General features: G+C 39.0%; 6 protein-coding genes and 1 long non-coding RNA gene across 12 annotated transcripts; 2 read left to right on the top strand and 5 right to left on the bottom strand.

Annotated features, from left to right (window-relative positions):
• Nucleotides 1-51,492: 51,492 nt before the first annotated feature.
• Impg2 (interphotoreceptor matrix proteoglycan 2) lies at nucleotides 51,493-105,128 on the bottom strand. Its single transcript, XM_090331045.1, has 20 exons — nucleotides 105,094-105,128; nucleotides 99,132-99,430; nucleotides 95,442-95,608; nucleotides 94,643-94,674; nucleotides 94,515-94,538; nucleotides 92,066-92,115; nucleotides 90,495-90,577; nucleotides 88,457-88,618; nucleotides 84,038-84,096; nucleotides 80,341-80,361; nucleotides 75,755-75,999; nucleotides 71,958-72,043; nucleotides 67,312-67,615; nucleotides 65,133-66,370; nucleotides 64,327-64,546; nucleotides 59,106-59,316; nucleotides 55,482-55,670; nucleotides 53,763-53,952; nucleotides 53,027-53,106; nucleotides 51,493-51,993 (listed from the first exon to the last, which is right to left on the bottom strand). Exons 1-20 carry the CDS (start codon nucleotides 105,126-105,128, stop codon nucleotides 51,981-51,983), a joined length of 3,708 nt encoding a protein of 1,235 aa, XP_090187171.1. The 3' UTR covers nucleotides 51,493-51,980.
• Nucleotides 105,129-105,752: 624 nt separating this feature from the next.
• On the bottom strand, nucleotides 105,753-199,177 carry Senp7 (SUMO specific peptidase 7). 4 transcript variants are annotated; one of them, XM_090347165.1, is made up of 23 exons: nucleotides 199,040-199,177; nucleotides 188,376-188,425; nucleotides 183,301-183,398; nucleotides 172,862-173,059; nucleotides 163,242-163,436; nucleotides 153,112-153,221; nucleotides 151,921-152,063; nucleotides 148,364-148,703; nucleotides 145,222-145,379; nucleotides 142,252-142,398; nucleotides 136,798-136,831; nucleotides 123,083-123,262; nucleotides 121,772-122,034; nucleotides 120,445-120,578; nucleotides 117,015-117,131; nucleotides 116,253-116,375; nucleotides 115,076-115,168; nucleotides 114,283-114,407; nucleotides 113,827-113,870; nucleotides 112,868-112,911; nucleotides 112,704-112,772; nucleotides 110,473-110,623; nucleotides 105,753-107,664 (listed from the first exon to the last, which is right to left on the bottom strand). In XM_090347165.1, the coding sequence occupies exons 1-23, from the start codon at nucleotides 199,077-199,079 to the stop codon at nucleotides 107,527-107,529; spliced, it is 2,994 nt and encodes a 997-aa protein (XP_090203291.1). In that variant the 5' UTR covers nucleotides 199,080-199,177; the 3' UTR covers nucleotides 105,753-107,526. The 4 variants fall into 4 exon arrangements, with proteins under 4 accessions (XP_090203291.1, XP_090203300.1, XP_090203310.1 ...); XM_090347174.1 differs by lacking the exon at nucleotides 163,242-163,436; XM_090347184.1 differs by lacking the exon at nucleotides 172,862-173,059.
• Nucleotides 199,178-208,223: 9,046 nt separating this feature from the next.
• On the top strand, nucleotides 208,224-212,382 carry Trmt10c (tRNA methyltransferase 10C, mitochondrial RNase P subunit). Its single transcript, XM_090347118.1, has 2 exons — nucleotides 208,224-208,246; nucleotides 210,883-212,382. Exons 1-2 carry the CDS (start codon nucleotides 208,233-208,235, stop codon nucleotides 212,150-212,152), a joined length of 1,284 nt encoding a protein of 427 aa, XP_090203244.1. The 5' UTR covers nucleotides 208,224-208,232; the 3' UTR covers nucleotides 212,153-212,382.
• On the bottom strand, nucleotides 209,042-214,982 carry LOC150069425 (uncharacterized). Its single transcript, XR_016538004.1, has 3 exons — nucleotides 214,722-214,982; nucleotides 213,224-213,279; nucleotides 209,042-209,503 (listed from the first exon to the last, which is right to left on the bottom strand). It is a non-coding gene; the product is annotated as an uncharacterized LOC150069425 (long non-coding RNA).
• On the top strand, nucleotides 214,962-231,045 carry Pcnp (PEST proteolytic signal containing nuclear protein). Of its 3 annotated transcripts, none has more exons than XM_090347146.1 (6): nucleotides 214,962-215,079; nucleotides 221,893-222,004; nucleotides 222,080-222,242; nucleotides 225,095-225,169; nucleotides 227,524-227,579; nucleotides 229,247-231,045. In XM_090347146.1, exons 1-6 carry the CDS (start codon nucleotides 215,016-215,018, stop codon nucleotides 229,371-229,373), a joined length of 597 nt encoding a protein of 198 aa, XP_090203272.1. In that variant the 5' UTR covers nucleotides 214,962-215,015; the 3' UTR covers nucleotides 229,374-231,045. The 3 variants fall into 3 exon arrangements, with proteins under 3 accessions (XP_090203272.1, XP_090203264.1, XP_090203256.1); XM_090347130.1 differs by having other exon boundaries at nucleotides 215,008-215,079; nucleotides 221,831-222,004; XM_090347138.1 differs by lacking the exon at nucleotides 221,893-222,004 and having other exon boundaries at nucleotides 214,967-215,079; nucleotides 222,028-222,242.
• Nucleotides 231,046-235,490: 4,445 nt separating this feature from the next.
• Nucleotides 235,491-269,939, bottom strand: Zbtb11 (zinc finger and BTB domain containing 11). Its single transcript, XM_090347106.1, has 11 exons — nucleotides 269,420-269,939; nucleotides 264,327-264,562; nucleotides 262,628-262,859; nucleotides 259,244-260,082; nucleotides 258,828-259,004; nucleotides 253,912-254,157; nucleotides 251,588-251,732; nucleotides 239,962-240,079; nucleotides 237,623-237,781; nucleotides 237,343-237,518; nucleotides 235,491-236,942 (listed from the first exon to the last, which is right to left on the bottom strand). The coding sequence occupies exons 1-11, from the start codon at nucleotides 269,727-269,729 to the stop codon at nucleotides 236,425-236,427; spliced, it is 3,156 nt and encodes a 1,051-aa protein (XP_090203232.1). The 5' UTR covers nucleotides 269,730-269,939; the 3' UTR covers nucleotides 235,491-236,424.
• A 2,345-nt stretch (nucleotides 269,940-272,284) lies between these two features.
• Nucleotides 272,285-277,753, bottom strand: Rpl24 (ribosomal protein L24). The gene is made up of 6 exons (XM_090347093.1): nucleotides 277,646-277,753; nucleotides 277,451-277,526; nucleotides 276,872-276,982; nucleotides 274,843-274,979; nucleotides 274,466-274,529; nucleotides 272,285-272,409 (listed from the first exon to the last, which is right to left on the bottom strand). Exons 1-6 carry the CDS (start codon nucleotides 277,648-277,650, stop codon nucleotides 272,329-272,331), a joined length of 474 nt encoding a protein of 157 aa, XP_090203219.1. The 5' UTR covers nucleotides 277,651-277,753; the 3' UTR covers nucleotides 272,285-272,328.
• Between the last annotated feature and the right edge of the window lie 10,605 nt (nucleotides 277,754-288,358).

The raw sequence follows: 288,358 nt of genomic DNA, 5'->3' as shown, positions 1-288,358 counted from the left end.
GATTTTGTTGTAAACTTTGTTAGCAAATAATTTGAAGCAATCTCAGCTCAGAATGTTCACAAATGACCTCCAGTCCTGCCCTCTGCTTCTAAGAGAGGACATATGTGTGTGGCTGTGTTCAGATACTCAACACAGTATTATAACCACAAAATAGAGTCCAAAGTTTCTTACTTGTACTAAAATGTGATGATCATTTGAACAATATGAGGGTGGGAATACAGAATTCAGTTTTACCATTGCTAGCCTTATTAAATGGCAAGGTTATTCTGTATTAAAACTTTATGTTCCTTTATAAACTAATAAAGTTCTGAGATACAGTGATTGTTCTAAATGCTATGAAACTTTCCAAGAAGAAGTTGTAAAGATATTTCAGTAACTCAACATCCTCGACACCCCTAGTAGGGAAATAACTGGAAAAGCTTTTCTGTTGCCAACTTCACACATGGATTCAGCATTTATTCTAATGTTAGAGCTGTTTATTGAACATGTAGAATGAAAATGAAAAATAGACCCTGTGTTCTGCATGCAGTTAGTCATATACATGTACCCAATGGTAAAATTTCTAAATATTGTGAAATGAAAATTCCCATATAAAAATTTAAAAGTGTACAAACTGAACATTACCAACCAGATGCTGGTGGCTTCATGCCTATACTCTTAGCTACTCAAGAGGCTGAGATCTAAGAATTGTGGTTTAAAACTACAGACCTGGGAGCCAAGAGTATGGCCTCGTGATAGAAGGCTTGCCTAGCATGCATGAAACCCTGGGTCCAAATCCTTGGAACCACATACATGGAAAAGGGCCAGAAGTGGTGCCGTGGCTCAACTGGTAGAGTGCTAGCCTTGAAAAAGCTCAAGAACAGTGCCCAAAACATGAGGTCAAGCCCCAGGATTGGCAAAAAAAAAAAAAAGCTAACCAGGGCAAGAAAGCCTCTGAGACTCTTATCTCCAATTAACCACAATAAATAAATAAATGAAGTGGAGCTGTGGCTCAAGTGATAAGATGATGTCTTTAGCCCAGGGATAGAGCATCCATTTCCCAAGCTCAAGTACTAATACTGGCAGAAAAAGAGAGAGAACGAGAGAGAGAGAGAGAGAGACAGACAGACAGACAGACAGACAGACATAATTGTCCATACTCACTGAAGGTGTCATTTTTTTAGATTTTTTTTATTGTAATTAATAGAAGGGTTAGATTATATTCACCAGATGAAGGTGTCATTTTCTTAAAATTTTACCCAGTTTGTCTTCAATTTAAAAAAATCTAGCAGGGGCCTGGGAGTTTGGCCTAGTGGTAGAGTGCTTGTCTAGCATGCACAAAGACCTGGATTCAATTACTTGGTACCACATACATAGCAAAAAGCCGGAAGTGGTGCTGAGGCTCAAGTGGTAGAGTGCTAGCCTTGAGAAAGTCCAAGGACAGTGCTCAGGCCCTGAGCCCAAGCCCAGGACTGGCAAAAAAAAAAAAAATCTAGCAGGAAATTTCTAGCAAAAAAAGAAAACTTTCAGGAAAATAACGTACAACTTGCAATAAATCTTTTGTGAGCAAGGAAATGAGTACAATCTAAAAATATATATATTAAAAAACAATCGACCTGCATAAAAGAAATGCAAATCAAAACAACTCTAAGATTCTACCTCACTCCAGTTAAAATGGCCAGGATCAAGAAAACTAATAACAACAGATGCTGGAGGGGATGTGGCCAGGAGGGATCACTACTACACTGTTGGTGGGAGTACAAACTCGTTCAACCACTATGGAAAGCAGTATGGCAGTTCCTCAAAAGACTAAACATAGAACTCCCCTATGACCCAGCAATTCCACTACTTGGCATTTACCCAATTATCCAGAAACAAGGACATACTAAATCCACCAGCACAACAATGTTCATTGCAGCACTATTTACCATAGCAAAGATATGGAACCAACCCAGATGCCCCTCAGCTGATGAGTGGATCAACAAGATGTGGTATTTGTACTGAATGGAATTCTATGCTGCTGTCAGAAAGAATGACATCGCCCCATTTGTTAGGAAATGGAAAGACTTAGAAAAGATCATATTAAGTGAAGTAAGCCAGACTCAAAGGAACTTAGGCTCAATGGTTTCCCTCGTTTGTCATAATCAGTAGAAACCTTGGGCTCTCCTAGCAGAGATTTGCAATAGAGCAAAACCTTGATACAAAAGGCCATATAGTAGGACGCTAAATGAAAGGATCTCTAGGATATAGAAACATAAGCCATATAATGAATGATTGTTGTTCTTAAGGTACTATGTTATCTCTCATCTCTTTTGCTGTCCCTTGGTTATCTCATATTGTTACAGTATCTCACTTTGTTACCTGATATATTGGATATATTTGTATTTGGTTATTTGAAATTGGATAGGGAAGGGGGGAAAACAAGATGAAGGGTGGGGGTGGGGGGAGGGAAATGCGGACCAAGACATGTGAAAGGGTATCAATGTATGGGAATTAATGCACCATCTATCTGGCAAATATTATGTAACCCTTCTATTAATTACAATAAAAAATATATGAAAAAAACAATCGACCTAAAAAGTAAAATAAATAGAACCTTCATATTTGTTTTACTGGTCAAGAAATCAATAACTTTACAGTAACTTAATATATTGTCTCCTAACTTCCCTCAGAATGCCCCAGGAGATGACACAGAGCTGCAATCTGGAACGTGCAGGCAAGTATGGAGGGAGGTAGCCGGGATAACAAGTCCAGAAACCCGGCATGAAGAAAGTCTGAGAAAACTCCCCACCCCAGTGACCACAGCAGGCATATACAATTCTAGAAAAATTCTAGAATTGCTAGAGAAGCTAGAGATTTCTAGTACTGCTAGTACTGATTTACCATACCTTTAGAGAAGGTAAAATTGAGCAGAAAATGCTTGTAGTATCCATAATGCATTCATTACTGCTTCCAATAACCAAGCATTAGCTTGCTGGTTTTCTTTTAAAAACAAGCTCTCTTTTGCTAGTACAGATTAGCCTCCAATTCACAGTCCACCTACCTACGCTTCCTCAGGGTAAGATTACAGGTATATACAACTGTACCCAACCTAAGTCTTAACTTCACATTATGAATATAGACCCAGAGAAGCTGGTCAGAAAAAAATAGTTAAGACTAGTCTCTGAATTCTAGTCAAAATTGCTCTATTTCATGTCTCTCAGCACTGTAGGAAGTGAAGAAGTAGCTCCACAAACCAGCAATAACACATCTCCCACTGTTGGTCCACAAGTTCAGGTTCTAGAACGTATGCACACATCTTCAGAACCAAAAGTCTTAATTTTGTGGGGCTACCGTTTTCACATGGCCCAAGTTACTTTGTCCTCATCTCAGATCACTCCCTCCATGGTATGTTTCAGGTTACAGTGGATATAAATAATGAAAAAAAATTAAAGGCGTGGAAATGCTATTTCAATGAAAATGTAGCCAGAATTAACTAATAGATGATTGGTGGATGAAGAAAGTCTCTTAAAGTTTATCTTTATGGCATTCTTTCCCTTGATTAGATGATTAGATCAAATCAGATGGCTCATGTCAGGCCAAATTCCCATGACTAGTTATTTTCCTAGTTAATCTCCTGAATAACTAAGGGATTTGGAGGATAATTATTTGAGGCTAGACTGGGCAGAGAAGTCTGAAAGACTCCATCTCCAAAATAGCCAGCAAAAAGCAGTCTGAAAGCAGAGCTCAAGTGTTAGAGCACAAGCAAGCTAAACAAGTGAGGGGCCTTGAATTCCAACTGCAGGAGGAGGAGGAAGATGAGGAGAAAGGAAGAAAGAAATGAAAGAAGGAAAAAAACAGAGGGAGGGAGGGAAGGAGGAAGGGAGGGATGGAGGAAGAAAGGAAGAAAGGAAGGAAGGAAGGAAGGAAGGAAGGAAGGAAGGAAGGAAGGAAGGAAGGAAGGAGAAAGGATTGTACTGTTCATTAAGTAGCCTAGATCACCTTTGGTCTCAAACAGCAAATTTTTCCTGGATCTCCATGCCTATTGGACTGCCCTGTAGATTTAGGGCTTGCCAAGTCATCACAATTATGTGAGCAAATTTCTTAAAATAAATCTCTCTATATAAAACAGGTTCATTTTTAGAAAGAAAAATGAAGTCTGTGACTTGACTTAAAGGAAATCTTCTAAAGAAATTCTCTCCTAGACAAGCATATCTCAATTTTCATGTGCCTACAAATCACTTGGGAATCTTGTTAAAATGTAGATTTCTCATCTCAGAAAGACCTCTATGGCCTGAGACATGTTTAACAACTTTGAGGGATGTCAGTGTGCCAGTCTGAGATTTTTTATGGGTTTAAGTAATTTCCAAGTTACTGTAGGGTCTTTTAAATCACCAATGCCTATAGAAATACTTCTCTCTTTTTTTTACCAGTCCTGGGGCTTGAACTCAGGGCCTGAGAATGTTCTTGGGCTTTCTCAAGGCTAGATCTCTACCACTTGAGCCACAGCACCACTTTTCTCTTATTCTATGCATGTGGTACTGAGGAATCGAACCTGGGTCTTCATGTATGCTAGGCAAGCATTCTACCACTAGGCTAAACTCCCAGCCCTAGAAATAACTGTTGGAGACCATTGCTTTCAGCCTCCTGAGGAAGTAAGATTGTAAGATGGCACCTGGCAGCTCGCTAATGAGTCGGTACTTGCTGACCAGGAAGTTTCTCTGCATTTGTTGATTTGTTTCTTCCATGCTTGTGGATGGAGTAGATCACGAGATTTCTTCCAGGTTTGTTTGCTGCTTTGCAGATGACCTTTACTGTGATTGGCTGCTTAAGGATATAAATAGTGTGGGGTTTCCGGGGAAGAGGAGAGAAGGGAGAAAAGACAGAAAAGGGAGAAGAGAGGAGAAAGGAGAGAGACAGAGAAGAAAGGAGAGAGAAATAAAAGACCTCTGCTTGCAGTGATTTGAGTCTGTGATCATTCCCAGTCTGCCTCCGAAGTGACGTGTCATTGCAGCAGGTAGCGACAAGTGGTGGCCAGCACGGTGGGTAAGTACTGAGGAACCTCGCGGAGGGCGAGGCAATAATCATTCCCAGTCCACCTCCAAAGCACAGGTCACTTCAGCACAGTGGGGAAACTGAGGAACCTCTTGGAAGTCTCAGGCCAGAGCGGAAAGGGCGAGGCAATAAGGGGTTCGGTGAAGAACCGGGGTTAATGGGTTCAGAAAGAACCAGGAATAGTGGGTTCAGAAAGAATCAGGAATAGTGGGTTCAGGAGACTCCAAAAACCTGATGTTGTAGTCAAAGAAAAGGTTTGTGCAGTTGTTAAATGTGAATAATGGGTTCAGAAGTTTCCAAGGACCAGATGGTTAGAGTCATAAGAGATTTACTTAAAGTTAACAGTACTGTAGTAAAGGAAGCCATGGTTAAGGCTTATGTGGATACGATAGCGAAAGTGAGTCCCTGGGTTTTGAATGAAGGATTTCTTCATGTGCCACAGTGGGATTTACCTAAGTTTGATTTGGAAAAAGCATTAAGACAGGGAGACCTCTCTCGAGGAACATTTCCTAGAGAGTGCTTGCTTTTGTCCAAACAAAGAGTTAAACCACAGGTGGAAAGAAGCGCAGAGACGCTTGGAGAGATATATGAGAGAGAATCGAGTAAACAGGAAGAAGAGGAATTAAGTGGTAGTGATTTAGAAAGCCTGTGCTGGGGATGGAATTGCAAGATAGGGGGCCACCGCCGTAGTTCAGCCATCTGTGCCTCAGTGGAAGGAGCCAACAGCGAGCCTCCTTCGATCTGTCCATGTTAGCTAAAAGAGTAGAAGCGTTAGAAATGGGGGATAGGTGGGGTTTTCCAGTGTTTGAGGCCTACCTCAGGGTATGGCTAACAGCCCTACAATCTGTCAGGTGTATGTTGATGCAGCCATTAAGCCCCTTAGAGAAAGCTATCCTGACATAATGGTAATACATTATATGGATGATGTTTTATTAGCACACCCTAATTTAAATTTACTTTTACAACTTTTGGCTTGATTTGGATATGTTAAAGAGTCATGGACTTCATATAGCTGAGGAAAAGGTACAATCAGGATCTCCCATTCTGTATTTGGGATATCAACTTATGGGTACATGTATTAAGCCACAAAACATTCAAATTGCTGAAGATAAATTGATTACTTTAAATGATTTTCAACATCTCTTAGGGGATATTAATTGGCTACAACTTAAACCCTTATTTGAGATATTACAAGGGGATCCTGATCCCCTTGTAAGCTCTCCTAGGGAGCTTACTCCGGAAGGAAGAAAAGCCTTGCTTCTTGTAACATTTTAATCCTTCTAGAAGTCATAAACCTTTAGTATTGTGGAAAGATAAGTTTTTCTGGAAACTGGAAAGGACCAAACCCTGTTCTCATGTGGAGGCGAGGAAGTGTTTGTGTTTTTCCACAGGATGCTGACAGTCCCATTTGGGTGCCGGAGAGACTGATACGTCAGACGGTGGAGACTCCTCAGACGGTGGAGACTCCTCAGAAACCTGTCGGTCAAGATGAAGGCTCTTCTACTTAGCATGAGTACGGTTCCCTGAATGAATCCATGCGGCAATGATGCATGACCCTATAAACGTCGTTGAGAACCAAGCTGCTGGGAACCTGAACAATCTTGGCCACCCTCCTGGACTGGATGTCAAGGATCCTCAAGAGCTAATTTTGTGACTCAGTCATTTTTTATCGAAATCCAACTGAGGACTGGAATTGTTATGCTTAATCAGCAAGTTGATTTATTGCAAGAATAATTGAATATTCTGGAGCAGGTGATGAGCACCTCTTGTGCAGCTGCCTATTCCAGATTTTGAACTTGGACATAACATGGAATGTTCAGGTTGATAACTTGACAGCCTCTCTACATACACAAATAATAGGACACATGCTTATATTCCAACCTTGGGTGATTGGTCATGTTTATTTGAGACTGTTTTGGGATTTGGTCAAAGGTGGGCAGAATTGATTGGCTTGGGTTTGTTTTTTTGTGTTATAATTGTAATATGTCTATACTGCTTGTGTAAAATAATGCAAAGTCAACATAGACAGTGAATACTGATACAACAGGTGTTTGCTGCCATGGAAACAGGTGCCTCCCCTCAGGTCTGGCTTGCTTAAATGGACAGCTGGTAGTCAGAGACGGGTAAGTCCCAGCTGTTAGCCTATCAACCTAAGGCAGGAACGAAGTAAAGAGTACTTGGTGATCCCATGACGCGTAAGAAAACTAAAGAGTTTGGAGACACCTAAGACAGGCACAGTCGATCTGATATGATGGTAGCCCCACATATCCTAGGTCTTCTCCTTTTTTTCCTTTCTTTCTTTTCTTTTCTAAAGTAAAAAAGGGGGAGATGTTGGAGACCATTGCTTTCAGCCTCCTGAGGAAGTAAGATTATAAGATGGCACCTGGCAGTTCGCTAATGAGTCAGTACTTGCTGACCAGGAAGTTTCTTTGCATTTGTTGATTTGTTTCTTCCATGTTTGTGGATAGAGTGGATCGCTAGATTTCTTCCAGATTTGTTTGCTGCTTTACAGATGACCTTTACTTGATTGGCTGCTTAAGGATATAAATAGTGTGGGGTTTCCGGGGAAGAGGAGAGAAGAGAGAAAAGACGAGAAGGAAGAAGAGAGAAGGAGAAAGGAGAGAGGCAGAGAAGAGAGGAGAGAGAAATAAAAGACCACTGCTTGCAGTGATTTGAGGCTATGATCATTCCCAGTCTGCCTCCGAAGTGACGTGTCGTTGCAGCAGGCAGTGACAATAACTTCTCTTATGATCCTAGTTTCTCAAGTCAAGGATCTAAAATTTTCTTTCCAATATTATCAGGCATATTTTTACCCTAAAATTTTCTTTCCAATATTATCAGGCATATTTTTACCCAAGTGTTCACTTTTTTCCAAGTGTTCACTTTTGCAATTTTCTAGAAAGACAGACTTAAGACATTTAACAGGTCTTCTATTTAAAAAATAACAAAAGTGTGTCAAACAGAGGATCTATTGTGCTCTTTTTTTTTGCCAGTCCTGGGCTTGAGCTCAGGACCTGAACACAGTCCTTGGACTTTCTCAAGGCTAGAGCTCTACCACTTGAACCTCAGCACCACTTCCAGCTTTTTTCTCTGTATGTGATACCGAGGAATCAAACCCAGGTCTTCATGCATGCTAGGCAAACACTCTACCACTAGGCCAAACTCCTAGCCCTGTGCTCTTCTTTTTTAATTAGTACTATCCAGATATTTCCACAACCACAATATTTCACAGAAAGATAAAAATAAATGGCCTGTATATATGTGTGTTTCTATTGCAGTGAATTAGAGTAGCATATTGAATCCTTTGATGACATCCCTTGCCAGTTGGCTAAGCATGAGAAATTTTTTTTCATATATTTTTATTGTAATTAATAGAAGGGTTACATGATATTTGCCAGATAGATGGTGCATTAATTCCCATACATTGATACCCTTTCACATGTCTTGGTCCCCATTTCCCTCCTCCCAACCCCTATCCCTCGTCTTGTTTTCCCCCGTTCCCTATCAAATTTCAAATAACCAAATACAAATATATCTAATATATCAGGTAACAAAGTGAGATACTGTAACAATATGAGATAACCAAGGGACAGCAAAAGAGATGAGAGATAACATAGTACATTAAGAACAACAATCATTCATTGTATGGCTTATGTTTTTATATCCTAGAGATCCTTTCATTTAGCATCCTACTATATGGCCTTTTGTATCAAGGTTTTGCTCTATTGCAAATCTCTGCTAGAAGAGCCCAAGATTTCTACTGATCATGACAAATGAGGAAAACCACTGAGCCTAAATTCCTTTGAGTCTGACTTACTTCACTTAATATGAAGCATGAGAAATTTGAACACAAGTCTTGCCAAATTCTACCCCCACAGCCTGGCTGACAACTTTATCAACAACCCAGAGGGAGAACAGTCCCCAGAACAGGCCTTTCATCTCTGTAATGCCAATGGTAGTAAACAGAAGCAGACAGTAAAGCAAAAGCAGAAGTGAGCAAATGTGAGTTTAACTAACAATAAAAAATGAGTAAATAAATAACCAAACTAGACCTTTAGCATATGCATGATGAAGACAGTGGTAGCTTAAGTAACTGGTGATTTTATTTCATCAGTGATAATTACTGAATATTGTAGTCAATAATAATAATCACATTGCAATGCAAATCGTTTGTTTTTACTGGGTATACCTTTCAACTGTCTGAAACCAACTTAAACCAAGATGAACAGAATAATCAACAAACAACGTCTCAGACAACATACATCAAATCCTTCTTTGTCTGTGTGAATAGTCAAACTGATTAGGACAGAACGCTAGAAAGGTCCCTATAAAGGAACTTGGCAAGAAGTTATAATTTCTCCTTAACTGTTTAAGTTGAATAAAGTAGTACAAAACTGTCCAATAAATTTCTCCATTAATCACTTATGCATCACACAAAGATGCCAACTGGAGGTGACATGAGGGAAAGGACATCAGCAAAGTCCTCAGAGGCAGAGGACCTCTAGTATGGTATTTTGCTGGTTCATTGAAGATAGTCTCTCAAACTTTTCCTCCAAGCTTGCTTCAGATTTTCAGTCCTCAGATCTCATCCTTCTGAGTAGTTAAGATCGTGAGCGTGCACAACCAGTATGCAAGAATGAAAAAGGCATTTAAATAGGAGGAAAAGAAAAATAACTTTTACCAAGAAGAAAGCATACACATATACATTTGTTGGAGATACTAAGAATAGTAGCCTTCACATAAAAGAAATGCAAATCAACACTGAGATTCCACCTCACTCCAGTTAGAATGGCCAGGATCAAGAAATCAAATAACAACAGATGCTGGAGGGGATGTGGCCAGGAGGGATCACTACTACACTGTTGGTGAGAGTACAAACTCATTCAACCATTATGGAAAGCAGTTTGGCAGTTACTCAAAAGACTAAACATAGAGCTCCCCTATGATCCAGCAATTCCACTACTTGGCATTTACCCAATCGTCCAGAAACAAGGACATACTAAATCCACTAGTACAATGATGTTCATTGCAGCACTATTTACCATAACAAAGATATGGAACCAACCCAGATGCCCATCAGGTGATGAATGGATCAACAGATGTGGTATTTATACACAATGGAATTCTATGCTACTGTCAGAAAGAATGACACTGCCCCATTTGTAAGGAAATGGAAAGACTTAGAAAACATCATATTAAGTGAAGTAAGCCAGACTCAAAGAAACATAGGCTCAATGGTTTCCCTCATTTATCATAATTAGTACAAACCTTGGACTCTCCTAGCAGAGGATTACAATAGCTCAAAAATAAGATACAAAAGACCATAAAGAATAAGACTAAATGAAAGGACCTCCAGGATATAGAAACAAGAGCTATGTAATGTGTGATTGTTGTTCTTAATGTACTATGTTATTTCTCATGTCTTTTGCTGTCCCTTGTTATTCTCATATTGTTACAGTATCTTACCTTGTTATCTGGTATATTGTATATACGTTTATTTGTTTATTTGAAATAGGAAAAGGAAGGGGAGAAAAAAATGAGGGGAGGGAGTGAGAAAGGGAAATGGGGACAAAAACATGAGAAGAGGTATCAATGTATGTGAAATAATGTACCTTCTATCTGGCGAATATAACTGTAACCCTTCTATTAATTACAATCAAAGAAAAAGAATAGTAGTCTTCAAGTTATACTCATATGTAAATAGAACAAAACCTCTTAAAATTGTTTCAAGAAAGGGAATTAGTGACAAAGGGAATGACAAAAATGGTGATCAGGAGGTATTGTATGCATGTATTGAAACATCATGGTGAAACTGCTATGTACAACTAATGTATGCTAATAAAAATGGAAAAAGGGCTGAGAGTTTGGCATACTTGTAGAGTGCTTGCCTATCATGCACTAAGATCAGGTTCGATTCCTGGGTACGACATAGATTGAAAAAGCCAGAAGTGGTACTGTGGCTCAACTGGTAGAACTCTAGCCTTGAGAAAGCCCAAGGACAGTACTCAGGCCCTGAGTTCAAACCCCAGGACTGGCAGAAAAAAAAGAATGGAAAGGAAATCAACAATATGAAATACTCCAAATATGAGTCTGTCATATTTTGGTGCTGTGAGCACCAAAATGAGTTATCTTAACTTTCCAAGGACAAATATGTGGTAGTAGAGGATAGCAATATTGTAATGATGAAAGACTAAACCTTTCCATCTTTTGCCATCATCCTCAGGAATAAGCATGGCCAGAACAGATGATGATAGCAAGTAGGAGCAAGAAAGAAAGTGGGACAGCTACCAGGTTGAGTAATAAATTGTGATATATGTAGTTTTGCAGGCTGCTCTTGCCTTAGCAACATCCTGAGCATCAAACCAAGTAGGGAAGCAGGTATTAATAGACATGGGAACAGAAAATAAGGATGGTGTCATTTCTGTCTCATCTATGAAAAAAGTCAGGCAGTTATAACTGGTAAGCATATTTTCATCACAGTGTGAGCTAACACATACTTCATTCAATAGCTGCTAAGAAGCAAAGATTCTTCCAAAACAACCCTGGACACAGATATAGTGGGAAGGAGTACTACACTAATGTCTGTCCGGGCTTAGTAGAAGAATTTCACAAGTATGACCCAGATGGGCCAAATGGGTTAAACAGGATACTTTAATCACGACAATCTCAAAGAAAGAATTTTCCATTGACGTTGTTTGTAAGAGATCCTTGGTTCCTGAAATCTTTTGGCATTCAAAATTTACTAACCCTAGGGCCCGGAGTTTAGCCTAGTGGTGGAGTGCTTGCCTAGCATGCAGGAAGACCCAGGTTCGATTCCTTGGTACCACATACATAGAAAAAAGCTGGAAGTGGTGCTGAGGCTCAAGTGGTAGAGCTCTAGCCTTGAGAAAACCCAAGGACAGTGTTCAGGCGCTGAGCTCAAGCCCAGGATTGGCAAAAAATAAAATAATTTTTAAAAACATTACTAACCCTGACTTCATACAACTTACCTAAGGAATCATAAATGAAGTAACTAGAACTACCTAGTTGAAATCAACATGTTCTTCGTGATGCTTTTTGTTGGTAAGTGCTATTAGAACTGAGAAAATAGTGCCTTTGATTAGAGTATATTCATATTTTTCTTGTTTAAATAAGGTAAAAATAAAAGTAAAGAATAACACTGAGATACTCCCACTGGATTCAATTAAGCCCTCATCCTGGTTCACATGTCTAAGCAGGTACCATTGACCCAACATGACAGACACAGGGAGTTGTACATGTGTGCAAAAGCTGACTGCATTAAAATCAAAATGTGCTGACCTCTGCTATAGTCTTTCCTATGACAAAAGTGACATTATTAATGCCTAATCAAATTTCTACTAACCAATTTGTGATCATTTTAATAGGCTTAATCTCTATCATTCTTGAAATAAAAAGAAAAAACTGCCATAGTTTCTGGTCTTATATTGAGACCTTTAATGATTTTTTTTTGGTCAGTCATTGGGCTTGAACTCTGGGCCTGGGTGCTGTCCCTGAGCTCTTTAGCTCAAGTCTAGTGCTCTACCACTTGAGCCACAGTGCCACTTTCATAATTTTGTTTGTTTTCCAGTCCCAAGGCTTGAACTCAGGGCCTGAGCACTGTCTTTGGGCTTTCTCAAGGCTAGCACTCCATCACTTGCAGCCTTTTACCTAAAGGAATCAAACCTGGGTCTTCATGCATTCTAGCCAAGCACTCTACCACTAAGCCAAACTCCCAGCCCCTTAGATGCACTTTGAACTGATGCTGGTGCAGGGTGATATCCAGGTATCTAGTTTGAGTTTTCTGCATGTGGATATCCAGTTTTGTGAGCAACATTAGTTGACGAGGTTGTCTTTCCTCCAGATTCTATTTTTTGCTCCCTTATTAATGGCAATAGGTCTGTGAGTTCATTTCTTGGTCTTCTACTCTGTTCCCTAGGTTCTCTGGCTTATTTTTGTGCCAGTACAAAGTTACTAACTGTCTTGAAATAGTCAATAATTCTACTAAACAAAATTGTTTCTCCTCAAATGTGATGTAGTCAATGGTGAAAAGTATGCCATCTTAAAGGAAATCATTAACTCACTGAGCTTAGTTATCCCTAAATTCCTAGCAGGAAGAAGGCTCTAAGTTTCCTGTTCTAGTAATTATAGGCTATCTGACTTAGAAGAAAGTATAAATAATTATCTGAAAAGACTTTTCCTGGGACCGGGAGTTTGGCCTAGTGGTTAAAGTGCTTGCCTAGCATGCATGAAGACCCGGGTTCGATTCCTCGGTACCACATACATAGAAAAAAGCCGGAAGTGGTGGTGAGGCTCAAGTGGTAGAGCTCTAGCCTTGAGAAAATCCAAGGACAGTGCTCAGGCCCTGAGCTCAAGCCCAGGACTGGCAAAAAAAAAAAAAGAAGACTTTTCCTAACAAAGTAGAGAAGCCAATCATTTCTTCTAAAAATACTACTGAATAACACCCTTCTGTGACACATTCTCATAACCCTGCTTGAGTGAGGACAAGGACAACTTTATCAGATTTTCCTTTGCCTCATAAAGTTATTCACTCCTTCATAGTCTGTGATTTAATTACATAGAGAAACTATAAAGTGCTCTGTGGAGGCAGGAGGAAGAATGAGCTATTATCTGTATTTATGGGTACTCTAAAAAGAGACATGAGCAAATATGAATACAGTCCATGTCTCACAGGCCACATCAACCAGAGGGTAAATTAAAAATGACCATATATCAGGAGCATCATTTGCTAGCATTAGTCTCCATGTACTCTGCTAAAGTTCCTGTCATCTCAGATACTCAAGGAATTCTTGGAGTGTTGGAAGGTATTGGGAACTTGTGTCTGTGTTTGTAGATCTGGGTCTTCCCTTTCCATGTGCCTCTCCAACTTAATATGGTAATAGTGTCATTACCTCCCCCTATAGATGATGGAACAGCTATATCTGACTGCCAGGACCATACTCCAAAGATGTAGTTTCTACTCCTTCAGCAGCTGCTCATTCAGAGCAGATGATAAACCATTAAGGCCTCTTCTTATTTATGCAGGTAAGTAAAGGTTGCTAGAGGAACATTGAAATTGCACCCAAAAGAAGCTAGGCAAGCAAGGCAGAAAGAAACCAAGAAAGAGAGGATTGGAAGAAGGTACAATTCCAGGCATAAAGAGTACCATGTACAGAGCCTAAGGATTAAGTTGGCATATCAAATTCCAAATATAAACACGATTCCACCAGAACTTTTACCTTTCTGCATCAAAAACTTGTAATCACAAAGGAGGAAAATGGCTGTTGGGTCTGACCTATTAAATTTTTCCTGAAGAAAGTGTTCTTAAACAGTGTAGTCTCTTAGAAATGCAAAATCAAAGTTTAATAAAACACCAGGAAACGATACTTGAAAGAGCTGGGGTAGAGTCAAGGGGAAAGGAGCAGACAGATGAAGAAGGGGATGGAAGATGTCAATAATTCAATATATATCCTACAAAACTAAGAAAAGTGAGGGAAGGAGCGGATTGTGAGGGATGGTGAGAATGTTAAAATGAATAACATTGATCAAGACATCAAGATGTGGTGTATTCATAAACTGTGTTGTATGACAACACCTTTGTACAACTGCTTACTGACAATAAACAAACAATGTTCATTCACATTCAAAGGACTCAAGGGGAAGAAGGTACATTGCTGACAGAGGAAAATCAGTCTCCTCTAACTAACTAGAGGCACAGAGCTTACACCAGGAGATCTAGCTTAAGGACACCAAGCAAAACATAAGCAGATAGACTCTCCTACAAATAGTGGATTATTGAATCTTTAGCTTCTAGAATGTGTAGAAGAAGCAATTTTTTAACAGAAATCCCCCTCAAAGGACTTTGGGTTGGGCTATTGATGAGGTTAGATCCTGGACAAGAGCTGTGGACCTTGTTTTTTTTTTTTTTTTAATTTACGTATTCTAGAGTGAGTCACACATTCACTAACATAATTGTAAGCCCAAGTTGAAGGGAAAAGCCATGGCCGAACTGATGGGCCAAGAGGGCAGCCATTTCCTGAAGGTGGCAGAGAAGCAGTACACAAAGGAACTCCACACCAAGAAACAGACACCTCACCAGAAAAGAAAGAGACCACACCAACAGCAGGTGAGTGACTTGCTCCAGAACCCCACAAAAGCAGGGAGGAGGGCTGCAGAATTTCCCTGTAACTCATCTCATGCCCAGGATGCCAGGCAGCACTAACTCAGAGGGCCCCGTGGTGATCACTTCCAGCGTGGTTCTGGCCTCCTTCCACCAGGGGGCCCGCACCTGCTGCCCCCACAGGGATGAACGGAGCCCAGTGGGAGCGTAGTAATGACTCATTGATCCAGTTCACACTGCCCAAGCAAGTCCCAGTGGGCAAGTTCAAGATGGAATTGCAGCCAGGGACAGAGCCCTGCTCCTAGCTCGGAAGGGCAGGGGCAGCAGGTAACTGGGCAGGCCTGAGGATTGCAACTCAGTAAAGCCAGATCACAGAGCAAACTCGAGAATGCAAGGGCAGAAGATCTTGAAGAGGACTTAATGGGAAACAAAGTATAACCTCAACAAAGACAGAATATACACTTTTGGGGGAGGGGTTCCTTCCTTCCTTCCTTCCTTTCTCTTCTTTTCTTTCATATGTGTATGCACACGGGTGTACATGTGTGTTTAATGGACGTGGTAACATTGATGAGGTGTGTTGAACTCGAATTTGACATGTTGAATTGGAAACCTCCTTGTTCAACTTAGAGATTGTTTTTTAATTTCTAAAAGAAATACACAATACTACTGTTTTTGTTTTAAAGCTCATTCAGTAGGTTCAATCTCTGAAGGGCAAAAGTCAGAGAAAACAATGTCACCAGACAAAATACAGAACACTCAATAAAATTACACTTCAAATATGTCTAAAAAAACGCATGGGATATATTTATACCAAAAGCCATTTGCTGTTTATCTGGAAATCTTTGAGTGAGTGTACTGTGTTTTATTTGCTAAACCTGGCAGCCTAATATCAAGAATAAGATGATAAACTTGGTCACTTACATTGGAAATTCAATTGGAAAAAGAAGAGATAAGATTACAAAAGCAGACATCAGTGGTAAAACCATAAAAGTGCAACTCAAGCTGGGGGTAGGGGATGACCACAACAGACAAACCAAGTCTCATGTATGAATTCTAAATATTGGGGTATACTCTCCAATAACAATTGGAAAGTTCATTGTGACAAACAGTCATAAGTGCAGGACTGCAGAAAAATCTCCCCTGTACCTAGGTGGACCCCCAAGCTGAGAGTAACCATATTCTTTGGCAAAGAACCTGCATTCATGAAGCATGAATGAACTCACCATCGCATTCAGCCACCTCGTGGCTACATGAGAATTCTTGAAAATTCTGCAGAATTGAAGCATGCCCAAAATGCATTGCTAGCCTTTGGTCATCTGATCCTGGTAGAGCCCAGTAGCCAGGGTTGGTGGTCAGCCTTGAGTTTCTGCTTCGTGAAAATGGATAAGAATCAATGCATCTTCTAAGAAGACGAATTAAGTCTGAGGCATCTGGAAACAGATGAACAATAGAGAGGAGATAAATTCACTTCTTAATTTTGATCTGAAGAATAGTCATTGAATAAATTGAGAGGAGGGTATTTATGAATTAAAATTTCCTAGACAAAGTTATAGCAAATCCAGGCTGCTAAAATCCCTATACAATATGTTTTAAGGAGAGATATTCAGAGAAATGGTAGGAGAGAGAGAGAGCATGAAATGAATACAGTGGACACAAGAGAAATATTAAGAGGAGAATATTTTTATTCTGTTGCAAAGCTCACTAAATTGCTGACATCAAATGAGTGGAAATACACTGAAACTGAGGATATTGAGAACAAAAGCAATACATTTCACAAGACTGCAGTGAATGCCAGCTGTCAAAACAAAGTCTCACTAAACCACACATCTGCTTTTTTTGCTCTGAGACAAGAGATATATTTTTTAAGATACAAAAACAAGATTAGAGATAACAGTAAAACTGCAGAGCACCCCATTTCATTTCATATCAGCAGGTCACAGTTCATTCACTTCTCACATTGTCTTCAGACCCAGATTCTTCTGTTTCCCTAAGGACCCACTGGTCTCAGTGTTCAGTCCTAAATGAAAAGTATAATTTGCTGTTCATCTTTGGTAAACTCCTTTGGTAAACTCCTTTAGGGCTGTTGTAACAAAATAGTAGCTTATATTAAACAATGTAATTTTAGCTGGGTGTGGTAGTTCATGCCTGTAACCCTCTTCAGGAGACTGAAATCTGGGGATTGAGGTTCAAAGCCAGCCCAGGCAAAAAAAGACAGTGAGATTTTTATCTCCGATTAGTCATTAGAAAATGGGAAGTGGAGCCATGGCTCCAGGGGAAAGGAAGTAGTCTTGAGCTTAAAAGCTCAGGGACAGCTCCCAGGACCAAAAGTAGGGTGGTAGCCTTGAGCTGAAGAGGTCAGAGACAGTGCCCAGGCCCAGAGTTCAAGCCCCACAACCGACAAAAAAAAAAATGTAATTTTATTACTCACTGTTCAGGAGACTGTAAAGTCCAAGATCCAAATACTAGCAGATTCAATGTCAATCAAGGATTTGCTTTTCATAGATGAGGACTTTTATATTTCCTCATTGATAGAAAGAGTAAACAAGCTCTCAGTTCCTTTTAAAAATATATATACTTTCTGAAACAGCATCTTACTGAGTTGCTCAGGATGGCCTCAAACTCATGGCCCTCATGCTTCAGTGTCCCAAGTGGTAGGATCACAAATGTGTGCCAGCGTATCTAGCTCCTTAGGCCTCTCTTTTTATTATAAATTGCTTTTCCAAGGGATTCATTTTTACATGTCCATCTATGTATATAATGCATCTATGTCAGTCACGCCCTCTGTCACTCTCCCTCCTCCTTCGTCATCTTTCCCAAACTCGTCTCACAAAGATTCTTTGTTCCATTTCCACACATGTACATAATATATGTTGGCTATATCCACCCTCCATCCCCATCTCCACCATTCCGTTTTTCTGCTACTAATACCCACTCCTTGCTACCCAGCCATACCACATACCAGGCATGTTTCAGCTTTCTAATAGTCACTTTTGTTAGAGAGCATGTTAATAGTTCAAAGGGGTTTCACTATGGTATCTCACACATGTGTACCCTATTTCTTTTTTTTTTTTAACCAGTCCTGGGCTTGAGCTCAGGGCCTGAGCACTGTCCTTGGACTTTCTCAAGGCTAGAGCTCTACCACTTGAGCCTCAGCACCACTTCCGGCTTTTTTCTATGTATGTGGTACCAAGGAATCGAACCCGGGTCTTCATGCATGCTAGGCAGGCACTTTAACCGCTAGGCCAAACTCCCCACCCATGTGTACCATATTTCTGCACAAACATGCACACATAATCCTGTACGTATTCACATACATGTTTTTTCTACATATGAAAAAAGTATGTTTGTCCTTCTAAGCTTGACTTACTTCACTCAATATGATGGTTTCCAGATTCATCCACTTCCTTAAAGGTGACACAATTTAATTCTTTGTTATGGCTGAATAAATGGTAAGGGCATGAATTGCATGCTTGTATGCACCAAGATTTATGATCCAGTCACGTTCTGGAAGACCTGCCTCTTAATACTATTGCATTTTGTATTAAGTGTCATCAACATATGAGGGCAAAATTACCCAGACCGTCATACCTCTCTTCTAATTTTTTTCCCCTTTCATTGCATCCTCCCTCCATTAAGCCTCATTCCCTGCTCCCAACATGGAGATGCCTTCTCTCCAGAAGAAAGAGAGCAATAAGTGGACCAGACATGATCTTTCCACACAGTTCTTTACATTGTGTTAATTTTTACTAGAAAACAGGTTACAGTTACATAAATCAGGCCCAAAGGACTTTTCCTTTTGGACAATGTCATCCCTCCCCTCACTGTCTCCCAATTTACCCCTCCCATTCCACTCAGCAGTTAAATAGTTCACTTTCAACATAGTTTCCAGTGAGTACAACTGCTGCACTTGTTCTTACCCCTGTCCCTCCATTTCTGTGCCTCCCCTTACAGTCCCAGTGACATACAGACCCTCAAGATTTGTGTAATTTATTTTGTCCCAGTGTATCTTAGATCTAGCTCCCATGTATGAGAGAAAACATGTATTTTTTGTCTCTCTGAGCTTGGCTTACCTCATTTACCATGTTTTGTTTAAGTGTATCCACTTTCTTGCAAATGAAATATTATTCTTTCTAAAGGCTGTGTAAAATTCCATCATGTATATGTGTCACATTTTTTATCCAATCATCTATTGTAGGGCATCTGGAATGTTTCTATGACTTGGCTATTGTGAATAGTGCAGCAAGACAAGTAGATGTGCAAATGCATCCTTTATGGTATCCTGACCTGCCATGTTCTCTGTAGATGCCAACCAGAGTGAGATGGAATTTCAGAGTTGTTTTCATTTGCATTTCCTTTATGGCCAAGGATGTTGGGCATTTCCTCACAAGTCTCTTTGTCGTTCTTACCTCTTTTTCTAAGAAGTATCCCCTCAGCTCCTTTGCCCCATTAGTGATGGGTTTATTAGATTTGGGAGGGGTTAGTTTCTTGAGCTCCTTGTGTATATTGGATTTAGGCCTTTGTCTGATGTATTGCTAGAAAAGATCTTCTCCCAATCTGTTGTTATCTTTCTAGTTTATCTAGTTATCTAGTTTATCTAGTTTAACTAGTTTATCTAGTTATCTTTCTAGTTTAGTAACTAACTATATCCTTTGCTGGGAAGAAACTTTTTATTTTGATGTAATGTCATTTGTCAACTCTCTCTTCTATCTGCTGTGTTCCTAAGACTCTTCAAGTTTCTGCTTAGGCCTCTGAGTTCTGGTATTTCTCTTACTCCTTCTGACACGTTTCAAAGTCTCAGGTCTGATGATGAGGTCTTCCATCCACTTTGAGTTGGTATTAGTGCGTGGTGACAAACAGGGATCCACTTTTAGTTTTCTGCATATAGCTGCCCAGTTTTCTCAACACCAATCATTGAGAGGCTATCTTTTATCTATTTTATATCTTTGGTTCCCTTATCAAGTTATCAGGTAATCAAAGTGAATTCACGGATGAATTCTATCAAAATTTTAAGATGCACTAACATTTGTACTCCTCAATCTTTTCCATGAAATAGAAATGAGATCAATTCTGAACTCATTTATGAAGGCAGAAAAACTCTCATCTTAAAACCAGGCAGGGATTCAATGAAAAAAGATAACTATAGACCAATCTTTCGGATACGCACAAACACAAAGCTCTTCAATTAAATGCTAGCCAACAGAATTTAGCAATTAATCAAAAAATCGTATATTATGATCAAGTAGCTATCATCCCAGATATAAGCTGGTTTAACTTTTGTAAATCAATAAATGTAATACATCACATCAACAAAGGGCAAGAACAACATGATCATCTCAATAGATACAGAAAAAAAAAAACCTTGGCAAAATCTAACATCTGTTCATGCTAAAAGCTCCAGAGAAGCTCAGATTAAAAGGAACATTCCTTGAAATAACAAAGGATATATATGTAACAGACCAACAGCTAACATCATAGTGAATGGTGAAAAACTGAAAACATTTCCTCTAAAATCAAAAACAAAGCAAGGATGTGGTGTCTCCACTCCTCTTCAAACTAGTCATTACAGGAATAAGGCAAGAAATAGATATAAAAAGGATTTGTGTATGGTAAGAATAAGCCAAATGATTCCTATTTGCAGATGATATGATCTCATATCTAAAGAACACAAAATATTCTATCCCCAAGCTCTTATCGCTTACCAATAACTGGCAAAGTAGCAAGGTACAAAATTAACTCACAAAAATCAGTAGGCTCTCTGTATGCCAGCAACGTACAAGTGAAGAGGGAAATCAGGAAAACAATTCTTTTCACAGTAGCCTCAAATATATGCAGGAATAAACCTAACCAAAGAAGCAAAAGACCTATGTAGCCAAAGCTACAAAAATTTGAAGAAAGAAATCAAAGATGGAAAAGGAAAGATTTTCCATGTTCGTGGATAAGCATTGTAAAAATGGCCATACTGACAAAAGGGATCTACAAATTAATTCAATCCCCATCAAAATCTCAGTAAAGTTCTTTACTGAGACTGAGAAAACAATCCAAAAATTCACAGTGAATAACCAAAGATTACAAATAACCTAAACAATTCTAGGCAAAATAAGCAATGTAGGTAGTGTCACAATTTCAGACCTCAAGCTCTATTACATAGCTAAAACAATAACAAAAAAAAAGCTTGATATTAGCACCAAAATAGACCTGAAGATCAGTGGAATGACTAGAAGACCCAGAAATAAAAACATTATGTCATTTTTTTAAGACAACTTTTGCAAAGTTCATACGGTACACTAATCTGACTTTGTGTGCATTTGGGGTGAGGGAAGATTGCCAGACCAGGAGCTGGAACTCAGAGCCTAAGCACCATCACTGAGCTCTTTATTTTGCTGAAGGCTAGTGTTTTACTACTTGAGCCACAGATCTACTTTCAGCTTTTGATGGGTTAATTGGAGATAAGAATGTCACAGACTTTCCTACCCAAGCTGGCTTTGAACTATAATCCCCAGAATCTCAGCCTACTGGGTAGCTATGATTAAAGGTGTGAGCCACTGGATTTTTTGCTTTGTTCATTAGTTTTCTTTTTTTGGGGGGGGGGGTTATTTTGTTTTTGCAGTGCTGGAGATTAAACCCAAGGCTTTATGCATGCTGGAGTATATATTTCTAGAGACTTGGATAATCAGCCACAGACTAAAAGTACGCGTAGGTTACATGCTTATGTCTTTTCTGATCATGTACAGACATTTTTTTTCCTTGTTACTCTCTAAGCAATGCAATATGCTATGTACATAGCATTTTATAATTTAAATTATATCAAGTATTTTAAGTAACCTAGAACTGGCTTAGAGAATATGGAAGGATTATGTTGGTAATGTGCAAATTCCACACTATTTTTCATATATTTTTATTGTAATTATAGAAGGGTTACATTATATTCACCATAGAAGGTGCATTACTTCACATACATTGATACCCTTTTTCATGTCTTGGTCCCCATTTCCCTTCCCCCACCCCTGCCCCTCATCTTGTTTTCCCTCCTTCCCTATCCTATTTCAAATAACCAAATAAGCATATATACAAAAAAGATAAAATACTGTAACAATATGAGATAACCAAGGGACAGCAAAAGAGATGAGACATAACATAGTACATTAAGGACAACAATCATTCATTATATGGCTTTTGTTTCTATATCCTGGAGGTCTTTTCACTTAGCATCATACTATATGGCTTTATGTATCCAGGTTTTGCTCTATTGTAAATCTCTGCTAGGAGAGCCAAAGGTTTCTACTGATTATGACAAATGAGGGAAACCAGTGAGCCTATGCTCCTTTGAGTCTTTCCATTTCCTTAAAAAAGGGGCAATGTCATTCTTTCTGACAGTAGCATAGAATTCCATTGTGTATAAATAACCACATCTTGTTGATCCATTCATCCACTGAGGAGCATCTGGGTTGGTTCGATATCTTTGCTATGGTAAATAGTGCTGCAATGAACATCATTGTGCTAGTGGATTTAGTATGTCCTTGTTTCTGGACCAGTGGGTAAATGTCAAGTAGTGGAATTTCTGGGTCATAGGAGAGCTCTATGTTTAGTCTTTTGAGGAACTGTCATACTGCTTTCCATAGTGATTGAATGAGCTTGCACTCCCACCAACAGTGTAGTAGTGATCCCTCCTGGTCACATCCCCGCCAGCATCTGTTGTTATTAGATTTCTTGATCCTGGCCATTCTAACTGGAATGAGATGGAATGTTAAGAGTTGGTTTTTTTTATTGTAATTAATAGAAGGGTTACATGATATTTGCCAGATAGAAAGTGCATTAATTCACATACATTGATACCCTTTCACATGTCTTGGTACCCATTACCCTCCCCCACCACCACCCCCACCCATCTTGGTTTTCCCCCCTTCCCTATCCAATTTCAAATAACCAAATACAAATAAATTCAATATATCAGATAACAAAGTGAGATACTGTAACAATATGAGATTTGGGGGTTTTTTTAAAGAATTTATTAACGTTGATTTTTACATCATATTTTAAATGACAAGTTTAACATACAAGTGTTCATGGAGGGAATCTCTATTTACAATCACTGGAACTTACTATTTAGAACTTAATCACAATTAGGCTAAGAGTTTGGATGTCATAGAAACATTAATTTATGAAATAAAACTATGTCTATAGAGTCATAGGTTTTTATGTCCACATAGTTATGTTTATATTTCCATTACCATGTCCATAACTTTGGGTATTCAGTTATTGAGTCCTCACTCTTGTACTCTTTGGATTTAATAGCCACATAGTAAGGATACCATGCCCCTTCTGATCCTTAGGTCTTGACTTGTCTCATTGAACATGATTCACTCTAGATTCATCCACTGCCCTGCAAATGCCGTTATTTTATCTTGTCTGTTGGCTATGTAGAATTCCATTGTGTATACATACCACATTTTCTGTATCCATTCATCTGCAGTAGGGCATCTGGATTGTTTCCATCACCTGACTATTGTGATTAGTGCAGAGATGAACATAGCTGAGCAGGTGTCCTTATAATATCTTGGGTCATGATGTTCAGGATAGATGCCCAGAAGTGGATAATAGGGAAGGTCTATTTTCAGTTCTTTAAGGTACCTCCACACTGCTTTCCAGAGTGGCTGAACTAGTCTGCATTCCCACCAGCAGTGTAGTAGGGTTCCTTTTTCTCCACAACCCTGCCAGCAACTATCATTGTCTGAGTTCAAAATCTTGGCCATTCTTGTTGGGGTAAGGTGGTATCTTAGGGTTGTTTTTATTTGCATTTCCTTTGTGACCATGGATGATGAGCATTTGCTCATATGCTTTTCTACTATTTTAACCTCTTCTTTTGATACATCTCTCTTTAGTTCCTTGCCCATTTAGTGATTGGTTTTTCGGGTTTGGGGGGATTAGTTTCTTGAGTTCCCTGTAGATACTGGATATTAAGCATTTGTCAGATGTATTATTGGTAAATATCTTTTCCCAGTTGGTTGGCTGTTGGTGGCTATGCTTTTATCTGTGCAGAAACTTTTTATTTTTAGGTAGTCCCATTTATTGAGTCTCTCTCCAATCTGTTGTGACCCTGGGATTCTGTTCAGGAATCTTTTGCCTGTGCCTATGAGTTCTAGTGTCTCTCCAACTCTATCGTGTAGCAGTTTCAAGGTTTCTGGTCTGACATTGAGGTCTTTGATCCACTTTGAGTTAATGCTTGTGCATGGCGAAAGGCTAGGGTCAATTTTTAGTTTTCTGCACGTGGCTACCCAGTTTTGCCAGCACCAATAATTGAATAGGCTGTGTTTGTTTCACTGTATATCTTTGGCTCCTTTTTCAAATACAAGTTGCCTATAGGTATGTGGTTCTATTTCTGGGTCTTCTATTCTGTTCCATTGATATTCTGGTCTATTTTTTGTGCCAATACTATGCTGTTTTTGTTATTATGGCTCTATAGTAGAGTTTGAAGTCTGGTATTGTAATACCACCAGCATTGCTCTTTTTGCCTAGAATTGTTTTGGCTATTCTAGGTCTTTTCTTGTTCCATATGAATCTTTGGATTATATCTTCAATTTCCGTAAAGAATGTCTTTGGGATTTTGATGGGGATTGCATTGAATTTGTATATCAATTTTGGCAGTATAGCCATTTTCACTATGTTGGTTCTCCCTAGCCATGAGCATGGGATGTCTTTCCATTTCCTAGTGTCTTCTTTAATTTCTTTCATTAGGCTTTTATACTTTTCATTGAATAATTCCTTTAAAAGTTGTTTTGATTTGCATTTCTTTTATGGCCAGAGATGTCGAGCATTTCTTTATGAATTCCACACTATTTTATGTAAAGGACCAAGCACTGTCATTGGTGTCCTCAGAGGTTCTAGAACAATCCTCAATCCTCTTCAAATACTTATATATAGCTACATTTTTTTTTTGTTGGTCATGGAGCTTAAACTGTGGGCCTGGGCACTGAGCCACCACACTTGGCTTACATATTATTTTTTAAAAACAAAAACACAGATTTTTTTTTTGTGAGTCACGGGGTTTGAACTTGGCCTGAGCACTGTCTCTGAGCTCTTCAGCTCAAGGCTACTGCCCTCCCTTGAGCCAAGTCCCATTATCCATTTTCTAGAGGTTAATTGGAGATAAGAGTCTCTAGTCCTTTTGTGCCCAGGCTGGCTTTAAACCTTGATCCTCGAATCTCAGCCTCCTGAGTAGCTAGAATTATAAGTGTAGGTCACTGCTAAACACAGATTTTTTTCTGGAGACATTAGGATGTCGTAATTTTACTAGTAAATACAATACAGAAGTAGCATTTTATATTACTATAGTCTTCTGAAATGCATTGGAAAAATTTTAAGCATTGAAAAGTATTTCATTTTTGACCTTATGTGGAAATCCACTAAATCTTATGTCAAATGAAGACAATAAATTGTTTTTTTTTACTTAGTGTGCCTTAATTTTTTCATCTAAACTTCCTGTCATCACCACAATATTAAATGTTATATCCTTTGTAGCTAAATCTGCATTCATATCTAGTTATTTCCTTGAGATTGATTTCTGAAAATGCAATTGCTGGATCATAGAGAATATATTATTTTTTTTTGCCAATCCTGGGCTTGAGCTCAGGGCCTGAGCACTGTCCTTGGACTTTCTTAAGGGTTAGAGCTCTACCACTTGAGCTCAGCACCACTTTCGGCTTTTTTCTATGTATGTAGTACCAAGGAATCGAACCCAGGCCAAATTCCCAGCCCCAGAATATGCTATTTTTAACCCAATTTTTGTTTTTCTCCCCAAAAAAAAAAAACAGTGCCTAATTTCATTCTACCAGGTAGAAGTTTTGAGATTCTGTGTCATTGCAATCTCCTATGATGAAAGCTCATTCATTACCAGTTCATAAAAATTTTGTCACAAAATTAAAACATTTCCTGGTAGTAATTTTTGAAGACAGAAAGAGAACTAAGTTTTATTTTAGCAGTATGAAGACCAATGTCCTTCTTAGATCTAAAGTCAATGAATGTTTGTACAGACAATATTAAAGACCCAGATCTTTCATAGGCCAAAGACTTAAAGAGATTCCATTAATGTAAAATTCAAAAATAAGAAAAAGTCTGCCATATCCCCATCCCTTCCTCCTTTATTTTTTAATAGAGCTTTGTCTTTGAACCCTACTAACCTAGACTTTGATCCTCTTATTTTATGCCTCCTCTATAGCTAGAATCATGGCCGAGCACCCGCCCTGTCCAACTTTAACAGTGATCTACAAAATCAAGAAATAACGAAGGCCTTCTCATGACATAGGTTTAAAAAAAGAGTGATTCACTACATCCCATTTTTAAGGCATCCAAATAAATAAATGCACAAATCAACAAATATATTTCTGTCAGGTTAAACATTCTACTGTTTGGTTCGGACATATGATCATCTAAGAAAAAATGCAGCCAAAGGGAAAAATATACAATGGTTTTAAGCACAGCATGAGGGATCATATCTTAAGTCTATTTTGTGTTGCTATAACAAGACAGCTGAGGGAAGTTTATAAAGAAATATGTCTATTTAGCTCATAATTATATAGAAGGAAAGTCCAGCATGGAACAACTACCTGCACTTTTAGAAGAACTCATCATCCATGAATTGATGCCATCTTTGGCAAACAAGACTGGCCTTTATACACTTGATTTATTCCTGTTAAGGGGGTTCTTTATTTTAGCATGATTAAATACTTCTGTAACCTGAGTTTTTAAATGACCATGATTTCTGATCCAAAAGTTGAAAAGTCTGATCTGAAAAGGGAGATTTTTATTTCCTTACTTGTGAATTTATTTATAAAAATACATACCTGTAGTCTTATAAATGAGAATCAATTAGATTGGATTTAGTTAGAGATTTATTCATTCTATTTTAAAAAGCATGAAGTTGAGTCCAGCTAGAAAGTCCAGGACATATGGTCATCATACAAGTAAAAGTGGGTTTTGGAGAGGAAAAAGCAGTCATCTGGAAACTGTCCTTGGCTTCTGGCAGCACAGGAATTTGTTTCGGGGAAATTGATCATTCTTTGAATGCAGGGTCCAGCTTAGCAATGAGTGCCAAGGAAGATCTAATGGTCATCTGGTGATGATAATGAAAAGAGAATGATTCTGCAGGCCAATTCCACACCATTTACTGGGATCTAGTTTCCTTTCACCACATACATACAGGTGCTGGTCTTCTTTCCACACATCCCTACGTGTGTTCCCCATCTTGTCCTAAGCATTTATGCTATTCCATGGATGTCTGAGCTGTCTTTCCAACAGACTCCTCTGCATGTCTGTCCATTCTATTAGTTCCATCTTATGCCTCACATTTCAAGTTAATTCATCAACAACAGACAACCATTTTGGCCAGAACAAGACAGTGAATATTTCCATTTCCAAATAGCAGGGAATCAATATAAAAACTAAATGTGTTGGGGCTGGGAGTTTGGCCTAGTGGTAGAGTGCTCGCCTAGCATGCACGAAGCCCCAGGTTCGATTCCTCGGTACCCCACATACATAGCAAAGAGGCAGAAGTGGTGCTGAGGCTCAAGTGGTAGAGCTCTAACCTTGAGAAAGTCCAAGGACAGTGCTCAAGCCCTGAGTTCAAGCCCAGGACTGGCAAAAAAAAAAAAAAAAAAAAAAAAAACCTAAATGTGATTTCCATCACTGGTGTCTCTCCACTGTGTACCTATGCATTTAAGGTTTACAATAAAGAATAAATGGGCTCAGTTCTTGTTTGAGGGCAAAAATATGAATCTATAACCTTTGGTTGAAGATAAATTCTTGAAAAAAATCCTTCATTTGTTGAGTCTCTACATGTTCTCTGATAAGCTTTCCATCTTTTGGAGGCTTCCTGCACTCTCTGGCTCATGGGTCCTTCCTTGTTCTTCAAAGCATAGCAACCTTTTCCTGAAAAGGATCCTGGTGATTGCAGTAAGCCAGCCAGCACAGGTAATCCTACACAATTTGTCACTCTTAACATCCTTATCTGAATTACATCTGCATGGGAAGCAATATTATTAACAAGTTGCCACATAAGGAACATCTTAACAAGTTCCAGACTAGGACATAGCCACTACTCTCATCATTAAGCCATTTTCACTTGACAGATGTACTATAACTAATCAAACATATGGCTGGCAGAGTCAAGTCAAGGAACTAAGGAAACTTGCTCAAGTTATTAGGGAAAAATGCCAATCTACTAGTTATCTACTGAAGATATTCTCAAATAGAAAAATGAACTTGTACATCATATTATGTCAAATGATAACTAAAATTTCTAAAACTTTAGATCTGAAAAACAACCATAGTTTCTACCAAGTGCAGTGACCAGCCCCTGCCACCCACCAGAACGCCGTTCACTGATGGGGACACATATATGGCTACCAAAATCAAGGGGCTAACTCAAGTGCTACACAAATAATAAGTAGCAAATTCAGGATTCACACAACAGTTGTTCAATTCCCAAACCAAGACTCTTTCTGTTTTGCCATGCATTCTATAATTTAAATTTATAATATAAAATGATATGCAATACCAAAAATTTTGCTATAGAATAAGATAGAAAAAAATCCTTCATTCAGCTTTGTAGGCTATAGATTCTTCCTATTTTCTTTTGTGTGAAACCAGTCATAAACAAAAAAAAACTGAGCCAGTGAGCATGATTATGCTTCAATAAAACTTTATAAAATCAGGCATCAGACTTGATTTGGCTTGTAGAAATAGTATTTTCATGACCTCTGGTCTAAAAATGAAAAAACAGTACTGTTCTCACACTTATAATTTACTGTCTTTCATTTCATCAGTCAGGGCATGGCAAGAAAATTTGCAAGTAGAGAATTGTGTTTTGATTTATATGTCCTAAGCTTCTAGAAGGGCCAGAAACCCCTTTCCATGTAGTGTCATAAACCATCCAGTCAATCCATACCTCTCTCTCTCTTTCTTGTCCTCTCTCTCTCTCTCTCTCTCTCTCTCTCTCTCTCTCTCTCTCTCTCTCTCTCTCTCTCTCTCTCTTTCTCATAAACACACACACACACAACAGGCAAATGAGTAAACATTCTAGTTATTAATCAGCTGCCTCTTTTCGTCTCTGCATTTAATTAATGAGATCAAACCAAGCTAGAGAATCTTTCTGGCATATTTAGTATTTAGGATACTCATTACCTTTAAATCTCTACTGCTCTCTGGTGGTAACCTGAAGCCTTAGAAAATATGCCAACGATATTAAATACAGTAGAATTTAAGAACTGAATTCATGAAATGCTTTGGGAAACTGAAGAACTAAATGAATTATATAAATGTGGGATGAGACATTTTCAAGTAGACAGACTAAACTATCAATAGTTACCCATCATCCTAAATTCTGTTTTTAAATGCCAGTCCCAAGCATTAGTATTTCTGTCACTTGAAGATTCTGGCTTTTTCCTCCTCTGGAAAGTAGGAAATCGTAACTAGCAAGCCATGGCTCAAAAGAGGCTTTAATTCTTCTTTTTGTGCTTCTTTTTGTGCTCCTGGCACAAAAAAAAAAAAAAGACACAGCAGAGTCAGAAAAGATTAAATGTCTACCTGATAGCTAGCTGGCTGACACCAAAAAGTGCTTTTATGCAGATTACAATTCCAAGTGGTTTATGTAGCTGAACATCAGCAGATTTCCTTTTCCTTCAATCCTGAAAATATAAAAAGATTCCTCATTTCTAAATCTTTAATCACATCAAAGACAAAGAGCTTCCCTCGGGCATGGACTGACCTTTCAAACGGAAGACTCACCTTTTTGTATCAGTAGATTTGTGGCTCTTGGTGGTGAGAAAGATTCCAGAAAACAGGGATGAAGACTAATGGGAACTAACGAAAGGGCCTGAATATTCCATGAGCCCATGGTTAATTCCTTCCAGTTTCCACGCAAAGACTAACACATTTCAGAGACTCAGTATCGCTATTTGCTTGAGAAATAAGTAAATCCAACATTCATTTTTATGGGAGCCATCTATAACCATATAGCAAATCAAGATATAATTGAAGGAAATGGCATGGATAATACAAAAACTCATAATTTCGTATCTTCTATCTCAATATTGCAGCATCATAGAACTTGCAGAGTACTCTGTGTCCCAGGACAGCCTATCACGGACTGCCTGTCAAGACTGTCTCAAAACATAAATACCCAAAACCAAATGTTAAGGCTCACATTATCAACAATTGGCCAGTAACTGATCCCAGAGACTTACACTGTGACTCACAATTTAACAAGATAGTGTCATAGCCTGTGAAGACACTTATTTAGAAATTCAGTCTACCTTTATGAAGGGAATCAAAATCCTTACTTTATCTTTGGAACCCTATACCACCTCTTATGATGTCTGTGCCTTTATCTATTCCTTAGCTGTGATACAGAAACATATTTTCTTCTCTCTACCTCCACAGAGTCACAGACCCATTACAAGATTCTTATAATAATAGATTTTTGTTGTCTTGGAAACAGTGTCCAAAGAGAGCGAACTTGGCTGAGGAGTGGTTCGCTTGTCTGGATACCAGCCAAGGTAACAGGTGAGCCCTACAGTTATTAAGATCCAAAGTATCAAAAACAGGATAGGAAAACAAATGTTCTCAAAAGCTTCCTGGTAGTAAAAATCATATGTCTTAACCAATCATAAAACAGTTATTTTACACAATATGTCAATCACAAGTGATTCTTGAATTACAAGTGTCTGTGATATTTAGAACAAGAGAAATTCTTAATACAATAATAATTCTAGACTTAAAAGTACATTTGAGAATGTCACTTGTGGTACTTATTTAAGAATCAATTGAGTTGCTTTATTATGCAATGTCGGGGAATTGCAATGCCACTTTATGCCAGGAAGATGTAACTTAACTGCCCAGATATTTTGCGTATCCCACTGCAAAGCTGATCTATTGAAGTTTTATGTTTTTGATTTTTTTTCCTGTTTTTATTTCCTAGGTACTAATTTTTATTTTTATTTTGAAGGGAGCAGTGTAAAGCTTATTTGTATTCCGTAGTGTATCTCATAGATACAACCAAGGCAGGCAGAAATAAGCTGTTTAAATAGTGTTTAATATTGATGGGGGGAGGAGAGAAAAGTGTATTACTTAAAGATATTATACTATATACATTGTGTTTATCATTAAATCTTTAAAAGAAATGAAATAAATTTATTCTTGTTTAAAAAAAAGTACATTTGACTGATTTGGGGACTGAGAAGCAGAGAAATAGTAAGACAGATGACAATATGAATCTACGAGAATATGAGGTAAATTAAACATAAAGCTTCAAATCCAGGCTACAGTTCAACTGAACCCAGTCATAGTTTGATGTATAAACTTGAATAAACTTTTGTGAGCTATAGATATTTATCTGAAAAAAGAGTAATAATGGGGCTGGGAGTTTGGCCTAGTGGTAGAGTACTTGCCTAGCATACACAAAGACCCGTTCGATTCCTCAATCTCACATAGGTAGAAAAAGCCAGAAGTGATGCTGTGACTCAAGGGGTAGAGTTCTAGCCTTGAGAAAGCCCAAAGACAGTGCTCAGGCCCTGAGTTCAAGCTCCAGAGTAATAAATAGTCTTTCTTAGGTATGTATTCAATAACTAAGAACAAAGTTGGAGAAGCCTGAAAATACAACGGCTATACTGGGTTTTTAGCACAAACTTAATTACCATCTTCCTTGGGATACTGTGACAAGTGTCCTGCATTGTGTAAAGCGCTAAGTAGCCTGTAAAACCCAACTCAAGAATCCTTCACTGTTGTTAACCAGCACTTAATTCTCCCTCTCTAATATGTTCTTCTGTGTACAAACAATACTTGTTTGTTTGTACCACTATTGAGGGATTCACCAGACTTTCCCATCATTCATTATGAGCATATCTTTCATTCAGTGTCTGAGTTCTTCAAGGTCAAAGGATGCCTCCTCCATCTTTGTTTCTTCTTGTCCTTTCCCAGTGCCCAACACACAGCAGCTATTCAACCAGCACTTACTAATGAAGAGAGGCAGGGAAACATTTTGGATCCTAGCTATATCTCGGTCTAGGGAGTGTTCAGAATTAATTCAATTAGGCTAGAAATATTACCTAGTAGAAATTAATTTTCTGGATGTGCAACCATTCAAATTTTGCACTGACAAGTTTGGACAAACCCCTAGTTCCCAAAATGTGAATTTGCCTCCTCGCCACAGGCTGTGGCTTTTTTGAGTTGAAGTACATACTCTTCCCAGTCCTGTTCTCTATAAATGTACTTCAGTCCATATTTATGGAAATTCTTTTCTGTACTAGAAGCTTCTAAAAGTGGCAAGAGGTATCCAGGCATATTATTCAAAACTAGTAAAATACCTGCGCATCTACCCCAAAATACATGCTTATCTGATGACCAGAACTGATTCTCCTACTATCTCAAGATTTTTCAGGGGTAAAATGAGACATCTTCCAGGTTCCTAGACATAGTAATCTTTAATATGTTAAAAAAAAAACAATTCTAATACTTTGGACTGTGAATTAAATCTGTTCTTAAAGAGCCACAACCCCCTAAGATACTGTCTAAAAACTTAAAGTGGGATATAGATTAAAGTAGCTAATCCCATAACCCTGATACATTACCTGGTACTAAACAAACTGACAGAGGTTCTGTTTCAACAGCACAGCTTTGTTCTGGAATGCAGTGGAGGGAAAGTTTGGAAGGAAAGTCAATCTTGGCAAAAAAAAAAAAAAAAAAACCCTCTTGTTCATTCACATATTCCAAAGATGTGAGGCTCAGGAAACACTCAAGTCTTCAGCCCTGGGCAGTACTAAATGTGACTTTTACAAATTTCAGAACAATCTCCCTTCTACCACAAACAGTACGTGCAGCAGTGAGTTCACAGAACCTACCCAGTCTGCAAAAACAACGAAGCATGTGTTTTCCATCAGGAATAATTTCCTCAATAATAATGTTATTTTATTATATTCTTAAAGCCCAATCTCTTTGTATTAACCATGTAGGATAATTTTTGCTGGAGAGAATAAAAGCAAGTGGTTCTGCCAATAGTTCTAATTTGTTCTGTGAATTTTTGTGTGTGCTCTCGTTAGGCCAAATCTCTAAGTGAGTTCAGATATTTAAATATCCATTTCATTAACTTCAGCCACAGAGACTCAAAAGGGACTCACAATTATCAAGAGAATGAGTGAGGAAATATGTGACAGAATGGTAGACATTTAGAATCTATTTATTCTTATTGTTGCTTACTACTTACTGAGATTCATGCCAAGAATTGCTTTTAGACTTAGTAGTTTTGTGCCCCTGTTCCTTTTGTACAAAGATTTTAAAATAACTTTTGCAAAACTAAAACTCCTTCATGAACGAGCATTGTAAGAGGATTATCTGGTATACAAAGTTTCTCAGTCAGAGTCACTTGACTAACCCAATGATACATTTGTAATGACCCAAGGAAAAGTCTCAGCCATCGTTACAGTTCACAGGGATTGAGGGGAAGGACATCAAATAAATGATATCAAAAGTCAGGGTAAGTGTTCTCCTGAGAAGAATGAGTTGAATGTAGGAACCTCAAGGTACCTGAAAACGAATTGTCAACTATCACACTCTCACCAAAGTAAACAAGACTCAAGACACATACAAGTTTAAAACAAGAAAAAGATCACCTTTGGAGAGTTACAGCCTCGATAGTCATTAAATTAATATATTTTTATAGTCATTCACCTGGCAGTGAGTAAGCACAAAGGGAGCCAAGCAGACAGGCCAGGATCAAGCTGAGTTAGTAACAGAACTTGTAAACATCCCTGCAGAAATGAGAAGAAGTCACTCGAGCAGCAGTAAAACCACACTCACCAAGATAACTTTCACAAAGACCCTTTTCACCAGACATGAAAGATGTTAAGACCACATTCATGCTTCATAATTCTAATGTGTTTATTGTTTACGCCCAAGGTTGTATGATTACAGTGTGGCTCCTCCAGATGCAGAAAAATTTCCTTGAAGGGACATGTTCAAAAACCGCCTTGAGAAGAAACAATTTTACCATAGCATGTAGGTACTGCTATGGTAATTCTGCTACAGAAAATGATGAATTCCCCAAAGACTTTCTAGACGGAATCCCTAATGCACAGAGGAAGCCAGGCATGGGAGTGCATGCCAGTAGGTTGAGATAGGAAATATCTTGAACTCATGACTTTGAAACTAGCCTGGGCAACATAACAAGGACATGTTTAAAGTTGAAAAGGGTCACAGTGTCAGCTCCCGAGTCTGCACTGTGTCCCTGACCCGTCAGTTCACCATCTATTTTCCCTGGCCGGTTAGTTCACCATCTGCTTCCCCAATAAATTGACCTTTTTATGTAAGACTGTCTCTGTGTGATGGACTCTGATGGGACGTGGAATCCCCTCCTCTTGACCCCATAACATTTTTGGTGCGTTGGCCAGGAAGAGTCCTTAACCACAGGGTGATGCGTGGGTTCGTGTCCCACCGGTGGATGTGGAATCCCATCGATAATGTCAGACCCAAGAGAATCTCTGATTATCCTCGAGGAATTCTTAACCATCTTTTTGGGGGAAGTCACCGGGTGAAAAGTAAAGGCCTCCGGAGGTAAGTAAAGTCGGTCGACCACTATGTATTTCTGTACTTATATCTGGAAAATGCACTGTGGCCTAAAACAGAGAGGAAAAGCTGGATGCAGTAAGTGCTCTGATGCCGGGGTGGTCAAGGGACGCCTTGACCTCCTTGTGGAGGTTCCTATCGGGAGGGATGTGAAATTCTCTCCCTGGGACCATCAGATCCTTGGCGGGAGGGATGTGGAATCCCCTCCCAGGACTGAGGTGATACTAAGTCTTGCCAGAAACGAAAAACTCTTGCCCCCCTGATAGCAGTTTTTACAAGTAGGATGGCCTTGGCCAGCCGGCTGCCAGAGAATGGAAGTCTCCACAGGGAGGCCCCCCCTGAGAGTTTTCAGGGCCCCAGGTGTCTTCCTCACTCTGACTGCTGCCAGGCATGCCATCAAAATTTGGGGGTACTTAAAGGTCTCTGCTTCTGTCTTGTTTTGTGAGGTGTTTTTTTTTTTTTTGTGTTGTCTGGTTTTGTCTTCTAAATTGGTACCAATCCTAAATATGGATCCTTGTGATTTTTGTGAGTGTATGTCTTTGTTATTTACTTGAATGTTTCTGGGTCTCAGGCCTGGTATGGCCGTTCCCACATGGCTGCAGTTGTAACAAGCCCTGGAAAAATAAATTCCAGCTAAGTTGCCTTGTAAAAAATTTTGTCTTATACCTGCTTCTCACCTGCAAGAGTAAGATTGTCAAAGCTCTCTTGACACAAACTTCTGGAAAATGTACGGCCAATATTAATTTTGTGTGCTTTAAGCTCTTTGAGTATGAATGTGTGTGAAGGGTATGAGTGAACATGTTCAAGGTTAAATTGTCAGCATGCTGGATTAATTTATACTTGAAACAAAAAGGAAATTGGGTGAATCTAAGTTTAAACTAGAAGAAAAGTATTAGGTTTGAATGTTTCCAATGTCTCAAAGGATTACTGCATTGTTTTAAAGAGGAACTGGTAAAAAGTATTTTTCTAAAGATCTTGAAATCTGCATTTAAAAAATCTGGTATTGTAATGCATAGAACTGTTTATATTGTAAACATTGTATCCTGTTTAGCCCAGAGACATTAGGGAATTTGGAATTTATTTCCTTAAGTTAAAGTTTGGAGACATGTATTAGAGATTTAAATGTGAATTTGTTTATCAATGTCAGAAACTCTGCCTGTCTTTTAAAATCGTTTAGGTAATCAAATGCCAAGAGAAAGGACGGGAAAACTTAGGATAGTCCTGTGTGACCATTTTTGGGGGTGAAAGGCTAGGGTGCAGCTCTGGGTTCCCATGGTGGAAAAGGGTCCATGCTGTTGAAAGAAAATAAGCTGGCATGAAGGCTGTTCACTAAACCTGGTCAGATGGACTGAGTGGATCATCTTCATCCTTTTTCCTTGCAGACTGACACTGAAAATCTGATGGTAAAATGTGGGTAATGTGATTAGTATTTTAAAGGAATGTTTAAAAGTTTATCTCTGTATGATTTGGTTTCATGCTCCTGGATTGCAATTGGACGTATTTTAGAAAAAGAAGGAAACTAAGTCCAGACTTAGACTTTTGGTACACCGATGATGTTGTAGTTCTTGCATTAAGGAAAAACTTATTTGAGTTTAAACTGTTGGAGTTCTAGGCAGTAATCTAAACTGCAGGAAAAAAAAAATCTCTTCTAAAAGGCAAAGGGAGTGCCTTGAGCCCTGGGAGGCCTGGAGGCAAAAGGAGTTCTTTGAGCCCTTAAAGGTTTTTCAAATGCAAATACAGACTAAAGTGTTAAGTGTTTAAGCAAATATCAGTAAAAGTTTTAAAGAAAATTAGAAATAGGTTTCTGAACAAAATTTGAAAGTGAAGTTGTCCTAAATGTTTGTTTCAGGAAAGAGAAAAAAGGAAAATTACGACTACCAAAATGATTGCTTAATTGCTATTTAGCTTGCTCTTGTAAGTCTCTTTATAGCAATTTCCAGCTGGCCCATGGAGAAGGACAGCAATCCTTATTCAGATGTAACTTTACCAAGTTCCAGGTAAGATCATGCTTAGAGACTATTTCTGTGTTGACCACTTGTTGCTTTAATTGGAGTATTGTGGCCTTTTGTAGGACTCATTGATCTGAAAGCTGCAGTTTTGAGCCAGCCCGGGCAAAGCAGAGTCCCTGTGAGACTGTGGTGTCTAATCTGGCAGCAGAGTTGCTTTGGAGCTTGAAGTGGCAGAGTACTAGCCTTGAGCTGGAGGGTTGAGGGACAGTGCCCAGGCCCTGAGTTCAAGTCCAGAAACCAACACAGTGAAAGGTCAATGAGATGTTTATCTCTGTGTGGAGAGACACTACTGGGACGAAAGCAATGAAGCATCCAGATGCAGAAAGCCACTGCTTTATGGCAGAGATGGTGTCAGATCCTAGAGTCACTTGTGCTTGGCCATTTAAAATTAATCAGAGCCAGGAGGTCATAGAATTGTTTGTAAGCATGCCTTACTACTGCCCATGTCTATTTACTCCATAACTGGGCAGGAACTTGTCAGGCATCTGTAATAGTGGGTAGTTTACAATCCCGACCCCCCCACATTTGTTCAAAGTTCTAGCTGAGCGAATTTTGATTTGACACCAGCCACAAATTCAGGAAAGTCTGTGGACCTACGGCTGTGTCCCCATTGATCCGTATATAGGCCTACATAGGTAACTGAGGCATTGTTGGGGTCCCAGGGATTAAGTTCCCCAGACAATCAAGAAAATGCTTTTGCAAATGGGTGCTAAGTAAGCTACACTATTATAGCCAAAGAAGGTTTGTGAAATGTTTTATATGATCTCCAGTTTGGAGTAAAACATTGCTCCTGAAATGTAATCCTGGTAATCCCTTCGTAAAATACTCTAAGCTTTTTAGGGTCCCTAGCTAAGGATAGAGACAACGCCCCTGAGTCAGCTTGAAGAAGTTACAGAAGCTGAATCTCCGCCCATCAACCCCCTTTAGATGAAGGGACCGGAGTCATTTTTGGAAAGTGAGACAGGATAAATTAGAGGTATTGGAAAGAGTGGAAATTGCACTTGTGAAAAATGGTTACAGGTTCACGTCTTCTATGCCTGCCTAGAAAATCCTAGCCTCATTTAAAGGAAATCTGGTTACTAAAAGTTGTCACCTTGGTATTCCTTTGGAAAAACTAATGGGGTGCCAGCCTGAAAAAAAAAAAAAATGACTGTGCTCAGGTAAAGCAACCAAGAAAGCACTGGGAAAAATCACCTTAGGTTGAATTTGCAGGCGACCCAGCAGGAGGTGTGACATTCCATTGGAGCTGCTGAGCTGTCCTGTCTGATTCCACCACCCCGAAGCTGCTTCCTGAGAGGACTGGAACTAAACCCTTGGTGCTGGGACATTCTATCTGTGCTAAGTTCAAATTCCCCTAGGTTTTTGCAGCCATTATGGTGACTCTGGACAGGTGAAGGGAATTTTCCATCCAGTGCTGAACAGCCTAGACGTAAGAGGTGCTAAATGTGAATGAGGGCTATAGTCAGGTAAAGAAGAGAGAAAAAGTTTAGTAAAGAAAACCTTTGGAAAGGAATTGAGGAAACAGAAGAACAGTTTATGGATAGGGGAGGATCTGAAATGAATTGTCTTATGTTTGTTCTACCAATAGGGAGAAAGACAAATCCTAGAGAGTCCCTATATGTGGTAGATGGTATGAGCATCTTAAGAATGGAGATTACAAGTAGAATTGGTAGGTATGTAATTGAGTTAGGCATGATGCAAGCTGGGTCAGGATTGGTACACTGATGTGGAACTATTCTTTGTGCCCACCTGAGGGATTGTTAAGCATGCTTCCTAGTTGTGAGAGCTTTTTCTTGGGTGCAGAACTGGGAGGGCACGCTATATGCCCCTCCAAACCAAAGAATGCTGTCTGCCCGAGTCTGATAACAATTGTTGGCCCCCCAAGTCATGTGTTATCTCAGCTGGCACTAAACCATGATTCAATCCAGTCCTTACAGGCCTTACAAGTTGATCTGGGGACATGTTCATCATCTGGTTTCCAATATCCTGGCACTCAAGTGAACCTATACTGTGATTCCCAGCACTCCAACCACTGTGGAGGTAGCAGGAACGAGCTTCTGGGTTCATCACTCCTAGGTGAAGACAGCATGTGAGGATCCTGGACTTTCAGACTCCCAGAGAACTCACTGAGGTCCCTAGCTGAAGTTGTCCTCCAGAACAGAAGAGGACTAGATATGTTGTTCCTCGAGGTTTGAGTGTTGCCGTGGGAGGAGAATGTTACTGTTGATTGGCCCATGTGTGATTAATGAAATGTGCTTTAGTAAAAAAAAAAAAAAGGATCAGAGTTATAAAACTGATGATCCTACTCACCCGGTATAACCCCGTTTGTACTAAGGTAAACTAGTCAAGGATTTGACTAGGCTAAAAGAAAAGCGGGGAGTGTTAAGGGGAGGAGGGACTGACGCCATCCGGAATGCCTAAGAGTTCCCCGCCCCATTGTGGAAGCTCCACAATGGTACAGCCCAGCCACCTTTGCCCTTCCACGGAGGGGCAACCTTGACCTTCTCCCCACCCCCCATGAGGAGGGATATCCGCTTGGATGAGGGGGGGGAGGCCTGCTTTGTGTGGAGACCTTCCCAATTTGCGAGCCAACTCCAACTAAGGTGATAGGTAAATTCAAACACTGGGCTGTAACCCTATTGGCTACTGCGTGTGGCTGGAGCTGGCTGTGGTCCCTCTGTGTATGTGACTATCCCATTGGCCACCTGTGTGGCCACATGAGTTTTGCCCTTAAAAACCCAGCATGAGCGCTGCTCTGGGTCACAGTGTCAGCTCCCTTTCCCCTGGCAGGTCAGTTCACCTTCTGCTTCCCCAGTAAATTCACCTTTTCATATGGAAAAAAAAGTCGAAAAGGAATGGGGCAGGGTGGCTCAAGCCTGTAATCCTAGCTACGCAGGAGGCTGAGATCTGAGGATGACAGTTCAAGGCCAGCCCAAGGACTAAAGTCCATGAGACTCTTATCTCCAATTAACCACTGCAAAATGGGAAGTGGAACTGTGGCTCAAGGGATAGGGTGGTAGCCTTGAGCTGAAGAGCTCAGGGACAGCCCTCAGGCCCAGAGTTCAAGTCCCAAGACCAACCAAAAAAAAAAAAAAAAGTCAAAGAACCAAGGGGTTAGGAGTCTTGCCTAGTGGTAGAGTGCTTGCCTAGTATGCACGAAGACCCGGGTTCAATTTCTTGGTCCCACATACATAGAAAAAGCTGGAAGTGGTGCTGTGGCTTAAGTGCTAGAGTGCTAGCTTTAAGGAAAGCTGAAGGACAATGTGTTCAAGCCCAGGGATTGTCACAAAAAAAGTCAAAAAAAGAGAAGGAGAGGATGTCAGCCCTTGGAATAAAGCTTTTTTCTTCAACTTATTTGATTTTCAAAAAAAAAAAAAAAAAGAAAGAAAGAGGGAAGAGGATTGAAATGAAACCTGAAGAGTTAATCAATCATTATCAATAAATAATGGTTAAAGACTGAGAAATGAAATGTTCTGCCTTATAGGTAGAATACATTCCCTATGTGTCAAATGTAGATCTTGTGAACTCTGACCTACACTAACAGGTAACAAACACAAGACATCATACTTATATAACACTTCTTATTCTATGAAGAGCACAAGTGAAACTTAATTGTAAAACTTAGAAATTTGTTGCTTAAAATAGTCCATTGCTTTATACAGACCTGGTTATCAAGATGAATAGTAAATATTAATATACAACCTGTACACTTTACTCAAGTGATCTCAATACATGCAGGCTCAAACAGACCATGTATTTCCACTTCATGAAGAAGAAACCTGTAGGCTCTGAGAGGCAAATTATCCTCTCCAGTATGACACAGGTAATAAGGATATTAAAATTTGAACTCTTACCTTCTAAGATTCTTTGACTTTTCCTTTAAATTACATCATCTCTGATCAATGGTGAGATAGTAGGTAAGTTTCAAAAGCAGCAGCCACACAGCATTTCAAAATTCAGATGAAAGCAAGAAATACATAAAATATGGCAATGCAACTCATACACATTCCATAAAACCTAATAGCAGTGTTTTGGCTTCTTAATGTTGCTTTATTTCCACTGTGTGTTCCTTTCACAAAAGATAGCTACTATTGAGCCACTATCATCTAACAGGAAAAAGCTGTCTTTGGCAAGCCTCTGTGGACACTTCCCAATAGTCAAGTTATTTTATTCACTTCAAATTCTGTACTCGTATTTTAGTATAAATATAAACTTCTATTCTTTAACAATGTTTTTTAGCTTAATAATATTGGAACTGAACTTAGCAAAAAAAATACCAGCTGGGCCAGGAGTTTGGCCTCGTGGTAGAGTGCTTACCTAGCATGCGCAAAGACCTGGGTTTGATTCCTCAGTAACACATACATAGAAAAAGCCAGAAATGGTGCCATGGCTCAAGTGGCAGAGTGCTAGCCTTGAGGAAAAAGCCCAGACAGTATTCAGGGCCTGAGTTCAAGCCTCAGGACTGGCAAAAAAAAAATACCAGCTATCATGGAATAACTGATGCTTATTATTCATAATTAATATCACCCTTAAAAATTGAATTGCACTCAAATGCACAGAGAAGTTTATGCGATTATTGTGGAAGGCAGAAAGTATCTATATATCAAGTCCTGACAGCTATTCTTTCCGTTATCAAACTATTGATAGACTGTTTTTCTTCAAACATATAAACCTGTTATGACACTATTAAATACATTATTTGTTGGAAGATTTTATGTAAGAAAAACTATTGAATTTACCTTTGACAACTGAACAAATGATTAGTTGCTTATTTCAGTAGACACATTACCAGAGAAATGTAACATTTATTTATTTTTATTGGAAAGGTGACAGAGGAGCTACAGTTCCATAGTCATATAATGAATACAATTCTTTTTGAACAGTGTTACCTCTTCCCTCATTTTCTCCCAGTCTTTTGCCTTCTGGCCAGTCTCCCTGACTACCACAAGTTGTAAAACGCATTTTCAACATAGCACCTAGTGAGTATCAATGCTGCATTTGTTTATCCATTGTCTCACCATTTCTGTGCTCCAGGAATAAACTTACATGCAAAAGGTACAGAACTCAAGAACAGCTACATCAGGAAAATAGAACCACAAAAAAAAAAAACTCACAAAAAGTAAAATTCAAAAACCTTGTTTCAGTTTCTTGGAGTTCATTTCAATAAACATCACTTGATAGCTCATATGCACATTGGGGCCTCTGCTAAGAATAATAGTGATCATGAATCCTCTATCCATAAGGGGTGCTACTTAAAGAAAAGCATATTTTACTGAAATTTTTACCATTATTTTCAACCCACCCTGGACCTGTTCATATGGATGCATTTTTCTTCAATATATCTGAAGAGTTGAAATTTTTATATGAAAAGATACGTAGAAACCTCATTATAGTCCAGGAATACACACTTTTCCATGTAAACTGAACCAGTATACACCATTTAAGAATGTTCTACTGGTTTGAAACAATTCATTCTGGCAGAATAAATTTTCAATTGTATAGATTCCTTAAAACAGCTTGAAATAATCCTCGCTCCATCCTGGAGAAACACAAAATATACCATATCAGAGAGAAAAATGAAGCCTGTTCTCCCTGATATGTGGATGTTAGATCTAAAACACACTGGGATATGGTAAACTATACAGGATTCTAGAAACTCACATACAGTAAGCCCAAAAGAGGATAGTCATGGAAAGAATCACAAAGGTGCAATACTCAAGCATCTCTTTGTATGTATATAAAATAATATAATACTAACACAAACTACAAAGATATAGAAACAAAGGACTTTTTCTTAATTTTTCTTTTTCTGATGACTCTGTAATTTTTTGTTTTGGGTTGGTTTTTTTTTTGCCAATCCTGGGGCCTGAACTCAGGGCCTGAGTGCTGACCTTGGGCTTTCTCAAGGCTAGATCTACCATTTGAGCCACATCACTATTTCCAGCTTTTTCTATGTATGTGGTACCAAGGAATCAAACCCAGGTCTTCATGCATGCTAGGCAAGCACTCTACCACTAGGCCAAACTCCCAGCCCCGACTCTGTATTCTTTACCTTATGTGTGGTGAAGTACTCATGTGCACATCTGTGGGAGAGTTGGGGAAGGACACAGAATCCAAGGGAAAAGAGTGAGAAAGTATAGCAGTGGGGCGTCCTGGATATGGATGAAAGTGAACTTTCGACTTGGGGGATGAAAGGAGGGAGGGAATGGGAAAGAGGGAACAGATGACATTGTATACAAGGAAATATATTTATTACCTGACATATGTAAATGTAACCCCACTATATATCACCTCTAAAATAATAAAGTAGATTTTTTTAATAAAGAGACCTTCTTGATGTATTCAACTTCCTCAATTTTAGGTGAGGAAGTGTTATGACATCTATGATCTTAACTTATCTTGCACTCCATGATAATTTCCAGCTCCATCTATTTTTCTGCAATATGATTAAGTGATATTACATGATATATACATATACATATTATTTTCTTTATCCATTTAGCAGTAGTTGGGAATTTTGCTAATTACAAAGTTTAGCTGTTATAATAATAATAATAATCAGGAGTATGCAGCTATCTTTCTTGACTTAAACTCTTTCAGAAATATTCCCAAGAATGACATAGTGGAGTCATAAGTTAGGTTTATTTTTGCTTTTTAGAGTCATGTCTATTGGAATTGCTACAATGGTAGTACAAATTTCCATTCCCCACAAGAATTTTCTCCCCATGAACCCTGGAAATTTGTTGTTTTCTTGACTGCCAATATGACAGGGGTGAGAATTTTATTATGGTTTTGTTTCACATTACTTTTTGTTTCACATCTCAGGGAACCCTCAACTAACTCTTATGAATAGTTGAGGAATAGCCTAATTCCTTCAAGCCTCCCCCCACCACCGCCCACGTCATTTTAAACCTGTATTCAAATCTGCCATCTCTTGACCAATAGAGAGTCCTTTGTCATACTTTTTCATACACGTATAAACATCGCTAGGGCTGATAGGACTCCACAAGGTGGTTTTTTTTTTTTTTAAGGTATTTAAGTCACTGTTTGTTGCACTGGCAAGGGAACCCTGAATTCTGACCCTCAGTGATAAGAAACCACATACAAAGAGACCACCATATTTATTGCATGTGAGTAGAAGGTTCAATCAAGCCCCAACATGGGTTTGGTGATATCATGTATTGTATGAATGACTAAGACCACACAGAGTCCCAGCTCCCTCCTAATGTTCAATTTGAAACCTAGATGCATTACTTCCTGCATGTATACATTTACATTGACTCTGCTGTTCAGGCTGGATCGCTAGACACTGACTCGATTGCTTGATTTTCAACCTACTCAGTGCTTTTTTATGTAGTCACCCACATGCTGGGATAATCTTGATATTCTGATGATGGACAGAATGTAAAATATTTCACCTCAATCATACTTACCTTTTGTATTCTGCTTTGTCCTAGTACTGTCTAAGAGTTGGAAACAATCTGATTCACATGATGTTAGAGTCATACTGATGGATTCATCAAGATTATACTATTCCTTTGTTTCAAGACCATAGTTTATAAAAGTGACTCACACCACTAATCATTAGTTGAGTCTTCCACTTAGATTTCTCACAATCCAATAAGAAAACACAATTAAGTGTTAATTCCTGTGGGAAACGTTGGCCTGAAATGTTTAAAGTATGTGTTCATCATTGTTTTTATTTCCTCTGATCATCTTGCTTCCTAATTGGTCAAAGTTTATTGGCTAATCCAAAACTATTTTCTACTCTGTGCTGTTCTAGAACTCTTGGAACTAATCAAAATATGCTCTCTTACATAAACATTCAAATGAATTACTAAAATAGTATCCTGGATAACTCTGAGATAATCAGGTGATGTTTTAATGATCCATACTCATTCCTATCTATTTTTATGTTTTGATTATCCAACTATATAAATTATTCTGTATTCCCATACTGAGATTAAATAACAGTAAGAGGAAGATTTAAAAACTTAATCATGGGTAGATGTAATATATCTGTTGTCCTATTTTCAATAATTTCAGAATCATTCAGAAATATAATCATATAAAAAAAAACAAACATGTCCTTATAAAAAGTGGATGCCACCAGGCACAGTGGCTCACACCTGTAATCCTAGCTACTCAAGAGGCTGAGTTCTGAGGATCAAGGTTCAAAGCCAACACAGGCACAAAAGGATCTGAGACTCTTATCTCCAATTAACCTCTAGTAAACAGGAGGTGTGGTTTGGCTCAAGGGTAGGGTGGTAACCTTGAGCTGAAGAGCTTAGGGACAGCACTCAGGCCAAATTCAAACCCCATGACCCCCCAAAAAATGGATTCCTTTGTAAGTATAAAAATGATGGTACTATTTACATATATATATACAAATTTTATTTCGTTCATATAAAGAAGATTGCATAACTTCTTTAACTATGAATTTGTAATATGCTTGAACTGACAAATTCCACCAGCCACTTATATTCTCAGCCTCTGTTTGTAGTCTTGTGGCCCAAAATCCTTTCCCATCCACCCCACACTGCACAACGGCAGACACAAGCCTCTGTGAAGATGATGTCTTTGAAACCCAGACAGAGTTCACATAGTAACCATGAGTACACACAGGTCTCCATGGTCAGAAGAAAAGAGGAAGCCAGAGCTACAGACCACTCAGAAGACACAGAGTCACATCAAAGGAAAAGTGAATGTAGATCACTGGTACCTGTTAGCACATTTTCCTTTCCAGTGGAGCTGAAACAGGAGTTAGTTCTGAAGGATTCCTTAAGCTTGTAACTTCTATACCATTTTGGCAAGTAGATGAGAACTAGAAAATGGAGTCTTACAAGATCACTGATGTTGGCTAGAATAAGTGTCTTCCAACCTTCTAAATAAAAGGAAACCTGAAGTGGAAAGTTTGCAAGATATTCAACTTCCTGTTTCTGCTTCTGAGGAACAGTTTTATAACTTGGGAATATGTTGCAATAGTTTCTCCTCCTTCAGTCAGGATGAAATTTGCAAGGTTAAACACATTGTACTGCAATTCATGTAATTTGGCCTCAATGATAAATATATTAGCTAACAATTTAACCCAACTTTCTAATTTAAATCAAACAATATTGGGGACAAAATTTAGCTAAGGTAATTAGATGGGAAGACTGAACACTAATGACCTTGGAAGTTTCCAGTTCATCTCCACAAGTTGCCACATAATAATCTCTTTTCCTGGGAGTAGGGGCAGTTGTGGGAACAGATAATAAGGGCTTCTTTTTCTGTGATGCTATGACATTCCATGTAGAAATAACTGTCAAGTCCCACTTTAAATGTGCCCATGGAGAGAACCATAGTGGACCAGAGGCCAAAAACAAAAAGAAATTACTAAATGTTACCAGTCGACATGGTTCTTGGATGAGTATCACAAAAATGCTGGAAAAATTAGTGTTGTTACAACATGTTCATTAACATTACTTTCTTTAGCATGATTCAGTAAAGCCAAGGAAAATCACCTGGTTACAATGATTTCTCCAAATTATCAATTTTATCTTTTAAGTCAAAATTAATTCAGCATTGTCTTCAAAACAGAAAAATTCATTAATTATAAATGAGTTAAAGAGAAGTCCATTAATGAAAAGTCCACTTGAGTCTACAGCTTCCCATTCCAAGTTAAATTTTGACTTTGAAATATCACTGATGAATCTGAAAGTAAAACAAGAAAAAATGAAGCAATGGAAAGTACTTTCCTGGCTCACTGTGTTGAACAGAAAGGATTTCCAGTTCTTAACATGTGTTTTAGAGCTTTCTTTTATGAAGAAGACCATTCCACTACCATGTCATAGAGAAGAAAACATAGGGAAAATACAGTTCTCTAGAAGTGTTAACTTCACTTTCACATCTTTAAAAGGAATAGGCAATAGTGAAGCCATTTTAACTCAACCTGCTTATACTCATACTTTTGAATGTATTTTCACACATGCCCTCTCTGCTACCTTTATTTTATTCTGCTCTACACAAAACAGAAATAAAAATAATAGATCACATTTATTGAATTTTTTTTGCCAGTCCTGGGCTTGAGCTCAGGGCCTGAGCACTGTCCTTGGACTTTCTCAAGGCTAGAACTCTACCACTTGAGCCTCAGCACCACTTCCGGCTTTTTTCTATGTATGTGGTACCGAGGAATTGAACCCGGGTCTTCGTGCATGCTAGGCAAGCACTCTACCACTAGGCCAAACTCCCAGCCCCACATTTATTGAACTCTTTAGGATTAAATAAATGCTTTAAGTACACATAATACTCAATACCAACAGAAAGTACATCTGGGTTTTCCCACATATCTACCTGCTCCCACAAGCTCCTCAATTTTCAACTCTTCAACCACTGCAAACTTAATTCCAGGCTCCTAACACCACTAACAATTCTGCCCATTTTCAGCACACTATCCCTTCTATCCATGGCTAAAAAACTCATGGGTTACCACATGTGGATGTAGGAAACCATGTATTCAGTTAGGTTTTTGTAAAATGTTTACTCTGTTATAACCTATGAGTTTGGACCTGATTTCTTTTGTGCGAATTCTGTGGTTTAAACTCTGAGACTGGAAGCTATCCCTGAGCTCTGTTGTTCGAGTCTGGATCCTACCACTTAGGCCACATCAACACTTTTGATTTTCTGGTGGTTAATTGGAATCTCACAGATTTTCCTTCCCGCTAACTTTGAACCACACTTTTCAGATGTAAACCTCCTGAATACCTAAGATTACAGGCATGATCCACTGGCACCCAGCTAAGTCTAATTTCTTAAGACAGATATTTTAAAATCTTTGTAACCATTCCTTAAAAGTTTGCATGATGGGGGCCGGGAGTTTGGCCTACTGGTAGAGTGCTTGCCTAGCATGCAGGAAGACCCAGGGTCAATTCCTCAGTACCACATACACAGAAAAAGCTGGAAGTGGTGCTGTAGCTCTGGTGGTAGAGCTCTAGCCTTGAAAAAGCCCAAGGACAGTGCTCAGACCCTGTACTCAAGCCCAGGACTGGCAAAAAAAAAAATGTTTTTATGATGGTTTCATGAGTATGAATATATATCTAAACTTACCAAGATGAGCACTTTAAATGTATGTAGTTTTATCAATTATTTTAATAAATTCAGAGTTATATTAGTTTTTAAAAATAGGTCACCCAATTTGCTCATTGGTATAGAATAAGTATTTGCTTGCTACTCTACTCATAAAATACACATTTACACATGATGCATTTTTTCCAAGACAACAGAATTCAAAATTATCAATCAAGAAGATATTTATTAGACATATTTCTCATATATTTTACAGTAGTTTTAAGTCAAAGAGGGACAATTCTGTCTCCTCTTTTCTAAGACTGATCTAGGATATCCTTGTGTCCTGTTGCTAGTAAGATGCCAAGAAAATGTACGAACTAAGTAACTAAAATTGAGGCTTATATTATTAATCTGTTGGAAACTTCCTGTTCAAAAACTGTCAGCTGTTATTCCTCCTGCCCTTTTTCTGCAAGATGGGCTTGAATTACTTCTACCATATTTTTTTTTTTGCAAGTCCTAGGCTTGAGCTCAGGGCCTAACCACTGTGCTTTGACTTTCTCAAGGCTAGAGCTCTACTACTTGAGCCACAGCCACTTCTGGCTTTTTTATTTCTATGTATGTAGTACCAAGGAATTGAACCCGGGTCTTCCTGCATGCTAGGCAAACACTCTACCACTGGGCCAAACTTCCAGCTCTACCATTTTATTTTTAATTGGCAAAAACAATATAGACAAGTTCATGAAAGATATGTTTATTTCTAATGAAAATAAAATGATTGTATACATGATAAAAGGAAGTCTTGCATACACATAAAGACAATGATTTAGATCTAATTAGCTAACATTGAATAAAAATAGTACAGTTACATAAATTTATTTGATCACACTTTGGATAGAATGCCATTATAAACAAAAGTAAGTTTTTCATTAACCATACTCCATATTAAACATACTATATTATGTACACTATTGCTTAGGAGTCATAATAGTCTGGATGATATAACTATATACCTGTATTCTATGATATTTTCCCATATATATCCTTAATCTGCAAAGAATTAATTAAATATAACAGGGAGAAAATGAAGATAAAAGGTCATTCAGTCTAAACTGAAGTTATAAATTTTGTTGAGGAGAGTGTTTTAATCTGTGTCTTATTATCCTGAGGGGAGTGGCTTAATCTGTGTCTTATTAACTCGTAAGAGTAGTGTAAGGTTTTACAAAACACATGACTCAAGGAAATTTCCAGGCAAGTTCTTTACATCATCAATTACATCATGGTAGCCACCTATCTTTTCACCTCTAGCTAGAATCCTTTGTGGAGCACAATGCAATGGACTTGAAGATTGTAACCTTCACAGCATTTTACTACATTTATTATCCATGGGGGAATAAGATGAGCTAGGATCCTGACTCACTGCAGCTGGATGATAAATGAAGAACAGTGGCCCCACCCATTTCTACTGGGAATTGTTAGAAACATCTTGTGTGGGGAGGAGCTTGACCCATATTTTCCTTGGGTAAAATTATTCTCCTAAATCATCTGCATTTTTAAAAAATAAATTGGTTATTTCATTTCCTATTGTGAAATAGAAATTCAGTTCAGAGACGATAAATGTTAAGATACCCACTGCTGACAACATGAAAATGACACTGAGATATACTAACTGTTTAAGCATGAAATGGGAGGAAAACTATAAAATGAGCATATTATAACTAGCTCAAGTATCATTTAATCCAACATATTTTAGTACCTACAAAGAATAATTGTGCATTTTCCAGCATTTTGTCAAAAGTAATATTATTAAGTCAGGGTTGTCCAACTCTATTATAATTATGATTCACTATGTGGTCAGATGGGAGGGAAAGTATTAGAGAAGGAAGAACCAACCCATGGTGATTAGATATTTCAGAAGTAAAAACATAGGTGGAGCCAGGAGCCAGTGGCTCATACCTGTAATCCTAGCTACTCAGGAGGCTGAGATCTGAGGATTATGGTTCAAAGTCAGCCAAGGCAGGAAAGTCCATAAGACCTTTATTTCCAGTAAACTACTCAGAAAAAACTGGAAGTGGTGCTGTGGCTCCAGTGGCAGAGCACTAGCCTTGAATAAAAGAAGCTCAGGTACAACACCCAGGCCTGGAACAAATTAAAAATTATCTAGGTGAAATAAAATCAAATAAAACCTACACTCAACTTTTTATGTAAAGGGGATGTTCAGCCACATAAATATGACCAAATACCTTTAAGCTACTACAATAGTAAAAATAGACCTATTTATCAAATAAACAATACATCTGTAAGACTTCCTTCCTATACCTTATGAATCCAGGAGGGAGAGAAAGATTGAGTTAGTTACCATGCATTTTTAGAATACTTAACTCTTTTGAATAACATGATCATCATATTGAAAATTATGTTGCTAGGTTAATAGCAATGTTTTAATATTCAGAAAATTTCATTCCTTAATGAAATAAGAGTCCCTAAATAAGAGTTTGGCCTAAGACTTTTCAATGACTACATATCATTAAGATCTCTTTTTAAAAGAAGTTCTTGGGGCTGGGAATGCAGATTTGTGGTAGAGTGCATGAACCCCTGGGTTTCATTCCTCAGTACCACTAAAACAGAAAAAGTTGGAAGTGTTGCTAGGGATTAAGTAGTAGAGTGCTAGCCTTGAGCAAAAGAAGCTCAGGGACAGTGTCCAAGCCCTGAGTTCAAGCCCCAGGACTGGCAAAGAAAGAAAGAAAGTAAAAAAGTAAAAAAGAAAGGAAGGAAGGAAGGAAGGTAGGAGAAGGAAGGAAAAAGAAGAAATAAAAAGGGAGGAAGGGAGGGAACTAGAGAAGGAGGAGGGAAAGAAGGAAGGAAGAAAGGAAGGAAGGAAGGAAGGAAGGAAGGAAGGAAGGAAGGAAGGAAAGAAGGAAGGAAGGGAGGGCGGGAGGGAGGGAAGCAGGGAGGGAGGGAGGAACAGAAGGAGGGAGGAACGAAGGGAGGGAAGGAGGGAGGAAGGAAGGAAGGAAGTCCATCTTTAGGGATGTCTTTTCCCCCCATGGATTAGCTACAGTGATTGACCAACTCATGCAGCGGTGAATTGTCACTGCAGAACCCGAATTCTTCCCCCCATGATAGCAAAGGTAGAATGGAAGTATAAATTGAGACCTCCTTCTCTTATTCTGATGGAGATTTCTTTTCTCTTCTATTTCATTGGTGTGAGGCAGATGCTCATATAGAGCTCAGTAATTTGCCCCTTCATGAAAAGGTCATTCAAAAGTAAGTCAGAGACAGTAACGTGTGTCAAATATTCCCACGTCAGTGCTTGTCTCTTGGAAAACAACACTTCTCCCTTGGCTCAAGCTGTGCTTCTCCTGAGTATTTTTCTTGGCGATGCACCCTAGCCATCCAGAACTCTTCCAGCAAGCACCCATTTAAACAACTGCCTGTAGTGTTAATTTGTGATTTATAAACAATACATTTTTCATCCAACACATATGAACATAGGGGAAAAAAGTGTTCAATCTTAAGCATAAATCTTTAGAAAGGTTTACAAATAAAATCAAGCATTTACAAAGGACAAACATCCTTAACATTTCTAGTGCTTTAAAAATAATTATCAATTACTTTTTAAATTAAAAATAAACAGAAAGTAATGTTTTATTTAGATAATTAATTTTAAATATATTAGAATCATTTCCAAGACTCCCTCAGTCTATCTGGTATTAACAAATCAGCTACATAATAGTGACTTTGCCATAGTCTTACATTATTCTCCCTCTGGGAAGCTTGAGGTACAACTCTTAGGAGATATCTCAAAAAGTCAGGAGCAGACAGAAATTGTAGCACTAACTCCAGGCACTGGATTTTTACTTCTTTATCTCTCTGTCTTCTCTGTCCTGTCTGCCTGCCTATCTTTATCTCCCCTCTCTCTCACCCCCTTCTTTTGTAGTAGAATACTTTCCAAAACTTATGATTTTGAACTTTCATTAACACAAGCTCATGGTCTTCGTAGGAATAAAAATTATCACAACTTCTATTATTTTAAACTAAGGAAACAGTGTATGTTCCATATTTTTTTAATAGAAGATTCTTCTTCCAGTGGTACTCAAAGTAAAGTCCATACTAATTACATGCCATTAATAACCAGTGGTCTCCATCTTCTCCAGGCTTCTAATCCATGGCAAAGACAGGCATTTGTGTTAAAGCTCCTCCCTGCAATGAAAAACAAAACACAAAGAAAAGCAAGAATGTACTGTATCACCAATATCTTTCAAGTTGCTTCCACTGGAGGAAAGGTGTGTGTGTGTGTGTGTGTGTGTGTGTGTGTGTGTGTGTGTGCGTGTGTGTGTGTGTGTACGTGTGTGTGTGTGTGTGTTGTATATAACTTGCTTATAACTTTGTTGTGCAAAGTTAAAGAAATAAACTATACAGATCATGGAATGCTTTTACTGCAATCTTAAGTCAGTTAACATTTTTGAGCTACATGGCAAATGAGGACATGGACACTAAGTATGAACTGAAAATGCTCTATGGATTATGTGCCTACAGTTTTTCAATGTCGTCTCCCTTCTACAAGCATCCCTCTGTGGGTTAGATGTGCTGCCTATTGTTTCACAGAATCTTAAATCATCTATCATCTTTGTTCTTTTTGTTTTTGTTTTTTTAACCAGTCCTGGGCTTAAACTCAGGGCCTGAACACTGTCTTTGGGTTTTTTAAAGCTAGAACTCTACCACTTGAGCCACAGCACCAATTCTGGCTTTTTTCTATGTATGTGGTACCAAGGAATCAAACGTAGGTCTTCGTGCATGCTAGGCAAGCACTCTACCACGAGGCCCAACTCCCAGCCCCCTCTTTGTTTTTGTACATTTTAATTCCTTATCAGAAGCCCTTTCTTTAGATGCCTTGGCCTCAATCTGATGTTTTTGTTTTGTGTTTTGTTTTCTTTGTTTTTTGAGACAGGGTATTACTGACATAGCCCAGAGATGTCAAGGTCAAAACAGATAGTTTCAAATAAGTCTCTTTGCTTTTCATTTTCCTTTCCTCAACTAAGAAACAGCCAACTTCTAAAGTCATTATAAGGAAAACATGAAATAATCTGTTAGAACCTCATAAACTTTCAAGAACCCAATCAATTTTGGTAATCACAACTTCTGTCACATGAACAGGAATGACATACTTCTCTTGGTGGCACTGTAAGATAAGATATTAACCAAAAGGTTGCAAGAGGGCTTCTGGAATGCTTACATTTGATGCTCTCTCACAAAAGCTGCAAACTCTGGATCATTAGCATACAGTTCCAATATCCTCATTCGCTCTTGAATTTCCTTAAACAAAATGGAAGAAGATACAGACATTTGAAAAACTTCAACAGACTTTTAAGAGGAGTGCTCCATATTAGGCAGAATTGTGGGTTTGGAAGCTTGACAAGAGAGAGTTCGCATCTAGAGAAATCTGCTGTGGAAATTACATGATACTTTAACTCTGATATATAGTTTTAAGAAAAAGAAAAAGAGGATCTGGGAGTTTGGCCTAGTGGTAGAGTGCTTGCCTGGCATGCACAAAGATCCAGGTTCGATTCCTCAGTACCACACACATAGAAAAAAGCCAGAAGTGGTACTGTAGCTCAGGTGGTAGGACTAGAGCTCTAGCCTTGAGAAAGCCCAAGAACAGGGCTCAGGCCCTGAGCCCAAGCCCAGGACTGGCAAAAAAAAAAAAAAAAGGAAAAGATAGGGAGGATTTGTTAATAATGAAAAAAGTAGTCACTTAGTACAAAAGAAGGCAAAACTCACAGATGCATGCTCCCTGCCTACCACACTTTGGGGAAGGTAAGAACTAGCCATGCACATAGATACACACACACACACATACACACACACACACACACACACACACACAACAGCAGCAGCAGCAAAAGAAAAAAGGAAGAGTAGAAAGAGGAGAAGGAGAGGAGAAAAGTGCAGAAACGAAAGGCAGTTCTTACCTCTTTAGAAAGGCCACTGCTCTCATATATCTGTCTGATTTCTTTGCTCAGACCGCCAATCACCTCTTCATGAATAGAACTGGGAAAGGGATATTGGGCTTCACCACACTGTTCACATCCAGCCATCTGGCTGTCATAAACATGGTTGTATTTCACAGCATTCTCAATGGATGACAGGCTGTCAGGCTGCCTGTGGGAGGCACAGAAAGAAAGATACTGCTTCAAGATTGCTGTAAGAGTTGATAACTGTTTATCTGAGATAAGGTTTCTGAAAGAAAAGAATGAAAAGGGGTAGGGAGAAAGGCAACCATGAGAAATATCCAGATGAATCTCAAAAACTGTCAAGTTGAGACAATCACTATTCGGTTTCCTTTATCTTCTTTTGCCGCAATGCCAGACACTCAATAAATTTTGGTTGGGAATCAGCTCTTCATGGGCAGCGTTTCGTTGAACAAAGACAGCTCTATCACTCTCTGAGTTATATATGTGGAAAATCAGTGGGTAGCATACAGAGAATGTGATTTTTTTAATACAAATATTAGGAAATGGGATGATCTGGGCCTCCATTCAGTTCAACTCAGGTCTACAAATACCAAGATTAGTCATGTGTCATGTACCACGGGTTTTTCTAAGAATCTCTGTCATAAATAAGGTTTCAGTTTGCTAAAAACTCAGATTCAAACAAACAAAAAAAAAGCATAGAAATCATGCTGGAGGTATGTCCTAGGTTGTACTAGCCCACGAAGAGGGGATCCTCAGCCAGCACAAAGGGTGAAGGAAAGACTGAACAAAAGTAACTCCAACTGCCACTTACGATCAAACCACCAAGAGAGTCCTTAGATCCCTAATCCAGCAAGTGGACCAGGCTATATTTTCCCCATTAATGAAGCCACATTTAACTTAACAGATATAGAGGTGATTTCTTAACAGATTCTTATGCAGTTTTACAACCCAATTGCCACTAGTACCAGCCGAAGAAATAAACTGACACACACCTAACCCTCAGCAAGGAGACTCCCCATTCCACCTCCTATCAATCCCTCACTACGTCCTCCCTGACCTTGAATGAGGCATCCTCACCACACTGAATAAAGACTGCTCCAGTGCATGCCCCTCTGACTTGGCTTATACTCAACTACCTGGAAGAGACTCACCCAACTCCCAACAAATATTTACTCATCTGTTTGTAAAGCATTCACAACACTATTGCTAAAACTTTTATTTTTTTTCTCCCTCTAATTCCAACATTTCCTTTTTTTCTTTTTCTTTTTTTATTCTAATGTATAGAGGGGTCATAATTATGTTCGCCAGAGAGAGGGTACATCACTTCTCACACATTAACACCCTCACTCATGTTTTTGTCTCCATTTCCCTCCCCTACCACTTCTTAATCATTTTGTTTCCCCCCCTCCCTTTCCTATTTCAAATAAATAAATGTATATACGATATGCCAGGTAACAAGGTCAGATGCTGTAACAATATGAGATTAAACTTTTAAGACTCTCTTCTCCAGGGAAAACTAGTACATTCCTTATCTGGGCTTTCTTAGCGTATCATCATGGTGCTACTTTTTTATTCCCCAAAAGATATCACTGTAAAGAGGATGCTTTTATCAACTTACAACTCTTTCATTCAGCTTGTACTTGGTACACAGTAAGTACTAAATGAATGAACAAACAAAAACATTATATTCCATCAAAATGCTTTTTCCTTATTTACCTGAGAGGCCTCTCCCTTTCTCTCCTGATATTCTGAGCTTGAAGAGTCTTGACAAGGAAGATGATGACAACGGACAAGATGAAGAGAAGGCCAATCACGGAAGTTATGGTGATGCCTATGACCAACGGCTCAGACACAAACTCCTCACAGTGCTCACCTCGATACCACCAGTTTTCACCCACTCGGCATCTGTAAAGACCAATCACCAAAGCCAAGATTTGAATCCCTTTGCTCAAGGTGATAATGAACAGAAAAGCCTTTGGCGGGAATGGGGAAAGATAGAAGTACATATGTGGACTGTGTAAATAGTTGAACATAGTCCTGAGGATGTAGCTCCATGAATGTCCAGCATGTGACTCTGGTTTCCATCCCCAGCAAAGAAAAAAAGAAGTGTAGGAGGGAGGAAAGAGAGAGAAAGTGGGAAAGAAGGAAGGAAGAAGGAAAAGAAAAGGGGAGGAGAGGAGGAAAGGGAAGCAAAGACAAGGGAAGGAAAAGAGGGAGGTGGAAGAAGAAAGGCGAGAAGGGGAGAGGCGACAACAAGACAGGAGAGGAGGGGAGACTTGTGTATACAAATTAAACCAACATATGGCCTAATGCTTGGCAAAGACTCAATAGATCCTCAATAGCTGCTTAGAAATGATTATATAAAATATTAAATAGACTTGGACAAATTATTCCATTCAGCCTCTTAATTATGGATAACTAAACACAGACCCAAGAAGAAAAGTGACTGGGTAGATTATGCAATTAGAAAACAGCAAAGTTGAGTCTAGAACCAGTTGTCCACATCCCACACTAAAGAAAGCCTTTCATCACTAATGCCAGAGTCGTGTAAAAATGTCTTCAATCCTTAGAGAATCAAAGAAATCATTTCTTTGAGAAATACTAATTTCCTTGGACATTATGAATTCTAATTAGCTGGGCACCAGTGGCTCACACCTGTAATCCTAATTACCCAAGAGGCTGAGATCTGCAGATCGCAGTTCACAGACAGCCTGGGCACAAAAGTCTATGAGACTCATTTCAATTAACCACCAGAAAACTGGAAGTAGCTCTGTGGCGCAAGTGGTAGAGTGCTATCCTTAAGCTGAAAAGCTCAGGAACAACACCTAAGCCCAGAGTTTAAGCCCCATGACCAATTAAAAAAAAAATGAATTCCAATTAACCATAGAAAAGCTGGCAGTAGCGCTGTGACTCAATTGGTAGAATGTTAGCCTTGAGCAAAAAAGCTTTGGGACAGTGCCCAAACCTTAAGTTCAAGCACTAAGACCAGCATACAAAAAACTGGGGACTCAGATGCACTTAAAGGAACATATATTTGTCATCCTTTCAAAAATGTCAAATATAGGCTGGGAACATGGCCTAGTGGTAGAGTGCTTGCCTGGCATGTACTAAGCCCTGGATTCGATTTCTCAGTACCACATACACAGAAAAAGCTAGAAGTAGTGCTGCAGCTCCAGTGGTAGAGTGCTAGCCTTGAGAAAGCCCAATGAGAGTGCTCAAGCCCTGAATTCAAGCCCCAGAACAGGCAAAAAAAAATGTCAAATATACCTTTATTTGAAAGCTCAGGGAGAATAGAGGAAACCTATTAAGAATTATTTCATTGATTCCTAGTTTCTTCAGAGCTTTTATCATAAAGGGGTATTGTTAGATTCTACTGAATGCTTTTTTGGCAACAATTGAGATGACCATGTAATTCTTGTCCTTACTCCTGCTGAGGTGGATCAATTATATTAATTGACTTACACATATTGAACCAGATTTTCATCCCTAGGATGAATCCTGTTAGATCATTGTGTATAATTTTTTTGACAAGATGTTGACATCAATTGGCCAGGATTTTGTTGAGAAGTTTTGCATCAATGTTCATTAAAGAAATGCATCTGGGGCCAGGAGTTTGGCCTACTGGTAGAATGCTTGCCTAGCATGCACGAAGACCTGGGTTCAATTCCTCTGTACCACATACATAGAAAAAGTCAGAAGTGGTACTGTGGCTCAAGTGATAGGGTTCTAGCCTGGAGAAAAATCCAAGGACAGTGATCAGGCCCTGAGCTCAAGACCAGGACTGGCAAAAAAAAAAAAAAAAAAAAAGAATGAATGAAAGGAAGGAAGGAAGGAAGGAAGGAAGGAAGGAAGGAAAAGAAAGAAAGAAAGAAAGAAAGAAAGAAAGAAAGAAAGAAAGAAGAAAGAAAGAAAGAAAGGAAGGAAGGAAGGGGAAGGGAAGAGAAGGGAAGGAAGGAAGGAAGGGGAAGGGAAGAGAAGGGAAGGAAGGAAGGAAGGAAGGAAGGAAGGAAGGAAGGAAGGAAGGAAGGAAGGAAGAAAAAGAAAGAAAGAAAGAAAGAAAGAAAGAAAGAAAGAAAGAAAGAAAGGAAGGAAGAAAGAAAGAAAGAAAGAAAGAAAGAAAGAAAGAAAGAAAGAAAGAAAGAAAGAAAGGAAAGAAGAAATGCATCTGTAGTTCTCTTTCTTTGATGAGTCCCTGTTTGGTTTGGGGATTAGGATTATGCTAGCTTCATAGAATGAGTTGGTAAAGAACTTTCATTTTCAGTTTCACTGAAGAGTTTGAAGAATATTGGTGTGAGTTCTGTTTTGAAGGCTTTATAAAATTCAGCTGTGAATCCACCAGGTCCTGGGCTTTTCTTGGATGGAAGGTCTCTTATTGCCATTTCTATTTCATTACTTGAAATGGTTCTGTTTATTTGGTTTAAATTTTCTTGGTTTAGATTGGGTATATCAAATATTTTCTATCCAATATTGATACAAATTCTTCCATTTCTTTCAGATTCTCAAATTTGTTTGCATAAAGATTTGAGAAGTATTCCCTTATGATGTTCTGATCTTAGTAGTTTCTGTCATGATATTTCCATTCTCATAGTCTGTGATTTTGTTTATTTGAATGTGCACTCTTTTTTTTTCATAAGATTTGCTAAGGGTCTGTCAATTTTATTAAGTTTTTCAAAGAACCAACTCTTTGTTTTGTTGATTCTTTCTATGGTTTTTTTGGTACTCTAATTCATTTAATTCTGATTTAAGTTTCATAATGTTTCCTTTTATTGGATTGGGGTTTGGTTTGTTGCTCTTTTTCCAGGAATTGAAGATACATCATTAAATTGTTGGTTTGAGATTTCTCAAATTTGTTGATGTAGACACTTAGAGCTATAAATTTTCCTCTGAGTACTGCCTTTGCTTTGTCCCAAAGGAACTGGTATTCTATGTGCTTCCTTTAGTTAATTACCATAAAGTGTTGAATTTCTGTTCTGATCTCTTCTATGACCCACTGGTGGTTCAACTATGTGTTGTTCAATTTCCATGAGTTACAGGAATTTCTATGGTGGTATTTGGTGTCAAGTTCCAATTTTATACCAGTGTGGTCTGAGAGAATGTAGGATAATTTCAGTATTTCTGAATTTGCACAGATTTGCTTTGTTCTCTAAAATATGATCTGTTTTAGAAAACATTCCATGTGCTTCTGGCACATGGCTCAATCTTCACATGAGAAATGGACATCTGTCTACTGCCTACATACAACAAATATATAAGGATTGCCCTAAATTATAGCATAAATCAATTTTTTCAGAAGAAATATCTATACAGTTATAACTAAGATTATCTCTAATTACAACATACCTACAAATGGCCCCATGCCCGGGCATAATGTCACATTTTCCATCATTCAAGCAGAAGTCTGGCTGTAGGTCACAGACACTCTGACAAGGCAGATCGTCTATACTCAGGTACCCAGGGTAGCATCTGCACTTTGCTTCTCCACTCCAGGAGTTGACCAAACATTCAGAAAATTCATTACAGGCCTGAAACTTACAAGGGTTGGCCTCATCACCTAAAACATCAAACAAACCAGAGAATAACAGAAAGGCAAAAAAACAGGAGTTGGGGAGCAGGAAGTCTTTAGTTAAAGGTCTTCTCTTAAAGTACCATGAGAAAACCATCTTAAACTAATGAAGTACACTAATACTCAAAGCCTAATCATAAAACTCTACAACCTTGCAAGTTTCTATATGTCTTATTTAGGAATTATGCAGAAGCTTTAAAGTCAATGTCATGTAACTATCAATCTACAGCATTGTTTTATTTGTCTTTCATTTCTACCAGTCACCTTTACTCTGTATTTACTACTATATGTCACTTCCCACAATGAGATCATGAGATAAGGAGAGAGCCCAAAAGAAAATGGTAGGAGCTTCAGGGCTTGGTATAGCCCAAGAGGGGCAGGCTTAGGAACAATCCAGATTTGAGGAAGCCAGTATTAGAAAAAGAAATCATCCCTGCCTCCTCATTGGGCCACTCTGAACAATAGTTTGCCTTCAGCAACTTCATTTTTCACTGGTGGGAAAATTAGGCCAGGGGCCAGGAGTTTGACCTCGTGGTAGAGTGCTTCCCCCTAGCATGCACTAAGACCTGGGTTCAATTCCTTGGTACCATATACATAAAAAAAAAAGTCAGTAGTGGTGATGTGGCTCAAATGGTAGAGCTCTAGCCTTGAGAAAGCCCAAGGACAGTGCTCAGGCTCTGAGTTCAAGGCCCAGGACTGCCAAAAATAAATAAATACATAAATATTAGGCCAATAACTACTCAAAATGGATGTTAATGCACTAACCATGGATGAGCCTTACATGGTTCCAACATCCATTGCTTCCTGGTAAATGGAAATCTGTGAATGGTAAATGAGAAAATGGGGACATAGATTCTAAAAACAGGAAATAGGTGGAATCTACCAGCTCTTCTACATGAGAAAGACCAGAGTATAGCCAGAAAGCTATGGAGGATCAAAAACAGCATAGCTTCTTAGTTTCCTGACAAATTAGTATTTCTCTAAAAAAATGAGCTAATCATGATGTTGCATATATGTATCCCAGAACTTGGGATGATAAGGTAGGCAGATCATGAGTTTGAGGACAGCCTGCACTCCATAATGAAACCTTGTCACAAACATCAAACAAATATGCATACATACTCACACTCACATATGCATACACATATGCGTGCGTGCAAACACACACACACACACACACACACAGCAATGGGTTTTTCCTGCACCCTTAGAGTTTTAAGGATATCTGAAACTGTTCTCATTGGATCTATGTGGGAAAAAGGAGCCATAATAAATTAAATAACAGTAACTAAAACTTCATGCTCACCCATAAACTTAGGTGACCTTATGTGAAAATGTCTTTGTAGATGTAATCATGTTAAGAAGTCTTACGGAACTGGAATATTCCCTAATTTAATGACCAATATCCTTATAAAGAAAAGGGAAATTTGAGGGGTCAGGAGTTTGGTCTAGTGGTAGAGTGCTTGCCTAGCATGCATGAAGACCCAGGTTCTATTCCTTGGTACCACATACATAGAAAAAAAAAAAGCCAGAAGTGGTTCTGAGGCTCAAGTGGTAGAGCTCTAGCCCTGAAAAAGTCCAAGGACAGTGCTCATGCTCTGAGCTCAAGCCCAGGACTGGCAAAAAAAAAAAAAAAGAAAGAAAAAGAAAAGGGCAATTTGAGCAAATAGTCAGGGAAGCAGATTATAGACACAGTTAGATGCTGAAATGACAAGGCAGGCAATGACCAAAGGAAACCAGAAGCTGTGAAAAGACAAGAAAAGACTCTTTGATGGGATTTTTGGAGAGATTGTGTCACTGAGCTTTGATTTTTAGAGTTCTAGGCTCAAAACCCGTGAAAGGATAAGTTTTTGTTGTTATAAGCCACCCAGAATTGACACCTTGTTCAATCAGCCTTGATTTCTATGTTGTGCTGACTTTTTTACACCCATGGCCTAGTAGTCATTAAGAAACATAATCTTGACTGGAATGAGAAATTAAGTATATTCAGTGAGTGAGAATAAGGATCCATCTCCTTTGTTGATGAAAGTGAAATGTTCTAAGACACTGTACATGAAATAGTCAGGCAAACAAGTCAGTCTTGTCTGTGCCAGTCTGGACATAAAATCATCACTTAATCTTTCATAATATACACAGTAGGGAAATTCTCTTTGAAAAACTTAAAACTTTGTGGCCATTCCACAAAGTTATGAGTGGGAGGAAGAAAACAGAAAAGGATAATATAGAAAAAAAAATAAATGTTATTCCTTTTGCTTCAAAAACTTAAGGACTAATAGTTTAATCATGGAAATAAAACACTAAGGTATTAAAGTTTTGTTCCAATCCCTTGTGCTTGGTAAAGGTGAAAGCCCAGAAGAGTTGGGAAACTTACCTTAATGACTTTATACAGAAACGAAGTTTGGAATGGGAAACAGAGATCTAAATTCTAGGTTGAATTATACCCATTCTGGCTATCTGGTAGTAGTGTAAGTGAAGGGCCTTGGAAAATGGAAGAAGAAAGAACAAGAACTGGAAAGAAAGCTTCAAGGCCAGAGCAACATGGTAGCTGGATGAGTTCTGGGGGAAAGTGGGTAAATCAGATAATGTCCTTGGGAGGAATTTAAGAGTGGTTATGCTTCACAACAGTATTTTAAAACTCACTTGCTAGGCTTCAAAAAAAAGTTTTTCCCAAAAACAAGATGTGGGATGGGGGTGGGGGGGAGGGAAATGTGGACCAAGACATGTGAAAGGGTATCAATGTATGGGAATTAATACACCATCTATCTGGCAAATATCATGTAACCCTTCTATCAATTACAATAAAAAATATATGAAAAAACGAAAAATAAATAAAGTGAAATGTAAAACATTAAAAAAAAAGTTTTCCCCATTACTCTTATACCACAAGCAAATATCTGATAGAATCAACTATGTTATGCTATGCATGACACTAAGATCTGTAGTAACTTGACATGAAGAATAAGCAGAAAGTTCAAGACACATGGAAACCTAGAAGGAACTTAGACCTGAAGATGATTAAGACAAAGGTTTTACACTGTACATGGACAAGACTCTAGCACGTTCATTGAGCATCGAAAGAAAAGGTCGCTCTATAAACCTGGATGGCTTGACCTGTGACTGACAGGTAAATTACACAAACATCTAAAAAAACTTATTTACTGTAATTCCTTTGAAAAGAAGTTGATTAAGGACTGAGAATGTGGTTCAGGTATTAATCTCTTATACAACATAGGTGAGGTGATACATTTTATCTGCAGTACTACATAACAACAAAAGAAGTGGAATGACTTTTGCAAAACCTTTTGAAATCATAACTGGTTGCATTTGTGGAGTCAGTCAAGTGCTTTTATATATGTTCTTTGCTTAATGCTTAGACTAAACACATAAGCTACACAGGTAATTTTCTTATATAATATATAAGAAACTAAGGCTAGGAGATAGCTCATCTAAAGTTACACAGATGATAAATGACAGGGAAAAGCCAAAATTCTTGCCTTCCAACTTATAACTACTTGCTCCTTCCACTAAATCACAAGGCAATGTGTGAAAAAATCCTTAGAGGAGGAAAGTGGCATTTGCATGTTGGCAAATTAGCAAAAATCATTTCCCTCACTTTCAATGAATAAATGTCCTTCAAGGGTCAAAAAAAAAGTATGCTTGCTACCTTCCTGGTTAAAAAATAGAGCTGATTTTCAAGCCAGTTTGAGAATAAAAGCCCTGGAAAGTATTAACCTAGACATTTCACCTTATTCTGACTCAAAGCCACTATCCTCTGATATGCAAAAGGGAAAAGGAATAAAACTTCCCTGCATGGAAGTCTCAAAATAAAAATAATGATGGGCCAGGAGTTTGGCCTAGTGGTAGAGTGCTTGCCTAGCATGCATGAAGACCCGGGTTCGATTCCTTGGTACCCCACATACATAGCAAAAAGCTAGAAGTGGTGCTGAGGCTCAAGTGGTAGAGTGCTAGCCTTGAGAAAGTCTAAGGACAGTGCTCAAGTCCTGAGCCCAAGCCCAGGGCTGGCAAAAAAAAAAAAAATTAAAAAAAAATAAAAAAAATAAAAATAATGATTCTATTCCTAAGTATCTAGGAGGCAGAGAACAGGACTGTAGTCAAGACCAGTTTGGGAGGGAAACTCAGGAGACCCCTTCTCAACTCCCGTGGGGCACAGCAGCACACACCTGTCACCCCACGCCCAGGCAGAAAATGCCTGCAAGACCCTGGATATGGTGGCATATGCCTGTAAACCCAGAAAGAAGAGAGGAAAAAGCCTCAAAGTAGGCAGAGTATACTTACCTCAGTAGGAAATGAGACCTTATCCTAAAAACAATCAGCAGCAAACAGGGCTAGAGAAGTGGCTCAGTAAAAAGGGCCTGATATTCATAAAACCCTGAGTTCAAATCCCAGTAACACCAAAAAATATTTTTAATAAAACCAAAATAAGTACAAAGATATATGTATATATATATACATAGATATACACATATGTATCACTGACACATAAAACTTAAATGAATGAGAATAAACACAAAATCTTAAAATATATGTGTATTTCTGTATGTATGTACATACAGATATACATATATGTATATACAATACATAAAATAGTAAGTTTATTGACAAGACTCTGTGTGTGTACGTATGAGAGAGAGAGACAGAGACAGAGACAGAGACAGAGACAGAGACAGAGAGAAGTGACCAAGTTTTTCTGGGGGAGGTTTGGCAAGACAAAGACATATAGTAGATAAGTAAGAAAGGTTTGGGAAGAATGTTTAGAAAGGGAATGGAAGGTGAATCAGTAAAGTTAACACTTGTGGAGACCCTTGAGAAGAGCTGATACTGTTGTTTTTGGGAAAACATTTGCTTTTCAAGGTGCATCAAATTTGTGTGACATAGTGTTCTGTTCCCCTGCAAGTATAAGATTCACCTTAACTCAAAGAAAAGGAAAACAATCACTGGATTCTACTAAGAAATCACCATGGAAAGCCACCCAATTACCTGATTCCACATCCAGGGAGTATTTATCAATATCCAAGTTCATAGTTTGGTAGGCTGTGGTGCAGAAGTCTTCCAGAATCAGGTGCACAGCATTACTGACATTAGGAGGGACAGACTTGGCAAACCTCATCCGACTATTCACCACAATGCTGCCATTTCTGAAGTTTAGGATTTCTAAATTCTGGAACCCTGTGAGGTTTGACTGGAGATAGGGAACCAGCTATAACAACAGGAAAAGGGATAAGTTTATCAATACCGTGTTACATTTTGTTGGATACCAAAAAGACAAAAAAAAAAAAAACAAAACAACAAAAAAACAGGCACAAAGTCCCTCTCCCCTACTTTTCCTAGTTGTATTTTATCTACTTTTAAACTGTTAATAAGAAATGATTATTGAGGGAATAATTTAGGAATGTCATGAGATTGTCACAGTGACATTCAGGAATTCTATGAAACTTGCAGACCATTCAAATACCCGAAGTGTTTATTTTCTCTGTTTCCCTAAAGAATTGCAACAGTTAAGGCATGAGTACCCCTAAAGACAATGATATCATATCAACGTTATGACTTCACATTTTATTTCAGTCCCAGAATTCTTGGTATGAGTCTATGTCATGGCACCCTCATTCTACATTTTTGTTTTCCATTTCTTGAATCCACCTATATGTCTTCCTAACAGCCCTAGGCCATGGTGGTATTTGTGAATGACAGGAAATGAATACTTACAGATCACACTTCCCTGGGTGTGCTGAGAATGTGGGAGATTCATACATGATTATTCCCAAATGCCCACTTTTTGAGCTTACCAATTCTAAGAACCTTTGCTCCAGGGCTTTATATTCCAAAGAGTTTTTATTAAACAAGTCTTCTGAAAACATCATATTAGTCACTCGAAGGCTGAAGAAGACTACCAAAGCTCCTGTGGTCTGAGTGTCACCTGCGTCACCTCCTTTGGTGGGCTGGGCCACAATAGGCTTCTCTGTAGAAAGATCATTTGTAGATATTTCCACATAGCTACCAAGCTTGCCATTTTGCTCTTGGATTAGCTCAGGCTGATAGTAATCTGTGCCTACTTGGTCCAGTTCTAATGAAATATCCTGTACACCCATAATTACTTCATCCTCTAGCCGGGTGGAGCTTGTGGTTGAAGGCAATTTAGTGGACTCTGTCATGGAAGATTTCAACCAGGGCCTATCAGTACTCATTGGTGTACTTGCCAGTGTATCTCTGGACAGTTTCTCCAGGGAAGTTCTTGTCCAAACTGTATCGGCTTCTGGCAGTATTGTCCATGCAGATTGCATTTCTACCTTCACCTCTGAAACCTTGTGGTCAAACGATTCATGGCCAGATAACTCTGTGGTTTGTTCTATGTGCTCCTTTACGAAGGCATCCACTTGCTCTGTTTTCTCAGCAGAAGCAGAGCTTTCTGTATATGTCGGTAGAAGTGGTGCTTTTGTAATTGAATAATAATCCATGTCAGATACTTCTGATGTGGGAAAAGTCAGAGATGCAGAACGAGTCACAGACTCTGCAAAGGTGAGTATCGTAGGTCCACTGAGAGCCTCTATTTCTGCAAAATGTACATGTGTAACATCATGACTGTGTTTCGATTGGTCAACAATCAGATCTGTGGAATCCGTTTTGTCATCAGTAGGTAGTTTCTCTTCTATACCTCTAATTGGTGAGAGTGAGTCCTCATCCTCAAACCATGGCTTGTACAGTGGTTCACTGCTCTTGTCTAATGAAGACTCACTCCAAGGCCAAGTTATCAGATCCACCTTTTGCCCAGACCCAGAGCCTAAACCACTCTCATATATAACCCCTTTTTCCACAGATGTATCAGGAAACAAAGGCCCCACTTCTAATTGGTCTGTGAATTTGGAGGCCAAAGAGTCCACTCCAAAAGTTATCTCTTCAGGAAGATCTAATGTAACAGGTGAAGTTAGATACAGTGAGGATGTCAGGGACGCACCCGAGTCTTCTTCTATAAATTGTATTGTTCCTTTTGGCACAGGTTCACTAAATGCACTTGAAGGTAATGGATCTGCAGAAAGAACATCTGACTCTTCAATATTGGCTAACACTAAAAATAAAAGTTTTCCTTAATCTACTAAGTAGTTAAAATATTTTCCTAGTGTTCTGAATGAAACTAGCTATTTTTTCCAATTATCAAGGACAGTTGTTGGCTTGTATGCTATATTTAGCACACAAGAAGTTACAATCTTATATTTATAACATGAGACAAACTCTCATAAATTTCACCCCCTTTCTGTGAACATAGACTTTGATTATTGAAGAAAATAATCCTCAAACCTCCCATTTCTTTTCCATAAAATTTAGGGAGAAAGTTTTCTGAAAATTGTGTTTCTTTCTGAATTCTTACATTCACTATTATGCCTATTCTCTACTTTCCTTCAGATTCACCTTGCTTTCAAAATCCTGGACTCATTATTTATAACTTCGTATTTCTCTTTCATATGTCTTGTTTACCTTGATGTCACATTGATGTAGTCCTTTCCTCAACATTCATTTCATTTCATTCTCTTCTATAGCTTTTCTAGTTCAGATTCTCCCTTTCTCTATAATACTATAACCTTAAATCTTTAAACTGAGTACTATAATTGATACACAATTAATACTACAAATAGGAAACTACTGGAACAATCTTCTTGGGTACTGTTGTATACCCTCATACTTACATAAGAAAAGTTCATTACTTACAGTAATTTAATTATATACATCTCAATATGACCTTGAAAATATCCATTGATCTTGACATCACATCCCCAAGTTCATTTATTACTATGTCAGTTTGGATTCTCCATTTTGCCCAATGAAATCTGATAGTTTATTCTTTCACACACATTTCCAAGGCATTTTTCCCTAGTAAATACTAACAGTGCTTTTTACCATATAGTTCCTTCCTCTCTTCAAAACTCTTGTCATCTGATATAATTAATACAAGTGGTGATTAAAACTCCTCACCGTCCTTTAGTAAGTGAGATCCAGAAGTTTCCTCCTGAGAATCCACAGGCAAGTCAGTCTGATGCACTGCTGGGGTGACAGAATGAAGAGTCAAGCTGCTAACCTCTAACACTTCTGGGGAAGAACTGAGGCCCAGTTCCAAGGGGAAGGCTACTTTAGATGTAGACACTAAATCATTCAAAGCACTTTCTGACCACAGTTCCCTGCCAGAGGTTGAGGGAGGACCAGAGCTGAAATCAAGTGGTAAAATACTGCTGGTGGTGGATTCATCTGCTGAGGGCCCTTCAGCTGGAAAGGTATTATCCTAAGGGGATAGGAGCAGGGAGGAGAAAAAGAAAATCATATCATACAGAACAGAAACACACAAAATGATTTTAAATTTCATCTACCTAGCTACACATCTGTATTTTCTAGGGAAAGTAAGGCAATACAATATTACGCGGAGAAAGGACAAATGCTCCAGAGTTAAGCAGACCTATAGTCAAATGCCAATTCAGCCACTTGCTAGTTTGAGAATCTAGAAAAGATAATCTGTGTAACCTCTCAAAACTCACCAGTAATAATGGCATTTGCAGGGAAGAGGATGAATCTAGAGCGAATCATGTTGAGTGAGACAAGTCAAGACCAAAGGAACAAAAGGCACATGGTATCCTTAATATGTGGCTATTAGATCCAAACAGTACAAGAGAGAGGACTCAATATTTGCATACCCAATGTTATGGACATGGTATTGGAAATATAAACATAACTACATAGACATAAAAACTTCTGACTCTAAAGACATAATGTTTTATTTCATAAATTAATATGTATCTATGATATACAAACCCTTAGCCTAATTTTGATTATGTTCTAAAACCCAAATGCCAGTGATTGTATATAGAGATTCCCTTCTTGAACACTTGTTTGTTAAACATGTCAGTTGAAATATGATGTAAAAATCAATGTTAAAAAATTCTTTAATAAAAATAACTCACCCGTAAAAACGGGACATATATAAGACCTAAGCAAAGTGAATTTGCAGAAGAAAATGCTATTTCTTTTACTTTTGATGATTCATTTCTATTATTTTAGCTCAAATGACTTTAATACACGGGAATTACTAATGACTTGTTGGCAAAGACCTAAGCACATTGCACATAGCTGGAAGGGACAATTAGCAATTTCATTCATCATTCTGAAAGGTAAGTGATTGATTAAAGCCTTCCGTTTTTACCAAAAACATCACTTTACAACAACTTAACACTAACACAAATATAAATAATAAATGAAATTTTAAAGTGTGGTCCAATTACCTCAAACACATAGCCATGCCTTGAGATACAATTTTTCTTTTTCTAGTGACTAATGTAATAGTCAGTAGACTATAAAACCAATGTAATTAGTTTTTATTTAAAATAATCTCCTTTTTAAGAATATTTTCTGTTGGTCAAAATTTTAATTTCTGATTCTATATTTTGATTAGTTTTAATTTTAATTAATGCATATTTACAATATGAGTTTAATACAGATACAAATGTGCTTTAAACAAATTTACCCTTCCTTCCTACTCTGATTGCTTCCTTCCCTCTGTTCTTCTTCAACATTTAAGTTACTTAGTTCATGAGTCAGATCAATAAAGATGATCTAACTGGTGAGACAACTTTCAGCATTTACCTAGCAAACTTTTAATCTGTTAGAAGGATGAATTCACTACAAGCTGAGTCAACCTTACAGAACTGTAGACAATGGAGGCCATTGTCACCATTGACATGTTAACAGGGTATCCTGCATCACCTACACATACAAAGATGCCTTGCATTTCTGCCTGCAAAGTCTACATTACCTTGAGTCCCTAGAATGGGCCAGATAGAAAGAGTCAGAGTTTAATTCCAGACACATGAGAATATAATGAATTCAAGTTCTGAATGTAAAAGGAGGAAAAATTTTTTAATGAAAATGACAACTTGCCTTACCAAAGGCTCAGAGGCTTTGTAAAACTATCCTTTGGTTGATTTTTTTTAATCTTGTGGTAGAAGGACTGAGTGTATACATGTGTGTGTATAACAAATTTTATAAAATCAATTTTTTTCAAAGAATATTATTTTATAAGCAGGTCTGCCTCATTTATTCTGTGAAAATCTAACTTATAAAGAGAAAGAAATTTTTTAGTTGTACTTGTAAATAATTTGACTTTTCAAATTCCAAATAAACACTCATAAAAAATGTACAGGGTATGACACTTTCTTATATATTTTAAAAGATGAGCATATCATGCCAAGAATAGCATTTCATTTATTTTTCTACCAATAGATGTTCCCATAGCAACAAATTCAACTTATAAATTTGTTCTTAATTCAGTGTAATAAACTGACAACTTTAAATTATATCTGCCAGTTTAACTTCTCTTAGTGCCCCTTGAAGAGCTTTCTAGTGCTATAGAACGCTTAGTACAACATCTAACCTCTAAAATAATCTTTAAAAATTGAATCTAGGTTAAGAGTTTGGCATAGTGGTAGAGTGCTTGCCTAGCATGCTTGAAGACCCAGGTTCAATTCCTTGGTACCACATATATAGAAAAAGCCAAAAATGATGCTGTGACTCAAATGGTAGAATGCTAGCATGAGAAAGCCAAAGGACAGTGCTCAGGCCCTGAGATCAAGCCCCAAGACTGGCAAAAAAAAAAAAAAAAAACCTGAATCTAGCTAATAAAATTCTACTAATATAGAAGGAAATTGTACTAATAATATAGAAGGAAATTCTACTAATATAGAAGGAAAAAGCAGAGGGAGGGAGAGAGGGAAGAAAGGAAGGAAGGAAGCAGGACGGAAGGAAGGAAGTTAGGAAGGAAGGAAGGAAGGAAGAAAGGAAGGAAGGAAGGAAGGAAGTCCTATCAGTTGATCTACATTCCCTAGCCTTTTGTCTCTTTAGTTATCTTTCAAATAGGGGCCTGTGTTTATGACCTTTCTGGCCTAGATAGTGATCCTCATATTTTCACTTCCAGTGACGCTGGTAGAATACACCTGAGCCACCAGGATCAGCATTTATAAATTGAGATGGAGTCTCACAAACTTTTTACTTAGCCTATCCTTAACCATGAGCCTCTTGACATCCACTTCCTGAACACATAGGATTAAACTCCCATGTCCATCTGACATTCCCCTTTAAAGTGTGTTTCTAAAATGTCATCACAGATCTCTAGTGATTAGAGAGACTGCAGACTGAACGTAGTTAGAAGATGCAGAGAGGAATGGTTCCATCATTTCTCTCTGCCATTGCAACCTGGGTGGACTTCCAGGATAGCATATACATCACTGTATTTGTTGGGAAGTCTTTCTACTAATGAGACTGGAAACTTTTTGTAGGCAGTACCACACCTTGTTCCTCTGAGTTTCCCCAACATTTTTTGGCAAATGCAAAGCACAAAGTAAGTATTTGAATGAATGGATAAATGAATATAACCACCCAAATAATGTGGTCTCTGATGTCAATAACCTGAAGATCTTTTTTCTCTGATATTGAACTTAGTGAAAAGACTGTATACAGTGTCCACTTTTCAAAACCAAGTTGTTTTATCTGTGTTAAAGAAATGGCTATGGCTGGGAGTGTGGTTCCATGGTAGAGTGCTTGCCTAGCATGCACATAGCCCTGGGTTCAACTCCTCAGTACCACATACACAGAAAAGGCTGGAAGTAGTGCTGAGGCTCAAGTGGTAGAGCGCTAGTCTTGAGAAAGCTCAAGGACATTGCTCAGGCCCTGAGTTCAAGCCAAAGACTGGCAAGAAAAGAAAAGAAAAATGGCTGCTGCATAAAGCAACTATTAAATGAATTTGGGGCAATCTTTCTAACTTCCATTGCTCAATGAATGCCAAAAAACAAGTCTTGCCAATAGCTAATAGGAGACAAAACGAAATCCTAAAGAATGAGGAATATAAATGAGAAGGGAGGTCTCCTTCTGTGTCTTTGAGATAATAAACGATTCATGAACTCATTGCAGGCAAGGAAGTCTTAGGTTATGGTTGTAGGTGGTATTGTTTTAATGTCACTTGAAGTCATTTTCCTTTCTATTGATGAAGGGAAAGTAGAAAGCAGAGATGTAGAGGGGGAAAAGGAATTTCTGATGGAGGGAAAACTATTGCATGCTATTATATGCAAATGACATACTTTCATTCCAATTTAAAAGAAGGCTTGATTTTAAAGCCTATCACTTGTCATCTAGTAGATATTTTTATTCTCCTCTCTTCTTCCCATACCTCATTCTACATGCTTTGGTTTCTAAAATGTCTTCTATATAATCCCCGAAATAAAAATATACACTATGTATATTAATTTACAGGTACCCTCACAAAGCTATGTCTATGTAGCTTAGAAAACAACTCAGTGAACACGAGTAGTTTAATTTTCACCATTCAAGTCTGAACTATAATAAGTTTTCTACCATGTGTGGAGTTTGGAAATTACATGCATCATTTAACCGCTGTGGAAGGCTTAAATTTTCTGAACCAACATTTGGTATTCATAAACTGACAACTATGAGTAATATTCACAGGATGATGCAAGAGAATATCTGAAATGGGAACAACTTGGGAAAATCCAAAGTAAGCAAGTGAGGATGCAAAAGAGAGTGGCTGAAGGGCCTGGTTCTAGGTATATAACACAGAAACATACCAGAATAGATGGTGGTGTTGGCTGAAAACTTGAACTTTGAGTGTTTAAAACTGGGTCTTCTGTTTGTGGGAGCAAAACTCCTTTCACTGAGGGAGAAACATTAAAGAATATCTTTAGTTAAGACACTAATATATTTGAGGTACAAAGACAACTGAAAATAAATTCCTTCATTTTTTTTTTTTGCCAGTCCTGGTGCTTAAACTCAGGGCCTGAGCACTGTTCTTGGGCTTTCTCAAGGCTAGAGCTCTACCACTTGAGTCACAGCACCACTCTCTGTTTTTTCTTTGTATTTGGTACCAAGGAATCGAACGCAGGTCTAGTGCATGCTATGCAAGCACTCTACAACTAGGCCAAACTCCCAGCCCCCTCCTTTGTAAGTTAGGTTTATGAAGAACAGATGAGGAAAACTTGCTTAGAAAAATGTTTATGATGTGTAAACATTTTATGTATATTAGCAAAATTTATCTGAATTATAATAATCCTACATAAAATAAAGATTATTGTCAATATTACACTTAGGAAATTTTTTTCTTGCTAAAGGCAGTTTTCACTCTTTTTTTCAGGTTTCTGTAAAACTGTTATTTTCATCTTCATTTTTTTTATTTTAAGGAAGACAGCTAAACCCAAATTTTAACTCATTTAGTCAATAAACAACTGGTAGAAACATATATAAAACTATTCCTTTTTCTGGCAAAAGGAATCTTTGAAAAATGATCAAAGAAACCAAAAACTTTTTTTTTTGCCAGTCCTGGGCCTTGCACTCAGGGCCTGAGCACTGTCCTTGGGCTTTCTCAAGGCTAGAACTCTACCACTTGAGCCACAGCGCCACTTCTGGCTTTTTTCTATGTATGTGGTACTCAGGAATCGAACCTGGACCATCGTGCATGCTAGGCAAGCACTCTACCACTAAGCCAAACTCCCAGCCCAGAAACCAAAAACTTTTGTCAGTATGCTAATGTTAAAGCAAGTAGACTATATAACCTAATTCAACAAACATTTACTGACTCCTAATTAATTACCAAGGCGTTGCCAAAGTTGTGGCTATAAACATGAATAATACCAGGTTTCTTATCTGGAAGCATTGCCTCAGTTAGAAAGATAAAAATAAATTACAATCTATAAAATAATGTAAGGGGCACATAAACAACGAATGAGAGCATAGACAAAGAAGAATTGGTTTTGCCTAAAGTGAGAAAGAATCAGTAAAAATGAAAGAGAAAATTTTGTATGAGGGAAGACTGGTGAGTGCTCCCACAAAGAGCAGAATCTCTTTCTTCTCTTGTTCCCAATGTCATAACATAAAGAACCACCCCCCTACAGAAAAAGCACACATCTATTTATGTGTTTTCCAAAACTCTTCACTACTGTGTCTATAGTTATCTTGTCTTTTGTGGAAAACAGACTCCATGAGCTCAAGTTTCCTCTTTTTTTTATGATTATTAAGTTACATAAAAAATGGAACTCTACTCATCAGTCTAAATTTGGCAGGAGAATTAAATGTATTTTAGGAATGAAAATCTGACTAAAATACAATGTAAGCCAGGTGCCCATACCTGCAACCCTACTCAGGAGGCTGCAATTTGAGGATCGTGGTTAAAAGCCAGCTAGGGCAGGAAAGTCCATGAGACTATTATCTCCTATTAACCACCAAAAAGCCAGAAGTATACCTGTGGTTCCAATAATAGAACACTAGCCTTGGAGCAAAAGAAGCTCATGAACGGTGCCCAGGAGTGAGCTCAAACCCTATCGCCAACACAAATATATACAGTTTTATAACTGATAGCTTTATATTATCATTACCGTCCACTAAACACGGTTCTTCTATGTTAAGTGAGTCCTACGAAATTCCGATAAATTCTGGCCACTTTGGGGCTCTGTCTAAGCACAGTGTCACATTAAAGAAATATTAGTCCAACAGCCTAAAATAATTTGAAGTCAGTCCTATCTAATTTTTTAAATTTTTCCTCCCTTCTTCTCCTTTTCTCTCCTCTCTTTCTTCATCTCTCTTCCCTTTGCCTCTCCTTCCTGCTCCTCTCTTCTCTGTACTCTTCTTCTCCCCCTCTCTTGCACACACATCATGAACACATGCATATGGAAAGACCAGATTTTCCTTTCTTTCTCTCCCTCTAAAAATTGTCTAATTTACCTTCTCAATATATTCGTTCTCCTCCCCTAATAACATTTGCACTTACTATATATATCAAGCAAGCCTCTCTGGTTTCTCTAATAAATTTATTTTGCAGTCCTGGACCTTGAACTCAGGGCCTGGGCACTGTCCTTGGGCTTTCTCAAGGCTAGAGTTCTACCACTTGAGCCACAGCACCATTTCTGGCTTTTTTCTGTGTATGTGGTACCGAGGAATCAAACCTGGATCTTTGTGCATGCTAGGCAAGCACTCTACCATTAGGCTAAACTCCCAGCCCTCTAATAAATATTTTGGTTTGTTTATCTACACACACACATACCCCTAAAGGTGTGAAACCTAATAAACTTGGCCTAACCAAGCTTCTGTTCACACATATCTAAAACCTAAATATACAACTGGCGAATGCCATTCTATAAACAAGACAATTGATCTGTCTCTGTATCTCATTCTCATTTTCTCAATACAAGTATTATCTAGCCAGAGACTTCCAGAAATAACATGACTTACAAATCAGTCTTTGCTCAATTAAACTGTTAAATGTAATTAAAATTTCCTGCCAAAGGCTGGTGGCTCACACCTGTAATCCTAGCAGCTCAGAAGGCTGAGATCTAAGGATTGTAAGGATTGTAGACCAAAGCCAGCCCGAAACTCTTACCTCTAATTAACCACCAGAAAATGGAAAGCGGAATTGTAGCTCAAAGTGGTAGAGTACTAGCCTTGAACAAAAGAGCCCAGGGACAGAGCTCAGGCCCTAAATTCAAGCCCCACAGCTGACAAAAAAAAAAACCCAAAAAACAAAAAAAACAACAACAAAAAAACAAAGAATAGGCACTTTTTCCTCATAAGAATATGTGGACAATTAAGAGACACATTGCTAGGCTTGCCTCTCACAGTTAAGCAGCTGTTATTTCTGTCCTGCCTTCACATCAGTAAAATACATGGTACTAGAAGTTTTAAAAGCTAAACTACAAATACAGGAAGAAGTCATGGAAAAGTGAACACAAAGTAGCAAGTAACTTAGAGTACTGTGTTTCAGAGGAGTTAGAACATTGTGCACCAGTAGTGCAGGAATATGCAAACCCTAATACCTGTTGACTGGAGTACCCTTTTAATCTCCAAATTTACAAGTCACCATTGTGATAATTCCAGACATAACTGTTCATTATGAATCATAAGTAGGAGAACATGACTATGTGAATTCACTTACTACTTCAGAATTCCACCCTGTATCCAGTTCTTTGATCAAGACTTTCCATCCACGTTCTGTGATGTTCTTCCTCTGTACTCTCGGGCTTTTAACCCTAAGCAGCTGACTTTTCGCTAGAATTTGTGTGTTGGTTGCTTGATGCACAATAGACTCAGTTTCAGTTCACACCTCAGGTACTACTTTCCATTTGCTTATACTTTCCTCTTGCTTCTTCAAACTATGTCTATATGTCATAATATTCTCCACTTCTCCCACTCTGTCTACAAATATTCCAAGATCCCAAATAGCTTCCTGTATGAAGCTCCATATACATCAGGTAGGCTCCTGTCTCTTGCAGTTCAGGAATATTCAAAAACACATAGAGAATGAGGGAAATACCTTGCCTATTAGGAAAGAAACTACAACTGTATTATACAAGGTCTTCATGATGGATCTCAAACTCACCATTAATAAGCCGGAGAGATTCAGGATCAGGATTCAAGGAAGAATTCCCCAGCAAAAAGTTCTGGTGCAGTGTCTCAGCAATATAATCTCGGAAATTACTAATTGTATAAACAGCAGTGGGTTTATCATCCATTTCCACAAGGCCATGGTTTTCCACCTTGTTGGAGTGAAGGCTGATTAGGTCCCACGTGGTATTGCTAATGACCTCAGCATTGAAGGTAACCGTGTAGAGAACATCTATACCGCTACGAATGGAAATGGAAAGATGAGGTCCAGCTAAGAAAGCACAAAAAAGGAGTCTGATAACTACAGACGTCACACATTAGACTTAGATAAGGAGTCTCAAAAGTCCTGGATTTCATCTACGTTCTCTGTAACCTCTAGGCAGACTTTTGCCATCTCCTCCTATCTAGAGGGTCATAGCTCAAACACACAGTAAAAACTCTACAGGAGCCACAGTGAACCTAAAGGAACTCAAAACTATCTGAATCTTTTTGTCTCTCACATTCTCACCCCTTCTTTTCTCTTTCAAAGCCAACTCCTTTCTCTTCCCTAATAGCCTTCTTTCTTCTTTCCCCATTAGTATTTCTCCTCCCTGACTTAAAACCTTGAGAAATCTGCTCATATTTGTTTATTACACTAGTTGAGATTCTAAGTCATAAGGTATAAAGATTTGTTTGAAATTTTATAATAAAGATGTGATAGACCAGGATTTAAACATAAAACTATCTGACTCCAATACCTGTATTCTAAACTATTGTGCTACATTTCTATTAGTTTAAACTAAACTGTTATCAGAAAGTCATTATGATGACAGCTCTATGCTTTGGTTTGTCTCACACAGAGCCATCACAAGCAACAGTCAAAGCAGGATAGGATACTACCTTCCAAAGATAAACCACTCAAAGCAGATGGGCAATGGAAGCACTTTGCTTTTTCAGTCATTTCACAACAGTAAAACAACTCCAATCAAAGCATAAAACATTAAAAGCATATTTCTTTGAACTTATATATCCTGACTATAAGTGTCATCCTGAAATACCTCTGAGAGATTCCTAGTATCTACTAGATAAACAGAAATGTACACTTGCCTGAGTATTAAAAAAAAACCAGACTAATCAAATTATTGATAATATCTAAAGAAAAAGCATCAACAAAATAAGGATGAAATCTCAGACTCTATAAGAAAATGAATCTGGTCAATAATTTATGTTACTGTTTTACAGATTATGTTACTGTTTAGTAACATTGCTTTTGACCAGAGTATTGGGCGTTTGGGGGGGAGATAAATCCCTAGGCTAAAGTCAGATACCTTAAGCTATCCTGTTTTAATGATAACAGCTACTGCGATCATCCATCTTCCTCTTTCTAATTTCAAGTTTTCCAAAATGACTTTTGATTATAACTCCTTACATACTTGTCTATGGAGAGAGACTATCAATCAGACAATGCAGTAATTGAACAATTAATGGATCTTTCATTTTAAGTAGTTCTATGGGTATCCTTCATGTTCTTTTATGGTCTGGGAAGACAGAATTTGTCTTAAATTGTCTCTTAAATTTGACTCTTTTCTCTCCCATTCCTGCTTTTTTCTGTTCCTGGGAACCCAGGCTAGTTTTTCATCTGTCCTTACTCGCTCTGTCAGATAATACTGAGTATAGGTGATTCCATGAAGGTAACACATCTAACAGCCATACATACAGCCTCACTCTTTTATGTTCCTATACTTACTAGCATAAAAAGGCTTTTTTGAACTCAGAGCAGAAAAATACTGAATCATTTCAACTGCTTTCCTCCTGGGGAATGGGGAGGTGGTTTAGTTATTACAGGTAGTCACCTGGTATTTTGACATTTTGATGCTTTAGGTGGTTAAAAAAAAAAAAAACCTGTTGTGGTCTAGGAACTTTTCTCAATCCCTTAAGCAATTAAAGCCTTTTCATTGTATATGCTACAATATTAGTTGTAATTTTGCCATTTTTCTTATGAGGAAAGTAATTTGGTAAAGTATGCTAATCTAAACTAAGGATGGCTTCAAGATGAAATAAAACAGTAAGAGGGACACCTACTGGTCAGAACTTACCATGTCACATTCCCCATTACCTATTACGAGCTTCGAGCTTTGGGTCATTCTGAAACCACAGGCCACACGCATTCCTCTGTCTCTGGAGCCTTGTCTGTCCAAAGCCTTCTCTCTGCTATATTATTATTGCCTCCTGTCCCATACATCTTCACATACACATGCACACATTGGCACACACTTTCTTCACCTATTTCTTTTTTACCTCAGCTCAGGTAACTTCCTTAGAGAATACTGAAGACATAATTCCTTCATAGTTCAAGTTTTATCTACCCAACCAATGGCAGCACAATTGTTATTTGGTTCTGTGTCCTAATCATCTAGAACAAAGCCTAGTCATAGTAGTTCAGTAAATACCTTTTGAAAACAATGTATGTGGGGGAGAGAGACAAGACAATTGAATATGTGTTGCTTAAATTGCAGTATGCAGTACTCCTGACTTAATGTGAAGCATTTTCTGTATCTAAACACAAAAAGAATAGTTTTCATCTATAGTACAAGTATATTTATGCTCATCTATTTATATTCTTCATAATCATTTTAGAGGCATTGTTTTGGGGCCATAGCCCCCAAATGATAAGGTTGTACATGAGCTTTCCAATGTAGACAGTTCATACCTCTGTCCCTAGAAAGCTGGTCTTTCTGCATAACTTTAAAACTTGCTTGTGATGTTAACATCACTCCTTACAGAAAGGAAGCAGTAATTTTAAGAAGACAGGAAAAGAAAAAAAGGAGGAGTGGAGGAAGAAAAAGAAAGAAAAGGTTATATAATCAGCATCTGAATTGGTTCCTCTTTATGCACAAAATCAGGCAAGGAAAGTGATTTTGTTTGTTGTTGTTGTTGTTGTTTGTTTGTTTGTTTGCTTTTACTAGAAGCCTACCCGGTGCCTCAAATAGCCTTTCAATATATGGGAAAAATATAAAAAAGAAATATTCTTGGGTAACCATAATTTTCAATGTACATATGCAAAAAAGAAACCAGTTAAGTTGAAGAGATTGGTGGGATTAAGATAGCTAGGGGGGAGGAATGTGGAAGGGTGACACTGCTCCAGACTCACTATAATCATAAATTGAAATATTGAATTGCAACTTCTTTGTACAATTATTCAAAGATAATACAAAGTAATTTTTTTTGTGTGGGTCATGTGGCTTGAACTCAGCCTGTACACTGTCCCTGAGCTCTTCAGCTCAAGGCTACCACCGTACCCCTGGGCCTGGGCACTATCCCTGAGCTGTTAGCTCAAGGTTACCGCCCTACCCTTGAGCCAAGCCCCACTTCCCCTTTTTTAGAGGTTAATTGGAGATCAGAATCTCATTGTGCCCGGCTGGCTTTGAACCTTGATCCTCAGATCTGAGCCTCCTGAGTAGCTAGGATTACAGGCATGAGCCACGGGCCACAAAGTAATTAAAAAAAAAAAAAAAGATAGGGGGGAGGGAAATGGGAACCAAGACATGAGAAAGGGTATCAATGTATGTGAAGTAATGCACCTTCTATCTGGTAAATATAATGTAAGCCTTCTATTAATTACAATAAAAATATATGAAAAAAAGAAAAGATACATTAAACAAATATCAATTTTTTAAAGAAATATCCAAATTAACCACAAGAAAATGGGAAGTGTTGTTATAGTTCAGGAGTAAGCCTTGAGTTGAAGAGCTCAGGGACAACGCCCAGGCCCAGGGGTAGGGTGGTAGCCTTGAATTATGAATAAGTGAATTTTACATTCTAAATAGTTGGAAAGAATTAAAATAATACTATTTTATGACATATAAAATTCGTATTTCCAGGTTGGGAGTTTGGCTTAGTGAGAGTGCTTGCCTAGCATGCATCAAGATCCCGGTTTGATTCCTCGGTACCACATACATAGAAAAAGCCAGAAATGGTGCTGTGGCTCAAGTGGTAGAGTTCTAGTCTTAAGAAAGCCAAGGAGAGTGCCAAAGCCCTGAGTATAAGCCCCAGGACTGGCAAAAATAATTCCTATTTCACTATTCACAGTTTGGGTTGTTTTTTCTGGAAAGAGTCTATGTAACTCAAACTCACAACCACAATCTTCCTACCATATTCTTTCCTCCTAAAGTATGGGATTATAATCATGTACTATCACACCCCCATTGAAATACAGTAACACTCTTTAGTTTAGAATATTTCTTATGTCTGCTTTCACCTTATAGAGCTGAGCAGTAATTGAAAGGATTATATTTACACAAAGTTTACATTTACCACTGATTTTTAGCAGAAAAACTCCTATAAGGAGATGGAAAGTGATGATGGACATGAAAAAAAAAAGTCATTCTGCCCTGAACTTAGGCTCTTTATTTTCAAACTATCTCCTCATTACCAAATGATCAAAGAAAAGTCATGTTCCCCTGAACTTCAACTCCATATTTTTTTTATCTTCTCATTCAGTGAAATTAATTAAAGAGCTGATCTATGCTCACTCCTTGGATACTGGCTCTGTACTTTCTAGTGACCTCCACATTCAATAAATAGTATTAAAAATTACTTTACCTGCCATTTTCCTTAGGAGACCTGAAAATTTTTAAAAAGGGCAAATGTCAATTAGAGTTCAAGACATTTATAATTGTTACATGGCTTAAAATGAGTTCTGTCAAGCACTGGTGGTTCACACCATAATTTTAGCTACTCAGAAAGCTGAGATTTGAAGATCGGGGTTCAAACTCAGCCTGGGCAAAACAGTCCATGAGAGTTTTATCTTTGATTAATTACCAAAATGTGGGAAGTGGAGCTGTATTCAAGTGGTAGAGTACTAGCCTTGAGTCTCAAAAGCTCAAGGACAGCATCGAAGCCCTGAGTTCAAGCCCTAGGACTAGTATACACACACACACACACACACACACACACACACACACACACACACACAACACACACATACACATATGCATGTAAACACATACGCACACACACGCACACACACATATGTACACACACATGCTCTTTATATATTTCTTCTGATTTTCTTTAAAATTTCCTTTTCAATTAAATGCTGACAGACTACCAGATATAAAAAAAAGGTCCTACAAACTGAGAAAAGTGACTAAAGATGGAGAAAGTATTTAGAACCAGTGACTTCTATGTCTTTTAAACTTTACTTTAAAATGCTTTTAAAGGGCCGGGAGTTTGGCCTAGTGGTAGAGTGCTTGCCTAGCATACACGAAGACCCGGGTTCGATTCCTTGGTACCACATACTTAGAAAAAGCCAGAAGTGGTGCTGAGGCTCAAGTGGTAGAGCTCTAGCATTGAGAAAAATCCAAGGACAGTCCTCAGGCCCTGAGCTCAAGCCCAGGACTGGCAAAAAAAAAAGAATAAGAAAAATGCTTTTGAACATAGTATCTATATGTATGGAAATATTACAAAAAAAAAGTCCTTTGTGGCCATGCACGGTGGCTCATGCCTGTAATTCTAGCTATTCAGGAGGCTGAGATCTGAGGATCTCGCTTCAAAGCCAGTTGGGACACAAAAGAACATGAGACTCTTGTCTCCAGTCAACCACTAGAAAATGGGAAGTGGGGCTATGGCTCAGGAGTAGGGTGGTAGTCTTGAGCTGAAGAGTTCAGGGATAATACCAGGCCCAGAGTTCAAGCCCCATAGCCCACCAAAAATAAAAAATAAAAAAAGAAAAGGAGAAAAAAAAATCAACAGAATGTCCGTGTATGTGGATGTATTTAAAAATCTAAAAATCTATTGCCCTCCCTTTATAGTTGAACTATTTTTAGCATAAAATCAGGAAAAATGATTTTTAAATAATACAGATGTGGATTATCTCTCTATAAATCAGAACGGTAGAGAACTACAGTTGTTGGGATTAACATTATGATCCTTCTCTTTGGAAGTGTAGTGTCTTGCACAGTATTAGAATAGATGAAAAGAAAATCAAATACATCTTTTCAGACTAAAATAAGACATGAGAAATTTTGGAACTCTACTTTAAAAAAAAATCATATAGTCCTCAAGGAGGTGAAAGATGAGTAAAAAATGACTTTTTCTAAAATAGCAAAGAAAATAAAGTAAAAACTCAAAACTCCAAAGGAAAATTACTTCCCAACCAGAATTCCATCCCTAATCAAACTATGTGCCCGATTTAGAATAATTGGATCAAATAATATTATTTTCAAACATGCTGGAAAACAATGAAATCATCTGCCATACATTTTGTTGTCCCTACCAAGAGAAGGAAAGACATCAGAAGTTTGCTAGGCCACAGCAGAAACCGGAGCATTCTCCAACAGGCCCCTGAGATCCAGGCATGCAAATATATTAGTCAAGATACAGGAAACATTCTGTAACAAAGTCATCTCTAGTACAGTGTATACAGAAGGCAGGAAAGTATTTCTCAGGTTAAGTGATCAAAGTTCGTGGGACATTTGTGCTTTAGAAAATCATCCAGGGCCCAAGTTTCTTTTGTCTTGATTGCATATTTCTCTGCATATTCAAACTTGGGGGACATATCTGTGGTCTATTTTGTGGGAAAAAGATGTACACAAATTAAGAGAAAGCAATTAAAGTGTACACTAAGTATATCAGTTCTATTCTTAAAATGATGGATGCAATGATAACTTTGTTATATGGTCAAGCTAATAGGAAGGAAGGTTTTGAAACATAGTTTCGACATATTCAATCATGAGCCAAAGTTAAATTAACATAATATAGAAAAAAGAAATTCAGATTTTATGGTACAATATAGTTCAACTATAGAGGGAGGGCAGTTAGTCCACAATGGGCCATGTTTAAAAACTTGTGGCTACAACCGGGCTAAAAAGGCAGAGTACTCTCCTAGCATGCATGAAGCCTTGAGAACAAATCCTAGTAATGTCAAAAGAATAATATCATTTGTAGGCTAGGTACAATGGCTCATCCTATAATCAAAGTTACTATGGGAAATCAAGATAATTATGGATGTCAATAAGCCAGGCATGGTGGTGCATAAATATAATCCCAGCTACACAGGAAGCCCAGATAACTAAAGCCAAAAATTACTGGAGGTGTGGCTCTAGTAGTGTAATGCTTACCTAGCAAGCATAAGGAGTTGGATTTTAAAGTTCAATATTAAAACAAAACAAGCTTTTTTTTTTTTGGTTGAGATGTAGTTCACATCTCAAACATGTGGCTCACATGTTTGCAAAGCAAACATGACAGCTGGAGTTCAAACCCTAGAGCCACCAAAAAAAGAAAAGAAAAAGGTAAGCATGGTGGTACAAGCCCATAGAAATTACATGAGCTCCCAACACCTCTACTCAGTTAATGATTACAAGTAGTTTGCCATGAGTCTTATACAAAGAAAAATATCTTTAATAAAGGGTTCTGTTTTTAAAGTCCTCTAAGTCTGATGTCAGGAGCTCACTCCCATAATCTTAGCTACTTAGAAGGCTAAGATCTAAGGATTGTGGTTTGAAGCTTGCCAGGGCACAGAAAAGTCTCCTATATCTAATAAACTACTCAGGAAAAGCCAGAAATGGAACTGTGACTCAGTAGTGTAACATGAGCCTAGAATTAAAAACAACAACAACAACAAAAGCCCTGAGTTCAAGCCACAGAGCCAAAAAAAAAAATTCTCTGTTTAAAATGAGGACTGGGGGCCGGGAGTTTGGCCTAGTGGTTAAAGTGCTTGCCTAGCATGCATGAAGACCCGGGTTCGATTCCTCGGTACCACATACATAGAAAAAAGCCAGAAGTGGTGCTGAGGCTCAAGTGGTAGAGCTCTAGCCTTGAGAAAGTTCCAAGGACAGTGCTCAGGCCCTGAGCTTAAGCCCAGGACTGGCAATAAATAAATAAATAAATAAATAAATAAATAAATAAATAAATAAATAAATAAATAAATAAATAAAATAAAACATATAAAAAAAAAATACGAATTAGGGGACCAGGAGTTTGGCCTAGTAGTAAGATTGCTTGCCTAGCATGCACGGAGACCCGGGTTCAATTCCTCAGTACCACATACATAGAAAAAGCTGCAAGTGGTGCTGTGGCTCAAGTGGTAGAGTTCTAGCCTTGAGAAAATCCAACAACAGTGCTCAGGCCCTGAAATCAAGCCAGGACAAGCAAAAAAAAAAAAAAAAACGAACTCATCAAAAAATAGCAGTGAATGACAGAATTTGTTGTTTAGTTTATATGTAATAAACACAAAGGATCTTACATTTGAAACCAAGGTTACTACTGAACACATTAGTTTTAGAGTAAATCTATTTACCTAAACTCAAGAACATGAATCTCTCTGTAGCCTGGTAACCCAGCAAATGCATTTTTCACCTGTGAAAAACAAAATGAAAGATAATAATGATATAGAAATATGGTAAAGTCCATATGAAAGCTTTTACAAATAATCAAAAAGTATACTAATTTTAAATCTGAGCTCATACACACATACACACCACACACACACACACACACATATGCATACACAAATCCAAAGTTTAAAATCAGTTATAATGGTGGATGGAATGTAGTGTTTGCTAAAACATTGTCACATTTTTTTCATTTTATTTTTATGGTTTTCATATGCTTTAGTGTTATTTGTTGAAAATTACAAATAGCATAGTTTGTATTGACAAAGCACTATGAATCCTCCCATGTGATGAAATGTGAATGGCATCATTTCCAAAGTAGCTATAACATTTTTAAATGTTATTATTTGGACTTGAAATCTAGACCCAGCACACATACTGACAGAGTCAAATACCTGTTTTCTCTAAGTGTGAAAGTGTCTAGTAAAATCTGTTTCCTGTTCCTCCAATACATGACAGTTATGAGCACACTTAGCATTTGAAAAGGTGTACACAGATCACACCTGTAATCCTAACTACTCAGGAGGCTGAGATCTGAGGATCAAGGTTCAAAGCCAGGCCAGGCACAAAAGGACCTGAGACTCTTATCTCCAATTAATCTCAAACCCTATGACCTACAAAAAAAAAAAAAAAAAAGTGGAATCAACCCCAGTATTCAAACTAGGATTCATGAAGAAGTAATCTAACTGCCAGTGATTGTATATGGAGCTTTCCTTCTTGAATACTTGTTTGTTAAACACATCATTTGAAATATGATATAAAAATCAATGTTAATAATTCTTTAATTAAAAAAAAGAAGTAGAGGGCCTGGAGTTTGGCCTAGTGGTAGAGTGCTTGCCTAGCATGCATGAAGACCTGGGTTCAATTCCTTGGTACCACATACTTAGAAAAAGCCAGAAGTGGTGCTGAGACTCAAGTTCTAGCCTTGAGAAAAATCCAAGGACAGTCCTCTGGCCCTGAGCTTAAGCCTAGGACTGGCAAAAAAAAAAAAAAAAAGAAGTAGAGCCAGGTAATGCAATTGACCAAAAGGTCACCTTGACAGGAGCTGGTCTTTTTGATGGCAGTGGAGATTGAACTAAGGGTCTTGTGCTTACTAAGCAAGTGTTCTTCCATTAAGCCACCTCTCCAGAAAGAGCTAGTTCTAATACTAAGTCTTTATAAATCTAGCCATATAAACTCCATATGGGCTTAATGATAGGAGATGGGAAATACTGAAGAATGCTAGAATATTTTTTACAAATCATGTTACACAAAAATGCCAGCTTTAACAAAATTGAATATTCAATCCATAGTATTTCAGAAGGTAGCTCACAAGATGGGTTCCTATAGAGGCACTACTAGAACAATGCAAATAAGTTAAAATATATATCTCTGGGAATTTGCTTTTGGTCATGGAATCAGGAGTTGAATTTTTTTTTTTTTTTTTTTTTTGCCAGTCCTGAGCCTTGAGCTCAGGGCCTGAGCACTGTCTCAGGCTTTCTCAAGGCTAGAACTCTACCACTTGAGCCACAGCACCACTTCTGGCTTTTTTCTATGTTTGTGGTACCGAGGAATCGAACCCGGGTCTTCGTGCATGCTAGGCAAGCACTTTAACCACTAGGCCAAACTCCCGGCCCACATTGGTTTTTATTACAATAAAATGTATATATCTGAAAGTATTCTACTAATTACAAAATGCTTTCAAACTATAGATTATAATTATTACTCAGCCTATCTAGATCTGGGCATTGATATCTAAGTATGCACAGCATTTTAATTCATCATTTCCTATTAACCACAGTGGAAGAAGGAATTCCACTTAACAGAAATTAGTAAAAAGAGATAATTATTCAGAGACTGCTTTGTGTAATGTGTTATGGTTTTACTTCTAATCTTTGCAACATTCCAAAGATGTACATGTTATGTTGCTTGTATAAATGAGAAAACAGAAACACTTAAGATGTCAACTAATTTAGTCTGAACTACACACTTGGTGATAGAATCATTATTTAACCTTAAATCTTTTTAACATTGATTGTATTGCCTTTTCATCTTTCTCCTGTCTTGTGATATTTGAGAATTAGGATCAAGACTGGAGAAACTATAAAATTCATCACAACTTCTGCTTTACGTTATGAAGGCACTGAGTATACACAAATGAGTATACACTATGGAAGGCAGAGAGACCTGATAATACTTTCTGTTCATGGTGAAGATGAAATGACCATTAACAGGTAATTTGATTTCCTGAGCCTCATCTGTAAAATGAAGCTGTTTATCAAGAAGCTTACTAGAAGCAGACAGAACACAGCCTGCAGAAACACTGTGCCCTTGCATTAAAGCAGATGGAAGGACACTACATCAATCTCATGACTGACTTCAGGTTACAGACCTCATAAGCCTATCATATTCTTCTTTTCCTGTTGACATCATAGTTAGTATTGTCCCAAGATTTACCATGAGCCTCCTTCCTCTTACCTTTCTTCTCATAAAGTATGTCTCATAAAGTCTCTGCAGGAGATGTTTTTCAGAGTACTCACTAGACTTTTGTTAAACCTGTGGTCATTTCGTGCAATTGTTTACCCAAACAGTGAAACCTCTTAAAGGTTACTTAATCCAAGGGCAGAAACGCCAGACAGCCAAGTCAAGACTCTGTCTGATGCCAGGTGGCCACCAGCCTGGCTGACATTTCTTCCACATACCATACAGCCTTGCAACTTGGCCCATGGCTAGGAAAATTAATTGTCTGGCCTACACTCCCCATGTCTGATGGGTGAAATGATGCTGTTTGGCTGAAAGATGCATATTTTTATTTCCCATCTGGAGACAGTGTCTGGGGAGCAAATTAATACCAGGTAACAGAACTGACAAACTTGGCCAAAAGGAACCAAATTAAGAGGAAATGGAAAAGAAATAAACAGGATTCTGTACCCTGTCATCAGACAGAGAAGGGGAGATGACATTCAATGCCTTACTGAACAAAAACAAAGACACATTACAAGGAAGCCCAGTACGGGCTATTTCTAACTGGAAATCTTGGGTTTAAGGCCTGCAATGAATTTTTCCAAAAAGCACAGTCATGGCACAGTCTAACTCATGGTTTTCTAAAGGATACATTTATAAAATACCTGAAAAAATTATTTAGTTTTCTTGATTCTGGAATTTTGGAAGAAACTATATTCTAACATTTAGCTATTACACATTACAAAAAAAAAATCATAGGTATCCTTTCCCATATCTTGGTACTAAATACTTGAGACATGTCTATTTTTTCATCAGAAACAAACTCATGCCTTATCCAATGAGAATGAAAATGATTTGAAAGAACTGAAATAGTAATAAATGAATATGAATATAAAAAAATTGGGGGGGAGGGAGGTCATGGGGCTTGAACTCTGGCCTGGGTGCTGTCCCTGAGCTCTACAGCTCAAGGCTACCGCCCTATCCTGGAACCACAGCCCCACTTCCTATTTTCCAGTGATTAATTGGAGATAAGAGTCTCTCAGCTTTGTAGGCTTTGTATTGCCTGGACTGGCTTTGAACCTTGCTTGATCCTCAGATCTCATCCTCCTGAGTAGCTAGGATTACAGACATGAGCCACCACTTTGAGAATAAAAATTTTGTACTTATTTAAAATGATTTTGAATACTACTGCTAAGCAATTGAGACTATTACAAATTTTAGACATTTGGAATCTTGTATAAAGTAATGATCCTTCCATAATATAACTTCATATTTAGTTAGTGTACAAAACAGAAATATATACTTTAAACTTGACAATTTAATAATTATCTCTTGTTAATAATTTCTGTTAAATGGAATTCCTTCTTCCATTGTAGCTAATAGAAAATGATAAATTAAAATGCTTGACAATTTAATTTAATTTTCAGAGATAGGAGGGATTTTTTTTTACTATATATCTTTTTGTGCTTCTAATCTTTGTACAATTTAAAGATAATTGCTCCAAATCTTTCAATTTAAGACAAAATATTGAAGTTGAAATTTAAAGAAATAGAATTCAATGTACCTTCAAAAACAGACAATGCATAAAAGATATTCAGAGATGCTCATTTTCACAAACACACAGAGCTCATTCTTCTTTGCTTACACAGCCTCAGTTGGAAAGAGCATTTGTTAACAGATGGCAAGATTTTGTTTCATTGACAACTTCTCTTCTTATGTACTTTCTACAAAGCTTTCTGAAGAAATGGTTAAATCCATAGACCGAGGCAACAATGAGCTAGTCAGTGTGAGTCCTAAACCTACCTTTAAATCATGTTGTGAATATGAGGAATGGACTTCTTCAGAAAACTGCCCTGTACATCGGAGCACACAAAATCACCCACCTCTGAAATAAACTCTTCTGCAAGATGCTGATGATGAAAACTTGTGGGGTCCTGAAGTTCTTCTCTATATTGTCTCCCCAAAAGGTGAATACTGAATTCTGCAATCTGTTCAGATGCTGGTTTTGTGGGCTCTTCTACCACATCCTCAATTTCATTGCTAATCTAGATGTTTTAAAAATAAAGAACAATAAATGGCAACATTCATTCACTCAGTGAGTGTGTTTATTGACTTCCCTTGAGTTCCAGATACTGTACCAGTGCAACTTAGGATGATGATTTTCACATAGAATTTGATCTTGGAACAAACTGATTACACTTTAAGATAAGACAATGGAGTTGCCATTCAACATAGTAGTGTATAAATTCAATGAATCTTGACAACTCCTTTGTACAATGACTTAAAGCTAAAAATAAAATTTAAAAATAAGTAAAAGCATAATAACCTAACAATACATTGGATAACATTAAAATGGCTGTGCAGTCATACATTCCTTAGAACATACATTGACTAGTTCAAGGGAAGATAGAAAACTTTCCACCAAAAAAAAACTATCAAAGTGAGTAAAAAAATGAGTTGTCGCTGCTGTGAGTTGTATTAGTTGTACTGTTTGAAACTCATTTTAAAAAGTCTTCATGATACACACAGACATGTATTTGTAGAGGAACATATTAATCACTTTTTCATATACCAGAAGATTTCTTTTGCCAGTTCTGGGGCTTGAACTCAGGCCTCAGAACTGTCCGTGAGCATTCTCAAGGCTAGAACTCTACCACTTGAGCCACAGCACCACTTCCAGCTTTTTTTATGTATGTGGTACCAAGGAATCGAACCCATGTCTTCGTGCATGCTAGGCAAGCGTTCTACCACTAGGACAAACTCCTGGCCTATACCAGAATATTTTTTGAAACACTGGCCTAAAAAAGGTGGGGGCGGGATCTGTGGTCCAAATGGTAGAGTACTAGTCGTAGGCCAAAAAAAAAAAAAAATTAGACAGTGCCTGGATCTGAGTTTAAGCCTCAGGACCATCAACAACAACAAAAAAAAAAAGAGGATATTTCTCAGTTTTCTACGTAGAGTCAAAACTGTGTTGAAGGCCAGGTATGTTAGTGCACACCAGTAATCCTTGCTACATAGGAAGCAGAAAATGGGTAGAGATTGAACTGGTTTGAGACCAGCTGTGCAAAACATGGCTAAAACCTCATCTCGACCAACATCATCCACCAGTTCAGAACTATGTTTTAAGTCATTTATTGACAATTACTTATTGAATGCTAGCATCACATACACTGAACCAGTAGCACTTAGAGTGCAAGTAATGATTCCAAGTTACCACCAAACTTGTCCAGTGACAGCAAAGACCAGGAGACAAAGTAGAGTTACTTAATCCAATGTCACATTACTTCACATGCCAAAATTTGGAAGAGAACATACAACATAACTCAGTTGCATCCTTCTAGGCAATATTTTAAGACAGACTCTGCTCTGTGGTAAGTAATAGTATATATGAACACATTAATTTTTATAATGCAGACTTAACAGAACTTCATGTGTGATCTTTTTAGTTTGGTTTGGTGGCTTTTTTTAGACACACAATTTTAGAGTTCGATGTTGTTGAGTACTATCATTGATAGGAACTATTAATTTTTTAATATTTTACTTAATTTTATAAATATTTTTAAAACATGATTGTTTTTAAAATTATAAACTACATAAAATCTATATCCTTTCACTCTAAGGCAAACACAATAGATTTGATCTATCAAGGGATAGAATGTGTATAAGGCTGTTATGGGATAGGTTTATCACAGAGGGAATGCCTCAAATTACAAACCATTTCATTTATAATTTGACACCTTTTCTCACCCAAAACTTGCCAGTGTAACAGATTTAACTCTTTAGGATTATAGGATGTGCTATTTTCAGAATCCATGATGTTCATAGCAGGATACAAATGAAGTTCTGTATCCTCAGCAATGGACTATAAACTCCATCTTAATGCCTGCTCTCATTAGAAGCTAACAAAACAACAGGACTCACAGTCTCCTGTGGGGGCTCCATACTACTCTCTGAGGCACCATCAGAGGAGGCCACCCTGGAATATGGAACACTGAGAGCAGTACCTAAAAAGAAAAACAAAACTATGTATATGAAATTAGACCTGGAAGAAGTCAGAATTCCTATCAGGAAATAAGGAACTGACTTTGAAAGCTGTCCTTACAAGTCCTTTGTTTTCCACATTAAAATTCAGTCCATTTCAACCTCAAGACAGTCAGTCTTCATAGACAACAAACATTTGTGGGATTTTATATGTAGCAACTCTAAGCAAATTCTATGCTAGAAGCTAGGGACACAAACAGAATTTTTTTTTTTTATTGTCGGGGTAATGTATCGATGGGTTACAGTTACATTCACCAGGAAGTAGGTGTATTACTACAAACAGAAAATTTCTATTCTTAGGAACTATACAACAAAGAGATCAGATAGAGATATAAACAGAGTGGAAAGGGGAAGTTTATCAGTTTGGAGAATGTCTATGATAACAACATTGAAACGACTATATCGTGCTAGTCTAGTTTCTATATGTTTGAAATTTCTGAAACAAAAAAAATTTATTAAATTAAAAATAAAAGACATAGACTAGAAGTAGAACTCAGGGGTAGAGTACTTCCCCAACATGAATGAAACCTTGAGTTCCATCACCAACATGGAAGGAAGGAAGGGAAGGAGGGAGGGAGGGAGGGAAGGAGAGAGAGGAAAAAAAGAACTATCACCAATTTACAAGAAATACACAAGTAAAAAATGAACATGCTCAACTATACACAAAATACTAACAGAAAAGTCATTACTCTGAGAAACTAGAGGACAAATGACAAATAGAGGAGCTAGAAAGTTTCTTTTTGTTTGTTTATTTGGGGTTTGAGTTTTGCTTTTGTGATAGTCCTAGAGCTTGAACTCAGGCTTGGGCACTGTCCCTGAGTCCCTTTGTGCTCAAGGTTAGCGATCCACTTGAGCCACAGCACCACTTCCAGCCTTTTCTGAGTACTTTACTGGAGATACAAGTATGTCACAGACTTTCCTGCCTGGGCTGGCTTCAATCTGGGATCCAAAGATCTCAGCCTCTTGAGTGGCTAGCATTATAGGTGTGAGCCACCACCAGTACCTGACTAAAAGTTTCTGCCTTTTTTTTTTTTTTTTTTGCCAGTCCTGGGCTTGAGCTCAGGGCCTGAGCACTGTCCTTGGATTTTCTCAAGGTTAGAGCTCTACCACCTGAGCCTCAGTACCACTTCTGGCTTTTTTCTATGTATGTGGTACCAAGGAATCGAACCCGGGTCTTCGTGCATGCTAGGCAAGCACTTTAACCACTAAGCCAAACTCCTGGCTCAAAAGTTTCTGCCTTTTAACAAAGTATTTCCTATAAAAATAATTCATAATATCAGATTTTTATTTGAAGTTGTGGTCTAGTTTGTTTTACCCTAACATAAATCTTAAGTATCTATAACATAAAACGGGGGAAAAATTATTACTTTTTCTTGAGACTGTTGAATAATAGAGAGACACTGGATATGTGAAAATTTTGAAGAAGAGCGAACAAAGGTACAAGAGCATACCTTTCAATGTTGAGGTACCACCAGAAGGAACTGGAGATGACAATTCAAGGCTAGAAAAATAATGTTTATAGCTTAAAAAATAGTAAAAACATAAAGGTTTACTGTGAATTCTGGGGGTTGTCTTCCAAACTAAAATAACTATTACATCAATAAATAAACATTCTGAAACCAAAGTACCAAATAGTAAAGTTTCTAAAAGTTCTAAAGTCCCATTCAACAGAATGGCATTGATAATTTAAACTTCAGGATGACAATACAGCTCAGTGGTAGAATATTTGAAATATGCTAGACAAATATTCTAGATGCTCCCACATACTATAATAACATAAGAAAAGAATTTCAGCTCTATGAGGAGCTAGGGATATTAACTTAGTAGAAAAATGATTGACTACCATGTGTAAGGCCCTAGGTTCAACCCCTAGAAACACACACAAACACCCCCCAACACACACACACACACCACAAAATAATAAAAAATAAAATCCCAGACCAGGAGTTTGGCCTAGTGGTAGAGTGCTTACCTAGCACGCATGAAGTCCCAGGTTCAATTCCTCAGTACCACATATATAGGAGAAAAAAAGCTGGAAATAGTGCTGTAACTCAAATGGAAGAGCTCTAGCCTTGAGAAAGCCCAAGGACAGCGTTCAGGCCCTGAGTTCAAGCCCCCAGGACTGGTAAAAAAAATAAAATTAAATAAATAAAATCCCTTATTATGTATCAAGCACTATGTTAAGTGCTTTATCTTGGTTAATTGGCTTAATTTTGAAAACTACTGTAAGAGGGCAATATTACTAACCACATTCAGAGAGTAATGTTAGAATCACAGAAATAACCAATGATGATCTGTGATATAAAAGGGATCCATTTAATCCCACAAATCCTATTATTTATTTATTTATTGTCAGTCCTGGGGCTTGAACTCAGGACCTGATCACTGTCCTTGGGCTTTCTCAAGGCTAGCACTCTACCACTTGAGCCTCAGTACCACTTTTGGATTTTTCTAGGTACGTGGTACCGAGGAATGGAACTAGGTCTTCATGCATGCTAGGCAATCGCTCTACCACTAGGCCAAACTCCTGGCCCTCACAAATCCTATTTTTATCAATCTTAATTCATAGCTTCAGAGTTGGCCTATAATTGACACATAATCTCTAGAAGAATACTCGTGATCATAATGATAGTGACTCATATAACTAAATGACCTAAAAGTTAAAGTGTGTAAAGGTCTAAGGAGGAGGAGGAAAAGAAACCTGATCAGGGTTGAAGATCTATGGACAGCAATCAGATATAAAGAACACAGTAAGTCAAAGGAACACCAAAATACAACATGACAACAAAAACAGGAAGTTGGAAGCTACCAGGAGGTATTAGGAAGAAATGATAGAGAAATCTAACATCATCCAAGTTCAGTCAAATTGTCCATCAAAATCAAATTAGCCCTCAAAATCAGGCCTCATTATCTAAGATAGGCCAAATTGTTCCTGAAAAAAAATTCTCTCATTTAGCAAGTCTGCTTACTTGAGAGAAATTCACCTTACTGAATGTAAATAGCAGCTTAATGAAAGTATTTAGGAAAGTCAGTAATTGAAACTGTTTGGCTAACACTCCAAAACTTAATCCTTCACCCACCTGCTCATTTTCCTTTCAAAAGGCAGTAAAGAACACTGAACAACACAAATCCTTTCATGTGTTCGTATTAGTTAAACCTCCTATAGGGATCCCTTAAAATGTCATTCACCATAGCACTGGAACACAGAGGTAGATTAAACAATATACATGGTTAGATGGTAGATGGATGAATCTCAAGCCCCAGCATGGGTTTGGTGACATCATGTATTGTATGAATGATTAAAACCACAGAGTCCCAGCTCCTTCCTAATGTTCAATTTGAAACCTAGATGCATTACTTCCTGCCTGTATTCTTTTACATTGACTCTGTTCTTCAGGCTGGATCTCTAGACACTGACTTGATTGCTTGATTTTTCAACCTATTCAGTGCTTTCCTATCACCCACATGCTGGTATAATCTTGATATTCTGATGATGGACTGAATGTAAAATCTTTCACGTCAGTAGTACTGACCTTTTGTATTCTTTGTACAATTACTGTCTAAGAGCTGGAAACAATCTGATTCATGGATTCATAAGATTCTACAGTTATACTAATGAATTCATCAAGGTTGCACTATTCCTTTGTTTCAAGTTTACGAAAGTGATCCACATCACCACCCATTATTTGACAGACTTTCTTCTATCAAAGTATGTCATTTCTAAACAATATCATTATTAACCTTTACTTTTTAGTAACAGTAGATCATTCTATATAAGCCATCACTCTTTTTTCTTACTAGAGGGAAGAACATATCTGTCACCTGGTCAGATCAGACAGTAAACAAGCATTGGGTATAGCAGAAGACAAGGAGGCAAGAAGAGAAAGAGTTGATACTTACTCACAGGTCTGGTCCTTGCAAGAACTGGAAGGAAAACAGAAAAGGAACTATTAAATTAGGGGTGAATAGTACAATACATCTCTGTTGCCAAAGATGAACTTAAGGGAAAAAAATTACATCATAGTTACCTGCGTACAGTTTCCTTTCTATAAGTCAGCTTCTAAGGAAAAAAAAAAATATATATATATATATAAATGACTGAATTGATGGCAGTTGTAAAGCAGTGAATAAAACTTATTCCAAAGAGAACACTAATTCCCTAACATGATAGACTATATATCACTATTTTTTGGTGAAACAATTTTGTCTGTGACATACAAATAATGAATATAGATACTATTGATGACAACTTGGTTTTGTATCTGTGGGATTTTCTTAACACTCAATGTCTCTATGTGCCCCACAGTTGCTGTGCTCTCTCAGAATAGGTACACATTAACAAACTTTACTTGATAATCATTTGATAAAGGTTTAAAGTTGGACATTGGTAGAGTTTTACATTCATCTGCTACAAACTCAAAATCAAAGAACATCCTGCAACACTATACACATGTACATATAATAATATATCTGGTTCTCTAAAACTCAAAAGACAAGTCTCATTAGTAACTGGATTTTTTTTCCAACTCAGGGCATTCCAAAACAAAGATTCTTCTAAATTGTAGTTTTATTTTAAGATCAATGTGATATTAAAGAACAGACTTGCAAGTCAGAAGGCCTAGTTTCAAATCTCTGTTTCCTCTTTGTGGGTACATAGATAAACCTCCAAAGGATTAACCCAAGAGTGAGTGAGTGTGTGTGTGTGTGTGTGTGCGCGCGCGCGCGTGCATACGCACACACGCATGTATACATCTTTCTTCCTTTTGATCTCAGCTGTGAATGAATGCTACTACAACACATAATTCCTTTCCTCAAGGTAACACATACCTTCATGACTAGGCTTCTGTGTTCTTCAGACTGACTAAAATTGGTACCCATTTCAAATATACTTGTAATTCCATCCTCACACAAATCCATCCAGTAACGATATTCCTCATGCCCAGGTAGTCGATCCCAAAAAGTCCTGAATGCTTCCCAGACAGCTTCCTGGCATACTGGAAAAGGGACAGAAAAAAAGTTTTTAGCAAAAACTAATCTGACCTAACACAGCCCGAGGGTGGGGAAGGGTCTCACAATGAGTGGAACAATCATTCAGAACAATCATTTCCCCAAGAGACTCTTGCCCACAGTGTCCTTTCTGGAGGGACATGAGAGTGGAACTCAGTTAAAGTCCTCTGAATATCTATAAGGACTTTGAGTTCTGATGATAATTTGTTGTATGCTTCACTCTCTTCCTTTCAAAGGGGATTTAGTAATCTCTTAAGAGATTACTAACAGTCCTCATCTCTTAAAAGAATGTCCACGTTCATGTTTTGCAAAGGCATAGCTGATGTTAAGTTTACTGTAATTTAACCAAGCATTCTCTGAATAGAAACTCATGTTAAGTTTCCCTAATTTTTATAGGTGACTTTCTTAAACTGCACTTTTAAAACTCAGCTCTTCAGCCTTTCTGGATAGCTTGGGAACTTTAAAATGCCTAGAGTATTTTTTTTTTTGCAAAATAGTAGCATAAATGAAATGGCATCCACTCCTTTGAAATTTTATCACTTATTTTTAATTTCAAAAAGACACTGGAGGGGCTGTGAGTTTGGCCTAGTGGTAGAATGCTTGCCTAGCATGCACAAAGACCTGAGTTTGATTCCTCAGTACCACATACATAGAAAAAAGTCAGAAATGGTACTGAGGCTCAAATGGTAGAGCTCTAGCCTCGAGAAAGTCCAAGGACAGTGCTCAGGCCCTGAGCTCAAGCCCAGGACTGGCAAAAAAAAAAAAAAAAAAAAGATGCAGTGGCTTATGCCTGTAATCCTAGCTAAAAAGGAAGATGAGATCTGAGGATCACACTAAAGTCCTTGAGACTCTTTTTTTTTTTTTTTAAATAAATGCAAATGAAAACAACATAGATTCTATCTTACCCTGTCAGAATGGAAGTCATCAAGAATACAAACAATTGCTAATTAAAGATATATAGGATAAGGGAAAGAATACTCTTTTTTTTTTTTTTTTTTTTTTTTTTGCCAGTCCTGGGCTTGAGCTCAGGGCTTGAGCACTGTCCTTGGACTTTCTCAAGGCTAGCACTCTACCACTTGAGCCTCAGCACCACTTCCGGCTTTTTTTTTGCTATGTATGTGGGTTACCGAGGGATCGAACCCGGGTCTTCATGCATGGTAGGCAATCACTCTACCACTAGGCCAAACTCCCGGCCCGGAAAGAATACTCTTACACTGTCAGTAGAAATGAAAATTGGTCTAGCCATTATGATCCTGCTACATCATTCTTGAATATATATCCAAAGAAACATATAAAAGAAATAGCTACCTGCATACCACTGAAACAGCACTATTTACTACAGCCAAGACATGGAACACACAGTTCAGTCATAAAGGAGAATGAAATATTATTTGCATAAAAATGGATGGAACCGGAACTCATCATGTTAAGAAAGATAATCCAAGTTCAGGATTACAAATATTACACACCTGTTCTTGTATATGGAATCTACACCTTAAAAGTAATAATTACATGATTGTAAAAGGTGGACTCTTTGGGTAGAAACAACAAATATTCAAACAAAGGAAAGGGTAACAGAGATTGAATTATACAGAAATTCATTACACACACACACACACACACACACACACATATATATATATATATATATATATATATATATATATATATAAAACATAATAGAATTCACCAAAAAGGAGGAGGAAAGGAGAGAGTGGTTAAGAAAGGACAATATGGATAGGTAAAATTGATCAATGTGCATTATATTTTGTTACAAATATCATAATGAGACCCCTTTGTACAATTAAATTAGGATGATAATTATTATAATAATTACTATTATTATAATTACTATAATAATTACATGATAATAACAAGGGACTGTTAGAAGGGATCCAACAGATAGGAGGAAAGGGCAAGGTAGGGAGGGTGATTATTACAGAAGAAGTACGGTTATAGACATGTATAAAAGTAACACAGTAAAACCCAACAAAAAACTGTTAAAAAGGAGGGGCCATGGGGCCGGGAGTTTGGCCTAGTGGTTAAAGTGCTTGCCTAGCATGCATGAAGACCCGGGTTCGATTCCTCGGTACCACATACATAGAAAAAAGCCGGAAGTGGTGCTGAGGCTCAAGTGGTAGAGCTCTAGCCTTGAGAAAGTCCAAGGACAGTGCTCAGGCTCTGAGCTCAAGCCCAGGACTGGCAAAAAAAAAAAAAAGGAGGGGCCATGGGCTGGGAGCATGGCATAGTGGTAAAGTGCTCGCCTAGCCTGCATGAAGCCCTGGGTTCGATTCCCTGGTACCACATACTCAGAAAAAGCCAGAAGTGGCACTGAGGTTCAAGTGGCTAAGCAGTAGCCTTGAGCAAAAAGTGTCTAAGGACAGTGCCCAGGCCCTGAGTTCAAGACCCAGGTCTGGGAAAAGAAAAGAGGGAGCCAGGTGGAAAAGAAGTTCAGAATGTTTAGTACATTGTATACATATTAAAAATATTATGATGAAGCACTTTATACAATATATTTATGCTTATATTTTAAATAAGCACACGGATACTTATCTTTGATCTAAAATTCTTCATGAACATCAAATATATTGTAATATTTCCCTAATTAATCATTGATCCTGAGGGAGAGGAATAATATACTTCATAGTTTTTTTTTCTCTTCAATTTACATTTAGAAATAAATGTTTTAAAAGGAAAAGTCTAATTGAATAGTAGCTTATTTTTGTGCTAGGGAAAATTAAGTGGGCTAAACAATATTTCTGCCTTCATAATCAGAATATCTACATTTTTTCATTGTACAGACTAACAGATTTCCCACTATACATTATGCCCATTCCCTTTTTTTTCATTTTATTTTCTTATGTTCACTTTGCAATGGAAGTTACTAGTCAATACTCTTTGAAGATAAAATAATCATTTTTATTGAAAATGAAAGTATAAAATATATTCAAGTTTGTGCCCACTAAAGTTATAGTTTAAAAAAGTTCCACCAGTTTATGAACATATTACCATATCAATTTTTATTTTATAGATGTTTTGTGATATAGGTATTGACCCAATACTAATATGGGGTGCCATTCAAATTTAAATTTTAATATTGTAACTGCTGAAATGTATAGGTCTGCAAATGTTTTTAATTATTTAATAAAAATAAACATACATATTCTCTAGACTTAAAACATAAACTTTACAAGGTTAATAAAAAGGAAGTACCTTATTTAAAACACAAAAACTTTTCTGAATGGTAACTAGAGAGCAACCCATGGAAACCTGTGGAATGTCAAAACTACAAAATAAAGAAATATTTTCATTATAAATCAACTAAATATTCAAACAGGTGAGTATACCTAGGTAAATATGTGTTATGGGTACTTTTAGGTAAATTACTATAATATAGAGACTATATATTGTACCTTATCCAGTTATAAGCTGGTATTTGACCTATAATCAGCTCAACAAATAGATCATAAATTTCATCAGGGGACCTAAGGATTTGGGATATCAACTTACCTCGCACTTTAAAATACCTCATATGGTTTGCCATAGCCTCTGTAACACTTTCATTTGGACATATTTTCACTCCATCAGGAAACAGAATAGATCGCCGCCGCCTACGCCTTCGAAGTAACCACTGTCTCTCCGCTTCTGGGTGATCTGGAATCTGTTGCTTTTCAGCAAGTAGAACGCCTGTAGATTCTTCAGGCAGAAGAAAAGCAACTGTACTCTTGGATTCTTGATTTTCTTCTAAAGACATAAAGGTTTGTATTACGAAGTCAAAGCATATCAAGGCTCCTAACAAAGATATAGCACTAAGGCAACAAAAATTGACATTAGGCCACATTTGTATTCTGAATCTAATGGTCAATACTCAGTGTAGAAAGAGGTACAAATCTAAGAATTGGAATAAAATATCCAGTCTTCCGCAAACTCCCACTCCTTTAATTTGATATCGTTATTAAAATCAAGTATTTCAATGTAAAAAATTAGAGAAAGTAAGTTTGAGCCTGGAATTATTAATGAAGAGGTAAAATGCAAAATAGATGTTTTTAATTTATACAAAGCAGCATCAAAGACTGAGTCATATTTGCACAATTTCTCACAGCAATCATGCATCGAATAATTTTAGAATATGCTACAGCTATATAAAAAGATGAAAACATACCTGTTAAGAATGAAAAATTGCCTTCTATAAGGAAAAATATCAAAATATGCAGAGAAATCTTCCCAAAGAGAGTTAACATAATGATCTAGGCCGAGATCAAAGAAATGAGAGGCAAAAATCCCTTAACTGAACATTAAAAGACTTGAAACTTCCAGTAACAAATTGTTACAGAAAAGGCCCAACATTTAAAAGTTTATTTTTGAGAACAGACCACGACCCCGAAACCATTATAAATTTTAAAAATGTCCTTTCAAAATAGCTCTCACTTCTTCCTTGAAATAATCAGCATGATAGGAAGGCAGGAGAGATAAGATAATTAGAACAGATGGGAGAGGATTTCTTTAATCTAGCGAGCTAAGCTCTTTACTGACACACTCTTGCTGTTACTAAGCAGTTCATTTACAAACTGTTTATTTCATTTCTAATTCAGTGTTTATTTCTCCGCAAAGTTCTTTTAATCTACGAGTCAAGTCTGATAAGAGTCACAGGTTCATTTTTTTTCAAGAAATCTAAGTAATGTCTTGTAAATTTCCCTTCATAGAAAAAAATCGTTCACTGTAAAGCCAGTTATTTTGTCTTCTTTCTTAGGTATCAAATGAAGGAGCAGCATAGGAATTGTTAAGTAAACTGAGTATTAATTAACAATGAAGTAATTTAATCCTCACACCATTGCTTAGATTAATGCTGGCCAGCAGATATGGGGAGTATAAAAGACAGAGTAAAGATAGCCTGTTGCTTCATTTACAATCAAATGTGAGGCTCAGGGTGTTTATCAACAGGAGGAATTCTTAACTGTTAATCAAGAAAGGATTCCCATAAGAGGATGATAGAAAACTGTTTTACTCCAATTGTTTTTATCAGATAAACCTAGTAGAGAGCCTCTAAATTGGTCATAATCCCCAGTGAAAATAAAAGTTTATTTTCAAATAATGGATATTTTATTTTATGCATATTTAGAGAGGTTCTCGGGGTGGGGGGGTAAGTCTTATAAAAGAGATACCACATTTCTCTTGTCAATTCCTGCTAGCTAAGTCAATGTTACATTAGAAAAAATTCACCAATCATATTTTTCAAAACAGCCTCAAATAAATCTCATATTGGTCCTTATAAAAAGCTAACAAAAACTTATAAACTGACTAGTTGAACGTTAACTGCTTTGTACAGCAGGGATGGCGAAGGAGGGGAACAAGGCAGGAAGGAAGGGGGGAAAAAAAACCTATATTGGGTTGTTTTTTTTTATGAAGCTGATGTTAGTGGCTCCAACACTTATAACCCTAACTACTCAAGAGGCTGGGAGTTCAGTTCAGGATTGCAATTTGGAGCCAGCCCAGGCAGATCTATTTGACTCTTATCTCCAATTAACTAGCAAAAAGACAGGCCTGGAGGTGCAGCTGAAGTGGCTAAAGAATGACATTTGATGTAACTTTTAACTTAACACTTTGAAAATAATCTTATTGACGATATAAAGTAGTATGGTGGTGACTGCCATACATTTGTGAAATGAGAAACCATAAACTAGATTCATTTCAGCCAGGAAAAGTAGAGTGAGTTTATGGATGAGGTATTTTACCTGTGCCTTCAAGAGCATTTCAGTGTGCTGGGGTGATTATGGATAGGAGGAATAAAATCCCTGGTCATGATCTGTAAGATTTAAAAATCATACTGTTCAGAAAAGACATAAGAAACTTGTTGGAACAGGGCAGAAGCTCTTGGAACAGGGCAGAAGCAGATGGTAAATAGATCGAAAATGAAAGAAATTTATTGTCGTATATTACAAAATATCTTAAAAATCTTACTATATATAGTTTTGGAATTTACAGATTATCTAAATAATGTTTAGTTTCTCGAAAGAAATAGTTGAGCTTTCATTAAAAAAACATTTTGTACACAATACAATTTTCAAGAGACTACTAACAAATCTGTAAATATTATAAGAACATTTCCCCAAAGTTCTAAGATTTGACTGGAGTCGCTAGTCGTGGAGATCCTCAGTCATGAAGACTTCGTAGAATCTAGAGACCACTGTTTGTTTTGCAAGTATTCATTTGTAACTTTATTTCCCCACTTTGGTTATGGGGCTTGAACTCTTGGCCTGGGTGCTGTCCTTGAGCTTTTCAGATCAAAGCTACCACCCCACCCCTTAAGCCACAGCCTCACTTCCTGCCGGAGCCTACCGGCAGCAAATTGGGGTTCCTGAAATAGGGGGCAGGGACTGAAAAAATAGAAGAGAGACCAACACATCAGGTCCGGGAGGTCTGCGGCCCAGGTAAAAACTGCTCCCCCGTTTATTGTCAACTCCAGCCTTCTATCCCTTCTCGAAACCAGGGAACTTCCAGCTGTTACATTCATATGGTAAATCTCAGGTCATTTAAACAGAATAAGGCCATAAAACAATAAGACAATAAAGCCATTGTCTGATGCAAATCAAGGTACAATTTGATTCCACTCTGGCTCCCAACAACTTCCCATTTTTCTAATGGTTAATTGGAGATAAGAGTCTAGGGGTCTTTAGTGCCTGGGCTGGCTTTGAACCACAATCCTCAGATCTCAGACTCCTGAGTAGATAGGATTACAAGCGTGAGCTACCATGCCCGGCTCTAACTACTTCTTTAGGAAAATAATTTTGCCTTTTGAAGAGTATAGCTCTGAAAATCATACAATTAAACTTGTGAATATCTAAAAAAAAAATATTTCGCAGTGGGCATTGGTGCATAACAACTGTAATCTTAGCTACTTAGGAGGCTGAAAGCTGAGGCTCAAGGTCTGAAGCTAGCCCATGGAGGAAGTCCATGAGACTCAGATCTCCAATTAACTACCAAAACGGCCAGAAGTGGAACTCTGGCTCAAATGGTAGAATACTACCTTGAACAACAACAACAAAAATCTCAGGGAGGCTCTGAGTTCAAGCACCAGATCTGACACAGATATAGATATACAGATATAGATATCATATAATGGTCTTGACAAGGAAATGGCAATTCAGCTTAAGTGGTAGAGCACTAGCCTTGAGCTAAAGAGCTCTGAGACAATGCTCAGACCCAGAGTTCAAGCCCTACCACCAACCAAAAACAACAACAACAAAGAAGCAAATTTTGGGCCAGGAGTTTGGCCTAGTGGTAGAGTGCTTGCCTAGCATGCACAAAGACCCAGATTTGATTCCTCAGTAACACATACATAGAAAAAGACAGACGTGGTGCTGTGGGTCAAGTGGTAGAGCTCTATCCTTGAGAAAGCCAAGGACTGTGTTCAGGCCCTGAGTTAAAGCCAAGAGATGGGGGGTGGGGGGACACAGAGAGAAGAGAGAAACAGAGAGAGAGAGAGAGAAACAGAGAGAGAGAGAAACAGAGAGGAAGGAAGGAAAGAAGGAAGGAAGGAAGGAAGGAAGGAAGGAAGGAAGGAAGGAAGGAAGGAAGGAAGGAAGGAAGGAAGGAAAGGAGAGAGAAAGAGAGGTCCCAAATCAGAAGCTGATTAGGGTTAAGTGGGATGGGGGAAATGATGAAAGGGGTGACGCTGGTGAAAATGTATTGCAGTTATATACTACCTTTGCTGAATGGCCACTGCTTTGTACATAAAGATAACAATAAGATCTAAAATTAAATGTTAAACTCTGCTTTTAAGATAAAGAGCATGGAACCTCATCCCCACCTAATTCCAAATTTGTAAAGATAATTTATTGAGTGCTTACTAAATACTACTTACATACTAAATACATGAACTATTTTCAGACTAACTGAATTGATAGACTATAGGGAAACATGTATACAAATAATGGCAGTAAAAATGATTTACAGAAGCATGTATTAGAGAATGAATAACTATATTATCCTTTCAGCAGGTGAGAAGTGGTGCCCCAGAACTGGCAAAACAAAACAAAATAAAAACCAAGCATATCTTCAAGAATCTTCAGTCAGAAGTACTGACTGACTTCTTTAGTCCTCAAAAGAAATATATTCTGCAGTGTGTGTGTGTGTGTGTGTGGCAGGGCCTTGGTATTGTCCTTGAGTTTTCTCAAGCAAGAGTTCTACCACTTGAGCCACAGCACCACTTTTGGCTTTTTCTTTGTATGTATGTTGTACCTAAAAAATAGAACCCAGGGCTTCACGCATGCTAGGCAGAACTCTACCACTAGGCCCCGCTCCTGGCCCTGTATTCTGTTTTTACAGAACTAGTGTGCACTCCATAGAAGCAGCTGGTTTTTTACAGAGAAGTGTTTTTTGTTTTTTGCCAGTCCTAGGGCTTGACCTCAGGGCCTGGGCACTGTCCTTGGACACTTTATACTCAAGGCTAGCACTCTGCCACTTGAACCCCAGCACCATATTTGGCCTTTTCTGTGTATGTGGTTCCAGGGAATCAAATCCAGGGTTTGGTGCATGCTAGGCAAGCACATTACCACTAGGCCATGCTACCACTAGGCCATGCCTAGGCCATGCTCCTGACCCTCTAATATTTTGTTAATGTTTTTAAAAAGCACTGTAGGCATTCAAAATGCTCTTTACAATGAAAAGAAACAATAAAAGATATCAAAATAGAATTTATTTTTTTTTTTTTTTGCCAGTCCTCCAGGCTGGGGCATTGTCCTTGGACAGTATGTGGTAAGGAGGAATCAAACCCAGGACTTTGTGCATGCTAGGTAAGCACTAGGCTACACTGGAGAGGTGAATTTTTTAACAGCTCTTGGCAGTTACAAAATTTCCACAGGATACTGTCAGTTGCAAAAGATTAGAGAAATACTTGTACCACGAGTGAACAATTCTGTATAACTAGAATACAACGAAAGATGATACAGAACAAGATCATTTAAGTAATGGGCTATGACTCAAAAAAAAAAGGCAAAATTTCCCAAGAGTTAGATAATAGAGAGTGCTCAAAGTGCACTGTATAGATCTATGGAACTGCCAAAATAAATCTCACACCTGTATTATTGATAGAAGCTAACAAAGATTGTTTGAAAAACAGAACACAAAAGAAGGCATGGATGTATGTCGTGACTTATTAAAATCTACCAATGACATGAGTTAGTCATTAAAAAAAATTTTTCCCAAGAGTTATCAATTTAAAATAGTGTTATTTCTTCTGCAAAAGCTGTCTCTGGTCAATCTTTTCACTCTCTAACTAGTTCCACTCCCACAACACCCACATATGTAGGAAAAAGTCCACAGAAACTATTCTTACTAGAAGAAATTGCAGCTTATATGTTGATATGTCTTGAGAATAAGAGCCTATTTTACAAATATGCAGCGTATGTACATATTGAGAGAGAGATGTATTTTCTATATAATATGCTTGGTGTGACTATGTTTTGACGGTTACCCGTCACATATAGAATTTTCCATTTGTGACATCATGTTCGTCCTCAAAATACTTAACTTCTGGAGTATTTTGGACCTGGGATTTTTTTAACATTTTTATTTTCTAATTAGGATGCTGGATCTGATCTAAAAAAATTTTCCCTGACCTGAAATGACAGTCATATGTACCATGGATTTGTTAAAACAGCAAGAAAAATTAACAATTAGTCCTATGGTATTCTGTCAGAGACATTCTCCCCTTCCCTGAATTCTTAGCATAAGAATGTGCCTGCATAGTTCCTTGCTTAGGTCACTAAGCAACCTTTGCCTGCTTGTATTGATATGTAAACATCCTACCACCGGACCTCCTACCCTGAGCAGTACCCCAACCCCCTCTTACCTCTCCTGAAGAGGCATATAAGCCCCTGTGTGAAAAATAAAATTTGCAGCTTGATCAGAATGCTTGTCTTGCTGCCTTCTTCGTGTCCCCTGTCCCTTTCATTCCTCCCTCTAGGTTCTTGGCCCTAGTTGACGTCCCGCCGGACGGGACAATATTCACAGCAATACTATTAGAAATTCAGTTCTGACAATGACTCATATTTCTAAAAACAAACAAAAATAGTCCAGCCCAATTTAATGAATTGGAAATATATGTTTAATATAAAATGCAGATATCTCCAAGGCATTATTTCTACATGGATTTAGGAAAATGAATTTTAAACAATCTCCAAAACATGATAAAGGACCATGATATCTTTGAAAAACATACAAACAAAAGGTTAAGAAACCACAATAGGTATTATATACTTATCTTCCCAAAATTAGATGTACAAGAGTCACTTTAAAAAGTCTTATTCTGTGCTGTGCCACTCCTGTTATCCTAGTTAGTCAAGAGGCCGAGATGTGAGGGTTGCAGTTTGAAGCCAGCCTGTGCAGAAAAGTCCATAAGACCCTTAATCTCCAATTAACCACCAAAAAGCTGGAAGTAGAGGTGTGGTCAATTGCTACTGTGCTAGCCTTGAGCAAAAAAGCTCAGGGACAGTGCCCAGACTCTGAGTTCAAGCCCCAGGACCAACACATACACATATACATACAAAACATTATAGACACCACTTTCCCAACACACACACACACACACACACACACACACACACACACACACACACACACTGGGAATGAGTATAATTATAACCGTTATAACTTGGACAACATAAAAATGGTGGTAAGATTAAGAAAAGATAAAGTCACTGAGGCTTAACTGACCATCTCAAGTCACATGATTTTGAAGTGTTTGGACATTTTAGGTTTACCTTACATTGCATTTACTTCATTGCTTTACATACAATTACTATGTAAATCCAAGAGCTATTTAAAAATAAGTTTCATGTCTTCTTCAAAGTATTCCTGATAACATAGGGATGTTCTGAACTATTAGTCATATATAATAGCTATTAATATGTGAATTCAGTGGAATTACCTGAATATTTAATAAAGTAATAAGTGCCGTAGGTTTAAGATCCATAGAGAATCATCACAGGTCATTAAAAACTGAAATTTTAAAGATTTTGTATTCTGTCCTAAATAAATAATAAACTGAACATTGAGAACATTCTGTTGTAGTTATGAGATCGATTTTATCTCCTTTAGAGAAACTGCATACATACATACTGGGGTAATAAAAGAATGAGTCTTTATAAATTTACACTTCAAACTTAAGTTTAACTACATCTATAATTTTTTTAATTTACTTTGGTCAGGTAATTTGTTCCAAATTTCATCCTGAACAAAACAACTAAATTCTTAGACCCTCCACATAGGAGATTAAAGGAAATGGAAAATTTTAGCAGAATAATTGCATTTAGCAATTAAAAATAATAAGCTGCGCTTTGAAAGAGTGAATTTTTATCATTCCTAATACCAAATCTTTTTTACAATATACAGAAGTAATGCCGTAAATGGCACTTTCTGAAGCCCTGATACTACATTATTCAAAAGAAAAAAATACACAGTATTCATACTGCATGCTTGAGCTGCAAAATATAGAATTACAATATAATGTGACTTGTCAACAAATCTGACAAGTCCTGGGGCTGGCACCAGGGAGAAACTAACTCCCATCAACACCCAGTCATGTGGAAGTACAGATCACATAGTTCCATTATTTACAAAGTCATTCCCACATTACATTTGCTATTGCATAATCCAAGCATATTTACTCAGAAAAATATCAAATATTTAAGAAATTTTAATTTCTATTTAGTAAGTTTATCAGTCCCATTCCCACTCCATCTATAAGAGCCCCAAATTTCTAATAATATATCATATACTTTAAATAATGCTCAATGACATATAAAACTACTGCAAGTTATCTTCTTCACTGTGAGCTAGCACAAATGCTGGTAAGCAGCTTTCCAGTAATCTTAGAGAACACATGTGTCATGCTAATGCAGATTAACTAGCTATTGCTGCCCTTCTGCTGCTGTAAATGAAGTTTCAAAATAAGCTCTCGAATATCTTCTCGTTTGGTCTTTATTACATGACGAGGAAACCATTTCTCCAAATGAATTGGTAGTTCAAAGTTAACAATTGGATCCTAATGAGAAAAAAAAGTAAGCACATTAGCAACATAAAAGCAAATTATTACATTTAATTTTTATGTAAAATGAAAAATTGATAACTTAAAAAAGTTTTATTAGGATATAAGTCACAATATAATTCTTTTTTTAATTTTTTTATTTTTTCATATATTTTTTATTGTAATTAATAGAAGGGTTACATGAATTTGCCAGATAGATGGTGCATTAATTCCCATACATTGATACCCTTTCACATGTCTTGGTCCCCATTTCCCTCCCCCCCATCCCCACCCCTCATCTTGTTTTCCCCCCTTCTCTATCCAAATTCAAATAACCAAATACAAATATATCCGATATATCAGGTAACAAAGTGAGATACTATACCAATATGAGATAACCAAGGGACAGCAAAAGAGATGAGAGATAACATAGTACCTTAAGAACAACAATCATTCATTATATGGCTTATGTTTCTATATCCTAGAGATCCTTTCATTTAGTGTCCTACTATATGGCCTTTTGTATCAAGGTTTTGCTCTATTGCAAATCTCTGCTAGGAGAGCCCAAGGTTTCTACTGATTATGACAAATGAGGGAAACCATTGAGCCTAAGTTCCTTTGAGTCTGGCTTACTTCACTTAATATGATCTTTTCTAAGTCTTTCCATTTCCTAACAAATGGGGCAATGTCATTCTTTCTGACAGCAGCATAGAATTCCATTGTGTACAAATACCACATCTTGTTGATCCACTCATCAACTGAGGGACATCTAGGTTGGTTCCCTATCTTTGCTATGGTAAATAGTACTGCAATGAACATTGTTGTGTTGGTGGATTTAGTATGTCTTTGTTTCTGGATGATTGGGACACAATATAATTCTTACAAAGCAAAACTCTTTCATTTATTTAGTGTATAACCATCATCACAATCAATTTAGGACATTTTCACTAAATCACTAACTCTTGAATATCAAATTAAACATTGTTTATTCTGCTACAATGTATGTTTTAGTGAGTAGTCACGAATAGACCTGGTAAAACACAGACAGCACAACTCAGAAGTCTGCTTAAATATTCTAAACACAAAATCAAATTTATTAGAAAAATAATGTTAGAGTATCAGAACTGTCACCTCATGACAAAGTTCCAGTATGAAATAAATAATGAGGGGGATCTTATTGACTGTATGATGTCATTTATTATATCTCTTTATATATATTATTATTATTATTCCCCATTATTAAAGACTCTAAGAACTTGTACTGCACACTATAAGCTACATACTTCAAAGGTACTTTTTTTTTTTTTTTTGCCAGTCCTGGGCGTAAGCTCAGGGCCTGAGGACTCTTCTTGGATTTTTTTCTCTCAAGGATAGAACTCTACCACTTGAGCCTCAGCACCACTTCTGGCTTTTTCTAAGTTTGTGGTACCAAGGAATCGAACCTGGGTCTTTGTGCATGCTAGACAAGCACTCTACCACTAGGCCAAACTCCCGGCCCTTCAAAGGTACTTTTAAGCATCCTCTAAGAACAATTCTGAGCAAAAGCACATCTTTCATAATGATACTGCTTCCAACTGAACTAATGAGCTGATAGATGAAAATGAAAAAGAAAACTGTGGTTCCTTGCCATTTAAGATTTAGTCTTAGCTGGGTGCAGTGGCTCACGCCTATAATTCTAGCTACTCAGGAGGTTGAGATCTGAGGATCACTGTTCAAAGACAGCCTGGGTACTAACGTCCTAGAAACTCTTATCTCCAGTTCACCACTAGAAAACAGGAAGTTGGCTGTAGCTCCAGGAATAGGGTGGTAGCCTTGAGATGAACAGCTTAGGGACAGCACCCAAGCCAGAGGTTCAAGCCCCAAGACTGACAAAATAAAAAACAATAAAAAAAAAAAGATTTAGTTTTCAGTGTTGGAAGAGCAATTATAGAGTCTCTGTGGGAAAGAAAATACAGACAATTGTCTTTATTAATTAATTTCTGCAGCTATTGTGTTCTGAGCTTCTTGAATAAATGGGATCTTTGAATTTGGGGGAAATTTCAAATATTTCATATCCTTCCTCTTTCCAGTCATTTTGGAACTCTAATTACATGTAAATTAGAACTTTTAACTTTCTCTTGTCTATTATATTCTCTTCTCTCTCTTTTTTTCCTTGAGCTATACTTTTAATATTTTCTGTCATCTTTTTTTCAAGTTCACTAATTCACCTACTGCTGTACCCAACATCCTCTTAAAAACTATCAAATAAAGTTGCTTTGTCTGTTCTGAGACAAGTTCTTGAGAATAAAAGTCCAAGCTGGACTCAAAACTTGCAATCCTCCTGCCTTAGCTGCCCATCGCTGGGAGCACAAGCATGTGTCTCCAGACATTCTTTTTTTTTTTTTTTTTTTTTTTTTTTGCCAGTCCTGGACTTGAGCTCAGGGCCTGAGCACTGTCCTTGGACTTTCTCAAGGCTAGAGCTACACCACTTGAGCCTCAGCACCACTTCCGGCTTTTTTTTTGTATGTATGTGGTACCAAGGAATCCAACCCGGGTCTTTGTGCATGCTAGGCAAGCACTCTATCACTAGGTCAAACTCCCGGCCCGTGCCTCCAGATATTCTTAACGTCAGATATTTTATTATATATTTTCAGCTTTAGAATGTTTATTGATTTTTTAATACATTTCATCTCTTCATCTATTTTGTCCTCCTTTAGCTATGATTTTTCTATTAATCAAATCATTATAAAGATTCTATTTTACTTTTTTCCTTGACTACTATGACATTTTCCTGGCTTTTTGTTTACTCATGAATTTGAAAATATATGCTGGTAGTACTTCACCTACCTTGAAGAAGCTTTCCACATACTGTAGTAAATATACTCCACAATCACTGCTATTATCCTGTTTAGGAACTTTAGGGCATAGGTCTACCATATTTGTTTTACTGAATTCACGGTGAGTTTTTCGCTTTACTTCCCATTCTACCTCCAAATACCTGAAATCATCAATAAATACAGTGAGTTGAGTATAAATTTCCTTTACTATGCAACACTTTCATAAAGGCAAAGAAACATTTACTACCACGTCTGTTGTTTCAAGCTGAATTTCCAAAGACTAAGCTTTAACAGTACAAATTATGAGTTTTTCATGTGTCATTTAAGAAAATAGTTTAAAGCTAAAAGCACGATTTTTTCCAACAACGCAACTATTACAACTCAAATATATAAAAGTCATCTATATTATAAAGTAAACTAATAGATGGCTTAAAAAGTTTCATTGCTCAGGGGCTGGGAGTTTGGCCTAGTGGTAGAGTGCTTGCCTAGCTTGCATGAAGACTCAGGTTCAATTCCTGGGTACCACATACATAGAAAAAAGACAGAAGTGGTACTGAGCCTCAAGTGGAAGAGTTTCATTGCTAGTGCTTTTTGTTTTGTTTTTTGCCAGTCCTGGGGCTTGAACTCAGGGTCTAGGATTTGTCCTTGAACACTCTCTCTGCTCCAGACTAGCGCTCTACCATTTGAGCCATAGCATCACTTACAGCTTTTTCTGTTTATATGGCACTGAGAAATGGAAACCAGGGCTTCATGCATGCTATACAAGAACTCTACCACTAAGACACATTCCCAGCCCATTAGTGTTTTTTGATCCTACAGTAAAGTATTAAATCACATACATAGAAATCACACAGACACTAGACACAACATACACGTGTATACACACACATACATATTAACAGTGACAGAATTTTTTTTCTCTCTTTTTTTGGCCAATCCTGAACTCAGGGCCTGAGCACTATCCTTGGGCTTTCTCAAGGCTAGACGAGCTCTACCACTTGAGCCACAGTATCACTTCTGGTTTTTTCTGTATGCGGTACTAAGGAATCGAACCTGGGTCTTGGTGCATGCTAGGCAAACACTTTACTAGACTAGCCAAACTCCCAACTCTAATAATGATAGAATTCTTTGTTTGTTTGGTTTTTTTTTTTTTTGCCAGTCCTGAGTTTCAGCTCAGGGCCTGAGCACTGTCCTTGGACTTTCTCAAGGCTAGAGCTCTACCACTTGAGCCTCAGCACCACTTCCGGCTTTTTTCTATGTATGTGGTACCGAGGAATCGAACCCAGGTCTTCATGCATGCTAGGCAAGCACTTTAACCACTAGGCCAAATTCCCGGCCCCTGATAGAATTCTTAAGTGTTCTTTTTTGTTGTTGTTTTTCAGACAGAACTTTGGTTAATCACTATGATTTGCAATCTTTCACAAAGTTATGTTTTTGTTCAACTATAAATACAAATTCTGAATTTACTTTTGAGAAAACCCTTGAGAATATTAATGCTTAATTATTAACATATAATAGAGGACATATATTATTGACTTTTCAGACTTTATAAAATTTGTAGAGTTTACTTAAATGCATATTCAAATATGATTTTAGTTATAGTGCTGTCAAAAAATGTTTTTTTTGTTGTTTTTTTGTCAGTCCTGAGGCTTGAACTATGGGTCTGAGCTCTTTTGCTCAAGACTAGCACTCTATAACTTGAGCCATAGCACCACTTCCCTCTTTCTGAATAGTTTATTGGAGATAAGAGTGTCACAGACTTCCCATCCTGGATTAGACTGAAATTGTGATCCTTAGATATTTGCCTCCTGAGTAGCTAGGATTACAGGTGTAAGCCACCAGTGCCTAGTTTTTTTTTTGTTTTTTGTTTTTTGCCAGTCTTGTGCCTGGAACTCGGGGCCTGAGCTCCTTGAGCTTTCTCAATGATAGTGCTCTACCACTTGAGCAACAGCACTGCTTTCAGCTTTTTTCTCTGTATATGGTACTGAAGAATCAAGCCAGGGTCTTTGTGCATGCTAAGCAAGCACTCTACCACTAGGCCAAACTCCTGGCTCCTATTCATTTACATTTGAGGCAGGGTTTTACTATGGAACTTAGGCAGCCTTGAACTCATGATTCTCCTACCTCATCCTACTGAGGGCTGGGAATACACACATACACAACCATACTGGTTTGTTTCCAGAAACTGTTAAAACAACTTCAAAATCCTGAAATGATAAAACTGTCATTACTGCTACTTACTCTCGTAAATTCTGAACTGTATTTTGTATAGAGGCAGCTTTCAAGGAATCTAGTATGAGTATACAAGGCCTAAAAAAAGCAAACAAAGAAATTAAGATGTACATGTTTATATAAAAAATATGCCTAAATATGAGAAAATCATTATTATCATAGTATATTCTTACCTTTTACACAGTTTCTTTGGTATTGTCATACTCATCTCAGAAGTCTGTAATAAAATAAATTTTTATGACTTTGCAACTAGTTGAATACATTAATATTCTGAATCTTTAAAATATTTCAATTAAGAGTTCTTTTCATAATCTTTAGTGAGCTAATTTCATTTTCCAAAAATTCATCCATTTCTTTTCTTGCCTCCCCCTCCTACCCCCCCCCCCGCCCGGGAAGGGATGGAGGGGGGATCATGGGATGCGAACTGGGCATTAGCCCTGAGCTCTATAGCTCAAGGCTATATACCCTGAACCACAGAGTCATTTACTATTTTCTGGAGATAAAAGAGTCTCACTGACTTTTTTAGTACCTGGGCTGGCTTTGAGCCACAATACTCAGATCTCAGCCTCCTGAGTAGCTAGGATTACAGGATTACAGGCATGAGACACAGTGCCTGGCTCAACTTATTTTCTTATACTGACAATGTAACAGTATGGAACTAGTTTACCCAGACATAATAAGTAGTCTAGAACTTGAATAGTTCCAGTCACTTATCATTGAACAAAGATGAACAGGAATTTGATCTGTCGTTAATACATTTCCTAACTGAATTCAAGATGTAAATAAAGATGTATTTCTCCCTTTTGAAGAACAAAAAAGTATTAATCTGTAATAAGCAAAAAGAGATGTTTGATTGTGATTATAAATTTCAGAAATAATATAAAAAATTTGATTTCTTTAATGCAGGCCCTTTCTGTACTTTTATTTTTCTAAGGTATATAGTGAATCTCTGAAAGGAAATTAAAGCAAGGTAAACATGTACAAGAAGAAAAACTTTCACTTGTTTCTTGATTCAAAATTTTCAAAGAAGCAGAATCTATGAACTAGCAATACTCAATCATGTTCACTTAGTGACACTGTATAACATTATATATGAGTCTGCCTTCCTCTTATTTATATAAAGCACACTTACTTTGGAATCCTCTGCACTTGTTGAAGTAGTATGTAGATCATTATCTAATAAAAGATAGTGAAGTGAGTATGAGTCTTTACTGTATGTGTAACAGTGATAAATTCAAACTGTCATTTATCTATTTATTTATTTAGTGGCTAGTCCTGGGGCTTGAATTCTTTGTGCCCTTATTTCAAGCCCCAGTATTGTCACATAAGCAATGAAGCAGTAATTGAGAATTCAGATTATGTCTGAAGATTTGTGACATAAGGCTTAGTCATATTAGAAAAACTTTTCTTTAAAAATTCTATAATAATATCTTATGTCAAAAATTTAACTGCTATAGGTCTATAATAAAAATTTCAAACTTTATTCTTTGTTCTAATAAGTTGATCAATGCATTACTTTTAACTTACTACTATAACCTATAGCCATTTTATTATGTCATTACTAAAAACATTACATTAACAATGTCACCTGTTGTTCTGTTGTCATGCTGAGATTGCGGAGCCTGGAATTGCTGGGATATACTTTGTGGGAAATCTTCATACACAACTTCTTCTAACCATGGAAAACAAATGACTGCAAGATACCAGTGAGACCTGTTGAAGAAGAACTATAATCTTAAAAACATGCAAAATCTAAGCAATACAAAAGAATGTATTCTAGAGCTATATATGAGAAAGTGGGTATGATAAACTTTCATATTAATTTTTATATATCCACTGTAATAATACTTGGTATAATGTCCAACAGTCAATCTAAGACAAATAGCCACAAGTAAAGCTATTTATGATAAAATTTAAGTAATTCAAACTGTATTTTTTTCATATAACCTGTTTTCTATTGAGAATGTAAATAGACTCAACATCATCTTTTTATAATATATTTAGTAAATTTTTTTCTTATATCAAATAACATTCAATGGCTGGGACCTAGCTCAAAAGTTAGAGCACCTGTCCAGCAAATGTGAGGCCTTTGGTTCAAACCCCAGTACTGAAAAAAAAGTCTCAGTCCTTATGGTCTTACAGCTATATGGCATTTTTGTTTTTCAACTATATTTACAACATAAACACTGTCAAACTAGAAACCTAAGGTAAGTGATTCATTGTTTTAGCTATTTTCAGAGAAAAAAAATTAAAGGTGTCACCTGGGATTTATGTATTATACTTTTTACTGATTATTAGTCTACTGATTACTAGCACTGTAAGTATTTTTTTTTCTAAATTATCTTTCTTTAATTTGCCTTTAAGTAATCTGAAATACTCACGACTCATTTACAGGGACAAAAATGTAATCTTTATTAAAAATGTTTATGTGACGAGTCCATGTTCTTACTCTTCTATGTCTTCTCTGTGCAATTCTGGAAATTAAGGAGAAAAAAAAAAAAGGATAGCTCTTAATACTAATCGAAAAAATACTTGGCCAGAGACACATCCTGGTGGCTATAATGTGTAATCCTAGCTACTCAGAAAGCTAAGATCAGAGGATTATGATTCAAAGCCAGCCTCAGGAGGAAAGTCTGTGAGATTCTCATCTCCAATTAACCACAAAAAAACTGTAAGTGGAGCTATAGTTCAAAGTGGTACAGAGTTATCCTTAAACAATAAGACTAAGGGATAGTATCTGAGTTCAAGCTCCACAACCAACAACAACAAAAAAATATCCGGCCAGAAATTCAGCTAAACTTTTCAGACTAATATGGTATTTCACATGACATTGCATCAAGTTAATTAAACAGTAATATATGTCGGCAATGATCAAAAGGAGAATGTAATAAAAAGAACTGGTTACAGAGGTTAGGAAAGAAGTACAAAACTTTTTTTTTTGAAAGTCATGAGACTTTGCCCTGGACATTGCCCTTGAGCTCTTTAGCTCAAGCCTACTACCCTACCCCTTGAGCCACAGTGCCACTTCCAGTTTTCTGGTGGCTAACTGGAGATGAGTCTCATGGACTTTAGTGCCTGGGCTGGCTTTGAACTGGCTTCTCAGATCTCAGCTTCCTGAGCAGCTAGGATTACAGGTGTGAGCCACTGCACCCAGTTGAAGTATAAAACTTTTAAATGGCAATGAGTCAATTAAATGTCAGTGGCTGGAGGTCTAACTGTTCTGTCCAGTGAAAGATGGACCCACAATAGAAACACAATTTCTTAATAAAATCATGACCAAAGGTAAAGTTTGACTTCTTTATTCCTTCTTTGCCCTCCAACTCCTCATACTTCCACTTGGCATCCAACAGGGAATACAGGCAACCTGCAGCAGTCAGCCTCCATGTGGAAAGCGATTAAACTAGTGAAAAGTACAAGAAACGGCTCTTACAGCAAACATTCCCAAATCCTACTCTGTGGTGATACTGTCTACAAAATATAATAAAGAAGCCCTTCACAAGGAGCATAAAAATAGTATACTTTCTCCTAAAACACAGCAGCATGAGAGAATTGACTTACGAAAGATCTGGATTATCTTCTGTTAAATTATTTTCCTTCCTTGTTAAGCATTTATAGAAAAAACTACTAAAAATGTGACTTCGTTCAACAAGTTCATCAGATGCCTTCTCCAACATAAGATACCTGTAAAGTACCAACCCAATAAAAGTAATTATTATTTTATTTTTGTGCCATTTTCTCCAATTATCCTAATTCTAGAAATTATAAATATATCAAATTAAATCAAAACCATCTCACATCTTCTCTGACTTTTTAGGTACCTAAATGAATAAGTGTCAACTTATTCATTCATTTAGTTAATAAGTATATATCAAACTCCTACCAATCATCATATTTACACTAGACACATTAAAGTAAGAGAAGAATGGAACAGTAGCCCCATAGAGGTAAAGAGAATAAAATATTAATCAAATATCATATGGAAAATATGATGTGCATACATTCTACATATGCAGTATCAATGAAAATTAAAAGAATGAAACTGAATTTGGTCAACTTTAGAAAAAAATCTTATAAGCCAGGAACAGTGGTTCACTCCTGAAATCCTAGCTACTCAGGAGTCTGAGATCTAAGGACTGCATTTCAAAGCCAGCCCAGGCTCTAAACAACTAAAGAACCCCTGCCCCACACACTCACATGCAAAAAAAAAAAAAATTCCAAATGTGAAATTTTGTTAAAGTTAAAATAGTTCAAATAAAGACATTCATTTCCAGTTCCATAACAAAACCTATGAAACAAAGAAGAGTTTATTATTATACTTACTTCAGGTAAAAATCAATTATTACATCATTTAGAAACTCTCCTTCTTCTAAGCATTCCAAATCTTCATTAGTTACTCCTAACCCTCCCTTAGTAGGTGGCGGAGGATATACAATCAACCTTTAAAAAAATAAAGTTAAAATTTTATTGGTAGTGAAATTTTTAGTATCTATGAAATGTCAGATGAAACACTAACTGGGTAGGCAAAATATAACTATAACTGAAAATATGCAGAATATTTTCCTAAATTCTCACAAAGCTATTAATATGACACTCTCACTGAATAGTCTTTTCCAATTAATTCTCATGCAGACTAGCCTCAACAAATTATTGTATTTATACAATTTTCAATATTTACCTAATCTTTTTTTTTTTTTTGTGGGTCATGGGGCTTCAACTCTGCCTGGGCACTGTCCCTGAGCTCTTCAGCTCAAGGCTACCACCCTACCCCTGGGCCTGGGCACTGTCCCTGAGCTCTTCAGCTCAAGGCTACCATCCTACCACTGGGCCTGGGCACTGTCCCTGAGCTCTTCAGTTTAAGGTTAGTGCCCTACCCTTGGGCCAAGCCCCACTTCCCATTTTCTAGTGATTAATTGGAGATAAGGGTTTCAGGTCCTTTTGTGCAGACTGGCTTTGAACCTTGATCCACAAATCTCAGCCTCCTGAGTATCTGGAATTACAGGCGTGAGCCACCATGCCTGGCTTTACCTAATCTTAATAGGCTTCATCAGTTACAAAATCATTGAGGATGTCTCTCTTCTATATAATTTATTTTGGTCGGTTGTGGGGCTTGAAATTTTTTTATTAAAGAATTTATTAGCATTGATTTTTACATCATATTTCAAATGTCATGTTTAACAAACAAGTGTGGGGCTTGAACTCTTGACCTGGGCACTGTTGATGAGTTCTTCAGCTCAAGACTACCACTCTACCGCATTGAACTACAGCACCACTTCTGGTTCTCTGGTGGTTAATTAGAGATAAAGAAGAGTCTCATGGACTTCCTTGCCTAGACTGGCTTTGAACCGTGATCCTCCCAAAGAAGCTGGGATTACAGGCATGAGCTACCCGAGCCCAGAATCCCCTATATAATTTTTTTAACTTTCAACAATTAAAAAAAAGTACAGATTTTTCTATATTCTACTTCCAGTTCTGCATTTGAATCCATAAGGCAATTCCTTTCCACTCATATAAGCCAACAGTCAAAAATTGTGCTTTCCAAAACCTAGATACATAAGGCCATACAGTATGACACTAAATGAAAGGACCCCTAGGATATAGAAACAAAACCATATAATGAATGATTGTTGTCCTTAATGTACTATGCTATCTCTCATCTCCTTTGCTGTCCCTTGGTTATCTCATATTGTTACAGTATTTCACTTTGTTATCTGATATATTGGATCTATTTGTATTTGGTTATTTGAAATTGGATAGGGAAGGGGGGAAAACAAGATGAGGGGTGGGGGTTGGGGGGAGGGAAATGGGGACCAAGACATGAGAAAGGGTATCAATGTATGTGAAGTAATGCACTTTCTATCTGGCGAATATAATGTAACCATTCTATTAATTACAATAAAAATATATGAGAAAAATATACTCAGAAAAAAAAACAAAAAACTGTGCTAGCAAGTAGCAACAACAACAAAAATAACAGGATAGTTTAGGAGGCATGTTTCCCAAAACAAGTACTTACAAGTAAACCTTAACAGAAAATGAAGAAACAAAATCATGAAATGACATCAAAAAGTAGCAGAGAACAAATAATAACTAGTAGGCAACTTCTGGTACCCTAAGACCAAAAATATAGTACAGCCAGCCTCTATTTTTGGAACAGTTATGGCAGTACTTGATGGGCAAGTGCAGTAACTTAGTAAAGGCATATATTTCTTGCATCAAAATAGTTCAAGAACCTAAGAGTCATCCACAATTGCTTTCATCTTAATACCACAGAACCAAAAACAAACAAAAAAAGTTTTCTTGATAGTTTCTAATTGGCTATTTTCCTGTCCAATGTTTCCAATTATTAGGGGAGTGGAAGAGAGAGAAAGAGAGAGAAAGAGAGAGGGGGAGGGAAGGAGGGAGGAAGGGAGGACATAAAGGCATAAAAAGCATCTAAACTACATAAGCACTTCTGCTTTATAATCATAAGATACATGAAATATGAACAAAAAAAGAACTTTTTTTTAAAAAAAGCAACTTTTGAAAGAGAACTTGTAATTAACTCCAAACTCTTAAGATGAGGTATTCTTTTTTTTTTTTTTTTTTTGCCAGTCCTGGGCTTGAGCTCAGGGCCTGAGCACTGTCCTTGGAATTTCTCAAGGCTAGAGCTCTACCACTTGAGCCTCAGCACCACTTCCGGCTTTTTTCTATGTATGTGGTACCGAAGAATCGAACCCGGGTTTTCATGCATGCTAGGCAAGCACTTTAACCACTAGGCCAAACTCCCGGCCCCAGATGAGGTATTCTTTAGAAGCAATTTCATTTTCTCTCTCCTAATATAGACATGGAATATTTAATCTTCAAAAACGTCCATTGCTGGTTTGGGAATGGTGGTTCACACCTATAATCTCAATTACTTGGGTGGCAGAGATTAGGAAGACTGTGGTTCAAGGCCAGCCAGGAAAAAATTAGCACAAGCTCACCTCAATAATAAAGCTGGAGCCAGGCGCAGTGGCTCATGCCTATAATCCTAGCTACTTAGGAGGCTGAGATCTGAGGATGAAGGTTCAAAGCCAGTCTGGGCACAAAAGGACCTGAGACTCTTATCTCCAATTAAACTCTACAAAAATGGGAAGTGGGCCTTGGCTCACGGTAGGGTACTAGCCTTGAACTGAAGAGCTCAGGGACAAGGCCCAGGTCCAGGGGTAGGGTGGTAGCCTTGTGCTGAAAAGCTCAGGAACAGTGCCCAGTCCGAGTTCAAGCCCCATGACACAAAAATAAATTAAAAAATTTAAAAAACAATAAAGCTGGGCATGATGGCACAGACCTGTATTCTCCAGCTATGCAGGAGGTATTTTAGGAGGATCACCTGTCAAAGCCCAGCCCCAGGCAAAACATGAAATATTAGCTGAAAAATAACTATCTGGCTAAGGATGTGGCTTAAATGGAAGGATGTTTGCTTAGCAAATACAAGGCTTACCAAAACAAAACCTATATTGCTATTCCAGTACTTTCAATAAACATTTTAATTTTTACCAAATGTAACATTTTACTGTTATTTGTCTTACATAAAAATAAACCAATTGAAATGGCACTTACTATTTTCTTACTACTGTAAGTTCCTTATAAATTCAAAAAAATTATATTACTACCCATTACCACGAAAGTAAAATCCAAAACATTCTAAAAGATAAACTACTGAAAAGCAGCAGCATGAATGAATGAAAACTACGATAGCCTGCCTACAAATAGGATATAACACAGTACATACTTCTGAACAGGTCCAGTGTGCCTGACTTCTCGCCATTCTTCATCTGGATTGGATGTGATAGAAAGTGAGTAGCAACCACTACTCTGTTTCTGCAGGAACGTGTAAGTAGGCTTGGCTGCATCTGTATTTGAGGGCTGAAAGAATAACAAGAAAGTATTCTTTTTTAAATGAATAAACATAAATGTTAATATTTTTAAGACAAAGGTAAAAGTAGATTTGTGATTATCATACCAATGAGTAATATTTATACTTAGTGGTGCTATGGCTCAAGGGGTAGGGCAGTCGCCTTGAGCTAAAGAAAAAAAAATAACCAAGCCAAAAAATTTTTGTGATCAATATCACCATATGTAATACAACATTATATCAGTTTGTATTATCAAGTGATGTTGACTTTGTTCATTTAAGGTAATATCTGTCAGGGATCTCCACTGCAGTTATTGCTTTTATTCATGAGTATTTATTTTCTTCAGGAATATCAACATCTACTAATAAAATAAATGCTATACAAATAATAGTAAATATTAATAATAAATATTAATACTCACAAAATTTAAACTATAGGTATCTATTTCTTCTTAAATGATCATCTGTTAAATTTCACATCTGTCAATGGATCTTGCCTAAAACAATCATAAATATAATGCTTTTGTAGCTATGTTTAGCAAATACGTTTTCTTTGTTTTTGTGTTTACTAACTGCAGTCTTTTAAAGAAAGGACTGCTCTATTGGTCATTTATTTATTCACTCATTAACTCAGTTATCTATTGTTAAGTATATATTTTTATTATCCTCTGGTTAGCATTTCATGTTACTATAGATTTTGTTAATCAACTTTCTGCCTTTGGCATTGAGAATTCTTTGAGATTAGTTCTTTGTTCTTTTGATAAAACATAACATTTTGGGGGTTGGGGATGTGGCTGAGTTGGTGGACTACTTTCCTTGCATATATGAAGTCTGGGTTAGATTTCTCTGTACCCTATAAGCAGAGAATAAATAGAAAATAAAATTGTTAAAACATTAAAAATTAGTTTAAAAAATATTTTATGCTGGGCACCAGTGGCTCACATCTGTTATTCTAGCTATTCAGGAGGCTGAGATCTGAGGATCTTAATCTTAAATTCAAAGCCAGCCCAGGCAGGAAAGTCCATGAGATTCTTATCTCCAATAAACTACTCTGAAAAAGCTGGAAGTGGCACAGTGGCTGAAGTAGTAGAGAGCTGGCCTTGAGAAAAACAATCTCAGAGACAGCACACAGGCCCAGAGTTAATATCTGTGAAAGAATGTTTACCTCTCTACCTCCTGCTAATCAGGTTAATCATATGCTAACCTGAGATAATGGTTTCATCTTCATTTCTTCAGCAGCAGCAGTAGTGGATAAACAAGCTGAATCACAGTAGTAATGAATAAAGGAACTCTCTTTTGAAGAAAGGTTTTGAAACAAAGGAAATGCCTGCACCCAAGATAATGGATAAGAAAGCTCCAATTCTCCGTTGGTTGTACTTATTTCCATCATAATATCTTTCAATTTCAACTCTTCTCTTTGAGAAATGGCATTGTTTAGCTCAAGGAAAATGAATTCACTGGATTTTGCTATGAAAGAAATAAAAACAATTTTTATAACTAGTATTACTTTTCAAAGGGATTATAGTTAACATAATGTAATACAAGTAAGAGTAATATAAAACTCAATGATGCATTCTGTATGTTAAATGATAACCCAGGCAAATTAAAATTCCAAAATAAGTAACTATTAATCTAGAACCAAAGCCAGGCGCAGTGGCTCACACCTGTAATCCTAGCTACTCAGGAGGCTGAGATCTGAGGATCAAGGTTCAAAGCCAGCCCAGGCAATAAAAGTCCATGAGACTCTTATCTCTAATTTACCACTAGAAAACTGGAAGTGGTGCTGTGGCACAAGGGGTACCAGGTGGTAGCCTTGAGCTGAAGAAGATCTTGCTCAGGGATACCACCCAGGCCGAGGGGTAGGGCGATAGCCTTGAGTTGAAGAGCTCAGAGACAGCATCAAGGCCCAGAGTTCAAGCCATACTTCTGACCAGGAAAAAAAAAAAAAAAAGCTTACTACTTAAAACTAAAATATACAAGAAAGTAAGGGGGGGAAGATGGTAAAGAAATCAAAAGAACAAATTTTACTTACATCTAAACTAATTCCATTTTCAACTTCATGAGTTGATGTATCTATATACATATTTTTATGAGTGCATACAGACTTTCAGAGAAGGAAACTGAAATTTATTTTCCAAAAACTAAGAAAAGTTGAAGATAAGTATATTATATTTAACTGTCATTAACTATCACAATCCATTAGACACAGTGCCAAAAATCACATGAGAAAGGTTAACTTACTAAAAGATAGTTCTGTTTTCAGAAGCAAGATAGTTTTCAATGTAAACAATATTTAAGGTGTTTTTAAGGTAAGGTATTCTTTTCATTTTATAAATTAACTTAATTGACCTAAATAAAATTGCCAGAAGAAATCATGTCAACAAAGAAAATGATTTATATAATTTATCTTATATAATAACATGAGATAAAATCATTTTATTCTATAAAAATTTTAGAAGACTTATTGTAAGACTTCTAAGGTCATCCTGATACTTAGAAGTTATTTTATACTCACATTGCTGGCTTAATAGAGAGTTCTCTAACTGGGTTTGAATTTCTTGAAGATAACGTGAAGAAACCCAGAGGAAAAGGATTGCATGACTCCTTTTATTATAATCCTCATCCTTACTTTTCCACAACCCAAACCTCTTCAAGTGTTTGGTATCCACTACCAATGAAACCTCATTCAGAGACACTGAAACAAATAAAGGCAATAATTTAAAAGTTTATTTAAGAAGAGAGCACTATGTACATATGACAGTTTTTGAGGTATTTTTCTGAAAGATAAATGTACAAAAAGTTCTTTGAAATGTTTCTAGTACCATTCACTAAACTTAGCTGAACTATCCCAAGCAGTATTGCCAAATTAAAAATACATTACAAATTAGGAAGCATTAAAGAATTATTAGATGATAATAAAATATAGCCAGTTAGTTTTTGATATTGTATGATTTCAGTTATATCTAGAAAAATGAAATTTAAGGCTAAATTTACATAGCATTAAATGCTTTATCCAGGGACTGGGGGAATACTTCAGCTAATAGAGCGCCTGCATACTCAACGTAAAGACCTGAGTTCAAACTCTAGTCCACCAAAGATATATATATATAATATATATTATATATATATATCTCTTTGACAGAGAGAGGGGGAAAAAAAGAATTTTATAGCTGGGTGTAGTGGCTCACACCTGTAATCCTAGCTACTCAGTAGACTGAGATCTAAGGACTACAGTTCAGCCTGAAAATAGACTTTCCCTACGATCCTGCCATACCACTCCTGGGCATCTATCCTGAACATCATAACGCAGGATATAAGGACACCTGCTCAGCTATGTTCATCTCTGCACTATTCACAATAGCCAGGCAATGGAAACAATCCAGATGCCCTACTGCAGATGAATGGATACAAAAAATGTGGTATATACATGGTATTGGAAATATAAACATAACTACATAGACATAAAAACCTATGACTCTATAGACATGTTTTATTTCATAAATTAATATGTATCTATGATATACAAACCCTTAGCCTAATTTTGATTATGTTCTAAAAACTAAGTGCCAATGATTGTATATAGAGATTCCCTTCTTGAACACTTGTTTATTAAACATGTCATTTAAAATATGATGTAAAAAATGTGGTATATATATATGTATACATATATATATATATATATACATATAGCCAACAGACAAGATAAAATAATGACATTTGCAGGAAACTGGATGAATCTAGAGAGAGACAAATCAAGTGAGTGAGACAAATCAAGACCAAAGGGACAAAAGGCACATAGTATCCTTACTATGTGGCTATTAGATCAAAATATTGAGCAATGACTCAATATTTGCATATCCAATGCTACGGACATGGCATTGGAAATATAAACACAACTACATAGACATAAAAATTTATGACTCTATAGATACAATGTTTTATTACATAGATTAATATTATCTATAACATACAAACCCTCAGCATAATTTTAATTATGTTCTAAAATCAAAGTGCCAGTGATTGTATATACTTGTTTGTTAAACTTGTCATTTGAAATACGATGTAAAAATAAATGTTAATAAATTCTTTAATAAAAAAAAAGAATCAGCCCCCTACAAAAGGCTGTGCAAGGGGCCAGGGGCTTAGCCTAATGGTAGAGTGCTTGCCTGGCATATACAAAGACCTGGGTTCGATTCCTTGGTACCACATACATAGAAAAAAGCCAGAAATGGTGGTATGGATCAACTGGTAGAACTCTAGCCTTAAGAAACCCCAGGACAGTGTCTAGACCCTGAGTTCAAGGCCCAGGACTGGCAAAAAACAAGTACCTCAACCTGAAGAGCAACTATCAGTTAAATATAAATAAGCTAAGTGTTCATCTGAAATAGTACTCTCAATTAGTACCCCTCCATGCTTTATCTTTTGGTACCTTGCTACTCAAAAATGTGGCACTGCCATGGTGGCTACTCAGGAGGCTGAGATCTGAGGATCAAGGTTCAAAGCCAGCCTGGGCACAAAGGGATCTGAGACTTTTATCTCCAATTAACAACTAGAAAATGGGAAGTGGGGCTTGGCTCAAGGGTAGGGTGGTAGCCTTGAGCTAAAGAGCTCAGGGACAGTGCCCAGGCCAAGTTCAAGACCCATGACCCACTCCCCACCCCCCCAAAAAAAGTATAGCCCTCAGCCTGCAACACTGGTATTAGAAATGGAGGCCCTTCACAGACACCCCTCCCTCCTCCAGTTTAACAGATCCTTCTCTGGTGACTAATTGTGAACGTTAAAGTTTGAAAAAGAATTTTTTTGGGGGGTTGGGTCATGGGGCTTGAACTCCGTCTGGGCCCAGTCCCTGAGCTCTTCAGCTCAAGGCAACTGCCCTACCCCTGGGCTTGGGTGTTGTCCCTGAGCTCTTGAGCTCAAGATTAATGCCTTACCTCTTGAGCCACAACCCCTCTTCCAGTTTTCTAGCAGTTAGCTGGAGATAAGAATCTTCCAGACCTTGTGCTTTGAACTGAGAGCCTCAGATCTCAGCCTCCTGAGTAGCTAGATTGATTACAGGCGTGAGTCACTCTGCCCAGTGAGAGTATTCAAATAATTGAGGGCTGGGAGTTTGGCCTAGTGGTAAGAGTGCTTGCCTAGCATGCAGGAAGACCTAGATTCAATTTCTTGGTACCAAATACATAGAAAAGGCCAGAAATGGGGCTGTGGCTCAAGTAGTAGAGCATTAGCCTTGAGAAAGCCCATGGACAGTGCTCAGGCCCTGAGTTTAAGCCCCAGGAATGGCAAAAAAAGGTTTGGGCATCTGGATGGGACTTAGGCCTAGTCGTAGAGTGCTTGTTTGGCAAGCACAAAGACCCAGGTTCGATTCCTTGGTACCACATATATAGAAAAGGCCAGAAATGGTGCTGTGATAGAGCTCTACTCTTGAGAAAGCCCAAGGACTGGCCAAAAAAAGGAAAAAGAAAACTTGATCAAATAATTAACCTGTTATATTTATGGCCAAGCCCACTATTTTATTCTTCACATTGTAACTTCTCCATTCTAAAAACTGAGCAGTAAAACTGATAACACAGATTAAAACAAAACAGGGTGAGCCGGGAGTTTGGCCTAGTGGTTAAAGTGCTCTTCTAGCATGCACAAAGACCCGGGTTCGATTCCTTGGTACCACCTATGTAGAAAAAGCCGGAAGTGGGGACCGGGAGTTTGCCCTAGTGGTTAAAGTGCTTGCCTAGCATGCATGAAGACCCGGGTTCGATTCCTCGGTACCACATATAGAAAAAAACCCAGAAGTGGTGCTGCGGCTCAAGTGGTAGAGCTCTAGCCTTGAGAAAGTCCAAGGACAGTGCTCAGGCCCTGAGCTCAAGCCCAGGACTGGCAAAAAAAAAAAAAAAAAAAAAGCCGGAAGTGGTGCTGAGGCTCAAGTGGTAGAGCTCTAGCCTTGAGAAAGTCCAAGGACAGTGCTCAGGCCCTGAGCTCAAGCCCAGGACTGGCAAAAAAAAGAAAAAAGAAAACAGGGTGAAAACTCAAAAAACTAAAACAAAACAACAAAAAAAAAAGTTCCTCATTTCTTTCTTACACAGCTCACAACTCCATACCCATTTTCATCTTGCTTAGCAACAGAACCCTAATTTTATTTGAGGGAGCAAGATATCTAGTTTAAAAAAAAATCCATTTCCTAGTTTGCTTTGCAAATAAGTGTGGGGCCATGCAATTAACTTAGCTAATAATTGTAAGTAGAAGGGGTCAAGTGAGATACTCAGGAGGTTCAGATCTGAGGATCGTGGTTTGAAGACAGCCTGGGCACTAAAGTCTGTGAGACTCTTATCTCCATTTAATCACCAGAAAACCGAAAGTGGTGCTATGGGTCAAGGGGTAGGGCGGTAGTCTTGAGCTGAAGAGTTCAGGGCAGCACCTAGGCCCAGAGTTCAAGCCTCATGCATGCAATAGTCTCTTTAAAGGATGAGAGACAGCACTTGACATCTTTTCCCCTTTCTCCTGCCTGCTACCTGGAGGAACATCAAGATGGTAGAGTATGAGTAGCCTTACCATAGGGAGTCTTGAGAATGAAAGTCCCTTGTCAAGAATGACAAAATATTGGAAGTGGCACTGTGGCTCAAGGGGTAGGACAGTAACCTTGAGCTGAAAAGCTCAGGAATAATGCCAAGGCCCAGAGTTCAAGTCCCACAACCGGCAGGAAAAAAAAAAAAGGAATAACTAATAAAAGAATCTAGAAGCTGGGAGCAGGTGGCTCATACCTGTAATCCTAACTACTCAGAAGAATGAGATCTGAGAATGGAGACTGAAAGTCAACTGGGACACAAAAGTCCATGATATTCTTATTATAATAACCTGTCAGGCTCGTTACCAAGTTGTAATAATGCTTAACCTGCTTAACCACTTGCGTGTGGTTACAACCACCTGCATGTGGTTTCATCCTTGTGGTTCAATAACCACAAGGCATCATAAGGTGGGTATCATAAGGTGATATCATAAGATGACAACTACCTGCATGTAGTTATGATCACCTGTATGTGGTGTTTGCCTTTAAAAACGCAGCCACAGGGGCTGAGAGTTTGGCTTAGTGGTAGAGTGCTTGCCTAACATACACGAAGACCAGGATTCGATTCCTTGGTACCACATGCATAGAAAAAAGCCGGAAATGGTGCCATGGCTCAAGTGGTAGACCTCCAGCCTTGAGAAAAATTTAAGGACAGTGCTCAGGCCCTGAGTTTAAACCCCACGATTGACCAAAAAAAAAAGGAACGAACAAAACTCAGCCACATTGAGGCTCAAGGCTGCTCTCTATCAGCCCAAAGGTGGAGAACAGTCACCATGCTATTAAAATGGCTCCCAGCCCAGTTCACTGAATGCTGGTGACTATTGCTGAGGAGGTTCTGGTCCCCCCAGAAAACAGGAAGTGATGCTGTGGTTCCATGTGGTAGGGTACTAGCCCTGAACAAAACAAGCCCAGGGACAGCAGCCGTGCCCCGAGTTCAAGCTCCACAATCAATCACAACTACTTCCATTATCCAAGGAAACATGGTACTAGTTCAATCTACCTCTGAATTACTTCTATATAATGGAAAAATATTTCTTGTGCAATAGTTACAAACAGCCCACATAATAAAAAGTAAATACAAATATAGATAAATGAATTATTTACTTCAACTCCTTAGAAAAAGAGTATTTATATCCGCTAGTTCCCATCCACAAACATATTTAAGTCTTGGGGCTTAAATTGTGGATCTGAGCACTGTCTCTAAGTGTTTATACTCATGGCTATTGCTCTATGACTTGATCCATAGCTGATATCCAGCTTTTTATTTGTTATCTGTAGATAAGTTTCATAAACTTCTCTGATTGAGCTGGCTATGAACCTCAATCCTCAGATCCTAGCCATATAAGGAGCTAGGATTATAAGCATAATCCACTGGAGCTTGGCCACAAGTATCATTTAAATACCTTCTTTGCATTCTGTCTTTTTATGCCTTGTTTTTAAAAGGATTTTACATATGAGTAACAGAAATATTTGAGGAAGAAAACTAGTATTTCCCTCTTTAAGAAATATCAAGCCTTATTACCATGTTTTAAAAATGTATTTAACTACACTTTATAATTGAGACTGTCTTATAAATCATATTGGATAGAAAAAATACAACAAAATTCTTTAATGCAGAGTATAAATATTTGTTATAAAGACCTAAAATGTCACTTTTTATATCAGTATAAGAATTTGAAAAGTAGCTTTATTACCCAGGCTTTTTTTGGGGGGGTGGTTCATGGGGCTTGAACTCAGCCTGGGTGCTATCCCTGAGCTCTACCTTGAGCCAAGCCCCACTTCCCATTTTCTAGAAGTTAACTGGAGGTAAGAGTCTCAGGTCCTTTTGTGCCCGAGCTGGCTTTGAACCCTGATCCTCAGATCTTAGTCTCCTGAGTAGCTAGGATGAGCCACCACACCTGGCTTATGACCCAGGTTAACTATAGATTAACTATCTTTTCTGAAATTATTTTCTTTTGTAGTCACATCTTTTTTTAAATTTTTTTTTCATTTTACTTTGTTACTATCAAGGTAATGTATAGAGGGGTTACAGTTACATTTGCCAGATAGTGGGTGCATTACTTCTCACATATTGATACCCCTTCTTATGTTTTTGTCCCCATTTCCCTCTCCCAACCCCCCTCCCAATCACCTTGAGATACAATAACCATATGAGATCAAAAGGCAACAAAGAAGAGAAATAACATAGTACATTAAGAATAACAATGTTTGTTAAACATGCCATTTGAAATATGATGTAAAAATCAATGTTAATTTTTTTAAAAAACAAAACCTTATAATTTATGGTAAGTTGTGAGCTATCTTACTACAAAAAAAGAATAACAATCACTCAAGATAAAACACTTGTTTCCATATCCTAGAGACCCTTTCATTTATTCTCATCCTATATGACCTTATGTATCTAGGTTTTGCACTATTGTAATCCTCTGCTAGGACAGTCCTAGATGTGTACTAATTATTACAAATGAGGAAAACCATTGAGCATATGTTCCTCTGGGTCTAGCTTACTTCACTTAACAGGATTTTTTCTAAGTCTTTCCATTTCCTTACAAATGGGGCAATGTCGTTCTTTCTGACCAGCATATAATTCCATTGTGTATAAGTACCACACCTTCTTCATCCAATCATCTACTGATTGGGTTGATTCCATATCTTTGTTATAGTAAATAGTGCTTACAGCCACATCTTTATCTAAAAAGCTTACATATTATTTAATAATTCATTATCATTTTGTACTAACAGCTTTAATATACTATTTTTCTACCAAATATATTCTTGCTAGTAATGGAGTAATCTAGTTACGTAGTAATCTAATTATTACATCATTAGAATCTAATTATTAGACATTTTATTCTAGTCATGGGATATCTGAGGAAATCAATTACAAGTTACTTTGCTCACATCTTCAACTAAAATAGAAGCTTAAATTTTCAAATCTAAAGTGCTATTTGTGTGTATATTTTTATTCTTCATTCTTTTTGTTGTTCACTTTTTTATTAAAGAATTTATTAACATTGATTTTTACATCATATTTCAAATGACATGTTTAACAAACAAGTGTTCAAGAAGGGAATCTCTATATACAATCACTGGCACTTAGGTTTTAGAACATAATCAAAATTAGTCTAAGGGTTTGTATATCATAGATACCTATTAATTTATGAAATAAAACATTATGTCTATAGAGTCATAGGTTTTTATGTCTATGTAGTTACATTTATATTTCCAATATCATGTCCATAGCATTGGGTATGCAAATATTGAGTCCTCTCTCTTGTACTGTTTGGATCTAATAGCCACATATTAAGGATACCATGCGCCTTTTGTTTCTTTGGTCTTGACTTGTCTCACTCAACAAAATTCGCTCTAGATTCATCCACTTCCCTGCAAATGTCATTATTTTATCTTGTCTGCTGGTTATATAGAATTCCATTTTATATATATATATATGCCACATTTTCTGTATCCATTCATCTGCAGTAGGGCATCTGGATTGTTTCCATCACCTGGCTATTGTGAATAATGCAGAGATAAACATAGCTGAGCAGGTGTCCTTATCATATCTTGGGTTATGATGTTCACGGTAGATGCCCAAAAGTGGTGTGGCGGGATCGTAGGGAAGGTCAATTTTCAGTTCTTTAAGAAGCCTCTACACTGTTTTCCAGAGTGGCTGAACCTAGTTTACAATCCCACCAGCAGTGTAGTAGGGTTCCTTTTTCTCCCCAACCTAGCCAGCAACTGTCATTGTCTGAGTTCAAAATCTTGGCCATTCTTGTTGGGGTAAGGCGGTATCTTAGGGTTGTTTTTATTTGCATTTCCTTTATGACCATGGATGATGAACATTTTCTCATATGCTTTTCTGCCATTTTAATCTCTTCTTCTAATAAGTCTCTCTTTAGTTCCCTTGCCCATTTAGTGAATGGTTTGTTGGGTTTGGGTTTTCATAATCTGTCTGTAAGGAGATTATTTTCTATGATTTAATTTTTGCCATTTTTTTTTTTGCCAGTCCTGGGCTTGAGCACAGGGCCTGAGCACTGTCCTTGGACTTTCTCAAGGCTAGAGCTCTACCACTTGAGCCTCAGCACCACTTCTGGCTTTTTTTTTCTATGTATGTGGTACCGAGGAATCGAACCCGGGTCTTCATGCATGCTAGGCAAACACTTTAACCACTAGGCCAAACTCCCAGCCCCATTTTTGCCATTTTTTATTTAGAAAGGTTTAAATTGGAGAGAGAATGAAAAAATGAGTCTCTAAGTTGAGGATACATTGTCCAGTCCACTTTACCCATGTAGAAAATGTTATAAAAAAAATTATACTAAAAAGCCATCATAACAAAAGACCCAGGTTCGATTCCTCAATACCACATACATAGAAAAAAAGCCAGAAATGGTGCTGTGGTTCAAGTGGTAGAGCTCTAGCCTTGAGAAAGCCCAAGGGCAGTGCCCAGGCCCTGAGTTCAAAGCCCAGGACTGGCAAAAAAAAAAAATAGAAAACCCAGAAATAAGGTCATCTGGCTAACAGCTCTCAAATATGTTGGGGTAGGAGTTTGGCTAGTGGTAGAGTGCTTGCCTAGCATGCACGAAGACCTAGGTTCAATCCTCAGTACTACATACATAGAAAAAAGCCAGAAGTGGTGCTGAGGCTCAAGTGGTAGAACTGTAGCCTTGAGAAAGCCCAAGGGCAGTGCCCAGGCCCTGAGTTCAAAGCCCAGGACTGGCAAAAAAAAAAAAAATAGAAAACCCAGAAATAAGGTCATCTGGCTAACAGCTCTCGAATATGTTGGGGTAGGAGTTTGGCTAGTGGTAGAGTGCTTGCCTAGCATGCACGAAGACCTAGGTTCAATCCTCAGTACTACATACATAGAAAAAAGCCAGAAGTGGTGCTGAGGCTCAAGTGGTAGAACTGTAGCCTTGAGAAAGTCCAAGGACAGTGCTCAGGCCCTGAGCTCAAGCCCAGGACTGGCACCAAAAAAAAAAAAAAAAAAAAAAAAAAAAAGTATGTTGAAGAAAAAAGCCTTTTCAACAAATGATGCCACAACTTGTTTATACACATGGTGAAACCTTGGACTACATCCCTCTCTCGTCCAGTACCAAAATTAATTCAAAGTGGATCAAAGATCTTAACGTAAAACCTGAAACTCTCTTCTTTTTTAAATTTTAATTTATTATAAAGGTGATATACAGAAGAATTGCAGTTACATAAGGTAATGAGTACATATCTTTTGTGTTTTTTTTTTTGCCAGTCCTGGGCTTGAGCTCAGGGCCTGAGCAATGTCCTTGGACTTTCTCAAGGCTAGAGCTCTACCACTTGAGCTTCAGCACCATTTCCGGCTTTTTTCTATGTATGTGGTACCGAGGAATCAAACCCAGGTCTTAGTGCATGCTAGGCAAGCACTCTACCACTAGGCCAAACTCCCGGCCCATGAGTACATATCTTTTGGAACAGTGTTCCTCCTTTGTGTTCTCCCACTCTCTCCCATCCCACGCATGTTATAAAGTTCATTTCCAACATACTGTCTAGCAAGTATGGCTGTTGTATTGGTTTACCCTTTGTCCCACCATTTCTCTGGGTCCCATTCCCTTCCCCAAATCAAATAAATTTATATACAAGACAAAGGGTACCAAAATCTGAATAAACTAAAGAAAAAGTGAAAGACAAAAGAAATAACTGCAAACAGTACACTAACAAAACAAAAAAAGAAAGACAGAAAAACAGAACAACAAAAACCCTCTTGTTTCTACACCATGGTGATTATTACGATTAGCATTACTTTATATAGACCTGAAAAATATATCAAAACAATTCAAAGTACAGGCATTTTGTGGACTTTCTGAACTCCAATAGTTCAACGATGAAAGGAATTCACAAATGGGATTGAACTAAAAATCTTCTGAATATAAAAGAAAACAATTGTCTAAGTAAAGAGACAGTCTAGAGAATGGGAGAAAATCTTTACAGTCTAATCATCTGACAAGGGATTAATATCCACAACATAGAAAAAGCTCACCATACTAAACACCTGAACACCAAAAGGATAAAGAATCCAATCAATAAATGGGCAAATTAACAGCTTTCAGAAGAAAACATACAAATGAACAATAAACAAATGAAGAAGTGTTCAACATCATTAGTCACAATGGAAATGAAAATCCAACAACATTGATATTCCAATTCCCCTCAGTCAGAATGGTCTTCATTAGGGGCTGGAAGCTTGGCCTAGTGGTAGAATGCTTGCGTAGCATGCACAAAGACCTGATTCCTCCGTACCCCATACATAGAAAAAGACAGAAGTGGTACTGTAGCTCAAATAGTAGAGCTCTAGCCCTGAGAAAGTCCAAGGACAGTGCTCAGGCCCTGAGTTCAAGCCCCAGGCCTGACAAAATAGAAAGAAAGAAAGAAAGAAAGAAAGAAAGAAAGAAAGAAAGAAAGAAAGAAAGAAAGAAAGAAAGAAAGAAAGAAAGAAAGAAAGAAAGAAAGAAAGAAAGAGAAAGAGAGAAAGAAAGAGAGAGAGAGAGAGAGAGAGAGAGAGAGAAGAGAGAGAGAGAGAGAGAAAGAGAGAGAAAGAAAGAGAGAAAGAGAGAAAGAGAGAAAGAGAGAAAGAGAGAAAGAGAGAAAGAAGGGAGGAAGGGAGGAAGGGAGGAAGGGAGGAAGGGAGGAAGGGAGGAAGGGAGGAAGAGAGGGAGGGAGGGAGGAAGGGTGGGAGGGAGGGGGTGGAGGGAGGGAGAGAGAGGGAGAGAGAGGGAGAGAGAGGGAGAGAGAGGGAGAGAGGGAGAGAGAGAGAGAGAGAGAGAGAGAGAGAGAGAGAGAGAGAGAGAGAGAGAGAGAGAGAGAGAGAGCAACAAAGTAAAGCTTTGGCTTCACAGTTGTGGCTGTGATAGACCATGAGTCTTGAGTGAAAAAGGTCAGGAAAAATACCAGGCCCCAGGTTCAATTCTCATAATGACACAGATAAAAAAAAAAGAAAGAGGGGCCGGGAGTTTGGACTAGTGGTTAAAGTGCTTGCCTAGCATGCATGAAGACCCGGGTTCGATTCCTTGGTACCACATACATAGAAAAAAGCCGGAAGTGGTGCTGAGACTCAAGTGGTAGAGCTCTGGCCTTGAGAAAATCCAAGGACAGTGCTCAGGCCCTGAGCTCAAGCCCAGGACTGGAAAAAAAAAGAAAGGAAGGAAGGAAGGAAGGAAGGAAGGAAGGAAGGAAGGAAGGAAGGAAGGAAGGAAGAAAGGAAAAGAACAAAAGCTGAAGAGGATTCAGAAAGGGGTACAGACAGGAAAGAAATCCTCATATATTGTTGGTAAGAATGTGGAGGTTCTTTAAAGTACTACCATATGATCCTACACTACCACTTTTGGCCATACATTTAAAGGTAAGTAAAACACACCTGAACATTTGTGTTTATTACGGCACTATTCACAATAGCCAAGTTATGGTATCATCCTACATGCCCATCACACAATGAATAGATGAAAAAAAAACATGTTACATATACATAATGAAATATTATTTCACCATAAAGAATACAATTATATCAATTGTAGCAAAGTGAAAATAGAAAGAGATTATCATGTTAATCAAAATAAGCCAGACTCAGAGATATAAATATCATGTGTTCCTTTCTATGTGGAATCTATAGAAAATATAATTAGAAGGTAAAAAGCGAAAACAATAGAGAGGATTATTTAAGAAAAACGTAAGAAAAACATCTGAAACACCATAGTAAAGCCTCTGTCTGGTTAACACACACACAAACACATAGAGATAGGAAAGTCAAGCATGTTCCATTGAGGAGGGATGGGATCAAAAGGGAAGAGGGTTCTGAAGCTTTTGAATGAGGTTGAGTATGGTCCACATGGTATTTTTTTTTCCAGTCATGGGGCTTGAACTCAGGGCCTAAGCAATGACCTTGGACTTTCTCAAGGCTAGTACTCTACCGCTTGAGCCACAGCACCACTTCCAGCTTTTTTCTATGTATATGGTACTGAGGAATCGAACCCAGGTCTTCTTGCATGCTAGGCAAACACTCTACCACTAGGCCAAACTCCCGGCCCCCACATGGTATTTCTATGTATGAAAATAGAAACTGCTGAAGTTGCCTTAAGAAAGAAGAAATCTGAGAGTGAAGGAAGAAGACTTGATTGGGATAAATAGTTTACATGTGTAGAATATGTGCAGAAGTAAGCCGGGCACGGTGGTTCACGCCTGTAATCTTAGCTATTCCGGAGGCTGAGATCTGAGGAACAAGGTTCAAAGCCAGCCTGGGCAGAAAAGGACTTGAGTTGCTTATCTCCAGTTAACCTCTAGAAAACAAGAAGTGGGGCTTGGAAACAGGGTAAGGTGGTTGCTTTTAGCTCGAGAGCTCAGGAACAACACCCAGGTCCAGAGGTAGGGTGGTAATGTTGAGCTGAAGAGCTTAGGGAAAGTGTCCAGGCCAAGTTCAAGCCCTATGACCCACAAAAAAAAAAGAAAAAAGAAAATGTGCAGAAATGGCATTTGTAAGACTAATTTTTGAAGAAAAAAGAAAAATTGTGAAAATAAATGGGGAACTATTTGAGACAGGGAACCAGCAGAAAGTAAGAAGGGGAAGAGAAAATGTAGGAGGGTCAAAATATATTGTATGAACATACGAGAAGGTCAAAGTAAGCCCTATTTTTAAGTTTACAAGAAAGTTTTAAAATGGAGAATTTGGGAGATGGGTTAAAAAGAATAATAGAAGCCAGGCACAAGTGGCTCACTTCTGTAATCCCAATGAAGTACTCAGGAAGCTGAGATCTGAGTATTAATTCTGAGGCTCATGGTCCAATTGAACCCAAGCAGGAAAGTCTGTGAAATTCTTATCTCTATTCAACTACCCCCACCCCTCTCCCCCAAAAAAAGTTCGAAGTAGAGCTGTGGCTCAAGCATAGAGTGTTACCCTGGAGGAAAAGAGGCTGAGTACCCAGGCCCTAAGTGTAAGTGCCAGGACTGGTGCGTGCATGTTTTTGTGTGTGTGTGAGTGCACACGCATGCACGAACATACGCACACACATACACACAGGACTAAGAGGGATATAATCAAAGTAATTTTACACAGATATAGAGTTGTCACAATGAAATCTTCCATTTTGCATAATATATGCTAATAATTTAAAAAATTTTAAGCTGCTCAAGATGAGGGGAGGGGAGGGAAATGGGGACAAAAACATGAGAAGGTGTAGCAATGATTGTTAAGAAATGTACCTTCTATTGGGTGAATATAATGTAATCTATTAGTTACAATAAAAAAAATTTTAAGCTGCTTTGTATAAACAAATTATAAGTTTCTGTATTTCTTTCCTGATAGTTCCTATTTAAATCCCACATACATATATATAAACAAATTATTTTTGCTTCAAACTTTATTTTCTGAGAATCATAACATATCAGCATGAGTACTTTAGTATTATTTTATAGCCATTATTTTATTTAAAGCCATTATAATAATAATATTATTTTCAGCATTATGAAACATTTAAATGTTATTTTGGAGGTGGTAAAAATGTTAAGATGAAACACACTATTAAACTGCCTTTAGTTTATATTCTATACCAAAATTATGGAAACCTTATTAGAGAAGGATGTCAGATTTTTTTTCTAACCATTATTCTATACTCAAAATTACTGTGAAGAGGAAAGGTGATAAGAGCATAAGAGCTTACCTTGAAATGGGATTTTAACATACTTTGTTGTGAACTAAAAAATAAATGAAAAACAAAAAATGAGTTACTACTCAAAATGTGTTACTGTTCAAACATAATTTTTCTTTTTCATATCTCAAGTACGCATCCAAAGTCTACACTAAGTGTTCAAGTCTTTCTAATAATAAATAAAGGAACTGTTTCATTATAAAGTTTTTAGGGTTGTTTACGAACCTAGTGTAAGTTAATTCTCAATATTCTCATTTGTAAAATTCAGTGAAACTTTTCTTAATTATCAAAACTATATTCTAAAAATTGAAGGAAAAACTAAGGCCAATTCCAGAAGAACTATCTAGAAACCACAGAGGGTAGCTGCCTCAAAAGCTGATGATCATTCTCTTGCAAAAGAACTTACACCAAACTCACAAAATACACAGAACAAACAGCATCAATGCACTACATTATTAGTAATGGGACATTATGACCATCAAAAGACAACTTTTGCCGGTACGGTGGCTCATGACAGGAATCCTAGCCATTCTGGAGGCTGAGATCTGAGGAGCAAGGTTCAAAGCCAGTCCAGGCACAAAAGGACCAAGACTCTAATCTCCTATTAACCATTAGAAAAAAATAGGGCAGTAGCCTTGAGCTGAAGAGCTCAGGAACAATGCCCAGGCTGAGCTCAAGCCTCATAACCCACCAAAAAAAAAGACAACTTTTATTAAGTTTGTGTTAATACTATAAGCATTGCTTCTGTAGAAAATCTCCCTATCAAAAAATTGCCTTGGCTAAATTAACACAAAACTAAGTAACTTTATACTGCATACTATTTTTGTTTTTGTTTTTGTTTTGCCAGTCCTGGCTTTGAACTAAAGGCCTGAGCACTGTCCTTAGGCTTTCTCAAGGCTAGAGCTCCACCACTTGAGCTGCAGCACCACTTCTGGCTTTTTTTTTTTTTTTTTTGCCAGTCTTGGGCTTGAGCTCAGGGCCTGAGCACTGTCCTTGGACTTTCTCAAGGCTAGAGCTCTACCACTTGAGCCTCAGCACCACTTCCGGCTTTTTTTTTTCTATGTATGTGGTGCCAGGAATCGAACCTGGGTCTTCATGCATGCTAGGCAAGCACTTTAACCACTAGGCCAAACTCCCAGCCCCTGGCTTTTTTTTATGTATGTGGTACTGAGGAATTGAACCCAGGTCTTTGTGCATGCTAGGCAAGCACCCTACTGCTAGAGCAAACTCCCGGGCTGTATACCACTTTTTAATACTAAAAGTGTCTAATAAATCCAACCTCGAAACAGTGATGTATTTATCAAAATTAAAACATAAATTTAGTCCCCCAACCAGAACAACTCTCTCCCTGATAACTCAAAATGGACATTAGCAGCTTTTATCCCGAGAGTTTATCTTTCTTATTCCATGTTACACTTCCCTTCTGACTGAAGTTCTTTCTCTTTTGTTCATTCTACCGTAAGAAGCTTCTTTTCTCTGAGTATCTTTTGGGTTGGTAACTCATAAATGTTGATTTAATTTAAAAAATTTTGTTCAGGGATAAATCTTACATATAGCATCTAAAACAATCTTGTGCTTAGTGGTTTATTTTTCCATTATTGCCAAATTAATATGCTTATTTACAAAATTGTTGACTTATTGTCTTTGAGCACAAGACAAATTTAAATGGCCTTTGTGTACATGAGTTCTATGTAAGTAGACAAGAGTGTTAGCAGGGCGTGGTGGCTCTCGCCTGTAATCCTACCTACTCAGAAGGCTGAGCTCTGAGGATAATGGTTCAAAGCCAGTCTGGGCAGAAAGTCTGTGAGACTCTTATCTCCAATTTACCACCAGAAAGCCAGAACTGGAACTGTGGCACTGTGGTAGAGTACTACTAGCCTTGAGCTAAGGAGCTCAGGGACAGCACTCAGGCCCAGAGTTCAAGCCCCATGACCGAAAATAAATAAATAAATAAATAAATAACTCATATCCACTGAAGCAAAAATGAGACAATAGGTCATATGGTTACAAGATGAATTTACAATTAAAATTCCTGCATCTATTGTCTTTACTACTTACACAAATGAGAAGGTAAACAGTTAACTTATTGAACTTTTCTCAGCTCTGGAAGACCCTTAACTAGGGTCATACCAAAATTATTATTGCAAAACACTAGCATTTATATAGTAAGACATGATATCCAAATTAATGCCATCAAGTTATTACTCAACTGTTATGTTCAATTTTTATTATATTTTTATTACCTTTAAGTACTCAACAAATCAGTTTATAAGCACAATTTTGATCAATATCATCCTTTTTATCATTCTCTTCCAACCTTCCCAACTCAATCCCTCCTTGCAATTTTCCACATTTCAGAGGATATACACTGGATATTGTTACTTTTATATAATTTTATATATAATTAATATTATGTACATTTATTTTCATTTCCAAATACTTTGTGACATATTTGGAAATGAGTATAGGGGTGGTTATTTTCCAAAGCTCAAGCAGCTATAAAATTATGGAGAAATATGGTATCTTTGCATGTCTTATTACACTCTTACTACACTTATTCTCTCTTCTTCAGCTGCATCAAACAATCTTGTTTGATCTCTTATACTTGACCAAGGTCTGATATTTATGCATATCTTGGAATGAAAATGGTGACAGTATATTTTCTCTCCCTCTCTCTGTCTCTGTCTCTGTCTCTCTCTCTCTCTCAGCTATTCCCAGTAGGGGGAAAAAAAACAACTTGTTAAGTGAATAAAAAATATAGGCACAGTGTCCTATGACTATAATCCTAAAAGACAGGAAATTTAGGCAAGAAGATTCTTAGTACAGAGAAGTTAATTCTGGCTGGGAAAGAAGGATCTGGGAAGGCTTCCTGAAAGAAGCATTATTCCAGATAAGCCTTAAAAGCTGATAAGTAGGGGCCAGGAGTTTGGCCTAGTGGTTAAAGTGCTTGCCTAGCATGCATGAAGACCCGGGTTCAATTCCTCGGTACCACATACATAGAAAAAAGCCGGAAGTGGTGCTGAAGCTCAAGTGGTAGAGCTCTAGCCTTGAGAAAGTCCAAGGACAGTGCTCAGGCCCTGAGCTCAAGCCCAGGACTGGCAAAAAAAAAAAAAAAATACTAGTTACATCACCCATAAAAAAAAAAAAATAAAAAAAAAAAGCTGATAAGTATTGTAATAGCTAGATTTACTAAGAAAATAAGATGTTAAAATCCAAACTGAAGAAGCCAGGAGCATGTCCTAGTGGTACAGTGTTTGCTTAGCATTCATGAAGTCCTGGGTTTGATTCCTTGGTACCATACACACAGAAAAATCCAGAAGTGGTGCTGTGGCTTAAGTAGCAAGGGACTAGCCTTGAATAAAAAGTGACCAAGGATTAAGTAGCAAGGGACTAGCCTTGAGTAAAAAGTGACCAAGGATAGTGCCAAATTCAAGCCCCAGGACTGACCCTCCCCCCCACCCTGCAAAAAAAGAGTCTAATACATAGCATTTAGCCGGGCACCAGTAGCTCAAGCATGTAATCCTAGATACTTAGGAGGCTGAGATCTGAGAATTGCACTTCAAAGCCAGCCTGGGCAAGGAAGTCTGTGAGACTCTTATCTCCAATTAAGCTGGAGAAAACCAGAAATGGCGCTGTTGCTCAAGTGGTGGAGCACTAGCCTTGAACTGAAGAGCTCAGGGACAGCGCTCAGGCTGAGTTCAAGACCCATGACCCACCAAAAAAAAAAAAAAAAAAAGATCCAAACTGATATACATATACAGTGCTTGAGAATAAATATGTGTTTTTTTTTTGCCAGTCTTGGGCCGTGAGATCAGGGCCTGAGCACTGTCCTTGGGCTTTCTCAAGGCTAGAGCTCTATCACTTGAGCCACAGCACCATTCTGGCTTTTTTATGTTCATGTGGTACCAAGGAATCAAACCTGGGTCTTCGTGCATGCTAGGCAAGCACTCTACCACTAGGCCAAACTCCCAGCCCAAGAATATGCTTTTTAAAAAGCAGGAAAACAGATCAGAATCCATTCCTGGGATATGCTTCGAGAAAAAGTTATGAACTTGGAAGAATCTGTTAGACTTGTTATGTGGGTTCCAAATTACACCCCGAGGAACAACTACTACCAAGTAACTTAGAATCCAAGGGATAGCAACAATGCATGTGACTGTTTTTTCATACGTTATATTAAATATCATATATGAATACATAGCCTTCGGCCCTCCTTACTTTTAATTGATTTGAAAAATCACCTGCTTTAAAAAATTTGAGGACTGGGAGTGTTGCCTAGTGGTAGAACTGCTTGCCTGGCATGCATTCCTTGGTACCACATACACAGAAAAAGCTAAAAGTAAGGCCAGGAGTTTGGCCTAGTGGTAGAGTGCTTGTTAGCATGCACGAAGATCCAGGTTCGATTCCTGGGTACCACATATATAGAAAAAGCCAGAAGTGGTGCTGTGGCTCAAGTGGTAGAGTGCTAGCCTTGAGAAAGCCAAAGGATACAGCTCAGGCCCTGAGTTCAAGCGCCAGGACTGGCAAAAAAGAAAAAAAAAAAAAAGAGAAAAGTTTAGAAGTGGTGCTGTGGCTCAAGTGGTAGAACCTTGAGAAAGCCCAAAGGCAGTCCCAGGAGCTGAACTCCAGGACTGTTCCCTCCCCCCCAAAAAATCGCAGAATTTGAACACTGCATCACTTGTCTCCCACTGGCCTGCCTGTAGAGGACACCTTTGATCAAACTGGTTAAAAGTGTTGCCTTTCACAATCATCTCCCCCAACGAAATGCCTTCTGTATCTTCATGATTAACTCCAAGGTTAGCTAGCTTCAGAGTAGGAACTAAAAAGTGAAAGTCATAAAGTTTACAAATCATTATCTTTTTTTTTCTTGAAAAGAGATAACATCAAAGTGTAGACCAAGGTTTTTGCTAATCTTATTCCTTAAATGTGAAATAATGTTTGATTTGAAGGGAAATAATTATCTAAAACATTATAGGTTCTGAGTTAAGAAATGAAAGTCCAGTGTTATCTCAAGAATATTTTGATGGAAAAGAAAACTAGGTCCCTATAAAGAATACACCACTCTGTATGTAGTTTGGTTGTTTTTTGTTTGTTTGTTTGTTTTTGCCATTGCTCCTCTGGCTTCTCATTTTCTACCAGTAAAAGCTATTTGTACTTATAAATTTCCAAGATTATCTTTGTTAATCTTTTTTTGGTTTACTGGCTTTCCAAATAAATCTTTCTCCTTTCCCCAAAAACCTGCCCATCAATCTGGCTTTTTCCAATGATGAGTAAAGAACTCTGGTTGAGTAAACAAATCAGAGAAAGGATTTTAGTAGGAGAGAATTAAAGACACATATCAAAATATTAAAGACATGTCTCACACATTCAAAGTATCCCAAATAAAACTAATCTCAAGTCTATTTTCACACACACACACACAATCTGAAATGCCCAAAATGGAATGGAAAATAAAACATAACTTACTGTAATACAACCTTTAGAAGTTCCTTTCATTTTACCAATATACACAGAAGTAAATATAAAATCCAGATGTAAATCCGTTTCATTATTAGGTATAGTACAGGAACTCTTTTCTGTGATAGAATTATATGAGCAGAATTCAGGTGATTCCTATAAAAGAAGAAATTATAAAAATATAGTTATAGCTATAAAACCTAAAAATATTTTTTTTGCCAGTCCTGGGGCTTGGACTCAGGGCCTAGGCACTGTTCTTGAGCTTTCACTCTACCACTTGAGCCATAACACCACTTCTGGCTTTTTCTGTATATATGGTACAAGGTATCAAACCCAGGGCTTCATCCATGCTAGGCAGGCACTCTACCACTAGGTCACAATTCTAGTCCCTAAAATTTATTCTAATGTCAAAATTCCTCCTTAAATTATCATTAATGAATTTGTGGAGAATTTTATAGTTTTTATTGCTAAAAATAATTATATAGGTTTTTTTCTGGAAAGAAAAAAATGATCTACCTTGAAAAATGTTAAATAGTCAAATAGAAATTTAATTCTATAGGCATAAATTCTGGAACTATATCTTCCTCTGCATCATCAATACCATGGATTTGTATTTAATAGCCCTTAATTGATAATCTTTTTCTTTTTTGTTTGTGCTGTCCTCATGCCCTCATGACCTGGATGCTGTCCTCATGCTTTTGTGCTCAAGGCTACTATTCTAGCACTTGAGCCACAACTCCACTTCTGGCTTTATGGTAGTTAAATAGTCTCACGGATTTTCTTGTCTGGGCTGATTCAAAGTACAATCCTCAGATCTCACCCTCCTGAATAGCTAGAATTACAGGTATGAGCTATCAGGCATAAGCCTAGTTTAACTCACCAGAAATAAATTTATATTAATATAGAATGCTAATTTAAAACCACCCTATTGGTAGTCTGCCTCAATTTCATAAATAAAGATAATAAAAACTTGGATTGGCTAAGTAACTTTTCTTGTAGTCATATGGTCAGTAAAAAGAAAAACTAGATCCGAACTCAGGTTTCTTTCTCTATGTTAAGTATTCTATCACACAAAATTGCTTCCATTAACCAAGTTACTAGACGTGTGTGTGTGTGTGTGTGTGTGTGTGTGTGTGTATGAGAGAGGGGGTAAGGAGGAAGGGAGGGAGGGAGAGAGAGAGAGAGAACACATATACATACACCAATCTTAGGGCTTGAACTCAGGGCCTGTGCACTCTCCCTGTTATTTTGCTCAAGGCTAACACTCTACTGCTTGAGCCACAGCTCCAGTTCTTTTTTGGGGTTTTTTGGGGGGTGGGGGGAGGTCATGGGACTTGAACTTGGCCTGGGTGCTGTCCCTGAGCTCTTCAGCTCATGGCTACCACCCCTACCCCTGGGCCTGGGCAGTGTCCCTGAGCTCTTCAACTCAAAGCTACTGTCCTACCATTGAGCCAAGCCCCACCTGTCCGTTTTCTAGAGCTTGATTGGAGATAGTCTCAGGTCCTTGTATGCCCAGGCTGGCTTTGAACCTTGATCCTCAGATCTCCCCCTCCTGAGTAGCCACTGGCTTCCACTTCTGTCTTTTTACTGGTTAACTGGAGATAAGAATCTCATAGACTGGGGCCGGGAGTTTGGCCTAGTGGTTAAAGTGCTTGCCTAGCATGCATGAAGACCCGGGTTCGATTCCTCGGTACCACATACATAGAAAAAAGCCAGAAGTGGTGCTGAGGCTCAAGTGGTAGAGCTCTAGCCTTGAGAAAGTCCAAGGACAGTGCTCAGGCCCTGTGCTCAAGCCCAGGACTGGCAAAAAAAAAAAAAAAAAAAGAATCTCATAGACTTTCTTGCCCAGGCCAGATGTGAACTGAGATTGTTAGATCTCAACCCCCCAATAGCTAGGATTATAAGGCTGAGCCACCAGCACTTGGATAATAGTCTTGATATTGAACTTTTAATAAGAAATTAAAAGATGCAAATACAAAAAAAATTAAAAAATACCAAAAAAATAAATTCTTGTTTAGTAAATATATGTGCTTTATTTTACACTATGTGTTATAAGATCGCAAGAAATGACTCAAGGTTACCTAAAAGTTCAATCACACCACTTACAATATTTATATAACTCTGCTTTTAAATAATATTCAACCAGATAGTATCAACAGATTTGTACCACAAATTCATCTGATTTTACACTGCTTTGACATGACTTTTCAATTTCACATTTACCTAGTATTTGTAGTTTCAACATCATAAATGATCTAACAAATTTTCACAAAAGCAATTATTATCTGTGTATTCAACTCCCCTTCTAACATGTGATAGTCATCTAAAACAAATATTCACTATTAACCTAATTATAATATTGTTCACATACTTAAAAAATTTGTCATTCTGATGTATTATCTTTTCATTTTCATCTGTGTGTGGTCACCAGAGCTTGATGCTCTCCCTTAGTGCTTTCCCTAAGATTGAATTCTACCACTTGAGGCAAGTTATACCTCTAGCTTTTTGCCTGTTATGTGGAAATCAAAATTTCTTGATTTTTCTTTTTGTTGTTTTTGCATTCCTTTCATCTTGGGGGCAAAGCATAACAAAGGAAGGAACAAAAAGGGAACAAATCAAATTGAGAAAATGTATAATCATTTTTTATAATATTCCGCTTCTTAAAACAATTAGTAGACATTAGCCAGTAAGTACACTATCTATAAGAAGGCAGAAATACATTACCTTTAGCCGGGCGTGGTAGCTCATTGCTGTAATCCTAGCTACCCAGGAGGCTGAGATCTGAGAATCAAGGTTCAAAGCCAGCCTGAACACTAAAGACCCTGAGACTCTTATCTCCAATTAATCACTAGAAAATGGGAAATGGGGCTGTGGCTCAAGGGTTAGGGCAGTAGCCTGATGTGAAGAGCTCAGGGATGGCACCCAGACCCAGAGGTTCAAGCCCCATGACTGACAGGAAAAAAAAAAATTATATAGTACCTTTACAGATTCACATGTAACCACTGGTAGTTCTGATGAAGATGATTTAGAAATACTCTGATTTTCATTCACAATCTCATGACCTTGATTAGTTTGAAACTTAAGATTTCCTGAACTTTTATGTTCAATGGGTCCTTCTTCATCACTGGAAACAACAACTAAAAGCAAAAAATATATTTTTAAATGTGTCATGATCATCACTTCAGAAAAATGTATTCAATTTACTAACTAGACTACCATTCATAGTCTTGATTTATACTAGCAATATTCAAATGTTTCCATATCAGTAATTTTTTCAATATCAGTACTTTTTGTAAAACTTTTTAAAAATGTACTTAATTGTTATTACAGAGGACATGTACACAGGGGTTACATTTACATGAGTCAGGCAATGAGTATATACTGGATATTATGCTTCTGTCTGATGCATTGCTGGTAAAGATCTTTTCCCAATTGGTTGGCTGTCTTTCTAGTTTGGTAACTGTCCTTAGCTGTGAAGAAATTTTTTATCTTGATGTAGTCCCATTTGTTAAGTCTCTCTCCTATCTGTTGTGCCTATAGGATTCTAGTCAAGAAGCTCCTGCCAGTAAGTTCTAATGTCTCTCCTACTCTCTCTTGCAGTAGTTTCAGAGTTTCAGGTCTGATGTTGAGGTTTTTTATACACTTTTAACTGATATTAATGCATGGTGACAACCAGGGGTCAACTTTTAGTTTTCTGCATATGGCTGCCCAGTTTTCCCAGCACCAATTATTGAAGAGGCTATGTTTTTTTTCCACTATATGCTTTGTCAAATTAGATGACTGTAAGTATATGGTTTTGTTTCTAGGTCTTCTAATTTGTTCCATCTAATCTGATCTTCAGGTCTGGTTTTGTGCCAATACCAAGCTAGTTTTGCTATTACAGTTCTGTATTAGAGTTTGAAGTAGAGTTTGTGACGCCACCCATATTGCTTTTTTTGCCTACAACTGCTTTTGGCTATTGTTGTCATTTGTTGTTCCATATGAATTTTTGGATTGTTTTCTCTATCTCAGTAAAGATTGTCATTGGAATTTTAAATGGGGATTGCATTGAGAATTTGTGTATTTTTTGGCAGTATGGCCATTTTCATAATATTGATTCTATCTACCCATGAACACAGAAGGTCTTCCCATTTCCTTGTATCCTCTTCGATTTCTTAAGATTTTTGTAGATCTTTTACATCTTTTTTCTTTTTCTCTTTTTTTTGTTGTTGTTGTCGGTCATGGGCTTGAACTCTGAGCCTGGGTGCTGTGCTTTACCACTCTGAGCCACAGGGCCACTTCCAGTTTTCTGGTGGTTAATTGGAGGTAAGAGTCTCATGGTCTTTAGTGCCCGGGCTGGCTCTGAACTGCGAAACTCAGATCTCAGCCTCCAGAATAGCTAGAATTACAGGCAAGAGCCCCTAGTGTCGGCTCTTTTACATCTTTGGTTAGGATAATTCCTAGGTATTTTTTAAGGTTATTGCAAATGGAGTTATTTTCATGATTTCTCTTTTTGCATGTCCATTGTTAGCATACAGAAAGGCTACTGAATATTAGTACTCTTATACAGAAGTCACCTCCCATATCTTCTGAAGGATTTCCAAATTTTAAATTAGATAAAGCCCATAGTGACTCAAGCCTATAATTCTAGCTAATGGGAGGTAAAAACTGGAGTATCACTGTTTAAGTCCAGGCTGTGCAAAAAGTTCAAGATATTTCATCTTAACCATTGGCTGCAATAATGTACCTTTATCCCAGCTATGTGGAGGAAGCACAATGGCTGGATATATCACTTGTCTTCCCCAGTGATACCAGGAAACACAAACAGAAAGATCACAGCCTAAGCCAACTCAAGAAGAAACCATACTTTCTTCCAGAGGTAGAATCTTTGAGAGGCAAGGTTTAATTCTTAGGTCATTGGGAGATGCCACTCAAGGAGATTTGGGGACCTATGTCATCATTTTGCTCTCAGGCTAATGCTCCATGACACATTCCCTAATACTGCTATCTGGCATATTCAATAAAGGGCCAAAACGATGGGTTTGCCCTCTCTTGGACTGGAACTTAACAAAACTTGAGTCAAAATAAATATTTTCGTTCTGATAAGTTAATAATTTTAAGGATTTTGTCACAGTAATATAAGCTAATATAAGACCTTAAGGGGGAGGGGAGCTAGAGGTATGGCTTTGGTAGACTGTTAAAATCCTGATCACAGAGGAAAACACAAAATTTTAAAATAAAATAAAAAGACCTTAGGAACAAAGACTCACCACTGTATTCCCTAACGAGTCTTTTGACTTATTGTACTATGTGACTGCATATTTATCACACTTGTTTGTTAAATATGTCATTTGAAATACGATGTAAAAATCAATGTTAATAAACTCTTTACAAAAAAACATATTTATCAACCAAAGGAGAAGAATAATGATCTTTAGAGAACTCATTTTAAAACTACTGGGCTTTACCACAGTGAACAAGGATTTTTTTGTTGTTTTGGTTTGGTTTTTTTTTTTGCCAATCCTGGCTTGAACTCAGGGCCTGAGCACTGTTCTTGGGCTTTCTCAGGGCTCGAGTTCTACCACTTAAGCCACAGCACCACTTCCAGCTTGTTCTGTATATATGGTACGGAGGAATCACACCTGGAACTTTGTTCATGCTAGTCAAGCACTCTGCCACTAGGCCAAACTTCCTGCTCTGAACTAGTTTTTTGTTTTTTGTTTTTTTGACAATATTTTTTTATTCAAGAATTTATTAGCATTGATTTTTACATCATATTACAAATGACATGTTTAATAAACAAGTATTCAAGAAGGGAATCTCTATATACAATCACTGGCACTTAGATTTTAGAACATAATTAAAGTTAGGCTGAGGGTTTGTATGTCATAGATACATATTAATCTATGTAATAAAACATTAGCCTGAACTATTTTGTTTTAAGTTACCATGCTTCCAAGTACTCCACACCTAAATTGGCATTACAATATTATGAAGAAAACCTCAGACCATTTTTCCTGAAGTTACTATATCCCACAGTGATGTCATAAAGGCTCACTGCCTCAGAAGAATTTGAAAAGAAAAAAAAAAAGTCGAATAAAGCACACAAAAAAATATCTTCACAAATCTTAGGATTACTTACTTGGTTCAGCTGAGATCAAAGACTGGTTCTCTTCACTGTGTTCACTTAGAAGACAGTTTTCCACTACATTCAACTCATCCTCACTCTTCTTAGATGGGGAAGTAATCTCCACCTCATCAGTGGAAATAGCACTCCCCAAATTATTTGTGGCTGAACAGGAAGTGGCACTTGTGGAGGCAGTACTTAATCTCAGTTGTTGAGAACCCAATGAGAATAGTTTCACAGAATCATTTTCTGTAGATTCAGATGTAATTTTTTCAAATAATGTTGTGTTCTGGTAAGAGTTTTCACTTGGTTGTTCAAACTCAGTGGAGACTGTTGTGACATTTTCTTGTTCTTTCTGAATATAAATAAATGTATCAAAAATTAGCAACCTTCTACTTTGGTTTCCTTAAATTAAAAAAAAAACATTTCTAAGACTTAAACCCATAAAGAATAATGTCAAAGTAAAAACATTATATCATTTCTGTAACTGTAAGAATAGAAAACTACCTAATTATGGGCAGTGTTTATTTAACCTGATGCATGAAAACATTCTGAAGTGGGAAAATGTCCATCCTTTTAAGTGGTTCAGATTATCACCCTGGTCTAAGTCAATTTCAGAATAAGAGTATTTTTAACATTTTTGTTTACAACTAGCACAAAAGCAAAACATCAAAAAATCCAACAGGCAAACCTTAAAAATCATTGTCTTCAACCTCTCCATTACTGTTTGTCTAAGTACTGCTATAAATCCAAACATACCACAAGGTCCTGAAGTAACTTGTGAATCATGTGGGGCACCAGTGGCTCACACCTGTCCTAGCTACTCAAGAGGCTGAGACCTGAGGACCACCATTCAAAGCCACAAAAGTCCATAAGGCCCTTTTTTTTTTTTTAAAGTAATTGCTTCTCCTTTTAATTTTTTTTTGTCAGTCTTGGGCCTTGAACTCAGGGCCTGGGTACTGTCCTTGGGCTTTCTCAAGGCTAGAGCTTTACCACTTGGGCCACAGAACCATTTCCAGGCCCTGAGTTCAAACCCCACGACCAGGAAAAAAAAAATCTAAATCAATGTCAAGTCATTTGAGTAAAAGAATAATAAAATGGAACAGTAAAAGACCAAACTGTTTTAAAAAAAAAAAAAAGATCAAACTATTGACTGATACATTTCAAGGAACACAGCACTCAACATATTTCTATAAGTACATTTCGGTCCAAAATAGTCAATGGATGTTTTTAATGTGACAAGATTATCACCAGAAAAAACTCAAGATAGTACTCCTGTGAGAACCACGAAAGCAACTAACGAAATCCTTCCTGAATGACATTACACTACAGTTATCCAGTGTGATGGTTAAATTTGATTGTCACTTTGAATGGATTCAGAAATCCCTAAAAGATTAATAAAGCATAGAGTATAGCTCTGGGTGTGCTTATGAAGGTACTCCCAGAGAAAGAATTAACTAAGTAGGGAGAGCTGTCCTGAATCTCTGTAGTATATCACAGGCAAATTTTCCCTCTCTTTCTCCCCCCCCGCCCCCCGTCCCCGCTCTTTTTCGCTCTCTCTCTCTCCCTTCCTCCTACCCTCCCTCCATAATAGGCTGAAAGCTCTGAAACCATTTACCAAAATGAATCTATTTATTTCTCCCTTGATTTGTTTTTAACAGATATTTTGCCACAGTAAGAGAAGAAATGACTAATACCAAAACATGGTGCCAAAATTAGGGTACAGCTGTGTCCTGAAGTCTTTGGAACTGTGGGAGAAATCTGGCTAGAGAAAGCCTAGACTGCAATAGACAGAGCTCAATGAGTACATGTCATAAGAGTTCAAAAAGGCAAAATGTTGACAGGCTTGCAGATAGTAAAGACTGTTCATGGGATATCACATGAGACTACAGACCCTAATAGGAATTGGATTGTAAGCCATTTGTGTTACACAATAGTCAAGAACTTGTCTACATTTTGCAGATGTTCTGAAGAGTGTGGGAGGCTGAATTTAAAGTAATGGCTTAATTAACTCAAAAGAGGATATTTGAAGGTAGTATAACATTCAGAGATAAACAGTTATTGGTGGCTGCTTAGCAGATTTATACTAAAAACTGACAACCAAGAGCATAATAGACTTTTAAAAACCTGTACTTTTTATAGAAGAGAAATAAGAGTACTTCAAATTGGGGCAAAAGAAAAGCGGTGTTGGCACATCTAAGGTATGTATCAGCAAGTTCCCAACAAGAGAAGCTGACAAGGATCAAAGAATAAACTTATCTGAAAGGCTTTTCCTTGAGAGGATATGGGGCCCCATGTACACAGGGCTGCCTAGAGCAACGTTTCCCTGTGATCCAAAGCCACTGAAGCTATTGTCTATAGGGACCCCAGTCTCTGCTATATCTGTGATCTATGTCAATATCATCCAGGATTTTGGTCTTGCAGTTATGTAGAATGCGAAAGCTACAGAGTCATGGAGAGGCTTTCACCTACTTAGGAAGCTAAGAAATGTGTGCAAAGTCAAAGTTCTTTTAAGCAATTCCACCCCTCAGAGGCTGATGCACAAACTTGTAAGGATAAAACAGAAGATGCAATGAAAACTCTAAAAAGTTAGAAATGCTGAATGCATGGAACAGAACACCTGCTGAATAAAGCAGAAGGCTGTGACCTGAGCCAGCCTCAGAAATCAGTCAGTCACATGGACTGCAACAGACCAAGGTCATTGGGGAAGGCTGTAAAAACCCTTTGCAGATCATATCCTCAGACTATGTGTCCTAGGAGGAGAACTGGGGCCACAGGATTGAATGTTTGGCTACTAGGTTTTAGTCTTGCTTTGGTCTGATCCTTCCTGGCTGGTGTTCTAGTCCTACCTTTGGAACAAGAATGCTTACTGTGCCACTGTATCATCAAAGTATGTGATTGTTTTTTGTTTTTATTCTACAGTGGTTTACAACTAAGAGTTTTCCTTCAGTCTCAGAGGACACTTCAAACTTGGACTTTTGAATGTCATGTTATGACTATGAGGACTCATGGAGATGAACTGAGTGCATTTGGCATTATGAGATATGAGGATATAATATCTATTATATACATAATATATCATATAATATATGTTATATTGTGTATTTTATATATATTATATAATATATATAATATTGTATTATATAATATATTATGAGGAATGGTATATAATGGTTTAAGGAGGTATCTTTCGGTACCAAGTAGACAAGAAGTGAACTTGTGATGGTTAATTGTGATTATCAACTTGATTGGACTGAAAAACACCCAAATTAGTAAAGCAAACCTTTTGCTTTACCTGTACAGGTGTTTCCAGCAAGGGTTGAGGGGGAAAGAGTACTATTAGAGAAAAAGAACATTTAACTATTTTACTCTCACAATATTTCAAATTTTCTCATTATTTTAAATTACAAAAAAATTACACATAAAATATGTTTAAATATAAAGCTTGACAAGAACTAAAACATTTAAAAATCTAGTAAAAGCAGAAAATTAAAAGAAAATTATTTTGCTAAATCAACTCAGTTTTACAAGTACAAAATTGTTTCCCAAGACTTCTAAATACCTCTACTTACTGGATGTTCTGTTGATTTATCCAAAGAAGTAGAATTATGAGAACCAGGTACATTATTTATAACCCTTCTCTTTATCTTCTTGGAAATCAGAACAGGTTCCATGCTTGAATCACAATGTTTAACATCTTTGTTTCTGCTTCCGTCTGCAAGACAATAACAACCTGTCTGCAAGGCAATCACAACCTGTCCTTGTACTGCCAAGGTCTTAAAAGGCCAAAAAATACAGAAGAATTCAGAAGTTTTATTTATTATCAAATTGCTACACCAGCTCCAAAGTTCATCAAAATCAAAGTCTAGGGGCCGGGAGTTTGGCCTAGTGGTAGAGTGCTTGCCTAGCATGCACAAAAGACCAGGGTTCGATTCCTCGGTACCATACACATAGAAAAAAGCTGCAAGTGGTGCTGTGGCTCAGGTGGGAGAGCTCTAGCCTTGAGAAAAGTCCAAGGACAATGCTTAGGCCCTGAGTTCAAGCCCCACGACTGGCAAAAAAAAAAAAACGAAAGTACAGATGAAACCTATATTAACCTGTTCATACAAATGTTCATTAACAGGAACTAGGAAGTACATAAAGAGAAATTATCCCTTATTTATTTTTTGTGACAGTATTGAGGCTTCAAGTCAGACCAGACATTATCCCTTAGAATTTTCACCCAACACTGGCACTCTACTACTAACTTCAGGCTTTTTAGTTAACTGGACATAGGAGATACATGGACCTTCCTGCTAGGACTGGCTTCAAACTGTATCCTCAAATCTCAGCCTCTTGGGCTTATCTATATGAGTACAATTCTTTTTGTTTGTTTGTTTTTTGCCAGTCCTGGGCTTAAGCTCAGGGCCTGAGCACTGTCCTTAGATTTTTCTCAAGGCTAGAGCTCTACCACTTGAGCCTCAGCACCACTTCTGGCTTTTTCTAAGTATGTGGTACCAAGGAATCGAACCTGGGTCTTCGTGCATGCTAGGCAAGCACTCTACCACTAGGCCAAACTCCCGGCCCCCAAGTACAATTCTTTTTGAAACATGTTTCCCCTTCCCTTGCTCACTCCCAGTTTTTCTCTCCTATCCCCACCCACAAGATGTGTAGCTCATTTTGTTTATTTTTAATGTAAGTATAAGTGTTGATAATAAAAAAAAACAATTATAAATAAAATAGGCAAAAATTCAAATCCCAACAGTTTTCTAAGGGTTACAAACCTTTAGTCTGAGTGTCAGATGTTATACGAGATATGTCATCATCATCTCTTCGCTTTTCTTTAGCACATACAGCAGAAACGTTATTTATTGTCTTATTTTGTTGTGAAGCCCTGCAAAACAGAATTGTCTTATACTTAATTCTTTTTTCTTTCTTTCTTCCTTTCTTTCTTTCTTTCTTCTTTTTTTTTTTGTTTCAGTCCAAAGGGTACAGAGCTTCTTTGCTGAAGTCGAATGCTCTACCACTGAGCTGAACTTTTCGGTAGTTAATCAGAGATTAGAGTCTTACTAGTTTTCCTGCCTAGGCTGCCTTCAAATCATTATCTTCAAATCTCTGCCTCCTTACTTTCTAGGATTTTAGAAATAGCCTTATAATTAATTCGAATAAAGCCCAAATTAGTTCAGAAATAAACCAGCAAATATTAAAAATGAAAATCCAATAGGTAACAAATACATTCCTACATGGATAATTATATGATCTGGACAGTGAAAAAAACATTGAATTCTGATCTAGTTCTCTTTCTCATCATGTTCTTTGATGAAAAAGAATATACATATATCCAAATATCTATAAGATGTAACATGAGCAAAAGAGTAATCATATAGATGCATTAAATAAGTCCAAAATATTTTATAAGGTAAAATTCCAATAACACAAATATCCTGAAAATCAAATCTATTTGTAAAAAGAAAAAATCAGGGGCCGGGAGTTTGGTAGAGTGCTTGCCTAGCATGCACGAATACTCAGGTTCGATTTCTTGGTACCACATACATAGAAAAAAGCTGGAAGTGGTGCTGAGGCTCAAGTAGTAGAAGCTCTAGCCTTGAGAAAGTCTAAAGTCAGTGCTCAGGCCCTGAGCCCAAGCCCAAGACTGGCAAAAAAAAAAAAAAAAATCATAGCTGAAAGGTAACTGTTTTTGTTTTGTTTTGTTTTTTCTAGGTATGTGGTATCAAGAAATCAAACCTGGGTCTTAGTGCATGCTAAGCCAGCACTCCACCACTAGGCCAAACTCCTGGCATATATATGTGTATACATATATATATATATATATTTTTTTTTTTTTTTTTTAAGATAGAAACACTTAGCTGGGCCACTGGCTCACACCTGTAGTCCTAGCTACTCAAGAGGCTGAGATCTGAGTGTCAAGGTTCAAAGCCATTCTGGCCCACAGACAGCCATTTTCCACTATAAACTAACATGGCAGAAGGGACAAGAGATTACTCTTGGGTCTCATTATAAGGGCACTAATTCTATCTATGAGGATAGCTCCAGCAGGACTTAAGTCACTGCCAAAGGCTAATACAATCACCTCTTAATATCAGCACCATGAACTAGATTTCACACTTCCATTTCAGAGGAACACACACACACAAAAACAAACCATTGAAAATAGTAAATACAAATAATATCAAATGTTTGTAAGACTACTGTTTGTATATATACATATATACCTGGATATAACTCATTGAGAAAGCAATTTCATACTCAGAATAGTCACTGAATGGTTGAAATCCTTATATCCAATAATTTTACCCATAGAATTATAAGAAACAATTAATTATGGTACTATTTAATTTTATTAAATTTTTTAGTAAACTCAAGTTATAGCTCATAATTATCATAGAATATGTTATATAGGAAGTGTCACATTTTCAAAATGACTTGATAGCATAGATTTAAAAAAGAATACTGGGCCAGGAGTTTGGCCTGGTGGTAGAGTGCTTGCCTAGCATGCACAAAGACCTGGGTTAGATTCCTCAGTACCACATACATGGAAAAAGATGGAAATGGTGCTGTGGCTCAAGTGGTAGACCTCTAGCCTTAAGAAAGACTAAAGACAGCACTCAGGCTCTGAGTTTAAGCCCCCGGATAACCCTCCCTCCCAAAAAAAAGAATACTTAGAATACATAATGGAGGTCCAGGAGTGTGGCCCACTGGTAGCATTCTTGCCTAGCACAAAGCCCTGGGTTTGATTCTTTTTTTACACAGAAAAAGCCGGAAGTAGCACTATGGCTCAAGTGGCAGAGTGCTAGCCTTGAGCAAAAAGTGTAAACAGCGCCCAGGGACTGAATGCCCAGGGCTGGCACGAGAGAGGAGGAAAGAGAGAGGAGGTGGGTGAGAGAGGGAGAAAGAGAGGAAGAGAGAGAGAGAGAGAGAGAGAGAGAGAGAGAGAGAGAGAGAGAGAGAGAGAGAGAGAGAGAGAATACGTAATGGATACCTACAGTGAAATACAATGTGCTACACACCAAGTAACAGTCAGGAGTATGATAACATAGGAGCAGCCACCATACTCACACCAACACAAGTATCTAAACAAAAATCTGTGTAATATAATTCTTTTGGAACACTGGAGTCTAGTAAAGACTTGTAACAAGCCAGGTGCTGGTGGCTCATGCCTGTAATCCCCGCTACTCAGGAGGCTGAGATCTGAAGATCAAGGTTCAAAGCCAGTCTGGGCATAAAAGTCCATGAGACTCAGACTGATCCGGAACACAAAGTTTGAGTGATCCTCCAACATGTACTTTCTGAATAGCTGGGACTGAAGCAATACATTATACTCCAGTTATAGTATCTGACCACAGACATACAAACACAGGCAGCTAGCCATGTTGCCAAATGCTAAATACACTGTTTCAATATTCCCAGCTACAAAAAGTTCTAGGGAATTTAAAGAGCCAGCACCTAGTTCACTCATACACACACACACACACACACACACACACACACAAACATACACACACACACACACACACACACACACACACACACACACCCTTTATTTTTCTCCTTTGGCAGTCAAACACTTAAAAGTTAGGACATCAAAAAAAAAACCATGTATATGGAGAAGTTTATAAAGCCACCTACAGAAAGGAAAAATAAGAGGAAAAAATAAACAAATCCTTGAAATCCTGAAGAAAAAGATTTTGATTTCTTTACTTATTGTAGTATAAATTTAAATATTTGATTTTCAACAATAAAAAAGAAACTAATATATACAAAAATAGCCAAGAAGCTGGGCGGGGTGGCTTATGCCTCTAGTCCTAGCTACTCAGGAGGCTGAGATCTGAGGATTGCAGTTCAAAGCCAGCACCGGCACTAAAGTCCATGAGACTCTTGTCTCCAATTAACCACTAAAAACTGGAAGTAGCCCTGCGACTCAAGGGGTAGGGCAGTGGCCTTGAGCTGAAGAGCTCAGGGACAGTTCCCAGGGCCAAAGTTCAAGCCCCATGAACAAAAAAGGAAAAAAAAAATAGCCAAGAATAAAATAAATGAAAAAAAATAAATCAACACAAACGATCCTTAAGAAACATTATAACACTATATGACGTCATTACTAGATAATGAATTCAAAAGTCTGTCTTTAAAGATTATCAGAGGAGCCAGGAGTTTGGCCTAGTGGTAGAGTGCTTGCCTAGCATGCACGAAGACCCGGGTTCAATTCCTCGGTACCACATACATAGAAAAAAAGCCAAAGTGGTGCTGAGGCTCAAGTGGTAGAGCTCCAGCCTTGAGAAAGTCCAAGGATAGTGCTCAGGCCCTGAGCTCAAGCCCAGGACTGGAAAAAAAAAAAAGATTATCAGAGATTAAAACTTTACAAGGAAGAATAGGAGATACACTGGGTCTCCTTGGCACAGGTCAAAGTTTCTTAATAAGGACCCAGAAACACAACAAATCAGAGAAAGTCTTGATAAGTGAGACTGCATTAAACTGCAGAGCTTCTGTATGGCAAAGGACATAGCTAGCAAACTAACTAGAAAGTCTACAGAGTGGGAGAAGATCTTCACTAACCTTACAACAGACAAAGGACTCATATCTAAAATATATCAACAGCTCAAAAATTTAAATCACTTCAAAACTAATCTCCAAAGAAACAACCATCCATACATGGGCCAAAGACTTAAAGAGAGGCTTTGCTGAAGAAGAAATAAGAATGGCCTATAGACACATGAAGAAATGCTCGACATCTCTGGCCATAAAAGAAATGCAAATCAAAACAATTCTAAAATTCCACCTCACTCCAGTTAGAATGACCATGAATCAAGAAATCTAATAAAAGATGCTGGCGGGGATATGGCCAGGAGGGAACACTACTACATTGCTGGCAGGAGTGTAAACTCGTTCAACAACCACTATGGAAAGCAGCATGGCGGTTCTTCAAAATACTAAACATAGAGCTCCCCTATGACCCAGCAATTCCACTACTTGGCATTTACCCAATAGTCCAGAAACAAGGACATACTAAATCCACTAGCACTACCATGTTCATTGCAGCACTATTTACCATAGCAAGGTATGGAACCAACCCAGATGCCCCTCAGTTGATGATTGGATCAACAAGATGTGGTATTTATACACAATGCAATTCTATGCTGCCATCAGAAAGAACCATACCACCCCATATGTAAAGAAATAGAAAGACATAGAAAAAAAATCATATTAAAAGAAGTAAGCTACACTCAAAGGAACATAGGCTCAATGGTTTCCCTCATTTGTCATAATTAGTATAAATCTTGGACTCCTCTAGCAGAGATTTACAATAGAGCAAAACCTAGATACATAAGGCCATATAGGATGACACTAAATGAAAGGACCTCCAGGATATAGAAATAAATGCCATAAAATGAGTGATTGTTGTTCTTAATGTACTATGTTATCTCTCATCTCTTTTGCTGTCCCTTGGTCATCTCATATTGTTACAGTTTTACCTTGTTATCTGATATATTGTATATATGTTTATTTGGTTATTTGAAATAGGATAGGGAAGGGGGGAAAACAAGATGAGGGCAGGGGTGGGAGAGGGATATGGGGACCAACACATGAGAAAGGATATCAATGTTTGTGAAGTAATGCACCTTCTATCTGGTGAATATAATGTAACCCTTCTATTAATTACAATAAAAAATATATGAGGTGGGGGCCGGGAGTTTGGCCTAGTGGTTAAAGTGCTTGCCTAGCATGCATAAAGACCCGGGTTTGATTCCTTGGTACCACATACATAGAAAAAAGCCGGAAGTGGTGCTGAGGCTCAAGTGGTAGAGTTCTAGCCTTGAGAAAGACCAAGGACAGTGCTCAGGCCCTGAGCTCAAGCCCAGGAGTGGCAAAAAAAAAAAAAAAAAAAATACATGAGGTGGGCCAGGAGTTTGGCCTAGTGGTAGAGTGCTTGCCTAGCATGCATGAAGACCCAGGTTCAATTCCTCGGTACCACATACAAAGAAAAAAAGCCAGAAGTGGTGCTGAGGTTCAAGTGGTAGAGCTCTACCCTTGAGAAAGCCCAAGGACAGTGCTCAGGCCCTGAGTCCAAGTCCCAACTGGCAAAAAATGAAAAAACAAACAAAAAAATATATGAGAAAAAAAAAGATTATCAGAGCAAGTAAATATAATAATGTGTACAAAATGAAAATATCAGAGAGAAAGAAAAATAATAAAAAGGAAATTCTGCAGCTATAACTAAAATTTCATTACAAGGATACATACACATACACACACACACACATACACACACACATATATAAAATAGAAAACGAGTAAAAAAAAGTCCCACAAATTTGAAGATAAATGAAATGATTAAATCTAAGAAATATTCAAAGATTAAAGAAAAAGGAACAGCCTTCAATACCTGACACCATAAAGCAGATAACTAAGTCATTATGAGGCTTCCAGAAAAAGGACAGAGAAATGAGCAGACAGAACACAAGGAAAAATATAATGGAAAAAAAAAAAAAATCCAGGGGCCAGGAGCATGGCCTAGTGGTAGCATGCTTGCCTAGCATGTACAAAGCCCTGGGTTAGATCCCCAGAACGACATACACAGAAAAAGCAGAAAGGAGCACTGTGGCTCAAGTGCAAAGTGCTAGCCTCAAGCAAATGAGTTCATGGACAGTGCCCAAACCCTGAGTTCAAGCCCCAGGACTGGCAAAAAAAAAAAAAAAAAATGTTGGGGCCGGGAGTTTGGCCTAGTGGTTAAAGTGCTTGCCTAGCATGCACGAAGACCCGGGTTCGATTCCTTGGTACCACATATAGAAAAAAGCCGGAAGTGGTGCTGAGGCTCAAGTGGTAGAGCTCTAGCCTTGAGAAAGTCCAAGGACAGTGCTCAGGCCTTGAGCTCAAGGCTAGGACTGGCAAAAATAAAAATAAAAAAATGTTGGTAAACAACATGAACATAAATACCCAATAATTTTAGCTGGATGGACTTGGAATAAAAGAGAAAGGACTGAAATTATTAACATCAAAAATAAAACAAAGACATTACTATGGATATAACAAAAATTAAAAGGACTACAAGAAGGTACTATGAACAGTTGTATAGCAACAAACTAGATAATCTAGATGACATGGAAAGATTAATACACAATTATAAAAACTGGTATGGTCTGTGATTAAGAATATCTGAGTTTTTTACCAAGTATATTGTATATACGTTTATTTGTTTATTTGAAATAGGGAAGGGAAGGGGAGAAAACAAGATGATTGGAAGGGGGTGGGGAGAAGGAAATGGGGACAAAATCATGAGAAGGTATCAATGTGCAAAAAGTAATGCACCTACTACCTGACAAATATAACTGTAACCCCTTTATACATTATCCCCCCCCAAAAAAAAATCTGGTATGTAATTCCTTCAAAACAAAAGCAATACAATTCACAAATTGTAAATTTTAAAATAGAAACATAAAAAAATAATATATATCCATGTTTGTTATTCTTTATAATAGTAAGGAAGTGAAATCAATCCAGCAACTATCAGCAGCAAAGGAAGGGATCAACAAAATGTAAATATGTATATGGAATGAGATATTACTGAACCACATTTGACCCTGAACATCTCTTCACCAGATCCCACAGCTGTACAGCAGGAATTTCCCCCTACACTGCCCACTTCTGCTCCTGAAGATCAAATCCAGGATACCTTAACCCATTAAACATGCCATGCAGCCTCCTGACGCCTTGACACCTAAGATAAGAATGTTTTCCTCTGTATATTTAGATACACAAAGGAGTCTCACATGTGACATTTAAAAGAGAAAATAAAATAGTGAGGTATAAATGACATTAACAGTTACTATTCTCTATACAACACAAAAAACTGAAGCTTAGGGCCGGGAGTTTGGCCTAGTGGTTAAAGTGCTTGCCTAGCATGCATGAAGACCCGGGTTCGATTCCTCGGTACCACATACATAGAAAAAAGCCGGAAGTGGTGCTGAGGCTCAAGTGGTAGAGCTCTAGCCTTGAGAAAGTCCAAGGACAATGCTCAGACCCTGAGCTCAAGCACAGGACTGGCAAAAAAAAAAAAAAAAAACTGAAGCTTAAATGAAGATTAAATGTAAGGAACATTACCTAGCTGTATGAAATTCAGTTTATATTGAGCTAATCACTGGATATGAATGAAAACAAGATATGACACCTCTCCTTACAGAGCTTTTAGATAGTAAGAATGAGGAACAAACACTGAAAGAATAATGTGATTAATGCACTTCTAGTATTTCCAGTTATACACTAACATTAGTAACTGGAAAATGTCACTGAAATTTTTATTTTGAGAAAAGGCAAATTTAAAATGATATCCAATTAGGTTAAAGTTGATGTGGATACCACGCTAAGTAGAATGTAGGAAAAAGCATAAAATATTGTCTAAAAAGAGAAACATTCAGAGGTTTATAATGAATAGTTTTAAAAGATACTACTGTTCAAGATATAAAAAGAAATACAGGAGTTTATGAGAACTATATTTGAAATATTAGGTTTACATGACAATACAAACCAGATTGTTCCTCTAGAAAGTTGGTGGTAGGGGTAATTAAGACTAGATCAATTACATGGGTAAAACATATATAAAAAGGATACAGAGGGGCCGGGAGTTTGGCCTAGTGGTAGAGTGCTTGCCTAGCATGCATGAAGACCCAGGTTCGATTCCTCAGTACCACATACATAGAAAAAAAAAAGCCGGAAGTGGTGCTGAGGCTCAAGTGGTAAAGTGCTAGCCTTGAGAAAGTCCAAGGACAGTGCTCAGGCCCTGAGCCCAAGCCCAGGACTGGCAAAAAAAAAAAAAAGGATACAGAGGAGCCAGGAGTTTGGCCTATTGGTAGAGTGCTTGCCTAGCATGCACAAAGGCATGGGGTTCAATTCCGCAGTACCACATACAAAGAAAAAAATCTGGAAGTGGTGCTGAGGCTCAAGTGGTAGAGCTCTAGCCTTGAGAAAAATCCAAGGACAGCGTTCAGGCACTGACCTCATGCCTAGCACTGGAGGAAAAAAAAAAATGATAAAATATACTCTACACACTAAAAGAAGGAAATTGGAAGAGAAATTTCAGGAGTTCATTGTAAATTAAAAATCTGGTAGAGATTTCTAAAATCACATTTGTATTGGCTCACATGTAATCCTAGCTACTTAGGAGGCTGAGATCTGAGGATCATGGTTCAAAGCTAGCTAGGACAGAAGACTATAAGAGTCTCATCTCAAATTAACTACCAGAAAATCAGAAGTAATGCTGTGGTTCAAAGGGTAGAGTGCTAGCCTTGAGCAAAAAAGCTCAGGCACAGTGTCAGACCCAAGGTCAAGCCCTATGACCGACAAAGAAAAAAAGAAAAATTAGTAGAAACTCGGTTTGGTGATGCAGACCTATACCTAAAAACACCTGAGAGGCAGAAGCAGGAAGATCATGAAGCCTAGGCTTGCTTATATAACATAGTCAGATTTTATTTTCTAAATCAAATCTAATAGAATTTACTGATAATTATCTAATTTTCCCCACTGATTTTTACTTCTGATTAATACAAAATTCCTTCAAACATTTTTGTCAGGGGTCCAGGAGCTTGGCCTAGTGGTAGAGTGCTTGCCTAGCAGGCACAAATACCCGGGTTGGATTCCTTGGTACCACATACATAGAAAAAAGCTGGAAATGGTGCTGAGGCTCAAGTGGTAGAACTCTGGCCTTGAGAAAGACCAAGGACAGTGCTCAGGCTCTGAGCTCAAGCCCAGGACTGGCCAAAAAAAAAATAAATAAAACCTCTGTGAGAAATGGATTCTGCTGTTGTTCCCTGAAGAAATATCTACTGAGCACTGAGTTCCTGGTAGAGTTCAATAACTAAGGATGGATGGATGGATGGACAGATAGATGGACAGATGGATGGACAGATGGACAGACAGACAAAAGAAAGGAAGAATACAATGATGTCAAAGGAATGGATTTCAATTACCTCAACCAAATGAACCAGGATACTAAAATAGCTAAATTTTCATGCAGTGTCTCTTTTCTGGCCAACTGTTTAATTGGAGATGAGTCCACCACTGGAGCCAGTGATTCATACCTGTAATCCTAGCCAGTCAGGAGGCTGAGATCTGAAGATAGCAATTCAAAGCCAGCCCAGGCTCTAAAGTCCGTGAGACTCTTATCTCCAATTAACCACCAGAAAACTGGAAGTGGCACTGTGGCTCCAGGGGTAGGACAGTAGTCTTGAGCTTAAGAGTTCAGGGAGAGCACCCATGCCCAGAGTTCAAGCTCCATGATCGACCCCCACCCCCACTAAAAAAAAAAAAAGATTCTCACAGACCTCCATGCCAAGGTTAGCTTTGAATCATGATTCTCAGATCTCAGCCTCTTGAGTAAATAGGATTACAGGCTTAGGCCATCACAGCCCAGCCATTAAACACTTTTGAAGCTATGGACTGTTTGTTCCAATAGTCACTCCATCCACCAGAATCAAAAAAGTCATGCTAGTCTGGTATTAGTAGCTCATGCCTGTAATCCTAGCTCCTTGGGAGGCTGAGATCTGAGGATAGTGGTTTGAAGCTAGCCCTGGCAGAAAAGTCCATGAGATTCTTTTCTCCAATAAACTACTCAGAAAAGTCCAGAAGTGGCACTGTCATTCAAGGGGTAGAGCACTAGCCTTGAGCCAAAGAAGCTCAGAGTCAGTGCCCAGGCCCTGAGTTTAAGCCCAAGACACAGACAGACACAAACACAGACACAGACACAGACACAGACACACACACACACACACACACACACACACACACACACACACACACACACAGAGAACAGTCATGTGAGACATTTGAGTACAATTTACCTCATATCTGCAGGAAAAGGGCAGAGGTTTCAAGAGAATATTTTGAATAAAGAGAACACTAAATATACCTTTCAGATACAAAGTAAGTCTTGTGAAGATTTAGGTTTTGACAAGATCCTAGGCTGCCATCAGATGATGAAGAAAGTTGCTCTGACTGCAAGTTGTCTGAATCACTCAAACTGGCCTCAGTTACAGGTGGGCTCTTTATGTATTTTCTTCCCAACTCCGTTCCCAGGACATTCGTCAATGTAACTTTGGGTATCCTGTCACACAGAATAACAAACACCGTACTGTACCAGAGTTTTCCATTAAAAAAAAATGTTTTGTCATTTTAGTACAAGTAAGCTATTAAGATCATACCACCCTAGAAATCAACATACAAATCCTCAATTTTATTTATTTTGCCAGTCCTGGCGCTTGAACTCAGGGCCTGGACTCTGTCCTCAGACACTTTTTGCTCAAAGCTAGCATTCTGCCATTTGAGCCACAGCACCACTTTTTTTTTTTTTGGCCAGTTGTAGTGCTTGAACTCAGGGCCTGAGCACTGTCCTTAGACTTTTCTCAAAGCTAGAGCTCTACCACTTGAGCCACAACACCACTTCCAGCTTTTTGCTATGTATGTGGTACGGAGGAATCAAACCCATGTCTTCATGCATGCTAGGCAAGCACTCTACTACTAGGTCAAACTCCCAGTCCCCACAGCACCACTTCTGACTTTTTCTTTGTCAGTCATGGGGCTTGAATTCTGAGCCTGGGCCCTGTCCCTGAACTCTTCAACTCAAGGCTACTGCCTTACACCTTGTGCCACAGCAGCACTTCCAGTTTTCTAGTGGTTAATTGGAGATAAGAGTCTCACAGACTTTGTTGCCCGGGCTGGCTTTGAACCGCAATCCTCAGATCTCAGCCTCAACTAGGATTATAGGCATGAGCCACCACATCCAGCTACATCTGGCTTTTTCTGAGTACATGGTACCAAGGAATCAAACCCAGGGCTTCGTACATGCTAGGTGAGCTCTCTACCACTAGGCTATGCTCCTGGTCTCTCAAATTTTTTAATAAAGACAATTACTTGTTCCTTGGAAATTATGGCATCAGCATTCTATTTTAGTGTCTAGCTACAGCACTTGAAGGTTTTCACCAAGAAAGAAAAATGTCAGTATGAATTAAAAACACAGATCACTAAAATTCAAGAAATCTTTGTTGTCTTTTAAAACAGAAAAATCCTTAGTATTTATAATTTGCCAAAGACAATACATCCAAGAAGAAGGGTATTATTAAGATTGCATCTATGGCAATACCAAATTGTATAAATGAAACAACTAATATCATGGTAATAATGTATATAATTAATATTATAGCAATATCAAGCAAAGAGTCAATAAATTAAATGTTTAGAAAATTAAAGTGCATTGGGGCCGGGAGTTTGGCCTAGTGGTAGAGTGCTTGCCTAGCAAGCACTAAGACCCACGTTCGATTCCTCAGTACCACATACATAGAAAAAAAGCAGAACTGGTTCTGAGCCTCAAATGGTAGAGCACTAGCCTTGAGAAAGTCCAAGGACAGTGCTCAGACCCTGAGCTTAAGCCTAGAACTGACCAAAAAAAAAAAATTAAAAGTGCATTTTTTTTTTTTTGGCCAGTCCTGGGGCTTAAACTCAGGGCCTGGGCATTGTTCTTGGACTTTATTTTGCTCAAGGCTAGCACTCTACCACTTGAGCTTCAGCACCACTTCTGGCTTTTTTCTATGTATGTGGCACTGAGGAATCGAACGTGGGTCTTAGTGCATGCTAGGCGAGCACTCTACCACTAGACCAAACTCCCAGCCTCAAAGTGCATTTTTTAAACTTCCAATTTTTGTTTTAATTGGTGGGTCCATATTGAATATAGTACATAAGCCTGGGATATATTCTCTATAAACATGTTAACTTATATAAAGCAATATGTATTTATGACATACAAACTCAGCTTGATTTGAATTATGTTCTAAAATTTATGTGCCAGTGATGGCATACAGAGGTTCCTTTCTTGAATACTTGTTAAACATGACATTTGAAATATAATGTAAAAAAAATCAGTGTTAATAAATCTTTTAAAATAGAGCCAGGAGTTTAGCCTAGTGGTACAGTGTTTGCCTAGCATGCACAAAGACCTGGGTTCGATTCCTCGGCACCACATACATAGAAAAAAAGTGGTGCTGTGGCTCAAGGGTAGAGCTCTAGCCTTGAGAAAAAAGCCAAAGGATAGTGCTCAGGCTCTGAGTTCAAGCACCACAACTAGCCAAAATAAATAAATAAATAAATAAATAAATAAATGAAATCTTTTAAAATAAAAAAAAGGACAAAGAAGTGTCGTATTTGCTTGGTTAGTCAGTTGCTACTATGAACAACAGTGATATACGTGGCCATACTACAATAATGCCCTTAGTGCTATCATTTGCCTATCATCTATAAGGCCCAGGTTTGGTCTCCAACATGGAATCAAAAAGGAAAGAAAAAAATTACTAATGGGAGGGTTCCCATTCTGGGGCTTGAACTTAGGGTCTCAGTACTCTCCCTGAACTTCTTTTGTTCAAGACAAGTACTCTACCACTAGCCAGGCATGGTGGCTCACGCCTGTAATTCTAGCTGAGATCTCAGGATCCCGGTTCAAAGCCAGCCCCAGGCACTAAAGTCCGTGAGACTCTTATCTCTAAGTGGTGCTGTGGCTCAAGGGTGGTAGTCTTGAGCTTAAGAGCAGCTCCCAGGCCTAGAGTTCAATTCCCACAACTGACCAAAAAAAAAGTACTCTACCACTTATACCAGAGTTCTACTTCTAGCTTATTGGGTAGTAATTTAAAGTCTTGCTTGGGTTAGCTTCAAACTGCGATCCTTAGATATCAGCCTCCTGAATAGTGGTATTCAATTCTTAACTGATTGGTCTAGTCAAATTACTGAGAATTTTTGCTGTTTTGCTATGCACTTTAGCTCTTACTCCTGTGTGTGTGTGTGTGTGTGTGTGTGTGTGTGTGTGTGTGTGTGTGTGTGTAAATTTTTTTAAAACATAGTCTCATTGTGATTCCTAAGCTGGCTTCAATCTCTTGGTCCTGCTGTACCTCCTTGAGAGAAAGGAACAAGTAAACATTCAGTAATAAGTATGGCTAGGGACTATATTTTTGAAGTGCTACTGTCTCTCCTTTATTAAATAACCCAATTATCATCAAGAGGCCAGCACCACTTTAGTGATACTCTATAGAAACAATAGATATACTTAGAAAGACCCAGAGTACTTTTGAGTAAAACTATGACCATCTCTTAAATTTGTTGTTGGTTGTAGTTCTTTGGGGTCTTCTGTTTATTTTTTGCTACATTATGAGTTTTTTTCTCTCTCTGCCATGTACCAGATAGTATAAAACATAGGACCTCAGGAGAACTTTAAAAAAGATTCCAGATAACATAACTGAACTTTTCTATAACTATTTCAAAAAATTGCTGACAGTATCCATGTCTAGTATAACTTCCACAGAACAGTCCTACATTGGGGCCGGGAGTTTGGTCGAGTGTTAAAAGTGCTTTCCTAGCATACATGAAGACTCAGGCTCAATTCCTTGGTACCACATACACACACAAAAAAGCTAGAAGTGGTACTGTGGCTCAAGTGATAGAACTGTAGCCTTGACAAAGCCCAAGGATAGGGCTCAGGCCCTGAATTCAAGCCTCAGGACTGGCAAAAAAAAAAAAAAAAAAAAACCAACAACAAAAACCCTACATCAACTAAACAATATGTATGATCTAAAAACAAAAGCTAATAGGAAATCTCTGAGAATCCACTCTAGCATTGCCTGCTTTGTAAACTTGCTTACTGACATAACTATCCTTTATAAGGCTAGATTGAAGCCAAGCTTCATATGATACTAAGCTACTCAAGAGGTTGAGATCTAAGGATCACAGTTCAAAGACAGCCTGCATACAATGTCTATGAGACTCTCATTTCCAATTAACCACCAAAATAACAGAAGCAAAGATGTGCCTTAGATGGTAGAGCACTAGCCATGAGCAAAAAAAAAAAACTCAGGGACAGTGGCTAGCTCTGAGTTCAAGTCTCAGGACTAGCACACTAAATAAAATAAATAAATAAATGCTAGGATTGGAAGTAAGAACTGAGCAAAGATTTGTTTTATATGATCTTACACTACTGCTCTGAAATAAATCAGTGTAAGAAAAATAGTGGGAAAGAAGTTAGGGAGAATTTTGCTTATGTTTGGATTTTTTTTCCAAATAAATATTTTCATGTAAATAAAGCTTTATTTTTGAAAGATAAAAATCTGATACATTAAGTTGATAACTCATTTGTCAACTGTCATTTAGTATCCATGTTTAAATGTCTAATAGTATAACTTAAATACGTTTTCAAATATTGAGTTTTCAGAATAAGCTTTTTCTACGAAACAGGAGACTTCGAAACAACAGATTAGCTCTAAACAAAGTTGAAAAAAAATAACTCAACCAAAAAAGTAGTACAAATGTTAGTAAGAAAGGGGATTGTTGGTGAGTTCAAATTGTCTTCTGAATAACAAATGATCATCCCCTTTTTCTAGTTTATAAAGTTGACAGATTTTGAAGAAAGAAAGAAATATAAAAAAAAATAACTTAGAGGGGGCCGGGAGTTTGGCCTAGTGGTTAAAGTGCTTGCCTAGCATGCATGAAGACCCGGGTTCAATTCCTTGGTACCACATACATAGAAAAAAGCCGGAAGTGGTGCTGAGGCTCAAGTGGTAGAGCTCTAGCCTTGAGAAAGTCCAAGGACATAGCTCAGGCCCTGAGCTCAAGCCCAGGACTGGCAAAAAAAAAAAAAAAAAAAAAAAAAAACTTAATAAATGATACAATGAAAGTTGAATAGAGCTAAGAATCTTCTCTAAAATAGAAATCTTTCCAAATTGAACCAAAAATTCACTTTAAAAGATTATATGTCGGGGCCGGGAGTTTGGCCTAGTGGTTAAAGTGCTTGCCTAGCATGCATGAAGACCCGGGTTCGATTCCTCGGTACCACATACATAGAAAAAAGCCAGAAGTGGTGCTGAGGCTCAAGTGGTAGAGCTCTAACCTTGAGAAAAAATCCAAGGAGCTCAGGCCCTGAGCTCAAGCCCAGAACTGGCAAAAAAAAAAAAAAGATTATATGTCAAGCTGCATTCAAGTACCAGGTATCTTAAGGGCTTCAAAAGTTCCTCTGATTCCAGACATTAACCCAGCAGGTCCATATTTTTTTTTTTTTTTTTTTTTTTTTTTTGCCAGCCCTGGGCTTGAGCTCAGGGCCTGAGCACTGTCCTTGGATTTTCTCAAGGGTAGAGCTCTACCACTTGAGCCTCAGCACCATTTCTGGCTTTTTTTCTATGTATGTGGTACCAAGGAATCGAACCCGGGTCTTCATGCATGCTAGGCAAGCACTTTAACCACTAAGCTAAACTCCCGGCCCCTAGTACATCTTTCTTTCAGTTAGAAAGCACTGTATTACTATGTGAACAAATACCACAGGAAAAAAAAACAAAGAATAAATAGAACCTTTAAAAGTTAATGAATTATAGGCCAGGAGAGTGACCTAGTGGTAGAGTGCTTGCCTAGCATGCACAAAGACAAGGGTTCAATTCCTCGGTACCAAATATACATAGAAAAAGCCAGAAATGGTGCTGTGGCTCAAGTGGTGGAACTCTAGCCTTGAGAAAGCCCAAGGACATTGCTCAGACCCTGAGTTCAAGGCCCAGAACTGGCAAAAAAAAAAAAAAAAACACAATTTTTTTATGAAAGTATAAGATGACCAGTTAGCAATGAATACAATGTATCCTCTTTAGGTAGCTGGAGGAAACCAGGTATCCTGTGTAATAACCTGTCAGACTACAAATCCTTTATAGATTTATAACTAAATTATAATACCTATACTGCCAGAGTCTAAAAAGTTTAGAATTTTCACTAGCAATTAATAAAGGTGTTTACTTCATACATCTCAATCTAGAAGGAAAGTAAAAGTTGTCATCTGATACAACACGTTCAACCTGTTTTACTACATAAACAGTATCAGTAAGCAATATAAAATTTATTTGTGCTGGGTGTGGTGGCTCCTGCTTGTGATCCTAGCTACTAAGGAGGCTGAGATCTGAGGATCAAGGTTCAAAGCCAGACTGGGCACAAAAGGACCTGAGACTCTTATCTCCAATTAACCTCTAGAAAATGGGAAGTGGGGCTTAGATCAAGGGTAAGGTGGTAGCCTTGAGCTGCAGAGCTCAGGGACAGTGCTCAGGCAGAGTTCAAGCCCCACAACACCCCCCCCCAAAAAAACTTATTTAACTTTATTCATTAATATTATAAAAATGATACTTTAAAGCATACCAAATACATTAGCCAAAGCAAAACCAAGTTTTGAAATGCAGTGAGAAATGCACAAAGTATATAGGCTTGAAAAGTATAGTGCCATTAATTTTCTGATTGTGTTTCTGCATGCTTATTTCTAAAGTTATGGTTTCATCTGCTTACACATCCAGAGAACAATGAGATTCAAATATTTCATAAGGGGTAGGACACTTTGAAAACCTGGTAAGGTATTAATATACAGCTTTATTTTAAGAGCAAAGTTTTAAAGAAGTCCTTGTTGGAAGATTAACAGTAAATATCTGTTACTAAGACTGAAATACAGTTTGGCAACAGTGGCTCATGCCTTAAATATAACTACTCAGAAACTGAACTCTGAGGATCATGGTTCAAAACCAGCCCAGGCAGAAAACCAGTCAGTGAGAAGACTCTTACCTCCAATTCACCACCACCACCCAAAAAAAAAAAAAAAAAAAGGAAAGAAAAAGGCCAAAAGTAGAGCTATGATTCAAGTGGTAGAGCACTAGCCTTAAGCAAAAAAGATTGGGGACAAGGCCAGGAGATTGGCCTAGTAGTAGAGTGCTTGCTAAGTATGCACAAAGACCAGGGTAGAATTCTTCAATACCACATACAAAAAGCCAGAAATCATTCTGTGGCTCAAGTGGTAAAGCGCTAGCTTTGTGAAAGCCCAAGGAATGTGACCAGGCCCAGAGTTCAAGCTCCAGGACTGGCAAAAAAAAAAAAATTTTAAAATGTAACAAGGTACAGAAAGAGAAATACTTGTGTTTTAATAAAACTGGTGTAGGAAAAAAAACAAAAAAAATGTAACAAGGAGAATGACAGAAGGGGAGACATTGATCAAGCTGCATTATACTAATAAAATCATATATTCCGCACACAAAAAAAGATGTGTGAGCTAGATGCGGTGGCTCACGCCTGTAATACAAGCTACTTAAGAGGCTGAGATCTGAGGATCAAGGTTCAAAGCCAGCTCAGGCACTAAAGAACATAAGACTCCTGTCTTCAGTTAACCACTAAAAAGCAAGAAATGAGGCTGAGAGTCCAGAGGTAGGGAGGTAGTCTTGAGTTGAAGAGCTCAAGGACAGCGCCCAGGCCCAGAGTTCAAGCTCCATGATCTGCCCCCCCAACCAAAAAAAAAAGATGTGTGCCACAAAAAATTATACATACATTGAAGTTCTTTTGTGCTGTATAACTGTTTGAAGATAAAAAGAAATTATACAAAATAATTTTTAAAGTCATAAAAATAAGCTAGACAGTAGTGGCTCACACTCATAATTCTAGCTACTCAGGAGACTGAGATCTGGTTTAAAGCCATCCTGGAAGAAAAGTATCTGAGACTCTATCTCCACAATAACAAACAAGAAGCTGAGTATAAGTTGTAGAGTACCAAGCAAGCAAGTAAAACACATAAATGTAATTTAAATACTACATAGTCTAAATATATATATTTCTTTCATATATACTTTATATATGTATATTTAGATTTATATACCTTAAACAATATATATATATTATATTCACAAGTTCCTACAACTAATTTCTAGTTTTTAGTCAGAAATTCCCATACTATTTTTTTAAATATAAAACAAAATGTCTCATATGTGAATTAATGCACCTTCTATCTGGCAAATATCATGTAACCCTTTTATTAATTACAATAAAAAATTAAAAATAAAAAAAAAACAAAATGTCTCATTTTTTTAGCTTAAGCCAAATATTTACTATCTAAACCTGGAAGCAATATTTTAGTATCTCCTTTCTTTAAAAAAATGCACAGAAGGCCGGGAGTTTGGCCTAGTGGTTAAAGTGCTTGCCTAGCATGCATGAAGACCCGAGTTCGATTCCTCAGTACCACATACATAGAAAAAAGCCAGAAGTGGTACTGAGGCTCAAGTGGTAGAGCTCTAGCCTTGAGAAAGTCCAAGGACAGTGCTCAGGCCCTGAGCTCAAGCCCAAGACTGGCAAAAAAAAAAAAAAAAAAAGCACAGAAAATGGTCTATATACTCCATAGACATAATATTTTATTACATAGATTAATATGTATCTATAACATACAATTACCCAGCTTAATTTTAATTATGTTCTAAAATCTACGTGCCAGTGATTGTATATAGAGATTCCCTTCTTGAATACTTGTTTGTTAAACATGACATATGATGTAAAAAATCAATGTTAACAAAATCATATTTTAAAATGCACAAAAAATATAGCTCACCTAGTTAAAGGTGAGCCTCTTGATTAAATAATGTTTAAAGATATGTTTAAAAGCAGGGTGGAGGTTTCTTAAAGAACTGAAAATTGACCTTCCCTACGACCCTGCCATACCATTTCTGGACAACGATCCTGAACATCATAACCCAAGATATGATAAAGACACCTGCTCAGCTATGTTCATCTCTACACTCTTCACAATAGCCAGGTGATGGAAACAATCCAGATGCCCTACTGCAGATGAACAGACACAAAAAACGTGGTGTATATATATATATATATATATATATATACACACACACACACACACACACACACACACACACACAATGGAATTCTACATAGCCAACAGACAAGATAAAATAATGGCATTTGCAGGGAAGTGGATGAATCTAGCACGAATCATGTTGAGTGAAATAAGCTATTAGATACAAACAGTACAAGAGTGAGGACTTAATATGTGGGTACCCAATGCTATGGACATGGTATTGGAAATATAAACACAAGTACATAGACATAAAAATCTATGACTCTATAGACATAATGTTTTATTACATAGATTAATATGTATCTATGACATATAAACCCTCAGCCTAATTTTAATTATGTTCTAAAAATCTAAGTGCCAGCGATTGTATACAGAGATTCCCTTCTTGAGTACTTGTTTGTTAAATATGTCATTTGAAATATGATGTAAAAATCAATGTTAATGAATTCTTTAATAAAAAAGATATGTTTAAGATCCAAAAAAATAAAAAAGCATATAGAAACAAATAGGTACATGCATATATATGTATGTATACATGTATCTTCATTTTAGGCAAGTGTTCTACACTGGAGTCACACCTCCAGACCATGTATCTTCATTTTATGTACATAATTCCTAAAAAAAAGGACACATAAATTAAATTATTATAAAGTAAATTAAATGTAGTAAGGATATTTGTTTTTAAATATAATTCACATCAATCCATTTGTGAAATGCAGAATAATTATCTAACTTTGTAAATTTAAGATTTGGTTTAGAGTGGTGCAGACCTGTTTATATTTTTAAGAATACTGGATTTATATAATTTTAAATGTGGTAGGTCAAACAAAATCAAGACTGAACATGTAACATACCTTTCAGATAAATTAAGGCTTTGGTGAAGAGATTCTAATTTCTGACATGTCTCTATGCTGTCAACAGATGTCGAAGGCAATGAGTCTGATTGCACCTTCTTGGCATCCCATAAATTAGCATCATTTCTAGGTAGGGTTTTTCTGAATTTTCGTCCTAAATCCGTCCATAGGACATTCGTCAACATAACTTTGAGATGCCTGTTATACACACAAATAATACATACTGTGCTAAAGATTACATAATCATGAACTTATCACAAGCAGTACAAATTATTATCTCCAAGAAGTCTCAATTTCAGTTCTTCAAGTAATTCTTTATGGTAGTAAGTATCTTAAGGGGGAAAAGAACGCATAAACTTTCTCAAACGTACATTAAAAATAAGGTCTATTTCATGGAGAATGTACTTTTTAGAATTCTGTCACACATACTGTAACTGTGGGCACTCACAGATAAGGCTGTTGCCCATTCACGTTGTTGAATGATCCATAGCTCTCCTGACAGTACTCATCACAAATGCAACCACTTCCTACACTAAAATTGTTCTTTTGCTTCAATATGTGATTCAGAAAGCATTAGTAAAACCTGAAGGGAGACAGGCATCACTGGCTCACATCTGTAATCCTAGCTACTCAGAAAATGAGATCTGAGGACTGTGGTTCAAAGCCAAATTGAGCAGGAAAAGTCTGTGAGAGTCTTAATTCCAATTAACCAACAAAAGACTGAAAGTGGAGTTGTGGATCAAGTGGTAGAGCTCCAGCTTTTGGAAAAAAAAAAAAAAAAAAAACTCAAGGACAGTGACCAGGCTCTGAGTTCAAGCCCCAGGACTGGCATGCACACATATGCACGGATGCACAAGCACGCATATGCACGCATGCACACACACGTGCACACACACACACACACACATGGGTTCACACACACACACATGGGTTAGTACATCATTCAGTGTTGCTTTACTTTTTTTCTAAAATGGGTAAATTTGGAAGTTACTTATATTGTACAATGTCAGAAGAAGAAAGCCTTACAGATTTTTGCCACATCACATTATCATGTGCTTTTTCAATGCATCTTTTGCTGACCATGTTTAAGAAACTATATACAGATGAGAGGGAAAAACTCGGAGAGACAGGCTGGGAGTGTGGCCTAGTGGTAGAGTGCCTGCCTAGCATGTATGAAGCCCTAGGTTCGATTCTTCGGTACCACATACACAGAAAAAGCCAGAAGTGGTGCTGTGGTTCAAGTGGTAGAGCGCTATCCTTGAGAAAGCGTAAGGACAATGCTCAGGCCCTGAGCTCAAGTACAGGGCAAAAAAAAAAAAAAAAAAAAAGATTTATGTAACCATTACCCCTTTGTACATCACTTCTATGATAACAACAAAAAATGTTAAACTATATACAGTTCTTAAACCCTAGAATATAGATTTGAATGGAGAATAAACAGTTTACTAAGAGAATTACAATAACGTATGAATGACTGAAATGACTTGATAAGAATAGTGATCATATTGTGCAATGGACAGTTTTTGGCACTCTGTTTAAAAACACAAGAATATTAAGAAAGAGTAGAATCCACATGTATTTTCTAGATAAAATAGTATACCTCTGGGGCTGGGAGTTTGGCCTAGTGGTAGAGTGCTTGCCTAGCATGCACGAAGACCCGGGTTAGGTTCCTTGGTACCAAATACATACAAAAAGCCAAAAGTGGTGCTGTGGCTCAAGTGGTAGAGCTCTAACCTTGAGAAAACCCAAGGACAGTGCTCAGGCCCTGAGTTCAAGCCAGGACTGGCAAAAAAAAATAATAATAATAATAAATAAAAAATAATTAAAAGAGGGCCGGGAGTTTGGCCTAGTGGTTAAAGTGCTTGCCTAGCATGCATGAAGACCCGGGTTCGATTCCTCGCTACCACATACATAAAAAAAAAAAAAGTGGTGCTGAGGCTCAAGTGGTAGAGCTCTAGCCTTGAGAAAGTCCAAGGACAGGGCTCAGGCCCTGAGCTCAAGCCCAGGACTGGCAAAAAAAAAAAATAATAATAATAATAATAATAATTAAAAGAGAAAATCTCAGGAAAAAAAATCATCTGGGCTCAGAGCACATGGACAAAGATGAAGCACAAAGAACACATACAGAGGTGCAACACAATGGATGATGGCGTCTATTTCCATATCAGAGAATTGGAATGAATTTCATGGAGGAAATCCCCAGAAGTGTGATGGTCCCTGACAATATCCAACCCAGTCGTGAGACAAGCAGAAGTCTTTTAGTCTCAGCACCTAGCATGAACTTGCACATGGAGGTGAAGGTAGTACATCCCCACAAATATAGCTTCTGGGGCCACTTCATATTCTCTTTCCAAACATACTGTGACCATGAGATCTACTTGTACTCCAACTCTACTAGAATGACTTCCTTTTGCTGGTGGCAAACTCCATGTACCTAGATTAGGAAACAGGCCAACAATTACCTGCTGCAGTTCCAGTAGCTTGATGAGATATAAAGGATCCAGAAGGAACATGCTAAGCAAGATAGTGAAGTCTGACCAGTAAATGCACCAAACAGAGCATCTAATGGCTGCCCTCCCTGTCTGAAATCATCCTTATCTTCAGATGCTTCACCTCAAGTGCTTCTCTAAGTTAAAATAAAGTTGGTATAATGCCCTCTCCACATAACAGTTCCTTTTCGCCCAAACCTTTATCCATCTGGATTTTGAAGGTAATGAAAATGAAGCCCTTTCATTCAATTTCTTGGAATCACGGGTAGTATACCACTTAGATCAGCTACTTGTTAACTCTGGTTCTCAAGGACACAGGATATCCGTTCAAGCTTCCAAAATGTTTGGGCCCAAGACCTACTCTGATTTTTTTTGTCCCAGTGATTCCCATTGTTTGCTAAGAATGAGCAAATGATCCTATTTTCTCTTTGACTGCTTACCCAGTAGGTGATTGTGTGGCCTATGGAGGAGGCTGTCCTGCCCCACTGCTGCTCTCTAATCAGTCCTGGGTTCCCTGGGATGCTTTTGTGATAACTGAGCAACAAGTCTTGGTCCTACAGAATTGACTCTTTTTTTTTTCTATATATCAGGACTATTTTTTTTTTTTTGCCAGTCCTGGGGCTTGAACTCAGGGCCTGAGCTTGGGGCCTTGGGCTTCTCAAGGTTAGAGCTCTACCACTTGAGCCACAGCACCACTTCTGGCTTTTTCTTCGTATGTTTCTGAGGAATTGAACCCAGGTCTTCATGCATGCTAAGCAAGGACTCTACCGTTAGGCTAAACTCCCAACCCCAGAACCTTTTTTATATATATAGTATCCATCCTAGTTAAAACTGTACTCATGTGATCAGCTATCTGTAACTAATACCAAGTCAGTCCTTATGCATTCTATTTATTTGCATATTCGGGGGTGGGGGTGGGGGAGGGTCATGGGGCTTGAACTCTGAGCCTGGGCACTATCCCTGAGCTCTTCAGCTCAAGGATACTGCCCTACCACTTGAGCCATGGCCCCACATCCCATTTGCTAGTGGTTAATTGGAGATAAGAGTCTCACATTCTTCGGTGCCTGGGCTGGCTTTGAACCTTGATCCTCAGATCTCAGCTTCCTGAGTAGCTAGGATTGCAGGCATGAGCCACCTCGCCAGGCTTATTTGCGTATTCTTAATTACTGCCAGGGCACTTCTGAGAATTTCAGCACTCTACAGATCAGAAAGCAAATGTTACAGTTACTCATGAGGTCATGGTAGAGGTCAAACATAGTTCTCTTGAATACCAATGACTTCATCTCAGAGTTTCAGAATCAGAGAGATAGCATAGTGATAGAGCTAGCACATGGCTGTACATTCTTCTTCCCTTCTTCCTTTTTTATTTAAGCTGACCTAAATGTTTCCTTTAAGGGAACCAGATTTGCTTCTTCATACAGATTTTTCCGATGACATTAAACATAGTAAGGTAAAAAATAAAAAAACCCTCATCTGTTTGCAGCAGTTAGTTAGGATAACTCCCAGACCATCTTAGAAGAAAACTTATGTTTGAAGAAGTATATCTTTCAGTTAGGAATTAAAAACCTGCTTTCTGAAAGGCTTACATATATAAATTCTACATTGTCAGTTCATCTTAAAATGGCAGCTGTTTGGCCTTTTCTATAGAGTTGATGATACATGAATTTTATTTTTCAAAATTAATTTTTCAGATTTATTATCAGCAGCAGCACTATAAAATCCATGTAAGGGTTGGAATGTCGCTTAATAATAGAGTACTTGCCTAGCATGCATGAAGCCATGGGTTTGATTCCTCAGTACCACATACACAGAAAAATCCAGAAGTGGCAAACTGGCTAAAGTGGCATAGTATTAGCCTTGAGCAAAAGAGGTTCAGAGACAGTGTCAAGGCCCTGAGTTTAAGCAAAACAAAATAAAAAAAACTTCCATGGGATGTACTAAATTTATATTTGAAAAATACCAGTTTAGTCTAGGTGCAGTGGTCAAACCTGCAATCCTAGTTACGTGAGATAACACCTGTAGAGGCTGTGTACTATTCAAGACCACTCTGGGCATAAATGTTCTCAAGACTATCATAATCAATGGCTGGGCACAGTGGCTAGCACTTATTCTAGCTACAGTAGAAGTGCAATTGCTGAGTGCAGTGATGAACGCTTGTCATCCTCAGAAGATAGAGTAGCTAGATCAGTCTAGGAACGTTAGTCATAAAATGAGATCCTACTTCAAAAATAAGCAAGGAACAAATACATGGTTCACGTAGTAGAGCAAGCATGAGACCTGAATTATGACTTCAGTACCACCACAAGTTTAAAAAAAAAAAAAAAAAAAAGGCCAGGCACCAACGGCTCATGCCTGTAATCTTAGCTACTCAGAAGGCTGAGATCTGACGATCAAGGTTCAAAAGCTAGCCCGGGCACAAAAGTCCATGAGACTCTTTTCTCCAACTAACCACCAGAAAACAGGACATGGCACTATGTCTCAAATGGAAGAGTTCTAGCCTTGAGCTAAAGAGCTCAGGGACAGCACCCAGGCCTAGAGTTCAAGCCCCATAACCAACAAAGAAAAAGAAAAAACAATCTTCTAGGGGCTGGGCATCGCTGGAACACCCCTGTAATACTAGCAACTCAGGAGGCTGAGATCTGAGGATCACAGTTCAAAGTCAGGCCAGGCACTAAAGTCCATGAATGAGACTCTTATCTACAATTAACAAACAGTAAACCAGAAAAAAAAAAAAACTTCTACTCATCAAAAAATAAATACAATAAATTTAATTTAAAAAAAAAACTTGCAAATCGGGGCCAGGAGTTTAACCTAGTGGTAGAGTGTTTGCCTAGCATGCACGAAAACCCAGGTTCGATTCCTTGGTACCACATACATAGAAAAAGCCAGAAATGGTGCTGTGGCTCAAGTGGCAGAGTGGTAGCCTTGAGGAAAAAGCCCAAGGACAATGGTCAGGCCCTGAGTTCAAGCCCCAGGACTGGCAAAAAAAAAAAAAAAACCTTGCAAATCAAATTCTACATTAAGATCATACCCTCAACTTAGAAATCATATTTACTATAATAAAAAGAGGAGAGACAGAAATAGAGCTGGGTAGGGTAGCTCATGCCTGTAATCCTAGCTACTCAGGAGGCTGAGATCTGAGGGTTGTGGTTCAAAGCCTGCCCAGGCACTAAAGACTAAAGACCAGGGGCCGGGAGTTTGGCCTAGTGGTAGAATGCTTGTCTAGCATGCGCGAAGACCCAGGTTCAACTCGGTACCACATACATAGAAAAAAAGCCAGAAGTGGTGTTGTGGCTCAAGTGGTAGAGCTCTAGCCTTGAGAAAGTCCAAGGACAGTGCTCAGGCCCTGAGCTCAAGCCCAGGACTGGCAAAAAAAAAAAAAGACTAAAGACCAATGTCCAATTAGCCATGAGAAAACTGGAAGTGGTGCTACAGCTCAAAGGATAGGGAGGTAGCCTTGAGCAGAAGAGCTCAGATACAATGCCCAGGCCCAGAGGTAGGACGGCATCTTTGAGCTGAAAGAGTTCAGGGACAGAGCTCAGGCCCAGAGTTCAAGCCCCACGACTAACAGACACACACACACATACACACATATACACACACACACACACACACACACACATACACACACAAAAAAAAGAAACAGAAAATAATCTTTACAGTCAATAACTTTTCAGAAAAAGTATAAAGAAGATAAATGGAAAAGCAATAGTCTCTTCAACAAATAGCAATAAGATAACTGAACATTCACAGGCAAAAATATTAATTTACATGACCATATCATAACAAAAAATTAAATTAACTTAAAATGTCCAAAGACCTAAATCTAAGAACTAGAATCATAAAATCCCTAGACAGAAACATAGGAATAAATCACGATCTTGGAATAGTCAATGGTTTTTTAAATATGAAACCAAAAACACAGTAAAAAAAAAGTGATATTTCATCAAACTTTTAGAGAACAAGCATGGTATGTATGCTTATAATTCCTACTTGGGAAGTAGAGTTAAGGAGGATTATAGTTTGAGGCCAAAATGCATCAATCACTCTGGGTGGCTGACTGGAGGTAATTGTCTCATGGAGAGTTTATGCTCAAACTGGCTTCAAACAGAACCTCTCAGATCTCAAATCTCTTAAGTAGCAAAGATTATAGGTTTGGGCTATTAGCTCCTGGCTCAAGAAACTGGTTCAGATCCTGAATATCCCCCCCTTTTTTTTTTTGGTAAGTCATGGGGTTTGATTTCAAGAGCTGAGTGCTGTCCCTGAGTTTGTTTTGCTCAAGGATAGCACGACTTTGAGCCACAGCTCCACTTCAGGTTTTCTAGTTTTCTAGTGACTAAAGGTAAGTGTCACAGACTTTCTTGCCTGGGCTGGCTTTGAACCTTGAGCCTCAGATTTCAACCTCCAGAGCAGCTAGGATTACAGGCCTGAATCAGCAGTACCAAGCAGATCCTACATATTCTATATCAAAGTTCTTTTAATTGTTTTTTAATTCCCTATAAAAATACTTTCTGAATATATTAATTTGTGAAATTTTTGAATCTGAACTAATACAATAGAGGTCTTAAATTCTTCAAGTATTTCTTTTAAGATACAAAACCATCTAGATTTTTTAAATTTGTCAAAACTCACATTGTAGCAAGGACTCAATATTTGCATACCCAATGATATGGACATGGTACAGGAAATATAAACACAACTACACAGATGTAAAACTTATGACTCTATAGACATAATGTTTTATTACACTGATTAATAAGTATCTATAATATGCAATCCCTTAGCCTAATTTTGATTGTTATAAAAACTAAGTGCCTGTGATTGTATATAGAGATTCCCTTCTTGCATATTTGTTTGTTAAACACATCATTTGAAATATGATGTAAAAATCAATGATAATAAATTATTTTTTAAAAACTCACATTGTAAGTTAGGTACAAGGGCTCACACATGTAACCCTAGCTCTTCAGTAGACAAGGATCAGATAGAAGGGCTCACACATGTAACCCAGCTCTTCAGTAGGCAAGGATCAGGTACAAGAGCTCACACATGTAACCCAGCTCTTCAGTAGACAAGGATCAGGTACAAGAGCTCACACATGTAACCCTAGCTCTTCAGTAGACAAGGATCAGGTACAAGAGCTCACACATGTAACCCTAGCTCTTCAGTAGACAAGGATCAGGTACAAGGGCTCATACATGTAATCTAGCTCTTCAGTAGGCAAAGATCAGGAGGCTTTCAGTTTTAAGCTAACCTTGAGCAAAAAAACTTGAAGATCTCAGTTCAACAGAAAAAGCTAAGTGTAGTGACATGTGCTTGTCCTTCCAACTACGGCAAGAAGAATATTGCAGGTTTGCAATCCAGGCTGTATACAAGCAAAAATCAAGACCAGATCTCAAAAATAATGAAAACAAAAAGGGCTGGATGTGTGGTGAAAGTAGTAAAGCAAATGCCTAAGCAAGTATGAGGCTCTGAGTTCAAATCCAGTACACCACAAAGAAAAAAAATTAAAAAGAAAACACATACTCTGGCTGTGGAAATAAAATATAAACCTAATTATATTATTTCCATTGGCTATATCCTTTTACCAGTTTAATATTTTCTTTTGTCAAGATACTTATTTATATGGATTGAATCTAGGGCCTTGTACATGGTAGACAAGTCTCCTATCTTTGAGCTACTTCCCCAGAACTTAAGTGGATTTTTTTTGTCAGTCTTGGCACTGTCTTTTGAGCTTCTTTTGCACCAGGCTAGCACTCCACATGAGACACAGCACCACTTCTAGGTTTTTCTGTGTATGTGAAACTCATGGCTTCATGCATGCTAGGCAAGCACTCTACTATTAAGCCACGTTCTAGCCCTTAGGTGGATTTTATAATACTAATGCTGATAAAAGACCAGAAAAATCATTATTTCTGGACAACAGGACTCATGTATCATCAACTCTATAAAAAGGCCACACATTTATACGATGAACTGACAATTCAGTAATCTGTATATGCAAATCTTTCAGAAAGCAAGGGTTGAATTCCTGACTAAAGGATTTCCTTCTTCAAACATAATTGTGTGTGTGTGTGTGTGTGTGTGTGTGTGTGTGTGTGTGTGCACGCATGCGCACACGTGTGTATTCTGATTCTAGGGCTTGAATTCAGGACCTTAGAGCTGTCCCTGAGTTTATTTTTGTACAAGGTTAGCACTCTACTACTTGAGCCACAGTGCCCTTTCCAAAGTCTTAGTGAGTCACAGTTTATTGGAGGTAAGAGTCTCAGGAACTTTTCTGCCTCAGCTTGACCTGTGACACTCAGATGTAAACCTCCTGACTAGTTTAGATTACAGGCATAGGCCAACAGCATACAACTTTTTGATATTATCTTAATAATTGAGAAACCAAGTATATAAACTAAGCATGTGTTTGTTCCCAAGATCAAAGCATTGTAATAGCATCTACCAATATTATTCTTAACACTCTTTCTTTTCACAATATATACAGTGTGGTTGAGGGTCAAAGGCTTTATAAATTGCTATAGAGTTATCAACCTATTTATACATTCTACAGACAAGTTCCTTGAAAGAGGAAAAAAAGACTCAGTAGCTGAAGGAAGTATACTGGCATTTCAGGAATTAGTCTTCTAAATTTGTGCAGTCTTCCAATAATTGTAAGTCTTACTTTTCTACCATTAGTTTTTGTTTTCACTATGTTACAGAAGAAAATTCAATACTCTTGTTTTGTTGCTGTTGGCCGTGGGTCTTGAACTCTGGGCTTGGGCACTGTCCATAGATCTTTAGCTCAAGGGTAGTGCTCTATCACCTGAGCCACAGAGCCACTTCCTCAGTACTCTTTTTGACCAGTCCTGGCTTGAACTCAGGGCTTGAACATTGTCCTTGGGCTTTCTCAAGGCTAGGGCTCTACCACTTGAGCCTCAGCACTACTTTTTGCTTTTTCTATGCGGTACCAGGAAATCGAACCTGGGTCTTCGTGCATCCTAGGCAAGCACTCTACCTCTAGGCCAAACTCCTGGCCCTTAGTACTCTTTTTTAAGATAATTTTCTATGCTGGGTGAGGTGGCTCATGCCTGTAATCCTAGCTACTCAGGAGGCTGAGAACTAATCTACAATTAACCACCAGAAGACTGGAAGTAGCACTGTGATTCAAGGGGTAGGGCAGTAGCCTAGAGTGCCCAGGCCCAGAGTTCAAGTCCCATGGCCCCCCCAACACAAACACACAAACACTCACACACACAAAACAATTTAACAATTTTCTGCCAAGCACAGTGGCTCATGCTTGTAATCCTACCTATTCAGGAGGCTGAGATCTGAGGATCAAGGTTCAAAGCCAGCCTGGGCACAAAAGGACCTGAGACTCTTATCTCTAATTAACCTCTAGAAAATGGGAAGTAGGGCTTGGCTCAAGGGTAGGGCAGTAGCCTTGATTTGAAGAGGGACAATGCCCAGGCCCAGAGGTAGGGTGGTAGGAAGAGCACAGGGACAGGATCTAGGCCAGTTCAAGCCCCATGACCCACACAAAAACAAAACAAAACTCTAATCATTTACTGATGTGTAATCCTTAAATTCCTTTTGAGAATTACTGCAATTGTAAATCCTCCAAATATTTAAGTTCACTATATCTGTTACTCATTAATACTATGATCATAGGATAATAGTTGCTAAATGGAAAACCTTTTTCACTGTTGATGATAATTATAAGTCAAGAATTATTATTAGTCTATTTATAACTCTGATGTTCTCAGACAAAGTTTCTGGAACTTTACCATGAAAAGGCATAGTAAACTGGAATTATAGAAAGTTTAGAGGGAATCTTACCAGCCTCAAGTTCAATGTTTCTGCTTTTATATACTTTGGTAAACATACCTATGGAGCTGCTCACTCCTGATCACACTGGATATAGAAAGCATGTGCAAATCCTATTTCACGCATGCACAAATATCCTACCTTTCTGAAGATGGCTTAGAAGTGACAGGACGCCCACGGACACCTTTCTTATTTTTATGCTCTATACAGATGACCTTATTTCTTAGACTTCTTTTCCACTAGGAAAAAGAAATACATAATTTTAGTAATAAACATAACAAGAAGCACTTAAGGTATTTTTTATTTAAACATTCAAGACAGTCAAATTTGAAGTAGTATATTGAAGGGGAAAAAAGTGAAATCTACAGAATGTCTCTCTTTTTTTTCAGTGTTGAAATCTAAATCCACCAAAAAAGTAATAGGAGGATATTTTAAAGTATCAAAATAGCATTCATCAAGAAATGAATGCTTTTAGCTGGGCACGGTGGCTCATTGCTGTAATCCTAGCTACTCAGGATGCTGAGATCTGAGGATCATGGTTCAAAGTGAGCCCAAGCACTGAAGACTGTGAGACTATCTACAATTAATCACTAGAAAACGGGAAGTGGGGCTGTGGCTCCAGGGGTAGGACAGTAGTCTTGAGCTAAAGAGCTAAGGGACAATACCCAGGCCCCGAGTTCAAGCCCCATGACCCGTACACACACAAAAAAAGAACTAAATGCTTTTTGGTTCCTAAGTTTATATAAGTACGAGATAGAATGCAGGGCTAGGTATGTGACTTAGTAGTAGAGTGCTTGCCTAAAATGAAGCCCTAGGTTCAAACAGAAAAGGCTGGAAGTGGCACCTTGGCTCAAAAAGTAAAGTGATAGTCTTTTTTTTTTTTTTTTTTTTTTTGGTAGGTAATGGGGCTTGATCTGGGCTTGGGTACTATATCTCTGAGCTCTTCAGCTCAAGATTAAAGCTGGTGCTCTACCACTCTGAGCCACAGTACCACTGCTGGTTTTCTGGTAGTTAATTGGAGATAAGAGTTTCCCAGACTTCATGCCCAGGCTGGCTTTTTTTGGGGGGGGAGGGGGGTCACAGGACTTGAACTCAGCCTAGGCGCTATCCCTGAGCTCTTCATTCTGCTCAAGGCTAGAATAATAGCCCGGGCCTGGGTATTGTCCCTGAGCTCTTCAGCTCAAGGCTACCACCCTACCCCTTGAGCCAAGCCCCACTTCCCTTTTGTGCTTGGGCTGGCTTTGAACCTTGATCCTCAGATCTCAGCCTCCTGAGTAGCTAGGATTACAGGCATGAGCCACAAGCACAGGGCTTGAATAAAGTAGTTAATATTTGGCCAGGAGTTTGGCCTAGTGGTAGAGTGCTTGCTTAGCACGCACGAAGACTCAGGTTCAAATTCCTTAGTACCACATACACTGAAAAAGCTGGAAGTGGTACTGTGGCTCACATGGTAGGGTGGTAGGCTTGAAAAAGGCCAAGGAAACATGAGAGGGAGTATCAATGTGTAAGAAATAATGCATCTACTATCGCGAATATAACTGTAACCCCTTTTCCATTACAATAAAAAAAGAAAGAAAGAAAAGAAGGAAAGAAAAAGACCAAGGACACTGCTCAGGCCCTCAGTTTAAGCCCCAGGACTGGGGGGAAAAAAGTAATTAATATTATTAAATAACAAACTAAATGAGCCAGTGAATGAGTTCTGAAATTACTACCTTTATAACACTATAAGTAAAACTCTATGAATTGCTGCATGAAAAATAGGAGAACTAGACCTTGTATATCAAGGTTCAGATTTCACAGGGCTGTAATAAAAAGGTTCTATTTTGATGTATTCAATATGTTAAATACTGTGGATCTAGGAAAATGAGTTATTTATATTTGCTGTACCTTGGTCTCCATATTTGAAAGTAAGTATAATACATAGAAAAAAGCAGGAAGTGGTGCTGTGGCTCAAGTGGTAGAGCACTGGCCTTGAGAAAGCCCAGAGACATTGCCCAGATGCTGACTTCAAGCCCCAGGACTGGCAAAAAAAAAAAAAAAAGAAAAAGGAAAAAAAGTAAGTATAATAGCAGTACTTAATAGTACTTCAAAAAAATATCAAGTTGGAGCCAGGTACGGTGGCTCATGCCTATAAACCTAGCTAATCAGGAGGCTGAATTCTGAGGATCATAGTTCCAAGCCAGTTCTGGCAGAAAAATCTCCATGAGACTCTTATCTTCAAATAACTACTCAAAACATAGGAAGTGGAGCTGTGGCTCAAACTGGTAGAATGCTAGTTTTGATCATAAACAGGCTCAGGGAAAGTACCAAGGCCCTGAGTTTAAGCCCCATGATTCAGCAAAAATAAAAATAAATAAATAAATAAGAAAAAAAAATTCAGAACGGAGCCAAACACGGTGGTAAAGACCTGTAATCCCAGCATTTGGGAGGCTAAGGCAGGAGGATCATGAGTTCTGAAAATCATGAGTTCTGGAAGTCTAGACTGCATAATCTCAAAAAACTAAGTCTAGGGTGGAGGTTAGGTGTCATTCAATGGTAGAGCATCTGGGCCGGGAGTGTTGCCTAGTGGTAATGTGCTTGCCTAGCATGCACGAAGCCCTGGTTTTGATTCCTCAAAACCACAAACAGAGAAAACCAGAAATGGCACAGTGGCTTAAGTGGTAGAGTGATACCCTTGAGCGAAAAGTGTCCAAGAACAGTGCCCAGGCCCTGAGTTCAAGCCCCAAGATTGGGAAAGAAAGAAAGGGAGGGAGGGAGGGAGGGAGGGAGGGAGGGAGGGAGGGAGGGAGGGAGGGAGAAAGGAAGAAGGGGAAGGGGAAGGAAAGGGAAAGAAAAGAGGTGTTGGGGGCTGAGTAACGCCATGTCTAATAACTTTCTGCTGAGGCTTGTAGTAGAGATAAAACACGTGGACCTCTTTGTCCTGTCCATCTTGTATACTGATAGGCTCCCGCACCCAATATATGGAGGAGGGATTTGGAGAATAAAGAGAGAGATCTTCCTGCCTTGATGAAGCTGCATGGCGTCTCTGTTCCTGCTAGGGGTAAGACGACTGAGTGGGCGAGAACAGTGGGCCCCTTCCTCTCGAGGCTTGGCCTGGTCGGGGTATGTTTTTCCCCATCCCCCCTACTAGTAGAGAGGGACCAGGGACGAAGGACCCCGACAAAGAGGTGTAATAAAAATCAGACTGGCAAATTTCCTCAGATATTCTCATACAGGTACCTTTCTTTGGCCTGATTGCTCTACAACTTTCTATAATGAGCTGAAACTGTACCAAGTCCCCAACAGAAGCTGAAAAGATACTAGTGACTTCCCACTCTCCAAAACTATGAGGCAAAACACACTTTCCCTTCACAAATTACCAGTCTCATGTATCCTGTCACATTAATAGAAAATTACCTGAGGGGGCTGGGAGTGTAGCCTAGTTGTAACCTGTTCACCTAGCACACACACAAAGCCCTGGGTTCGATTCCCTGGAACCACATATACAAAAAAGGCTAGAAGTGGCACTGTGGCTCAGGTGGCAGAGTGCTAATCTTGAACAAAGTGTCCGAGGACAGTGTCCAGGCCCTGAGTTCAAGCCCAAGACTGGAAATACCAATAATGATAGTAATAATACTAATCCGAGGCACTAGGTATGACAGTATTTGGTTTAGCACTGGAAAATTTTCTTCCCTCATTCACTCCATCTAGCAAAATACTAATTTTTAAGTGAAGAAAACATACCCTAAGCTGGGAAGGTAGCTTAGTGGTAGAGTGCTTACCTACCATGCATGAAGCCCTGGGTTTGATTCCTTAGTACTACATCAATAGAAAAGGCTGGAATTGGCACCATTGCTTACAAGGAAAAGTGCTAGTCTTGAGCAAGAGAAGCCCAGGGACATTGACTAGGTCTTGAGTTCAAGCCCCAGGACTGGCAAAAACAATGGTGCTGTGGCTCAAGTGGAAGAGCACTAGTCTTTAGAAAGCTCAAGGACAGTGCTCAGGCCCTAAGTTCAAGCCCCACAACTAGGGGGAAAAAAAAAAGGATCAAAGATGAAGGAAATATACTCTGTCAATCCTTTTTTTTTTTTTTTTTTTTTTGGCCAGTCCTGGGGATTCAACTCATGGCCTGAGCACTGTCCTTGGGCTTTCTTCAAGGCTAGCATTCTACCACTGGAGCCACAGAATCATTTCCAGCTTTCATTAGGCCAAACTCCCAGGCCCACACCCTGTCAATCTTAAATAAGCCAACGAAGAAAAAATGCCAGAAGCCATGTTCACGGTGTAGTCTTTAAAGGTTTTCTTGATTCCCTTTTACCACCCTCTTAGATGTTAAGTTCTTTGTTAAGTTCCTTGTTGTTAAGTTCTACATCTGCACAACATGAAAATATCTCAAATCAAAGATCTATGAATAAATGCTTCAGAGGAAAGCATCTAGTAAAGTATTGCAATAAAAACCTAGGTATTAACACATACATAATAAATTGGTGGGAATAAGAAGAAGTTGAAAAGGACAAATTCCAAGTAGCAATTAGCAACTGCCATTAATACAACATGAATACTATGTCTGGATAAACAGGAGGCCATGTTAACAGTCATATATAAAGACATTATCAGTTACATCTGAAAGTCTAAAATGAGAAGTGAAAAATACACCACTCAATTTATAGTGATAATTTAAAAAAATCTAGGCCAGAAAATTGCCTAGTTAATCCGCAGTTAGTTAGGGGAAAAAAGTTACCCGCCAAAATGATTTAAAATTTACAGCATTCTTTAAAATTATATTAAGAAAATCCGTACCTCATATATTGTATATATGTTTATTTATTTGAAATAGGAAAGGGAAGGGGGGAAAAACAAGGGAGAGGGTGGGGGGAAAGAAATGGGAACAAAAACATGAGAAAGGAGCCAGGCATGGTGGCTCTTGCCTGCAATCCTAGCTACTCAGGAGGTTGAGATCTGAGGATCAAGGTTCAAAGCCAGCCCAGACACAAAAAGACCTGAGACTCTTATCTCCAATTAACCACTAGAAAATGGGAAGTGTCGAGGGTAGGGCAGTATCCTTGAGCTGAGGAGCTCAGGGACAATACCCAGGCCCAGGGATAGGGCAGTAGCCTTGAGCTGAAGAGCTCAGGGACAGTGCCCAGGCTGAGTTCAAGCCCCATGACCCACAAAAAAAAAAAAGAAAGAATATCTGTACCTCAGTCAATAAGTTAAAAGACAAAACAAATCCATACCTCATATAAATCAGATGATGACTTTCTCCTTTTTCCTTCTGTTACCACCTCTACAAAGAACAAAGACATGGTAAAAATTATGACTTCACATCTCAGTGAGATTTAATAAACTTTAAAGAAAGAAATCTTTCTATTAATTTTCTATATATATATATATATGTATGTATGTTATTTTAAATTAATGTATTGAGCTGAGTGCTAGTAGCTCATGCTATAACCCTGAATATTCAGCAAGCTAAGATTTGGGAATCATGGTTCAGCCATAGCAAGACAAATATAACAAACTCCATATCTCATATCTCCAGCAAAAGTCAGACTACAGCACAGTTGGTAGAATGCATGCTTGAGAAAAAAACAAAGAGAATGAGGCCCTGAGTTCCAGACACAATACTGGCATACATGTGTACACATGTGCACGTGAACGAACACACACACACGAACACACACACACACACACATACGAGTTAAAAATAATAAATAAAACAAAAAGAACTGGAGGTGTGGCTCTAATGGGAGAGAAAGTGCCTAGCAAGTCCCAGGCACAGAATTCAAACCCTAGTAATATCAAATTAATGATTATAGTGATTATGTAATTAATGGACTAGAACTTACCAATTTATCTATATATATATAGAGAGAGAGAGAGTGCTCAAATACTTTTTTCTGAGTTAAAAACACAATACTCAAGAACTAGAACAGTGCCTTGAGCTGAGGAGCTCAAGAAAAACACCCAGGTCCAGAGTTCAAGTCCCACAACCAACAAAATTTCATAAATTATATTGTGGTTTATACAATTATAAAACCACAATATATTAGTATTAGCAAACAGGCCTGGTTATTCTCATTCCAAATATTTGAGTTAAAAGTTTTAAAGACTGGGGCTGGGAATGTGGCTTAGCGGTGGAGTGCTTCTTAACATGTATGTAGTATGCATGGATTCCATTCCTCCATACCACATAAACAGAAAAAGCTGGAAGTGGTACTGTGGCTACAGTTCCTGAGCAAAAAAAGCTCAGGAACAGTGCTCAGGCCCTGAGCTCAGTGCCCAGGACTGACCAAAAAAAAAAAAAAATTAAACCCTGACTTTTCTCACATAGGCTATGTAATCATTCATTCACTTATGCAATATGAGCAATTACCACTTAAAGACAATATGCTAAGTGCATTATACTAATTGTTTTACTTAATCTTTACAAAATCTAAATGAGACCAATAATACTATTATCTCTGTTCTACAGATTAAGGAATTTAAGCTTGAAGAAGCCAAGTAACTTTTCTTAAACTCACCAGAGTGACCTAAGGAATTCAAGTCTGAAGAATCCAAGTAACTTTCTCAAGCTCACCAGGGTGCTCTATCACATGTCTGATTGCAGAGGTATACTTTTTTGTTTGTTTGTTTTTTGTTGTTGGGTTTTTTTTTGCCAGTCCTGGGCTTGAGCTCAGGGCCTGAGCACTGTCCTTGGACTTTCTCAAGGCTAGAGCTCTACCACTTAAGCCACAGTACCACTTCTGGCTTTTTTCTATGTATGTGGTACCGAGGAATTGAACCCGGGGCCTTCATGCATGCTAGGCAAGCACTCTACCACGAGGCCAAACTCCCAGCCCCAGAGGTATACTTTTAACAGCCACATTTTAAACAGGCTACACACTAGGATATGAGAGGAGTAAAATAGACCCTACTGAAGAATTGATAGTATGGAGGCGTACATCATAAACAGCTTAACACATTAAAATACATGATAGAGAGGCTGCTAGTTTGGCCTGGTGGTAAAAGTGGTTGCACAGCATGCAGGAAGACCTGGGTTCAATTAGAAATGGTGCTGTGTCTCAAGTGATAAAAGCTCTGGGCTTGAGAAAGTCCAAGGACAGTGCTCAGGCCCTCCGTTCAAGCACTGGCACCAGAAAAATAATAGTAACAATAAATAAAAATAAAATATTTAGATCAAAAACAAGACCCAGCTTATTTTCTGCTTGCTGTAAATTAAGCAAACATGCTATAATAAAAACAAAATGAAGAAAATAATGATTAACTGGAATTATTATAGTATTGGATCTGATTTTAATTAACTATGGAAATAATTCTTTTATAGACTTAGAAATATTCCTAATCATCTCTAGGATATAGAAACATAAGCCATATAATGAATGATTCTTGTTCTTAAGGTACTATGTTATCTCTCATCTCTTTTGTTGTTATCTCATATTGTTACAGTATCTCACTTTGTTACCTGATTTATCGGATAAATTTGTATTTGGTTATTTCAAATTGGATAGGGAAGGGGGGAAAACAAGATGGGGGGTGGGGGGAGGGTAATGGGGACCAAGACATGTGAAAGGATATCAATATATGTGAATTAATGTACCTTCTATCTAACAAATATCATGTAACCCTTTTATTAATTAATAAAAAATATATAAAAAAAGAAATGTTCCTAATCAGTGATGCGTTAGGGTTAGAAATATTCTCAGTGATGCGTTAGGCACAACCTAACTTTGGAAATGAAACCTGATAGAAAGCTATATCTTTTTTACTTCCTGTCTCAAAGTTGTTTTATAATTGCTCTTAGGTTAAGCAGCTTGAGAGGTTATTCAAAAGTGTTAAGATACGGGGCTGAGAATTTGGCCTAATGTTAGAGTGCTTGCCTAGCATGCACAAAGTCCTGGATTCGATTCCTCGGTACCACATACATAGGAAAAAAAAAAACAAAAAAACCCGAAGTGGTGCTGAGGCTCAAGTGGTAGAGCTCCAGCCTTGAGAAAGTCCAAGGACAGTGCTCAGGCCCTGAGCTCCAGCCCAGGACTGGCCAAAAAAAAAAAAGTGTTAAGATACATCCAAATAAAATTTGGACCAGCTGATTATACATTTATCCTTTCCTTAGGTGGATCATTTAATTCTCCTCTCTTCCTAAACAAGATACAGTTAAAATTCTTTTACTGTTGGTGAGCGTTTATTTCGTGATGTTAATCACTTTGGGGACGTGATCTAGGTATTTTGTAGATTTAGTTATAGATAATTTAATAGTAATTAATTAGAGCTGATAATTTGTTATTGGAGATATGCCAGACACTGCCTAAGAGGCTGTGTTGACTTGTTCACCCTTCACAAAACCCTAGGAATAAGATGGTTTTCTTTTTTCCAAATATTGTTTCTAAAACTTCACATTGACTAATAATTAAAATTATAAATGTTAGGATCCTAAGGGGCCGGGAGTTTGGCCTAGTGGTAGAGTGCTTGCCTAGCATGCACGAAGACCCAGGTTCAATTCCTCGGTACCACATACATAGAAAAAAGCCGGAAGTGGTGCTGAGGCTCACGTGGTAGAGCTCTAGCCTTGAGAAAGTCCAAGGACAGTGCTCAGGCCCTGAGCTCAAGCACAGGACTGGCAAAAAAAAAAAAAAAAATATTAGGATCCTATTGATACATGGTGAGGATTGGTATACAGTATTGAGTTTTAATTTTAGATATATGTCTGGCACTGGACTTCATTGTCAACACAAAAAATTAAAGGCTCCGGCCGGGAGTTTGGCCTAGTGGCAGAGTGCTTGCCTCGCATACATGAAGACCCGGGTTTGATTCCTCGGTACCACATATACAGGAAAAAGCCAGAAGTGGTACTGTAGCTCAAGTGGTAGAGCCCAAGGACAGTGCTCAGGCCCTGAGTTCATGCACCAGGACTGGCAAAAAAAAAAATTAAAGGCTGAAACTTTGCCTCTCTTTTTACTTAAGATCTCTGGATGTATTTATTTATTTATTTTAGTTTTTTTTTTTTTTAAGCCAAGTAAGTAAGATAAAAAGAGCAAATGCTTGTGAGAAAGGACAGATACTACATAGAATTGGGCTGGTAAATTACAACCCAAAGGGAAAGACCTGGGAACTACTGTACTATCTCTTGAGAACTTGACCCAGTAAGCTGCGACATCCAGTCAACTAACAAATTCCTGCATACCACAGAGAAGAATAAAGAAAACCAAACTGACAAAACATTCTTCTTTTATTAAGACCAAACTGCAACTGGAATACCCAGTATAGTTCTGCTTACTGAACTTCAAGAAAGATCTGAAAGCAGAAAAAGAACCAAAGAAGGGCAGTTCAAAGGGTGGGTGGAAGGTGCTTCAGTATGAATACTGTACGAATATTTTGACTCTGGTCTGAAAAGATAAAAAGAATTATCGAAACTACATGGAATAATTGAAGTCCCTTCAAGTTTAAAAGTAAGCATTTTAGTACAAATAAAAGGCAATTCAATTTTGTACTTATGGAAACCAATCCCAAAATATGAACAGATTTATATTGATTCATAAGTTAATGGACTCTAGGATGTCTGGACATGGAAGAAGACAGCCGCCACAGTCTCCTATGGTGCCTCAATTGGTCTGTCTAAACCTGAATTGAGTGGGGGAAAAGTATGGTCCAATATAAACTTTCTTGGTTGTCTCTTAAAACTCAGTTCCATTTATGCCATTATTAGCAAGTCTTACCTTGTTTCTCCTGGTGCCAGTATTTTCTACTTAAAATGCTCTGTTGGCATCTGAGTTTACTTGTGTATCACATGTAGTTTACATTTTTAACCACTGTTTCCCAGATAAATCCAAGCTATACTTGACATCCAACTGAACAGGCCTGTCTCTTCTCACCTCTTCCTAGTCACTGTGTTCAGCAAATATTTAATGTGCCCTTAGTGTGAACAAAACATTTTACTGGATAACTGAGGAGCGTAGATAATAAAAGTCTACTGAACACAAAAATCTAGCGGGTCATTACCATGCGCCTCATGGTTCTGGATTGTCATTTTATACCATTCATATACTCATGTAATTGTAGAACCCAATATCATACCAAGGATAATTTTATGGTTATCTAGGATCTAGAAGTATCCAGTATTTCTGCTGTTTGCATCCCATTAATCTAATAAACTCATTTATTGTGCAGTGGCTGTATATATTCTGTTGTTAAATTGCTTCAAGCATATAATAAAATAATCCTCAAAATGAGTAACTTTGCATTAGACATAAGAGAACCTAGGTGCTGTGTTTAGATTTGGGGGCAGACAGCTATTACTCTAGCTGATTTAGTATATTCTGTATGACAAAAATGTTGACCAAATTATACTTTCTATTGATTCACATGTACCATGTTTCTTTTAGTCCCAAGATTATATTTTGGCATGGGAAGGCTAGGATTTGAGCAATAGTTGGGACTTTTTAAGAGGATCATGAAGTTCCAATAAAAATATTCCAGTTTGTCATAATTAGTATTAACCTTGACTCTCCTAGCAGAGGTTTGCAATAGGGCAAAACCTAGATACATAAGGCCATATAAGATGAGGCTAAATGAAAGGACCTCCCGGATATAGAAACAAGAGCCATATAATATGTGATTGTTGTTCTTAATGTACTATGTTATTTCTCATCTCTTTTGTTGTCCCTTGGTTATCTCATATATATTGTTACAATATCTTACCTTGTTATCTGATATATTGTATATATGTTTGTTTATTTGAAATAGGGTAGGGAAGGGGGAAAACAAGATGAGGGGAGGGGATGGAGGGAGTAAAATGGGGACAAAAACATGAGAAAGGGTAGCAATGTTTGTGAAGTAATGTACCTTCTATCTGGCAAATACAATGTAACCCTTCTATTAATCACAATAAAATATATTAAAAATTTTTAAAAAGAGGATCATGAAGATTTAGGAGTCACAGAATGAAATGTTCTGTTTTACAGTAATGACTTGATAAAATACGTGATGTGGGCAACCTGTTTGTCTTCAGCTATTAACATCTACAAGATACCCTGCTAGTCATGGAAAACGAATCCTTGGGTCTTTTGGCCTGCCCTCTCAATACTGTTGGTTATTATGACATATGTATTTGTAAAGCAGTTTCACTGTGTTAAGATGGAATAAAAAATGAGGCATGTAAATTAACTAACAGCAATTTGTAAAGTAAAAGGCCTTTGTAATCTAGTTTTTTGCAGATTTCTTTTGAATGCTGGAGAAATAATAAACTGGTCTAGGAGCAAAACAAAACAAAATAAATAAATAAATAAATAAATGAAAATAGCCAGGTGCAATGGCTCACGCCTGTAATCCTAGCTGGGATCTGAGGATTGAGGTTCAAAGCCAGCCCAGGCACGAAAGTCTGTGAGACTCTTACCTCCAATTAACCACTAGAAAACCAGAAGTGCTGCTGTGGCACAAGGTGTAGGGTAGTAGCCTTTAGTTGAAAAGCTCAGGGACAGTGCCCAGGCTCAGAGTTGAGCCCCCACAATGATAACCAAAAAAAAAGTAAAAATAAAATACATGATGAAATCTGATAAATACCCACTAAGAAGTACAAAACCCATACAGGTTTAGAAATTAACTTTTTTTTTTAATTTGAGTTAATTAGAGAATAGTTATTAGAAAGGTATAGTAGAACCAGACTTTGATCAGTAAGTTTTAAAAAGGCAGAAATGGGTGAGAAGACACTTCAGTACCAGGTACAACACTGGGGAGTTATCAATACTGGCACACAAAAACCAAGCCTTAAATTATTGAAAACCCAGATTAGAGTTAACCCTCTGGGAGGTGAGTTTACAACAGTACTATTAAAAGAAAGCTTCAGTCTGGATCTCTGAGAAGCAACTCAGTCATAATCATAATCAATACCTTGTTATTCATCCCCCCTCTTATCTATAACTCTTTGTCCTCCCTAATTAGGCTTTCAAGTCATCATCCTAGAGATGAATTCTCATGTCCCATTACCCTATTCTCTTATTTAGGTAATTCAGTTCTTTCCTCTCATCTATATCCCTCCCCATACATCAAGACACTAAAATCCTGTAAAAGTCAGTACAATCTCCTCAAATTCTAAATAGTTTCCTTGAATACTGTTCTTTCATCTTACATTAACTGAATCCTAGCTTATTTCTTATTTTTACTTCCATTTCCTGCATAGCTTTTTACTATCCACACTTTTTTTCTTTTTTGTTGGTTGTGGGACTTTAACTCTGGGCTCTTCACTCTACCCCTTGAGCCACAGCACCACTTACCTGTTTTCTATTGGCTAATTGGAGATATAAGTCTCCCAGTCTTTAGTGCCCAAGCTGGCTTTGAACCATGATCCTCAGAGCTCAGCCTCCTGAGTAGCTAGGATTACAGGTGTGAGCCACTACACCTGACACTATTTGTTTTTTGTTTTTGTTTTTTTTTGCCGGTCCTGGGGCTTGAATTCCACAGCACCACTTCTGGTTTTTTCTGGAAGTGGTGCTCAGGCTCAAGTACTAGAGCTCTAGCCTTGAGAAAGTCCAAGGACAGTGCTCAAGCCCTGAGCTCAAGCCCAGGACTGGCAAAAATAAAATAAAATAAAATAAAAAGACATTTATATACTCTATAAACATCTTATATAGATCGATATGTATCTATGACATACAAACTCTTTGCTTAATTTTAATTATGTTCTAAAGCCTATGTGCCAGTGATTGCATATAAAGTCCCCTCTTGAATATTTGTTTTTTAAACGTGACACTTGAAAATATGATGTAAATAATCAGTATTAATAAAAAAAAATCATTCAATAAAAAGACATTTTTTAAAGGCTGGGAGTTTGACCTAGTGGTAGAGTGCTTGCCTAGCACACATGAAGACCCGGGTTCAATTACTCCATACCACATACATAGAAAAAGCTGGAATGGTGCTGTGGTTCAAGTGGTAGAGCTCTAACCTTGAAGAAAGGACTGTACTGAGACCCTGAGTTCAAGCCCCAGAACTGGCAAAAAAAAAAAAAAATCTATAAAATGGAAAGTATAGGCCAGGGGTATGGCCTAGTGGTAGGGTGTCTAGCATTCATGAAGCCCTGGGTTCGATTCTTCAATACCACATACACAGAAAAAATACTGTAAATGGTACTATGGCTCAAGTGCTAACCTTGAGAAAGTTCAAGGGCAGTGTTTAGGAGTTGAGTTCAAGTTCCAGGACAAAAAAAAAAGGAAAATGTATAGGAAAGAAGAGGAGGAGAGGGAACAGGGAGCAGAAGGAAGAGAGGAAGAAGAGGGGAGGAGTGTAAGAAGAGGGTCTAAGGGGGGAGGAAGAAGAGGAGGAGGCAGCTGCAGCAGGTGTGTCCTTGCATGTGGCTCACTCCTGTAATTTTACTCAGGAGGCTAAAATAGAGATCACTGTTCAAGGCCAACTCAGGCAAAAAGTTCCCTAGATTAATATCTGAACAGAAAAGGCTGAGCATGTCAGGGTATCATTCTCAGCTACTGCAGGACAACCTATACAAAAGGCGAAATCCTACCATTTATTCACACTCCAGTATTTCCAAATAAAATAAAGAGGCTGTGTATATCTTAAACTGAGGTATGATTATTGTTACTCCAATTAGCTGCTGGGCAACCCAGGCAACAGTAGGCCCATTTGGTACAGGTGGTAAATGACCAGCCTCTTCCCTCTTTACTTGGAGATGGCACTCCATTAGGGCAATTACAACCATATAAGGCAACAAACTATCTTTAAAGTCACCTTCAAGTCTGGGCAGCTACTGACCCCTTATCTGACACTTGGGCCATAAATACTAGATTACCAGGAAGAAGCTTCTGGTACGTACAACCACAGGTCCAGATCAAGGTCTCTGCCTCCTAGCCTGGTAGGTTATATAGGTCACCTCCGACAACAGCCAGCACTTCTCATTCTGTGAGAAGGGATCTTGTTGGTCCCTTTGCTGGCAAAAAAAAAAATTCTTTTCTGGCAGGGCCTAACAATTACATTTCATTGTTCAGAAAACATACAAGTATCTCAAGATAACTCTTGAGGTTTTTCTTTTGTTTTTGTTTTTGTTTTTCTTGCCAGTCCTTGGTTTGAGCTCAGGGCCTAAGCTTTGGATTTTCTCAAGGCTAGAGCTCTACCACTTGAGCCTCAGCACTACTTCTGGCTTTTTGCTATGTATATGGTACTAAGGAATTGAACCTGGGTCTTCGTGCATGCTAAGCAAGCACTCTACCACTAGGCCAAACTCCGGGCCCTCTTGAGGTTTTTCTAATGTGTTAATTTTACCTGAAGGTTTAGGGAGAAGTTGGACATTAAAACAAAAGCTTGCCAGAAGCCAGTGTCTCATGCCTGTAATCCTAGTTACAAAGGTAGCTGAGATGTGAGGACAGAAGTTTGAAGCCAGCCCAGAGAGGAAAGTCAATGAAACTCTTATCTCTGGTTAACCACCAGAAAACCAGAAGTGTCCAGTGGTTCAAAGTGGAAGAGCACTTTTTTCCCTTAAAAGTTCAGGGACAGCACCCCAGCCCTGAGTTCAAGCCCCAGGAGGGGGATTGGAAGGACTGGTAATCTACTGGAGGCATCTACATACAATGTAAATACATCTTTATAGTATACAGAAATAAACTTCCAAATGCAAATAATATCAATAATTTAAAAATATACACATACTGGATACCAAAATCTTGCATATGAAAAGATCTTAGGGTTTCAATGCTACAGAGCCCTCAGAGATTCATACTCACTGCTTTCATTGCAGTAAAGGAAAAAAAAATTGAAATTCACTGCCACCAGTTTTTCCTATATAATTTTGGAAGTATAAACACACCGTGTATGTAAAAATAACAGGTACTGATTGGGTGCCAGTAAACTCATGCCTGTAATCCTAGCTACTCAAGAGGCTGAAAACTGAAAATCTCAGTTGAAAGCCAGCCCAAGCAGGCAAGTTCTTGAGACTCTTAACTCCAATCAATCATCAAAAAGCCAGAAGTGCAGGCTCAAGTGGTAAAGTGGGGAGAAAAAGTTAAGGTACAGTGCTCAGCCCCTGAGTTCAATCCCCCACGACTAGCACAAAAATTAATTAAATAAAAAAAACCGGCGCAGTAAGAAACTGTAACAATGAAACCGACAACGGATTCTTTATTTAGAAAGACAGCGCACTTTTCATCTCATAAATCCACAGCACTTTACCACAGGGGCTTTGAGGTGCACTTAATGGATGACGTGATTAAGAAACACTGGATGGGGAGAAGGGGGAACCCGTGTAACCTCACATCCTATCACCATTTCTGTGTTACCACGACACAGTCCTGCAAAACTTAAAGAGGGTCATTTAAACCTGAAGGCCATCTCAAAACCACCCCACCCCCATCGCGGTGGTGAATGAAAACAGCTTCAAACCCTTGGGGCTTTCGAATCACTTTGGGAAGATGGTGTCGGAGGCTCGCAAAGAAAAAAAGGCTGTTATTGATGAAGCGGAAAAACGAGATGCAGAAAAGTGTAATGATGTGAGGAACTGGGGCGGGGGCCGAGGGGGGGGTCCCGGGGATTTGGGGCCGGGTGGCCCAGAGTGGAGGAATGGGGGGCAGTGGGGGCAGTGGGGGCAGGTGCAGGGACGCCCGCCCCGGCGAGGCGCGCCGCGGGGAAGACGGCGAAGGCGTGGCCCGGACAGCTGCTCGCCGTGACAGCTCCGAACCCGGCCGCGACCGCCGCGGCCCCCCACGGCGCCAGCCCGCCCCCCCGCCCCGCTCCCGCCTCTCGATCCCCTCCCCTCCCGATCCTTCCTCCTTCCCTCCCTCCAGCTCCCCCTCCTCCGTCCCCGTCCCCCACACGCACCCCGCCAGAGGCCGGCCTCCAAACAAAACCCAACACCGCCCAGGTTGGAGACCGGCTCAGCCTCCCCTGCGTCCCCCTAGCTCACCAGGTGAAGAGCGCCGTCGTCCGAGCTTCCGCTTGTCCATCTTCTCCTCGCCCGACGCGGTGGCCGGCGTTGTCACCTCAAGACCCCCTCACAGCGAAGGGGAGGGAGGGACGGGGGAGGGGAGAGCGAGAGACGGCCCAGAAAATACCAGCTGCGCTTGCGCAAAAGCCGTTGCGGGCTCTCTCACCGGAAACTGGCGGCCCCTCCCCCCTCTACCCGGAAGTCGCTTCCGGCCGACTTTGTTTTCTCCCCAAGCTACCAGCACGGCTCCTTTTTCCCCATCCTCGGTGTCTGGGAGGGTAGGCCCGCGATTTCAACCTGGGATTTTCAAGGACTTTCTGTTATTCGATGGACAGAAATTGGAGGGCGTGGGAAGAACGTGACAGCGGGGGTTAAGTTGTATGTATGAATAAATGGTTGCATTACAAAGACCTTGCATATATATGTAGAAATATAATGAAAGCCCTCTGTGCACCTAGTATAGCTAATGAAAAAACAAACTGAGACCCTTTGGACAACTGCTGGATGCTAATTAAATAGAATTCCTCCAGGTCATTGAATCTAAACAAAAATAATAATCTCCCCAAAATATGAGAATAGAACATCACACTTTTTGAGGTATTTGGTTTCTTTTCTCAGCTTATGTTTTGTCCTCAGAAGTTTTCCTCAATTTACCAAAAAAAAAAAAAGGCCTTATACAACTGCAAATAAACCACTAATAGCATAACTATCACTTTAGCATTTGACGTGGAAATAGATTAGGTCTGCAAATGTTACAGAGTAATAAAGAACATATGTTAAAATTCATGCCTGTTGGGCCGGGAGTTTGGCCTAGTGGTTAAAGTTTTTGCCTAGCATGCATGAAGACTCGGGTTGGATTCCTCGGTACCACATACATAGAAAAAAAAAAAGCCGGAAGTGGTGCTGAGGCTCAAGTGGTAGAGCTGTAGCCTTGAGAAAGTCCAAGGACAGTGCTCAGGCCCTGAGCTCAAGCCCAGGACTGGCAAATAAATAAATAAATAAATAAATAAATAAATAAAATTCATGCCTGTCTGAACTGGAGTTGTGGCTAAAGTGATAGAATATGCCTGTGCTTGCTTAGTAAGCAGTAAGCTTTAAATTAAAACCCAAATCAAACTTGTCATTTTATTAAAACCTGGAAAGAAAGAAAAACAAAATGCTGATATGATAACAAGTAGGTTGGTATGATTTGAAACATTTCCTTACTGGCCTACTCCTCTGTGAACCCCAACTTTGCCTGATAATTTTGACATACTTTTTTGAAAAGTCTTCTCAGCTAATGTGTTGTATTTTAGTAGCCATATTGTACATATTGTCTTTCAGTTCTTTCAGATTTTTATTTGTTAAGTTTGAATAGCAATTTATAAGTATTTTTTTTTTTTTTTGCCAGTCCTGGCCTTGAGCTCAGGGCCTGAGCACTGTCCTTGGACTTTCTCAAGGCTAGAGCTCTACCACTTGAGCCTCAGTACCACTTCTGGCTTTTTTCTATGTATGTGGTACCGAGGACTCGAACCCAGGTCTTCGTGCATACTAGGCAAGCACTCAACCACTTTGCCAAACTCCTGGCCCCTATAAGTATTTTTATATTCCAAAGCAGAAACCATAAGTCAGTGAATATTGACAGGGTTTTTTGTGTGGTTTTGTTACTGTTATTGTTATTGCCAGTCCTGGGCCTTGAACTCAGGGCATAGGCACTGTCCTTGGGCTTTCTCCAAGGATAGTGTCTACCATTTGAGCCACAGTACCACTTCCAACTTTTTCCTAGGTATGTGGTACTGATGAATCCAACCCAGGTCTTTGTGTATGCTAGGCAAGCACTCTACCACTGTTGTTGTTGTTGTTGTTGTTATTGCTGTTTTGTGTGTGTGTGTTGGGGCCTAGCCTCCATCTCTGAGGCCTAATTCTGGCTCAGCTGCAATTAAAGGGCTTTGACCAGGCATTTGGTCTTTTGCATACCTCTCTTAAGGCATCTCTGTGTACGTGACTCGATTGAACCCCCCGCAGTTTCTCAGGTCTCGCAGCAGCTCAAGTCTTGCGAGCTTTCCTGCACCTGTCCTGCCCAGTACCTGAAAGCCCCACCCAGACCCTTAGTGGTAGCACAGAGGCCCTCTTCCTATTGGCTAGCTTCCCAGTGCCCACCTTCTCCTACCCTAACAGTATATAACTAATTGTCTGACGCAATAAAGAAGAGGAGAGCATCAGAGAGAACGAGAGATCAGCAGAGATCAGCAGAGAGATCTGATGCGCTTTCATGGTTAACACTGCTTCTGACTCAGCGTGATTCTTTCTTCCCCGGTGATTGGGGGAGGGCTGGGTCTTCGACACTTACCATCTCACTCGGCTCCCGGGGGACTACAGGCTGGCCCTGTAGTCCCCGTTCCCGTGTTGCTGCCCCGGGAGAGGAGAGGAGCAACGTGTGTGTGTGTGTGTGTGTGTGTGTGTGTGTGTGTGTGTGTGTGTGTCCGAGTTTGTTTTTGCCAGTATTAGGGCTTAAGGAACTCCAGGCCTGGGCACTGCCCCTGAGTGCTCTAGTCTAGCACTCTACCACTTGAGCCACAATGCCACTTCCAACCTTTTCTGTTTATGTAGTGCTGATGAATTGAACACAGGGCTTCTTGCATGCTAGGAAAACACCCTACCACTAAGCTACATTGCCAGTTCTTGAATGAATTTTGTGAATAGGTGTGACATTCCATTTTAGGTATTTTAAAGGGATCATTCTGTAACAAAGTACAACGAGATGACAACTTAAGCAGTGACTAGATAAACTTGTAAGCAAAGCCTTTTTTTTTTTTTTTAAAGCAAAGTGAGTTGCTTAAAAGTTCCTGCATTTGCCAGGAACTGGTGGCTCAAACCTGTAATCCTAGTCACTCCAGAGGCTGAGATCTGAGGATCAGAGTTTGAAGCCAGCCCAGGGAGATAAGATATGAGACTTATCAGGAATTAATCACAGAAAAGGCCAGAAGTAGTGCTGTAGCTAAGTGGTAGAGTACTAGTCTTGAGCAAAAGTGCTCAGAATTCAAGGCTCATGAATGGGGTAAAAAAAGTTCTTGCATTGATCTGGTGTCTTAGAGCTTGTTGATTTTTTTTTTTTTGCCAGCTGTAGGGCTTGAACTCAGGGCCTGAGCACTATCCTTGGGCTTTCTCAAAGCTAGAGCTCTACCACTTGAGCCATAGCACCACTTGCAGCTTTTTCTGTGTTTGTGGTACCAATGAATCAAATCTGGGTTATTAAGCATGCTAGGCCAGCACTTTACCTCTAGGCCTAACTCCTGGTCCCAGGTGTGAGTATATGTGTGTGTGTGTGTGTGTGTAGATATATAATTTTTTGCCAGTCCTGGGCTTGGGCTCAGGGCCTGAGCACTGTCCTTGGATTTTCTCAAGGCTAGAGCTCTATCACTTGAGCCACAGCATTACTTCTGGCTTTTTTTCTATGTATGTGGTACCAAAAAATGGAACCCAAGTTTTCATGCATGCTAGCTAGGCAAGCACTCTACCACTAGGCCAAACTCCCAGCCCCGTGTGAATATATTTTGAGATTGCTTTTTTACTGTTAATCTTATTCCAAAGTCTGTCTGTCTCTGTCTTCCCCGTCCCCCCCCTCCCCCGCTCTCTTCCTAGTCTTGAACTCTGGGACTGGGTGTGGACCCTTAATTTCTATTGCTCAAAGCTAGTGCTCTACGACTTAAACCATAGGTCCACTTCTAGCTTTTTTGATATCACAGACTTTTCTGCCTAGGCTGGTTTCAAACTGTGGCCTTCACATTTCAGCCTCCTGAGTAGTTAGGATTTCATGAGCCACTGGTACCCAGCTTTGACTTTTTTTTGTCAGTCATGGGACTTGAACTCTGGGCCTGAGTATTGTCGCTGAGCTCTTCAGCTCAAGGCTAACACCTTACCCCTTGAGTCACAGTGCTACTTCCAGCTTTGACATCTTTTAATGGTCACTTCATGTAAATGAATGTTACCCTCTTCAAACTAGCCAGTCTCCAGCAGATTGTAAACCTCAGCTCAAGCAAGCCAAGCAGAGGGGCAGGATAAATAGAGTATTAAGGATAAATAGAACAACCTGGCTGTCCTGAGTGCTTTCTTGCCGTAGTTTTGGCTGGTGGCACACCCTTCTGTGCAGAAATAAATTTTATCTTACTAAGGCAAATCTTTGTTTACATGTCTATCTGTGACTCCAGTGGTTCTTGTAGAGTATATTTATAACATAATGAAGATGAGAGTTGATGGTGACTTGGAAGAACATGGCAGAAGTAGATAATAGTAATTGGGCTATAGATATAATTCAAATAACAGAACTCACAGATTTACTAATTAGTTGAATGTGGTATGTAAAAATAAGGCAGAGTTGTTGGAGTTACCATTTGTCACACACACACACACACACACACACACACACACACACACACACACACACACCACAGGTGGGAATGTGGCTTAGTTGCCTCCCATGCATAAAGCCCTGGGTTTGATTCCTTAGTACCACATAAACAAAAAAGCTAGAAGTGGTACTGTGGTTCAAGCAGTAGAGTCCTAGCCTTTAGCAAAAGAAGATCTGGGACAGTGCCTAGGCCTTGAGTACAAGCCCTAGGATTGGCAAAAACAAACAAACAAAAAAATACAGAAAGAAAAGAGTATATAGTAGACTGAAAGGAGAGTTTTAAGCAAAGGATAGGCTATTTTAGATACAGCAGATATATCAAGTAGAAAGGTACAGGTCATACTGTATTAGCCAAGCAAAGTATACAACAATAAATTCTAAAGAATTATTTTAAGTCAGATATGGTGATATATCCCTGGAGTTCCAGCTACTTGGAACGCTAAAGCAGGAAAATCACAAGTTTAAGGCCAGTCTGGACCACACAGTAAGAGAGTGTCAAAAAATTTTGATCTAGTGCTTTACTGTAAAACATGTTTATCTTTTATACACCCATGCTTAGTTTTTCAGTTTGAAACTCATATTCTGTCCTCCAAGAATTGTCTCTTAACCAACTAGGTAACAAATACCTAATAAAGATGTATGAGAATAATTGGATGTTACATACTGAATACTACCAGAAAATACTGATTTTCTGTATTTGCTCTCTGACAGTTAATATTTAATTAATAAAGTTCTTTGTTTACTTCATTTATACTAGTAAATATTGTGACTGTATTTTTAGCACAGAAAATGGCAATTTATAGCATAATACCTGAATAAACAGAAAATTTTGCATTTGAGAGATTGTTACTTTTGCAAATATGCTCTTCCAGACCACACTGTAAAAAGACTTTCCTTTTGGAAGGCAGTTTACCAACATTTGGTAAATGTGAAGGATCCTGATAAGACCTAGAAAATTCAATTCTAGGTTGCCTAGAGAAAGCTTTTTGCATATGTGCCTATGTTGGGTCTTGAACTCAGTCTGGGTGCTGTCTCTTAGCTTTTGCACTCAAGTTTGGCACACTACCACTTAAGCCACAGTTCCACTACCAGGTTTTTGTTGGAGAATTGGAGTGGAGATAAGAATCTCATAGACTGGGCACAGTGGCGCAAGCCGCTGGTAATCCTAGCTACACAGGAGATTGAGATCTGATGATTTCAGTTCAAAGCCAGCCTGGGGACTCTTATCTCCAATTAACCACTAGAAAACCAGAAGTGGTGCTGTGGCTCAAGGAGTAGGGTGGTAGCGTTTTGCTGAAGAGCTCAGGGACAGAGCCCAGACCCAGGATTCAAGCCCCATGACCAATTAAAAAAAAAAAAAAAAAAAAAAAAAGAATCTCACAGTCTTTCTTGCCCAGGCTGGCTTCAAATAAAGGTCCTCAAATTTCAGCTAGGATTACAGGCACAAACCACCAGCACCCAATTAAATAAGTCTTCTTATTTTCTTTCCTTGACAAGATTTCACAAACAATATTAACTTTTTAACTGCATGACTACCTTTTCTTTTTTTTCTTTTTTTTTTTTTTTGCCAGTCCTGGGCTTGAGCTCAGGGCTTGAGCACTGTCCTTGGACTTTCTCAAGGCTAGTGCTCTACCACTTGAGCCTCAGCACCACTTCTGGCTTTTTGCTATGTATGTGGGGTACCAAGGAATCGAACCCGGGTCTTCATGCATGTTAGGCAAGCACTTTAACCACTAGGCCAAACTCCCGGCCCCATGACTACCTTTTCTTTGGCTGAAGCCACCAAACCTCCTAGTAAGCTTCTAATGGACGTTCTAAATCCAATACATACCTTTCTATCTGTATCACCTGTTCTCCAGGCAAAGTTTAATTCATCTACTCTTCCTTGAAATCTTTCCTTTGATTTCTGTATCATATTTTGATTGTTTTTTCCCCCTATCTCGCTGGCTTCTTCTTTGCAGTCTCTGTTGCCTATCCTCCTGTCCATTCAGGCTCTGAATGATTTCTTCCATCCACTCATTTCAACAGAGTCAACCATTTTCACATCTTGTATACCATTTCCTTTTCTCCTTCCAGACCCAGATAGTCAATGTCATACATCCCAAAGGGGACTTCATTTTGTCATCTTGAAGGAAGCACCATCTCTATAATTATACCATCTTTCCTGTTACCCTTATGTAGTCCTTTTCCCCATTTTCTGCACTGTTACTCTCCAAGCATTCAAACCAGATTATTGACTTCTTTTTCTCTTCTTAAATAAATGTTCAACAAAGTTTGTCAATTTGATTGTCAGTTTCACTTCTCCCAAATCTTTTCCATTCTTTTTTCCCCACTAGTATCCAGTTTTCAACTCAGGCCTACTTCCGGCTTGCTCAATTTGCTTGCTTAGCTGGCATTATACCACTTGAATCACATCATCTCACAAATCCTAGTTAGGTTCATGTGTATGCCTTCCCTTTTTTGCCTTGTATCTACTGTTATTACTCTATTGCTTATTTATTTATTTGCCCATTCTGGGGCTTAAAGTCAGGGACTGAAAACTGTTGTTGGCCTTTCTCAGTATAGAGCTCTACCACTTGAGATGCAACACCATTTCTGGCTTTTCTATGTTTCTATGTGGTACCAAGGTATAAAACTAGGGTCTTCATGTATACTTACTAAGCAAGCACTCTTACCACTAGGGCAAACTCCTGGCCCTGTTATTACTACAATCCAATTCATTCATCACTTACTTATCAAATAAATTGAGTTCTCTCAATGCATGCCAGCTCTACTGTAGGCAGAGCAGAGAATTTTATAAAGGAGATCTCTATATGATAAGTAACACTTGGCCCTTTTTCTTCCAACTTTTGAAAGACACTTGGTTTAGAGAAATAGTTTTCTATTGTGTGATACATAATGCACAGAATAAAAGGCAAATTAATTTGTGCTCGTGTAGAATAGACAATATGCATTAGAATACGCTATTGACAACCTGAGAAAAGATGCCTTCAATACAATATTTATTACAGTTCATGGAGTCCATCCACCTTTCTGGAAGGGCATCGCAAAGCAGAACCATTTACATCATGGTAGCCAGAAAGCAGAGTAAATAAGGAATACAGGATGAGTACAAAATGAGATATGTCCTTCAAGGACCTGTTCCTAGTGACCTACTCCATCCAGCCAGGCTCCACCTCTGACTTATCATCACCATCCAATAATACAATCTTATTATGAATCTATTACAGTACAATAGATTTATTAATCTAGGACCTCCTGATTTAGGAATTTCCAGAAATGTCATCAAAACACAAAGGTGTTTTTTACCCAAAGGTGTATTTTACTCACTGATCAATCTGATCAATTTGATTAAACATTACAATTAACTATCACAAGCCACATACTAGTAGCTCACTCTTACAATCCTACCTACTCAGTAAACTCAGATCTGAAGATCAAGATTCAAAAGCCAGCTTAGGTAGGAAAGTTCATGAGACTTGCCTTCAACAAACTATCCTGCAAAAAAATCCAGAAGTGGAACTGTAAGTAGTCCTACCCTTGAGCAAAAAAAGCTGAGGGACATGGCCCAGGCCCTGCGTTTATGCCCCAGGACCCACCAAAAAGAAAAAAAAGATCTGCCAAATATACTTTGGTAAATATTTTCTTTGATATTTTATTATGTTTTATCATTTTTCTCTTATAAAATGTCTTGAGTTAAATCTTCATATATTTTAAGAGTCAAGTCTTGGCAAATGGCTACCCAGTGGTCCCTGCACTTTCTCAAAGATTGGCTGTGTTGGGGCTGGGAGTTTGGCCTAGTGGTAGAGTGCTTGCCTAGTATGCACAAAGACTCGGGTTCGATTCCTGGGTACCACGTATATAGAAAAAAGCCAGAAATGGTGCTGAGGCTGAAGTGGTAGAGCTCTGGCCTTGAGAAAGTCCAAGGACAGTGCTCAGGCCCTGAGCTCAAGCCCAGGACTGGCAAAAAAAAAAAAAAGGCTGTTTGTTTTTTAAAAATAAGAGAATTACCTAATATATGTATATACAAATATGTATATACACATATATACATATATACACATACAAATATATACATATATATATTGCCTGTATAATATACGTGCAGACTCAAGGCTTAGACTAACAACAAATGCGCCTTAACTTCATTTTCACAGTACATTTGCCAAGCGAAAGGAGGGATTACTGTGCTCAACTACCTTCCAAACGTATTAGATAGGTGGTAGTGGGAAAATGGTCAATGAAGTTAACAGTTAAAGACCTAGAATCAAGGAGTTCATTTTATTTTAGTAAGCACATTCTTCTATAAGACATGAGAAAAGTCTCAAGGTTTTAGGATACATGGGGGTAAGGAGTAGAACAGTTTAGAAGGTCTACACCACTTGGAAGCGGCTGGCTTCACAACTCTCCCCCACACTTCCCATCCATCCCCAGCACGACCCCACGTTCAGCCCGGAAAATCCCTCCCCCAACCGGCCTGTGACGTCATAAGGCTGCGCCGGGAGGAAGAGGATGGACTTCCGGCAGAGCCGCCGCCGCCGGAAGCTGAGTTAGATAAACCACCGAGATCGCGTGGGACAGGTCTGTGCGGGCGGGTAGGTGAACTGCTGTTGTGTCACGTGCGGTTTGAGGAGGCTTCCTACCGCTCCAGCCTCGTCGGGTGGTCCAGTGTCTCTTCGGCGGGTAGGCGCACTGTTTGGGGGTAAGAGAGCCCTGGTAACCTTCTGAAATGCACGTAGGTTAGCTTGTGCGCCGACAGGGCCTGCCGAGGCGAGGAGTGGCCCCATGACTTATAAACTGTAAGTCATACGGCGTCTGAAATAAGAGCCCAATTTCACCAGACGATATCCTTGATGGCTTTTTATAAGGAAGTTTCGAAGTGTAGGGGCGGCTATGGTGATGAGAGGGGGGGAGGGGGTCGGGCGGAAGGGGAAGAAATCAAGAGCCGGAAGTTGAGTTCAACCCCAGTAACGCGCAAAAAATAAAATGGGTATTATAGTGAAGTTTCCATTTCTATCTAAAAGTATTTACAAGTTACAGGTGTAAAACTCAAAATTCATTTCTACAGCCAGTATTTACAAACTAGGATAGGGTTAAGTGCCTGGGGGAAGTCTGCATTATTTTCTCCTTCTTTAAAGGGAGCCTGAATATGTTTTAATGTAAGAACGTATTTGAGTGATTTCTAGCCACATAGTATCTAGCGTTTTCAAAACTGCCTTTTTCAGAGTGGGATAGTCATTGCCATCCAGTATCATAATTAGATAACCCAGTACAACACCACATTCCAAGTACTATGCCCAGGGTGTTATGACAACGAATGGGAATACAGGATCTAAAGTATGAGGTGGAAAGCCAGCCATAGTGGTACACAACTATAAATTAAAGCATTTGGAAGTCGGAAGGCTGAAGGACCTCTGGTTTGAGGCTATCCTGCGCTACATAGTAAAACCATGGCTTAAACAAAGCGTAAGAGTATGTACAAATGCAGCTGAAAAGGTAATCATTAAAAAAAAATAGGAAGACTTATTAAGTTTAGACTTTTAATTTGACAGGTAACCTTAATATATTTGGGAGATTATGGATGCCATTAACCAATTTGCATGGACTCATAAATGTGGCCTGGCATGGTGGCTCTTTCCTGTAGTCCTTCCTACTTTGGAGGCTGAGATCTGAGGATCAAAGTTCAAAGTCAGCCCGAGAAGTGGGGCTTGGCTCTAGAGTAGGGCGGTAGCCTTGAGCTGAAAAGCTCAGGGACAGTGCCCAGGCCGACTTCAAGCCCTGTGACCCACCCCACCCCACCCCACCCCCAAAAATGTGGGAGATAGGAAAAGAAGTTAGAGACTTGAATACATTCAAAAGAATGGTAATGCTGTATTGGGTCAGTGATAGGAACAGTGAAATTTTAGTTTGTAGCTCCTTAACTGGCTTAAGTAATAGCAGTTTTCACCGTGTAAAACAAAACACAGGATGAGCAGGTTTGGTGGGAAAGGGAGACAGTGTTTCATTTTGTTGTTGCATTTGAGGATGCTGATGATTGATTGGATCCACAGATATTTCTAAAATGAAAAACAGATCTTTTAAGTAGGGTAAGCACAAAATAGTCACATCTATAAATGAAGCAAAACAAAGAGAAACTATTTTACTAGTCCTAGGTCCTGAACTCAGGGCCTTGGCACTGTCTGAGCTTTTTTTTTTTTAAATCAAGCATAGCACTCTATATTACTTGAGCCATAGCCACTTCTGGCTTTTCTATGTATGTGGTTCTAAGGACTCAAACCCTTGAGCATGCTAGGCAGAGCACTGTACCACTAGGCCACGCTTCCATCCTGAGGAACTTTTTCTTTTAAGGTGGTTTCTAAACATTTACGCAGTTTTTCTTTTCAGTTTTTTTTTTAATTAAAGAATTTATTAACATTGATTTTTATATCATATTTCAAACAAGTATTTAAGAATCTTTTCAGTGGTTTTATACCTCTAAGCATCTTCGTTATGTTGTGGAACATTCAGATCCTCAAGATAAAATTGGCTGTGAGTTTGGCCTAGTGGTAAAAGTGCTTGCCTAGCATGCATAAAGACCTGAATTCAATTCCTCGGTACTCCATACAAACAAAAGGCCAGAAGTGGTGCTGTGGCTCAAGTGGTAAAGCACTAGCCTTGAGAAAATTCAAGGACAGAACTCAGGGCCTGAGTTCAGGGGCCTGCGCTCAATCCCCAGGACTGGTAAAAAAAAATAAAGACCAGCCATTCACAGTAGCTCATGCCTGTAATCCCTAGCTACTCAGGAGGCTGAGTTCAGAGGATCTCAGTTCAAAGCCAGCCTGGGCACTAAAATCCATGACACTCTTTTATCTCCAATTAACCACCAGAAAACCAGAAGCGGAGCTGTGGCTTGGGAGTAGTAGGGTGGTACCCTTGAGCTGAAGAGCTCTGGGACAATCACCCAGGCCCAGGTTCAAGTCCCACAGTGGACAAAAAATAAAAGCCGAAATAAGTTTTAAAGTATTTCTTCAATGAGTGATCACAAATTCTAGGCTGTAGAAATTTAGGAGAAATTAATAGTGCAGAAAATTAATGAAGTGTAAGGATTTAACTTGTGTTTCATAAGTCGATTATATTTATGTATTTGGTACTAGGGAATGAAGGGCCAGTGCACTGTCACTAAGCTTTTTTAATCAAACTTAGTGCTCTGCCACTTGAACCATAGCTCTTTGGTCATTAATTGGAGATAAGAGTTTCACAGCCTTTCCTGTCCCAGGCTGGCTGCAAACCTTGACCTTCAGATCTGAGCCTTCTGAATAGCTAGGATTGCAAGTGTGGGCCATTGTAGCTCAGGTCAATTGCATAATTTGGCCAAATTCTACTTATACAGTTTAGAAGTTTCAGAAATGTCAAAGAAGGCTCTTTCTAGCCTAATTTATTTATTTTTTTTCAACAGAAGTTTCCTCACATCTGTTTTCTTCAAAATGAATGTGAGTGTCACTTGCCTAAGACCTTTTGCCAGGTTTTTGGTGCCATTTAGTCTTCAAAGGAGGAAAAGAAATTTATATCCAACAATTGTACAGAGATACATGTGTTCCAAGATACCTGCTGTGCCCTTCACTAAAAAGGAGAACTCATCCCCTTCCTCACAGCTAGAATTGGATGGATGGAAAACTACAATGAAATCTAATATGCAAGAAGAAAGTGTTTCAGCAGTCTCAAACAAGGATGAAGATATTTCAGCTGCCACTAGAGAATTAATTGAGATGTGGAGATTGCTTGGTAAAGAAGTACCAGAACAAATCACTGAAGAAGACCTCAAAACTATTATGGAATGTCCTTCTAAGACATCAAAAAGGAAATATCTAAAATATTTGTATATTAAGGAAAAACAAAAAAACTCCAGAAAGATCAGAAAGGAAGTAAAAGCAGTAGCAAGGGAAGAAGCAAAAAAACCCAAGCTGCTAGAAACCACTGAGGAAAAACAACGAAACTTTCTATTTCTTCGACTTTGGGACAGGTATATGAACAATGCATTGGACTGGAAGGGGGCCCAGGCTATGCAGTTTGGGCAACCTTTGGTTTTTGACATGGCTTATGATACTTACATGAACTCCAGAGAACTGAAAAACGCTGTTTCTCAACTTTTAGAAAGTGAAGGATGTAACAGAAGAAATATTGATCCTTTTCATATTTATTTCTGCAATCTTAAAATGGATAGTACTTATTATGGAGAATTACTTAGATGTTACAAAAAAAAATGGGACAAATTGTTCTTAACAGCAACAGAAAAGTCTTATGTAGACATATTTCCAAAGGACAGTATTATATATTTAACTTCAGATTCTCCTAATGTTATGACTACTTTCGAGCATGATAAAGTTTATGTAATTGGATCAATAGTTGATAAAAATATGAAGCCAGGTCTATCCCTAGCCAAGGCAAAACAGCTAGGACTGGCAACACAATGCCTTCCATTAGATAAGTATTTACAATGGAGCCTGGGCACCAAAAATCTCACCTTAGATCAAATGACACGTATTCTATTATGTTTGAAAAACACTGCTAATTGGCAAGAGGCTCTGGAATTTGTTCCTAAGAGAAAGCATTCTGGTTATTTGGAGGTTTCCCAGTATTCTCAGAAGTTAATAGATAGAATGAAGAATGTGAAGACTTACAGATCATATCCACAAAAGTCTTTAAATGTTAGTACACAGAAAAAGTGACTTGAATAAAGAAAACTTTAGTTCATTTTCTTCTAAAGATTGATTTCCAGACTAACTGCTGGGTTACAACTTTAACAGTTGCTGAGATATCTTCAGAACTTTGTGAATTATGTTTTGTTTATTGTAAAAAGACAGTAATCAGAAGTCCTTCAAAGTTTGTTAAATATGATAGTCTTTAAATGATCCCAATAAAACAGTACCATTGCTGTGGCTTTTTTTTATTAGTTCTTTGTGTCTCAATCACCATTATCTTCCACAGATATTACTTGAGGTCAACAAATACTCTTTCATTTAAAAAAAAAAAAGTTTCTAAGGGATGGGAATGTGGCTTAGTGGTACAGTGCTTGCCTAGCATGAAGAGAGGCCCTGGGTTGATTCCTTGGTACCACCTAAACAGAAAAAGCCAAAAGTGGCAAGTGATACAGCATTAGCATTGAGCAAAAGAAGATCAGGGCCCAGGCCCTGACTAGCCAAAAAAAAAACAAACAAAAAAAAGGCATGGTGGCTTAGCCTGTAATCTTAGCTTCTTGGGAGGCTGAGATCTGAGGATTGCAGTTCAAAGCCAGCAAAGTCCATGAGACTTATCTCCAGTTAACCACCAGAAGTGATGATGTGGCTCAAGGGGTAGGGTGGTAGCCTTGAGCTGAAGAGCTCAGGGACTACACTCATGCCCAGAATTCAACTCCCACAACAGGACAAAAAAACCACAAGTCAGGAGTAGAGTGCTTACCTAGCATACATGAAAGACCTAGGTTTGATTCCTCAGTGTATATGTATATGTATATGTATATGGATACATAGAAAAAGCTGGAAGTGGTGCTGTGGCTCAAGTGGTACAGCGCTAGCCTTGAGAAAAGCCCAAGGTCCTGAGTTCAAGCCCCACAGCTCCCAAAAAAAACAACCTGGTGGTAGTTCACTAATTAAACTCAAGCATTAATACAATGTTAAGAATGTTGTCATAGGCAAAAACGTAGATTGTTTAAGCCTTGGTTCAAAAAAGGACTAAAACATCCTTTGACGTGTTAATGTGAATTGGTACATTAAAAAAAAAAAAGGTGTGGCCATGATTACCTTTCTAGAAAAGACTTGTTTCTTCAGCCATTAGTTTCTGGGTTTTGTTCTTTTTGCTGTGGATGAAACCCAGAGCTTTACTTTAGCCTGTAATTCTTTGTTGTAGAAAGGTAATTCAGCTATTTAATCCCTTTTGGGGGGGGGGGCAGCTTTGGGGTTTGAACTCAGGATCTGGACACATTTTGCTCAAGGCTAGCTAGCGCTATACCACTTGAGCCACAGCACCACTTCTGGCTTTTTCTATATGTGGTACCAAGGAATCAAGCCTGCATGTTTTGGTTGAACCAGTACATAAGGATCCTTGATGCCACTGCGCAATAAGCTTAACCTTAAAAGAAAGAAGAAAATTGAGCCAGGTGCTGGCCTAGCCTGAAATGCTACCTACTCCGGTCGGCTGCTATCAGGATTGTAGCTCAGGCAGCTGAAAGCCAGCCTGGGCAGGAAAGTCCATGAGACTTACCACTAGAAAACCTGAGTGGCCTCGAGCTTGGCCTAGAGGTAGACTGCTTGCCTAGCATGCACGAAGACCTGGGTTTGATTTCTTGGTACCACAACATAGACAAAAGCCGGAAGTGGTGCTGTGGCTCAAGTGGTAGAGCTCTAGCTTTCAGAAAAAGTACAAGGACAGTGCTCAGGCCTGACAAAAAAAAAAAAAGAAAACCCTAAGTGTACCTGCTGCACTAGCTTTAAGCCAAAGAGGTCAAGGACAATGCCCAGGCACTGAGTTCAAGCCCCATGACATAACAAAAAAAAATTGGAGTCATTTGATAAACACCATACACACACCCAAGTACAAAATGTCAAAAGAATTGTGTATGTGAATTATAATTTGATCCTCTTGATTTCACATTGATGTAACAAGAGGAAGCCTCAACATTGTTCTTATCAGGGACGTTTGAATTGATGTTCCAGCACTTATTTTAAAGCTACCCAGAAACTTCAGTTCCGTATAGAGGCAAGTAATCCACCCATTAGGCTGGAAGACGGGATAAATGTAGAGAAAAGAGTGAAAGGGCAGATATAATGTATGAGCTTACAATGAAATCCACTAAATGCTTCTACGCAAATATGACATGGTCGTCTTTAGCGAATTACGTTACCTAAGAAAAGTTACCATTTATGTCACAAGTGATTAAAGGAGATAATTGGGGCCGGGAGTGTGGCCTAATGGTAGAGTGCTTGCCTGGTATGCATGAAGCCAGTACCACATACCGGCCAAAAGTGGTGCTGTGGCTCAAGTGGCAGACCGCTAGCCTTGAGAAAAGTGTCGTCCAAGGACAATGCTCAGGCCCTGAGATCAAGCTCCGAGACTGGCAAAAAAAAGGGGGGGGGAGGAGGATAATTTCTCATTTCGAGAGATTCAATGATAACGACGCAAGACGTCAAATTAGAGTTTGCGCTAGAATACAGTACTCCTTCCGCCGCTTCCGTAGGACCGGCGGGCACACGTAACGGATAAAGCCAGAATTGAGGACCTGATCGTTTCCGCTGCACCTACGAAAATGTGGGTACGCTGAACGGTTCCGAGATGGCGCCCCACACGCGTCACCTCATCAGAACCGACGCCATGCGAGCCTCCGCGTCCTTCCTAAATACACCAGCCTTCCGGTCCCGCCCGGATTCACTGGCGCCTTGCCGGCGACGTCACTTCCGTTTCCGGAGCGACGCCTCTTCCGCTGTCTCGGAGTTTCTCTAGGCTACCACTTCGCGGACTGATCGAGGCTCTCGGTGGTTCGGGGGCGGGGCCGTGACGTCTTTGGCGTGGTTTGCCTGGGAGGCCGCGGCGGGGAAAATGGCGGACGGGAAGGCGGGAGAGGAGAAGCCTGAAAAGCCGCAGCGAACTGGAGCCTCCGGAGGTGAACACAACCCCACCGTCGCGGGCTGCGGGGGATACTCCGGGCCTTTCTTTGAGCTCCCCGGGGTGGGGGGTGGGAGTCAGATAGAGAGCGAGGACTGGCGGAGATGGCGCCCGCCCGACTAGCTGTGGGCCCCGCGGAGCCCCGGGCACGCCCGGTGCGGCCCGCTGGGGAACCAGGCCCCAAGTCGCCTTCTTGTCGGAGGACGGGGGCGGCCGTCGCCTTTTCTCCTCCGGGCCTCGATTCTGAGAAGGGACGTGGGCGCCAGGAAGGGAGACTTGAAGTTGGGGTGGGACCTGGGGTGGCGTCGTAGGGACCGCTAACGCCACACCGGTGACGAACACGCATAAAATACACGCACCGGACAGGCTCTTCGCATCGCCACACACACCACCACACCGCCACGCGGGACGAGTCACCTAGTAGTGGCCGCGGGCACTGGCGGAAGGCCGAGTTTCCGAAAGTGTGGGCCTCTCGGTTACACGTAGGAGGTTTAGGCCGGATGCTCCCTCCGGGCTCGGCCGGCTGCGAGCGACCCCAGTTTCCCCTCTTTTTCTTTTTAAGCGGGGGCGTAGGGCCCGAGGCCTGGCAGCTAGGGATCTAGGGTCAGGGTCTGATTGCCTTTCTCAAGCTCCTAGCAGCTGACCGGCAGGCCTAGTGTTTAGGTGGCTTAATAGGCTAGTGTGACTTCCAATATTTTGTTACCATATTGAGTTCAGGTTACAGGTTATCTTTTAATCTGTCTGTTCTCTCCGCGCCCCCTACCCCCATCCATCACCTTAACTTTGGGTCTTAAGCATTCAAGAAAAGAAACATGTCACCTCCCCAGCTCCTTCCTCCCGCCCATTTTGTCATAAGGAGACCAATGACTTCAACACGAGCTGGCTGATCATTAGAACGTCTTAATATTCTCTATTCTGACTCCCTTAGCCTTGTCTCTGAAAATCTTTATTAATAGAAAATTCATAGGACCAATTGCACGTGAAAGTAAATAGTAGGGCATATTAGCGTTTTAATATGAATTTTTATGGCAGCAAAACAATTAATGGACAGATAAGTGAAGTGAACGCATCCAGAATTACTATTAAACTAGTAAAATAGATATGAAGACAGTTTTAAACATCTAATACTTGTTTTGAGGCCTTTTTCCCCACCAAAAAGATTTTTTTGCCTTAGAAACTGTAAAAAAAAAATCACATAAAAAAACTAGAAGTTATTAAGACAAAGGTTTGTAGTTTATAAAATCCTCTATGGATTTAATTTCAAAATCATCTTTTTAATTCAACAGAGAACAGCAAAGATGTCTAATGTGTTGGCAAATGTACCTTGATGTGTCAGCATAAATTCACTATGTATTTTACCTGCCACCTTTTTATAGTTGACAAATACTGGTTTTATAGTATGAAAATGTTTCAGTTCTGCCATTATAGTAGAGGTTGTATAGACTTTTTGAAAAAAATATCTTTTTGTTAGTAATTTAGAATGGTAAATATCCCTTAATTTCTACATAATTAACCTGTTTCCTTTGTAAGCATTGTTATAATCTTTTTTTTTTTTTGGCCAGTTCTGGGGTTGAACTCAGGGCCTAAGCACTGTCCTTGGGCTTTTTTTTTTTTTTTTTTTCTCAAGGCTAGTGGTTTGCCACTTGAGCCAAACACCACTTCCAGTTTTTTTTTTTTTTTTTTTTTTTGCCAGTCCTGGGCTTTGGCTCAGGGCCTGAGCACTGTCCTTGGACTTTCTCAAGGCTAGAGCTCTACCACTTGAGCCTCAGCACCACTTCCGGCTTTTTTTGTATGTATGTAGTACCAAGGAATCGAACCCGGGTCTTTGTGCATGCTAGGCAAGCACTTTAACCACTAGGCCAAACTCCCAGCCCATCCAGGTTTTTTTTTTGTATGTATGTGGTACAGAGCAAGCCAGGTCTTCGTGCGTGTTAGGCAAGCACTCTACCATTAGGCCTAACTCCTAGCCTCATAACCCTTTTTTTTTCCCCCCAGCCCTGGGCTTGAGGTACTGTCCTTGGACTTTCTCAAGACTAGCGCTCTACCACTTCAGCCTCAGCACCACTTTTGGCTTTTTTCTACATATGTGGTACTGAGGAATCGAACCCAGGTCTTCGAGGTGCTAGGCAAGCACTCAACCACTAGGCCAAACTCCCAGCCCCCTCATAGCCCTTTTTTTTTTTCTTTTTCTTTTTTTTTTATTGTAACTAATAGAAGGATTACATTATATTCACCAGGTAGAAGGTGCATTACTTCACAAACATTGATACCCTTTCTCATGACATAGTCCCCATTTCCCTCCTCCCTCCCCCTCATAACCCATTTTTAAATGTCAATTTTTAATTTATTCTGTATGTTTTGGCAGTACTGCTGTGTCTGCTTCCTAGATAGGCAGTTTACCACTTGAGTCACACCTCCGTCTCTTATTACTTTTATTCTTTTTCCATTCCTGCTAACATACCTTCTATTTTCACTTTCCCTGTGACTGAAATGACAGATATACATTACTCGTAAAGATGTGGTCTCAGAAACTTTTTGCTTGAAGTAGCCTTGAACTATGATCGTCAGGATCTCAGTCTCCAAGTATCTACAATTACAGGTGTAAGACACCATGTAAGGCCAGTCATGTAGGACCTGGATGCTTACCTAGAGACTTCATGGTTTTTTTGTTGTTGTGTTGTTCTGGGATTTTGTTTGTTTGTTTGTTTGCCAGTCCTGGGGCTTGAATTCAGGGTCTGAGTACCGTCCTTGGGCTTTCCTCAAGGCCAGCTCTCTACCACTTGAGCCACAGCACCACTTCTGGCTTTTTTTTTTTTTCTCCTATGTATGTGGTACTGAGGAATCGAACCTGGGTCTTTGTGCATGCTAGGTGAGCACTCTACCACTAGGCCAAACTCCTGGCCCCAAGACTTGTGTTTTTTGTTTTGTTTCTGTTGAACAGTCTATTAAGTTGCAAATATATTGCTATTTTCGGCCTTTATTGGTTCTGGGGATTGAACTCAGGGCTTTGTATATGCTAAGGACTGTTCTACCATTGTGCTTTACCTACAGCCTTAAAAAGTAGGTTTTCTGAGCTGGGCACAGTGGCTCATGCTTGTAAACCTAGCTACTCAGGAAGCTGAGCTCTGAGGATCACAATTCAAAGCCAGCCCCAGCACTAAAAAGTCCCTGAAACTCTTATCTCCAATTAACAACTAGAAAACAGAAAATAGCTATCTAGCTCCAGGGATAGGGTGGTAGCCTTGAGCTGAAGAGTTCAGGGGCAGTGCCCAAGCCCAGAGTTCCAAGTTCCACACCTGACAAAAACAAAACAAAACAGAAAAGTAGGTTTTCTGTGTATTTTTTTTAACTGAGTAGATGACTTCCATTGTTAAAGTTTATATATTGAGAAAAGCTACTTAAATTCTGATTAAGTAGATTTTGCCTCTTTTTGGTTAAATTTATGAGATGAAAAAGTTTTGGAGAAGAGCTGTTTATATGTAGCCCTGGCCATTTTAAGCTTTTAAGGGTTATGTTTAGAATTACTTCAATGACACGGATAGTTTCTGTGCCAGAAACCAGTAGGTTTGTGAATATATTCTGCTTTAAGCTGCACACCAGTCTTGGTAGCCCTGTGTCCCCGCCCCTTTATTTGAGTTTTCAGATAAGCTAGCTTCCAAAATGCAAATGAATCACTGAAGAGTACATTTGTGGATTTCACACTTTCTTTTTAGGTAATTTTCACAGATCTGTCATATCTTCCCATCTTAATCTGTTGTTTATTCCATTTGCCTTCTTAACTTTTTGTGCACTTTGCTACAAAATTATAAAGATTATATGGATAAAAAACATAAACCTTATGACACACTAGGAAATAACTCACTGTACATCCACTTTTATTTCCTTCTTGCACCCTCCTATCTCTTTCTTAGAAGATTAGACCTGATCCAAAGATAATGAAACTTAAAAGTTGTTTTGTAAATCTAACAACAACTGAAAAAAGGGGAGCATTTGTTTTCTATGCCCCTAAATTAATTGCTGGCTAGATCTGAAATCATTGATATGGAAAAATGACCTAATAAGTTATTGTGTCATCCTCAGTGTGGACATGGATGTGGGTAGGCTGTTTGTAGTTTGCCTCTTCCAGTGATAAGAATAAAAACGAGTTTCTGCCAGTTGATTACAAATGAATTCTAGGGAAATTTTCCCATTTCCCTTTTTTCTTCAGCAATCTCCAGTGACATCATCCTTATAGCATAATGGGATTAGATAAAATAATACTGCATTTTATTTGTTAACATGTAAAGGTCCTACTAGTTGTTACACTTAATGTTATTAATATGTAATTATAGTAGAATTTTTTTCTTATTTATGCTTTTATTTTCCTAATTTTCTACTTCAAAAGAAATAGGCTTTAAAAGGACTGGAAATCTTATCCATTTATTACCCTTACGTCATTGTTTAAAGAAGAGAGTTATTGTACAATTGAATCTTTTATTTGTTTTGATGTTTTTTAATTTGTTAGCATAAATGTGCTAAACGTGTACAGACTTTCTTTATGTAAAGCCAGTACATTTTCTCTGTGTCCCTATCTATATGGAGTCACTGAGTTTTCAGTTTTAACAGAAAATATTCATTCGGGTTTTACTATTGAATAGTATACTTATTAAAGCTTAGTAGTTAGTAGAATGCAGGGGAAATGGACATTTTTTTCCCTATTTTACACAAGATCTTTTATATATCCTACAGTGGCTTAAACTCCACTTCTGCCTCTGCCTCCCTGGTGACAGATTAAAGGCTAGTGTCACCATTTTTCCTTTCCTTTTCTTTTTCTTCTTCTTTTTGGGGAGTGGGGAATGTCAGGGCCTGAGCACTGTCCTTGGGCTTTCTCAAGGCTTGTGCTCTACCTCTTGAGCCTTAGTACCACTTGTGGCTTTTTCTGGGTATGTGGTACAAATCCAGGGCTTTGTTTGTGCATGCTAGGCAAGCAGTCTAGACCACTAGATCACACTCTTGGCCCATGATGGTAAATTCTAAGTTATAAACTTAGACTTTGCAAAAACTTTGCATGATACTCCTTGTTAAAGGAATTTTTTATTTTTTTAAACGAGGTTCTCTTTTTAACACTGCTGGTGCTTTTGTAGTTTTACTCATAAACATCTCAAGCAACTTTTCTTTTCTTTTCTTTTCTTTCCTTTCCTTTCCTTTTCTTTTCTTTTTTTTTCGATTGATTGTGGGACTTGAATTCTGGGCCTGGGCATTGTCCCCAAGCTCTTCAGCTCAAGGCTAGTGCTCTACCTCTCTCTTGAGCACTGGTTTTGTGCTGGTTAATTGGAGATAGAGTCTCACAGATTTTAATGCCCATGTTTGCTTTGAACCGAGATTCTCAGATCTCAGCCTCCTGAATAGCTAGGATTACAGGCGTGAGCCACTGCCGCCAGCTTATTCAAGCAACTATTTCAAGATAGCTCTTGGGGAAAAAAAATTCCCCAAACTTAATCCTATTTAATTCTCTCCCCTGTGCTGTTACTGTATCATTCACTCCTTGCCCAAAGAGAATAGTTTGTCTTTGTTTAAGCAAAATCAAATGATCAAGTCAAAGTACATATTTCTGGGCAGTAATGGTGGCACATTTATAATTTCAGCTATTGAGGAGGTTGAAACAGGAGGATCACAAATTAAAAGATAAGTCTGGGCTACCTAGCAAGACCCTGTCTCAAAACATAAAAGAGAAGGGAGCAGGGGAGCAGCATATAGCTCAGATTGAGAGCTTTTCTAGCGTGATGAGAGCCTGTTTTTCACCCGCAGAACCACAAGTGCTTCTGTCTTTTCTCTCCCGCCGCCCTGTCCCTATTCTAGCTTTCAGTCTTATTTTCTTACCTTTTGTCAGGGCCATCCCATAGAGTAGCTTCTTAAAAAGTAAACTCCTAGGGTTAGAGGTGTGACTCAATTGGTAGAGCACTAGCCAGTAAGTGACAGCAGCTGCGGGTAATAAGTTCAAGTCCTAGTCTCAGTTGTTGAAAGCAAAACAAAAGTAAACTCTATTATAATAGAATATTTTCTTTAGGGTGATTCAGACAAGAAAAGGAAATCAAATTATTAATGCTTAGCCAGTCTCCCATCTTACCACTCAGCATCTTCTTAGTTTAATCATATTACAGACCTAAAGTATTCAGAATATGACCTCGCCATTGACTTAATGCAAATGCAAGCAAAACTTCTGAGACATAATGCCTTTCAAATGTACGTTTGTTTGCGTATACAATATACGTACATACTTGAAGCTTTAATTAGTTTGTTTCTCTTAAGAGAAAGTCATATAAACAAAAATAGGGTTTAATGACTCTTGAGGGTAGCTTGAAACCATTGCTAACCTACCTTTCAGAGTAGAATAAAATTACTCAAGAAGACACTTCAAAGTCCTCCTTGAATTTCTTTCTTGATTCTTTATGTTGTGTGAAATGTACATAAGGGACACATTAAGGAAATATTAACACTGTACTTTAGGTGGTAATGATTCTATTCATTGCTAGGTACTTTTTATAAGTAATATTTCATTACTGAGAATCTTAGACATTTAGCAGAATGTACTATCTCCCACATAATTGCTTTCATACTACTTTGTAGAAAATAGTTTACATAATCTTAATTTCTAAAAAGTGAAATGCCACAAATAACCAAATTGTCAACTTATAATAGCGTTGGTTGAAGGGTCTTACTTTTTGTGAACTCTGTGTTTATAATTTAAATTGCTCTGTATTTTATGCTAGTTAATTCATGGGAACCTCTTCTACTGCCACACAATCTCAGTTCCTGCTATATACTCTAACAGTGGAAGAGACTGTTGGGTCAGTAGGTGACAACTGCAGAGGTATCTTCCTTATAATGATGCTTTTTGAGGTTGCTGCTCCCATCAATCTGCTCAGTAAAAATAGCTCATCTTGGTAAGTTGTTTCGACTTCACCAGGACCTGAAGAAGAAGCAGAAAAACCTGTGAAAACTAAGACTGTTTCTTCCAGTAATGGAGGGGAAAGTTCCAGTCGCAGCGCTGAGAAGCGATCAGCTGAAGAAGAAGCTGCAGACCTCCCAACAAAACCTACAAAGGTCTCCAAGTTTGGATTTGCCATAGGTAGTCAGACGACAAAGAAAGCATCAGCCATATCCATCAAACTTGGATCAACTGTAAGTTGTCTTTTTTTTTTTTTTAATTTTTTGCCAGTCCTGGGCTTGAGCTCAGGGCCTGAGCACTGTCCTTGGACTTTTCTCAAGGCTAGAGATCTACCACTTGAGCCTCAGCCCCACTTCCGGCTTTTTCCTATGTATGTGGTACCAAGGAATCGAGCCCGGGTCTTCGTGCATGCTAGACAAGCACTTTAACCACGAGGCCAAACTCCCAGCCCTAAGTTGTCATTTTTTGTAATGCAATGTTTAGTTTTGGAAATTGCATTTTGCTAGGTTGTAGCAAAAAAAAAACTAGTTCAAAAAGTTAGGTTGATTGTTTTGGGGTTTTGTGGGAGAGGGTGGATAGTCGGGCTTGAACTCTGGGCCTGGGAGCTATCTCTCTACCACTTGAGCCACAGCACCACTTCCAGTTTTCTCATAGTAATTAGAGATAAGAGTCGCAAGGGCTGTAGTGCCTGGATTGACTTTGAAACTTGATCCTCAGATCTCAGCTTCCCAAGTAGCTAGGATTAGAGGTGTGAGCCACTGTGCCTGGTTAATTTCACAGAATTCTTACCAAACATATTTTATTTAAGAAAAAATACTTGATAATTTTTTATTATTTTTGGCATCAGGAAATGATTATAGTTTTATAAAAGAAAAACCCTGAAATTGCTTTCTTGTGTTTTGTGAAAGATTTAGGGCAGGAGCAGGTGGCTTACATCTGTAATGCTAGCTACTCAGGAAGCTGAGATCTGAGGATTGTGGTTTACAACCAGGCTTGGCAGAGTGAGATTATTATCTGCAGTTAACCAGCCAAAAGCTGGAAGTAGAGCTTAACCTTAATTGAAAATTTTAAGGGCTAGTGTTCCATCCCAGAGTTGAAGCTCCTACACTGGTACAAAAGATTAAAAAAAGGAATTAGGCTGAACAAAAACATTGTACTTAGAAGAGTTTTTCTTTATTTCTTTGTTCCTTCTGATTTTTTTTTCCTTCTGATTTTTTAAATTTTGTGTTCAAAGTATGAGTCAACTGATACTTTATATATAAAGTTGTATATACAGTCATAATGTGCATATGTAAAATTGTATATATATAGTTGTATATGGTCAGTCGAACAGTATAAATATTTATTTTTGCCAGTCCTGGGGCTTGAACTCAGGGCCTTCAGCATTGTCCTTGGGCTTTCTCAAGGCTAGTGCTCTACCACTTGAGCTACCACACCACTTCTGGCTTTTTCTGTGTATATCATACTGAGGAATCGAATCCCGGGCTTCGTGCACACTAGGCAAGCACTCTACCACTAGGCCATGCTCCTGGCTCAATATTTAGGGGTTTTTTTGGTGTGTATTTTGTTTGTTTGTTTTTGTGGGTCCTGGGCTTGAACTCTGGGCCTGGGCGCTGTCCTTGAGCTCTTCAGCTCAAGTCTACCACCCTATCCTTGAGCCACAGCTCCACTTCCCCTTTTCTGGTGATTAATTGGAGATAAGAGTCTTGCATTCTTTAGTGCCATGGCTGGCTTTGAACTGCAATCCTCAGATCTCAACCTCCTGAGTAGCTAGGATTACAGTGTGAGCCACTGTGCCCAGCCCAATATTTAGTTTTTTGCTATGCTCTCAGGTTTAATCCCCTTGATGGTCTTACTGCACTTGGACTTGCTCATGAATCCAAATTACTACTTTTTAAAAAAAAAAACTGTTGACACTAATTACTGATCATTTGAAGTAGAAGATAAAACTTCTTCAGTCTAGAAAACAAAAGTCCGTTTTTATATAAAATAAACTTCAGTCTTTTTGGATTGAGGACTAGATTAGTTGTAACTGTTGAATTGTTATGCATGCTATCCAAGTTAACTTTTTTGTGCGTGCCATACCTAGAACTTGAACTCAGTGCCTAGACCCTGTCCCTGAGCTTCTTTTCAAGGCTAGTGCTCTATTACTTGTGGCAGGACTCTTATTTCTCTGCTGCAGGGAGTGAGGGGTGGTATTGTAAATAAGAGTCTCCCAGGCTTCTCTGCCTGATTTGCATCTTCAGATCTTAACCTACAAGTAACCACCAAACAGCCAATTGAGCTGTGGCTCAATTGGTAGAGTACCAGCCTTGAGTAAAAAAAGCTTAGGACAGTTTCCGGGCCCTGAATTCAAACCTCAGGACCAACATACACAACCTTCAAAATAAATGAAATTGGAGAAGGAAAGGTTACTGAGAGTATAGTCCTGAGGTGCCTGTCTTGAATAAGAAGCAACAGAGAAGGTTGACAGAGCAGGGTCCTAGAAGTGAAAAACACATAGTTTTAGACAGGAGCTATAACTAAAAGCAAGTACAACAATCTAGTTGTTGGTTACCATACCAAGAATAATTTCAGCTAAATTGAAAGTAGAGCCACATTGCAGTATAATGTAGGATAATTGTGATGATAAGGACAATTAAGGTTGTACAAAGAGATAAAATAGATAAGGATTGTTTAAAGAGCTACTAGTAAAGAAGGTAAATTAATGGTGCCTTTTATATGTTTAAGGTAATTCCACTAATTTTAGTGTTATTAGTAAAGAAGGTAAATTAATGGTGCCTTTTATATGTTTAAGGTAATTCCACTAATTTTAGTGTTATTATGGTCATTTTCTCTTAAATGCATCATGTATTCCTAGCTTAATATTGTTATAGTAGTCATTTCTTTTTACCAGAGAGAATATGGATATAACAAATTAGCATTTTCATTAGCATTTTCCGAGAGATAATAGACTTGTTCAAAGTACTTAGTTCCTTATCGTTTATTTTAAAAATAAAATTGAGGCTTTTAACATGAATTATATTATTAAGCAAACTTGTACAAATATTACTTATGTTGTATTTTGTTAATGTTACTTCTTCAGAAGCCCAAGGAAACTGTTCCAACTCTTGCTCCAAAAACCCTTTCAGTAGCAGCAGCTTTTAATGAAGATGAAGATGTAAGTTAATACCCATCTTACTTCACTTTAACAAGCCCTTAAGAAAGTTAATTGCAAATTTTAGTTTGTGTTTATGGTATTAGTGGAACTTGATTAGCGAATTTCTTGGCAACACCTACAAAAATCTGATGATTTTGTTTGTTATTTACTTTGTAGGGTTATTTAAAATATTACGTACTTTTAGGCAAGAAGCTAATTAAATCTTTATTGTAGGTACCCTTAACAATTTTAATTTTTTATTTTTTTTTGCCAGTACTGGGGCTTGATCTCAGGGCCTATGCACTGTCCTTGGCCACTTTTTGGTCAAGGCTAGTGCTCTGCTATCTAAGCCACAGCGCCACTTCTTCCTTTTTTCTGTATATGTGATACTAAGGAATCAAACCCAGGGTTTCGTGCATGCTAGGTGAGCACTCTACCACGTAGGCCATACTTCTGGACCCCCTTAACAAATTCCCCCCCTCTTAACAATTTTCATAATGGGTTTTCAATGATATATAATGCTTTCAAATACAAAAGGCAGCTATAGTGTGCTGATGTCCCATACATAAAAGGAATAGCAAAAAGAGTACAGATAATGCTGCCAGAACTTATTCCAACCCTCCCTCCACCCCCACACACATTCCAGGGTGAGGTAGAGGTGCCTACATACTGTCTGGTCAATCTCAATTCTCAAGTCTCTTTCAATTTACTTATCTTACTATACCAACAAGCAAGCACTGGAATTTCTCAACTAAAATTTTGTCCTTCCCCCCTCCCCCCTTGTCATGGGGCTTGAATGCTGGGCCTAGGAGCTGTCCTTGAGCTCCCCCTACTTCCCCCAGGCTAGTGCTCAGCCACTTTTGAGCCATAGCTCCACTTCCAGTTTTCTGGTGATTAATTAGATTATAGCCTCACAGACTTCCCCACCCCAGCTGGCTCTCAGTTTCCTGGGCAGCTAGTATTAAAGGCATATGCCATTGGCACCCAGCTTTGACCATGGTTTTTAAGTTAGTCTTTAACTCACTTAAGATGTGACCCTATGTTATAACAATTACATATTAAGGTGGTACATAGTAATTGTTTCCCAAAAGAAACATGGATAAGGATTATACATTCAGTCCCTAGAATGAAGTGATTTGAAAAGAATGTAAGAGAAAAATTAAAGTTGGATACTAAAACAGGCAGAATTTGAGTCTACCAAGGTCTGTTTTTGTAAGCTAACATATAAGAGTCACCATGGCAAGTAGTGGGTAGTAGCATTTGACTGGACAGGAGAGTCCAGTAGCATTTGACTAGGCTGGACTTGCAGAATAATATTGGGAATAAATATGGGGTGTCTACATCAAGAGGGAAAGTCACTGTATTCTCTGTATAACTCATTGGCAGTCCTGTGGATGAAGCCCAGGGCCTCACCCTTGCTACACAGGTGTTCTGTGCACGTCTGCCCATTCTGCACAGTTGAAAACTTTCTACATAGTAGGCACCGTAACATTACAAGATAAACATTCTTATAGAAAATAAGCATGGTAAGATTAAAGTGTAAAATAGAAAGTGAAAATCAGAAGTACCTGAGGAGGGGAAGAACTATGGACATTCACAAAAGGAATAAACCAGTCACTAGATTTAGCACATCGGAAGACTTAGAGTCCTTTTATTATGCTTTTGAGGCCAGGTCCCACTATGTTCTTCTCTGCGTTGGCTAAGTACTGAGATTGCAACTCTCTGTATTAGAATATGAGAATTGTGTGCGTGTGGATGTGGATTGCTAGGTAAGCCCTCTGCCACTTGAGGCAAATCCCTAGTCTAATAATATGTGGTTTTTAAAAAAAAAAAGAAATTTAGGGGCTGGGAGTTTGGCCTAGTGGTTAAAGTGCTTGCCTAGCATCCATGAAGACCCGGGTTCAATTCCTCGGTACCACATACATAGAAAAAAGCCGGAAGTGGTGCTGAGGCTCAAGTGGTAGAGCTCTAGCCTTGAGAAAGTCCAAGGACAGTGCTCAGGCCCTGAGCCCAAGCCCAGGACTGGCAAAAAAAGAAAAAAAAAAAAGAAAGAAAGAAATTTAATTGGTACTTACTGGAGTTTATGTTTAGTACATGACATTTCAATACTTATATACGATGTCTAGTGATCAGGAAATCTCCAGTGAGATTGTTTGCATCCATCATCTCAGACATTTATAATTTCATTAGAACATTTAAAATCCTTACTAGCTATTTTCAAATATACAGATTTTTTTTTGCCAAGTACTGCGATATTACTATGTAGAGAACATTGGGTGTTCCTCCTATCCAACTGTACCTCTACCTGTTACCATTCCTTCCATCTCCCTTATATATTTGAGTGCATTCATTTGTTTTCTTGCTTTCTTCTTCAGAGTGAGCCAGAGGAAATGCCTCCAGAAGCAAAGATGAGGATGAAGAATATTGGAAGGTATTCTAATTTTTCATAAACATTAGAGATTAATTTAGAGCAAGGATAAATTATACATGTTACTGGTGGTCAGGCTTTCTGACTTAGATAAACAATTTTTTTTTTTTTTTGCCAGTCCTAGGTCTTGAACTCAGGGCCTGAGCACTGCCATTATGCCTTTTTTCTCAAGGCTTGAGCTCTACCACTTGAACCACGGTACCACTTTCAGCTTTTTTCTATGTGGTACTGAGTAATCGAACCCAGGTCTTCATAGGCCAAACTCCTGGCCCCTAAACAAGTTTTTAATTTTTTTTCTATGGTCTACATGGTTAATTAGCATCTTAAAGATGAATGGGCCAAGTGCTAGCGGGTAACACCTGTAATCCTGAGTACTAAGGAGCATGCTGTTCAAGAATCAAGTTTCCCAAAGCCATCCCAGGCAGCAAAGTGTGAAATGTGTGTGTGTGTATGTGTGTGTGTGTGTGTGTCTCTCTCACGGGGCTTGAACTCTGGGCCTGGACACTGTTTCTGAGCTCTTCAGATCAAGGCTAGCGCCATAGTGCCACTTTTCTTTTTTTTTAATGATTAATTGGAGATAAGAGTCTCACAGAGTGGGGCACAGTAGCTCACACCTGTAATCCTAGCTACTCAGGAGGCTGAGATCTGAGGATCAAGGTTCAAAGCCAGCCCGGGCACAAAAGGACCTGAGACTCTTATCTGCAATTAACCTCTAGAAAATGGGAAGTGGGGCTTCGCTCAAGGGAAGGGCCGTAGCCTTGAGCTGAAGAACTCAGGGACAGCACACAGGCCGAGTTCAAGCTCCATGACCCACAAAAAAGTCTCACTGAGGACTATTAATGCCCAGGCTGACTTTGAACCCTGTTCCTCAGATCTCAGTCTCCTGAGTAGCTAGGATTACAGGTGTGAGTCACCAGTACTTTTATATATGATAAATTTTCATGTTTTTCTTGTTTGTTTGTAAATGTTAATGGCTAGCTGCAAAGGTGATTTATAACCCCAGTTAATGAGTTTCGGGTACTTGAGTATTTTGCAAGAGTTTTTGTGTTTTCTGTAATGCTGGGCCTCGTGTGTGCTCTACAACTGAGCTACACTCCTAGGTCTTAGGCGATTATTTTGCAAACTGTAATGGTTGCTTTACATCAGAATTATGTTACATTTTTGTTAAAACATACTTTGGGTGGGGGGTCCAGCTCAATGTTAAAAAAAACTTGTTGGGGCCGGGAGTTTGGGCTAGTGGTAGAGTGCTTGCCTAGCATACACGAAGACCCAGGTTCAATTCCTTGGTACCACATACATAGAAAAAAAAGCCAGAAATGTTGCTGAGGCTCAAGTGGTAGAGCCTTGAGAAAAGTTCAAGGACAGTGCTCAGGCCCTGAGCTCAAGCCCAGGACTGGCAAAAAAAACAAAACAAAACAAAAAAAACCCTGTCTACTGACAATAGAACAGCACACAAGGCCTGGACTTCTCAGCTTTGCAAATAATGAAAAAAATTAGCTTCTCTCTTCTACCTAAGTAAGCTCATGGATCAGAACTGTGTCCAGTTTGAACTGTATCTGTAGAAAAATATTTTAAATCTGTATAGAGGCTCCTGGGGTTTAGTTTGTTAGTTTATGGTAGATGCTAAACTAATGTATTTTAAAATATAGTCTATTTCTTTTTTAACACAGGGATACACCAACATCAGCTGGACCAAACTCCTTCAATAAAGGAAAGCATGGGTTTTCTGATAACCAGAAGCTATGGGAACGAAATATAAAATCTCATCTGGGAAATGTCCATGACCAAGACAATTAAATGATGTGTTTTGAAATTGGGATATGGGGTGGGTATAAAGTTAAAAGGAACAGTTTCCTTTTTTAAAGAATGGTATAAGACTATCTTTGGAGCCACCTTTTTTTCTTTTATTTCCTTTTTTTTTTTTTTTTTAAAGATTGAGTGGTACACTAATAAATGAGAGTTTGAAATTAGAGGTAATTTATGTTTTGTATACAGATTTCAAGACATTTGCTAATTTTGTAGTTTCATGTGATTAGTTTCCAAAAGCTACAGATAATAAAGAAATCAGAAATGGTACCTTTTTAAGAATTACATATTTTTTTAGAACCAACTATTAGCACATTAAGAGGGAAGCAAAAAGTTATTGTCTATTTAAAACTGCAAATAGTTACTCTCCTACCTTAACTCCCTGATTACCTAAACTATCTGGCTCCTAGGCACAGCCTTATACAGAGAGGGAGTGTTGTACTGAGAGGAAAATGTTACTGGACTATTGACAGAAAGTAAATTTAGAGAAAATTAAAACACACCATTTTTTCTTCTGGGCATTTGTTTCAAGTCATCATATACTAGCTATTGCATTGCTATCAGTGGATACAGTTGCTTACATCTTTAATTTTTTTATTAAAATTTATGTGAAGTATTGAGTATTTGCATTAGCCCACTTTAATGAATATTGTCTACATCAGTCTTCAAACAACCATTTGCTACCAAAGTAAATCAGTATTTTGAATGTGCATCTGTTAGTTTTTGTTTGTAGTTCCTGTAAGCATTTCCAACAAAAATGAGCTTGAGGCTAATCATAAGGAAGCTGTTTCTTTTAAAATACAAACCACCATCAAAAACTGAAATATACATACTGCTTAAATGTTTGGCTGGTTTTTATTTTCTAAAAGATTGAAGCACCAAAAATAAATGAATTTGAGCATTATATGAAGATGGAAAGCAAGAAGATGAACTATCTGTAACTTTGTCTAAGCCATTAAGTGACTAACAAGTTACATTCAGTCTGAATTAAACTTTGAACTCAATACCAGATTTCTTATTAGCATAATTACATGATTTCAGTGACCTCCAAAGCACATTTTATTTAGTGAAAATAGAAAATGCATCTGCAAACACCTTTTATGGATCTCTCACTGCATATACTCTGTTAGATTTGTGTACTGTAGAGTTGGTTGTTTTGTATTTTTGTATTGTACATGGGATTTTTTTTTTAAGGTGACAGTTAAAACATCATTAAATCCATACTCAAAAATGAAAGAAACATAGTATAATGACTTCCTTAAAACTGCAATGTTATATTTGGAGTCAGCTTCAGAAGATATGTTGGTGGTGATTATTCACTGGGTTTTTGTAATAGGTAATACCTCCAGAGTAGCAGCCTGTGGATATGCCCAATCCTCTCACCTTTATGTTTAGAATAAGCCCCAAGTCTAACAGTGGAAATGTACATAGCACTATTGTTCTTCCATGATTTAATTATATCAAGATAAATAAATTTTACTTACTTTTGTGTAGGCAAACTGTCCATTTTTGTCCATTTTACTGTTTGTTAAAATAACATCCCTCTCTCCTGCGTATTCTTTGCTTGACCCCAAATGAAATATTAACCGAGGTCAAGATGAGGAGAGAGAAATGACTGAAATGAATGTCTTTACTAAAATACCAATAAATTTTGTCAAACTCAGTAGTGTTCAGATTTTCTTTTCTATTGACTTATGGCTTGCTCATTGGGTTTGGCTTTTGTTTGTTGTGCTTGAACTCTGGGCCTCATACTTATAAGGGAAACACTTGAGCCACTTTCTCTTTTTGCTCTATTTTTTTGATAGGGTCATGTATTTTTTTTTTTTTTGTCAGTGTTAGCCTCTACGGTACCACACAGTCTGTCTACCACAGTCCACCATATTCAAGCTTGTGAGTTGAGGTTGTTTGGGTAAATTCTTCCTGGTTAATTTCTACGCTTGGTCCTTTTGATCTCTCCCTTCTGAGTAACAATTACTGCTGCGAACCACTGTTGGGGCCTGACCTCCATCTCTGAGGCCTGATCCCGGCTCAGCTGCAATTAAAGGACTTTGGCCAGGCATTCACTCCTTGCATACCTCTCTTAAGGCATCTCTGTGTATGTGACTCAATTGAGTGCCCCCCCCACCCCCGCAGCTTCTCGGGTACCTGAAAGCCCCACCCAGACCCTTAGTGGTAGCACGGTGGCCCTCTTCCTATTGGCTAGCTTCCCAGTTCCCTCCTTCTACCTCAACAGTATATAACTAATTGTCTGACGCAATAAAGAGATCAGGTAAGATCAGCGGAGAGATCTGATGCTCCTGACTCAGTGTGGTTTTTTCTTCCCCAGTAATTGGGGGAGGGCTGGGTCATTGATACTTACCATCTCTCTCGGCTCCAGGGGACCTCAGGCTGGCCCTGTGTGTCCCTCCCCATTCCCCGTGTTGCCCCAGAGAAGCAACAAACCATGGTCCCTGACATTAAGTCTTAATAATCAAGAGTGCTTTTGTATCTTTCAGGAGGGTCCTAGAATTACTTTTGGGTGGGGGAGGGCAGTGTGGTCATGGGACTTGAGCTTTGGGCCTGGGCACTATCCTTGAACTTTCTCAAGGCTAGAGCTTTACCACTTAAGCCACAGCACCACTTCCGACTTCTATGTGGTACCAAGGAATTGAACCCTGGTCTTGGTGCATGCTAGGCAAACACTCTACCACTAGGCTAAACTCCTCGCCCCTGTAATTCTCATTTTAAAGATTTAAAAATAGAGGGTGCAGAATGTGAACCCAGGCCTTGAAGTTCTAAAGTAGTGCTGTCCTATAAAACTATGTGACTCACATATGCAATTTTAACTTTCTGATAGCTATGTTTAAAAAGGTAAAATAAGGGGCTGGGAGGTTAGCCTAGTGGTAGAGTGTTTGCCTAGCATGCACGAAGACCTAGGTTTGATTCCTTGGTACCACATACATAGAAAAAAAAAGCCAGAAGTGGTGTTGAGACTTAAGTGGTAGAGCTCTGGCCCTTAGAAAGTCCAAGGACAGTGCTCAGGCCCTGAGGTCAAGCCCAAGACTGGCCAAAAAAAAAAAAAAGGTGGGAGGGGAGGAAATGGGGAGCATGACATGACATGACATGAGAAAGGATATCAATGTATGTGAAGTAATGCACCTTCTATCTGGTGAATATAATGTAAGCCTTCTATTAATTGCAATAAAAATACATGAAAAAATGGTAAAATAAGCTATTATGACCAAAGTACCCACATTATTACTGTAGAATATTATAGTTATGCCATCATCCTTTAAGATAGTTTTATTTCTTAATTTTTTTGGTCTTAATTTGTTTTCCTTTCAGTATTATATGTTATCTCTAGTACACAGTTAATGATTTGGAGGTTGAGGCAGGAAAGTCCCAAGTCTGAAGCCAGCTTTGGCTACACAGCTGGACCTTTCCTCAGGACACCAATGAAAAGTATCATTTGTTCAGTGGAACAGTCTCCTGTTTTATCATTAAGATGGTTTAAAGGACAGGCGCGGGTGGCTCATGCCTATAATCCTAGCTACTCAGGAGGCTGAGATTTGAGGATCAAGGTTCAAAGCCAGCCCAGGCACAAAAAGACCTGAGACTTACCTCCTATTAACCTCTAGAAAACTGGAAGTGGGGCTTGGCTCAAAGATAGGGTGGCAGCCTTGAGCTGAAGAGCTCAAGCACCCAGGCCAAGTACAATACCCAGGACCGGGGAATGGGGGGGCACACACACACAAAAAGATGGTTTAAGACTGAGGTACACATTTTATTATGTCAAAAACACCAAATTCCTATTACATGATTTTATCAGGAATATTGTTGAAGGCCGCTTTCTGCACTGCTTTAATGGGGAGGGAGAAGACATAAGATATCTAAGAAGTATCAGACTATCAGCTTCAGGATGACATTACCTTTGGCCTAAGGAAACTGAATTAAGACATACAAGCTGGGTGCTAGTAAATTGTTTTGATCCCAACCCTGGGAAGCAAAGTCCTTATGACTTAGCTCCAGTTAACCACCAGAAAACCAGAAGTGGTGCTGTGGTAATTGAGTGGAAAAATTAAGGGACATCACCCAGGCCCTGAGTTCAAGCCCCTCAACTGACAGAAAAGAAAAAACACACACACACAATCTTAAAAATCCCTGAGGCTCAGCTCCACCAAGCTGCAGCTGTACATAAGGCAAACTTTGCAATTCCTGCCTCAGTCTTCACACAAACAGTTCCTGGCAGGATCGGGAAGCCTTTGGTCAGCAGTGATTTATGTGGTACTTTATATTATTATATTATTTCTTGACATGGACCCTGCGTTACCGTGATAATTGTTGAAAACAGTGGACAATAGTTGAAGAGTTTTCTCACTGTGGAACATAGAACTTTTATCCATCTGTATGTACTCCTTTTTTTTCAGGATGGGGCAAAATGAGTTTGAACTTGGGACCTTGCAATTGCTAGGCCAGCACTCTGGCCATTTTGTGTGTGTGCGCGGGCAGTTTTGAGGACTGAACTCAGGGTATGAGCACTGTCCCTGAGTTCTCTGACTGAGGGGTAGCACAACATTCTACACTTGAGCCACAGCACCACTTCTGGATTTTTTGGTAGTTTAGGTAGACTCACTTTTCCTACCCATGCTGGCATGGAACTGCTGAGATCTCAGCCTCTTGAGTACCTAGGATTATAGGCATGAGCTAATAGTACCCTGCTTAGCTCAGCTTTTTGCCTATTAATTTCTTGATAGGATGTGGGGGGGCCTAGGGCCAGGAGCATAGCCTAGTGATAGAGTGCTTGCATAGCAGGCACAAAGCCCTAGGTTCAATATTGGTGGTGTTCTGCTTTTGGCTTTTTAGGGAGGAGGCAGTCATAGTATTCAATATACATTATGAGGAAAATGAATGATGCAACCTGTGGGCATAGATAAGAAGGGAAAATGGGGAAAGCGAAGGAAGATAAAGTCCAAAAAGAAATGTACTCCGTATCTGACTTATGAAATAACTGCTCTGTACAACAGCTTAATATTTTAAAAATAAATGTTAAAAAATAAAAAGGTAATCACTTAAAAAGTACTATGTAAAAACAACAAAAAGTTGGCAGTTTTAGTTGCCTTGAGAAATTCTCTAAACACTGCCTTTTGATTAAAATCCACGGAATGGTGGCATATATCCATAACCCCAGCACTCAGAAAGCTGAGGCAGGACCACAAGCACGAAGTGAAAACTGGGTTGCAATCGCAAGACTTTGTCTAGAGGGGAAAAAGAAACAAAACCATGCTAGAGAGCTAATTACTGATGGAAAACATGTTTTCTTTTTTCTCTTTTGGTAGGGACTGAACTTACTTTCTGGACACAAACTACCACTTAAACCATGCCCCCAGTATTGATGTATTGCTTTCGCATACTGAACACATGAGATAAAACTCATACATGAATTAAAAACAATAACGAGGCTCAACTTCAAAGCTTATGCTTTAAACAAGATCAAACGTGTTTTATTTACATATATCTGACATACATTAATGGGCTTTCACAATTAACTAAATGTAGTAACAATGGTAAAATGGACATAAAATACAATTTCAAATTTTAGTTAGACTGAAAAACTTTTTCATTAACATAGTAAACAATCAGCCATTACAACAGGCTGTTACATAGATTCACTTCGAATTGAAAGTCAGCCATACAGCTATAGAAACAATGAAAAATTTGCAAATGCAAATATTACGTATGCAAATATAATGCATGCAGCATGGCTATCACATTTATACATAAAGCCATTTTCAAAGTAAACTCGAATAAGCATCTTTATAATATATGTACAACAAGGCACATTCTTTTTTTGTGCTTTAGGAATGAATTACATATAATCTGTATATATCTTAATTTTATTCCTTAAGATAGCTTCTAATACCTAAAAGCTTAGTTTTAACAATTATAGCTTGAATGGTAGTTTCTTAGAGAGAAATGTGAGATTTCTCCATGGTTATCTTAAAAATCAGCAAATTGACTAAGAGGAAGAACTTAACAATCAAACACATGAATCAATATAATTTAGTTTTAGGTAAATGTACAAGATATTTTTATTTTGGTAGAAGCATAATCAAGTAGTATCCTATAATGAGGGCTTCAATATTCTGAAATTTTTTGACAATTATATGGTATCCACAGGATGTCCATATCGCTATCCTATTTTTCACCTGCAGTTTTTTTTGTCACAAACATGATACAAAAGATGAAAGCATAACCAAACATAACTGTGCATTCATTAACTTGTTCACTCTCTTCAGCAAAGAGATTTTTTTTTAAATTAATAATCCTATGTTAAAGGAGAAATTTTCCATCAACAGTGTTTAGTAAACAGTACTCTTTTCTCATGGCCAAATTATATGCCCGGAGAAGAAATCATACTAAGGCTTTAGCAGGAATCTTATGCACTTTAATGGCATTTTGAAAATCAGGTATTCAGTTTATGGGTTCCTCACAAAGATAAATCTATTGACTGAACTTGATTATAACATATAAGTCATTAAGTGCTTTAAAACAGAATAAGGAATCCCTGACTCAAAAAGGGTTAAATAAATATTAAATTTGTAAATCACAGACCGACAAAAAAAATTATAAAGCTATATATCCTATGAAATGCTTTATATTAAAATTTTCTTTTTAATCCACAAGGAGCAACTGAAATCACAGAACTTCTGTATTTTGAGAATAAAACAAAAAAAAGCTAACATGTAGCTTTTTAAACTCAAAATATGTAAAATAATGTCAAAATACAAATAAAACTGTACAATTTTAAATTTAGTACAGCCATTTATAAACATTAATTCATAAAAAACATACCATGATAAACCACTATCAGCAGACAGAATTTTGTTCTCCATTTCTTTACAGTAAGTGGACTTTCTACTGAACTCACTAGCCAAAGAAAATGGCACCAACAGCCCAGAGCATAGACACAGAAACTCTAAAGTGAATAGAAACATGAAACTGTAAACAAACGTTCAGTGAGTTCAGTGTGTATGATGTGTCTTCTTTCTTGCCATCACTATATCTATTCTGCTTCTGAAATATGTGCTACTTCTACTTCAACCGTTTGAATAGCTTCTGCAACTTCCGAAAGCTTCTGTCCTTGCTGCTGTGCCAGAACATAATTAACCACTTGCATAATACTTTGGTCAGAAAGTGTAGATACAGATGGACACTCCTCAGTAGCTGCAACAGCTTCAAGAACTTCCATAGTTTCTCCTGTCACCACCACCGTCTCAAGCTCTTGAGGACCACTGCTTTCTTGTTCCTGCATGTCTGCAGTTAAGATGCTAACAGCATGTTCCACTTGAGTTCCTTGGTTATGAAATTGGAGCGTGTCTTTTTCCAGCATAATTTTGCAAGGCACATAGTCTCTGTGGAACTTAGTCATATGCTTGCGAAGCGTCCGGGCATCTATGTAGGCTTCACTACACACAGGACACACGTAGGGTCGTTCTCCTGTGTGTGTTCGGACGTGACGTTTTAGAGACCGTGCATCAGCCCAAGCTACTCCACATGTTAAGCATTCAAAAGGCTTAACTCCTGCCAAAAAAAACAGGGGTGAGGGGAGGGGCAGACAGAAGAACACATATGATGAACTGCAAGTGTCAAAATATGTCCAACTTCCAGTAAAACTGCCCATGCCTTTATGCCTTGACTAGGGCAATCATTTTAGTCAGTACTGAATGGTTTTCCTTATACAAGGGACAGTGCCCAGGCCCAGGGCTAGGGTGGTAGCCTTGAGCTGAAGAGCTCAGGGACAAGCCCAGGCCCAGAGTTCAAGCCCCATGACCCACAAAAAAGGAGGAGGAGGAGAAAGAAGAGGAGCAAGAAGCAGAAGAAACAGCAAAGTAGAAGCAGTAGAAGAAGCAGCAGCAGCACCACCACCACTGCTTGACTGGCAATCATTCTATTCAGATCTAGAGCTACAATACTAAGTTACCTTCATGGTTGTTCATATGTCTCCTGTACTCTCTCAATTGAGTAAATTTTCTTCCACACTGATCACACACTCGTTCCAAGTTTTGCTTTGCTCTTCCTTTCTTCCCATGGGTGGCTTTCTTTACATGCCTTCTAAACAAAGCTTTTTCATAAAATTCTTTGCCACATATATTGCACCTAACATAGGGGAAGGGACCTCAATTATTTTGTCCAACAGTCAATAAGAATTCATTCAAGTACATACATTTCTCAGTTAAATATGAATCCCCAAATTTACTCACCTATAAGGCTCAGTGACAGAATGAGATTTCACATGGGAATACCAATCTTTCTTCCAACTATAGCACTTATCACAAAATTGGCACTGGAATGGCTTCACACCAAGATGCTTATTCATGTGCTGGCGAAGATCTCTAGCTTCAAAGAAACTTTTTTCACATCTGCAATGAAGTTTAATTATCTAATTGGATTATCTTAAAAAATACATTACAAGAATTCAATAAACTAATTTCTACAACCCTGGAGATAAACCCAAAGTTCAAGCAAAGAATTCCCCAATTTTTCTAGTCTTGAAACATTTTAAGTGTTTTAACTTCTAGAGTACCTTGTAGAATATCCAAAAGTTATTAAAGAGAAAAGGCCCTTTATGTCTCACCTCATCCTGTTTCTTTCTTTCTTTTTTCTCTTTTTTTTTTTTTTTTTTTTTGCCAGTCCCAGGCTTGAGCTCAGGGCGGAGCACTGTCCTTGGACTTTTTTTTTTTTTTTTGCCAGTCCTGGGCTTGAGCTCAGGGTCTGAGTATTGTCCTTGGACTTTCTCAAGGCTAGAGCTCTACCACTTGAGCCTCAGCACCACTTCCGGCTTTTTTCTATGTATGTGGTACCGAGGAATCGAACCCGGGTCTTCATGCATGCTAGGCAAGCACTTTAACCACTAGGCCAAACTCCTGGCCCCTGTCCTTGGACTTTCTCAAGGCTAGACCTCCACCACTTGAGCCACAGCGCTACTTCTGGCTTTTTTCTATATATGTGGTACCAAGGAATTGAACCTGGGTCAATTCCATGCTAGGCAAGCACTCCACCACTAAGCCAAACTCTCAGCCCATCCTCCTGGTTTTGCTCTCCTGTAAACAGATCCTTCATCACCTTTTCTTCTCTGTCCCATGTTATAGGTGAGCAGCTCTGTAACCACAGACTAGAGATGAAGCATAGCATTCCCTTGGCCATAGTGATTGACACAGGGACATAAAAATGACTTAACTTGATATAATTAGAATGAACCTAAGGACTTTTTTTTTCTTTTTTTTTTATTGTAATTAGTAAAAGGGTTACATGATATTTGCCAGATAGAAGGTGCATTAATTCACATACATTGATACCCCTTCACATGTCTTGGTACCCGTTTCCCTCCCCCCCCACACCCCCCAGAACCTAAGGACTTTTATAGGAACTAAGGTACTAAGTCCTGGCTCAAAGCTGGCACTTTACACTTAAGCCATAGATTTTTTGCTGGTTAAATGGACTTTTCTGCCTGGGCTGGATTTGAACCAGGACCCTCAGCATCCTGAGTAGCTAGGATTACAGGTGATGTAAACCTCCAGCATTATGCTGCCAGAAAATGGTCTTTTATGATAATTTGGAGAGGTTATGAGATTAAACCACTGCTATTACCATGTCTATATAACAGAAATGAGTTTACATTAAACGACAGTCTTCTAAGCATTATAATTCAAAATACTCAGCCAATCTGGGTTGAGCTTTTTTACTCATAATAAAAAACTGTAACTGAGCACAGGTAGCTCATGCCTACAATCCTAGCTACTCAGGAAGATGAGACCTGAGAATAGCTATTCAAAGCCAGCTCTGGAAGTTAAGTCTGTGAGATTCTTATCTCCATTTAATTCCAGAAAACCAGAAGTGGCACTGTGGCTCAAAATGGTAGAGCACTAGTCTTGAGCAAAAGAGCTCAAGGACAGTACCCAGGCCTTGAGTTCAAGCACCATAACTGACAAAAATCTTTATAATAACAATAAAAAAAATTCCATGTTACTCTGGAAAAGGAAATCAGTCAGGCACTAGTGGCTTAAGCCCATAATTAGCTATTCAGGAAGCTGAGATCCCAGGATCACAGTTCAAAGCCAGCCTAGGCAAAAAAGTCCATGAGACTACTCAGAAAAAGCTGAAAGTATCGGGGCTTACATGGTAGAGTGCTAGCGTTGAGCACTAAGAGACAGGGAGAGACAGGGACAGCACCCAAGCCCTGAGTTCAAGTCCCAGGATGGGCCAAATAAAAAAAAGACAAGTTCTATGTTATCTCTCATCACATCTACTGTCCCGTGGTTATCTCATATTGTTACACTATCTCACTCTGTTATCTGATATATCAAATATAATTGGATTTGGTTATCTGAAATTGGATAAGGAACGGGGGGAAAACAAGATGAGGGGTGGGGGAGGGGGGAAGGGAAATGGGGACCATGACATGTGAAAGGGTATCAATGTGTGGGAACTAAGGCACCATCTATGTGGCAAATATCATGTAACCCTTCTATTAATTACAATAAAAATATATTAAAAAAAAGACAAGTTAAATGAATGACTGCTTCACACATTAAATACTTACTGAGTACAATGGTAGCCTCGAACCTCAGGTTTTGGTTGATGTTTCTTTAAATGCTTGCTGAGTCCAGAACCCCTGTGAAAAGACTTTCCACAAATTGAGCAAAAGTACTTGGACTCTCCTGTAGGGGGAGGGCAGAAAGGAAAGAAAAAGCATGTCACCAACCTAGCGATCATCTCCTAATGAGCTGTTTTTCTCATTTTTCTGAAAGTTCTTTTATCATGGACCATAGAAATGTTAATGTTTGACCAGAAACTTCTAAGAATAACAAAAGTCAAAATCTCTATTTCCTCCCCAAACAGCAGTCTTGCACTGAATAATAAAAAGTATATTGTGTTAGTTTTTCCACGGCTATGACAAATGCATGGAAAGCTGGGTTGCATGGCAGCATTAGAAGGATGGGATGATGGAGGCTGTGGATGGGGAAGTAGCAGAGGGAGCAGCAACCATTGAGGACTGCAGAAGGGTAAGTAGCTCCTCCAAAGTACACAACTTATACCCTCAAGTCTGAGGCATGGGGTCTTGCCCACAACTCCATTGACCTACTTCCTGTCCAGAGCCCCTGCCCACAATCTGTCATTCTTCCCAGTATATGGCAACACCATGGTGGTGGCATGCTTCCAGGTATTTGTCATAGCACTGAAAAGGTTAAATACAGAAAATTAGTACCAGGAAAGGGGGGCGGGGAGGGGTGTCACTGTTGTAACTATGTAAGTGAGGTGGTTTAGAATCCTCGGGAACTGGCTTACATGAGGAATTTGGAAAAGTTTAGAGATCTAGGCTAGAGAAGAAGCTCTAGAATGCACTAAGTACCATTGGATTGGAGATTCTGGTGTGGACACAGAATAATAGAATGTCGACTGGAATGTGGACAGCATGGACTATATTTTTACATTTCTGGTAAAAATGAAGACTTTTTGGAATTGGAAAAGAGGCCATTCTGGCAAAAGATTTGTCTACGTTTGTCTGTATCCTGAGACTTTAGGGGGCTGAATTTCAAAGTAGCAAACGAATTTTATTCGGTAAAAAACCAAAATTTCAAGATATCCCAGTTTTGGGTTTTTTTGGTGCCAGTTCTGCAGCTTGAAGTGTGTGCCTTGGTGTTGTCTAATTTTTGTGCTCAAGGCTAGCACTCTACTACTTGAGCTACAGCTCCACTTCTGGCTTTTTTGGTGCTTAACTGAAATAAGAAACCCATGAATTCCCTGCTCAGGATGGCTTCTGAAGCACAATCCTCAGATCTCAGCCTCCTGGGTAGCTGGGGTTCCAGGGACACCACTGGTGCCCAGCTTTGCTGTTCCCTTTTGGCCAAATTCACAGAGAACTGAAAGCAAAAGGTAAAGCACAAAGATTTTGAAAATTTTTAGTTTGGACAAAGAGGATATAAAGTTTGGAGTTAAGAAACAAATTCCAGGAAATGGCCCAGTGGCTCAAAGTGGTAGAGCACTAGCCTTGAGCTGAAGAGCTCAGGAATAGCACCTAGGCCCAGAGTTCAAGTCTAAAAAAAAAGGAACAAATTCTAGTTGTTAAAAAAGGCTGGCTCCAATAAAAAGAAGCTACATGTTTACAAGAGGACAATAAGATATGTAGAGAGCATCTCAGGAATTGGCTGGCTCTAAAATCCATCACAGCTGAAGAGTGGAAAGGTTTTAACTCATTTCAAACACTTGGCTTTGAGAAGAGAATGCCTCTGAAAAACCCTGCTTGCCCCAGGACAGATACGGAATTCTTTTATGGTGTTTAGTTATGCAAGCACTGTTGTACTGCAGACATAGTCCAAAAGGCCTTGCTACTTGCTTGACTTGACAGCAGACCTCTTGACCACACAACCTTGGTTTTTAAAAGCATGCAAATGTTAACAGTTATGGGGTCATTAGAGGTTTCCTCAGATTCCAAAGGAAAGTCTGGAAACCAGGCAAGGTTGATCGGGGTCATGTCCTCCTGGGAGGTCCTTGGGAAGATGATGTGTGACGCTGTAATTTAAGCCAAAAGATTCAATATAGATCCCAGGATATTGGAGATGCCAAGAACACAGAACATCTGCCAATGAAAGCCACAAGCAGTAAACAGAACCAACTTAAGGTTGCAAAAACAAGGCTCTGAGAAGAACTGCCCAAACCACTCAGAGCGCACAACACACCATGTGCCCCTATTCTTTTGTAATATATGAGAATAGAATACAGTTGGAGACATGAGACAAGTGGTAGAGCGCCTCCCTACCAAGCACAAGGCCCTGAGTTCAAATCCTAGTACTACCTTTGTCCCCCCTAAAAAAGAGGATACATTGTAATGGAACAGGGAAATCCTATGTACTCTTCATCCAACTTTAATAATTATCATCTCTAATACATTTGAGGGTATTAAAAAAGATTCAGGGAAAAAAATCTGAAGACTCTAATGATTTAACACTTTTTGTTGTTGTTTTTGGTATGGTACTGAGGACTGAACCTAGAACCTTATTTGTACATGCTAGGCAAGGATTCTCTTTACTACCTGAGTTATTCAAGACTTTGTGTTTGCATTTTATTTTTATTTTTTAGTTGGGTGCCTAGGATGCCCTTGAACTCTTGATGATCTTGTTTCCAACTTCTGAGTAGCTGGGAGTTTTTTGTTTGTCAGTTGTGGAGCTTGAAATCAGGAACTGGGTGCTGTCTCTGAGCTCTTTTGCTCAAGGCTAGTACTCTATCACTTTAAGCCACTGTCTCACTTCAATTTTCTTAATGTTAACTGGAAAAAGTCTCATGAAGCTGGATCAGTATCTAATGTCTATAATCCTAGCTACTCAGGAGGCTGAGTCTGAGGATCCCGATTCAAAGCCAGGCTGATTACAAAAGACAGTAAGACTCTTATGTCCAATTAACCAGCAGAAAATTGGAAGTGGTACTATGGCTGAAGAGCTCAGGGACAGTGCCCACGCCCAGAGTTCAAGTTCCACAATGGACCAAAAAAAAAAAAGTCATTTAAAATATGATGTAAAAATCAACATTAATAAATTCCTTAAAAAAAAAAAGTCTCATGATCTTTTGTGCCCAGTCTGGTTTTGAACCATGATCCTCAGATCTCAGCCTCCTGAGTAGCTAGGATTACAGGTGTGAGCCACTGGCACCTAGCTAAGTAGCTGGGATAAATAGCATGCATCACTACACTCAGCTTAGTACACATTTTTCGCATTGACAGAAACAATAAACATTTCTATACAAATAAGTAGTCTAAAACTGTATTTAAAAACACCTTTAATTTAAATGTCACATTATTTAAAAACAAAAACCTACACATTTAGAAAGGGGAAAAGACAAAAGATAAGTAATTTTGAAATACATTCTGAGTACGTAAAGAAATAACAGGCGCCTGTGGCTCATACCTGTAATCCTAGCTATTAATGAGGCTGAGATCTGAGGATCATGGGTCAATTAACCACCAGAAAACTGGAATGGCACTGTGGCTCAAATAGCCTTGAGCTGAAGAGCTCAGGGACAGCAACCAGGCCCCAGAGTTCAAGCCCCACGACCAATCAAAAAAAAAAAAAAAACAAAACCTGAACATTGGCACCGAGACAATAGGGACGCTGCCTAGCTCTCTCTCACAAAAAGAGAGAACCAGGGAGTCCCACGAGTCAAATACCTTGAGAAATCCACAACAACAAACTCAAGAAGCAATGGAGAAGGACTCAAACCGGAAAAGAAATCCAGATAAAACTCACATCCAACTTTCTCAAAGAATTCGGAACACGAGGACCCCCTCCCCCCTCCCACTCCCCCCCCCCCCCCCCCCCCCCGGTTCCAAGCAGCGAAAAGCAGTGGAGGGTGTTGGGCGGAGCAGCCCAACCTCTGCAGAAACCAGCATAGGACCAGGCCAGCGAGCCGCAGAAGCAGCGGAACCCAGACACAGAACCAGAACAGCAAGCAGCGGAACCCAGACGCAGACCACAGGCAGCAGCGGAGATCCGAGGGGAATGATTCTCCAACACCGTGCAGCACCCACAGACGGAACCCAGAGGCGTGAGTAACACAGAGGGTACCCAAACCCATCAGGAAAGCAAAGCTGGTGCCAAGCAATAGAATTTAACTCAGACCCCTCCACTCCGCCTAAGACCGGCAGGAACAGGGGGGCAAGGAATTTAGAATCCTGTCCCTTCCCTCAACAGCCCACTCCTCCAGGCCACTGACAGGCGGGCGCAGTAAGACCCAGCACCCCACCAGGAGAGGCGGAGGTGTCCCAGCTCCCACCCACCCAGCAGGATCCTCTCCCAGGTCTCTGACTGGAGTCTGACAGGTGGGCTACGCTAAGACCCAGCACCCCACAAGGGGAGGCGGAGGTGGCCCAGCTCCCACCCGCCCCAACAGGCTCCTCTCCCAGGCCACTGGGTCTGGAGAGTGGGGGGCGCTGGGAACCTGCCTTACAACAGTGGGTGGGGTATGCGGGAAAATAGGAGCCAGCATCTTCCCCCCCCCTCAAATCTTGAGCTGGGCATTCTCCAGCTGGGAATCCTGAGCAAGACAGCACCGAGGGGGCCCCCCATAGTCACAGACTCTGACAAAGCAGTGGAAACACAGCAGGGAACTGAAGGGCCAATCAGCAGTCAGGCTCGCCTTCTGAGAATCAGAAAGGCGAGGCTCCGCCCTTGGAGCCCACGACCTCAGCTGGGCTCCGCCCCTGGGAACAGAGCGGACACCTGCTGATCCTTCTGAGAGCCCCTGGAAACTCCCAAACCCCACACCCTAGGCCGGGGCCCGCCCCTAGAAGCAGCACAGGAAAACCAACCGTCCGCCCAGTATGCTGAGACTGAAGCTCGCAGATCCATCCCACGGCCCACTGTGAGGCCACTGGTTGGGCTGAGAGCTAGTTGTGGAGCAGCACACAGCCTCTGGGAACAGGCTGGACACCAGCAAAAACTGCAAACTCTGACCTAGTCAGCAGAGGAATCAATGTGGCCGAGAACCACAGGTATTCACATATTCCCAGAACCACAGGTCCCAATCCAAGTAAAGACCGCCAACTACCGACCACAGGGCGAACTACAACAAGAGTTCTCGATGCCTAGAAGAGCACAAAGACGAATTACGACATACATAAATAATCAAAGTCCCACACAAAGCCCAAAGGGAAACGTGAAGGGATGACAGAGATGTCACCATCCCAAGAAATGACACCTGAAGAGACATGAAATATGACTCAAATCAAGGAGCTGATTTTGGAATTGAAGGATGAATTCCAAAAACAAAAGCAAGAAATTTCCAAGGAACTCTTCGAATTCAAAAGAGAAGTGGAAGAAAAGTTCAATACCCTCAGAGCAGACATGATCAGCTCAGTGTCCACACTTCAAGCAAAAATGGAGGCATTAAGCAGCAGATTGACTGAGATGGAGAATAGAACATCAGGAACGGAAGATAAAACACAAGAGCTGGAACAGAGAATCGCCACCTTGGAAAAATCAGTCAGAATCCACCAGAGAAAACTCCAGGAACTGGCAGATGCAGCAAAGAAGTCTAATCTTCGTATAATAGGGATTGAGGAGGGTGCAGAATTTCAGGACAAAGGAATGCAACCCCTATTCACCAAAATCATAGCAGAGAACTTCCCCAACCTCAAAAGGGAAAATACTCACATTATTGAAGGTTTCAGGACTCCAAACAGGCAAGATCCTAGAAGGAACTCATCTAGACATATCATAGTAAAGACACTAGACCCGAATACTAAGGAATTGATCTTAAATGCTGCAAAAACAAAGAAAGAGCTATACTACAATGGGAAAAAAATTCGAATCACAGAAGATCTTTCCACGCAAACTCTAAATGCAAGAAAAGCTTGGAAAAACATCATTGATGTCCTGAAGACCAACAACTGCCAACCCAGACTGATATATCCAGCAAAACTAGCATTTACATTTGAGGGAGAAACAAGAATATTTCACTCCAAAGAGAAGCTTTATGAATACGTGCACACTAAACTAGCGTTACAAAAAATATTAATGAATCGAGAACAAATTGCAGAACATCAAGAACCCCCATCAAGAAGCGAAGATCTGTAATTCACTAAACACAAAAGGGGGAAAAAAGAGAGAGAGAAAGAACCTTAGAAGTAAAAACAAATAATGACAATGGACACTGACCACTTCTCTATAATTTCCCTAAATGTGAACAGGATGAACAATCCAATCAAAAGACACAGAGCAGCAGACTGGATTAAGAAACACCAACCATCTATATGTTGCCTCCAAGAGACCCACCTCACTGCCAAAGACAGAAACAAATTCCAAGTGAAAGGATGGAAACGAATTTTCCACTCCAGTGCAACAAGCAAAAAGCAGGAGTAGCAATCTTAATCTCCGACAAAATTAACTTCTCAGTAAAATCAGTACATAAAGATAGAGATGGCCATTACGTATTAGTAAAGGGCACAATCCATGCCCATAATATTACAGTTATAAACATTTACTCCCCCAACACGGGAGCACCCAAATTCGTCAAACTCTCTTAGAATTACAGAACAAGATAGACTCAAACACAATCATAGTGGGAGACCTCAATACACCACTCTCAACAAATGACAGGTCAACTCAACAAAAGTTAAGGAAAGATACCATTGACTTAAATGACACCATAACCCAGCTGGGCTTAACAGATATACACCGAGTCTTCCACCCAATGGCAAAAGTTTTTACATTTTTCTCAGCAGCACATGGAACACACTCCAAAATAGATCATATATAATAGTTCATACAGAAAATTTAAGCAGATACAAGGGGTCTGATATAATCCCATGCATCCTATCAGACCACAGTGGAGTCAGACTAATTCTAAACAATGCAATCAAAGTCAAAAAACATTCAATCACATGGAAACTGAACAACACACTTCTGAATAACTCCTGGGTAACAGATCAGATCAGAAATGAAATTAAAAACTTCCTTGAATGTAATGACAATCAAGAAACATCACAAAGGAACTTATGGGACACAGCAAAGGCAGTTCTAAGAGGCAAATTTATCGTACTAGAAGCACATATTAAAAAGACAGAGGGCTGGGAGTTTGGCCTAGTGGTTAAAGTGCTTGCCTAGCATGCATGAAGACCCAGGTTCGATTCCTCGGTACCACATACATAGAAAAAAGTCGGAAGTGGTGCTGAGGCCCAAGTGGTAGAGCTCTAGCCTTGAGAAAGTCCAAGGACAGTGCTCAGGCCCTGAGCTCAAGCCCAGGACTGGCAAAAAAATAAAAAAATAAAAAGACAGAAGAATAGCATGTAAATAACCTTAAAAAAAAACTGAAACACCTAGAGGAGCAAGAAAAAGTTAATTCTAAAACAGCTAGAAGGACAGAAATAACAAAAATAAAATCAGAAATTTCAGAGATTGAAATAAGATCTACTATACACAAAATTGATAAATCAAAAAGTTGGTTCTTTGAAAGAGTCAACAAAATTGACAGACCCTTAACAAGATTAATCAAAAAAAGGGGAGACTCAAATAAATAAGATTAGAGACCCCACGGGAACAATCACAACTGATTCCCAAGAAATCCAGTCCATAATGAATAGGTAGTACCAGGGCCTATACTCAAAGAAACAAGAAAATCTAGTAGAAATGGATGATTTCTTAAATAAATATAGGCTACCCACACTGAACAATGATGAGGTAAACAAAGCAATCAGGGAAATGCCAACCAAAAAAAGCCCAGGTCCAGATGGATTCACTGTTGAATTCTACAAGATATTTACAGATGAAATAACACCTATACTCTTAAAACTCTTCTGAGAAATAGAAACAGAAGGAGAAATACCAAACTCATTTTATGAAGCTAATATTACTCTCATCCCCAAACCAGGGAAAGACCCAAGAAAAAAAGAAAACTACAGACCTATCTCTCTAATGAACACAGACGCAAAACTCCTCAATAAAATATTAGCCAACAGAATCAAGAAACAAATTAAAAAAATCATACACTATGATCAAGTGGGCTTCATCCCACATATGCAAGGCTGGTTTAACATTCGCAAATCAATCAATGTAATACATCATATCAGTAGAGTTAAGGATAAGAATCATATGATAATTTCTCTGGACGCGGAGAAGGCATTTCACAAAATACAACATCCATTCATGTTGAAAGCACTAGAAAAAATAGGAATAAGAGGTACATTCCTCAAAATAGTGAAAGCCATATATAAAAAACCTACAGCCAGTATTATACTAAATGGTGAAAGACTGGAACCATTCACCTTAAAATCAGGAACTAGACAGGGATGCCTACTCTCTCCACTTCTCTTCAATATAGTACTAGAACCCTTAGCCAGAGCAATAAGGCAAGAAAAGGACATCAAAGGGATCCACATAGGGAAAGAAGAAATTAAAATATCCCTATTCGCAGATGACATGATCCTCTATTTGAGTGACCCAACAAGCTCCACTCCCAAATTCCCACAACTAATAAACCACTTTAGCAATGTGGCAGGATACAAAATTAACCTTCAGAAGTCAGTAGCCTTCTTGTACACCAACAATACACAAACAGAAGGCCAAATCAAGAAAATGATCCCATTCGCAATAGTCCACAAAAGAATAAAATATTTAGGAATTAACTTAACCAAAGATGTAAAGAAATTATTCAATGAAAACTATAAAAGCCTAATGAAAGAAATTAAAGGGGACACTAGGAAATGGAAAGACATCCCATGCTCATGGCTAGGGAGAATCAACATAGTGAAAATGGCTATACTGCCAAAATTGATATACAAATTCAATGCAATCCCCATCAAAATCCCAAAGACATTCTTTACGGAAATTGAAGATATAATCCAAAGATTCATATGGAACAAGAAAAGACCTAGAATAGCCAAAACAATTCTAGGCAAAAAGAACAATGCTGGTGGTATTACAATACCAGACTTCAAACTCTACTATGTAGCCATAATAACAAAAACTGCTTGGTACTGGCACAAAAACAGACCAGAAGATGAGTGGAACAGAATAGAAGACCCAGAAATAGAACCACATACCTATAGGCAACTTGTATTTGACAAAGGAGCAAAAGATATACAATGGAACAAACACAGTCTATTCAATTATTGGTGCTGGCAAAACTGGGCAGCCACATGCAGAAAACTAAAAATTGACCCTAGCCTTTCGCCATGGACAAGCATTAACTCAAAGTGGATCAAAGACCTCAACGTCAGGCCGGAAACCGTGAAACTGCTACATGATAAAGTAGGAGAGACACTGGAACTCATAGGCACAGGCAAAAGATTCCTGAACAGAACCCCAGGGTCACAACAGATTGGAGAGAGACTCGATAAATGGCACTACCTAAAAATAAAAAGTTTCTGTACAGATAAAAACATAGTTGCAAAAGTAGAGAGACAGCCAACCAACTGGGAAAAGATATTCACCAACAATATATCTGACAAATGCTTAATATCTAGTATCTACAGGGAACTCAAGAAACTAATCCCTCCCAAACCCAATAAACCATTCACTAAATGGGCAAGGGAACTAAAGAGAGACCTATCAGAAGAAGAGATTAAAATGGCAGAAAAACATATGAGAAAATGTTCATCATCTATGGTCATAAAGGAAATGCAAAAAAAACACCCCTAAGGGCCGGGAGTTTAGCCTAGTGGTTAAAGTGCTTGCCTAGCATGCATGAAGACCAGGGTTCGATTCCTCAGTACCACATACATAGAAAAAAGCCGGAAGTGGTGCTGAGGCTCAAGTGGTAAAGCTCTGGCCTTGAGAAAGTCTAAGGACAGTGCTCAGGCCCTGAGCTCAAGCCCAGGACTGGCAAAAAAAAAAAAAACAAAAAACAAAAAAAAAAAAAAACTAAGATACCACCTTACCCCAACAAGAATGGCCAGTTGCTGGCTGGGTTGGGGAGAAAAAGGAACCCTATTACACTGCTGGTGGGAATGTAGACTAGTTCAGTCACTCTGGAAAGCAGTGTGGAGGTTCCTTAAAGAACTGAAAATAGACCTTCCCTATGATCCCGCCATACCACTTCTGGGCATCTATCCTGACCAGCATGATCCAGGGTATTATAAAGACACTTGCTCAGCTATGTTCATCTCTGCACTATTCACAATAGCTAGGCAATGGAAACAATTCAGATGCCCTACTGCAGATGAATGGATACAGAAAATGTGGTATATATATATATATATATATATATATATATATATATATATATATATACAATGGAATTCTACATAGCCAACAGACAAGATAAAATAATGGCATTCGCAGGGAAGTGGATGAATCTAGAGCGAATCGTGTTGAGTGAGACAAGTCAAAACCTAAGGAACAAAAGGTGCATGGTATCCTTAATATGTGGCTATTAAATCCAAAGAGTACAAGAGCGAGGACTCAATAACTGCATACCCAAAGCTATGGACATGGTAATGGAAATACAAACATAACTATATAGACATAAAACCTATGACTCTATAGACATGTTTTATTTCATAAATTGATAGGTTTCTATGACATACAAACCCTTAGCCTAATTTCGATTAATTTCTAAATACTAAGTCCCAGAGATTGTAATTAGAGATTCCCTCCTTGAACACTTGTTTGTTAAACTTGTCATTTAAAATATGATGTAAACATAAGCCATATAATGAATGATTGTTCTTAAGGTACTATGTTATCGCTCATCACTTTTGCTGTCCCTTGGTTATCTCATATTGTTACACTATCTCACTTTGTTACCTGGTATATCGGATATATTTATATTTGGTTATCTGAAACTGGATAGGGAACGGGGGAAAGCAAGCTGAGGAGTAGGGGTGTGGGGGAGGGCAATGGGGACCAAGACATGTGAAAGGGTATCAATGCATGGGAATTAATGCACCATCTATCTGGGAAATATCATGTAACCCTTCTATTAATTACAATAAAAAATATATGAAAAAAAAAGGTTTAAAAAAATGGAATTACCGTGTGGTCCAGCATTCACTCTATGGCACAAAGCCAAAGATAATTTGAGTATAAAGGCATTCTTCAGCTCAAGACTACAGCCCTACCCCTTGATCCACAGCCCCACTTCCGTTTTCTGGTGGTTAATTGGAGATAAGAGTTTCATGGACTTCAGTGCCCGGTCTGGCTTTGAACCATGATCCTAACATCTCAGCCTCCTGGGTAGCTAGGATTACAGGTGTGAGCCACCCTGCCAGGCTTTGTTTTCCTGTACTTTGACATAATTTATGAAAGCACATCCATTAATGAAAGCAAATCCAATTTTCCAATCTGTTGGAAATAATGGACACTCTAACATGTAACTTTTATTACTTTCTGTTAAACTGTAGAATTGAGACATTTAAATTTTCCACACATAAAATGAGACAGAAATGGGTAAATTTAATTTACCTTAATTACATTGGTGTGCAATAGATGCATGTATCATATACATCTGAATCCCAGTAATATGGTCAATTAAGATGTTAATCAAAAATTAATAAATTACTATTTAAAGGCACTGTATTTACTTAATGCTTATTAAAAATAAACACATATAATATTAAATGACTAAAATAAAAAAAAACCTGAACATATACAACCATCAATATAATTCCTTACTAACTGCACATCTGATATAATAATAAATTTAAATATATAAGATAAATTATATAAATTTTTTATTACCTGTGTGAATACTCATATGTTCCTGAAGGCTCCGTTTGGTAACAAATGACTTAACACACAGTTCACACTGGAATTGCTTTTGTGACTCATGGAGACTCTGATGTAATTTTAGACCATGCTTATAGATGAAAGTTTTTCCACAGACCTAAAAAAAGAACAGTAGTATTTAAGTCAGTATAGTGAAAAGTAGTGTTTAAGTTAGTATACACATATATATATATAAATAATGCACATATTCTTATATAATTTTAAAATAATGTTTTAAGATTGTAAAAATGACAGTGAAAATTGAAACCATAAACATCTAAGATCATACTTGGCTGATCTCTTTTTTCCCATATATTTTTATTGTAATTAATAGAAGGGTTACATTAATTAATTAATTAATTAATTAATTGTAATTAATAGAAGGGTTACACCAGGTGCAGTACTTCACATACACTGATACCTTTTCCCATGTCTTGGTCCCCATTTCCCTCCCCGACCCCCGCCCTGGCTGATCTCTTTTGTGACTCAGTATATAGTAAATATTGTTGCACTACCATATAAGTTTAAACAGTGGAAAACTACCTGTGCTATCTTTGTGAGGTTGGTATACAGTATACCTTATATAAAGGAGACATGAAAGCTTAATTAAGAACCATCACTGGGTGAGGTGGCTCATGCCTGTAATCCTAGCTACTGAGGAAGCTGAAATGAGGATGGAGAATTGCATTTCAAAGCCAGCCCCAGCACTAAAGAACTGTGAGACTTATCTCTAATTAGTGAGACTCTTATCTTCAATTAATCTTAATCGCTAGAACCCAGAAGTGGGGCTATAGCTCAAGGGGTAGGGTCATAGCCTTGAGCTGAAGAGCTCAAGGGGTAGGGTGGTAGCCTTAAGCTGAAGAGTTCAGGGACAGTGACCAGGTCCAAAGTTCAAGCCCCATCACCCACCAAAAAAAAAAATGTTATCTATCCCTTCCCAATCTACTAGGAAGGAAATTTTGTTCAATCAAATAGAAATGTCAAATATCAGAGTTTATGTGCTTTACTTTCTACTTCTGTACTTATTTCTCACAACTACATTTGAATAGCATATACTGGAACAAAAAAGACCAACCAATACAAAGCTTTTACCATTTTTTGTTGCTGTTGTTTTGGGGTGTTTTTTTTTTGGTCTCCAGGGCTTGGACCCTGGGCCTAGGTTCTGTCTCTGAGCTCTTCAGCTCAAGGCTTCCACCCTATCCCTTGACCCACATCGCCACTTCCGCCGCCACTTCCGTTTTCTAGTGGTTAATTGGAGATAAGAGTCTCAGAGCCTTTAGCCCTAAGCTGGCTTTGAACCAAGATCCTCAGAAGATCTCAGCCTCCTGAGTAGCTAGGATTACAGGCATGAGCCAACATACTTACTTGGCTAAGCAAGACTTACATTAGTGAATAATTTTTAGCACTTTGCTTCCAAAATAATTGGAATAATAGGGGGGGGAAAGCAGCAAAACAGTAGGAATAACAGTATGAACCTATAAAAGCAGAATAACATTATGAATAAAACAGATTTGCAGCTGGGTGTGGGGGCTCACGCCTGTAATCCTAGCTACTTAGGAGGCTGGGATTTGAGGATCATGGTTCAAAGCCAGCTGGGCATTAAAGAACTTGAGACTCATCTCTAATTAACCTCTAGAAAACAAGAGAAGTGGAGCTGTGGCTTAAGGGTAGGGTTACATTCTTGAGCTAAAGACTCAGAGACAGCTCCAGGGCCCAGAGTTCAGGCCCTCCATGACCCACAAAACAAACAAAACAGAACAAGATTTGACCATGAGCTGCTAAGAAGATTCATTCCATTCATTATATATTCTACTCTCACAATAAAAAGCTTGAGACAGAAATATATTGAAAGTTTCTCAAAATTTAAGAATAACAAGAGTGGTCATGCTTCTTTGCAAAGCTACAGATGCTACTAGAATCTTCTTCACTGCTCTAGATAGCCCTTCATCTTCAGTAACACAAAAGAAAATATAGCTTAGGCAGGACATTTCCTGACCACGTCACTGATTTGTTTCCATTCCAGGTTAGTCATTCTGAAGGATGAACAGGATAATAAATTGGATTTTCTCACCTTGCAAAAATCCTCTGAGCCCTAACACATTTCACAAACATCCTAAATAGATTTCGTTCAAATTATGACTTAAGACAACAAATTAAAGAGTACAATAAGGAATCACTCCTGAAAAATGTAAAAAATTGAGAAGATAAATTTTCCTGACACTTTATAAAAGTCAGAATGACTCCCCAACATACAATTAGTACCTTCTTTAAATAGCAAAATGACTGTTATGGCTTACCTGGCATGCATGTGGCTTTACACCTGTGTGCTTTAACATATGGATGCGAAGAGAATACAGTTTAGGGAGCGTTCTTCCACATATGGAACATATGAACTCACGCTTGGTCCTGCCCTTCTCAGATGATGTCCCTGATGCTTCATTAGACGTGGAATTGGCGGAAGATGAACTTGGAGCATCTTTCCTGGTATGTCGAATAAGATGTGCACGCAACGAGGCACTATACTGAAACTGTTTTTTACATAACTAAAAGAAAATGTAAGAGTCTATCTAAATAAATTTCCATTACAAAATATGAATGAAACCTGACTCAATTTTCAACTTTGCAATTCTGGTTACAATAATTATAATCAATAAACACATGTGTTATGTAAAAGATATATTAGGTATCCAGTCATAAAAATGAAAAAAGATACAATTCAGGACCTACTTTAAAGAGATTTACAATGTAACTACAGAGTAAGACCCATATAAAAAATTGTGAAATATTTAGGAGGGTAGTTGGAGCAAGGAGGAAAGAGTGACCTTGAGTAGTCGTAGAGCAGTTGTGGTGGTGAGTAGTGGGCTTAAGGAGTAAAACTGGGAGTACAGCTCAGTGCCACCCAACAATGTATGAGATCCAAGGTAATAACCCAGCACCACCAAAACAAAGAGTATGACACAACTCAGTCTACTGCCCCAAGACCATTACTACTAGTTCTAGTTGGAAAAGTAGGGGATAGACAGCATAGAAAGTTAAGACTACAAAGGTCCTTGAAAACTAAAGTTGCTAGAAATTTGTGAAAGCTTTGGCTCTTTTAGACACCAGTCATCTATGTCAATCACCTATAAAATTTCATTTTTAAAAGGTAGCAAGACGAGCTGGGAGTTTGGCCTAGTGGTAGAGTGCTTGCCTAGCATGTACCAAGACCTGGGTTCAGGAAGTTGAAGCCCTATGACTGACAAACAAAATAAAGTATCTCTTCTCTTAAAGTGCCTTTATCTCGTGATAGTATGTCTGTTCCCTGCAATCTATAGCAAACTTGTCCAACACAAACCATAATTGACCTGAGAATACCAAATTTTACAATGTTTTAGTCACATATATAAAAGGGCATGCTAAATATTCTCAACTCAGACAACAACAATGCTGGCGGGAATGTGTAGAAAGAGGAACCCTACTGCACTGCTGGTGGGAATATAAACTAGTACAGCCACTTTGGAAAGCAGTTTGGAGGTTTCTTAAAGAAATGAAAATAGACTCTCCCTACGATCCCTCCATACTACTCCTGGGCATCTACTCCGAGCATCATAACCCAGGATATGATAAGGACACCTGCTTAGCCATGTTCGTCTCTGTACTATTCACAGTAGCCAGGTGATGGAAACAACCCAGATGCCCTACTGCAGATAAATGGATACAGACACACACACACACACACACACACACACACACACACACACACCATGGAATTCGATATAGCCAACAGACAAGATAAAACTGGCATTCGCAGGGAAGTGGATGAAACTAGAGTGAATCATGTTGAGAGAGATAAGTTGAGACCAAATGAACAAAACGCACATGGTCTCCTTAATATGTGGATATTAGATCCAAACAGTACAATAGCGAGGATTCAATATTCGTGTACCCAAGGTTATTGACACGGTCTTGGAGATACAAACATAACTACATAGACATAAAAATCTATGATGGGGCTCGGCATTGTGGCTCACGCCTGTAATCCTAGCTACTTAGGAGGCTGAGATCTGAGGATCAAGGTGATTCAAAGCCAGCCTGGGCACAAAAGGACCTAAGACTCATCTCCAGTTAATCTCTAGAAAATGGGAAGTGGGGCTTGGCTCAGCATAGGTGGTAGCCTTGGGCTGAAGAACTCAGGGACAGCGTCCAGGCCAGTTCAAGCACCATGATCCACAAAAAAATCTATGATTTGATATATACTCTATAGACAAATATATGCACCGTCCTCGGCTTTCTCAAGGCTAGCCCTCTACCACTTGAGCCATAGCACCACTTCCGGCTTTTTTTTTTTTTTTTTTTTTGCCAGTCCTGGGCTTGAGCTCAGGGCCTGAGCACTGTCTTTGGACTTTCTCAAGGCTAGAGCTCTACCACTTGAGCCTCAGCACCACTTCCAGCTTTTTTTTTTCTATGTATGTGGTACCAAGGAATCGAACCCGGGTCTTCGTGCATGCTAGGCAAGCACTTTAACCACTAGGCCAAACTCCCGGCCCTCCGGCTTTTTTTTTCTATGTATGTGGTACCAAGGAATCGAACCCAGGTCCTTGTGCATGCTAGGCAAGTACTCTATCACTAGGCTAAACTCCCGGCCCTCAGCTTAATTTTAATTATGTTCTAAAATCTAAGTGCTAGTGATTGTATATATAGATTCCTTCTTAAATACTTGTTTGTTAAACATGACATCTGAAATATGATGTAAAAATCAATGTTAATAAATTTTTTTAAAAAATGATATAAAATGAAAGCTGAAAGGAGACAAGTCATGAAAAAGCAAGATAGCTAGGATATGGAAACAAAAGATTTATTTTTGTTATATTATTTCCTTTCTTTTTTTCTCTCCTATGATTTATCTCATGTTGTTAGTGTAAGGGGAAAAACAAGATGATTGGGAGGGGGTGGGAGTGGCAAAGGGGGACAAAAACATGAGAACATTTATGACTCCACAGACATAATGTTTTATTACATAGATTAATATGTATCTATGACATGCAAACCCTCAGCCTAATTTTAATTATGTTCTAAAATCTAAGTACCAGTGACTGTATAGATTCCCTTCTTGAATACTTGTTTGTTAAACAAGTCATTTGAAGTATGATGTAACAATTAATGTTAATAAATTCTTTAAATAAAAAAAACATGAGAAAGGATATCAATGTTTGAGAAGCAATTTACCTGACAAATGTAACTATAACCCTTCTTTACATTACCCTGACAATAAAATATAATTTCAAAAGGAAAAAAATAAAAGGGCATGCTATTTGCGTACAGCTTTCCCATGTTAATTTGTCTCTACATTACTTTTAACACCTAACAAAATGTAAGTGATAGGTAAATAGATGTTTTTCTACCCAGTATAGGGAACAATGGTAAGAAAAAAGAAAAGCCTGTATATGTCCAGTATAAAGTCATTTCTTGTCACAAATATTTTCAACATATAACTGGCTGAATCCTATATCCCTACAGATATAGGGAAATGACTATGTCAAACAAACCCAAAGTCCTCCCACCTCACCCTCCAAGCGTAAATTTGACAGCATCTGCCACTGCGACTCACTTTTGTCTATAGAGGGCACCTTCACTTCTCTTGAAGCAAGTCATAATTTACCTTTTCCAGAGAGAAAAATGTCTCTGGTCAAGGAAGAACAATTTAATTGTACTGACTTTCAAAATTTCCGGTATTAACCGGGTGCAGTGGCTTACGCCTGCAATCCTAACTACACAGGAGGTTGAGATCAGAGGATCCTAATTTAAAGCCAGCCCAAGCACTAAAATCTGTGAGACTTTTATCTCCAATTAATCACCAGAAAAGCGAAAGTGGCGCTATGGCTCAAGAGATAAGGCAGTAGCCTTGAGCTGAAGAGCTCAGGGACAACACCCATGCCCAGAGTTCAAATCCCACAACTGACAAAAATTAAAAAAATAAAAAATAAATTCTTATTACTACTACCAGTTCTGGAACTATTTATTAGTTCTTCAGCACAGGTGGATTGACTTGTAGACTTCTCCACTGAAAACCTCAAAGTGAGTCCTCTGCAATTTACTGTGTCATTTCACTCATTTATTAGCATCCGGGGTCTAATTGCCAACCTCCCTTCTGCTTCTTGTACTCTCTTATAAAGGCATATTTTTAGAATGATCTTTTTTTCTGTTGTTTTACCAGGATATAAGAGAAAGTACAGAGCCACATGCCAGTGGCTCACGCCTGTAATCCTAGCTACTCAGGAGGCTGAGATCTGAGAATCGCAGTTCAAAGCCAGCCCAGGCACAAAAATCCCTGAGATTCTTCAATAAACCACCAGAAAATCAGAAGTGATGGAGGAGCTTGGGCTGGGAACATAGCCTGGTGGTAGAGTGCTTGCCTAGCATGCACAAAGCCCTGGGTTTGATTCCTCGGTACCACATCTACAGAAAATACTGAAACTTGTGCTGTGGCTCAAGTGGTAGAGCACCAGCCTTAAGCAAAAAGTGTCCAGGGACAGTATCCAAGCCCTAAGTTCAAGCCCTAGGGCTGCCCCCCCCCAAAAAAAAAGTAAAAGAGCTAAGGTATAAACCCAGGCCCAGAGTTAAAGTCACATGACTTACTGCCCCCAGAAAGCTCAGGTAATTCATACAAGTACATGATATGTATGAAGAGGATGACTCTTTTTTTTTTTTTGGCAGTCCTGGGCTTGAGCTCAGGGTCTGAGCACTGTCCTTGGACTTTCTCAAGGCTAGAGCTCTACCACTTCAGCCTCAGCACCACTTCTGGCTTTTTGCTATGTATGTGGGGTACCGAGGAATCGAACCCGGGTCTTCATGCATGCTAGGCAAGCACTCTACCACTAGGCCAAACTCCTGGCCCCAGAGGATGACTCTTATAGCAATATCAGAAAGATAAAAATAGGACAGCAGTGGGAGAAATAACCAACCAGCATAGTGTACATTAAATTTAGAGTAATCATGGGCCAGGAGTTTGGTCTAGTGATAGAATGCTTGCCTACCATGCATGAAGACCAGAGGTTCAGTTCCTAGGTATCACATACATAGAAAAGCCGCAAAATGGTACTGTGGCTCAAATAGTAGAACTCTAACCTTGAGAAAGCCCAGGGACAGTGCGCAGGCTCTGAGGTCAAGATTACCAAAAATAAATAAATAAATAAATTTAGAGTGATCTTGAATTATTACTTTTTCTTATACTTACTGGGCATTTGTAATCTCTAGCTCTTTCATGTTTCAGTGTGTGCATTATAAAAGCATATCGTCTCTGAAAAACCATTCCACATTCCCCACATTTATGGGATGCTTCTTCAGTGTTCTCCTTGGTGTCCCTTTTTGGTTGTTTCATCATTTTCCCTCTTTGAACTAATTTCTGAGCCACCTAGTTAAGAGATAGACACAATCTAAGTTTGTACAGTCATTTTCAGTTTTTTGTCATGAGTTATAAACATCAATAAGATACTCCAAATTCCTATTATCCTAGTGATAATGGTACTTCAAACATTAAATTGCTGGCCTGTACCCCACTCCAAATAATTTTTGCTGTAGACCTAAATTCATCACTGGAATGCTTTCAACCTAAAGCTGAAACCACAAATGCTGACCCTTTTTAAGTCACACCTGCTGAACCGCTGACTTAGGAATGGCCTTCCTCTTCTGGAGCTTCTTCTCCATGCCCTTGTGTAGTCGGATGTAGCCCCCTTCATTAACAGACCGCTGCCGAAGCCTACTTCTGTAAGTATCATCCTCAGGGCCTATGTCTTTGTTTGTTGTTGACTCAACTAGATTTTCATGATCTTTTAAAGGCTGGTCAAGGTTTTGCATATTGTTTGGAATGTCTTCAGCACAGTTATCTTCAGCTGATACATCATTTCCCATATCACTGTCCTCATGAGAGCTGCTGATTATATTGTCTTTCGGAAGTACAGGGTTAGTATTAGAAATGGTATCATCTCTGATGTTGGAAGTCTCTTGCTCTGCCTCATTTTCCATTCCTAAAGCAACAGATTCTATTTCAGGATGGGAGTCAGCTATACCTCCCACAGATGACATCGAAGCTTCTGCCTCTGGAGAAACCTGGGATTCAGGCTGTTGTCTTAGCTCTTCATTCTGCTCAGCTTCTGGCAATTCTCCATTGACGAGCAGTACGATTTCACAAGCCCCAGGCTCACTCGACACAGTGTTTGTGGTTCCCTCACTGCTAGCCTCAGGAGGTGCTGTGCTTCCATTCTGCGATGGCAGGTCTTGGGTAGATGCAACTGTTTGTACTTCACCCTTCTTATACACTGTTAGCTGCTTCTCTTCCATTAGTTTATGTACACTTTCACAAATTTCTAAAACTTCTGACATGAAAAGATGACGAGCTAAGATGGCCACATCAGCCATGCTACAGAAGTCAAAACTGAGTACAGAAGTATAGGCAAATTCTAGCAAAGGAAGGAAGCTTGCTTTACAAAAACCTATATGAAACAAGAAAGGCAGGGGACAAAAAGTTAGGACAAAACCACTGCATAGAAACAACTGACATAGAATTATGAGAAGATTTAAAAAGTGGCAATTATCACGCAACATGGTGTCTCAAGCCTGTAATCCTAGCTACTCTGGAGGCTGAGATCTGAGGATCAAGATTCAAAGCCAGCCTGGGCACAAAAGGACCAATTAACCTCTAGAAAACAGGAAGTGGGGCTTGGTTCAAGGGTGGTAGCCTTTAACTAAAGAGCTCAGGGATAGGTACAGGCCGAGTTTAAGCCCCATGACACCCCCCAGAAAAAAAATTGGCAATTATGACCATTAATTCTACAATTAATTATCCATGGATTTTGCTTTCTGTTCTGGCTGCTTATCAAATCTTGACTAACTCATTCTTTTTTTTTTTTTTTTCCCGCCAGTCCTGGGCTTGAGCTCAGGGCCTGAGCACTGTCCTTGGACTTTCTCAAGGTTAGAGCTCTACCACTTGAGTCTCAGCACCACTTCTGGCTTTTTTGTATGTATGTGGTACCAAGGAATTGAACCCGGGCCTTCGTGCATCCTAGGCAAACACTTTAACCACGAGGCCAAACTCCCGGCCCCTAACTCACTTTTATGAGATGAATCCCTCAATACCTAATATAGAAAATTGCATCAGACTTACTACCTCAAGAATGGTTGTAAGGCAACCATTTTCAAACTGTACTCCTTAGAACCTTGGGGATTTTTCAAATTTCCCTCAATAAATAGCTGCTGGAGAATGGAGGGTAAAAAAGAACAAGGCAAGCAGGCCATGGTGGCTCACACCTGTAATCCTAGCTACTCAGGAGGCTGAGACCTGAGGATCAAGGTTCAAAGCCAGCTCTGGCACAGAAGGATCTGAGACTCTTATCTCCAATTAACCTCTGGAAAACAGGAAGTGGGACTTGGCTCAAGGGTAGGCTGATAGCCTTGAGCTGAACAGCTCTGGGTCAAGGGTAGGCTGATAACCTTGAGCTGAATAGCTCGGGGACAATGCCCAGGCCTAACTCAAGCCCTATGACCCACAAAAAAAAAAGGGGGGTGGGGAGGGAAGAGGTTGGTGAGTAGGCAGGGTTCAGTCAACTAACCGCACCTATACAGCTAAGCATTCTACAACTAAACATTAAAAAGCAAGATTTAATGTAGGGGTCAATTAACTTCTTCTATGAAGAATGAGATGCTAAGCCAGGTGCGGTGGCTTACACCTGTAATCCTAGCTACTCAGGAGGCTGAGATCTGAGGACCAAGGTTCAAAGCCACCCCAGGCACAAAAGGACCTGAGACTCATATCTCCAATTAACCTCTAGAAAACAGGAGGTGGGGAAGTGCCCAGGCCTAGTTCAAGCCCCAGGACCCATAAGGAAAAAAAATGAGATGATAAATATTTCAGGCCACAAAGTGCTTGTCACAACTACTCAGCTCTGACACTGGAGCTGGAAAACTAATGTTCACAATGGGTATTGGCTCTACAAATTTGTTTGTGAAAAGGTAGAGTAGGCAGAATTGGCCCTTAGGCTATAGTGGCATATTCTGGATTCACAGAATAAAATTACCACATCTATGAGGTATTACATTCCAATTTTATGTAGGATAAAAAGTAAAGTATTTCTTTTGTATGTTCTTAGTGCTTCGCTTTCAAAAGACATTTCTAATTCTTAATATCCAAATGGTTTCTAAAAAATGAAGGAGAAAAAAAAAAGAAAATAAATAAATAAAATGAAGGGGGGAAAAAAAACACCCACTACAACAGTGTTGATTCTTTTTTTTTTCCTTTTGTCTCTCATGGGGCTTGAACTCTGGGCCTGAGTACTGTCCCTGAGCTCTTCAGCTCAGGGCTACCACCCTACCCTTTGAGCCATAGCACCACTTCCTATTTTCTAGTGACTTTAGTGCCCAGCCTGGCTTTGAACCATGATCCTCAGATCTCAGCCTCCTGAGCAGCTAGGATTACAGGCATGAGCCACCAGCACCCAGCCTATGTATGTAATTTTTAAGTAACATATCACTTAATGTAATAATATAGATGTATTTGTAGATTTTTCAGTTTAAATTCCAGAAATACTTCTCCTGGGACAACTGTTTTCTTATAACTCTATCTTAGAAACTTTGCTTAAAAAGAAAGCCCTTTTTCTGCTTCTTAGGAGTTGTGGAGATCAAAAGGGGGTGTAAAAAGTGAGAGAGAAAGAGTAAAAAAATGCAATTATAGTATTAAGATTACAATATGTAAACAATGAACTATGCAACTTGTGGGCAGGGACAGGAGGGAGAAATGGGGAAAAGCAAAGGACAAAGTGACATTGTCCAAAGAAGAAATGTACTCATTAGCTGACTTATGAAATGGTAACTCATCTGTGCCTACCTTAATAGTAACAATAAAATGAATTTAAAGGCTTAAATAAGCTTAGTAGGCTTCTATATATGTCTCTATTACTATATAGTCTATTTAGAGGACAACTCTCTCTTCTAAAACATACTTATTAACAAAAGGCAGTAGTATTAAAAAAAAAAAAATCTTACCAGAAAGATCCACCACAGCCTCATGACTGGAAACAGCTCCTTTCTCAATAAAAAGGTCTCGAAAATATTCACTATTAGCTGATAAAACAGATTTATGTGCTTTGTACTCTTCTCCTTCAATTAATAAAGTAACATCACAGAACTGGTTGGAAAGTCTCTGCTCATTCAGCTGTTTCAAGACAGCCTGGCAATGTTTTGGAGAAGAACGTTTTACTACTCCTTTGGTATCAACCTGTCAAAATAAAGTTTCATATTAAATGGAAATCTATTCCCTTTTTTCAAGCGAAGAAATAAATTTTTTTAGCGTTACATATATTTTTATTGTAATTAATAGAAGGGTTACACTATATTCGTCAGATAGAAGGTGCATTACTTCACAAACACTGATGCTCTTTCTCATGTTTTGTTCCCATTTCTATTCTCCCACCTCCCCCCCCCTTTTTTTTGGCCAATCCTGAGGCATGAACTCAGGGCCTCAGCACTGTCCTTGGGTTTTCCCAAGGCTAGCACTCTACCACTTGAGCCACAGCACCACTTCCAGCTTTTTCTATGTAAATGATACCGAGGAATTGAACTCAGGTCTTCGTGCATGCAAGGCAGGCACTCTACTACAAGCCAAACTTCTGGGTCTTGTAATTCTTTCTTTTACCTATCTACTTAAATAAGGCACAATACGTTTGCCTCACTCTTTTCTATTTCTTCTTACCATTAGAAATTTGGTGACATATAAAACTGATATAAACAAATAAACAAAAATACAAAGTAATCAAAAAGTAACTAAAAATCTAGTTTACTTTAATTTACATTATGACCAGCTTACAACTCCAGAAAAATATTCTGCCTACAAATACCACTATTTTTTACAAAACAATATTAATGGGTAGTAATAAGAAACCTAAGCCCAGTGCTGGTGGCTCACTCCTGTAGTCCTAGCTACTCAGAAGGCTGTGATCTAAGGATAGCAGTTTGAAAGGCAGAAAAGTCCACAAAGGAAGCTGTGACTCAAAGTAAAAGAGTGATAGTTTTGAATGAAAGAGCTCAGGGATGCTTCCAGGAACTGGGTGTTGTGGCTCATGCCTGTAATCTTAGCTACTCAGGAGGCTGAGGATAACTGCTCAAAGCCAGCCTGAGTACTAAAGTCTGTGAGACACACCACCCCCCTCCACCCCGCCCCAGTCCTGAGCTTGATTGAGCTCAGGGCCTATCTTTGAACTTTATCAGGCTAGAGCTCTACCACTTGGGCCTCAGCACCACTTCCCGCTTTTTTCTATGTAGGTGGTGCCCAAGAATGGAACCCAGGTCTTTGTGCATACTAGGCAATTACTCTACAACTAGGCTAAACTCCTGGCCCCCAAAGTCTGTGAGACTCTTATCTTCAATTAACCACTAGAAAACTGCAAAAGAGCTCAGGGACAGTGCCCAGACCCAGAGTTTAAGTCCCACAATAGACCCCCCCCCCCCAAAAAAAGAACACATTATAGAATACTAAGTAACAAGCCAACAGAGTACAGGATTCATTTCCTCTAATTCAAAAAACTCCACTTCATTTGGGAAGCCAGAAGCTCATGCCTGAAATCCTAGCTGCTCAGAAGACTAAAATCTGAAATCTGAGATGGTGGTTTAGTCAACCTGTGCAGAAAAGCCCCAGGACTAGCACACACACAAAAAAAGTTAAAGCAGAATGTAAATTATCACTTACAAATACAAGTTCATGTTTGGATACAGGCTTCTTTTTTGAAGACTTAGGAGCTGTAGCTGGAGGTGAAGTAAAGTTGCTCAGGTCATCCTCTGATTCATTACTTTCTTCTCCAGATTCAAGGTCTAGTCCTAATTCTTCCAACATTTCTGAAGTATCTGATATTGGACGGGAACGATCTAGTTTCTCCTGGCATTTGCTACACTGTTTGATGTAATCTTTGACTTGCTTTAATATACCTGTAGCAAGAATAATAGTCTTTATTTGAAAACAAAAAATATTTTATATAATCTGTATATATTAATGTATCAAAATGACTATATATAAATATACCCATGACTGTAAAAAGTATGAAGAATTGGGCTGAGAGTGTGGCCTAGTGGTAGAGTGCTCACCTAGCATGCACAAATCCCTAGGTTCAATTTCTTGGTTATCCACATACAAAGAAAAAGATGGAAGTGGTGCTGTGGTTCAAATGGAAAAGCACTAGCCTTGAGTAAGCCCAAGGACAGTGCTCAGTCCCCAAGTTCAAGTCCCAGGACTGGCAAAAAATAAAAAAAAATAATAATAAATACACACACAATCAATGTAAGATACAAATTTTATTTTTTGTGCCAGTCCTGGGGTTTGAACTCGGGGCCTGAGCACTATTCTTCAGCTTTATCAAGGTTAGAGATCTACTATTTCAGCCACAGCATCACTTCTGGCTTTTTCTGTATATGTGATACTGAGGAACCAAACGCAGGCTTCTGTGCATGCTAGGCAAGCTATTCTACCACACTAAGCCAAATTCCAGGTCACTAATTTCATTTTTTATTAATTTAATTTTTTGTCAGTAATAGGTCTTGAACTGAATTCAGGACCTAGGCACTGTCCCTGAGATCTTTTGCTCAAGGCTCTACCACTTTGAGCCACAACTCCACTTTGAGTTTTCTGCTGGTTAATTGGAGATATGAGTCTCATGGACCTTCTTGCCTGCTGGCTGAGCTGCCAGAAATCTAAGGTTAGCAGTTCTAAACTAGCCTGTGCAGGAAAATCCAGGAGATTGTTATTTCAAATTAAACACACACACACACACACAGAAAATAAGCTGGAAATGGAGGTATGGCTCAAGTGGTAGAACAGTCTTGAGCAAAAAAACTCAGAGACCACAGAGACCACTCAGGCCCTGAATTCAAGCCGCCCATGACCACACAAAAATGAAAATAAAAACAAAGAGCATTTGATGAAATACAATATTAATAATATCAATAAAGTACACAACATATGCAGCTGGGAGCTGATGGCGCCTACCTGTAATCTTCACTTCTCAGGAGGCCGAGATATGAGGATCATGGTTCAAAGGCAGCCTTGGGCAGGAAAGTCCATGAGACTTTTTTTTGGTGGGAGGGCAAGGGAGGATTGGTTGTGGGGCTTGAACTCTTAGGCCTCGGCCCTGTCCCTGAGCTCTTCAATGCAAGGCTACTGCCCTACTGCTTGAGCCACAGTACCACTTCCCATGAGACTTTTATCTCCTCACCAGTACACTGGTGAAGTGGTTCTGTGGCTCAAAATGGAAAAGCACTATCCTTGATGGGAAAAGCTCAGTGATGGATGGAGCCCAGGCTTTGAGTTTCAACCCCAAAACAGTCAAAAACAAATAAACAAGGCCCAGAGTTTGGCCTAGTGGTAGAGTGCTTGCCTAGCATGCACGAAGACCCAGGTTCGACTCCTTGGTACCACACACATATGACAAAAGCTGGAAGTGGTGCTCAAGTGGTAGAGCTCCTAGCCTTGAGAGAAGTCCAAGGATAGTGCTCAGGCCCTCAGTTCAACAACCACAACTGGCAAAGCAGACAGAAACAGACAGACACACACACACACAAGATCTCTTATAGGGGAAAAAATATAGAAAACAAAAAGAAAAGAAAATGTGTAGCTATTGCAGATTACAATTAAAACTTGTAATGAGAATGTAAATAATTTTTTTCTGAAATTTCTCTATCTTCATAAAAATAATAGCACTGGGGCTGGGAGTTTGGCCTAGTAGTAGAGTGCTTGCCTAGCATGCATGAAGACCCGGGTTCGATTCCTCGGTCCCACATACATAGAAAAAAAAAAAGCTGGAAGTGGTGCTGAGGCTCAAGTGGTAGAGTTCTAGCCTTCAGGAAGCCCAAAGACAGTGCTCAGGCCCTGAGCTCAAGCCCAGAACTGGCAAATAAATAAATAAAATGATAATAATAGCACTGGAAAAAGTAATATTTTATGATGGCATAAGACACTGCTCTTAGACAAGAGAAGTTACAACTTCTGTCAAGATGCTCTTCTGATGTTTCTCCTAAAATAATCTCATTACTCAGAAATGTTTTAGCCAGAACCAGTGACGCCTATAACCCTAGCTACCCAAGAGGCTGAAATCTGAGGTCTGGTTCAAAGCCAGTATGTGGTTCAAAGCCAGTACAGGCACTAAATCCATTAGACTCTCATCTCCAACTAACCACTAGAAAATCCAAAGTAGTGCTGTGGCTCTCAAGTGGTAGAGAACCTCTTGAAGAGGTCAGGGACAGCACCTAGGCCCAGAGTTCAAGTCCCACGCTTGGGGAGAGGGAAAGAAATGTTTTAGATTTTGGATTAAGAATTCTCAGCCTATAATTTATTTATTTATTTTTCTTTTCTGAGTCTATGCTCAGTAAACAACCATTATGACTAGGTTGACATCCAAGGAGCTATCAAAGAACCTTGTTAGGAATACACAGAAATGTGTGCTGTAGAGCATTAAAACTTGGGTCCATCAAAAAAAGACTTAGAAGTCGATGAACGTAATATAGATATAGTTATAAATAACACAAAGTCACTGAACCCTGAGTTAAATCCTCAAAACTGCCAAAATAAAAACTCTATAGCAAAAAACTTTTTTGCTAAATTTGTTTTCTTAGACAACTGTTTACTGTATCCTTTTTTTGGGGGGGTGGGGGGAAGGTGCGTCATGGGCTCTGTCCCTGAGCTCAGCTCAAGGCTGCAGCCCTACCATTGAGCCATCTTCTAGTGATTAATTGGAGACAAGAGTCTCAAGGCTTTGCATTGTATTGCCCTGGCTAGCTTTGAACCATGATCCTCAGATCTCAGGCACCCGGAGTAGCTAGGATTACAGATATGAGCCACTGGCTTCCACTTCTGTCTTTTTACTGGTTAGAGGTAAGAATCTAATAGACTTTCTTGCCCAGTTTTGGGCTATTCACATATCAATAATGAGAAGTACTGAAGAAGAGACAAATATACACAAAATTCAGTTATGTTTTATGATATGCATTACATATATATATACATATATATTTGAGATGATAGAATAGCCCCACAAAATATCACATCATATGACATGTGAAACTCCAATGCTCTGACATCACCTACAAAACATAAAATTTATCCTATAACATCTTGAAAACTTCACTATGTTCTTAAGAGAATAAGTGTTGAAAATACAAATAAGAAAGCTGGGCTCACATCTGCAATTCTACCCACTGAGGAGGCTGAGATCTTAGTTTTGCTCTTCAAAGGCAGTCTAAGCAAGTCTAAGTCAAGGAGCATGCAATCAGGAAAAAAAAAAAAAGCTTGAAATTGAGCTGGGCACAGTGGCTCACACCTGTAATCCTAGGTACTCAGAAGGCTGAGATCTGAGAGTCAAGGTTCAAAGGCAATACGGGCACTAAAGAATGTGAACCAAAAGTGGCACTGTGGTTCAATGTGGCAGAACACTAGCCTTGGGCTCAAGAGCTTAGGGACAGAGCCCACAGATTTCAACAGACCAAACACAAGAAAAGTTAAGCCAGCGACACCTGCCCCTTCTCTCTTAACCTGGCTCCCAAGGAGTCAAGAAACTTTAGATCTATTATTTTCTGGTGGTGGAAAAAGAAACCATGATATCTTTCCTGGAAATGAGGCTCAAGGCCGGACCTGCGGCGGCTCACGCCTGTAATCCTAGCTACTCAGGAGGCTAAGATCTGAAGATCAAGGTTCAAAGTCAGCCCGGGCACAAAAGGACCTGAGACTCTTATCTCCAATTAACCTCTAGAAAATGGGAAGTGGGGCTTGGCTCAAGGGTAGGGTGGTAGCTCCTTGAGCTCAGGGACAGGGCCCAGGTCGAGTTCAAGCCCCATGACCCATCAAAAGAAAAAAAAAAAGGCTCAAGACAACTATTTACATAATTAGTCTTTATCGCTTCCTTATCACATTGTCGATTACTAAGGAAGTAATAGCAATCATAGCATAATCTGAGTTATAAAGGAGTAGATACAAAGAGCTCAAAGTGAGAACTGTGCACCCTGAGAAAAGCAGGTGAGCTCTGGACCTAAAGCGTGGGCACCAGTTCTTAAAGAGATGCCAGCCACACCGGGCGCTGGTGACTGACGCCGGTAATCCTACCCACTCAGGAGGCTGAGATCCAAAGACCGCAGCCCGCGGAGCCCGTGGGATTCCCTATTACCGTTGTTGTCGGTATCATAAAGGTATCGTCCAGAGGGGTCACGTAAGTCATTCAATAAGTGTATTTCAGTCCGAAAGACGAACCACTATAAAAGCTAAAAGGGGAGCAAGTGGCTCACGCTAGTCTGGAGCAAAAAAGTTCAGGGACAGCGCCCAGGCCCTGAGTTCAACCCCCAGAATCGGCACAAATTAAGACAAAAAACGAATAAACAAACAAATGAAAAGGTTGCAGCAGCAGCAGCTTTGGCAGGCACTCGCCACAGGCTGGCGGGATCCCCGAGGCTTGGGAGCACTGTCGACTGAGGCGTGGCCGCCTGGGTAGGCGGGGCCGCGTGGACACGCCCCGCCGCAGGCCCGGCCCCCAGGGAAGCCCCTTGGCCCCACCCCGGGCCAGAGTCCGCCCCCCAGGCTCTCCGGCCTCCTTCCGTTAGGAAGTGCGGCTCCTTTCGCGTCCCCCACCCGCTCGGCTCCGCCTGGCCGGGGCTCCGCCGCCGATCGCTCGCCAGCCCGCCCGGCGCCTGGCGTTCCAGACACTCCAAGCCTCTCGTAAAGGTGCATCAAGGCCGTGCCGGCAGGCCTCGCCCAGGGCTCTCCGCCGCGGGCCCGGCCCCGCGCCCTCGTCACGAACCGGGGCTCACCTCGCCACCAATACGTCTTGGACAAGTCGTGCCAGGTCTGATGTCGAGTGTGGTGAGTGCCGCCGGGGCCCAAGTGCGCCGCCTCGATGAGGCCCTGGCGTCGCTCCGGCTGCAGCACCACCTCCAGCTCCGCGAAGGTCTTGCGATGCCGCTGCCGCCGCTGGTAATACAGAGTCCCGCCGCGTACCACGTAGCAGGCGGCCGCCTTGCGGATCTTGCGCTTGACATTGCCTTCTGTGCCGGGCGCGTAGGGCTCGCGCTCGTTCGTCAGGTAGCGCAGGATGGCCCGGTAGCTCTCCTCGTTTGACATCGCGAACCGTGGCTCCCCGAGGGCGCCTGTCAAGTGGCGCGGCGAGCAGACAGGTCGCTAGCTGCGGGCGGGTGCAACGGCAGCGGCGACCATGTACGGAGGGACGACTCTGCCCTTTGGTGGGCGCTCTTCCACCGCCCTCGTCGGCAGCGCCGAGGAAGAACCGACGAGTTAGTTACCAGGGGGAACTGCACTTGCCCAGCGCGCGGGATCCGCGGGCGACTGACAAAATGGCTGCTGCACCACCGGAAGTGACGCGGACGTAGGCGGGGCCTCGCCGGTGATTGGAGCGCAGTAGGGTTCTGCTTTGAGGAAGCCGACGGAGTGACGTCAGGACTGCGGGCGGACATTCTGGAAGCCAGTAGACCTTTCCTCGGAGCTGCGCAAGGGCTTTTGAGCAGACATCTTAAATCCTGGTAGTTTCCCTTGTAGGTTTTTCTGGTTGTTTTTTTTTTTCCGAGGTCTCTGGAGAGCCGTCCCATCTGAGACCCCAACCCCAGGAGGGGATGAGGTTCACTTTGTGACCCGATACAAAGCTCTGAACCCGAAATAATCCTGTTTACTTGAAAATGTAGGCTCCAGTCGACAGACGATTTAAAATGTAAGTGCCTCGGTTATAAATCTTAAATAAAACTTGCCTGCTCCCACCTTCCCAAGGGATGGTCAGAATTTTTCTGGAATAGTCAGCGTCAGCATCGACAGTCGTATTGCATAGTGAGGAATGGAGTAACCAGCTCTGTTTTAAGCCACACAACTTGCAATTGTCTCTAGTTACACCTGGAGGAAATGATTTTACACCCGATGTATGTAAGGGGACTTGAGGCCATGCAGACGAATTTGGTTTCCTAATGTGCAGTAGGGTCTTATTCAAGATTTTAAACAAGTCTGAAGCAGCACATGCGTAGTCTTAAAAGCCCCTGGGCCAATACAATCCTCAAAACCACAGCTTTGCTAAATCTGGAAAAGCCCACCTGGAAGTGGTGCAGTGGCTCAAGAGGTAGAGTGCTGGCCTTGAGAAAGCTCAAGGACAGTGCAGCCATGAGTTCTAGCCACAAGACTGGTAAACAACAAAAAAACCATTGAGAGTATGTGGCAGGTAGGCTTCCACAGCCAACTCAAAGCTATGTCCAATCCTAGTAAAATCTATAATGATTTAGGTGAACTAGGATGGAAGCAGCAAGAAAAAGTACCAAAGAAAATCTTAAGTTATAAAGCTGGTCTGGGGGGCTCACACCTGTAACCCTAGCTACTCAGGAGGCTGAGATCTGAGGATCTCAATTCACAAGTCTGAGACTCTTATCTTCAGTTAATCATTAGAAAATGGGAAGTGAGGCTGTGGCTTAAGGGGTAGAGCAATAGCCTTGAGTGAAGAGCTCAAGGACAGCACCCACAGAAAATAAGGGCTAGGGGTTTGAGCTAGTGGTAGATTGCTTGCCTAGCATGCACCAAGACCCAGTTTGAGTCCTCAGTGTACCACATACATAGGGGGGGAAAAAAAGCCAGAAATGGTGCTATGCCTCAAGTGGTAGAACTCTACCCTTGAGAAAGCTCAAGGGCAGTGGTCAGGCCCTGAGTTCAAGCCCCAGGACTGGCGCCAAAAAAAACAAAAAATTACAGGCCAACATAGGTATAGCAAGACCCTTTCTGGAAACACAACACACCACTGCTCTATACCTTGAAGCTAGATTGTCAGCACAAAAATTTAAAAATGAGCATACGTAGAACAAAGCAAAATAAAATGTGTGTGCTGATACTAGCATTTCAACTCATCCTGGGTACTCAATCTGGACTTTTGTGCTATTATCACCACCCCACTTTCTGGGCTGGCTTTGAACCACTATCCCCACATCTGAGCTTCCTGAGTATCCAGAGGCTAACCACCCATACATGATTTTGCCAGTAGAGGGACTGAACTCAGGGCCTGGGCACTGTCCTTAAGCTTTTTCAAGGATAGCACTCTACCACTTGAACCACAGCACCACTTCTGGCATTTTCTGTGTATTTGGTATCAACGAATTGATACCCAGGACTTCGTGCCTGCTAGGCAGGCACTCTTAACACTATGCCACACTCCTGAGCCCCATAGATTATTTTTTTATGGGTCATGAGGCTTGAACCTGCCCTGGGTGCTGTTCAGTGAGTTCTTCAACTTAAGGCTACCACCCCAACCTCGAGCCAAGTCCCACTTCCCATTTTCTAGAGGTTAACTGCAGATGAATCTTAGGTCTTTTTGTGCCCAGGCTGGCTTTGAACCTTGATCCTCAAATCTCAGCCTCCTGAGTAGCTAGGATTATAGGCATGAGCCCCTCACCTGGCTCCATAGGCTTTATTTTTGTTACTTGCAAAAACTTAACAAGAGTAGGAAGTCTCATTACCTAACTATCAACTTTTATGAATACCAAAGTCAAGGACTCACACAACATACGCACTTAATTATACCTCCTAGCCCCAACAAGCTTTCAAAAATGTCTGTTCTAAATTCTTAACTTTATAGTTCACCTATTAACTATATAGGCACAATATGCTTGTTTTAAGTAAAAGAATCCAACACAATCTAAAGTTACAGATAGATCTTTATTTCAAAGTCTGATCTGCCAAACTAGCGTTTTCCACCAACTCGGGGAGCAGAAACCTTGACAGGTTTTACAATTTTTTGCTTAGGTGCAGCCTTTGTGGGAGCCTGTAAAAAGATAACATGGATGTTATAAGACATTTACAAGAGAACACTTTTACCACCCTATATTTCTTTTGGTCAGTTGTTGGGCTGGAACTAAGAGTGTGTGTGTTCTCCATGATTTCACTCAAGGCTAGAACTTCACTACATTGAGCCATACATCACTTCCACTATTCTGGTAGTTACATGGGCTTTCTTGCACACGCTGGTTTTGAACTGCCGCCTTCAGATCTTACCCTCCTGAAGTTGCAAGGATTACACGTGTGTGAACCAAGAGCACCCAGCTACCACTCCTATTGTGTTCATGTTCTGTGTGTCCTAGCCGCCTTAGTACTTGACCTGTATTTGTAATACCAGTATTTTTATGGAACTCTGCCCAAACATAAACAGAAATTCACACTTTTTTACTGCATTGTATGAGCTTGGCAAGTAATTCTCCCACCTGAGTAATGATCCCTAAGAATACTATTTTTCTTAGGCATATACTAGGACCAGCTGGACACCAGTGTCTCTCTATAATCATATCTACTCAGGAGATTGAGATAGAAGGACAGTGATCAAAAGTCAGCCTGGGTAGGAAAGTCTAAAACACAATCTCAGTTAAACACAAGGTAGCCAGAAGTATAGTGACTCAAGTAGTAGAGCACTAGTATTGAAAAGCACCCAGGCCCTGAGTTCAACCCCTAGTATCACCAATATAAAGATGTATCATTCTTTACTGGACACTAATGTCTCAAACCTGTAAATCGATTAAGTTATCTGAGATCCAGGGGATCAAAGTTCAGACCAGTCAAAGAAATGTCTATCAGATTCCATCTCCAAAAGAATTCTCTTAAAGCTAAACCTGAGGCCTCACTCAATTTGGTAGTGATATCGTTACAAGGAAAACAAGCAAGCAGTAAAGCCAAGTTGAAACCATGGTAATCCCTCCCTATTCCTCTAAAAAAATACAGGCCCACAAATCCCAGATATAAGGGGAAAGAGAGAGACCCATGTAGGTTTTCTGGCTTTAAGTTGAAAAAACAAAAGTCCCTTAGAGACTTGAGACTTCAGAAATCTAATTTCACCTGGAACCAATCTTTTAACCTTATATAAAACCCCTTAAAATTGTGAAAGTGATTTGCTAGTCTTTGAATTAAAAATAAAACTGGCTGGGCATAGTGGCTCATGCCAGAAATCCTAGCTTCTCAGGAGGCTGAGATCTGACGATCAAGGTTCAAAGCCAGGCGGGGTACAAAAGGACCTGAGATTCTTATCTCTAATAAACTCTAGAAAACAGGAAGTGGGCCTTGGCTCAAGGGTAGGGCAGTAGCCTTGAGCCAAAGAGCTTAGGGACAGTGCCCAGGCTGAGTTAAAGCCCAATGAACTAAAAAAAAAAATTCTCTATTACTGAATTTACAACCATGTTTGGTGGCCAAGGATTATAATACGTTATTCAGAGGACACAGAAGCGGGGGTGGAGGGAAGGACATAGACAAAAAGACAAAGGCCAGGACTATGCATAAGTTAAAACCCTATTTGATAGATAAACCTTAATGGACAGTGTAACCCAGGTGCAGCCCCAGGACCCTGTAATCCTAGCTACTCAGGAGGTTGTAGCTTGAAGATCATGGTTTGAAGCCCGCCCAGGCAGAAAAGTCCAGGACACTATTTTATCTCCAATCAACGACCCAAAAAACCTGGAAGTAGTGCTGTGACTTAAGTAGTAGAGCTCTAGCCTTTGGCACAAAGAGGCCCAAAGACCCAGGGCCTGAATTCAAGCACCAAGACTAGCAAAAAAATAAAGAGGAGGGGGCCGGGAGTTTGGCCTAGTGGTAGAGTGCCCGCCTTGCAGACACGAAGACCCAGGTTCGATTCCTTGGCACCACATACATAGAAAAAGCCAGAAGTGGTGCAGTGGCTCAGGTTAGAGGAAAGTCCCAGGACAGTGCTCAGACCCTGAGCTCAAGCCCAGGACTGGCAAAAAATAAAATAAAGAGGAGAGTGAAATAATGTGGACAATACACTATGTTCATATCTTAACACAGATCAAAGTAGCAAAATCCAAGAAAGCCTCAGTCACCTTAGCAGCAGCCATTGCTGTCTTCTTGGATGCTTGCTTAGCCTTTTTTGCTTCCTTGGCAGCCCTGGGGAGTTAATATTAGGCAAAATATTTCATTCTTTAAGCATACAACTTAACGGTAAACTAGACTTTGGGGCAAGGAAAATTATATCCCTCCCAAACTTTTATTTGTAAGGTAAACCCAATATTCAAGTAAGGTGGTTAGTAAATTTCATTATTTAACTGTAAATTATCATCATCACTTAGTACTTTCAATCGTACAAAACTTAAATATAAAACCATTGAAAATCTTAATATTATCAGGTACAGTTCCTGTATTTATAAAGCAAGACAACCTAAAGCACCCCAATAGCAGAAACCTGTCAAGAATTCCTTACCGGATAGCTTGCTCTCGCTGAGCCTTTCTAACTTCTGGTTTCTGATTCCTCTTGGCCATTATATCAGCAAGGGATGCACCAGTGATGGCCCTTTGGAATTTGACTGCACGTCGGGTTCTTTTCTTCTGAATTTCTTCCTACCAAAAAATAAAAAATAATCAGGAGTGTATTTATGAGCTATGTCTCATAAAATCTAGTTTAATGTTCAATATGTGGAGGAAACAATATTCATCTTAATTTTATTCTATTTTAAACTCTTACAAAGATTAATCTTAATGTAAAAAAATATTATTTTGAGATCTTTAAATTCCCTGTGTGTGTATGTATGCTGGTTCATGGGTTTGGGTGCTGTCCTTAACCTTTTCTGCACAAAGCACTGTACCATTTGAGCCCCAAGTTCAATCCCAGCATTTTTGGCCACGGCCCAGGGAAATTCTGTACACATTAGGGTGTTAAAGCACAAATGAACTGTTCTTAAATTTGTCTCCAGACACCCACAATTTGTGTGTGTGTATGTACTATATGTATTTGAAGTTAAAAAAAGGAAAGAGCATACATTTCTGGCCTCAAGCATTGCTTTCACTTTTTGGCTCTTGTGAACAATATTGCTATGAACACTAGAGTACAGTTAGCTGAACACATGCTTTCAATTATTTTGAAAGGAATTGCCAGATGAATACTAGTCTCATATTATCTTCCTTATAAAATTCATTAAGAAATCGGTGTTTTAATAAACAATTTTCAAATAGCAAAAATAAGGAAAGACAATCTCTGGAAACATATATGAAGTTGCAAAAATAATGCAGATAGAATACTCTAAATAAGACAACTGAGCAGAGAACACCGACAACTCACAAATGAATAAAGACAACTCACAAATGAATAAAACTTTAACATTTTCCACCGCACCTGTACAACATACACTCCATAATGTCCAAAGGTACCAACTTTTCCAATTTTCATAACAGCCTAGTGTTACCAATGTTTCATTCGAGGCAAGATATTTATGTCTTGGGGCTAGAAATGTGGCACAATGGTAGAGTGCCTGCCCAGCATGCATGAAGCCCCCTGGGTTTGATTCTTCAGTACCACATAGAAAAGCTGGAAGTGGTGTGCTTTGGTTAAAGTGACAAGTGGTAGCCCTGAGCAAGAGAAGCTCAATACTGCTCAGGCCCTGAGTTCAAGCCCCAAGACTGGTCAAAGTCTCAATATCAAGGCCTCCTAAATGTGGATAAGTTCTACAACCACAAAGGATAAGTGGAGAGGAGCAAAGAAACAAGTGACAATCAAAAAAAGAGCCATTCATTACCTGACTTTTGATATAGTCAACTTTCTACAAAACCATAATAGTAACAATAAATTTGTAGTTAAGTCCTCACTTAATCTATAAGTAACTAAAAGAAAGGATTTCAACTTTCAGCTTAAAAAGTACACCAGTAAGGAAACATGTTTCTTTGCTCACAAATTGGATGCTATTACTGGGAACTCATTCCCAGTAAGGAAAGTAGCAGTGACAGGACTAACAAAGGAACTTTTACATAATAGCAAACTGTTGTTTGACATGTAAGGTAGGTGGTAAACAACTGACTCCTGCCCAGTTGTCCTAATAAAACTAGGACAGTCAACCCTCTCTTCCTGGGGCTTGAACTCAGGGCCTGGGCACTGTCCCTGAGCTTCTTTTGCTCAAGGCTAGCACTCTACCACTTGACCCAAGGCTTTTTCTCTCTAGGTGATACTGAGATATTGAATGCAGGGCTTCATGCATCCTAGGTAAGCACTCTTGCACATTCCCAGACCTACCCAATGGTTTTTTTAATGTCACTGGACCTGTGTATATATAAACTTGACATTGCTCCTAAGCCGAATGACACGTAAGAAGATACCACTTATAACCTGTCTCATGGTACGATGCTTTACAGCTTTTAAAGTGCATTTGTATGTCATTTAAGCACAATTACAAAGCAGAAATCAATAGGCTAAAACTTTCATCAGAACTTCACAAGATCAGGGTGTACCCTACCCCACTTACCGACTGTCCCTTTTTGTGCTTTCTTCTGTAGAGGACAGTCCAGTTTATCTGTCGAGGATTCCTCTTGGAAAGGAAAGCTGACTCGCATTTTGCATTAAGAAATTGGAAAACCTGTCGTAAGAAATACGAAATGATTACCTAGTCAATCTTACTGAATAAAAGGGAGACACCTTGACGTCCTTAGGAAATAGGTATTCTATCTTGTAATTAAAAAATTGGGACACAGAAACCAAAAGGCTTATGACAACTGGGGAGGCACGTTTACGATCATAGCAATAGATCAGCAGGTCGAGTAACCGGAGGAATCCAACTACCGTCCTCCCTCCCAACAATTCTAAAATCTCACGAGAACCATTCAAACAGCCAGACCCCTGGGCACTTCAGTCATTCCTTTTACACTCAGCCACCCCAAGTCACACAAGCCCCTGCTGGTTTCCGACCCAGCGTAAACGCGCTCAAGGCTCAACACCGGTTCGGCTCCGTTTGTGTGAGCAGCCAGTGCAGCGCGGCCGCCGAGGGCTCTCGGGAGCTACGCGGTGGGAGACGAGAGCGTCGGGCGCGGAGGCGGCGGCCTCTTACCTTCCCGTCGGTCCTGGCGTAGCGCCTCCCGTGCCCGGGGTAGATCTTGTACCCGCTGAAACTGCAGAGCTCGACCCTGTAACGAGAAGCAAGCCATTAGGGTGGGGATGTGCTGAGGCAGAAGCCAGGTCCCAGACGCCGGGGAGCGGCTGCGCGCGAGGATGGGAGCAGATTGGATCGGAGGGGCCCACTTACTTCATGGTGGCAGCGGGCGGCCGGGCGAGAGGAAAGATGGCGAAAAGGGAGAGAGGATCATGGGAAGAGGCCTTATAGGCCCCTGGGAAGAATCTCCTCCCCCAGTTCCCCGCGCCGGCGTCGGCGCCACGTGATGACGTCGGGGGACTGCGCCGGAACTCGGTTTCCCAGGCGGTTCCTTCCGGGTGAGGGCTTTAGCCTGCAGCTGCCCAGGGGGCGGGGCGGAGTGGCTGCCGCGCTTGCGGTTGCGTTTGTTTGTCTTCTCCGGTGAGACGTCCTGCACGACTGTTGGGTACGTGAACCGGAGAGGGGGCTGTCAGTGTCCTACCCCCTCCACAAGACATCCACGGAGGAATCTCGGCAGATAAGACGTTCCTGGTCGTCCTGCTCCTTAGCCAATTTGAGTACAGCTCCGTAGGAGAGCGCGTCCTAGGCTATCGCTCCAGTATCCATTTAAAAATAATAATAATAAATTTAAGTATTTGTTTTTTAACCAGCAAACAGAACCATCAGGAAGTGGAGGCATGACTCAAACACTCAAATACAAAAGGGACCAGGAGCGAGGCCTGGTGTAGAGTGCTTGCCTAGCCTGCATGAAGTCCTGGGTTCAGTTCCCGGGAAGTGGTGCTGTGGCTCATGCGCGAGGGCGCTAGCCATGAGGAAGCTCGAGGATAGGGTTCCAAAAACTAACAAAAACAGCCAGAGCCAGATGTTAATCAGTGGCTCACACCTATAACCCTGGCTACTCACCAAGCTGAGATCTGAGGAGCGTGGGTTCTAAACCAGCCTAAGACTCACCTCCAGTTAACCACCAGAAAACAAATAGTGAAAACTACTTTGGGCTGTGGCCCATAGTAGAGCACTAGCCTTGAGCTCCGGGACAGTGCCCAGGCCCTGAGTTTTAACCCCGTTAATGATAAAAGATACTACTAAGGGGTGTGGGTGAACAGCAAAGAAGAGGAAGTTGAGAATCTTAACTAACTGAACACCTAAGTTTACTTGGAAGATACTCAGTTCACTTCCAAAGCTTGTTGGATTTAACTAACTGACATTAATGCCTGTCTTTTACTGCAGATTAAGCAAATGCTGACCATTAAAAAAACATTTTTACTCTTCTAGAACCTCACAACCAGTTGGTTGTGAGCAGTATGTGAAGCCTATATTTACCTTTTACTCAAAGAACCTCAGTATATAGTCCCTTTCTAGCATTGTAGAAAAGTCTTTTGTGTGTGTGTGTGTGTGTGTGTGTGTGTGTGTATTCATGAGTTTTAGGTTTAGTGTGTGTATTGGTCCTTGAACACAGTGTCACTTCTAGCTTTTTCCTGTTTATATGATACTAAGAAATTGAACCCAGGGCTTCATGCATGCAAGCAAGCATTCTACTACTAAGCCACATTCCCAACCCTGTAGAAAGGTCTCATGCATATTTGTAGTTAATTTTGCTGTAATGAGGTCAGTAGAGGAAAAATGGAAAACACTGGATGTTGGGAGCCAGAGTGGAATCAAACTGTACTTTGATTTGCATCAGATAATTGCTTGATTGTCTTATTGTTTTTTGGCCTTCTCCTGTTCAATTGATCTGAGATTTACCATATGAATGTAACCCCCAACAGTTCCCTGATTAACCATCTGGATGTAACACCTGGCAGTGCCCTGGTCTCAAGAAGGGATATAAGCTTTGAGTTGAGAATAAACGAGGCGGCAGTTTTTGCCTGGGCTGCAGACCTCCCGGACCCGATGTGTTTGTCTCTCTTCTATTTTTTCCAGTCCCTTCCCCCTATTTCAGGAACCCCAATTTGCTGCCGGTAGGCCCCAGCAACTGGAGGCAAATATTAATGGATAAATATTTAAGGTCACTAGATAAAATAGGAATGATACACCTCACTAAATCTGGGCATAGTTGTGCATATCTGTAATTTCAGCTAGGTGACTGGCATAGATAGAAGGGTCAATCTAAAAACAGTCTCAAGTGAAAAATACTAGGTCCTATCCAAAAAAAATAATTTAAAGCAGGGCTGGTAGAGGGCTTTCCTAGCATGGACAAAGGCCTAGTTCAATTCCATGGTACCACATACACAGAAAAGAGCCAGAAGTGTTGCTGTAGCTTAAGTGGTAGAGCTCTAGCCTTGAACTCCGAGGACAGTACCCAAACCCTGAGTTCAAGGTCCAAGACTGGGAAAAAAAATAATAACGTATAGCAAAAAGGCTGGAGAAATAGCTCAAGTGGTAGAGTCAAGTGCAAGGCCATGAATTCAATGTTCCACACCAAAAAAATAACAAACTATAAATCCTAGTTAATAATATATATACATATATAAAATCTCAAAATCATATACAATTAACCTATGTTCAGATGAAAATCAGAATATTTTTGTTTCTTGCATTGAGAGAGAAGGTAACTTCTTAATGGTAACATTCTATATATTAATGAGTTTTAGGTTTAGTACACAATGTCAAAATTGGGCATAAGCCAGAGGCCCATGGCTCACTCCTGTAATCCTAGCTACTCAGGAGACTGGGATCTGGGGATCACAGTTAAAAGCCAGCCTGAGCAGGAAAGTCTATGAGAATCCTATCTCCAATTAACCACCAAAAAGCCAAAAGTGAAGCCATGGTTTTGAGGCAGAATAAATTAGGGAGAATGAGGCATGATAAATAACAGCTAGACATTAAAAACTCATCTTAAAGCACAATACAGTACAGGAGGTTGATATTCACCAATGAACTTCCATTAAAAATAAGGAATCAAAGTTGTTTTGGAGAAAACAAGGTCTGTTGAATGGCAGCCAGAAATTTAGAATCACTATATTTAGAAATATAGAAGCACTATCTTTGTTTTAGGCTTTGTATTCCTTCATAAGCTGCAGTATTAACACAAGAAATCATATTAAGTAGTAGTTAATATAATTAACTCATAGTAGTTAAGAAGTATTCTGACACATCAAAACACATAATGTTGGGCCAGGAGTTTGGCCTAGAGGTAGAGTGCTTGCCTAGCATGCACGAAAACCTGAGTGTGATTCCTTGTACTACGTGCACAGAAAAAGCTGAAAGTGGTGCCATGGGTCTAGTAGTAGAGTTCTAGCCTTGAGAAAGCTGAAGGATAGTGCCAGGCCCGATGTTCCAGCATACATAGAAAAAAGCCAGAAGTGGTGCTGAAGCTCAAGTGATAGAGCTCTAGCCTTGAGAAAAATCCAAGGACAGTGCTTAAGCCCTGAGCTCAAGCCCAGGACTGGCAAAATAATAATAATGAATTGGCAAAGGGATAAGTGGCTACATAGGTGACAAAACAAGTATGATAAAGTGTTGGCAATGTAATCAAAGTGGTAGAGAGTGTTTATTGTATAATTCCTTCAAATTATCCTTTCCAAAGGAGAATAAATGGAGCCATCTTGTGGAGGAATTCGGTATTACTGATTGGCTTTAAAATGGCAAGTCCAATATAACTGGTTTTTATATATTTAGATACTATTTATTTACCACTTTCCACCTGCTCTCCTATTTTTTCATTTTGTTTTGTTTTTGCTTTTGTTTTTGTTTTGTGCCAGCCCTCATGCTTGAACACAGGCCTAGGCACTGTCCCTGAGCCTTTGTACTCAAGGCTAATAACTCTACTGCTTAGAGCCGCAGCACCATTTCTGATTTTTTAGTAATTAATTGGAGATAAGAGTCTCTTGGACTTGCTTTCCCAGGTTGGCTTTGAACCAGGATCCTCATATCTTGGCCTCCTCAGTTGCTATGATCACAGGTGTGTACCACCAACATTTAGTTTTTCCCGATTCTTTCTTGTATTTCCAACCTGGGAAGAAGAGTTTAAACTCAGAGCCTCAAGTTCTACATTAGCTTAGTTTTTTCAAGGCTAGCACTCTATCACTTGAGCCTCAGTACCACTTTCGGCTTTTCCTATGTATGTGGTACTGAGGAATTGAATCTGGGTGTTTGTCTATGCTTGGCAAACACTATCACTAGGCCAAATTCCTGGCCATATGAGACTTTTTTTTGTTCAGATTCTTTTTTTTTTTTTTTTTTTTTTGCCAGACCTGGGGACTGAACTCAGGGCCAGAGCACTATCCTTAGGCTTTTCCACAAGACTAGTGTTCTACCACTTTAGCAACAGCACCACTTCTGGCTTTTTTCTATGTATATGGTACTGAGGAATCGAATGCTGGTCTTTGTCTATGCTAGGCAAGCACTCTTCTAGTAGGCCAAACTCCTGGCCTATTCAGAATTTTTGTGAGTTGGGCTGGGCTTGGTGGCTCACACCTGTAATCGTAGCTACTCAGGAGGTTGAGATCTGAGGACGAAGGTTCAAAGCCAGCCCAGGCACAAAAGAACCTTTAACTCAGCCTGGTTGCTGTCCCTGAGCTCTTAAGCTCAAGGCTACTGTCTTTACCTTTGAGCCAACCCCCACTTTCCTTTTTCTAGAGGTTAACTGGAGATAAGAGTCTCAGGTCCTTTTGTGTCTGGACTGGCTCTGAATCTTGATCCTGAGATCTCAGTCTGAGTAGCTAGTATTATAGGCATGAGCCACTGTGCTAGACCTGAGGTTATCTCCAATTAACCTCTAGAAAACAGGGAGTGGGGCTTGGTTCCACGGTAGGGCCATAGCCTTGAGCTAAAGAACTCAGGGACAGCACCCAGGCTGAGTTCAAGTCCCATGACTGACAAAAAAAATAATAATAATTTTTTGTGAGTTGGAAATAACGTCTTTGTGTGTGTGTTTGCTAATCCAGGAGCTTGAACTCAGGGCATGTCCATTGAGATTTTGTTTGTTTGTTTGTTTTGTTTTTTTCTCAAGGTTAACACTGTAGTACTTGAGCCACAGCTCCACTTCTGGCTTTTTGGTGGTTAGAGATAAGAGTCTCACAGACTTGGGCCAGGAGTTTGGCTTAGTGGTAGAGTGCCTGCCTAGCATGCACGAAAACCTGGGTTCCATTCCTTGGTACCACCTACATAGAAAAAGCTGGAATTGGTGCTGTGGCTCAAGACATAGAGCTCTAGCCTTGAGAAAGCCCACTAACAGTGCTTAGACCCTGAGTTCAAGCCCCAGAACTGGCAAAAAAAAAAAAAAAAAAAGTGTCTCACAGACTTTTCTACTTGGGCTGTCTTTGGTCCAAGACCTTCCAGGCTTTGAACCATCATCCTCCAATCCACTCATTCCATGTTAAAGTTGAATGATAAGGAAAGATCAGACAAGTCTACCAAAGAATACTAAGGAAATAAACATTTAGTGTTATGTACCTAAACTTTCCATAAAGATCTTTTTATTGTTTAAAAATTGGCACATTGGCCGGGAGTTTGGCCTAGTGGTTAAAGTGCTTGCCTAGCATGCATGAAGACCCGGGTTCGATTCCTCGGTACCACATACATAGAAAAAAGCCGGAAGTGGTGCTGAGGCTCAAGTGGTAGAGCTCTAGCCTTGAGAAAGTCCAAGGACAGTGCTCAGGCCCTGAGCTCAAGCCCAGGACTGGCAAAAAAAAAAAAAAAATTGGCACATTTTCTAAATCTTTTTTTTTGTTGTTTGTTTGCCAATGCTGGCTTGAACTCAGGGACTAAGCACTGTCCTTGGGTTTTTCTCAAGGATTTTTTTCTATGTATGTGTTACCAAGGAAAGGAACCAGGGTCTTGGTGCATGCTAGGCAAGCACTCTACTACTAGGCCAAACTTCCAGCCCCCATTTCCTAAATCTTTACAATATTAAAAGTCTTTGTATTGACTTAGTTTTTTTTTTCATTGTAAAGGTGATGTACAGAGGGGTTACAGGTACATAAGTCAGGTAATAAGTACATTTCCTTTTCTCCTAATTTTTCCCCTCCTGACCCCTTCCTTCCTCCCACAAGTTGCAGAGTTCATCTTCAACATAGTGTCTAGTATCACTGTTGAATTAGCTCACCCTTTGTCTAACCATTTCTCAGTGACTTAGTTATTTTTATTTATCTATTTATTTTTGTCAGTCATAGGACTAGAACTCTGGGCCTGGGTGCTGTCCCTGAGCTCTTCAGCTCAAGGCTACTACCCTACCCCTTGAACCACAGCACCACTTCCTGGGTGACTTGGTTTTTGTAGGTCATGGGGCTTGAACTGGCCTGGGCAGTGTTCCTGAGCTCTTCAGCTCAAAGCTAGAGCCCTACCCGTGGGCCTGGGCAGTGTCCATGAGCTCTTCAGCTATAGGATTCTGCCCTACCCTTGAGCCAAGCCCTACTTCCTGTTTTCTAGAGGTTAATTGGAGATAAGAGCCTCAGGTCCTTTTGTGCTGAGGCTGGCTTTGAACCTTTATCCTCAGCTCTCAGCCTCCTGAGTAGATAGGATTACAGGTGTAAGCCACCAGTGCTGGCTCAGTGACTTAATTTTTTTTTTTTACTTAGTTTCAAAACTTGGAAACATCAAAGCTTTCAATTGTTATAATTTTAGTAAGAATAAACTGTGTTCATATTTTTTTTTACCAGTCCTGGGGCTTGAACTCATGGCCTAAGCACTGTCTTTGGGATTTTTCAAGGTTAGAGCCCTATCACTTGAGCCACAGCACCATTTCCAACTTTTTCTATGAATGTGGTACCAAGGAATGGAACCCAGGGCTTCATGCATGCTAGTCACTCTACCACTAGGCCATGTTCTTGACCTAACCTGTCTTCATTTTAAGGTAAATTTTTCTGTCCACAAATGTTACTCATATTTATTGTCTCCCTCTTAACTTGGTGTTATCTAAGCCTGTCTATAAATACTGTCTGGAGCTCTGTTGAAAGTTACCCTCCATTATTACAAGTTTCCTTCCTGCTCCTGTTCCATTTTTCAATACATCCTTGTTATATTTATATGAGCAGCTTAACTCTTCTAAAACACAAGTTTCATGTGTGTCAGTCTTATTCAAAACCATGAAATGAAAATGGGTACAATGAATGATAGCAAGTAGTGTGAAGCCAACTGATGTTAGTACTTTGAATTGCAAGTGGGAAGTTTTTGAGGTGGAAACTCATGAAATAAAGAACATTGTCTGTATTCCATTCATGCCAGTAAGAATGGACAGGTAAATAAGAGATGGTAGAGATGAATCAAGGTGATCAACTACTGAGAATCATGTATACTGTGTTGTTAGAAATGAAAGATTTTTTTTTGTAGAGTTTGGACCTGCCAAAGAAACATTACCTTTTCTCTTTTTTTGCTGAGTGGCTTAGAATTTTAATTAGAATACACCAACTTGGTCAGAACTTACAGGGTTACACATAGATACCATAAAGCGATTTAGTATAGGACTCTAGGCATTCACTCACAGTGATATCAAAGGAGGTTACTCTTTTTTTTTTAATTGTCAGGGTAATGTATAGAGGGGTTACAGTTACATTCATCAGGTAGTAGGTGCATTACTTCTCATACACTGATACTCCCTCTCATGTTTTTGTCCCTGTTTTCCTCCCTTCACCACCCCCAAACTGTAAAGTTCATTTCCAACATATTGTCTTGTGATTATCATTGTTACATTGATTCACCCTTTGTCCTTTATCTCATTATGTTGTTTCTCTTCCCTTCTTTAATTCAAATAAAGGTATATACAATATACTAGGTACCACAAATCAGATACAGTGACAACAGGGGATAAACCATAAAGGGGGAACTAAAAAAAAAGAAAAAAAGAAATAACTTCACATAGTACATTAAAAACAACAACCACAAAGAAAAACCTCTTGTTTCCATATCCTTGGTTTCATTTTGCTTAGCATCATCTTATATGATCATATGTACATAGCTAATGAGCTGTTGTGATCCTCTGCTAGAAAATCCTAGACATATACTCATCATTACAAATGAGAGAAACCATGGAGCCTATGTTTCATATATATACAATGGAATTCTATGATGCCACCAGAAAGTTCATGAGACTCTTATCTCTAAATAACCAGAAATTCAGATGTAATGCTGTGTCTAAAAGTGGTAGAACACTTGCCTTGAATATAAGAGCTCAGGGACACCACCAAAAAAACAAAAATTTCTTGTAATACCTATCACAAAGATTCAGAATCATAAGTTTTCGCAAAACCCAGTGAAGCCACATGATAAAGTTCATTTATAAGTATAAGATTTTTTTTTTTTTTTTTTTTTTTGGTTAGCCATGTGGGTTTAAACTCGGGGCCTGGAGGCTCTGAGTTCTTTTGTTCAAGGGTTTGGCCCTACCACGTTGAGCCACAGCTCCACTCCATTTTTTTGGTAAAGAGTTATAGACTTCTGTGCCCAGCCTGGCTTTGAACTGTGACCCCTAAATTTCAGCGCCCGGAATAGCTAGGATTACAGGCATGAGCCGCCAGCACTTGGCTGTTAATATTTTGTTATTTGTTGGAGACAAGGCTGAAGACACATTTGACAGTGCAAAGCACAATGTCAGGATGCCTACATGACAAGGGTCATTTAGGCAAGGTGCTGAGGCATTGCAGGAAAACACTGGTCCTATCTTTTATACCTAATCTACAACCATAATCAAACATATGAAAATAGATTACTCAAGAATGTTGTTGGGCCCAGAGTTTGGCCTGGTGGAGAGCTTGCCTAGCATGCACAAAGATCTGGGTTTGATTCCTCGGTACCATATACCGAGTGGTGCTGTGGTTCAAGTGGTCAAGCTCTAGTCTTGAGAAAGCCTAAGTACTGTGCTTAGGCCCTGAGTTCAAGCCCCAGGACTGACAACAAAAATGTTATCTTAAGAGCATTCTGTAAAGCATTCTAACAGAACAATATATGTTATGTGATAAAATGAAAAATTTGCTACACTTCACTAGTTATGTACAAATTCCTGTCATTCTTACTATGACATGCTGGATAATAAAAACTGCCTGGGAGATGAACTAGGGGTCTTTGTCCTGCAAGATGAATGTCCCTTACCTCCTTCTCTTTGATTCCTGAGATTGTGTCTTTCTTTCTCAAACTGCACCATTCCCCTTTAGGTACCTGACCACTCTGTAGCACTGGATGCGGCAGTTATTAATTATTATGACTAAGGATTGTTTCAAGTTTCTGCTGTAATCATCCTCATTGTTTGCATTTAACAATCTTCTCTAGATCTGGGGCATCTCTGTGTTTGATTCCTAGTACAACTGATAAAAAAACAAACTTTCCCTTGTCTCAACATTTTTCTTTTTTTATTAAATAATTTATTAACATTGATTTTTATATGATATTTCAAATAACACGTTTAACAAGTGTTCAAGAAGGGAATCTCTATGTCCTTGTCTCACCATTTTTTTTTTGTTTTTTTTTGCCAGTCCTGGGCTTCAGCTCAGGGCCTGAGCACTGCCCTTGGACTTTCTCAAGGTTAGAGCTCTACCACTTGAGCCTCAGCACCACTTCTGGCTTTTTTCTATGTATGTGGTACCGAGGAATCGAACCCGGGTCTTCGTGCATGCTAGGCAAGCACTTTAACCACTAGGCCAAACTCCCGGCCCCTTGTCTCACCATTTTTGAACTAGGCCACTCTAGGACACCAGAAAGTATACCAGTCACTGAAAGAATGTGTTTGCAAAAAGGACATATGTTTATTTGATATGCTACTAAGTGAGTCAGGAAAACAAGCCTCTATCTTCAAGAGAATAACTGCTGGGGGATATGCAGCATAGAAATACATACAACTCATTATAGTCATGTTTTTGGTAACAGACCTGGGACCAAATGGTAGGTGAGAGGAGTCCCTCAGCTTTCTGGTTTACACACACACACACACACACACACACACACACACACACACACACACACCCCACTGGGTCTTGAGATCCGAACATGAGAAGCATTGAAGCATTTCAGGGTGTCTAACAAAATGCAGACTCTTACAAGGTGAAAATTTTAGCAAGTGGTATTAGGGAGAAATGGAGGGCACATTTCTTACTCCCACACAGCAGACGGGAGTTAAAGACTCAAAAGGGCAATTCTGTTATGTAGTTTTATTGAGCTGTGCTTTTACACTCTGTGGTTAAGTCTTGTAGTAAATCTTAGAGTTTAGGGAGGGTACAATGAGTAAGGCCTATTCAAACTTTTGGTAGCCTTCAGAATTGCCTTTTGTTAGACTTGTTAGTCCTTCCTTCAGTCTCTACCCATTCAGGAAGACTTATCATCTTGAGACAGGCATATTTTAAACTTTTTCCCGTCACTCATTTTTGGAATTTAACATCCAGAAGTAGGTGGGGTGCAAGAGGAGCTGAACTACCCTCTTCGACTTTCCTTCTGGTTTCAACTTCTGAGTCTGTCCCCTTTTTTACATTCAAATATAATTTCCTTTATGCGTTGACACTTTATCTTGCCTCAGTGTGGGCTTACTCTCCCTTTATAACCATGCAGCATGTTACTTTGGTTTGTAGACTGTTATAAAATTCATTTGAGGACCTTAGTAAAAAATTCTGGGTTTGTACGTTTTCAAAACATCCACTTAAAAGTACTTTGTAAAATTAGTTTCAGTGGGCTTGGAATCTATTTGATTACTACTTCAAATACACCCATTTTGACTGCCTCAACAAAATCGCTGAGACAGCCCAAGAGCACAGGTGAAATTTATTCAGAATCGTAAAAAGAAGAGGTGGCCTCCATAAAAACAGGAATGAACTGTCACATCCCGTCTACCATAATATTCCCGAAGGGAAATGTGTCAAATTGCGCAGCACCTCGACAGCTAGTGAAATGATTAAGCAGTCAGCTCACCATCCAGCAAGGATGTCGACCCGGGTCCTTGAGCTCACCCTT

The sequence above is a fragment of the Megascapheus bottae genome, chromosome 1 (assembly GCF_031878675.1).
Source record: "Megascapheus bottae isolate mThoBot1 chromosome 1, mThoBot2.hap1, whole genome shotgun sequence".
Lineage (NCBI taxonomy): Eukaryota > Metazoa > Chordata > Mammalia > Rodentia > Geomyidae > Megascapheus > Megascapheus bottae.
This window is presented reverse-complemented; position numbering and strand designations above follow the sequence as displayed.

Bases quoted from the DNA above. Each gene is read 5' to 3' on its own strand.
- Impg2 (XM_090331045.1), bottom strand. From the start codon at position 105,128: ATGATGTCACAAATGGAAAATTCTATATGTGACGG. The intron at 76,000-80,340 runs GTAAAGTAATTT...TTCCATTCGTAG, and splicing joins TCTCCTAAGGAAAATGGCAG to CGGTATAGATGTTCTCTACA. The intron at 59,317-64,326 runs GTAATTGGGTGG...TTGATGTTTTAG, and splicing joins CTCCCTGGATGTGGAATCAG to GTGATGAGGCCAACCCTTGT.
- Senp7 (XM_090347165.1), bottom strand. From the start codon at position 199,079: ATGGACAAGCGGAAGCTCGGACGACGGCGCTCTTCACCTG. The intron at 148,704-151,920 runs GTAAGTAGAGGT...ATTTATATTCAG, and splicing joins ATAAATCAACAGAACATCCA to AAAGAACAAGAAAATGTCAC. The intron at 110,624-112,703 runs GTAAGTAGCAGT...TGATGATTTCAG, and splicing joins ACAGTTCAGAATTTACGAGA to GTATTTGGAGGTAGAATGGG.
- Pcnp (XM_090347146.1), top strand. From the start codon at position 215,016: ATGGCGGACGGGAAGGCGGGAGAGGAGAAGCCTGAAAAGCCGCAGCGA. The intron at 215,080-221,892 runs GTGAACACAACC...ATACTCTAACAG, and splicing joins GCGAACTGGAGCCTCCGGAG to TGGAAGAGACTGTTGGGTCA. The intron at 227,580-229,246 runs GTATTCTAATTT...TTTTTAACACAG, and splicing joins AGGATGAAGAATATTGGAAG to GGATACACCAACATCAGCTG.
- Zbtb11 (XM_090347106.1), bottom strand. From the start codon at position 269,729: ATGTCAAACGAGGAGAGCTACCGGGCCATCCTGCGCTACCTGACGAAC. The intron at 237,782-239,961 runs GTAAGTATTTAA...ACTTCATTGCAG, and splicing joins CGAGGCTACCATTGTACTCA to ATGTGAAAAAAGTTTCTTTG. The intron at 236,943-237,342 runs GTAACTTAGTAT...TTTTTTTGGCAG, and splicing joins ACATATGAACAACCATGAAG to GAGTTAAGCCTTTTGAATGC.
- Rpl24 (XM_090347093.1), bottom strand. The intron at 274,980-276,871 runs GTAAGTGGGGTA...ATTTTTTGGTAG, and splicing joins AGCACAAAAAGGGACAGTCG to GAAGAAATTCAGAAGAAAAG. The intron at 272,410-274,465 runs GTGACTGAGGCT...ATCTTTTTACAG, and splicing joins CAGCAATGGCTGCTGCTAAG to GCTCCCACAAAGGCTGCACC.